At 49.6% G+C, this 280,905-nt stretch overlaps 13 protein-coding genes across 37 annotated transcripts; 6 read left to right on the plus strand and 7 right to left on the minus strand.

Annotated features, from left to right (window-relative positions):
- Positions 1-18,926: 18,926 nt before the first annotated feature.
- On the plus strand, positions 18,927-22,338 carry HYI (hydroxypyruvate isomerase (putative); the record flags this gene model as incomplete). The annotated part of the gene is made up of 8 exons (XM_082312576.1): positions 18,927-19,122; positions 19,208-19,319; positions 20,436-20,550; positions 20,697-20,775; positions 20,964-21,013; positions 21,208-21,277; positions 21,464-21,598; positions 21,812-22,338. The coding sequence occupies 8 exons, from the start codon at positions 18,927-18,929 to the stop codon at positions 21,898-21,900; spliced, it is 846 nt and encodes a 281-aa protein (XP_082168702.1). The 3' UTR covers positions 21,901-22,338.
- A 207-nt stretch (positions 22,339-22,545) lies between these two features.
- On the minus strand, positions 22,546-81,521 carry SZT2 (SZT2 subunit of KICSTOR complex). Of its 17 annotated transcripts, none has more exons than XM_082314565.1 (73): positions 81,475-81,521; positions 81,021-81,146; positions 80,677-80,850; positions 80,162-80,332; positions 78,126-78,257; positions 75,868-76,027; positions 75,295-75,383; positions 74,893-75,103; positions 73,636-73,806; positions 67,984-68,215; positions 67,170-67,299; positions 65,690-65,832; positions 64,889-65,041; positions 64,422-64,536; positions 61,611-61,816; positions 60,978-61,202; positions 60,476-60,554; positions 60,014-60,111; positions 59,584-59,752; positions 58,978-59,092; positions 57,435-57,548; positions 56,743-56,943; positions 56,511-56,623; positions 55,874-56,015; positions 55,187-55,348; positions 54,277-54,481; positions 53,947-54,059; positions 53,232-53,490; positions 51,624-51,786; positions 51,449-51,541; positions 51,184-51,265; positions 50,764-51,045; positions 50,265-50,403; positions 49,899-50,015; positions 49,721-49,784; positions 49,151-49,336; positions 48,741-49,079; positions 48,411-48,600; positions 47,933-48,007; positions 47,575-47,713; positions 47,218-47,338; positions 46,843-46,972; positions 46,577-46,729; positions 46,361-46,463; positions 45,882-45,999; positions 45,539-45,650; positions 44,963-45,081; positions 44,392-44,556; positions 43,676-43,760; positions 39,988-40,176; positions 39,669-39,866; positions 39,134-39,303; positions 38,785-38,951; positions 38,247-38,344; positions 37,276-37,408; positions 37,034-37,161; positions 36,623-36,753; positions 35,926-36,108; positions 35,216-35,486; positions 34,908-34,987; positions 34,435-34,560; positions 32,485-32,690; positions 32,269-32,362; positions 30,793-30,873; positions 30,308-30,382; positions 29,163-29,228; positions 27,690-27,903; positions 27,217-27,400; positions 26,784-26,906; positions 26,012-26,513; positions 25,570-25,686; positions 25,096-25,164; positions 22,546-23,336 (listed from the first exon to the last, which is right to left on the minus strand). In XM_082314565.1, the coding sequence occupies exons 1-73, from the start codon at positions 81,502-81,504 to the stop codon at positions 23,190-23,192; spliced, it is 10,965 nt and encodes a 3,654-aa protein (XP_082170691.1). In that variant the 5' UTR covers positions 81,505-81,521; the 3' UTR covers positions 22,546-23,189. The 17 variants fall into 17 exon arrangements, 16 of the variants coding, with proteins under 16 accessions (XP_082170691.1, XP_082170684.1, XP_082170689.1 ...); XM_082314558.1 differs by having other exon boundaries at positions 22,546-23,333; positions 32,269-32,359; positions 56,743-56,940; positions 75,295-75,401; XM_082314563.1 differs by having other exon boundaries at positions 22,546-23,333; positions 56,743-56,940; positions 75,295-75,401.
- Positions 81,522-81,539: 18 nt separating this feature from the next.
- On the plus strand, positions 81,540-92,126 carry MED8 (mediator complex subunit 8). Its single transcript, XM_082314570.1, has 7 exons — positions 81,540-81,626; positions 84,749-84,867; positions 85,890-86,034; positions 86,721-86,861; positions 87,270-87,351; positions 88,387-88,635; positions 91,686-92,126. The coding sequence occupies exons 1-7, from the start codon at positions 81,621-81,623 to the stop codon at positions 91,748-91,750; spliced, it is 807 nt and encodes a 268-aa protein (XP_082170696.1). The 5' UTR covers positions 81,540-81,620; the 3' UTR covers positions 91,751-92,126.
- A 12,818-nt stretch (positions 92,127-104,944) lies between these two features.
- ELOVL1 (ELOVL fatty acid elongase 1) lies at positions 104,945-122,952 on the plus strand. Of its 7 annotated transcripts, none has more exons than XM_082313882.1 (9): positions 104,952-104,968; positions 113,948-114,081; positions 115,954-116,015; positions 116,439-116,629; positions 116,797-116,877; positions 117,086-117,142; positions 117,454-117,559; positions 117,720-117,856; positions 118,278-122,952. In XM_082313882.1, exons 3-9 carry the CDS (start codon positions 115,970-115,972, stop codon positions 118,530-118,532), a joined length of 873 nt encoding a protein of 290 aa, XP_082170008.1. In that variant the 5' UTR covers positions 104,952-104,968; positions 113,948-114,081; positions 115,954-115,969; the 3' UTR covers positions 118,533-122,952. The 7 variants fall into 7 exon arrangements, with proteins under 7 accessions (XP_082170011.1, XP_082170008.1, XP_082170009.1 ...); XM_082313886.1 differs by lacking the exons at positions 104,952-104,968; positions 113,948-114,081 and adding exons at positions 105,001-105,049; positions 112,467-112,574; XM_082313880.1 differs by lacking the exon at positions 104,952-104,968 and adding an exon at positions 108,619-112,574.
- Positions 122,953-123,454: 502 nt separating this feature from the next.
- CDC20 (cell division cycle 20) lies at positions 123,455-128,874 on the minus strand (the record flags this gene model as incomplete). The annotated part of the gene is made up of 11 exons (XM_082314353.1): positions 128,772-128,874; positions 128,276-128,478; positions 127,535-127,680; positions 126,674-126,770; positions 125,997-126,125; positions 125,414-125,610; positions 124,954-125,048; positions 124,467-124,698; positions 124,225-124,350; positions 123,938-124,055; positions 123,455-123,633 (listed from the first exon to the last, which is right to left on the minus strand). The coding sequence occupies exons 1-11, from the start codon at positions 128,849-128,851 to the stop codon at positions 123,455-123,457; spliced, it is 1,602 nt and encodes a 533-aa protein (XP_082170479.1). The 5' UTR covers positions 128,852-128,874.
- Positions 128,875-129,088: 214 nt separating this feature from the next.
- Positions 129,089-135,091, minus strand: MPL (MPL proto-oncogene, thrombopoietin receptor; the record flags this gene model as incomplete). 2 transcript variants are annotated; one of them, XM_082314351.1, is made up of 12 exons in its annotated part: positions 134,704-135,091; positions 132,422-132,557; positions 131,902-132,077; positions 131,435-131,685; positions 131,202-131,358; positions 130,906-131,035; positions 130,411-130,583; positions 130,165-130,307; positions 129,851-130,010; positions 129,626-129,713; positions 129,418-129,505; positions 129,129-129,323 (listed from the first exon to the last, which is right to left on the minus strand). In XM_082314351.1, exons 1-12 carry the CDS (start codon positions 134,954-134,956, stop codon positions 129,129-129,131), a joined length of 1,950 nt encoding a protein of 649 aa, XP_082170477.1. In that variant the 5' UTR covers positions 134,957-135,091. The 2 variants fall into 2 exon arrangements, with proteins under 2 accessions (XP_082170476.1, XP_082170477.1); XM_082314350.1 differs by having other exon boundaries at positions 129,089-129,505.
- A 2,240-nt stretch (positions 135,092-137,331) lies between these two features.
- On the minus strand, positions 137,332-150,435 carry TIE1 (tyrosine kinase with immunoglobulin like and EGF like domains 1). Of its 2 annotated transcripts, none has more exons than XM_082314349.1 (23): positions 149,881-150,435; positions 149,109-149,396; positions 145,457-145,567; positions 145,202-145,357; positions 144,973-145,104; positions 144,535-144,675; positions 144,198-144,326; positions 143,685-143,830; positions 143,341-143,485; positions 142,924-143,082; positions 142,593-142,730; positions 142,209-142,499; positions 140,847-141,137; positions 140,118-140,311; positions 139,686-139,896; positions 139,420-139,530; positions 139,117-139,307; positions 138,875-138,988; positions 138,640-138,710; positions 138,350-138,390; positions 138,131-138,227; positions 137,775-137,874; positions 137,332-137,467 (listed from the first exon to the last, which is right to left on the minus strand). In XM_082314349.1, the coding sequence occupies exons 1-23, from the start codon at positions 149,924-149,926 to the stop codon at positions 137,396-137,398; spliced, it is 3,375 nt and encodes a 1,124-aa protein (XP_082170475.1). In that variant the 5' UTR covers positions 149,927-150,435; the 3' UTR covers positions 137,332-137,395. The 2 variants fall into 2 exon arrangements, with proteins under 2 accessions (XP_082170475.1, XP_082170474.1); XM_082314348.1 differs by having other exon boundaries at positions 139,998-140,311.
- Positions 150,436-154,086: 3,651 nt separating this feature from the next.
- On the plus strand, positions 154,087-158,150 carry LOC309590730 (type III endosome membrane protein TEMP; the record flags this gene model as incomplete). Its single annotated transcript, XM_082312134.1, has 4 exons — positions 154,087-154,173; positions 155,976-156,483; positions 157,161-157,307; positions 157,801-158,150. The coding sequence occupies 4 exons, from the start codon at positions 154,087-154,089 to the stop codon at positions 158,148-158,150; spliced, it is 1,092 nt and encodes a 363-aa protein (XP_082168260.1).
- Positions 158,151-163,386: 5,236 nt separating this feature from the next.
- Positions 163,387-164,049, minus strand: TMEM125 (transmembrane protein 125; the record flags this gene model as incomplete). Its single annotated transcript, XM_082311785.1, has 1 exon — positions 163,387-164,049. The coding sequence occupies one exon, from the start codon at positions 164,047-164,049 to the stop codon at positions 163,387-163,389; it is 663 nt and encodes a 220-aa protein (XP_082167911.1).
- Positions 164,050-173,078: 9,029 nt separating this feature from the next.
- Positions 173,079-196,366, minus strand: CFAP57 (cilia and flagella associated protein 57; the record flags this gene model as incomplete). The annotated part of the gene is made up of 22 exons (XM_082314508.1): positions 173,079-173,290; positions 173,579-173,705; positions 177,570-177,713; positions 177,797-177,931; positions 178,907-179,023; positions 180,206-180,349; positions 180,768-180,926; positions 182,041-182,214; positions 183,224-183,414; positions 184,305-184,398; positions 186,522-186,677; positions 187,157-187,318; positions 188,476-188,649; positions 189,255-189,467; positions 189,972-190,085; positions 190,477-190,642; positions 191,318-191,457; positions 192,542-192,694; positions 193,634-193,817; positions 193,997-194,283; positions 195,720-196,036; positions 196,111-196,366. 22 exons carry the CDS (start codon positions 196,364-196,366, stop codon positions 173,079-173,081), a joined length of 3,819 nt encoding a protein of 1,272 aa, XP_082170634.1.
- On the plus strand, positions 196,346-201,421 carry EBNA1BP2 (EBNA1 binding protein 2). The gene is made up of 9 exons (XM_082314468.1): positions 196,346-196,427; positions 196,559-196,642; positions 196,894-197,051; positions 197,732-197,855; positions 199,175-199,264; positions 199,506-199,581; positions 199,840-199,930; positions 200,246-200,417; positions 200,780-201,421. The coding sequence occupies exons 1-9, from the start codon at positions 196,365-196,367 to the stop codon at positions 200,828-200,830; spliced, it is 909 nt and encodes a 302-aa protein (XP_082170594.1). The 5' UTR covers positions 196,346-196,364; the 3' UTR covers positions 200,831-201,421.
- A 65-nt stretch (positions 201,422-201,486) lies between these two features.
- CFAP144 (cilia and flagella associated protein 144) lies at positions 201,487-204,662 on the minus strand (the record flags this gene model as incomplete). Its single annotated transcript, XM_082314469.1, has 4 exons — positions 201,487-201,587; positions 202,647-202,750; positions 203,659-203,718; positions 204,530-204,662. The coding sequence occupies 4 exons, from the start codon at positions 204,660-204,662 to the stop codon at positions 201,522-201,524; spliced, it is 363 nt and encodes a 120-aa protein (XP_082170595.1). The 3' UTR covers positions 201,487-201,521.
- Positions 204,663-204,867: 205 nt separating this feature from the next.
- PIF1 (PIF1 5'-to-3' DNA helicase) lies at positions 204,868-211,442 on the plus strand (the record flags this gene model as incomplete). Its single annotated transcript, XM_082311908.1, has 12 exons — positions 204,868-205,350; positions 205,438-205,543; positions 205,648-205,773; positions 205,870-206,023; positions 206,581-206,695; positions 206,769-206,875; positions 207,293-207,432; positions 208,120-208,226; positions 208,989-209,076; positions 209,709-209,854; positions 210,850-211,041; positions 211,386-211,442. The coding sequence occupies 12 exons, from the start codon at positions 204,868-204,870 to the stop codon at positions 211,440-211,442; spliced, it is 1,821 nt and encodes a 606-aa protein (XP_082168034.1).
- Between the last annotated feature and the right edge of the window lie 69,463 nt (positions 211,443-280,905).

Below are 280,905 nucleotides of genomic sequence, written 5' to 3' on the forward strand. Positions count from 1 at the left end.
TGACACCCTGCAGGCAGTGGGCCCGTGCCCAGGGAGCTGCCCATAAACACCAACCCTGCCTGCTCTGGCCGCTCTGCCCGCAGCAGGGCTGGGGACCCCCGAGCATCCCCCGTGCGGGGCTGTGACAGCAGGACCAGGGCTGGCTGCTGACACGGCTGCACGTCCCTTGGGAGCAGAGGTGGCTCCCAAGCCGGGAGAGCTGCGGAGGGGTGGTGGAGCCGAGAGCAATGTGCACCCACGGGGGGGGCTGAGCGCGCCCCTCGCGCACCTGCCCACCGCTTTTGCAAGAGCAGAAGCAGTGAAATGCTCAATATGGGTAATTTGCACTTACACATCCGTCACTTTTCGGGGACGTGGGATCCCTCTCCCCCTGCTGAGTAACATCCCTGCGTGTCGCTAAACAGCTATTACACCCTGCTGCGGGGTGGCTGCGTTTCGGAGGTGGGAGAAGGAAAATGATCCCTGTACTTACATGGTCTTAACTCTGTAACACGTTCAAAAGCTTGCAAAAGATACCGAGTGATGAATGCGTAATGACAGCCAAAATGTGACAGTCTCACCGTTTCTCCACTACAGCGCTCACCAGTAATCCCAGCGACAATGGGAGCAGCGAGGGGCACAGCCCACGGCAGTGGGGAGTCACAGGGAGCCCGCAGGCACCCCGGTGCTGCACTGGGGCTGCCTGTCCCGGCCAGGGCTGCCACCACAGAGCCCCAGGTCTGGAAAGGGTTGGTGGTGACGTGGCAGGGGGCCTGGGAAGAGTTGGAGACAGCAGGGACAGCGAGTCAGGAGAGGCTGCTACAGACAGAGGCTAGCGAGATGTGAGGCAAGAGCATGTTTGATGTGGTTCATTAGTTAATGGGCACACCGGGCTTTGAAAGTGCAAAGCACTAAAGAGGTGCAAAGGATTTCATGTTTTAAATTATTTATCCAGTTTTTTTTTCTCTCTTTTTCTAACTAGATGCCATGAGGAGCAGCCGTGCGTGGCCAACTGGGAATAGCATGGCTGCGCTTGAGCCCAGCAGGGGCTGAGTGCCCCTGCGTGGTGGGAGAGAAACAAATCTGGGGCTGGGTTTCATCTGCTGCTGCCCAGCCCTGGGATTAGCATGGGGAGCCAGACCCATGGGGCAGGGCGTCATCTGTGGGGCAGCGTGGCTGGCACACGCTTGTCCCTCGCTGGGCATCACTGGGGACCATGTGCGGCCACTGCCACCGAAGGGCAGCTCTGGGGGCCCCAGGACATCGTATAGGGGTTCCCATAAACAACCCCTGTCCCCCTGCCTCTGCCCTCGTCCCGGGAGCATGGCAGAGTGCAGCTGCTTAAGACCTTTCTTGGGGACCATCAGGGGACTGAACCAAAGGTGTAATTGAGCTGGGGAGCTATTACCACGTTAAAAATCTGGATGCAGCCTCGTAATGAGATTTGCAATTTGTCCCAGGCAGGCAGGCAGGCTGCAGTGTGCTTTCCCCATTAGGGGCTGCATGCCGTTAGCAATCACATTAGTGGGGCTGGGATTTAGCAGCAGGAAATCGAAGTGGTCCCTGCAGACCCCGGCCCATCACTGAGCGAGCCAGGCAGCCGAGGGGTGCAGAGGGGCTGCTCATCACCGCACGCTCCCTGGTCACAGCTGGACCGGGCTGTGCTGGGGTCCTCCTTGCTTCTGCTGGCATTGGGAGCCACAGGGTCCTCCCGCTTGGTCACCTGGTAGCTGAGCCTGCTTGGATGTCACCTGAACGTGGCTTGCTCTGCTCCCAGCTGTGCTGAAGACCCAGCAGAGTCCCAGCCCTCCTGGCCGCGTAACCCTCATTCGCTATTTTATTCTTGGGATTTATAAGTTAAACAGATTTTAATCTACGCAGTCTGGAGCTATTGATACCATGCCGTGCTAATTTGTTAGCTGGCTGTCAAGTAGACAAAGCGAAATGCCAAATATTAAATGAAATGTATTGTGTGAAACAGGCCAGTGCCGAGGTCCCCGTTTCCCACGCAGCATCCTGCTCCCATGTGGGGCTCAAGGCGATTTATAGGTCTCACGGGCCTGAGCCCCGGGCAATAGGTGCTCTTGGGTTGTGCATTGGCATGTGGGACACCTGCAGGGCTCCCCTGGCCCCATTGATTTGGGGGGGTGGGGGCTGCCCCACTCTGCACAGGAGCTGGGACGTCTGCTACACTCAGTCCCTGGTCTCTCGCCCCTCTGTCCCCAGTGGGGAGGATTGCACCGCTGCACCCCAGCACCCATGATCCCCCCCCCAGCTTGCTGGAAACCCTCTCTGCCCCTCAGTGCATGGCTTGGGGGGTGCTGCCAGCCCTTGGGGGATGGCAGAGGATGCTCTGTGCTGGGGTGGCTGTGCGAGTGTGGGGAGGCACCCGTTCCCTGAGCACCGTGCCTGGGAGATTATTTATTTGGTGAGTTATGGCTTTGTTTTCCCCTGTGTAAATATCTGGGAAGCACAGCTAATGTTCTGTGCACAGCCAAGGCAATTACAGCCCTCAGCGCAGCCCCCCCAACCCCCTCATGCAAATCAGCCCTGGCCGCTCCGTGCCCCATGTAAAGGGAGAAACTCACATTAAACCACCACCGTCAAACATGGCCAGCGCTGCCCGCAGCCCTCGGCCACCCCACTCTGGCCCCATGGGGCTGGAGGTGCTCTTGGCCACATGGGCCAGCTGTGCTGAGGTCACCCTTCCAGCTGTGCCTGGGTCATCCTTCCAGCTGTGCCCTGGGTGGCCCTTCCAGCTGTGCCAGGGGCTGCAGATGTGCAGGGGTGGTTTTTCAGCTGTGCCTGGGGGTGCCTCTCCAGCTGTGCAGGTGTGGGAGGGGGCTCCAGCTGTGCAGAGCTGGATCTTCCAGCTGTGCTTGCGTGGGGCTCTTCCAGCTGTGCAAGGAGAGCTCAGGCTGCCCCCAAAAATGCAGGGGAAGAGCCCCACAGCCCCGCACAGAGGGGGTACAGCCCCAGACCACTCTCCTGCAGGCAGGAATGGGGCCACTGCTCCTGTTCGAGAGCTGCTTGTTGGCGCTAAGGAGGATGTGGGCACCCAGCTCACCCCAGCCCGCACCGGGGCGGTGGAGCCTGGGAAGCGGCCGTGTCTCCCAGGCCCCGGCCCCTCGATGGCAGGCAGCCCCGAATCAGCTTCATTAAGAGCCATTGATCTGTTTCCTGCTTAATATATTTTTCATTTCCAAATGTTTTTTTCCAGGCTCCACAGCGTTTGCAGCTTGTACCAATTAAGGCAGCAGCACAGAATGAGCGCTGCAGCCCATTAATTAAACTTATAGGGGGAGATTAAGTGCCCACTCCATTCTCCCTGGCAGCTCTCTCCGAGCAACAGGCGTGCTGGGGACAGGAGCAAGCCTGAGCACTCACGTGCTGGTCGCCTGCCCTCCCTCCGTTCCCCCCACCATGTCTCCAGCCGGCCAAGCAGCCCCCGCCACGCTCGGCGCCAGCCCCTGACCCATGGGTGCTCCCTCTGGGCGCAGCGCAGGCTGCGGCATCGCCTGCACAGGGGGGCGGGGGGTGCCGGGCTCCCATGAGCCAGGGCTCAGGATGGGCTCCTCCTGGCTCTGCTCGGGGCGGGGATGATGTGCTCGGTATCTGCATGTCAGTGGGGAAGGGCACAGGGCACAGGGGGATGCCGCTTTCCCCTGTGCCTGCCAGGGCCGGGGGCTCATGCTGGCAGAGGAGCTGCAGCACTCACTGCATTGTCATGCTCCTGAGTGGCTTCTGCCCTCACTGCGGGGCAAGGGGACCTGGGTGAGGGGGTCCCCAGCTCCCCGCACTGACTCTGCCGAGCCGACCATGGGCACAGCTCTGCCCCAGTCTCGCAGAGCAGTGGTCAGGGACCGGCTGCGAGTTTGCTCAGGTGGAGCTTGGGTTCGTGGCAGCCCCTCGCATCCCGCCATCGGCAGCGAGTGCCCACGCTGTGCTGGTTCCCTCCAGGAGAAACATACTGACGGGCGACCCTAGCTCCAGTCGCCAGCACCAACACCGTGGAGCCACCGGTGCTTGCGCTGTCACACACTGTTGCCATGGAAATGATCACACTGTCACACGCTGACATCCTCCCACCCAGGGCACCTGGGTACCGGGCAGCCCCACTGACACCCACTTTGGGGCTGACAATGCCGGCGGGGCAGGCGACCCGCAGCCCTGCAGCGGGAGGGGATGCGGCAGGAGCTGCATGGGTGCAGCAGGAGCAGGTCCCTGGGAGCAGGTAACCCACCCCATTGCCGAGCGGTCTTGCTGATGAGTCCTCCATCCACTAATTTGGACAAATGATGGAAAGATGGAGCCACGCCCAAAGCCTGGAGCCTGGCCTGAACCGTGTGTTGGAGGCAGAGCCACTGACCCCTTGGACTGGGATGGCAAAGAAAAAGGAGCGGTGCAAAAAGCAAAGACCAAGTGGGGAGATGCTGAGCTCAGCAAAACAGCAGAGGGTTCATCTGGGGTCATGTCAAAGAGCCAGGAGGGGAACCGCTATGTATCCCACATCAGCCCTGTACATCAGCCCTGCTGCCTCTTTGAGCAGGAGCAGAGCCTGGCAGGTATGGGCAGCAGCACCAGCATAACACCACTGATTTCTCTCCAGCATTTCACTTATTGCCACATGACATTTTGATTAAAAACTTGTTTTATGAGGAATTAAGAGGGCACAGTAGATGGATTAAAAACCTGCTCATGGACAGATTCCCTAAACAGCCTTGCTAATGGAGAGCCATCAGGGAAAGGCCTTGCCCAGGAGAGGCCCTGAAGACCAAAACTATTTACTGTTTGCACCAACAGGCAATGTGAGGATGCAAAAACTTTGCTGGCATGAGGAAGACTTGTGAAATAATAACAAGGAAGAAGATGGTTTGCTGCAGCATCACAGCCCGAGGTGCTGGGGTGAGCGCAGCAGCGCGAGCCACAGTGAAAGCAGTGACACCAGGGAGGTGTTTAGGTGGAAGTTTAAGGAGAAATGGGGTATCCTCCTTCCTAAAACCCATTTTAACGCAGCTCTGTGGGCAGGTCATGTTAACTTCTGAGTTTTCTATTTGTTCGGGTTTTTTGCCTTCCTGTGAGCAGTTGCTCTCAGAGCCAGGAGAGGATGGTCCTGGGGGAAAATAGCCCCCATTGCTGCTTGGGGATGCCCAGTCTGGCCACGGGCTGGACGCTGCCCTCCGCTTGCCTGACAGCACTGTGAACGCAGGGCAAAGGCACGCTGTGCTGGCCCGGTGGGGTTAACTGGGGGGTGAGGAAGGAGGGGGGGGCAGAGGGGGCAGAGAAAAGGAGAAAATCTAGCCTTGCCAGGGGCTGAGCCCCTCCTGCCCAGGGGCTGCAGGGAACTGCGCTGGGGGCTGCAGGCCGGGGTGAAGCAGGGGGAAGGCAGCGTGTTGCCTTGGTTCAGCCCCCTGCCCGGCGTGGGGCACCCACTGGCTGCGTCGCCAGCAGCGAGGCTGGAAATGCCACGTGTGGCCTTCACTGCCTATACTGACACTGGCACCGTCACGGCGGCACCTGCTGCATGACTTGGTGTTTCCCTGCCTCGTTGCTTTTGATTTAGCAGTTGCTAGAGAAACTAAAGTTGCAGTTTGGGGAGCATCTGCATTTTAATTAGTAATTACCAGCAGTGCTGCTCCTGCCTAGCTGTTGCCTGCAGGGTCCCTGCTGCAGCTTGGGGGCTGCCCGCGCCAGGGCAGGGTCGGGGTCATGGCACCGCACCTGCTTCATGCCGGGTGTCCTTGGCAGGTGCCAAGGGTGGCCCTGGTGTGGGTGCTGGTGTGGTGCCCCAGCTGGGGTGCTGCTTGGTGCCCTTTGAGCCCCTGCTCCCGGCAGCCGGAGATGTCCTCGCTCTGCCGGGGGGGGATCCTGGTGTCCTGGCTGCAGCCCCAAAGGAGGGGAGCATCACTGTGCCATCTGCGGCCGCAGCCGGTTTGGTTTGTGCTGCAGTGGCTCCCTCCCTCCCACCCACTCCGGCAGCTCGCCCTGCTAATGTCTGCGCTCATCCCTGCTCCTCCACCTGATTAATTCCTCATGTGGCTCCGTAAATGCTGCCGTGATGCCCGGAGCGGGGAGACCCGCGTGTTCCCCGCTGCTTGGGAAGCAGCTCGCTCAGGGGAGAGCCGGAGGGAGCATCCCTGGGCACTGCAATGACCTTCCCTTGTTCCCCTCCGGGGTGGTGCCCGCCATCCCCATGCCCACCCTCCACCCCACATCAGGTCCCCTCCTGCAATTCCCACCGTGTGCTGCCCCACTGCTCCAGGACCTGCAAGGTGGGGGCAGGGGCTGAGGGCAGGACCCCCCTGCAGAGCCCCGCTCCCAGCTGCTCCCGTCCCCTCTCTCGCTTACTGGGCCAACGGTTCATTTTAACAAGGCTTTTAGGCTTAAGTGCTGCTTGGCGTGACTGGGAGAAATTGATATTTTGAGAATGAGCTTGCGAGGGGCCATGAATAATTCACGCTGGGGCGGTTCCGTTCCCATAAACAGGCTGCTAAAAAAACCAAACCCAGCGCTTAACAAGGAAACCAATTCCCATCCTGCAAAGCCCCAGACCCCGGCTCAGCCTCTGCTGAACCTTTCATGTCCAGAAAGGGGTTCCCACATGGCGGTGGCAGTGAGGGGACCTGGTCCCTGCGCCCTTTCTGGAGCATCCCAGGGCGGTATCTGCTCCTCGCACTGGGACGCGTGGCACAGCCCTGGGGAACTCTGTTGGGGTCACTGGTGGCAGCGGCACCGAGGCCATATGAGCTGGGGGTCAGCAGCATGTCACCAGCACCATTAGGGCTGGTTTGACCTCTTTATTTTGTTAGGCCCCTTGTTAAGGGCTACCCTGTGGGGTGGAGGGCAGTGAGCACCCATTGCCACGGCAATGGGGAGAAGCGGGCGAAGCATGTCTCCCTGGGATAGCTCTGGGGACAGGGAAGGGACACGTCCAACCCCAGGGCAGGCAGCAGGGGACACAACTTGGCTGGGGCACAGGGCAAGGGGCTGGGGAGGGGAGCTGGGCTCAGCCCCTCTAGCACGAATCCTGCTGTCCATCTGAGGAAGTCCCCACGGAGACCCATGTCCCCTGGGAGTTGGAGGGGTGGGCTTTCTCTCTCCAAGCATGCTGCAAGGATGAGCACCTGGGAGGGCGCAGCACTGCCGGGCTGGAGCGCAGCATTGGCACAGGGATGATGGGTTTGAACTGGCCATGAATAAATTTAGGCTGAAAATTATAAGCAGGGTCCTCACTGCCAGAGCAGCCAGCCCTGGCACGGCCCCAAGACGGGACTGCCCAGGGCACGAGCTCAAGCTGGGCTGGAGACAGAGCCCAGTTGTGTGCAAGGGTGGATGGGTGCCAGCGAGGTCGCAGCAGCCGGGCACAGGGTCGTTCCCAGCTCCACGTGCCCTTCCTCCTGAGTGTGCCCACCCCATGCCAGTGAGGCTCTGGTGCCCAGCTGCCAAGACCTTTGTCCTTTGCACTGTGGCTGGAGGACCTCTGTGCAACCCGGGAGCATTCCCCACCTGCCCCGGTGCCACTGCAGGGAGGCTGGGACCCCCTTCCCCCTGCGGAGGGGACAGGATGGGGTCACCCGCTACTCCCATCCCTTGCACAGGGCTGTTGGGGAGTGCCTCCACGGTCCTGCTCCCAGCGCCGAGCTGGCAGCCCATGTGTGCCAGAGCCACTGCACAGCGACAGAAGCGTCTGTTTGCTGCCACCGAGGATCTCTCTCTCTCTCTGGCTGCTCATTACTGGACGCCTTCCAAGCGACAGGGCTGGATGACACTAATCCGGCTGGTTTCACAGCGAGAGCCCACGTCGGCGAAGGGCTCAGTGGCTGCCCCACTGTAGCTTTGCCGGGGAACGGGGCCGCCAGGGCTGGAGGCTGCCCCGGTTTGCACTGGGATCCTGGAGCATCCTGGGGAGGAGGGACTCGGGGAGGTGAACATGGGGCCAGAGCCAAGCCGGCACGACCATGACCACCGGCACCGAGAGCCACCTGGAACGAGCTCAGGAAGACAGGTCGCCCACACCCCAGCCTGCAGGAGAGATGGACGCCGTGTAGCCCAGCCATCCCCTGGCCCTGGGCTGGCATGGCAGCTGTACAGGGTCACCCTGACAGTGCTGCCATTCTCACAGGTGCTGGTCCTGTCTTCCATCCAGCTGAGACCCCCAGGGACCAGGATGCTGATGGCTTGAGGGGGGTGATGGTGCGAGACAGGGGGGCTGGAGCCAGCACTGGGGCCTGGGGATGCCCAGCGAGGGGTGAGAGGGACAGCATGGGCGTCTGGCCCCTCTGCAGGCACCCACGGCTGTGGCTGCAACCGCAGGTTTGCAGCCCCTCTGCCGGCCCAGCTGGGCTGGCAGGAGCCTGGCAAGGACTCAACCTCCCCCAGGCTGGGCGTGCGGTGAGGGGGCAGAGAAAGCCCCTGGCCCTCCAGTAACACCCCGTACCCTGGGGACAAGGACCCCCAAAGGCACCAAGGGCTAAGCCGGGAGCGCAGGGGGTGACACAGCACCCTGTCCCTGGGGAGCGGGAGCCTCGCGCTGGCGCCTCGGCATGGAGCTGCGCGGCGATTAGCGAGGAAGAGCCCTGCAGCCCTGCCGCTGTGCAGGGAGAATTAGCGGTAATAAGTCATGATCATCCCCTGATGACGAGCACTTAATGTGTGCCGGTTCTGCTATCAAAGTGCCTCTTAAACCCCAATCGCCCTGTCGATAGCGATGGCAGCGGCTGATGGATCCCCAGCCGCCTGGCCGCCCGGCCAGGTCGCTCCCGGCATGCCATAGGCAGGAGCATCGATTTCCCACAACTGCAAAGAGGCAAATATTTGAAAAGTGATAAATAAGGGGAGCTGCTGGCTCGGCTGTGCACGTCAGCGCCCAGGATTAAGGCAACGAGGTGAGACTGCCCAATTAAATCCCAATGAAAATGGCTGCAAATTCAATTTTTTCCCGTGCCCATATCCATCCTGAGGGCCGGGGGGGCTGATAACACGGGGTTCATCGATTGGCACTGCTGGGAAGAAATCTCTCTGAATTCAATTAGTTGGGAAAACACAGGGGGCGGTGCAGGGAGCGGAGCCGGGGCTGTGTGCCTTTGTCATACCCAGGGGGATGGAGCACCCAGCACCCGCTGCGAGTCACCACAGGGCCGCTGGACACAGTGGTGGCAGCACTCATGGGTGCCCACACCGCCCTGGAGAGATGGGGGAGAAACGCCGTGCCTTGGTGTTTTTCTTGGTTTGCAACCCTTGGGGGTCACCCTGGGCCTGGCACCCCACCGGCATCTGCAGGACACGGCGGCAGCTGTGCCGGGGAATTGAACATCCCGCTCTATCTCCAGCACTGATGGCGACTGACAGGGAACAGCTTGTGCAAAACTCCCTGCGTCCCCGAGCGGTGCGTGGCCTGTGCTGACCTGCACCGAGCAGGACTGGCCCCGGCAGGGATGAGGCTGCGGGTGCCCGGCAGGTCTGCGGGGTGGTCTGCGGCTTCTCCCCAGCCCCTTCCTCCGGGGCTCCAGCGCAGAGGGATGACCCCGCCGGGATGAACAGCCATTACGTCTCATTGCCTTGGAAACCGAGCAGCAGCTTTGAGAAGCTTCTCCACTAGCTCTGAGAAGCCTCTCCACCTCCTCCTCCTCCTCCTTCTCCTCCTCCTCCTTCTAGCTAAGCCCAACGGGAAGGGGCCAGGGGATTTGGGGGCTTGGGGCTGCCAGGCTGCGCTGCCAGGTGCAGGCATGCCGCTGCCTGCTGCCTTGCTCGGTTCCTCCTCCCTGAGTGCAAGAAGTCCTCCATTAAAGCACACGATACTCAAATTAGTGTGAGTGATGGGGGGGGTCCCACTCCATCCCCACATTGGGGGCACGGGGGCAGGGGGTAGATGTGTATTCCAGCCGGTCCCTGCCACCATGCAGAAGAGGGTCATGGTGATGGGCAAGGAAAAGCCTTCCCAGCCCCAGAGCAGGGCCGTCAGCCCCGCTGGGCTGCAGAGATGGGGCTGCTGGGGCTGTGGGGAGAAGGCACCAGGGTCCCCAGGGGGTGGCAGTGTCCTTACAGCCCCCCGCTCTCCACTCCTCCCCTGGGGTGGCAGCCTGGGCTCCCCGTGCACGGCGAGGGCAGAAGCCCCAGGGCCGGGAGTGGGGGGCTGGGGGTGGCAGGATGGGGGCTGTTGGGACAGAGGGACCCAAGGCAAGAGGGTCTCCCCGGCCAGCCAATGCACCCCTCCTCTGCGGCACAACAAAACCCCTGCACGGGGCACCGCCAGCAGCCAGCAGCCTGCACCCGGGGCCAGGCAGGAACCCCTATTTTGCCCTCTGGGGGTACAGGGGACCATTGCGAGGGCTGGGCAGGGGCTGTCGCCCTGGCAGGGAAGGCAGGACAGGGTTGGGAGGCGCTGGGGCAGATGTGGGGCTGCTCTGCCCCCGGGGAAGGTGCTTTTGCCAGCTGCGGGCACAGCTGGGACCAGCTGCCGCGCTGCCCTGTGCACAGCCTCGGCTGCCGCCAGGCCGAGCAGGGGCTGCTCGCCCGAGCGTGAGGGCTCAGCGCAGTGGTGCGGGCGAGAGAGCATCCTCCGCGGGGCAGCCCGCCCGGCCCGCCCGGCCGCGGGCCCCGCCGGCTCCGGAGCGGGCACCGGGAGGGCCGTGGCCTGCTGCTGGCCTTTCCTGGCGTGACATCTGTGTGCTGTGGGGTGCAGGAGCACAGCCTGCTGGCTGCCGACTGCACAGCCCGGCATCCTGGCCCCACGCAGAGCATCTCCGTAGCCCGAAACAGAGCATCCCTGTGACCCCATGAAGGGCATCCCCCTGGTCTCACACAGGGCACCCCCATACCCCATACAGAGCATCCCCATGGCCCCACGAAGGGCATCCCCATGGTCCCACGCAGGACATCCCCACGTAGGACATCCCCAGAGCCCAACCTGCCTGCTGCAGCTCACTCTGCCTGTCCCCCCCAGCCCCACCACGAGCCGAGAGCATCCTCGGCAGTGAGGGATGCTGGACGCCCCCACAAAACAGTGGGTGAAGGGCTAGCTCAGAGGACAGGACCCCCTCATGGCAAGGGTGACGGTGGCCCCATGCTGAGATTGCCGTGGGGCTTGGTGACACACAGCTGGGGTTTGCTAACAGCAGTGGCACCCCATGGGCACAGGGCCACCATTGCCTGGGCCACGGGAAGGAGCAGGGTCAGGGCAGGTCTCTACCTCCCGCTGCCATTTGCCTCCTTGCCCTCCAGCGATGCAGCACAGAGTTGCCTGGTAACCCTCCTCCTCCTCCTCTGTGCAGCCCAGGGATGAATGTCTTATAAGGCTGAACTGGGCTGTGGAAGGACAGATGGTGTTTTTGGGGGACCCCTTCAGCCCCAGCCCTGGTGCAGACTTGCCCGGCACAGGGGTTGGGGGTCATGGTGCAGCGGGGAGCCTGCCCCAGAGCACTGGGGGGCAGGTAGAGGGGGCCCATGCAGGACCCATGGCAGGCGTTGGCCAAGGCATGTCCCTGCCATTTGGCCCCGTGCACACACTCCTGCTGAGCCCACAGGAGCAGGCAAAGCCCCCCAGGCTGGGCATTTCCCCCCCGCCAGGCTCCCCCCTCCTGCCTGAACCGTCCCAGCGCGGCTCCACACCTCAAAGCTCCTGGGGCCTGGGCTGAGACTTGATATTCTGCCCTCTCCCCTACACACATTGGCAATTAGATCATAATTGTAATATTTGCATATTCATAACAGCTGAAATTAATCGCATTTGCATAATGGTAATGAAAGGGACTTCATTAATTACTGCTTTTTTCTAGGGATTTTGCATATAAATGGATTCCATTAGGCAGGTTGAGCTCTGGTGCAGGGGTGGGATGGGAGCCATGTTGCTGGACTGGGATGGAGCTGCGAGGACTGGTGGCACCGCTGCCACCCTGCCTGCCTGGCTCCGCTGTGCCCTGCGTGGGGGCTCGGCCGGTGGCTAGCCCTGTGCCCAGACCTGGTGGCTTCCCCTTGCCCTGCTGACCCCACACCTGCCCCAGGCATCCCAACACAGCATGGGGATGCGGGTGGGAGCAAGGATGGGCACTGGGGCTGCTGCGGCGCTGGGTTTGTCTTGCTCAAGGGTGTCAACGAGGCCATGGGGCACAGAGGGGGTCCCTCCTGCAGGGATGGCCTCCTGCTCTGTGCCACCAGCACCTGTGCCTGGGGTCCCCCTGTGCATGGGGGGAGCTGGACTGGCCACTCATGGCAGCCAAGGGACCCCCTCCTCCTGCCCCGGGGTGATACTAAAGGCAGCGATGCCTGGGGAGGACTGGATAGCCAGGAGCAGCTGGTGTGAGCAGGTGGCCTCCCGCTGCGTCACCTCTGTCACCACTGGGCCCTTCCCAGGGGATGTGCCAGCTCCGAGCCCCACAGCATGGCCCCAGCCTGCCCCATCATGGCTCCCTCCTGGCAGGGACAGAGTAGGGCGTTGCTGGCACAGCCATGGCCTCTCGTGTGACAGAGCCAGGCAGGAGCGATGCCTCAGCCTGCAGAGCTGCTGTGACCATGTGCAGCAGCCCCAGGGCAGCTCTGGCCATGGCATGAGCCTGCTCGGGGCTGGCAGTCACCTGGCACTGTCCCATTGTCCCCGTCCCATCATTCTGCCTCTCCTCTAGGGCAGCTCATGGTACCTGGGGACCCCTGCCAGGCAGCTGGCACTGTCCCTGGGGTTGCCACCAAACTGCTGTCTGGAAAAGCCCCAGACATCCCAGTTGTGAGGAGAGGTGAAAGAGGAGGCGAGAGCTGCCCATAGCCCAGGGAAATGGGAACGCTGGGAGCAGCGAGCGCCAGTTGGCAAACGCAAGTGAGGAAAGTCTCAACGAAGGTCTTGGTAGCTGGTGGAGTCACAGGAGGTACTGATTGAAGCAAATGGAGAGAAAAACCAACTCCAAGCAACAGCCTGGTCTGGAGACAGGAGAAAGACACGGAGGTTGCAACTTCAGCATCCCTGTGTCCATCCCCAGAGGGTGAACACCTTCCTCTGCTTCCCAGCCTGCCTGCATGCCCAGCCAGTTCAGCCCTGTGTGTGCTGGTGCCAACAGCAGCTGAAACAGTAAACACGAGTCAGGTTTGGAGGAACCAGCTCCGAACCGGTGCTGGGAGGTGGCAGGTTTCAGTTTGGTCCCAGCCACGCGCTCCGGCCACAGGGCACCTCTGCTCCGCTCTGGCCAGGGAGAGGCTTCCACGGAAGATGGAGCTCGTTGCCTCCTTATTGATAGCTCCTTCCCTCCCGCACAGCTGGGGAAGAGGCCTGCAGAATAAATCAGTGCAAGAGACAGATTATGGCAGCTAAAGACTCCAAATGAGATGATAATTGCTGTGGTAATGACAGTGAAGACCTGATGCTGCCGATAAGGAAACATCTCCGCTGCTCTTGGCTGGTGCCTGTCCAGGGGGTTGGCATGGGCACATGGCTGGGGATGTCCCCAGGGACACCGTGGCCAGGCAGCACTGCCCTCCCTGTGCCCACAACAGGGGCTGGGTGCCCGTGGCAGGCGCTGGTCCCCACCGCATCCCCGCAGCGGCAAGGATGGGGACGCTGGGGGCCGGGCGAGGGGACACGAGGCGGGCAGCCCTGGCGGGGCCGTTTGTCTGGTTCTCCCGCCGGCTGCGTGTCAGCTCTAATTAGGCAAACTTCTGTATTCATTGTGAGCCCAGCCAGTGGAGAATTCCACAATTGAATTTTAATGCCCTAAAAACACATTACAATCAGCTTGATTAATTAAGAGATGGCTTAACATGGTGACCGGGCTGCAGAGGGCCGTGCTGGGGAGGGGTGCCATGCGGGCCTGCTCTTGCACCCCACGGCATGGGGCACGGGGCTGGAGCGTGCCAGGGCCAGCAGAGCTGGGGATGGTCCCTGAGCCCTGCAGGGCTGCCAGAGGGGATGGGAGCCAGGGCCAGGCTGTGCCCTGGGGGTGCCAGGCTGCACGGGCCCCTGCTGCCCTGTCCCCAGCCAGGGGAGGGCTAAGCCCAGACCTCAGGCACCTCCACAGCCCAGGCTCAGCTGGGCAGGTGGCAGTGGGAGCATCCCCTTCCCTCCCCGGGCCTCTCTCTCCCCATCAGTGTGGCCATCAGGGCCCTCTCGAGTGCCCATTCCCTGCGTCCCTACCACGTCCCCGCTCTGGGTGCAGGGGCTGACACTGTGCTGTGTCACACCATGAGCGGGGTGCTCTCGGGGGGACCCTGCTTGCTTTTTTTGTGAGTGAGGATGAGCTGGGAAGCTCCTATTAATTTGCCTCTGCAGTGATTCCCCAGAGCACCAGCGATGCTGGCTAATGGGCTGCCACCTCCCGCAAGCCAGCTCTGCCCCTGCTCCCCGGGCCACCGCTTGCTGTGACCGTGCCCAGCCCAGCCCGGGTTGCGTCCCCACACGCGCCGCTGCTCGGGGTGGCCTTGCCAGCCCACCCGGGCGCTGTGGGCTGAAGCATCCTGGAGGGAGCCCTCCCCTGCCTCCCGCTGCGGGCACCGGGTGGTGGGAGCGATCCCCGCAGAGCCTTGCCAGGCTGAATTTCACCGGGCGCCCCTGGTCAGGGGGCCGGTACAGCTGAAGCCCGTCCTGCTGCAGTGTAATGAATGGAAAAGGGAGGAATCCATAACCGTGGTACAAAGGAGAGGTTGCAACTGGCAGGACATAAATCAGAGGGAAAGTGATAAAGGGAGGCTCCTGCCAGGAGGGGACGGCAGTGGAGAGAAGGATGGCGACAGCATCGTAAGGCCAAAAGAAATCCTGGCAAGGCGATAAATCCTGCTACCGCTGGAGCTGCTCGAGCGCTAATGATCATGCAAAAACGCCAGCCACATTTAACAAATATTTCTGCTCTGTATTTGGAGAAAAGCGGGACGACATATTTGAATCATACAAGAGTGATGAAGCCATCTATTAATTACTGCCAGGAATGTTAAACAACATCTGCCAGCTCAGCGGGCCCAGGCACCGCCCGCCCCGGCCTCCTCCAAGAGCTGGAAGGAGAATTTGGCCGCCTCATTAATTGTCTGAAATCTTGGAATAGCAAGAAAGTCCCGGCCGGCTGACGGAGAGCTCACCTGTGCCAGGAGCCGCGGGGACCTGGGGGTGCTCGGTCCTCGCCTCCTCCTCTTGGCTCCGATGGGATTTAGATCATGTTCCCACCCAGTTCGATCCTCCCTGATGAAGAATAGCCATAAACTGGCAAAGGTTGAGCATTTGTTTCCTGTAATATGATGTATAGATTTTCTTTTAGCCAAGTATTTTTGGAGGCCGTTAGAAAGGGAGGCCTGAGAGGGGCAACATGCTTAAGGCATCCTGCAGAAATCTTCGGCGCAGCTCTGGAAGGGGCTGGCTCCTTTCCCTGCATCTTCCACCAGTCTGGGACTGGGACTGGAGGAATGGAGGGGACGGAGAGATGGAGGGGATGGAGAGGTGGAGGGGATGAGGGATGGAGGGGATGGAGGGAGAGGAGCAGGAGGAAGATGAAGAAGAAGAGAAGGAGGAGGAGAAGGAGGCTCCCACAGGGAGGGGAGGACCCCACAGGACCAGGATAAGCCCCAGGTATGGCACAGTCCTGCTGCACCCCATCATTACCCATTGGCAACCCAGGCAGGTCCTTCTTTTCAGGAGGGGGAAACAGGCTGAGCAGCAAAGGTGGCTGCGTAGGGCACAGCAGCCTTTGATGGCGGTAAAGCAGGCGGCTCAGCAGCAGAAAGCAGCTAATTAACAAATTATCTCTGCACAGTATGCACGGACCGTGGTAAGTGGAGAAGGACCTTGTGGAGCGATGGATCTCACCAAGGAGTCCCCAGCAGGCACCGGGGCTGGCGCGTCCCTTCAGTGCCGGGTCCCTGAGCCAAACCCCCAGCAGTGCCCAGAGCCATGAAACCAAGAGAGATCCAAGAAATTCTGGTGGGATTCTGGGCAGGGAGGAGAGCTGGGGATACCCGTGCAGCCGGCCAGGTTGCATCGCTCAGCAAAGCCTGCCCCAGCACAGCCGGAGGAGCAGGGAGCTGGGAGGGATGCCCCGGCAGGGGCTGGGGGTGACGGGGCAGGGGGCACGGCCATCGCAGGGGCACACTGGCCTCGGGGACACAGGCAGGGAGGGGGCTGGGTTGGGGCTGGGTCCTGCTGGAGCGGCTTTTCATCTCTTGGTCCCTTCGCACCCAGAGGGGATGGGTTTGGGAAAGACTGTCTTTGGTGAAAAATCATGAGATTTAATACAAGCAAAGCTCTTGCAGCTGCCTCCACGAGATGCAGGGTTATGTGCGAATTATTTTTCCCAGCCGTTTTCTACACATGAAAAGGCTAGAATTTACTCACCTATAAAAGCCAAAAACCAAACTTGGTTGGAAAATATTGGGGCGCTTTACAGCAAAAAAGAAAGCCCAGGGAGGAAGGGATGCCGAGGGTGCCCTCTCCCAGCCCCAGCCCTGGATCGCCTCGCACAGCCGCGGGGCGCAGGGGGAGCGGGAGAGGTCTGGGGGTGCCCAGGAGGGACGGGGGTGACGTGCCCCAGTGGGACGGTGCCACCCAGCCATCCCAGCCCGCAGCACCTCGGCCCTCCCGGCCCCCAGGGTGCCAGCTGAGCCGCCCGGGAGCCCAGGGACAGGTAGTTAAAATACAGAAATGACAATTTAAATTAAAACATGTTTCATAAAGTGGGAGAGAGATAAAACCTTCCCCACAGCACAACGAGCTGGGGGATTTATGGGGTACTGGGAAGACTGGTGCCCCCCACTGCAGTGGGCTCTGGGGGGGCCGGCTCGGCTGCCACTACTGGCACCACGGGGCACCCCAAGGCACCGTGCCAGGGAGGGGGGGCCACCTGCCGCCTCCCCACCCCAGCCATCACAGAGGCCAGAGCTGGGTCTGCGCCGAAATGTCAGCTCACTAATAAAATGTGCAGGAGCTGCCTTTTCTTTGGGCCAATAAAACACCCGTGCGGCGGCAGGGGTGCTCAGCACCCAGCCGCCCTCCCATGCCAGCGCCCCGCTGGGCCCCCTCCCTGCCCCCCCGGGGGGGACACGGGGCCGGTCTGACCCCGTGCTCGTGCTAGCCCCCCAAACAGCGGGTGCTGGGTGCAGGCCCCAGCGCTGGCGTGGCACACAGCTCCAGAGCCACAAGTGGCACGGCAGGGAGTAAATCCACTGTGTCCTGTCAAGGTAAAGTGACAAAACACCAGCCTGCAATGCAGGAACCGCAGTTATAACAAGAGAAAATCAATGCGATATATTACCAGAGATATAAAGACACCATTAATGCTTTAGCATGGAGCCCAGCAGCTTCACTTGCCATCGGCAGGGCAGATGTGCTGCGAGGGCTCCCCGAATTCCCGTCCCGCTGCCCAGGTCACCCACATGCTGGGCTCAGCTGTGTTTATTCACTGCCCCCCAGCAAAGGGCCCGGCCTCCAGCCGCGGATGCGGCCAAGACTGCCGGGGCCGGAGCAGTGCATGGCTGAGGTGGGCACCTTTCCAGCCCCACGGCACAAGGACCCGGCGAGCCTGCACCCCGGGCCAGGCAGGTGCCACCCCTCGTTCCGGGGCTCGCCGTGCCCGTGCGGCTCTGCCACTCACCGGCCCGCCGGTGCTGAGCCCAGCGCGCTCAGGCACCTCCTGGGTCTGACCGAAGGGGAAGAACGACCCCAGTGCACCGCAGGGCAAGGCTGTAGAAGGACGTGTGGAAGGTGCAGCGCTTCCCTGGCGCGGCGGCTGCGGGCGGGGGGCAGTCCGTGTGCCGGGGATATGTGCCGGGGACACGCGCCGGGGACACGCGCAGGGATGTGTGCTGGGGACATGCGCGCTGGGGACACACGTGCTGGGGACACGGACGCCACCCCACACAGCTGTCCATCACTGGGGACAATTTGGATTATTACTGAGAAGTTGAGTCCAGCTTCTTCTAATGGATTAATCAATAGCCTTAATTGAGTTGAGAGTCTTTAACGGATAGCTTCGCCATCGCTTTACCCTTTGCTGGTGCTGCCCTGACCTCCCACCAAAAACTTCTCGCTGTGGCTGGCCTCCACCGAGGCGGCGCTGCCGCTGGGGTCTCCCAAACTGCTGCGAATCGCTGGGGCTTGCAGTGGGCCATGGGGCTGGGGCTGCGGAGGGCTTCTGCCGTGGTCACGGAGGAGCCGGAGCATGCAGGGCTCCCCAGGCGCGGGCAGGCAGGCGAGAGCCCCCAGAAACAGGCTCAGCACAAGGGGCTGCGAAATGCCGTGGGCTGGACAGGACACGCACCCCCCCCCCGTGCAGCCTGCGAGCTGTGCCTGGGGGTGCAGAGAGCACCGGGAGCAGGGACTGGGGACGCGGGGCTGGGGACGGACACCGCAGAGGTCGGACTCCCGCACACCAGAGCCCCTGTGCGGGAGCCCGGCCACTGCGATGTCCATCACCAGCCCCACAGCTCTGCAGAAGCGGAGATGAACATTTTATGGTAAAATATGCAGAGCGTGGGACAAAAGAGAAAGCGTTTCTTGCATAATGAGGCACTGTTAGAGACAAGCTCCCCAGGAAACCAATTAACACGGCTCTGTGTGTGTCAGGCCAGCACCTGGCAAAACCAGCCTTCCCCCGCACGCCCCCGTCCCGCGGCCCCCGTGATGAAGACAGCAACCCCACCTGTGTCACAGGCGGCAGGGGCCGCCCCTGCCTGCGGGGCCGCTGACCCACACGGGCCCGGCGGCCCCACGCACCGGCGCGGCCGCGGGTGTGCGCCGCAGCCGTCGCCCCCGGGGCAGGGCGCTGGGGGCGTCGGAGCCGGGAGCTGCCCCGGCTGCCGGGGGCTCGCTCGCACCCGGGCCCCCCATCGCCCACGGGTGAGCCCCCGCCGCCCGCAGCCGCCGCTGCCCGCGCGGGACGCGGGGCCCGCGCTGCCCGTCCCCGCCGGTGGCCCCGCCCCTGCTCCGCATAGCCCCGCCCCCACCCCGCAGGCCCCACCCCCACGGCCTCTGGCCCCGCCCCCCGCCCGCCATGTCGCTCCGCTTCTCCGCCAACCTCTCCTGGCTCTTCCCGCAGCTCCCGGCGCTGCCGGCGCGGCTGGAGGCGGCGGCGGCCGCCGGGTTCGGGGCGGCGGAGGCGGCCTGGCCGGCGGGGTGCCCGGCCCAGGCGCTGCGGGCCGCGGCGGAGCGGGCGGGGGTGCGAATCGTCCTCCTCAACACCCCTCCCGGTACCGCCGCCTCCCCCGGGCTGCGTGGGCGGGCGGGGGTTCGCGGGGGTGCCCCGGTGCCGCTGACCCCGCCGCTCTCTCCTAGGGGACCAGGAGGCGGGCGAGATGGGGCTGGCGGCCGTGCCCGGGCGCCAGGCTGCCTTCCGCCAGGGCCTGGCGGCGGCGGCGCAGTACGCCCGGGCGGTGGGCTGCCCCAGGTAGGTGCGAGGCGGGACCCCGCTCCCGCCGCCCCTCGGCTCCCCCCGGCCAAGGCCGCCCTCCGCAGCCCCCCCGCCCCGGCTCCTCCGACCCTCTGCGCCGCCGTGCCTCCGTCCCGCCGGGGCACGGAGCCTCTCCGGGGCAGCGCCGCCCTGCTCGGCCGCGCTGTCGGCCCCTGCCTGCGGGGCCGCGGCCTGGCTGCGCTCGCTGGGAGCGGCCCCGCAGCCGGCAGGCGCTCGTCCAGCCCTGCCGTTCCCTGTGGCGGCTCTCGTCTGCCCCGCCGCACAACAGTCCCCGTGATAGCCCCCCCTGTCTCCTCCCCAGCTACACCGGTCCGTTCCCCCGGGACACCGCACCAGTTGCTTTATTGAGGGCCCCGCTGATCACAGCACAGCAGAGGCGCTGTACGAGATGCGGGTGGCCTGGCACAACGCGGCCCTTTTACGCCGTTTACGTTGCATCATTCCTTCCCGTAGAAACGCAGTCCAAAGCCCTGCGGAGGGCATGGGCCAGGCAGGCCGGGGGTTGCCCAGACCCATTTGCGCTCTCTGGTAACGGGCAGATAGAAGAGGTTTTGTTTCCCCAGTACGCCTTCCCCAAACGGGCGCTGAAGAGCCTTGCTCTTGCCTGGCCGTTGAGCTCTGCACGCAGCCTGGCGTAGCCCAGCACTGGCCACCATCCCCTCCCTGCACTAAGCCAGCAAGCGGCAAGAGGCAAGGCATGGGGCCTGCCCCTGGCAGAGGCAGCACGCCTGCTGCCCGTCCTGCTGCCCTGGGGGCAGCCCCAGGAGCGAGACCCCAAGAAAGCTCCAGCCTTGGGGTGGAAGAGCCAGAGGCAGCTGGCAAAAGAAGGAAGAATCAAAGTCTGCGATTTGTCAGGCAAAAGGTTCAAAGGCGTCCCTCTGCGTACTGAGGCGGGATGGTGCAGGTTTGTCTCCTGCCAGCTTGCTGGTGTCTGTCCTGGCTCCTGCACAGGAGATGGCTCCTCTTACCCCCTTCTGTGTCCGCTTCCCCAGCCTGGCCCCATTTTCCATCGGCAGAGGAAGGTGTATTAGATCCGACCAGCTGCTCAGAGACTGGAGCTGCTGCCTGTGGCTGATCCCTCTGTGCATGCAGGATCCACCTGATGGCTGGGCGGGTTCCCCTGGGCGCGGACCGGGCAGCAGTGGCAGGCGAGATGGAAACCACCTTCATTGAGAATCTCAGATACGCTGCTGACCTCCTGGCCCAGGTAAGTGGGGAACGGGTCCTGCTCTGTGGGTGCTGCTCTTAGGGTACCGAGGATGGAGAATCCCCTGGCAGCCTGGCACAGGGAGGGAGCACTCCCTGCTGCAGAGGTGACGGGATGCTCCACGGGGTGACATTACTGTGTTACAGGAAGACATGATAGGACTGGTGGAGCCTATTAACAGCCGCATCACTGACCCTCGCTACTTTCTGAACACCCCGCACCAAGGTAAGGCAGATATCTCTCCCCACAGTCTCCTTCAAGGGAAGAGAAGGATCCCCAAGGTCTGAAAAGCAGGAGGGTGCCTCAACTGCGGGGAGATGCTGAGGGAGCACAGCTGATGAACGGGAGGCTCAGGGCTTCAACATGAAGCTTCCAGCCTGGGGGTGATGGTCTCTCATTTCTTGCACCCTTAGCTGCTGCCATCCTGGAGAAGGTGGGACGGCCCAACCTGAAGCTGCAGCTGGTGAGTCAGCATTGAAGATCTCCGGGGTCCACCCTCCACCAGGGAACCTTCCACAGGCCTACAGGGGAGTCCCAGGGGCTGTGGGCTTCCTGTCCCCTCCTGGGGATGTGGGGAGGGACAGGGGCCATAGCACAGCCATCCTCAACCACTCACTGCTGAACAGCTGCACCATCCGGCTCCTCTCTCTCCCACAGGACATCTTTCACTGCCAGATCATGGATGGGAATTTGTCACGCAACCTGGAGACATACTTCCCACTCATCGGTAACGCCCTGCGCCCAAACCGCTCCTCTGTGGCCACGGGGCAGGAGTGGCTTTGAGATGGGGCCCTACTGCCCCACGCTCTGTTGTGGCTGGCTGGGGGCAAGGGTCTGCTCTTGGGCCACCTTGTCCTAGAGAAGGCTGCAGGCAGGGCTGCCTTGGGCAGAGCATCTCCCGTTCCCTCCTTAGGTCATATCCAGATTGCACAGGTGCCAGGGCGGCACGAGCCTGATAGCCCTGGGGAGGTGAACTTCCCCTACATCTTCGAGCTCCTGGAGTCCCTCGGCTACACTGGCTATGTGGGGTGCGAGTACGCTCCGAAAGGTGAGCGGGCCTATGGGCTGTGGGTGATCCCAGCCCCACTGGCAGGTCCCAGCATGGACCAGTTGCCTGGGGACTGTGCAAAGGCAGGCACGTTCTGGGGGTGGCAGGCAGCGGGCATCGGCGTCCCTACCAGGGGCTGAGAGCCCTGCCCAGAAGAGGGGCTGCTCCAGCTTGCCTGGGGGTGCCAGCAGGAGACCGTGTCCATCACTGCAGGAGACACTCTGGAAGGTCTGGGCTGGCTGCGCTCGTACTGGGAGAGCCGAGGCCTGCAGCATGGTGGGACCAGCAAGGCCGCAAAGTAAAAGAAGGAAAACACTGGAATAAAAGTCAAAGCAATGGCTTAGCAGAGGAGCATGTCTGTCTTCTCTATGACTTGGGGCAAAGTTAGGAGCATCTATGTCCTATTGCCCTTCCCCAGGCCCTGCTAGGCCAGCCCAAGCAGTTTGGACCCTCATCTACTCAAGCACCATCTTCAGCATGTCATATTTGGGGGTGCCATGGGCACCACTGTAAGTGACTTGAGGTACACAGGAGCACCTTCACCTCCAGTCTGCAGGGGTGTCCAGGGAGAGGTTCCCAGTCCCCCCTGCCAAAAGGAGCATTCACGTCTTGGGAAGGGCATGAGTTTTCCCAGTCCAGCTCCAGCTGGTGCCCAGAGTTGCGGGAAGAGGGCTCTGGGCTTCCGCATCCTGCAGTTCTTGAGGCTGCTGCCAGTGCCCAGCACTCGCCCTGCTGCAGGTGGGGAAAGCGAAACGAGCAGCCCCCTCGCAGGCTGCCCGAACCAGGGTAACAGGCTGGGGGCTGCCTGCCCACGGACGCTTGGGGCTGACAGCCCTGCTGCTCCTGCTCCAGAGCAAGTATGAGACTCCAGTGGAAACCCAGCCAGCCCCGCAGCCACGGTTGCATCCCCTAGGGCAGGCTTTCCAGATCCTAGCCTATGGCATGTGAGTGGGGATCTGGTTCAGTTTATTTCACAGATATATCAATGGCTTTAATATACATCTCCATAAAACCTTCCCCTGGTCCAGTTCACCCTTCCTGTCCCATTCGGTGCTCTCCTGATGAAAGGAAAGGGCCAGAAGTAGGCACCCTCACTGCCCAGAGCCCTGAAGTCCAGGAGTCTTTCCGCCTAAAGCCAGAGCGCTGTGCGGTGCTGCCCTGTGCAGAAGACGTGCTGCGTGTGCTCCTCCATGCCTTCCTGGCAGGCAGAACTCGCCTGCAGATGCCAAAGCCATGTCCCTGAGAGCTGCTCCGCTTCAGCCAAGCCACAGCAGCCAAGCTCCTGCCCTTGCAGTTCGGTTCAAGGTCATTCAGTATCAAACCCACCGAAAACAGTGTGCCGAGGGCCACACCAGCCAGCCAGCGACTGATGGAGGTTACAGCTGGGGCTGAAGCCCAAGAAGAGGAGGCAGGCTGCCCTCGCACATCCCCAAGCTCCTCATTTCAGTACCCCTGCGTGCCGCTAGCCGCGCTGCCTGTGGTGCCGGAGCACAGGTCCCCCCCAGAGGCCTGTTCTTCCCCTTTGTCACCCATGGCACAGCCACGCCGAGAGGTCCAGTACGTGTATCGCTCCACGGTGTGGGTGCCAGTGCTAGAGCAGGCCTGTCCAGAGGTTGAAGCAGGCAGTGTTGATAACTGACTCCAGGTGGTGGTACGTGGACACAAGCTGTGGCAGAGGGCTCTCGCTGTTCTGGGGCTGCACTGGGAACGGCTCCCGGAAAACCACGGTGAGGCTCTGCTGAGAAGGAAGAGCAGGTCAAGGGGCAGGATTCAGACACGCATTGTGCAGTCCCTAGCCCAGATGTGTGGGTGCTTGCTTGGCCGTGTCAGGCAGATACTGGGAGAAGTCCCAAAATGCCAACAGCACTAAGCTAGTGCCTCCTCCTGTGACAGAGCATGTTTGAGCCTCCTCCCAATTTTTCTGGTGGAAATTAGGTGCAAGGACTTGCCTACTCCCTCCGTCCCAGCCCCCATGCATCTGCAGTTATACCCACCCTAGCAGCAGCCTCAGAAGAGGAAGGGATCCTACTGCCTCCACAGTAATAGGGGCTTCCAGGGAAATTAGAGGGAAATCTCTTCTTCTAAGGCAAAGAGTAGGAGTACAACAAATGGGGAAGGGGAGGAGATTAAATGTAATAACTGCAATCCTGAAAATAAATGCTGGCTGCTCCATTCTCATTAGTGACTGTACTGACAAGGCAGGGCAAGGGCAGAGAACAGGGTTCAGAAGAGAAGGTTGCAGGAGCTGAAGCAGAAGAAAAATGTGAGCAACTCAGTGCACTGAGATCAGCATCATGGAGGCAAGACACAGGGACTGGGTGTTCTCCAGAGCTGAAACGCAGCACATCTAGTCGCCAGGGTCCCCTAAGAAACTCATAAAGCCATGAGAGCAGCTGTGTAACTGCAAAACTGCAAATGCACCACCATCATTTAAGAGGGAAGAGAAAGTGATTTGTGAGCATAACTCCAGCAGCGTGCAAGGCTTTAGAGCAAGCTTGGAGAGAAAGAACCATGAGGAAAATGCAGCTCAGTGTTACCCAAGTGATGTGCTAACGCTAGAGTTCTCTTTGATAAGGTAATATTTCTAGACAAAGGAATCATGGTATATCTTATCTGAGCTTCAGGAAGGATTTGATGTAGTGCCACATGGGAAATTTAGGTAAGCTGGAAAGATAGGAATTAACGCAAAAATTATAAGGTGAAGATGGTAGTGCTGAAAAGAGGAAATAGCAGGGTGGAGAGAGGTTACAAATGGAGTTCCTCCAGGACAGGTTTTGGGATTCATGTTGCCTAGTACTTTAATGAGTCTGGCACAAAGATGAGGAGCATGCTGATAAAATTTGAGGCACTAATACAAAAGAGGATTGGGACGATGCAAAAAAAGCCCTAGAGACTTTTGAGAAGCCACAGGAATGGGATGAATGTTAAGTGCAAAATACAAGGTGAGGAACACGAAGGATTTCTGTTGTAAGATGGGAGTCTTGGGAGAGGTGATGGAGAGTCTGGGTGTATCATATCAATGACCACAAGATGACACTATGACCAGTGAGACATGACCATGAAAAGGCAAGTACCACCTTTTGTACCAAAAGGACCAGGCAGGGACAGAAAAGCCTTAGTGCAATCACAGAAGGCTCTGCTGAGACTCCTCAGGAATACTGGGTGCAGTCCCAGACAGCTGTATTTACAAAGGCTGACCAGGGCTCTAAAGGGCTCTGAATGACAATGAAACCATTGGAGAAGGGAAGGCAGGCTTGAGAGCTCAGCTTGCCTAATGCAGCAACACGGAGTTAGCAAAAATTCCACCTTCAGATGTGGAGGTGAATCTAGGGCACCGGGGAGGAAGCGCGTACCCGCACAGTGAAGAGCCGTTTCAGCTCCGAGCTACCACTGGCATGAAGAGGATGGACCTGGCCACGACAAAAGCTCCAGCACACAGGCTAGACAGACTCCCAGCCTGAGCCAATATAGCTGCTCTTACGTTCCCAAGTTCTTACCGTCTTTCCTGAATGGGAATCGAGAAACACAAGAACGAAGCAATCCGTGAACTTCTGATTGAGCACAACCTGTCAAGAGAGCCACAGCACACATTGTAAAGGAGACAGCACAAACCCCAGGACAGGGATACGAACAACACCCACCCAGGGACGTGCTGATGTGCAGGATGAGTGGCATGATAGAGCCGTGAAGGTGCAAGTCTGCCTGGCTCACAGGTGGCGCTGCCAAACCATGGGGCATGAGGCTCTGGGTGTGAAGAGTGTCCTGCCTGCCTGGGGGCAGACAAACAGACACTGCCGTACCACAGGAGCACACACCTCATGCTGCACCAGTAGCAGAGTGGAGAGCAACATCGTGACAGTGCCCACATTATCCTGACAGCACACGCCAGGCTCATGCTGCGAGAGGCCATAACAAGTAGGGGCCCTGGACAGGGGAGAGAGGTTGCAGGTGGGTGACGGGCCGGGACCTACCAGATACTGGGTGCCGGTTTCAGCATTGTGGAAGTGCCGACAGCTCTGGGGGAAGCGGCTCAACAGCACTTTGATGAGGCTCTGGTACCAGGAGACTGTCATGGTGAGGAAGCATCCCTGTGGGCATGGAAAAGGGCTGATTTCAGTCTCCCTCTAGCCATGGCAGCAGCAGCCACAATGCTGCACCAGCCTTCAGACCCCAAATCAGATGGATCCATCACAGCCCACTGAGGAACACCGAGTGACCCAGAGCTATCCACTCTCCACAGACATGTCTATGCAGCCTCCCCCTTCCTCTGCCAGCTAGGAGCTATGTTCCTGCCTCTATCTTCCCACCAAGCAGGAAGAGACGTGCCCTGCAGGCCCTTCACCCGGCACCCCACTCCCTCCCCAGAGCAGAACAGCGGCTGCTGTGCACCATGACTCCGTCCCTGCTGCTCACCAGCTGGGGGTCGACATCAGCAATGGATTTCCCATGCACGGCATCCAGCAGCTCCTCCAGCTCCACCAGTGAGAGCTTGCCCAGCTTCAGCTTGTCAGAAGCCAGAGGCTCCAGGAGGAAGAGGCGCTTCCAGAGGTTGTCCCTACGGCAGTGGCACTTGGCTAGCTGCACCATGCTGCTGAGCTGCTTCTGGGCTGAGGCCACCTCGGAGGCCAGCAAGGGGAAGAGTGGTGAGGTGTAGAAGAGCCCAGGCCCCAGTTTGACTTGTGTGCCCCCCGCGTAGAACTCGCTGCTGTCCTCCACGTCCTGCCACAGCTCCCGCTCTGCCGGCTGCTGCCGCCCCAGGCTCGTCTCTGGCTCTGCTGCCTCCCACGCCGCCCGGCCCACCACAGGCTCCAGCACTTCCCGCTGCAAGCGCGGCAGCTTCTTGAAGCGTCGCATATCGGCTGTGAGCCGGGGGAAGAGCTCCCGCTGGCTAGTCATGATGACGTAGAAACGCAAGCTGAGAGCAAGGAGGCAATTGTGACCTGGGGAAGGGTTGCTCCCTTCTCAGCTGGTCTGCAAATGAATCATGGGCCTCTCTGTCCCTGCCAGTAAGGGTGCTTCTCTGCCCAGACAAGGACAGATACCGCACTGCCCAGTTCCCTGCGAGGATCCTCCCCAGACAGCACCAAGCCTGCCTGTGATGTCCCAGACAGAGCCAGTCCCTCCCAGAGCCCTCCTCCCCAGAGAGGAAGCTTTGGTGTCAAGTCTCGGGGCCCCCAGTGCTCACCGGAGCATGCGTCTCTCTGCCTCACTCTGCTCCTCAAATGGTGCTGCACTGTGACACACCAGGAGGGACACATCGAAGTCATCATGATGACGCAGACCTTCAGAGTCCTTGTAAGAGCCCGAGCTGGGAGCAAAAGCACATCAGTATGAAGGAGATCTCACTTTGTTCCCCCAGAGCTCTTGGTCACAAGAGAACTATTGGGCATGGGGAATTCGACGCAGCAGGACTCCTCAGAAGTGCTATGGGAAATGTCAAATGCATGTGCACACATGCACAGCACCTCTGTGGGCCATCTCGGAAAAGCTGGGCAGAACTGCTGTCTGGCACCATGTAGAACGGTCAGCTTTGCTGGCACCTTGGGGCAGTGTCCCCAGGACTTTGGGGTGCCCACCAATCTCCAGCAGCACCAAAAACTTGCAGCAGATGCACTCACCTGTTCCAAATAGAGACCAGTGCATATTCATTCTGCTCTGTGCCCGGTGTCCCCTTCTTGTTGTCACTGCCCGTGGCCGGCCGGGCCATGCGTAGGGGTTTCATGTGGTAGGTGTTGGCGTGGTCAGCAATGTAGTTGTACAGCTGGTGCGCAGTGATCATGTTGGTGGGCAGAGCCAGCATGCCTAGTGGAAGAAGACACGTTGCTATCACAGGAGACGCTCAGTGCCTCTTACCTGGGCAGAGCAGTGTCCTACAAACTACTCTGGGAGACAGAGCTCTAGAGCAACCCACCCCCCTTCCACAACAGGGCAGCAAGGAGTTCCCCTGGAGCTGGGCCCCTCATGTCACCCTCTTCCTGTCATGTCCCTGGATACTCCAAAGGTCAGGTTTATTTGTAAAGCACTTGAAAACCTTTTGCCAAATTACGGGCTGGCGATCAACCCCAGACTGATCACATGTTGAGCTACACACCTTGGAAAACGTGGTTGCGGCCAAATTTGGGGATGTCGGGGTGGTGGGCAATGAAATCCTCCAGGAAGCTGGTGAGATGGTAGCCCTGGCGGAGTGTCATGTGGGAACCCAGCAGATACTGGTGGACTATACGCAAGTGGAAGTCGTAGCTGAATGAATGCACGTGCATGAGGTCCCGCACCTTGTCACACTCCTCCGTGAAGAGCATAGAGAGCTGCGGAGGCACAGGGAGTCAAGGCAGGAATGTTATCAGGCACCTCACACCCTTCTGCAAAGCCCTGCTGACAGCAAGGCATGGCAGAGCCAGTGCAGCCACCCCTGCCCCGACACCAGAGCAGGATGCAGCTGAGCAGCTGTGTGCACGTTGCAAATAGCAGGCCTGGCCCCAAGGGATCCAGCTTGGTGGCTCCTTCCACACTTGACCCCGCTCCTGGTCTCCAATAGCAGCACAGACTGATCGGCACTGCCTCCCTTTTGTCATGAGGTTCATCCCCTGCCTTGAGCTGAACACCATGTGGCTGTGAAGGAGGATATAGCCTCCTTTCAGCTGAGTGCTGCACTGCACTGTCTAGTCCCTGAGCAGGTACAGGACATGCCAGGGCTGGGGCCCCAGCAAATCCTGCATCTCCAGGCAAAGACTGACTCTCTCCATGTCCCCTGAGAGGAGGGGGCAACACAGGCGTCTGTGGGGAGTGGTTGGACCCAGGGATGGGCAACAGCAGAGCTGCTAATGCCCTGTGCTCAGTAACTAACAGGGACCCCGGCTGGCTGCTGGGAAGCCAAATCCAGTGGTGGCTGGTGTGTGACAGCTGTGCCCAAAGGGAGGGCCCCTCCGGCACACGGCCATCCCCTCTGCCCAGCGTGCCAGTCCTGCACCGGGGCAGCACCAGTCTTCACACACACCCCTGGCCCTGCCCCCACCACAACTGCTGCTACTGTGCCAGGGAACAGCGTTGGTGAAGGCCTCAGCCTTGCCTTCGTGCCAGGAGCCCACAGTTCTAATGTCTTTTGGCTCTCTGACACCTTTGGGCAGTTGACCCACACCATAATCCCTTGGTTTAAGAAGGGGCAAGCAGGGAAAACCAGCAGGCAGGAGGCATTGGCATGAGAAGAGGCTGCCCTCGCTCTCTACACTACCCGCATTGCTGCTGCCATGAGCCAGAGGGCAACCCGCACAGCCAGGACGAGCCCAGAGAGGAGCTATAGCTCTGCCCCAGGAAAGGCAGGGTGAAGAGCAAGAAACACAAGGCACTGCTCCCATGCCAGCACTTGGGGCCCACCCCATCCTCCTCCCAAGCTGTGCTGCCCACTGTGGCGTGTACTGCTACGGAAGGCGCTGGCACAGGAGGCAAGCGGCAGCTCCCGCAGCCGGGCACTGGGGCAGGAAGGGTGGAAGCACAGCCAGTGGGAGGTTCAGCCCTGCACTGGCAGGTGCTGCTGTGCCCAGCATGGCAGTGGGAGGAGAGGACGTACCGCAGACTCAGAGACGGAGCTGGGTCCCATGCAGCTCTTGCTGCGAGCTCTGGCTGTAAAAGTGCCCTGATGGAGAGAGATGCACAGCCAGTGGGAAGAGGGACAAGGCACTGCCCAACCCTGTTCCTGCATCCAGTCTGTCCGGCACAGGCCCAGGGTGGGACAAGGGGAGAGAAGGGGCAGAGGAGCCCAACTGTCCCATCTGGGGAAATTGTGGGCTAGTCCCAGCGTGTGGGAAGGCTGGCCAGGCCCCTGCAGCAAGCCCCCCACCTCTCGCCCACTGCTCCCAGGACCATCCCCTCCCACTGCAAAACCAGGCAAAGTCTTTTTTTCAAGTCATCCAGAGAGAGCCCAGACGTTCCCTGCAATGCCAGCTGCAGCCTGGTAACCCTGCCCTATGCACGTGTGGGCTTCACAGGAGAGGCTCAGCAAACCCTCAGGTGAGGCCCTGGCAAGCTTTAAGCTTAGGAGAGCCACTCTTAGCATATATAAGATGCAGCCTTGCTACAGAGCCACCTTGGAAAGGACAGTATGGTCATGCATGCCTCCTGCCTCAGATAGGCTGGGTCTGGCCAGCCTTTAGACAGCCACCCCAGTGCCCTGGAGACAGGCAGGAGACACCCTGACACACCAAAAGAGAAGGGAGCAGGCAACCCCATGGTGCTGTAGAGCAAGGCACAGAGGTATCAAGAACCAGGTCTCACGGTGCAGAAAGTGGTCTCCTCCGGCAAAGGGCAGCCATCCATGTTCACAGATCCCTGTTCCCATTCCGCCTCCCTTAAGTTCCAAGGGAAGCAGAGAGCTTCTGGCTTTCCATGCACTGACTTTCCTTGGAGCAGTCATCTCTGCCAGAACTGCTCCTGTTCCTCCCCAGCCTGTTCTATCTTGCTCCCCAAGCTAGGACAAGAGTCATCCTCTTGACAAACCTCCCACCCCCTTTCACTGCATTCCAGATCTGCGCAAGCAGCAGGCCATGGAGGGCATATGCCTGCAAAAGGCTCTGCGTCGTTCTGCTTTTCCAGGACGGAGCAGAGCTCTCCAGAATTTGCTGCACCTGAAATGCCGACTCTGTCCCAGTGATCACTACCTCTCCCGAAGCAGCCCCTGACCCTGAGCAGCACTGGCCGTGCCTGCAAAGCCATTACCTGGGAGTTCACAGACTGGCCCATGGGGATCCGTGAGCACTCCAGCGCGTACTGCTTCACACAGAAGTAATAGCCCTGGAGGAGAGAGCACATAAGCACAGCACAGGCCTTCAGCCTCTCCAGGGAAGGAGAACAGTTCCCTTGCTTCACTCTCTGGGCTGAGTCCCAGACACTCTTGCTCCATGTTTTATCTCCCCTCCTGTCTGAACCAAGCCAGCCCAGTCAACACATGGCTGAACACAGAGCACCCTACCTGGTGCTGAGCCCTTGCATTTTTTATTAGCCCCCCTGCAGGCAACTCTTACTCCTCTGAGCCCTGCAAAACAATCCCTAGATGATCCACAGTCCTGCAGGACCATGGAAGAGGCAGGACAAGAAAGGAAGAATCATATGTCCCTGCTGCACTCCTCATCACTCACTTTGTCACCTCTGAAGACTGTCCCCAAACCCCCAGAGATCATACTTTGTTGCTTGCTCTTTCTTACCTGGAAGGCCAGCTCCATCAGCACAATCCCACCAGGAAGAGCTCTCTGTAGATGATAGGTGGCAACAGCAGGACTTGTGCTCTGGGAAGAGAAGGACAAAGCTGGAGAGGCTCTCTGGCGCAGGAGAGTGGCCCGCGCACCAGAGTGCAAGGCTGCCACAAGGCTCTGTGGCAGAGGTGGAAATAGAGGAGCCTCATCAACTGAGCATCCTCACTGGAGGGAGGGGAGCAGACATGCCAAAGCTGACTGTGAAAAGAATTCCAACAAACCTAATAAACAGCCTTCAAGAGAGCACACTAGGCACACTGCTCCCTTCGCCTCATGCTTACTCAGGACAGGGTGTCTCTAGAGTCTGAGGACACTGTGAGCTGAGGGGAGATGCTGCCCACAAAACCTCGCTCCCACCTCTCCCTGCTGAGCACTCCCAGACCATTGCATCTGCCTGATGCAGCAGCTATCAATCAGAGGCATCCACTCTGGACTCAGAGCTTTGCTGCCAGCAAATTCACTTGCCCCCTGTTAAGTTGTTTGAGTGGATTGCTCTCTTCTCATTTTAACTGCAAGGTGTTGTCTTGCCCACAATCCTGTACCAACATCAGCCAAAGGCAGGTGCCAGGAAAGCCTCAGAAAAGGGTGAGCAAATACTATGTGCTCCCATCATCCCTGGGTGATTTCATGAGCCACAGATGGTTTCTGCCTATCCAGCAACTCAGACAGATTCCTCTTCCAGGTACTTACCTATTCTCTCTTGTAAGCTCTTGTGTTCACAAAACCCACATAAGCTCTTAGTGTTCACAAAACCTTTTGATAAAGACCACTGTTACTGCTGCACAAACACTCCCTTTTGCTTTGAAACTGGCTCCCAATACTTCCATTTGATGGTGTCTAGGTGTTGTATCTAATAAGACAGCAAGGAGTCAATCCCTTTCCAGGCTAGCTGCAATTTGGTAGAGCTCTGTCCTGTCCCTCCCTAGTTGCCACTTCTTTAGAAAGGAAGAGCCTCAGCCGGCTCTCGCAGTGGAGCTGTTCTAGGTTTATCTTCTCTGATTTCTTCAACTTCAGCATTCACTAAAGATCCTTCTGCCCCAGAACTGCCCTTCACCATAGATGCTGAGGCTTCTCTGACAGGTAAACCTCCAGAATCACACCCAAAGGCAGCTGTCCTGGCCTCAGGTCACCCTGTTCCTCTTCTGAGCCCCCTCCAAGTTGTTGCTGTCCTTTTCAGATTTGCCCTAGTTCCACCCAGTCCCAGGAAGGGGCTGCAGGAAGACATGCAGGAAGGCAAGGAGGGCTCATCTGACCCAACATCCCAAAGATGGTGCTGGTCTAGACAAGACTTTTTTTTTTTTTGCTTTGGTGCTTTCTCTGCCCTCTCACATTCTTTCTGTCTGAAACCAATTCAAAAGCCAACCAGAACTGCCCCACTCCACAGCTTGACTTCCATCCCAGTTCCATCTCTAACAGACATGGACTCACCTTTGGACTCCCCTCTGCTTTTGGCTTCGTGTAGGAAAAGGACCCTCTTCCCTCCACACCCATTGCTGCCAGAGCTCGGATCCGGCTTGTGCTACTGGAAATGACAGCAGAGAGAGCCTTGAGCAAGGGAGCCAACGTCTCCTGTTGTGTCAAACCAGGGCATAGCTCAGTGTGTTGGCCCTTCTCCAGCAACAGGATTCCCAGAACATCACTGACCTGCGAGTGGTGGGTGAAGGTGGCCGCACCTGGACCAGAATGAAGCCCATGCTCTGCAGGTATTGGATGTATTGCTGCAAGAAGGCATTGCACATCTCCTGCAGCCAGGGCTCCTCCTTCACCTTGCAGGGCAGTGCTTCTGCTGAGTCACAGCTATGGCTGCGGTCCCTCCCTGAAGCTGTAGAGTCATTTGAGCGGTGGCGCTTCTGGAAGAGAAAATAATTTCCTAAGGAGATGTGCTGCATCTGGCCCCAGCCGGTGACACTTGCTGGGACAATACCAGCTGCTCTGCTTGAGCGGAGGGCAGATCTCCCTCTGCCAGACAGCACTAACAGCTGGTTCCTCAAACACTCTCCTAGTGCGTGTGCTGAAACACAAGATCCAAATTTTACCCAGCCATGGACTGACCTAACAGCACTTCAGTAGACTGCAGGAAAAGGTGCCCTGGCAATAGGGGATAATTCACACCTCCCCCCACAGAACGGCTTCCACAAAGTTTTAGTGGCTCACAACTGGTTCACACAAGGCTCAACAGAGCTTCAGCTTTTACTGCCATGGTAAGAGTCCAATCCCCTTATGAATCCTGGTGACTTCTCAGGATTTACTAGTAGTTCAGTAGTACTGAATAGGAATAGTGTTTCCTTTTATCCATTTTCAGTTCACCTTTTGGTGTCTTGAATACTTCTTGTCTTTGCGCTGTGAGAAACTGAGGTTTCTTTTTTTGATCTCTCTACTTCAAGCCTGTGGCTCTTTTACATATTTCTATCTGCCCTTTCATTCACCTATCCCAGGAGCAGTCTCTTTACCTGGGGTCTCTCCGGCTACTCTCTGATCATCTCCGAGTCTCTCTAGTTCAGTGCCTTTGCCACAAGATGCTTGGTCTCACACTCACTGTCCAGATGAAGACATTAATACACTAGTATTTTAGAAATGCATTGGAATATTATCCATAATACTAACACCCCTTCCTGATGTACTCTAAACAGTTTGCCTTTTGTATGCAACTGTTCACAAATTGAAGAAATCCACTGAGCTGTCTGCTCTGTACAGGCTCTGCAGTTAGTGTACAATACAGGAAGAGCTCAAATTTATCTCCACATTGTGCTCTGTTTTACTGGGAACCAGGTCCCAGCTCCCACAATACCTCTCATTTCACAGGCTACTCAGGTCCCTCTCAAGTTCCTTGCAGTCTTTTTCTGTTCTGATCAATCTGAACAGCCACACAGCATTGCAAAGCCTGGCATCTCATATGTGCTGCAATAGATGATCTGGAGATACAGAACCCAATACACAACCTTGAAACCCCTGCTACCAGGCTCTTCAAATTGAATAACCAATTTTCATTTTGCTCTGTTCCAAAAACAAAGTGAGGTTTTCATTCTGTGATGATACTTTTCCTTTCTCTTGTGAGTGCTCAATTTCTGTAGCAATCTCTGTTTAAAGACCCTGTCAGAATCCTTTTGACATTTAGATAAATTACAACAGCCTGTTCTTCCCTTCTGACACACATACAGACCGTGAACAGCCAGTGCGGGATCTACACCGGTTAGAGTCTGTCAGGTTGCAACCTGCTCAGGATTCAGCTGGTTTGCTTTCAATTGTTCTAGCTATCTGATGGGTGCAGGCAAGGTTTACCAGGTCTGGCTGCTGAATGCATAAAGTGAAGTTTTGCAGATCAGTACCAGACAGCACTCTCTGAGCGCTTTGCTAGACTCAGCCCTGAATTCCCTGCATAGAAAAATGGAAGTCAGTCTTCCCCAGGGGTGATGTGGCTGCAGGAGAAAGGCTTCGAGGACCCAAAGATTTTCTCGGTCTCCATCTTATGGGGTGTAAATTCATCCTGTAATGCAGGACTGAGCTCAGAGCAGCCCTGTCTTGGGAAAAGACTGCAAAGCCATCTTTTGGCCCAATGCACAAAGCCCAATCCCACTGGTGCTTGCTGACACTCACCTTTCCCTCTACCTTGCCCTGCTGGTCAGTCTGGATCTGCTGCCGGAAGGCTGGGTCAAACAGCAATGGGGTAGCACAGTAATGAACTAGGCGTGAGGACTGCTTCAGAGTCTCCAGGTCTGCCAGCTGCACAGCACAAAAGGAACACGGTTACAGCACACATCCCTCGTCAAGCCTGGGAACAAGCTGTCTGCAACACTGCGCTGCTGCTCAATGGGGATCAAACTCTAGAGGGAACCCCCTGCTTTACAGCCTTTCCAGTGCTAGACAGCAAAGCCCCATTCCCAAGTCTGGTGCTAGAGCCCAGCAACCCCAGAAGTTCAAGCAGAGAGCGCTGCTCCACTGCCAAACACCATCCCCGACATACACCCTGCTCTGAGCTCCAGTGCTCCCCTTGGCTGCAGCCAAGCTGGTGCTCCCAGTGCGCTGCAAGAAGGCCCAGCCTGCCACCCACCCACCCGGGCTGCACTCACACTGATAGGCATGTTGGACTGTGCTGATCTCTGCTGCCAGGTAACAAAGAGATTCTCAATCTTCATCTGCTTCTCCAGTTCTGGAGGGAAAAGAGCAGCCACAAGAGTATCAAGCCACAGCCCCAAGTATTGCCACTCCCCTTCACTCCCACCCTACTCAGGCCATAACCCATCCCCTCACAGCACCCTGGCAGGAGCAGATGAAAACTGTCCCCTCTGCCAGAACTCTTGTTCTGCTCTTTCTGAGCTCCTTTTCCAGGAGTGAGATGATTAGGCAGGCTCCTGTGCCATCAAGCCCCTTGCTTTACCTTTCCTCTCCATGCTCTTGATTTCCAGGAACTGGGCCCCATGCCGAGACACAGGGTCAAAAGGTCCCAACTCAGACCCATGGGGTATGCGCTTGATGGTGGTAACATCCCGCAGAGCTTCATCAAAGGGCACCACATCGGGATGGAAGTGCAGAGACGGTAGGCTGCGGGCAGAGCTGCTCAGCCGGCCTTGTTCCTTGCTAGGTGGGGGGCTGGAGCTCCGGATCAGCGCATCCACCTCCAAAGTGGAGTTCAGGAAAGGATTTGGCTCCTAAGCAAGCAGACACAGCCATGAAAGCCTCCTTACTGCCAGCCTTGGAAAAAGAATCCACAAGAACAGTGTAAACCCAGTTTTGGCCATCTGCAGGCATCTGTTGGCCTCCTCCATCACCAATGCTGAGGAGAGCAGGCATTGGCCCCAATGTGCAGTGGGAAGCCCATTCCCCAGCCTCCTCCACCCTAAATAATCTAGCCACAGATAAGTGCTGCCAACAGCAGAACCTGTTTCCCTTTCCACTTCTGGTTGTCTCCAAGAGCAGGCAGCAACAGCCTGCCTGGACATGGCCACAGTCGGACACGTGAGCACCTGGGGATGCCTTGCCAACCGGCACAGAAAAGCACAGAAGTGTCTGCTGCCATCATCAGACCCTCAAGCTGCCAAGGCCCCTCCTGAAGAGAAAAGGACTGCCCTGCCCAGCAGGGTGCCCTACCTGCTTGCTGTCCTCATGCCACGGTGTGTCCATGAAGCAGTGGTGGTGGAAGAGTCCCAGCTTCTGGCTGAGCAGGCAGTGCACAATGTGGGACCGGGCATTCTGCCACTGCAGCAGGCGAGTAAGCGAGCAGTTCAGGTTGGATCCCAGGTCTGGGGACCAGTTGTAGGTGTAAAGCGTCAGCTGGAGAGAGAAGAGGGGGAGGAAGGCTGAGAGACCGGCTCAGAGAGGGCCTGCACAGTGACAGAGGCTGCCCCAGGTGCTCTGGGTGGTACTTGCTGCAGCTCCAGCCAGTTTCAAATGGCAAGGCTGGGACAGGGAGAGTGGCAACAGGTCATTCACAGCCCCCCTGTTAACACCCACAGCAGTGGTGGTGGTACTTGCACTGGCAGCACAAGTGCCCAGCCTGATGTGGACCTTGTTGTGGGGAAGGAAAGGGCAATTATAGTCCATAGTGGGGCAGCTGAAGTCAGAGACAGCAAGGGCTGCTGCCCCCCCAGCACTCCCCACAGTGCTGCAGGGAATCCCTGACTCTGCTTGCAGCACGAGCAGAGACATCCTGCACACCTGCTTTGGAGGGCTCCTGCCTAGGGAAGGTTGGTGGCCTGCAGAGGCACTCTTCCTCTCCTCTTTCTAACCCTGGGCCAGTTGGGAACAGCTTGGCTTTCAGGAGACATCACACAGGCATCATTGCTACCTTTTTGTCGATGATCTCCATGAAGAGGAACCTTTGCCGAGGTGCCAAGTCTCGTCCGACAAGGCTTGGGTCAGAGCCTCTCTCTGCTGAGCTGAATTCCATAGCCTCGAAGCGCTGGAGCCCTTTGTGAGCTGGAAGAAGCCAGAGTTATGACTCTCAGACCAGTTTATCCCACTCTTACCTCCCATGTGCCATTAAGGTGGCACGACAGGATGTTGTGCCACAGTACAGCTCATCTCATCTTGAAATAAGCAGTTATAAGCAAATTTGAGAATAAGGTCACAGGAGCTGAAAACAGACAACCCACTGCCCACCTTCGGGCACAAGCAGTCTGTCCCAGCCAAGAGGGGAACCTGCTCATACATCTCCCACCCAAGAGCCCTCAGCACACAGTCCTGGCCGGGCACTCACCCTGTTCTGTGCTGCAACGCCACTGCTGGAAGTTGCGACCCAGCAGGATGAAGTGTCTGACGGCTGCAGGGCGAGGGCTGGTGCTCTGGCCAGGCTTATAGGGCAGGAAGGCAGTGCCCTGATGGCAGCTGCAGAGAAGAGCACCAGAGGTGGCTGACAAGTAGAGCCATGGGAGTAGAGGCTGGCACAGCTGATCGGCATTTGCTGGTGCCAAACAGCTCCCTACAAACCACATAACTCACCAGATCTGCTCAAACACCTTGACAGTGGTGTCACTCGCCAGGGTAGTGACCAGGCTCACCACTTCCACCAGGATGGAGGACAGGAGGAAACGGGACACAATCTCCACTGAGCACTGCTGCACCGATGGGCACCCTGCATGGAAGAAGTACTGTAGGACAAGGCACCAAGCTGCCCCAGAGCCAAGCCCTGCCCACCTGGGCAGTGGAGAGGGCTAAGGCAGCCCAGAGCAGGCCAGGTTCCTGCCTTGCCAGGGACTGAGGCAGGCAGAGCTGGAGAACAAGGACCTTATGTGGAGGAGAAGGCGAAGGGTGAAATAACCCCTGGTTTCAGGCTCTGGCCTGAAGTGGGACCTGGACCAAACTCCCTGCATGTCCTGAGCATGGCACTGTATTCCCTCCACTTATTCCTTGTTCCCTGGCATACTCCTCATCAGAGGAGAAGGACAGCTCTACCTTGCCAGGAGGAGGTGTGGGAGGATGTACAAACACTGAAGTGAGAGATATCCAGATAGCAGCAACAGGGCAGCCACACAAACCCAAATCCCACCATATGAAGGGCATCCTCCTCCTCTCCCTTCCTGCAAGAATGGGGGTCTCCCATGCAGCTTCACAGCCCCAGAGCACGTTGCAGAGGCTCAGATCCTCCCTCCCTGCCACACCTGGGAGCTCCTTCACTACCGCAAGCCCTGAACTTGGAGCATGGCAGATGCAATCACAGGCTTTAGCAGGTTTGTTCAGGTGCACAGAGATACATGCCCAGACTCCTGCCACAGCTTTGTAATGCTGATGCTGGCTCTGAGACCAATGGGACTCTGGTGAGGTCTGGGGAGAGACAGGGTGCGTAACTAGGTAGAGATCAGCAAGGGATGAAGGTGGAGGGCTTGATGCCATATAAGGACTTGTCCTTGGAGCTCCGGGAAGAAAGGCCCATCCCTAGCCCATCTGGAGGAGCTGGGACCTGAGATACATACCCAGGTGGTTCATGAATGCCATCCACTGCTGGCAGGTTTGATTGAAGAGTGGGTGCATGGTACCTACATCCCCTTCTTCCAACTGGCAGGCTCGGCGCCTGGGAAGAGGAAAAGGAAGCACAGTCATACCAGATCAAAGTCAACAGCAATGAAGGCACAAAGGTGCAACGGTCTCTCCCCACCCAGCTTCAGAACAGAGCCCCCTTTTTGGGTTGTTACAGCCCTTAAGCTTGGTCTCTCTGGGTCAGTAGCCATAGGGGTGTCAGATGTTGTGCAGGGGCCCACAATGCAGGGAAGGGATCTCTGGCAGGGAGAACCAGCACTGCTCCCAGAAGTACTCCAGCAATAAGGATCAAGGCTTTGTGTGTGGAAGGCAGCTCCCCTAACTGGCTGTGTAAGGGAGAAACTGCAAGGAAAGGGGATGTGGTCCAGAGGGTTAAGATGCAGGCAGAGCCAGCAGGATGTCAGGCTGTGGAGCACTGTACAGCAGATGGAGGGCAACAACACCCCAACTGCCTGGCCTGCAGGCTGTGCTTGCCTCTGTGCCTGTTCCAGCTCAGCTGTGGCTGTGGCCCGATCCTGGCTCAGATGCTGCTTGACACTCTCAGTCTTGTGCCGCCGCCTTGTGCGAGCTTCTTCTGGTCTCTCCAGCACAATGTCATCAGTAGTCTTGGGGCTGCCCAGCTCCGAGGACTCTGCCTTGCTCTAGGGAGAAGGGGGTGAGTTAAGGCTGTGCACATGCACAGCCCAGCCAGCACCCTGATCTCAAAGTCCACACTACCAGCCCGGCCTCCAGACCCCAGCCAGATCCCTCCTCTCCGTTCCTCCTGGCCTGGCACACCATGACTTACAGGCCCTGCTCCCCACTGGTCCCTCAACAACATTACCAGCATGTCCCAGAAGCTGCGGCGTCCCAGCTTGCTCGTGGGTGTCACTGGCTCCCCAGAGCTGGATGAAGGGGCAGAGGTGAAGTGCAAGGGCGGAGGACAGCTCCTGCCAGCCCCACCAGTGGCCAGGGCCAAGCCCTTGGTCTCTGACATGGTCCTCCTTAGGCCTCCTGTGGAGACAGAGCAAATCAGACCCTCAGAGCCTTCCACTGCAACACTGCTGGTGCCCCTGTGTACTCCACTGTGGCTGGCCAGAGCCTGGCTGGAGAGAAGGGAGAGAGCCCTCAGCAACACCCAGCAAGGTAGATTCAGTTTTGGGGAGCAGACAGGCCTTTAAATATCTCTTCCAACCCTAATTTCTATAAAGCTTCTTCCCTGAGACATCACACAGCGCAGCTTGCAGAGGGGAGAGCGGCTTCCTCCCTCCCAGCCCCCTCAGCCCCAGTTCCCCCAGCACAGCCAAGCTCCCGCAGGCCAGGCAGGAGGAGCAAGGCTGGCTGGGGGCTTGGGGTGGCCGTCCCAGCGGGGCTCTCACCCGCAGAGCTCAGCTCCTCCAGGTCCGCAGCACCCAGGGGGCAGGCAGCTTCCACACAGAGCGGGGCCGGCAGCACAAGGAACTCCATGACGGCATCGCAGAGAGCATGGCGCAGGGCCCCGCGCAGCTTCTCCGACAGCTGCAGCAGGCTGATGTTGCCCTTCTCCCAGATATCCAGGTGCACCAGCACGCGGGGCTCTGCAAGGAAAGGGCAGTCCTACATGGCTCTGCACCTCCACGTTCACCAGCCCTCTTGGGTGGCCCAGGGGATGTGGAGGCAGCAGGGAATTGCCAGTTTGTGGCCTGTTTCACTCCCTACCTGAATGCAGGGTGCCAGCCTCTGGCTGGTGCCTGCTGACTGCAGTGAGGCTTTCGAAGTCGGCGTCCTGCAGCAAGCCAACAATGGGCGAGGAGGAAGGCAGCTTCAGAGGGTCAGGCCTCTCCCCGTGGGGCAGCAAGGTGGGGCTGCCGTGCTCATCCACGAAAGTCAGTGCAATGCATGCGATTCCTGTGGGGGAGAGCCCAACACAGCCTCCATCAGCCCAGCACTGGGTGCACCCCTACAAGCCCTGCCTACAGCTTGCCACCCCACACCTGGGACCGTTGTGTCACCACTTGGGTTGCACAGTGCCACATGGCAGGCAGGGCCCACAGGAGGGGACGCAGCCAGGGGAGCAGAGGCTAGCTGTGCCTGTGGGGAGCCAGGGTGAGAAGCATGGTGTTTGGCACAAGGTGACCCCATAGCCCCAAGAATCAATCTCCTGCAGCATCACAGCAGCTTTTGCCTTGTCCTGCAGGAGCTTCCTGGGTTGTCCAGCCCCATATGCAACGGGAAAGTGTCTCCATTTGCCCCAGGAGGGCCTTTATGCAGAGAGATCCAGGATGGGACTCACCATCCCTATCCTCTTAAGGGACAGAGTACAGAGCCCAGATACCATCCAGCAGCCCTTCCCAGGCTATGAAGGACCTCGAGTCCCTGCAGGGGAAGGTTGTATACATGACACCTTGTTGCAGATTGCACTCATGACCCCCTCCCCACTGTACAAGATCTGATCTTGAGGCCTTCTCCACACACTCCTACCAGCAAGGCTGGGGACAAAGCAGGTTGACACGTAGTATTAGCCTGGAGTTGCTGCAGAGCAAAATTTAGGCCCTGCCTGTAACCTCTCTACGCTGAGCCCTATGCATGCACAACAGGACAGTTCAGAGATGCAGAGCAGCAGCATGGTGCTTGCTCCACAGCCCATGTGCTGCGTGGCCTGGGCCACACAGAAGGAGAAGCCCTGCTACAGACCAGAGTGGAAACAGGACATTGCTCCCCATGGCTCAGCTCGCTGGCCAGGGCACCGGGGAAGCAGCAGCAGGCATGCAGTTGTGAGGTCTGAGCCCCATGCTGTAACCCTAGATGCTCCCACCCCCTTTCAAAGCCCCTTGACCGACTAAGCCAACACTCAGGTCACTAGATGGCAAAGCTGCCCCAACGCTGCCAAAGGGTGATGTGTCCTGATGCAAACCACCTCAGCCCCACAGCATTGCTGAGCCCATACCCTGTCCGTCTCCATCCCAGCAAGGATGGGAGTGACACCAGACTCTGCTGCCACAGAGCAACCAAACTGCACCCAGCTGAATCCACAGCACCACATAAAGGATGGGTGCCCTCCCTGTGCTGAGACAAATCCAGCCCCAGCAGACTGTGCCCAGGCCTAATCAGCAGCACAACCACCTGGTTTCCATCATTCCTAATGAAGCGTAAGCTCTGCAGCAACCTTTCCTCCATGTGCCAGATGCAAGGGAGAGGGCACTGGGATGGAGAGAGCTGCTCCCAAAGGAGAGAGGTGGCCATTCAAGTCAGAGGGCAGCTCACTTGCACTCACACTGAGGAAAGGGAACTCTACACCTATGAGCACCCCTCCACCTGAAGGGAAATGCAGGAGCTGCCTTATCTCAGAGGTGCTCTGCAGCAGGCTCTGACATCTCTTTTCCCCAGACAGGCACAGGAACAACCCTTTATCCAGCAAACAATGGAGAAGTTCGTAATTTCCTAAATGTCAAAGGTAGAGGGGACCAGGACTTCACCCAGAACAGCAAATCTGCCCCACGTGACAGTGAGTATGAGCCCTCCCAAGCAGACTTTCTCTCTTTAAACAGTAAAGGGGACAAACTCCTGATCTGTCTGGCTTGACAGTCAGCCCTGGGCCCACCAGAATGACAATGGATGTTCATGTGGCTAATTGCAGACTAAGATGTAGTTATTCTCCTCTTCTCCTGAATAAACTCCCACACTGAGCCCCTTCAGCCTTCCCCTCTCTGGCAGGTTTCCCTATCATATCCATTCCTGTAGCTCCGCTCTGCTTCAGTCTGTCTCAGGTGAGGACAGGAAAACAACCAAGCACAACGCCCTCCTTGTGCTGGGACAGGTGCTCTAGAGAGGGAGCACCCACAGCAGTGCTTTCAAGCAGGCCAGGTCAGCAGCCGCAGGAGCAGACTCCTCATTTGGACATGCTCCCGGAGACAGAGCTGGTTTGCCAAGCAAGTGCCAAGCACTCAACACCCTGCAGCTGGCTCAGTCCCTCGGGGCGGAGATGATGGCTGCCCTGCCCCACCAGCAGAAAGGCTAGCCTCCCCATTGCAGGGAACAAGGCTTCCAGTCTTGTTACAGGAACACAGAGAAGCTGAAATGCAACCACTAAATCACAGGTAAGAAACAGGTAAGAAACTCAAGACCTGAGCTCTGGGGCTATGGGAAGAGGTAAGTTAGCAAGAGCTGCCAAGGACCTTATGGTCTGGTGCACTGGATTTTGGCTACATACTCATCCATCACATCCTGTGGAGAGGTGGGGTGCTAGGGAGCTGTTACCTCCCATCTGTGGAGGACTCTGAGTCCCCTCCGACTCAGGCTCACTGAAATACAAAGTACACGTCTAGCGGTGCCCAGCCACTCTAGCCCCTTGGTATGCAAGGGAACCCCTCACCCCAGGACACAGCCACTGGGAGAGTGATGACGCTAAACCCTGGAGCATGAAACCACAGCTGAAACATCACGACCTGTCTTCCTCAGGGAGGAGATGCCTGTTTGGACCTGTGGGGGAAAAAGGGTGAAGGATTTTTGGAGTTCACTGCTTGCAAGCTGACAGGGCAGCACATGGACCCTCAGCAGCTGGGGACTGCAGAGCTGCCATCTCAGGGCAGCAGGTTCTGTTTGCTCATTTATCCAGCCAGCAAGAAAGAGGAGGCTCAGCTAAATGGACACACATACACAAACACACAGAGGAGTCAGAGCTGAAGCCACAGCACGAGGAAAACAAGAACAGCAGGGACCAGAGGGGCCAGGGAGCTGCACGGGAAAGGGAACTGGAGTAATACTTGGAGCCGCAGGTGCTACCTTGGAAGTGGGAGAGTGGAAAGAGGTGCTGCACAAGGTCCGACATGGTACCTACATAACAGAAGAACATTCAGACGGTGCAACTAGGGACATGAGACACACGACGGCCAGGTGACAGACCACATGGCCTGGACAAAACATGACATGACAGCCTGCTGCAGGATGGGCCCTATCCAATCCCTCCTCCAGCAGTCCAGAGAAAAGAGCAAGGATATTGCCCCCACAGCCCATGCTCAGTTACACGCAGCATTCAGCTACCCCTTCGCGGCAAGGCTCCAGCAACAATTGTCCCTGGTCCCCACTCCAGCCCCACTGAGCCTCTGTGCCCCACGCTTACTGAGGTCTCGCTGTGTCTTGCCCCCTCAGCTACTGCAACCTAGAGCTGCTTCCTACAGCAACAGGCCAAGCTTAGCAAGTTGCTCTGTGGGAGGCCTTGGCTCACTCCACCACACATGCAAGGGCATGCAGTCCCCCAAGCACACACCCTGCCCACCTCCCAGCCACTGGAGGAACACGCTGCCCTGACACTGGCCCTCCTCAGTCACTCAAGAGCCCTCCAACGTGGGAAAAAGCTCTCCAACACACAGCCCCATACCCTGTTTCAGAAATGAGTTGATCACAGTACCTTTGCCACCAGTGCCTTGGCCACCTGGCTTGTTGTACAGATAGAGATCTTGGTCAGGGACGCTCCCACTGTGGTTGAAGTAGTGCTAAGGAGAGCAAGGAAGAACGGTGACAGAGACTAGAGAACTTGCCTTAACTGGAAGCAGAGGTCCACGTGTGTGCAGAGCTCATCCCCAGATCTGTAGCAAGCAATCCAGACCTACTTAAAACACTTGCCAGCACAGCCTTGGCCACTGTTGGGCAGAAGGACCCTCCTACATCTCTGTGCAGGGTTATACGGCACTACACGTCTGGCCTCACCTTCTATCCTTGCTCCAGCTGTGGTGAGGAGGTGGGTAGCTGCTCCCAGACTTTTATTAACCCTGGTGTTTCAGTCCTTACATCTGAGAGCCATGCAAGAAGCCAAGCTCAGCTTTGCAAGGGGGTCTTCTCCCATGCTCCTGGGAGAAGATTGTGGGCATGAGCTTTGTGGCTGCTGCTTTCTGCACAGCAAGTGACCACTTATATCAAAGCAAGGCCTGTCCAAGTTTCTACGGGGCCAAACAGGAACTGCTCATAGTCCCGTGAAACTCCTCCAGGCTTCAGTATTCAGTGTCTGTTCCTCTCTGACACTACATGGCAGAGCTGGGAACATAATGACTGAGCTGCCCCAACAAATGCCCCCAGCAGCAGGTAGAAGCTGGGCAGACTGCTGTCCCAGCTGACAGCCCTCCTCACCTTGAAGTGGTGCTCCACGTTGCTGTCCGTGTACTTTGGGGTGTGCAGGAAGATGAGCAGGTTCTGGCGCAGATAGTAGGCCACCGCATGCAGCCAAGGCAGGGCGGAGGGTGGCAGTGCGAACTGCAGGACCTCTGTGGGTGGCGTCCCAGGGGGCTGGATAAACTGCAGAGAGAGGACTTTAAAACTCAGCTGAGACTAGCAGGATGCCCTGGGGCTCTGATACTGATCCAAATTATGCCAGCTGGCTATGTGAAGGAAGAGTGTGGTGGGCAGAACCCAGGTCCATAGACAGCACTCTGAGACAGGGGCGGGCAGATGTTCCAGGGGTATTCACAGGGAGGCCCTGCCATGCTGCAACTCCCAGCAAAGGGGATCTCCCACTTACCCTGGTGCCCACACAGTATATACCTTGGTGAACACTAGCCTGAGCAAGCACTGGAGCAGGGAATGGGATGCAGCAAGCTGCCTTGGCCTTCCCTGCCCTGGGGCAGGAGAGGCTGAGACAGGTCAAAAAGCAGGAAAGTGTTACGGGCTCTGGGATGAGCAGAGCAGATATCCAGTGAGGTACCTCCACATCCGCTGGGGTCAGCTTGCAGTTCCGCACCAGCATCACAGTGATGATATCCAGGGTGGCCTCATCCAGGCGTCTGCGCAGCACTTTCACCAGCTCATCTGTGATCTCAGGCCCTGACAAGTAAGCAGAGGTACAAGCAGCTTTTTCACCCCATCCAGTATGAATGACCACAGCCACCCCCCCCCAGCTTGTTCAGGATGTACCACCCTCACAGTCACTTCCCACAGGGAACATTGCTTTCCCCACCACCCATTTCTTCAGGCATCTTTTTCTACCCATTCATGACCACAAAAGACTGCTGGTACAGCAGGCAAAGACAAATGCACTCCTGCAGAGGGAAAGTTGGCATAAGCCACCCGGTCTGCAGGAGGTTTCATTGTGGCCCGTGGATCCTTTCCTCACATTCCCACCCAGACAGAATGGAGAACAGCTCTGGGCTAAGAAAAAGCAGCTTGCTCAGGAGGGAGATACCTCCTCTGCTCTTCAAGCAAGGAGGGCAGGGAGTGGAGCTCTATTCCTCTGCTTTGCATCAGCACAGTCCATCTGCTGCCGGGTGCTGTTAACACTTACCTGCTGGGGCAACACCATGGACCATCAGCTGGATGTGCCTGTCTACCTGTCCCACAGGGCGGGTAGAGTCCACACTACGGCATGAGGCTGTGTCCAGAGAGGAACGAGAACCCTGGAGAAGCAAAAACAGCCACACGGAAACAGTTTCCATGAGAATTCTAGATCCATCACTGTCTCGGGCCATCAGCAAGGTCAGGCAGAACCCACCCACTGCTGCCCCACTCCACACATCTATAACGTAAGTTTTATCCTACATAAAATCCAGGTTGCTGGAACTACTGAGTTCCCTCCTCTCCTGTGACCAAGAGCACCAACATCCACTCCCAGAGAGCAGCAGACTCACCATTAGATCCTCAGTGTAAATGGGCTCCTGGCTACGTGCCAGTGCCAGCGAGCGAGAGGCTGGACTAAGGATGCTCTCTGCTTCCCACACCTTCCCACTGTAGGTGGTTTCAGTCAACCTGAAACAGGAGAAAGACATATCAGCCTCCACTTCCAAGGACGACAGCATCATACCTCCACAGAAGATCCCTGTGCACTTTCTAGGGATTAGTCCTTATGATATGGATCTTGTGGAAAAATCGCTCTCTGGCTCCCTCAAAAAATCACCCTTCTTCCTCCAATGTAAAGGCTTAGCACAGGGAGGGCAGGAGGGGTCTGGCTTGATGGGACTCTGACTCATCAAAAATCAGATATTTGCTGCTTGGGTCAGAGCAGGGTCCCTGAGGCTGGGCAGACACTTTCTGCCCCAAGGAGCTCTCAGTCTGCTGCAATGCATGTAGCAGGGCAGGGTCAGGCCAACAAGTCATGCTGGCTTCTTACCGGAGGTAGAAAACAGATTTAGTGGCACGTTCCTGGTAGACAAACATATTCTTCCTGTTCACCACAGAGAAGGCGTTGAGCACCGAGCGAAGCGCCTGGATAGCTGTGGGCAACGTGGGATGTTAGCTATCCCACACATCCTCCTCCAGTGTGCCAATCCAGCCAGAAGCCAGACTCTTGACACGCAAAATGAGGGGGAACCTGGGCTGTACGCACCTCGTGAGACTCCCATGTTGGGGCCCATCTTGAGGCGTGAATGCACATGGATGAGTGTGCTCCACACAACATCACAAGCAAAGTGCCCTGGCATGAACTGCATGGTGGCAGCCAGGTAATCCCGGGGCTGGTAGCTCTCCTCTACAGAGTAATCTACAAAGAACATAGGATATAGCTGGGGCCAGTGTGGAAGCCACTACCTTTTTAGTCACCCATGGGCAGGCAGTGGCACCGCCACTGAGGCAGGGCCAACAGCATATGCATACCATCTGTGGGCATGACACGCTGCCTGTACGAAGTATAGGGTGTTTCACTCTTCCAGATGTCTTCCTCGCTTTCTGCCACCAGTAATGAGTTGCATATGTGGCTGTCATGCAGGTCCTGCAGCAGCAAGCGCTGCAAAGGATGAGAAAAGATTGGTTCTGTTGCTTGCACAGCCCACAGAAGACAGCATGGAGAAGGGCTTAGGGCCAGTCCGAGTCCCTTTTCCTTTGACCCTCAAGCTGAGACTCCACCAGCTGAACTGGCTCTCCTGGCCCTCCTCTGAGCTGGGCCCAGACCAGACAACCTCCAGAGGTCCCTTCTCATCTAAGCCATCTCATGACTTGCAGCTCTGGCCCTGCCCTCTGCAGATTTGTTACCTGATTGACAACTCTGCAGATTTCACTGATCTTCTTCACCACCACCTGGTTGAGACTCTGGCACTCCCCTGGCTGCTCCTCTTCTGTCTCTGCTGATGCTGCTTTCTCCACACTCAGGCTGCTTTACAGGGAAGGGGAAAGAGGGGTCAGCAGAGCACCTGAACAGTGCCTGTCCCTGGGTGCTGGGAGCAGGAACACAGTGCAGAAAGGTGGCTGCTTTCCTCTTATGGAGCACCAGTCTAGTCCTGCAGCTCCCCACCCACATGGGGCAGGAAGGAGATCCCATCCAGAGATGAGGGAGTGGCAATAAGGTCCTGGTACAGAGAAGCCGTGGCCAGACAGCGGGACCCTCCTTACCGTGTGTGGTAATAGACCTCCACTCGGTCCTGCTGGATTTTTATGATGAGCCAGAAATCTGGCATGAGGGGACACCTGGGTTCCTGGTCGCTCATTAGCGCCTCCTCATACTCCGAGTCACTGCTTCCCCCATCATAACCTGCAACGTAACCTGGCTTCAGTCCCAGGCTGCCTGGCAAGCCAGCCTGCTCCCCGGGCACAGAAGGCTCTAGGAGATCAGAGCCATTCACAAGCCCTGTCCCTCAGGGCTCGGGCGTCACCCCAGCCCAGGCACACCGTCCCCCATGCCCCCACACTATCATGTCACTGTCAGTGTCTGCCTGCACGCTGTTGGTCACCCCTGCCCCGGCAGACTCACCCAGGTGGTCGGAGTCCATGCTGCCCTGGCTCGACACGAGGCTCTGCACGCGGCTGGGACGCTGCTTGCTGGAGCCTGCAAAGAGAAGAGGGGTTTGATCATGAGAGCACTGGCTAAATCCTTTCACATGACCCATCTGCTGGAGAAACATTACACCACAGGACAACCAGGCAGCGCTGGCCATGGGGAGGCAGTGCTGGGGAATGGGGGTGTCACAGCCATTACTGGAGTCACAACGACTTCATGTCATTAGGGATTATCAGGGTGGCAGCGCAGCCTAGTACCTTGGGTACTGTTAAGCAGTGAATTGCCAGCATCCTGGCAAGGAAGAGACCAACAGTGCAACACCACCAATTCTGGTGTTTAAGGACTAGAACAGGAATAGCAGTCATGCTTCGTATGCTACAGCCAAAACGGGGCTCTTCCCTTAAAAGTTCCTGACGCTGAGGTACATCCTGCCCACATTCACAGCTCCTACCTTCCCTGCCTTGTGTTACAGAGTCAGCCAGGCTTGCTGCAGATGGTGTCACCAATGGTGATTTCTCGCTGTTGCCCTTTTCAGAGGACGAGGATGGCAGTGACTGTATGGTTGTCTCTAGAGCTGCCTCCTCCAGGGAGTCATGGCCAGGTGCTCTGCTCTGCTCAAGGCTCAGCGCTTCTCCTGGGACCTGCACACAAGCGAAGGTTGCAAAAATTACCAGAAAACCTGGCACCAAAAAATATCTGATCATACTCCTGCATCCTTCTACCTTCTATTACCAGAGTGTCCCACACTTCCCCACCAATAGACCACCTCAGTGTCTCTCACCTCATCCTGTCTGTGGCTGCCTCCACGTATGGGGTTTCCTATGTCTGGCACAATGCGTGTCTCACTCTCTGGCCACCCCCAAAGACCCTGGGCTTCTTCTGGGAGGACACAGCTTGCATGGTGTAGCTCGGAGCCCTCTGCCTCTGCTTCACTGCTCCCCTCCTGGCCCACCTGGCCCAGGGCTGTCCTGGTGCCCCCTCCAGCTGGCTGCTGCAAGCAAGGTGTCCCTGAAGGGTTTGGAGCTGCCCGCCTGGAGTGCAGGCGGCTGATGGAGATGTAGTGGTAGTCACTGCCTTCTGCATTGAGTATGTAGCCTGGCAGAGCCATTCTTCTGAACTCCTGCAACACAGGGAAGAATAAGCATCCCGCTAGCTAAGTGTTATGACGCTGCCTCAGGGCTTTCTCTTTACCTCCTTGAACTTCTCCAGAGAGTGCTCAGGTCCAAAGACAAACTGGAGCAGCACCACCTCACTGTGGCAGCTGGGACGCCCCTTGGAGTTATAGATGTGGGTGGCTACTCGGTGCAGGATGGAGGTGCTGATGACCTGCGAGTGGCGCAGCGCAGACACAATCTCATCATCGAGGAGCCAGCGAATCTGAGCAGAGCAAGGACACAGAGTGAGACCTAGGTGACCAGCATTTGCACAGCTGCCCCAATTCTGATGCAAGTCCCAACAGGATGAGGGCAGCCCCTCTCATCGCCTACATCCCCTCATCTCCTTCTGAATGTACCTAAGAAAAGGTCTTTGGAAGAGAGGTCTGACTGTCCCACTCCAACTGCAGTTAATAATTTTATCAGGATAATCCCACACTTTTGGGGAGCACAAGGCCAATGGCCTGTGTGATACCAGCAAGGCCTGAAAGTCACTTCAGTTGACAGAGGTTGTAGCTTGGACCAGGCTAGGAAGTGTGGCACAGCAGTTGTGCGCTGTGGTCACATTACGCCAGCTGGAAGCAAGAAGTAGGCAAGGCTGGCTTACCTCATTCATAGTAGCTTCAATAGCCTGCCTGTGCACTCCAGGGAGGTTGGAAAGTGCAGGGTGCCTAGGAGAGAGAAGAAGAATCAACCAGTCATTCTCATTCATGCAGCCACTACAGTGCAGCTCTTAGGCAGCAAAAGAGGCCCATGAGGGGCTTGCTACATCTGCAGTGCCATACCTCTCATCTCCTGTGGACGGGAGCCGTTCCAAGTTGTGCATGATATCCTCATCTGAACGGAAAGAGGATGGCTGCCCTGGAGAGCGTGTGAAGGACACGCTGCTCTCCGAGGTGCATCTGCCACAGGAGAGAGAGAAGGCTGAGCATCAGCTTTTGAGCCAGAGAGAATAAACAGACAGGCTCCAGAGAGGGAGAAGTGACCTCTAGAGAAGGTGAGCCCATCTTGGAAAAATCTTAGTTTTCTTAGGGCTGTGAGAGGCTCTGTGAGGAGAATCCCAAGTCTCAGCACATGGAGAGGAGCTAAGACTGGCTGGCTGGGAAGGGCAGGCAGAGGGTGGGTGAGTGACTGGGCCTCTTTCCACCTACCTATTGTGGAGAATGTCTGCGTTCACTACTTCTATCTCCAGGGGCAATGTCAGCACAAAGATGTCCAGGGTCACACAGAGGTCCCCCAAGTCAATGGTGTTCAAGTCCTGGCAGCTTTCCAGGCAGCCCAGAACTTCGCCTGAGGAGAGATCACAAAGAGAATCAAGCAACAAACAGCTCTACTTACACACATACACAGCCTGGTGACAAGTACAGAGACTACAAGAGGTGGCTCTCCCGCACGCCTGGACAGGCTCAAGAAGGCCACCATCCTCCATGATCATTTCATCCTTCCATGACCAATCCTACAGCAAGTGGGAGACCTGGTGAAAAAGCCCTTGTCTGATGCTGGGAGACCCTGGGGGCTCCATACAGGGAGGGCTGGTCCAGAGGGACTGCTGTTTAGGACACAGCATGTTTGTTCCAGGGGCTGCTCACCCAGCAGGGACCTCACAGAAGCCCTGCTGCCCTTTAAGCTCACAGCAAGGCTTGCTCTTACCTAGACAAGTCGGCAGGGACTGCACAGGCATGGAGCTGTGCTGGCTACGCAGCTTCACTGAGCAGGTGAGGTGTACAAAGAGCGGGGGCATCTCCTGCTCCAGGAACTCCTGTTCATTGAGCGAGTCCCCTCCCAGCACACTGAAGGAGTCATCATCCTGGTTCACTGTGTTGGAGTCCGAGAGGGAATCTGTATCTGGGAACTCGTGCTCCAGCTTCTCACGGTACTCCACCTCCAGCTCTGGGTCGCTCTCTGTGGCAATGCAGCACCCAGATACAGTTCCTGTTGACACAGGTTCCCTGTTAGCAAACCAGGCCCACGTTCCCAGAGACCCCACCAGACACAGTCAAGCTCTGAAAGGCATCACCACAGTGAAACTATAGACACTTTCTTCTCCAGGACAGAGCAAGCAAATGTTACCTTCTTCAGCTGCTGTTTCTGCCTCTGATCCCTCCATGTCCTCACTGCCTTTCCTGTCTGCCTGATCTCGAGATGCCTCCTCCTGAGATGGAGAGAGGAAGGGCAGATAGTAGAACCAGGCCAGGCAGCAAAGCAGGCTGTTGATGGGCCCCCCAGGGGCTCAGTCTACCCATGGGTCTGCCAGCCCCGAATCCAGATCTGACACCAAGCAAAGCTACTTTCCTCCACAAGGACTAGGTTCCTGCCAGGGCAGCACCATGCCTACCTCTTTCTTGGCTGATGGTGGGCAATAGAAGAAATAGTGAGGATTTGATGGCACCGGCTTGAAATGTAAACTTCCAATTTCCAGGAATTTTTCCTAAAAGACAAATCCCAAACATGAAGCAGACATTCCACTCTACCCTCCTGCAGAAGCCAAGCCGAGCTCCCATGTTCCTCACCTGGATAATTTTATGCAGGTCAGGGTGCGCCTGGCAGGGCTGTCCAATTTCCAACAGCGAGAGGGGAAACTCTGAACAGCAGCTGGTGCCCATACTCTTTGGCTCCTCTGTGGGGCTAGCAATGTTATGGGAGTCCTGCTCGCTGTAGTCCTCCATTTCCGCACTGACAGGATTGTGGACAGGTCAGACAGGCAAATCGAGAAACGGGAATAATTGTTATGTATCATCTACCCTGCAAGCATCCCACCTCACAGCTCCCCACACCTCACCTGTGTAAACACGATGTGACTTACACAGCCCCCACCCCTAGAGCCCCAGAAACCTTCCTGCCACCCACTAACCCAGATAAGCGCTCAGGCTGTCTGAAGCCAGGCCAGAGGCAGTTTAACCACGCTGATCCCGTGGCAAGGTACTCTCCACCACGCTACACACCCTCCCTGGGAAAGAGAGACACGTGGCTGAGTACAGGGACAGGCCTGGAGCAATCTGAATTACCAACACCCAGTCCAGGGCACCTCATAGCAAATACCACCGTGCCAGCACCACTAGTGTCTTGACAGCACAGAGCAGAGTGCAAAGCTCAGGCCCATGCTCACTCAGCAGCTCCATAACAGAATCAGTTCTTAAAACTCAGAAAAAGCAATCTGGGGAGTGGGATGCCATTTGGCCAAAGTACTCCTCAGGTATTCCAATTAGTAATACAGATGGCAGATCTGGGTGCAATGTGTCACAAGCTGCACGTCCTTCAGTAATGTTTATGAAATCTACATTGGCATAGATGATTCGTAATATTTTACAAACAAAAAACAGTTCCCACAGTTTTTCTCTGGGAAAGTGGCACTTGAAGAACTCATCTGACTTTCCAAACACTGAGCGTTCTTCAAAACCACAGCCTCATATCGATGACTTACAGTATAAGAAGAAATAGGATTGTGAATTCCCAACAAATACTAGTGAATTCACATAAAGGAACTGAGGATAGTCAAGTGCAAACAGAGGACAAAGGACCTAAAGAGGGTGTTTCTTCAACAGACACTAAGGCACAGTAGAGTACTTTTTCCCCTCCCTAAGTTTCCAGAGGCAATACAAATCTCAGAAATACCCTAAGGAATAGCAGGACAGAAGTTAAGCATCAAGCATATTCCAATTCTGCCTTGATATTTATCTTGTGAATTTTTTTCCAGAGTTTTAATTAAAAAAAGAATGACATTTTATTCATGACAAAAAGACAACAAACCTGTCATTTTCACCAGAATCAACAACAAATTGAAATGAGTCAAGCAGCAGGAGACGCGTAATTTCTCCAGAAACAAGTCTGAGAGTTACTTGCAGACAAACTGCCCTCCAGCTCAGGCCAGATGGGACAGTAATGAGCTAAGATTACAAGAGAAAGCAAAAAGATGGATGTCACCAGAGATTATAAAAAAGAGAAGGTCCTGGTGGACACCATACCAGGTGGGCATCCCACTGGAAATATCTGTTCTTACATGTGGCTCTGTTAGACCCTACCCTACAACATTCCTTCTAGCAGGCAACAGAAGATGCTTGAAGAAAGATCTGTCCTGGCCCAATGCTAAGAACAGAAGCAAGACCAAGCTGGGCCACTACCTTGATTCAGAGACCAAGACACCTCGTTCCCTAGAGCTCTGCTCCTCTTCTTGCTCTATGCTGCCCACTTGGAAGCTGGCTGTCTTGGAGTGCGTACGGAAATGTTGGTGGCTCTCTCGGAATGAGCGGACATGGCTGCACACCGTCAGCAGGAAGTTGGTGATATCAATCTCTTGGAGCAGCTCCTCACAGTAGTCCATGGCTGTAAGTAGGTCTTGGGAGCTGATGCTGTGTGACTGCTGAAGGCTCTTGAACAGCCCTACAGATCAAACACAGTGCTTGAGCACCGCACGGCAAGGATGCAAGGCCACGGGAGCCAGGCAATAGGCACATACAGATTTTCACCAAATCCCAACACAGAGTTGCAGTCAGCACAGGTGCTGGGAGACAAGACTCAGCCAGGATGACTAATGCTACACGTTAGCCTGGGCTTGTGTCATGCCAGAGTGGCCTAGGGATCTGCCACCCTGAAGGTGAGAGGAAAAAGTCAAAGAAGGGACCCCTCCTGCACAGGTCCAGGAACAGCCTATGCAAGGCCCATAGGGAATGCACAGAGGCATCTTTAAATCCCTCCTGGTAGGAGATCAGTCCCACAGCTCCTCCCTTTGCTTAGTGTAAGATCACAAGAAAAATGAGACGTTGCTTTCTTAAAAGAAGATCCAGGGTCCAGCCCCAACCCCAACCCTGTCTCAGCTCCCATCACGCCGCTCCTCACCTTTCACATAGCACTGGTGGGAATGCTCCTGCAGCAGCGTGCAGTAACTCACCAACTCCTTATGCTTGTGGTCTAGCCAAGCAGCAGTAGGAGGACGTTCCAGAGATTGGGACCTGGAAAAGAGAAGCCGCAACCTTCAGCGCCAATGAAGCATGTTTTAGACTATAAACGGCTCTGGCGCCAGTAAAGCAGGGCCCTAGGGCATGCACAGGCCGTGGCTGCTATAAGGCAGAGAGGCCAAGCCAAGAGAATAAGGCAGGGCTAGAGCCAGCCTCTTGTCAAGGAAGATCCTCTGTTTCCTGTCTAGGAATCAAGTATGGTTGGTATTACCTGAAAAAGATGTCCCGAGGGGAACGGTGTGCCCGTGGGCTGACAAGCTGCTCTCGCAACAGCTCCAAAGAGCAGCTGTAGATGTAAATGGGGCAGCGAAATCGGCGGCATTCCCCTAGCTCAGATTGCGAGTTCTGGCGACAGAAGGAGATATGTACATCTCTCCGCGCGGGGCCACCCGGTTCTCCAGGGTCACGGCTCACCTCTGCAAAAGAAACAATTCTGAGATAAAGGCCTTTGATGGGCTCTTCGTTCCTGATCTGAGAGGTCACAATCCCTCACAGCAGCACCCACAGGTAGGTATCGATTTTACAAGCTTCTCACCACTCCAACCTCAGGGGCCATTCTCCTCACCCAGCACCCAACCACTCAGCCCAGTGCTTTGGCCACACTGATGCCCTTCTTGGGCAGCCATGACTGTTCATCACCACCATCACCACCTTCTGCAGCAGCACAACCCTCCATCCTCATTGCAGGCCTGGCTGACTGCAGCAGGGGCTGTGCAATCAAATCCCATATACCTCAAGAACTTATCTCTAAGACAATGTGCTGCTGGTAGTGCCAGTCTGGATCACGACACGAGAGTCACTGACTTTCCACTGCAGCCCAGTACTGCCATTCCTAGTAGCTTCTATCTATCTGCAATCTCCTTGCCCACAGGGAGCCAGCCTTGGGCCATGGGCACTCAGTTCACATTACACTCCCTCACCCCGCCAGGAACATCATGAAAGCTGGCTGAGGCTTCACTGCGCACCTTGTCCTGACTCTGACTCTGCTGACTGCCAAGCAGGAGCTGACAGGCTGTAGCAGCCTGTTATTCCTTCTATCTCAATCTGCCCAACAGCGTGCTCAGGAGTAGCAAGGATACTAATACTAATACATAAGCAAGGTGCTGTCCTGAGGGCGGTACCGTGGGCTGGTGTTATGCTGAGGGTAGGTAATGGCACTGCAGCATCCTCTTCTTCAGCCTCAGCCCTGACTCGCTCTGCACAGACAGGTCCCGGGGTATCCTCTCCAGATCTACTCTCATCTTTTGGTTTGTCCAACCCACAAGCCATCAGCTTCTGTACATCTGGAAGAAAACAAAACAAAATCACCCTCTGCCCAGTTTAACCCCTCCATCTACATTCCCAAGAGGGCAGATGTCCCTGCTACCTCTTCGTGTGTGGGAACAGCTCCACAGAGTACTTCCAGCTGAGCCTAGCAGCCTTCACCAGCGGCTCAGTGGAAGCCAGGCCAGTGCCAATGCCCAGAAGTGGGGACTCTCCCAGACCATCCCATTAGCAGTCTCCTTACTCCATTCATTAACAACCCTACTGGGAAAACGGTCCAATGGTTGCAGCCAGCAAATGACTTGAAGCCATGTCCCCTGCCTGAAAACACTATGGGTGCAGCACCATGTCCAAGGAGAGAAGAGCAAGGCATTCAGCACTTTGCACTACTCTATTCCTGGCCATATGGTGCAAAAAGACTGGGTCTAGACTCCACTGTTCAACTTTCTCTCCATCCTACCAGAGCTGATTCTGCTTTTGCTGTTTTCCTGAGGAGGCACTTGGGACTGCTACCTCCTCTTGCTCCCCACAACAGGCGGCCTCACCTGAGAAGGTGGCTGGCAGGAAGGTCAGGAACACGTGCTGTGGGTTGACCAGCTTGGCATAACATCGCCATTGTGGAGGAAAGGGCCCCGTCGTGTCACTCAGGGTCACGTCATCCTCAGGCAGCTCTGTGTTGCCGAGGCTCTGATGAAAGAGCAGAAGCTGGATAAGCTCATAGCACATGGCACAGGCCTACCTTAAGGCAGGTAGCAACCACACAGAGCAAGCTCCTCCATGACTGCTGGTCGGCACAGCGCTCAAATCACCCTGGCCACCCCCTGCACCATTCTCAGAGCAGCCTGGCTCCAGGAAACACAGCACACAGTCAGGAGATGCTTAGCTAGCTTTGCTGGGGCCGGTTCTGACCTCCAGGCAGCGATTGCCCATGGTTTCTGAGCAATCCGTGGCACAGCATCAGTGCTGCTGTAACAGGCTAGGCCCGTGGTGAGTGCAACTATCCACACACCTCCCAGATCCCTGCTTGACTTCAGCCACAGGCTACAGCTTAAACTGCTGCCAAGCATGGGGAAAACACCAGCCTTTCAATCTGTTCTCAGCCCTTCTACTAACTCTCCTGCTCTTCAACAGCTGCTGCCTTGCCTTCAGAGGGAGCTCAGGAGGACAGCAGTGTAGCAGTACCTGCAGAGTACTTGTGGAGCCAGTCATATCCCTGGTGCCATTGCTGCCAACAAGATGATAGGATGCAGAAGCATCCTGCTGCTCCAGGGTCCCAGAGGCTTTCAGGGTTTCTTCTGAAATGGAGCACAGAGAAACCAACCTGAGAAACACCAGCTGAGGAAGAGACTTGAAAGCAAGGCTTCTGAAACACCCCAGCTCCCAGTGTCACTGCTGCCATGCTCCTAGCCCTTACCTCTGATCACAGGCAGTGTGAAGGGAGGTTGATGGCCATCACGGTCCCGTTGCAGAACCTGCTCCATGAAAGCCACATGATCAGCGTCAGCCATGGGGATCTCCCGGTCACTGAGGTCATGCTGCAGGCAGCCATGGAAGAGGTTTAGTAGCATTTCATTGGGCACAAACGAAGAGTCCTTGGTCACCTCCTCATTCTCTGCTCCAAAACAGAACCATGGCAGCTTCAGAGACAGCATCTCCACAGCCACCACCTGCCCAGGCCCCCAGGAGACAGCCCTTTGCAAAGTGACACTTCCACACAGCCAGGAGTTTCCCCCAGCACCTCTGCAAGGCTGACTTGGAGGGTGCTGAGGAAGCCCTGGAGTTCCAGCATCATTAGCTACCCTGCACTGACTCACTCTGCTTCTGTTAACTGTTCTGGAGATGTTTGGTGCTAAAGACAAGAAACCACCACCAAAGAGCAACAGTCTAGGTTTAATGTTTTCAAAAGCAACTCTTCCAAAACTATCATCCCAAGAAAGAGAGCAATATACCCGGACAGCCTGGGGCTGCAGAGATGGGAAGAACAGCACTGAGCTCCTGAAAGAGGCATGTCACATGCCTGCTGCCCAGGGAGACAAGCGCACAGAGCAGGGTGCCCATAGCCATGGAGGGAGGACAAGAGGAGGCAGGTGGCGAAGAGGCACCTACCTTTTGTCAGCATTAGGAAGAACATTTCAACCTGCTGGCACCTGGGCAACAGCTTCATGAGGTTGAACTGGAATGGGATCTCATGCACTCGAAAACCAGCTCCCATGTCTGGATCTGTAACAAGAATTGGGAACGTAACATGCCTGTGGGCACCACACAGCCCTGCCTCCCAGGCCACCTCCGCATGCATGGTGCCAGCCCTCAACGCAGTGCAGGTAGCACAAGTGAAGGTACACAGCAACACTGCCCCAATTCCCTCTGCTTAGGAGGGCAGAGAGATACAAAGAATGAATGTGGGGAAAGGGCAAAGCCTGCCGGAGGCTGCAGCAGGTTGTGAGGTACCTACAGAGAGGCACCTCGCTGTAAGAGGCCCCTGGGCTTATTGCTGCCTTCATACAAGGAGGGACCGTGAGCCACCATGAGGCCTTACACAGCTCGGGCCCAGAGCTGCCAGGGGACAAAAACTGAACATCAGTGTCACAGGCAACACTGCTGGAGAGCAATGACCACACTGGGAGCCAGAGGCAGCCTGAATTACCGGCATAGTCAGGGACAAGGATCCCCCTGCTCTTGGGAGAAATATCCCATCTGGCAGGCTCTGCACATCCCTGCAGATGTTTCCTGTCCTCTTCCTCAGGAAGGAGTCTCTGCCCTCCAGGCCCTGAGCTTCCCTGGCCCTCTCCTGCTCCCACAGGGCCAGTAATACGATCCAATAGGGTTCCCTCAGGTCCTGCCCTCAGTCTTTGGGATGATCCTGGCTCTCTCAAACCCACCTAATATCTGCTGTGTTATTCGCTGCAAGGCAAGCAAACAAAAGATCTAGGATGGGGTGAACTAGTGACAAGAAAGCAAAAATAGTGAGGTTCTGGAACAGATTGCCTGACAAGGGTGAACCCCCCACATGCTCCTGGAGTTCTCAATGAACTGTGTTAATCATGTCAGATCAGATAAACAATCCTATTCTGAAGGAAGAGGACAGACCAGACCTCCTAAGGTCCCCTTCCCTACCTTTATGGGCTAATGGAGCATTCACAGAGGGTCCAGAGATGAACAGGACCACCAGAAAGCAAGCATCCCACAAACTGTTCTGGAAACTGTGTCATAACTGAGAACAGAGGAGCTCTTCCTTCACATCATTTACAACTTCTGTACAACCATCTGCCCAGGTATACCCTGCCCGTCACTGTATAGGTGACCTCATCTTCCATCTGCTCCAGAAGTCAGCCCCACTCACAGAATTACAAAATGGTTGAGGTCAGAAAGGAGGTTATCTGGTCCAACCCCCCTGCTCAAGCAGGGTCACCTAATCACCTCTCCAGCCTGGGCAGAAAGCCTCAATGCTTTCTGGCCTTCCCAGGATGAAGCCATTTCTCTGGCAACTTAGCATAAGTGCAATAAAGTGACCCACAGCCATCAAAGTCTAGAAAGTCGTTGTCGAAATACCTGTTCCACCTTCCAGAAACTTCTAACAGGCCCTGAGACATTCAGGGCCTAGCTGCCTCTTGCTCCATCAAACCTGCTAGGACATATAGGCCGGACTCACCTTCAGTAGCTTTGGTGTCTGAAGGAGGGCAGACCCACTCCTTGTTCTGGCACAACTGGCTGATGTACTCAAAGGTCAGCATGGTGGCAATACACGCAAGGTCCCGGGGATAGAGCTGCAATAAGCAGTCAAGGCTCAGCTGCATGCAGCAGAATTATTACCCCAAAATGCAGGGGAAAATAGTCTAAAAGCAAGGAGAGGAAACACCCATAATCCTGTCCCCTGACTTGCCCTATTCTCACTCATTGCTCTCTCCTTCTCCACCAGCCCTTTAGCCTCTTTTTGCCTTGTTCAGGAGGTGCATTGGCAGTACTGCCTGCAACGCCTGCTCTGGTCAGTGTGCTCCCCTCCAATGCAATGGCTCTTGACATAGTAATTTGTATTTTCCTACCTATCCCAGAGCAGCATTGCATCCACTGCCTTGCAATCCAGAAACTTTTTCTGTCCAGTAGCCCAGTTCCTCTTTTAGAAATCTCATGCTCTTTTGTTAACAGAATTCCCATCTCTTCTGGCCCTCAATAATTCACCTGCAGTGTCACAGTGCACTTGCAATAAACCCTTCTCCCTCCACAAAAGAGCCCATGCCCTACCCCTTCATTGACTCACCGCTTTAGGTATTTTCTGGTAGGGCAAGCCATGGAGGTGCTTCCAGTTCTCAGCAGTACTGTGGACATGGCCGCTCTGTGGCTCTACCCAGCACTCAGTGACCAGGTTCAGTTCTGTGTCCACCTCAATGGCCTCTACCTCCGTATCATTGTCATCATCGGTGGAAAAGCTGGAGGAAAGACATAAGGCAAGTCCTGAGAGATGGCACAGAGCCAGCACCCCACTGCAGCTCCTCTCAGACCTGTGAGAGCAGCCACACAAACCCTAGGTTTGCAGGCAAAGCCCCAGCTAACTGGTGATCAATTAATGACAGCTAGTTGTCTGTACTAGATGATGGAGGACTCCCTCCTTCCCACACTGCCCGCCAAGGGCAAGTCTGGAGCCGTGACTCTGCTGCCAGCCTTCCCTGGAAGCAGGGCAACAGCCTCACCTGTCCTTGGTGGAGGTGGAGTGGGGTGGGAAGAGGATGTATTGGACGACACAGGTGTGCTTCTCCCTGCTGCTGCTGCTCTCACTTGAGCCGTCGATCTGGAGGGGAGACACTGCATGAGCCTGGCCAGCAGCGACCGCCCACACCTACCCAGTGCCCCCCTACACAACACAGCCCCACCATCCAGCTCCACTAGTAGCAGTGGAGAGAGGGAGCCTCTCCCAGCCCCAAGAACTCCTCCAGCACAACGTGTCCCTACCAGCAAAGCAGCCCTCTAACTGCAGATGAAGACAGGAGAATGCCCAACCCACAAGCTGCTTTACTTCAGGGGAAGAGGCAGGTCTCCCTGTACATGTCAAGAGTGTGTGCTAGAAGCGGATGGGAAATCCCATCACAGGAAGGTGAATCCAGCTCAGAAGAAGCAATGAAGGACTGAGTCCACACTGCAGAACCCAGGCTCACCTGTATGGGCAGCTCCAGCACCATGTTGATAATTCCATCCCCACTGGATGCAAAGTGGAAACCCTCTGACAGACGAACCCTGGCAACAGAGAGGCAGTCAGACATGGAGGACTTCTCTACCCATACTGCAAGCCTTAAATACAAGAATGACTGTACCCTTCACCCCACAACACCTTCCTTCTCAAGACAGGGAGCTACACACAGAGAATGGGGAGATGTGACACTTTGCACAGGACAGCCTGTGTGAAGACCGGCATACTCCAGGCACAGCAACACCTCTTGCCCTTTTGTATGTTTTCCAGGACTCTCCTTTTCCTCAACTGCAGCTGCAGAACTGGGTAAAGCACTGGCGCAAGTAGCTCTAGAAGCTGTGTACAGGACCAAAACCCTCTGCACAGTAGCTTCAACTGTTACCTATAATAAGGCCTCAGATCCACACTGCTTCCTCTACATCCCCAGGACTAGCTGGAGAAAGCACCCCCCATTCAGGTGTGCAACTTACTCTGTGAGTGTGGAAAGGAGCTGGGCTACAGCAGTGATGGGCACAGCCGGTGCCAGCCCTGACTGGACACTCCAGATCCAACGCTGGTGATAGAAGTAGCGGGACAGCGAGGCCAGGGTGGAAGAGGCAGTACGATTGGCCACCATAGTGAGAGGGCCAGACACCGGGGGATGCTCCAGGTTGAGAATGAAGGGGGCTCGATAGTCCGAAGGCAGCTTCTCATACCTAGGAGAGGGTGGAAGTGTGGCTTGCTGAAGTGGAAAGAATGCTCTGCTCAGGGCCAGAGCTGTCTGGATTCATAGCCCGCTTGCTGGGCCCAGGACAGAGCCCTCCAACAGCAGAACATGGCTAGCCCAGCACAGGACCCTGCTCAGACAGCAATAACTAAATTTACTTCTGCATTATATTAGTTAGGAGTAACAAATCTGCCTGTCCAGCAAGGCCCCCTGCTGCAAGTCACAACCCTCATAGACTACAGCTGCCATTCCCAGCCACGCAACCCAAACCCACCCCAACAAGCACCAGCTTCACAGCACTCTCATCCTGCAATGGGCAGCACCATCCACAGACCCCCCTCTCTCCCACTTCCCAGAGCAAGGAGGCTGTGTTGATGGCCTGGATCTCCATCACTACCTGATGAGTAGCTTCTCCAATGGTTTGTGCAGCACAACGAGGCAGGGTCTGTCTGACAGGGCTGACTGGGCCCCAGCCACAGGTGGAGACTTGGAGGGAGAACTACTGCCAAACATTTTCCTCTTTGCTTTTGGAGTTGCCTCCTTGCTCTGGACCCTGTGGGGAAAGCGCAGCTGCAAGATTCGGTCCCGTAACTCCTCCACTATCTGTCATGGCAAAAGCAAAAGGTAAATGTGACCACTTTTGTCTGGAGACACAAGCTACTCAAAATAAGCTTCCAGAACAAGAGCCTGACTAAAAGGAATAGAACACTCCTTGAATATACAGATGAGCAGGAGTTAAACGTCATTTTACTTCTGAAGCACTAGCAAGATCAAGACCAAGAAGACACAAGGCTCTCAGGTCTACATTTTAACAACTACAAATATTTTTAAAACCAAAAGAAAGGTCCAAAAAAAGCCAAAGACAATTTCAAGGCTGAAGAAATGGCCTTCTGTAACTCTGATGAAAGACAAATTAATTGTATGCCAGCTCCTCCACAGCAGCAGTCTGAGTACCCACCCTCATTCCTCCCCTCCTCCTCTCCTCACCAGCCTACAGTAAATGTAAACTAGTACATATAAGACAGAGCCAGACTGTTCCCACAGCTGATGTGTTCCCCCACTATCATGTTCATGCGTCAAACCTTTATGGTAAAAGGCTTCAAGAGCTTAAGTTATTTTTTAGGTTAATTTTTTCCAAGATACTTTCAAAATGACTTCCTGATTACTCTTATTAGCTTTTAGCAGCTCTGAATATGGTTCTACCCACACCAGCATCTGATCCCCACAATGCCCCAGTGTTTTCTTTGAAATTTCCATGGTTAGGTTTCTTTTCGTGATCTTTGTTCAACTCGTTTTAATTTCCATTACCATTGTAGGGAAACAGGAGAACAGCAGCTCTCCATCTCCCTCCTCAACACTAATTATTTCAGCAGCTTTCCCCATCACTATTACGTCTTTATCATGGAAAGGAGTGTCCCCAAACGCAAACGTTAAGCAGAGCTCTCTTCTGCACTATGATGCCACTTGGGTCCCCTTCGTGGTTTCATACTGATAATACAGAAGAATTGCTGATGATGTTTAAGCTCCTAAATTCAAGGTGCACTATTCTGCAGTTATCAATACTGGCTTCCAGCCACCATCATGCTGCATAGGTGTCCACAAAGCACATAGGTTGAAAGGGCAGAGAAAACCAAATAGCTTTGTGCCACCTGCAGATTTTCCCAGCTCACTACCTGCTACCTATCTGCAGATGAGTTCCCTACCCTTTGACTAGTAAAAACAGTGGGAAAACCACAAACAGCTTCTGCTTTGATGAGAACAGAGCACTTTTTAAATTTCCTTGCCCGGTTCCCTAAGACAGTCTCTGTTTTATGACACCCCATTCCTACTCCAGTTCTACAGTTGTGCCCTATATGGAGTCTCACCAAAAGCCTTCTGAAAGTCAGACTGCACCAGGTGTTTTCCTTCCTTTAAACACTGGAAGTTTGAATAGCTCAACACAAAAAACCCTTCCCCTTAAACAAGGCGGGCTAAGTTCTACTGCCATCCTCCACACTGGGTTGCTAATCAGCCTTGTGGCAGGCAAAAAAAAAAAAAAAAAAGGATTGTGCATGATACAATTTATGATCTACATACAGCTCCTGCTGCAATGATCTGGAGCTTGCCCAGGAGCTGCAGGGTACAGTGTCTGTCTCATACCTTCTTCATGAGACAGCTATTAACTCACACCTGCCAGAGGGAACTCCTTCATAAAACCTGTCACTTGGCATTAGCAGCCCACGCGTTGGCCCAGCAACCAGTGCCCAAAGCCTGGATCCCCTAAAGACATGAAAGGGCAGATCCTCCAGAGTGCCAGAGCATTTAGTGTTATTTGTGTTCATTATCTCAGAAAGAGATGGTCCTTCCCATCCTTGTCAGCTTCTCCTCAGACTAATCTAACACTAAAGCTAAGTGAGACAAACCAAAGATTTCTTTCATGATGACAAAAGATCGTTTAACGATAAACCTCTTGTTTACAACAAAAGGTTCACACAGCTTAGTAGCAGGACATCTTTCTCATAATTACTGTTTTACCTAGGAACACTTAGACTTGTCTCAGCGATTAGAGCTGGAGAAACAGTCCACGCAGTAACCCCACCTCCTGCGTCTGACTAGGGGAGCTCATTTCTTTTGATACAAAGAGGTTATTAAAAGTCTATCTAGCAGACTTGTATCTCTTTAAAACATTCTCTCGGTATTACATTTTTTTCTCTCTCTGTACTGCTCATGCAGGGCATTGTTCGCACTTTAACTCCTCCTTGCCCACATGATACAATATACATACGCAATTCACCACCTACTGAAGCAGATAGCCTACGGAACATGTAGTACGTCCATCACAGAGGTCTTTACAGATGAGTCAGACAAGTATCTCCTGTTCCTGACAGACAGTATTGATTTTGCTTTGGCCACAAGGATAGACTAGATAACCTTTGAGTCATTTCAAGCTCCACAGTTGAATTAAGCAGTGGGAAAAACATTCACGTGACCAGCTATTCTATTGATCTTCGAGTCTTTGGGTTTAGATCTTTCATAGACTTAACACAGAAAGCTTTGTCCAAACTGTCCCTTTCTGTTACAGTAAATTCACACCCATCTAAGCCTTAACATAGTAGTTAGTTATTAGAGGACACCTGCCCACAGTGTCGCCTGTGATCTACCCACCACTTCCACATCCAGAACTTCTTGCTCTTGCTTCTACCCCAGGAAGCAGCCAGCCAGCTCTCACCTTGTTCCTGGCCTGTGCAGGTGTGCCAATGGGGAACCCCAGCCGGAGAACCATGCAGGGAGCTTTGGAGATGATCCGCACCACATAAAACGAGGAAGGTGTGGGATCCTCAGAGCTATGGAGAAGGGATTAAGACAGGGCTGAAATCGCACGGATCTTGCTGCTCTGTCATGTCAGACCACGTGGAGGCCTGCTCCGCAGAGCTCAACAGCCCACACAACTTGGCAGCAACACACGTCAGTTCTAGCGTGCAGAACCCCCCCAGCTGGCTTCCCTTTCCCTCTGGGCTGTGCCCGGAACGCAGTGGCACCAGTTCAGCGTACGCAGGGTTTCACACCCGCTTGTCTTGCTCTTATCCTCTCCTCTAGACATCTGCTTTTGGCCTATCACAGCATACTGGTCTAACTGGATCTTTGGTCTGGCCATATGCCCGATTCCCCCCATGGGACTGCTTCAGAGCCACTCACCCATGTATCAGTTTGACGTAGGAGTAGCCCTCCACCAGCACGAAGCTGCTCCAGTCCCGCAGCAAGGAGGTGAGTGCCGAGTGAGAGATGCGGCACTGGATGGTGCTGTAGCGCCCGTTGTTGCCTGGCGTGTGCAGGTGCTTGGGCACAGGCCTGCAGGGTGTGGTAGAAAGTCATTTTAGAACCACAGTTTCTCTTCTTCCCCCAAAGCCCAGAGAGAATTTGCTACATCCATTCCAACTCATCCTCTGACTGGTACGTCAGCCTTATTCCTCCACAGCAGCCAACACCCAAGCACCTCCCCTACCTGTGCCTGTTGGTGAGAGCCACACTCCCTGAGCGCACAGGGATCCTGCTCTCCACCTTGCAGAGAGCACACCCCTGTATCATTTCTGTCTCGCTCCATGCAATATATGGCTATTATTCACATAACTCTGCAACCAGGACCAGCCTCAGGAAAACAATGCTTTTGGGGAAGATGTTTTCCAGCAGCAAAAAAACCCATGTGGGATAGCTCCAACTGGATGGTCCACACCCCCTGCAATCAGGAAATCCAAACCCAAAAGAGACTTGAGAAACAATTTATGCTCCTGAGAACAGCCCCTCTCTTCACAAAGATGACTTCCTAACCCACAGTCCTTCTCAGACAAATGAGCCTTCACCATCCACCAGGTCCCACTGGCAAGGTCCTTCCCTTGGCCGTAGGCACATGCAAGACAGCTGCAACTCTGCAACTGGACGCCCTGCTTTCCCAGGCTGGCCCACACTGTGCACGTGAGCTCAGCCCTGCCAGTTACATACGTGTCATGCTCCAGAAGGAGGACTATACGATGCATGTGCAGCCACCTCTGCCAGAAGTTGGCATCCATGGAAAGGATAGGCTTCCAGTAGGAGGCAAACTGGGAATGGCTTGAGTCAGACCCACTGTGCTGCAGGGATAGCACCTGAGAAAATGACAGGGCAACATTCAGCAAGTAACTGTCTGGTCCCACCCAGAGAGAGTATGAATTTCTCTAGCAGCTGAGCTGTGTAGGCCTAGAAGGCTAGCCACATCCCTGGCTTTTGGTAACTGCCTCTCAGCAGAATAATTAAGTGCATTCACATTGAAATAGGCAGTACAATGTAAGCAAAAATAAATTTAGTTCCTGAAATGTCAAGTTAATTAGGAATTTAACTACTTAGCATCAAGTAAATCAGCCATAGAAAAGATGGCATATGTAATGGTGTGCCTTCTGATTGAGAGGGGGATATACGGCTTGTGTCAGCAGAGCAATTAAACACTGAGATAACTTGTCTGAGAGTGCTCGTGCAAATCGGGTACCAACAATGGGTGGCATTGAGCAACTCTAACATGTTTGTATGGTAACGCTGTGATTCCACCAACTATAGCAACTGCTGACACAGAAATAAAGTTGTGGTTAGCCATAAGATGGGATGCTCCAGGTATACTGTGGGATACATAACACTACATAGTGAAAATTTACTAGGCAAACCTAAAGAAGGGCTTAAGCAATAAAATTAAAGCAATAGTTCTCTTAAATTAAAGCTCCCCTAGCTTTGACATCTGCTAGTCATCTTCTACCAATGCCAAGGACACGGCTAGCAGGGAACAGATAATATGCTAGCACTTCTGCTCAGTGAGCTTCAATGAGTTTGAATTTTGCAGTGGAAACTATTAGCTCATATTCTGTTTAGTTTCTGCTGTGCAGATGACAAGTATCTCTCTGCACCTTCCACACGAGTGCTCAGAGCAACGAACTTATTAAACAACTATTGAGCACATCCTATATCTTCACCTGACGGTGCGGAGCTACATCACCAGGGCACAAGACTGCCAGCAGCAACTCCACACATATGAGGTACCCACCCAAAAAGCATGGCAAAAATAAGCGTGTCAGCCTCCCCATCAGTCTCACACATCACATCACTACAGGAGAAGGCTTCACAGCACACTTAGGAGACTTGCTGTCAGGCTCAGAGGTGTAGGTGTAGCAATAAAGACATAGGGTGATGTCTCAGAGGGGAAAAAGCATGGGATGGGATGTTCACAGACACTGCACTGCACCTGAACTCTGTTACTGAGCGGGTCAAAGAGCAAGAGGTGAAGCCTAAGAGTTACAGAAGATCTTGATTGCCTGTTGGGACTCAGCATCCCCTGGTGCAAGACAGAATAGGCAGGAATCATAGAATCGCTTAGGTCGGAAAAGACCTTTAAGATCATCAAGTCCAACCATTAAGGGACAACGTATCCCACATTAAATGGGAGAGAGAGGGAACATACCGGAGTGGTGGAGCCTGGGGGGATATAGAAGAGGGGAACCCCATTCTTGGTGCTCTCAGGAATGGTGAAGTGTTCTGGGACTGTGTCAAAAGACTGCAGATGAACCAACATCTGATCTGTCTGGTTGATGCTGAAAGAGAAGAGGCAGTTAGCCACAAAACCCCACGCTCTCCCCCTTGCTGCCCCCGTCAGCCCAATGCCTGCACACACAGCACTCCCTACGTATTGGGAGCCCTTCTACACCAACATAGCTTTCTAGAGCAATGCTGGCATTCAGTGTGTGATTGCAAAGAGCATGTTAAGGGAGTTCAAGTGTAACAGCCTAATATATAAGGATTAGGATCAGGGTTCCTTAATATATAAGGATCAGGGTTAGGAATGAAGTGCTAGAAAAGGAATCTGCCAAATAGCGGGGAGTAACGGTCACCCTGGCCAGGAAATGGTTATAACCCACAGGCTCTTCAGGCCTAGAGATGTGAGGTGTTGCTCCTAGTGCAACCATGCAGCACAGCTGCACACCACCTCCATGGGATGGCAGTCAGAGTTAAGGCTTGCATCACAGGATCAGGACTCAGGGGCTGATAGGCAATACCCTCACCATGAAGCAATCTTACAGACTAGGTGATAGGCCAGTTCAAGTCTTTTCCTCAGCTAGATGGCGAGCTTGTCACCAGTCATGCCTCCTCCTCAGAGCACATTCCTTTGGGACCCTGGGTTGGGATGGTCACCTGCATAACCCATGCCCCAGCATGCCAAAGAAGGAATTTCTTGGTTACATCGGACACTGGGAACTGCTGGGGATGGTCCGGCTTACCTCTGCAAGGTGTTCCAGAAGCGGCGGATGACTGTAGTACGGTACAGACTGGTGATAGGCTTCCTCATGGTGCAACTGATGTCGTGCAAGATGTCATAGCTTCCTTCCATCGTCACCTCCACCCATGTGCTGCGCTTTGATGGGTCCAGGGGCCAGGGTGTCACAGCTAAGTACTCTATCCTCATGTTATGCTTCCAAAGCAGCACTAGTTTCACCTCTAGCTGAGACCCACCTGCACGGGAGCAAAGGAGTAAGTTGAAGTGCTTGTTTGGTACACATCTGAGCTTTATCTCTGACCAGGGACTCCCCAGTACTGTGAGACTGTTTGATCGCTACTGGAAGGACAAAATAATCTAACAACTGTTTGCTCTAGCTCAAGCCATTCTCTCTCCTCCCCAATAGAGGGAGGTTTTGCTTACACAGTAGCATTTGATGAACAGTTCTTTAAATGTACATGTAGCATCTACACTAGAGAAGGTAACTGAAACTCGGAGGAGGTGCTGACCTTTGCAATGGGCTCTCTTCTTCACAGCCTCATCTTTGTTTCCAAAAGAACTGTTGCTTTGCACAGATGAGCAGGGTCTGTAAGCTATAAATTTTCCTCATCTGCACTCTGCAGAGTTAATCTATCCCATTGCAGAAACATGGACATTTGGACATGATGGGCCCAAATCATAAACAACCTGGAAGGTGAGGCCCAATTCTTGAATTAAACTTCATGTTCTTCTTGCACAGACAGTATTTCATGCAATCTAGAACTTCAAGCATCAAAAGCTTCTTACCATGTTTACCCTCTTCTCCTCCCAAAGTTAAGAAGTTAAGAATGAATATTCGCCCATTCTTCAAACTGTACATTTTTGCCTTCTTCTTTAAGCAGGCTATTGCATCTCTAGCAAGATTAACACAAACATCTCACAGCAAGCCTCACTGAGCCAGAAGAGCAGAAAACCGTCACGCTCCTGCTGACTGTGCATGTGTATTTGTACCGAAACAACCCAGGGAAACACATGACACTCTTTAACAGTGCCACGCTGCTGTTTCAACTGCTCAATCATCTATTCTGATGTCCAGCCTGCTCTATAGTTTGCCGGACTTGCAGCATTTGTGACATAAGTGATTGGATGTGCTGGAAACCGTCTGAACAGGTCATCAGCCTGGATCCTATGTTTCCCACAGAGCTGCATTTGCTGCTGTCATCGGCACACCATGCCATCCCCTTCATGGGCTGATTACACTCCATTTTAAAGCCATCTTGCTTTTTGCTCCCATGGTCCCTGCTGCGAGGCTCCCTCAGAGTACTCTTCCCCCGTCAATATTTAGAAGAAACCTTCCAGACTACATGGCCAAATTGATGCTTGGTTGTGTTTTTGATTAAATTGTTTTTATTCTGAGAAGCTTCATTTCCATAACATTGACAAGTAGTGTGCACTAGGGGAAGAAATCCTTACCCAGTTTCAGCTGTTAAACGGGTTAAACCACGTCATGGTCATCAGCCTATGACAGAATAGCCATTCCCCTTAACAGTCCCAGACCTTCCTGCACCTCAAGAATTCATCTTTCCTGAACAAAGATGATTAAAGGTATATACTATATTTCACCTGTATTTCATCTGAGGGATTACTAGGATTTTATTTAAGGTCACTAATATTTTCCACAATGGGCGCTTTGCGTTACTATAAATGCATTTGCCAGGGTTGTACCATCTGTTGTTTCCATATGAAGATTGTCTAGTTTATCAGAGAGGCTAAACAAGAATTTATAAATTTGTCTCTTTCTATTTCATACTGTCACCTCACTCTTATTGCTTTAGTGCTCATCCACTGCTTTCTGCACAACATTTTGGTTCTCATAACAAAGACTTTCTACTTCATCAACAGCAAACGTGATAAGTAAATTCCTACATTTTTTGCCTAGATCATTAATGAAAATATTTTCTACTTCCACCTGTGTTTCCATTAGTCATCCTGGCTTCACTCCTACGATCCAACACAAGCAAAGCTAAAAACACAGGCAAAATATTTGCTTAGTTTGAAGTCACACCTAGTGAATCTTTAGCTTGTTCTTACTGCAAAGCAATCTATTTCTGGTTCTTGACTTTATAGCTAATAAAAGTTTTTGCTGCTTTGATTTCTTTCATAAAGGCCAGCTCTGTTTTTTAGAAAACTCACTTTGTCTTCCCAATTCCTGACACTGAGAACAGCCATTCTCACTGGCCAGCTCATGCCCAGCCATTTTTGGTGCTCGACTGATTCAGAGAGGAAGATGAGGTTTTGAAAAATGTCCTCCAGGCTCTCCTCAACACACAGCAACACAAAATGGTCAGCAAGAATTTTTTTTTGTTACCGAGGGCAATCCTCTGACATTGTCCCAGAAACAAACAGGAGAAGAGCTGAGCTCCATTACCCGCCATGGCCCCATGGCTTCTCAGACACAGCTTCTCCCCCTTCCATACCTTCTAATCCTCCCCCTTTCGCAAGCGCTTCTGCATTCCTAACTAACCATAGTAGCCTTCTAAACGCCTAAGTATCTAAAATCAAATAGTGAGGGTAACCAGAGCACTTATAAATATCACAAACAACATCTCCAGGCAACTCTGAGCACAAAGCTAGCTATTTATTCTATTTTGCCTTTGGCAAAGTGAAGCAGAAAAGCGACAGTGTCAAAGTCCACAACTGCACTCTTTCCTCTTGCTTCACAGCCAGCTGGCTCCTTAACAGCCTTTAGTTTCCAAGTTTTGGCAAAAGCTTTTGGCAATCCAGGTTAATTAACTGTTCTTTGTTATAGACTTCTCTACAGAATGGCCCAGAGAGCCCTGATTAGCCAAACGTGCTTTTCCTTAGCAGAGGCAGTGCTGAATGTCTAAATGTCTTGATCTTTTGTAAATTATACTTTAAGATGTTAGTTCAACAATTTTTCTGATCATAGCCAGCAACTCCCCAGAGCATTTAGCCTTTTCAAAGTATGAGTAACATTATCTGCTATTATTATGAAGGCTGGCATAGAAATACACACTGTATTTTTGATAGCTCAGATGTTTAGCTTTTAAATCACTTCTAAAAAAACTTCATCAAAATACACAGAAAGTATTTCTGGCTCAGGGAGCCTCTGAGCTGCAATGAGCTAGAGAGTGCTCAAAGGAAAGGAAAAAGGAAAGGAGAAAGGAGATATCATGTACGTTTACCCTATTCTTACTCCTCCCTGTGCACCTACCCATAGCTTTTCACCACAGAAGGCAACTCTGACCCAGTGCAGCTGCTCTTCTGCTCTCTGCTCTTGTAAAAACCGAAGACCAATCCATTTAGCATTCCAAGGGCTAAAAGGCCTCAGGAAGATACCTACAGGAAAGTGCAGGGAGCATGGTAAACATGTGGTGATATTTCTGATACTCTCCTCCAGAGTCCAGGAATTTGCTGCTTTACAATATCCCAAGCCAGAGGTTGTAGCTACACCTTTGTGCAAAAAGATACAACGTGAACTTGTCTGATTGCTTTTTGAATGATTCACACCTGCGACCTCTTCCAGCATTTCTATATAGGATTTCACAGTCACCAAGAGCACTTCACCATTGCTGCCAGATTAAAGAAAGGCTCTTTCTCCAGTGCTGTCCAAGCTGCAAGTGAACTGGTGCACAGAAGGATAAAAGACACAATACTGAGCACAGCTTGGACAGAAACTGACTTGTCAGACTGTTTCATAGACATTCCTTGACAAGCAGAGTGCAATTGACCTAATCTGCCTGGATTTAAGGGAAGTATCTCATGCCACACCTACAGGAGATTAGCGAAGGCAATCTGCAGACATTATTAGAAGAGCTGTCTCAATGGGAAACCTTAACAGATTCTTACTTTTAATAAAAACTCCTGAAACAAGAAGTTAGGGATATTCCTGGAAGACCAACTTTAGAAATTATCCCACCTGATATGACTGTTAGCAACCTTCCCAAAAAAGCTGGTTTAGATCCATTCGGTTTCTAAGAAGCATCAAGGCACAAGAACTGCAATTCCCAGTCATCACAGCAGAACAGTGAGCTGAACTGAGTCAGATGAACTTAAGAGTACTATTATGTGAAGAACAGCACATTTAGGGACTACTAAACAAACAAACAAAAACCAATAACACACCCCTAAGGACTCATCAGCTGGAAGCAAAGGCGCATGAAAGATGCAGGGATTTCTGTGCTAAGAATGTAACGCAATCATGGAGAAAGCTCATGTGATTCCTGGTCTATCAGATATAGTATTTTACTTCAGAAGTAGGGAAGTATCAGTGTTACTGAATAAGGCACTGATAAAACTACATTTACAACACTCTTTATCAACTGTTTCAAGAAATATGAGACCAAACTGCGAAAAGCGAACAACTGAGGGGGGAAAAAAAGTGCTATTAAGATGAATACACAGAACAGAAAGCCTGCCCTTACAAAAGAAGGCTGAAACATTGGCTTGTTTAACCTGCCAAAAGGAAGGTTACAAGGGAGAAAGGCATTGTTCTTAAATACGTTTGTGCAATACCAGAGGAGGAGGATAAACTTAATTAAGGATAATAAAGTCACACAGGTCTAATTTGATCTGAGTGAGTTTAGAAAGGAAGCTAGAGAAAGACCAATGAAGCTCTGGGACAATCTTCCAAGCAGAGCAGTGGCATAAGATATTTACACGGTTTTAAGGCAGACCACAGTAAATTCATAGAAAACATCATATGGCAAGTTGGAATGATGTTGGAGTTACATCCCAGACTTAGATTTTCTGATATAAAACATATTCTGTGTACTAAAAAGAATAGTGAAGACACTGGATCACCATGTGTTGTACATGTTTACGCTGTGTTTTAAGAATCCCATCCTCCAGGCTTTCTGCTGGTCATTGTGACGGTCAAGAATAATTTCTTCTCTTGCTTGCAATTCATAACTTGCATTTGGATTTTTTCATCTCCCCTTCAGTTAAAGCACTGCCATTAGTCACAGCTGGAGATGGAAAGTTAGGTAGGGTTTACTGGCACTTCTTGGGAAACTCAAACCCCTGAAGGTCCCTAGTCAGCAGCTAGTTCTCAGACTCCAGGTGCCATAATCTCTCACCAGTGATATGAGAGAACAGGACCACTGGAAGGTTTTATGTTCTTCTAGTATTGGTCATGGTCCTGACTGATCTGGCATTTTCACCTATCAATATCCTTGTTTCCCCCAATTTCTTCCTTTGGAAGACTGCAGTTTGGAGGCATTCAATCTGTTGTACCAAAGGGCTCAACTTTGTGTTAGCATTTTGGAGTGCATCTAGCAAAGGACTAAAGAGGAATGAAAAAAGCAGAAATATAGAGGAAATCCCAGAAAATTCTGCAAACCCCCAAGTTCTGTCACGAGTTTCCCTGCAATTGTAGGGACTCATTTCCAAGATACAGAGGGTCATGGTCTGTCTGTCCCTCCCCAGGCACTTATAGCCACAGAGGATGAGCCTGGCAAGTGCACAACTGCACAACAATACTGGACAGTCCTGTGTCAGGCAATTATTCATGAAAACAAACTTAGAGTTTGGAGAAAATGGCTCCTTCCTCCACAATACCAGCCACTCTGCTGAGATGGCAGACCCTGCACTTGCCTCTAAACAGTTGAGAACAGAGTCCTATCCGAGCCTCCAGCCCCCAACGCAGCACAGTCACCTTTCGTGATGTTGACCTCACGGATGCTGTAGCCCTCGCGCAGTCGGACTGAGACAATGCTCACGAGGTCAGCATGCACCTCCTTCTCAGCGTGCTTCTTCCTCCTCATTGCCAGAGCAGGGTTGCTGCTTGCAGACACCAGGTGCTCATTGAACAGTCTGTGCTGGGACACTGTAAACGGCAAAGATGGGGTTTGTGAGGGAGTGACTCCCCTGCTCCTCATCCTACAGCAACAGCCCTCCCAAAGTGCTTTACAAAAGCTGCCAGAACACTCGCTGGCCTGAAGAACAGTACATCCCTCAGGCACCACTTATACCCACTCCTCATTCTGCAACTCATCAAACAGGTCCACTAGTGCAGCCAAGAGGCCTGGGAGAGGGGCAGGGTGGGGTGGCAGGCCCTGCTTCTTCTGGGACAGCCTTTGTGAGAAGGCACGTGTTGGAGTTACACATTTAGCCTAGAAAGGCATAAACTGCACAGCTGTTGCAACAGTTGCACAGCAAGCTTTTGGGCTTTCCCCCTTTCCCTGGAAAACCTTGAATTCCTAGGTGCTTTCTAAAAGGTATCAGGATGTGGAAGCCTCGAGTTTAAACCACTAACACCTGATCTTTTTAAGATTCAACATTTCCAAGTCCCAGGCCAGCTCTCTTCAAACTTGCACTGTATGCAGCTTCTGCTGTCAAGTTACAGAAAGCGCTGATGGCACCAGCGTATCGCCAGGGCATGAAAGGGTGTTTCCATGTTTTACTGGTAACTAATCTCTCCTGGCATACTCTCAGTCACTAACATTCACAAAATCAGAACAAGCAAGAGAGGCATTTGGGACAGTTCTCAGGGGTATAGTTTTTCAATCCAAACTGCCATCTGCAAGCCCAATTATGACAAGCTCTCCAGAACGTCCTCATCTGCGAGCTAGCCAGTGTGCAGGAAAGGTCGGACAAGAGCTTCTCACCCCCCCCAAGTTCCAACACAGCAGGCCTAACTGCAGTCTGCTGAGTGAAGTCCACAGAAAGGGAAGTGGTGCAAAATGGGACACTAGTTTTCCCCAATCCACCCAATTCCTGGAACCAGGAGGGAGTCACGGATGAGGCTGCACGGCCCAATAGTGCCCAGAGCCTACAGGAGGCATGACCCGGAGGTTATCAGCATAACCAAGCCTGATATGGTTATCAGCATAACCAAGCCTGGGGGAGTCACCCCAAAGAAAGGTGCGGTAAGACATCCATCTGCTGGAAGGAGAACATGCACGATCCTCACCACAGTAGTACTCTGGATTCAGGGACTCCCCAGTACGAAGAAAGGAGTACAGCAGAAATGCCTTGTGATACACATTCAGATCCAGGCTCAGGGGATCCAGCTCAGGGCACGTGGAGAGGTAAGCACCAAAAGTGGCCATGGCGATGAATTTCATCAGTTCCACATTGGGAACGTGGCCAAAGCTGCAATCGTATGAGTAGACACCGCCCACCTATGGGATGGATAAAGAAGATACCTGAGAGAGTACAGCAGTGCTGAGGACAAGGCAGAGGACCGGTAAAGGCCTCAAACAGGCAGAGAGGTCCCCTCTTCCCCTCTGGAGGTGAACGCCACCGACAGCAACCCACCTTCCTCCCTCTGGCAGGCAGCAGCCCCCCCACTCCCTGCTAACAGCAGACATACCTGTACAAAGGAGCAGGCCACTGTGCCACTGCGCAGCTGGTTGAGTAAAGTCTCGCACACAGCCACATCAGGGACACTAGTCACACCATCTGTAATTATTATTATACCTGTAGACAAGGCAGTATCTTAGTGCATCTTCCATCTCAACCAGCTACTGCTCTCTCAGTATATCCAACCGAGATAAAATTCAGGCAGGGCAAAAGCAGAAAGGAAAATCCTGAGGTTGGTTTAGAGCTTCCAAGGTGTTCTGGAGCTGGCAAACTTCCCAACTAGCAAAGCACTCAAGCAGAGCACAGCTTTGCACACCCTGGGCTGTCCTGAGCAACAGTCACAGCTGTGCTTCCTCACAAACTCCCTAACGCTGACACATGGCACGTGGTGCAGTGTTGTTCTCCCCATTCCCACCACCACAATTTTCCCACAGAGTGCAGAGCAAAAGCTGCTCTTGAAATTTCATCCCTAACAGAAGGGTCCACACACCAGCCCTTATTAAATTAATCTCAGCCTAAGGCAGGAGGAATACAACCCTTCACAAACAACTGGGCAAACTTTAACCCAGCGGACAAGGCCAACCTGCGCTGGAGTTGGAGGGCAGCAGCTGCAGCGCTAGGATCCCCTGCCGGACCATGCTGACGAGGCCAACATCGGCAGTGACAACAGACATGCTGGGCTTCCTCCCAGAAGACTCCTGCACATCACCAGGGCTCTCTTGGCTCAGGGGTGACAAATCCACCTGGAAAAGTAAAAAAACCAAAACAAAACACAAAGCCCCATGGGGCAGACTTCAGCCTAGCCCTAGTTCTCACTCTCACAAACAGCCATCAGTCTAGCAGCCCCATGGTACCACAGCCTTGGAACACTTCAGCAGACTCCACCTCTAGCTTTAATTTCCAGGTGCTCTCAAAGTCCTGGTCACTTGGGCCCCTTAGAACAGCTGGGCAAGGCTGCTCGGGTGTGGAGGAAGGGGACAACATGCTCAGAGCTGTATTATAAGCTGATTTCTCACAGAAGGGGAAAGACGAGACACTTTAGGGTCACTAAAGCTCCTCTGCAGAGCAAAGCAGCTTCCAATTAAAGAGATGGTGGATATCTCTGTTTCCTTTGTCATTTAGCAGAAGCTGCAGCTATTCAGCATCTACTCAAGTAAAGCCCAGAAACGCTGGAGAGGTAGAGACGGCTATGTCTCACTCAGGAAGCACTGCAGCAGAGGGGGTAAGGAGCCTCGTAAGGCCAAAGTCTAGTGCCTATACATTTAACTCTGTTCAAACAGCACTCGTCATGCAGTGCTGATATAAGCAAATGCAGGTAGGCTTCTCCTGCATCTTCTATGAAAAACATCCCCCAGGCAAAGCCTGAAATTTGTATAATTATACCGGTGAGGAACCTACTGCAGTCATAGTCCCCTCATCTCCAGAAGGCTCTGGCAGTTCAACCCTGTAATAAACTATTGCTTCATTTTTACTGCTAATACAGAGAATGGGCGAGACTCTCCCCTGCAAAGCTACAGATGATTGGAGCTGGGAAAAGAAAATTAGAACTAACTAAACTTCTGTTCTGCACAAATGGAAGCAGTCTGTGGCTGTGAGCAAAAAACCTGACTATCCATCACTTTAATTTGCCATCCTTAAATTCAGACACTTGTTGACAATGATACAGCTAATGCAACTTCAAAAGTAAAAAAGTTTCAGTCCCTGCCCCTCCCCTGGGGCCTCCCACCTCCACCCCACAGCCTGTGGCAGGACTCACCAGTCCCTCTGGCCTGAAAGCGCGTCTCTTTCCCCCATTTGCATGGGAGAAGTTACAGGGTAGTTTACCCTGAGAGAAATAATGCAGCAAGCAGGAATGCATACAAAGCACTGCAAAAACAGCAGTTGGACACAGCGGCAAAGGTATTTACTTCCTGCAATCTTCTTTCTGTTCCAGGACTGACGGTCTTAGCATTCAAAGATATAAATTTCAGCTAGAATATGAGATTTGAGGCACTTCAGATATGCAGCTGCAACAGATCACCAGTAGCCTCTTGCTCATCTGATTTTGAGACTTTTTTTTTCCCTTTTTGCCCAAATTCTAATAACTAATGCTAAATAAGGACTAAATAACCTCATCCAGGCCAAGAATGCCTGTGACTGCAAGGAGAGTGCCCACAGATATGATTGTGACTGCCGTGTGAACATGGCAGTATCACAATGTAATCTTCACATTCTTCATTTCCAAGATCAGGAGAGATGATCTTGATGAGAAATCCATAGACAGTCTGAATCCCTACAGTCTCACTTTTTATTTCATCCTAAGCTGTATTTTATTGTGCTATCATTAACTTGCTGATACCTATATCCGTGGCTATTAAACAGTATCTGCCACAGATTTCAAGGAGCATTAGAAACTGCACTGGCTGTTTATTCAGTTTCATGGTCAGTTTTCATGGTAACAAGGAAATATTTTCGTTCAAGAAATGTAACAAGGCCCAAGGGCATATTCACAGCTATTTATAGATTAATGATAGGGGCATAATCACCTCTCCCACCATCTTCTTCAGAGAGAAGGCACATCCTGCAGTTTGTCCCATGATGTACAAGAAGTCAGGCTGCTTTATTGCACAATGATCTTGCAGAAGGTAACCATTCTCAACAGTCCTTCTAAACACTTATTGGTTCTGCTTTCCTCAGTGTTCAAGTCTCATTACTGGATCCCACAAAGTTATCTTACAAACTCCTTAGCTGTTCCTTCTCCAGACCTATGCTGCTGTTCCTCTTGCCACCCCACACCGGAGGGGCCTCAGAGTGCAGATCTCCAGGGAGCCAAGAGACCCCAACCACCTCTGCCCTCCTTACCTGCGGTTTGGGTTCGTACTGTTGCTGGAGCATCTCTGCCACTTTGTTCTCAAAGGCACACAGCTGTGTGTAAACTTGGTGCAGAAAGGCCTCTCGCTTCGACTCATCCAGCTGACAGCCCTGGAATAGCACCTGGCCAAAGGACAGTCATCAAGTTAAGCTTTTATAGTAGCAGCCCCCAAAATGGTACAGAGGAACACAGTTCTGCACGGTGAAGTTCAGACACATCCCTGACAAAGTACAGGTACAGCACAGGCCTCTTCTCACTATTCCTGCTCAGGGCCAACTGCCTGTGAGCAGCAGTGTCTTGTGGCATTTGCAGTGCACTCCGCAGCAGATGCTCACATCACTCTGTGGGAAATCTCCTTCTTGGGTAAGAAATTTCTACTTCATTTGCTTTCTTCCAGGATAAGCAGTTGTCAGGAGAAAGCGATGTGGGATCCTTGTTAGATGCCATTAACTCTGGTCTGATGTTTCTAAGGAAGGCCTGTTTGTTCCAACCTAACTCACCTATAGACTGATCCAATTATCTTCCAGTAAGTGGCTGGATAAAGGAACAGCAAATTGAATAAAGAAAAGAAAAAATTATACTGGACATTACAAAAGAGGCTGAGTGATATGATAGAGTGAGCCTGCCACCACAGAAACCCCCCAGGCTGACAGGGATGACACTTGTGTTTACAGATGCCATCATTGTACAGGCAATCGCTGTCCACAACCAGGAGGCAAAAAAGAAACAACGCGTAGACAAAGAACTCAATGGACGGGTGGGACGCTGCACGTTATCCACATTCCCTCAACCACAGATGGGCAAGACCTCATAGTGACATAGGAAAAGTAAATGATTACAATATAGACAGGCTTTCCTGGATGAGTGATACACATATATTCCTTTTCCTCCATAAAAGGAACATAAAGCTTATCCAGTTGTACCCAGAGATTACAGTTCCTGGCCTCATACAATAAACGGGTCTTTAGAGAGATTCAAAGAAGAAAAACGTAGCAACTTCAGAGTGCTCAATTTAGTGTAAATAGAGGAGATACCGAGGCAAAGCATGATGGTGTCTGCAGGATAGCTGCACAAGATGACACACAAAACATCATGGGCAAATGGAGAAATTCCTGCTACGCTTACTTTGGTAAGACCTAAGAATGGACCAAAGCGAGGGCCATGCTCTTCAAGCACTAGACAGACCATTAAAGGCTGCAGCCTCGCAGAAGGCTTGGGCAGAGGCGGGCTGGGGAGAGAGAGGGACAGAGCAAGCATAGACTAACAGGCTCCTCCTCTTACCACCCACTTTCCCTGTATTAGCAAAGGGATGAAATACACCATCAGAAACGTGAAAATAATGTGAAAATACCGTGAGATGGAAGGGATCGAGGATAAACTTCAAAAACCACGCTGGCACCATAAAACAGACTTCAATTTATTAAACAGACCTGCCCTGGCTCAAGTAAAATCTCACTGATAATCTCAATACTGGGGCCAGCTGCTCTCTCCAGCAAGGAGAAACATATTCATACCAGTGCAAAAAGAGAGCAAGGTTTGTAGGAAGAGGCAATTATTTTTTAATAAACCACTGCTACACAGATGGAGCAGGCAGACAAGCTTTTGGGCACACCAGCTCTTCTTGAATGCTTCAAGCTAATTATAACAGGCCAAAAAGAATTAGTCAACAAAAATAAATAAATAAAAAACAACAAAAAAACCCAAACAAAACAACAACAACAAGCACACATTTGACATGAGGGAAATATTCCCTGTGGCCCAACTCTGAGACCGTGCCTGTGGGCGGCGTTCTCTGCTGGGCCCTGCTCCCCCAGGAGAAACCTCCGCTTCCTGCCCAGAAAGGAGAAGTTGCTCGCATACACTTCCCCACCGCACCAGGCTGCACATTTTAATGAGACAAGTCTGCAGCATCACAGATAGCAGAGCCCAGTTACCACATGTCCCCACTTTCCTTTGTGTTCACAGGAAGCCCATACAGCGAGCTCCTCACACGCTAAGCCGTGCCAAGGGAGAGGCTGAACTTTACCTGATGGGACTGCAGGCCAATGATGGAGGAATAAGCCTGGATAGTGACAAAGATCTCTGGCTGGTAGATAATGTCTGAGCCAGGGATACGAAAGGGTCTTAACAATCCCACCAAGCATCGGGAAAGGGCATGAAACACTTCATCAAAAATTATCTCCCCTGTTGAGTCATCCTGCAGAAACAGAGAAAGGGAACAGCTTTTTCATCATCTAGGACTTTCAGTCTCATTGCTGGTTGCCCCACCACACAGAGCCAACAGCAAACATCCTTCTGCAATGGCAACTGGATTAAAATGACAGCTGCCCGTAAACAAAAGTCATGCATTGAGCATTCAGCAGAGAAACAGGATCTGCCATTAAGCTGCCTAGCTAGGAGCACTACATGCTGCCCTCCTGGGAAAAGCAAGGCTTCTGCAAAAGTCAAGACTAACACAGAGAGGAATAAGCCTTCTCAGCAAATAGAAGCAGGTCAAGCCTTTTAATGCAGAACACCCCAAAAGGCAGTTTCTGCCCTTACCACAATCCCCGTGGAAGGGCTCAGATCAAGTTCAATCACAAATCGGTACTGGCGGGCCAGGAAGGTGACCCGCGTAGAGGGCACGAGGAGATAGGGCCTGGGCTGGACGGGCTCGTCTGGCTGCCACCCGTTAGGCAGGATGCTGAGAACATCAAGTTCATTTTCTGACTTCACCTACAAGAACAAGTATATGATACATGAGAGAATGTCAAGCCAAGCCAGAGAAACGATCAGAGAAGGGAACTGGATTAAGATCTGCAGGGTCCAGCTACTCATGAGAGGCGCAGAGCCAGCTTGCTACATCAGGCCGTGGTGACACCATCCAGCCCTGGGCACCAACTCACCAGCTCCGGCTCGGGCACAGCCCAGATGACCTGATGGAGTCGGCTGAGGACCCAGGCGAGGCGCACGTTGCGGGAGATGCGATAGTCTTTCTTCATCAGGAGGAAGACATGCCCTGCCTCCTCCACCTGTGGTGAGAGGACAGCGGCCCAGGTCACCCCAGGGCTTGGCGGGCACCAAGGAGGGCACCGAGGCGGGCACCCAGGAAGGCACCGAGGAGGGCACCGAGGAGGGCACCCAGGCGGGCACCCAGGCGGGCACCCCGCCCCCAGGCCGCTTCGGCCCCGCACCCCTCGCCTTCCCTCACAGGCCAGGCCAGGCCAGCCCCGCCGCTCCCCACCGCGGCCCTGTCCCCCGCACCGCGGCTACCCCGCACCTCGCTCCTGCCCCCGGCTCCCGATTCCCCCCTCCCCAGCTCAGCTCGGCCCGGCGCCGGCTCCCCCGGCCCGCTCCCACCTCCGAGTCGGGCCTCTCGGCGGCCGCCATGTCCAGCGCGGCCCCGCCCCGCGCCCTCTGACCCCCGCCCCGGCGCCCGCCCGGCCCCCGCGGCGCAGGCCTGACCCGGAAGCGCCGCTCTCCCGTGGCAACGGGCCGGCGCCGCCATGCAGGTGAGGGGCGCCGGGGCCGGGCCGGGGCTGAGCTGAGCGCGGCTGCGGCCCGTCCGGGAGCAGCGGGCCGCGGCCCGGGCCGGTGGCGGGGCGGGGAGGCGCTGCAGGCCCGCTCGGGCCGCTGGCGGGGCCTTGCCGCGGGCGGGAGGCCAGCGCGGCCTGCGGGGCCGGGCTCCGCGTTTCGGTGTCCGCTGCCACGGACGCCCCGAGCTCCGCGGGGCTCGGCCTGAGGCAGCGGCCAGTGCCGCTGCCGCCTTTGGCCCGGCCCTGGCGGGGGCTGCGGCGGTGATGGCTGCCCGCCCTCGGCCCGGCCGCTGCCGGGGGTCAGACCCACCCCGGGCTGCAGCAGCCTGGGGGGGAGACGGAGCTCGGCCTCGAGCGGCTGGTGCCGTGCTTTCCTGCGCAGCGACCTCCCCTCGCTGCACGGCTGCGGGGTGAGCGTGTGTACGGCTGTCTGAGCGGGCCTCTCGCTCTCAGCCCTCGCTGCAGCCCTCGGTAAGAGCCATCAAACCTTTGGGTCCACCTGCCCAGCAGCCTGGCTTGGCCACTAGCCAAGAAGCCGATGCCCAAAAGAAGTTGTGAGAGCAAAATAAGCTACTGATGTCATTCTGCATAAACCATTGCAAGCACATCCCTTGTGTTTAATAGCCTTGAATGAATTTTCACTGATGGAAGAAGGAGCTAGTTCCTTCTTGAAGCGCTGTGAATTTTTAGCATCCGTAATGTCTGATGGAAAAGCGTTGCAGAGGTTAATGATAGGTTAACGGGCTGTAGAGATCAACCTCCTTTGGTTTGTTTGAAACCGCTGCCTGCTGGCTTCATGCAAGTCTTCCAGTTGTCCTACCGGAAAAGAAAGTGAAAAGGCATTGTCCTGCAAGTCCTCGTCTGTAGGGTTTGCTTTATTGTCTCTCCTCGTTTCAGCCACCTGCACATACTGGTCTCTTTTCTAACTTCTGCATCTATGGAACTGATGAATATTCCTGATCATCAGTGTTGCCCTTATTTGTACATATTCCTACTATATCCCTTTTCAGTTGGAGGGACAAGCGTGACATATAATATTCAAGATGCAAATGAGGCATGCATTTATACGATGACATAACAATCCTTAGTTTTCTGTTGCTTTCCTAATACATCCTGTTATCGCTTTTACTTCCTTGACTGCTTCTTGAGTCTTGGGCAGATGTTTTCACGGGTTACCCTCAGATAATCCCGAGATCTTGTTTCTGAGTGATAACGTTATCAGCTCAGAGAATGTCATTGTGTATGGAAAGTCAGGATTGGTTTTTTTTTTCCCCCTTTGTTTTGCCACGTGCATTGCTTTACATTTACCTACTCTGAATTTCACCTTTACCTCTCAGTTGCTCCGTATCAGGATGTCCTTCAGCAACCCCTCCCATAAGCCCTATCTTTACTACCTCGGGGCAATTTACTATTGCTAACAAACTCCTTAAAGCACTGCTGGAATATAGCATATGCCTGCAAGAGGCACAGCATTCCTTGGAAACTCCGGTCAGTCTTATTGCATGCATGCTTTGCAGTGCTTACATCTGCTTCCAGCTCCTAACGGCTTTGGAGAGAGACTACGAAAGAAAGAGGCTTGGAGTATGCTGCTGCCGCAAGAGCAATGCCTGTGCAATAGGATTTCATTCATCCTCTTCAGGGCTTCTTGGATAAGCACAGGCAATGGGCCAGGTGAATTGTCACGGGTGCGTATGCCTGCCACCCCTGCAGTAAGACACTGGCTACCAGCCCAACTTGTAATACAGGCATCAGTTAATCTTCTTGCACAAACACAGTGCACACAAACAGTTGTAGACTCATTTCTTAATTGCACAGGAACTGTGTACTCCCATCACAAGATGGAGGAGAGTGTTTGTATCGCGAGGTGGACCACTCAGCAATGCGCTCCGTGAATCCGCTCCATGGACTGGGGATCAAAACCAGAGTTGACTCAGCCATTTCTTCTAGGGTGCTTAAGTAAAGTGAAGTCTGATCAGGGGTTACTAAAAAAAGCCTTTATAGCCTTGTCAGACTATAAATAAAATAGAATAATTTTGTGTTCTCGTGAGCATGGAAGATGCCTCTCTCCAGTGAAGCTCACGCTGGTGCAGTGTATTTAAACAGAACAACAACAAACCCAATAGCAAGCATGCCAACAGCCTGAGTCACTCTATCTGCTTTCCCAATCAGCATTCCCTTTCTATTATTTGATTGCTTTGTCCCACCCTCCTTATGGATTATTATTGTACAGCTCTCGACTTACATGAGCAGTTCATTAAGGCCAGGACTTTAATTATATTTTGCGCAATACGGTAGTATGAATAAATTAGAATAGATAAGATTCTAGAGAGTTTTTGCAAGAGTCAGGTGTATGCCTTGATGTCTTTGGCCACAGAACCCCTGTCCTGACACTCTGTCACCATCCTCCCTCACCTGGGGACGTCAGTGGAAAAGGTTATTTAAACAACGTAATCCAGAGCAAAAGGCAGGAGGTGATGTGTGCCTGTGTCGGTATGTGCGGCCTCTGTCACGCCAGGGCCTCTTGCAGCTGGGAAGGCACAAGTAGAATAGGAGCTGCCAGTTTCTTTAGCAGCTGGAAGTGGCACTTGGGCAGGAAGAAAGTAAAGAATGAGGTGAAGGGCAGAAACTGGAGTCTTTGGGCCATAGACCTGATACTGATTTTGCAAAGGGCTGTTTTGGATGAAGACATCGCTGTGCCCACATCTGCTGTCAGAAAAGGTTGAAGGAATGCTAATCTACTTTGAGCTGGGTTAGCTTAAATGGCTCGTAAAGGTGGCACGAGCTAACTTTGATGACTTTGCCTGATGTTGTAAAAAGCAGATGTAAGTGATAATGTCTTCACTATACTCATCTAGATCTTAAAGAGGACAGCTAGCCAAGGGTTTGTCTCAGGCACAAGTCTCTTGCCTAAGTGTTCTGACCCAAGGGGAAGGGGTCAGTGTGAAACCATAGGATTTTTATTTCCAGAGTCTCTGTTTGCTTCCCCTGAAAAGGAGGCTCTGTAGGAGGGATTGGACTATGGATGCATGTGTGTGGATCCACCACACCTTGGGAGGGTGTTAAGCTTTGTCCTCATCCCTTGTCTTGGCTTTTTTTAGAGAGAGGAGAAGCAGCTGGAGCTGACCCTGGAGGCGCTCATCAGTCAGGTGGCCGACCTGAAGAACTCCTTGGTCAGTTTTATCTACAAGCTGGAGAACGAGTATGACCGACTCACATGGTAAGGTGTCTCACAGAGCTGGGGGCACTGTCGATCACTGCTGAAGCCGTTCCAGACGCGGCTCAAAGGACCACAAAGTATAATTAAAAGCCATTAGCCTGTTGTCAGTAGGTTTAAATTTGCTTTTCACATTTCTGCTTCAGGAACTACTACACGCCTTCCACCAGAAAACCAGTTGAAATCCATTGGTTTCATGCTGTATAGTAATAGAGTCATGCTAACACCTTTTAATCTAGACACTTTATGAGAACTAGACTTGCATCTGCAGTGACTGGAAGCTTCTCAGACAAAGTATCTTAGAGACCCATATACGCTATAAAATGAGCAATGGTTCTTTCTGCATTTCTTGACCTTTCTGGCCTTTTCTGGCTATGGTATAAACTGAGCTCTTTTGTTTTGCTGGTTCTGCATGTTTTTACCAGACAGTCTGAGAGACTTGCAAGGTGGCATTGTCTTCCTGATGGAGCTTAAAGATGTTATAGCTACAGCTTAATAAACTATACAGTATCTTAGACAGTGTCTGCCACTGCAGCAAAGCTTCATAGGCAGTTAGCGTTTATAGTTAATGTTGCAGAAGGCAGGAGAGGTGATGAATCCCCCAGAGAGAGCAAGCTGAAGGGGACCTCTTTGACAAGATTATCAGTTATTTTGCTTCATTATTGCTTAGTCTGGATAGCCAAGCTATAAATATTGTCTCTCCTGGCTGTTTCTCAGGCCTTGCTCTAGAATTGCACTGGGAGAGACAGTGATAAGGAGAGCGTTGCTTCTGTGTATGTGACTGAGATCCCAAACAACTGCCACTTCCAGTGGTACTGCTTGTCCCTGGGCTATTTGCAGCAGGGACTGGGGTTTGTCCACACCTGCACATTCAGCCCTCGGTTTTACTGCTTACTGCCTGGAGTAGACTGATTTGAGGAGTAATAGTGTTATTTCCTCACTTCTCAGCCATTTGAGTGAAGAAGAGATACAGGCCATCTGTGACATCCTTTCCCATGTTCTGTCCTCTTTATTTGCTTTCCCAGGCCTTCAGTTCTGGACAGCTTTGCATTGCTCTCAGGGCAGCTGAACACCTTGAATAAAGTGCTGAAGCATGAGAAGACCCCACTATTGCGAAACCAGGTTATCATACCCCTAGTGCTGTCTCCAGACCGTGATGAGGAGATCATGGTAAGAAACTTCCCTCTGAGTGGTTGGCCCTGGAGTATCAGAAAGTGCTTGTGTATCTGCTCCAGCTTGCCATTCCTTGTGCTTGGCATTCCTCAGATCTGAGTGTAGAGAAAGAAAAGGTGATGAGTAGTTCTGCCTGGGACCTGCTTTGCTGGGGGGCTTTCACCTACAAGCACTTGCACTGGATACACTTTACAGGAGGTGTTCCTGTCCATAAATACATTATTTTCATGATGTTGGGGCTGAAAGAGATAATGTCATACTGTGTAACTGGGAGGTCTCCTTGCAAGCTCCTGGTTTCCTCTGCTGTAGCTGTGCTGTTTCTGTCAGACATCTGCATCTAAATGTGCACTGTTTGTCATCTGACCAACATGGGGTGTGCTACAGAACCTCCGGCATGCACTGGCAACATTTATTCTCTGCTTGAGCAAGAAAACATTTCAACTGATCATGGCCACGTTGGTGGGATTGCACTGCAGACCCCCGTGGGTTGCTCTGACTAAAGAGGCACAGTGCAGGAATTCATAGACAAATTGTTGAAACTTCCTCACGCTCCCCAGACCAAGGTTTCCCCACAGCATGCTACTAGCCTTGTTCCAGCACCGTGGCCTGTGCTCTGGTCTTGAGCTGTCTGAGTGCTGGGCTGGAGGAGGAGGCTCTGAGTGTGGCTTGTCCAACTATTGCAGCGGCAGACAGAGGGGCGTGTGCCAGTGTTCAGCCATGAGGTTGTGCCTGACCATCTTCGAACTAAGCCTGACCCTGAGGTGGAGGAGCAGGAGAAGCAGCTGATCACAGATGCAGCTCGAATTAGCCCTGATGTGGCACAGGTAGGTGAAGAAGAGTTTGATACTTCTGCCTCTTAGTCCGAGGGCACAAGATGCCCTTTAACTCTGCTTGCTTCACCCTTCCATCTGACAGTTTTCTTTTTTGCTCTGTCCTTTTCTGTCTGAGATTACTCCAGCTGACCCTAGCTAAGGTTTGGTTTCCTCCACAGTTTCAGAAACCAAGGGTATCCAGCCCGCTGGCTGTTCACAGGAGGTGCCATCAGACGAGTCAGAGAAAGGCGAAGGCTATCCCATCTCCATAGTGCCCTCCTGCGTGCATTAGCACTGGGCTTTCTAGGCTCTGCTACCAAAATGCTTATGTTTGGTTACACAGACCCTTGTTCATTTACCTTGCTGGCTTGTACTGAGTTGGAGGTATCCTGGCGGTTTCTGATGGTTTTCATTTTGCAGAAACAGATCCAAAGTCTGAACAAAATGTGCTCAAATCTGCTGGAGAAAATCAGTAAAGAGGAGCGTGAATCTGAAAGTGGAGGTATGTCACTGAAGTGGAAGTGGGGTACAGGGTCCAAGCAGCAGGCTTGAGAGAGTACTGGCAAAATAGGTAAATCAGAGAGCCTGAAGCATGGGAAATGCAGATGAGCAGCATAGATGAAAGCATTCCAGAAGATGCAAGGTTGGCTGTCCTGGAACCCCCTAACTTGAAAAGGGGTCTTGTGGGTGCGAGGTGTCCTGCTTGTGTGACCTATGCATGGCAGGAAGGTCATTCCAGCCCTTTGCCATGTCCCCCTCTGAGGAAGTGGTAAGTATTTACCAAGAAAACATCCCAATCAACTTGGATTAATAAAAATAGCTGTGAAAATGTAATAGCAGTGAATGGGAAACCCCTTAGCTATGTTCTGAATGAGTCCACAACATGTTTGTTGGCAGACTTTTGTGTGACGTCCTCTAGATGATGGCTTCTTCAGACTCATGGTCAGCCTTTTCTGGTTCTGACTCTGATGCTGGACATCCGTATTTTATTGCTCTCGGCCATCAGCTGTTCACTATTCCTGGGAGTGCTATGCACAACTCTTAAAGGTAGTGGGGATTTTTTTTGGTCATCTTTGACACACACATAGTGTAAGCAAGGACCCAGGCACAGATTCTGTCTGGTTTCCAGGATTAATACTATAACTGGGCAGGTGTGTGGTAGAAAAACTCGCAGACACCATGCTGCTCATGAGTCTCCAGAAGGGGATGTTGCCATTGTTTATCTAAAACACAGTGCTTGTTACCTACCATAGGATGCCTTTACTGGGAACATGCTTATGGGCATGGAGGAGTTGGCGCTCTCTGTCCTCCTTCCCTGAGCAGCGTATGCCCTGCTCTCAGTGGAGAAGTTCATGGATCACCGCTGTCCCTGGATTTTGCAGCTTCTTTGACCCTGCTGAGACTCTTGTAGGACAGCTTGCCAGAAGCTGATCTCTATTACATGCACCAAAATAGCAGAAAAGTAAATTCAGGACCAGCTATGCTACTTTTTAGACTTGATTGCTAGAATGCTCCAAGATCACTTCTTTTTCTACAGGTTTACGACAGAACAAGCAGACTTTCAACCCTGCAGATACCAACGCGCTGGTAGCCGCTGTGGCCTTTGGGAAAGGACTGTCAAACCGGAGACCCCCTGGCTCTGGAGGATCTGTCCAGTCAGGTCAACCAGGAGCTGGTGGCATCATTGCAGGTGCTTCAGGCATGCAGCAGGTCCCAATGTCAGGTGCACCAGCTCAGCAGCAGCCAATGCTGGCAGGAGTGCAGATCGCGCAAGCAGGACAGCCAGGTAAATACATTGCATATCTGAGAGCAATTGAAATGCAGGGAGCAAGAAAGACAAATGCAGATGTAGAGATTCTTCCCCAGCCACCTTTTAGATATAACCGAGTAAGAGGTTCCTTTCTGGCCTTAACAGCATGAGTCAGGTTGTAACAGTGGAGTAACACCTGCTTAAAATTGGCTCAGAGGTTGAAATGGATCCCAGCCATCCAGCTTCAGCTTCTTAACTCGCACTGCAATAGCATTTTAATAATAGACTTAGTGAACATAGGAATCAATATGGAGGGAGATCACAGTGTAGTTTTGCAGGGATCTATGCTGGGGGTTTTGCTGTCAAATTTAAGTTGTGTGTAGGCAATAAAAGTGGAAAAGTTTGATGACAATGAGTTATTTAAGGTAAGAAAAAAACAAAAGCTGTCTGTAAAGAGTCACAGAATGATTTTATATACCAACTGACTTCACTTAATAATAGTAGATTACATTTGTATTAAATCTAAAGTGAAAACACATAGGCATAGCAGTTTGACTTTACATGTCCAGCACCTGGACTCTAATGTAGTTACTTGTATTTGGGAAATAGACACATGACATAATAGTTCTGTAAACATATTAATTGGATGTTCAGTTGGGGCAAAAATGCAAACCAAATGTTAGGAATTACTAGCAAAAGAACAGAGAAACAGAGCATATCATTACATCATTGTATAAATCCATTGGGCACCCACACCTGCAATATTATGTGCGGTTCTGATCTCTTCTCTGCTACCGGGGGTAGCTTTGGGGTAGGGAGAAGAAAGTATGGAAGCCTATAAAATCCCAAATTGTATTCAGCAGGTGAATGGGGAATGATTGTTTACTGTTTCCCATGATACAGAAGGATCAACGAAAGTGCACCGATGAAAATATCAGCTTGTAGATTCAGAACGAAAGGGGGATACTTTTCTGAATACTAAATAATTATACTGTAGAGCACATTGCCAAGTGTGTGATAGGTAGATAAAGTTTATATGAGATGGAAAAGTAAGTAAGCAGGTAAATACCTGGATGAAAAGTCAGTCAGCAGCTAATCCTGAAGATACCATCTCTGACTCCAAGTCCCTGAGCCCCACAATATGTTAGAAGCTGAGGGGGTATTCTGCAGAGGTATCCCCGCAGGCTTGCCCTGTTCTGGTATTCCTCCTTAAATGTCCTCTGCTGTCAGGAATGGGTTTGTCCTGGGGGACCTACGGGCCTAACCCTGTACTGTCATTCTTATGTTCATGTTAATTGAGATTTTGAAGATTGGATATCCTAATTGGTGTTTTCTTGCCTGTATAATGACTGTTGTTCAGAAATGAACTTGAGCAACAATATTAATCCTAAGTTAATTATGTATTTCTGTAAGAGTTAGAAAGTAATTTCCACTGTGATCTGGAGACAGAAAAGGCCCCTGTGATTTCTGCCTGCATACCCACAAACGCTGTCTCCAGGATGGGAGGACAGTCGCTTCTGTACATCAAGCAGAGCGTGCTGGTAACAAGAGCACTTGTCCAGCCTGTGTTACCGGGAAGTTCCCTTTTGGTAAGAGCAGCTATACTGGGTTTCGCCAACGGTCAGTCCCACTATCCTGCTTTTGATAGCGCCCATAACCAAGGCTGAAAGAATATAGGAACAAAGTATATCCTGACAGCAGTTGTTTAGGGATTTTAAGCCAGAGTTTGGTTTGAGACCAGTGGGTATCACAGCCATCAATTTCTGCAGTTCCTTTTTGAATTACAATTTTGACTTCTACAACACATATGGCAATATGTCCCACAGCTTTATCACATGTTTGGCCTAAAAAAATTTCCTTTTTATGTTTAAATCTTTTGTCTGATAATTTTATTGCATGTTTCCTTTTTACCCGTGTTGTGAGAAATGGTGAATAATCATTCCTCAGTTACTTTCTCCATACTTGTTTTCATTTTTTGGAAGTCTGTCATGTCCTCCACCCTTTGTCCATCTTTTTTTTTTTCCCCCAGCTAGTGAGCCCTATTCTGTTTAATATGTCTGTGCGAAAATTATAATATATCTTGGACCATCCTTGTCACTCTTACCTGCACCTTTTCTGTTTGTTTTCAAGACTGGGAACACCGGCACCGCTCACAGTATTCCAAATGTGGGTGAACCATGCAGTCCTGTTCACTCTCCCTTTTGGAGTATTTGTCTACTGATTGTTAGTGGTGAAGTGATATCAGATTGCCTGCCAATTCATTGCAGGCAATGACCCGCTTTGGATATGTTTGAGAAAATTTAATAATATTTATTCTTTTAGCCATTTGCTCATTGAATCTTTTATTGTCCTGCTGCCTACAGTTTTAATTTTCAGAAGTTGTCCTTTTTTTCTGTTCTAATTTGAACACACATTCCACTTTCTGAAGGAGTGTTCTTTTAATATCCTTCTGTGCTGCTCTTCAATCACTCTTTGTTTATTTTTCTGATCATCTCGGTTTTGTCTAGCACTGTACACTTATTGTAAACTGCTAGTACAATGTCTTTGAACACACTCCCATGTGTGATTGGTATCAGCAAAGAGTAATAATGCCCAAGAGGTGGATGTGGTTAAGAGAAATTAAGAGATCTGAGAGAGGCTTAGTAATTTAAATATACACCCTGACTATAAATAATGCTACATGGAAGGAGATACAGGCTCTTGTGTTTGCCTCTCTGGAATGGAAATGGAGATCAGTCTGGGTACTTCTGTGAGACTGAACAAGTCCCACACTCCTGTAGGAGCCTCCTGACAAAGAGAAAGGCTTGTTTAGGATGGAACAAGGAGAGAATTTGAGGGGATAGCAGGGGGGCACAGGAATTGTCAAGGAGATTTCTCAACAGAGAAAGATGCCAATTTGTAGAAGAGATTGATTGTGTTAGGTCAGAAGCTGGCAGATGCTGTAGCAGGTAAGCCTAGTGTGGTACCTGGAGCGGAACAGGAAAAGCCCAGACAGGGTTGTTGTGAGTCTTGCATGCTCCTGAGGAAACGTCCTCTCATACAGCCCATTTTGCACTGCTTTTTCTTTTTCTTTTTTCTCTCTCCAGGAAAAATGCCAAGTGGCATAAAAACAAACATCAAATCTGCCTCAATGCATCCGTATCAGAGATGAGCTGAGATGAACCAGACCCAGGGAACAGCAGTTACGAGCATTGTTCCTGCTGCAGCCACCGCACCTGGATTCCTTCTAGGATTTCCAGGTCCCTTCACATGTCCACATACCATATCCAGGGAGACAGGGGTTATGAGGCCCTTCTCTGGGTTTTATTTAGTGCTGGGTGGCTTGTGTGGAGCTGTTAGCGGCCATGTCTCCTGGACACAAGTACTTCTCTGTTCAGTCAGAGCAGAGGACTTTGCTTCTGGTATTGATCCCATCTTCTTCAGCTCCGGCCTGGAGGACGACGACCCTTTCCTGATGCAGAACCTGAAGAGCTGCACAGAGCACTCTGCTCCTTGTTTCTGCTTGTTTGCCCAGAACGTTCGTTCTTTACTCCCTCTTGTTGAATAAATACCTTGTTATGCACACTATGAGACACTGGTGTCCATCTCTCGGGTCATAAGGACTCTCATTTCTCTTTGGGTAAGGCTACAGAGCAGCTCCAATCTAAAATACACAGAAAATGTTGGAGGCTGAGTGCTGGAGCTGCAGGCTTATGTGTAAAGAGCTGTTATAAAGTGAGTCAGCAGGGTACAAACATAAGCAGTAAACATCTTGTTCATTGTAAATCCATTATGACTATACCCCAGAAAGCAAAATACTGGGAAAGACTGTTACAAGGCTCACAGCAAGAAGGCAGCATTTCAGGAACAGGAGCACAGAGCTGCTGCGAATCGCAGCTGGATCTGATTTCACTTCCATAGTTCTCTGCTTCTGTGTTTCCTATAAAGTTTCTTAGCTACTTCAGGATTAATTCATCACTTCAGTAGAGGTATTTCAATCTGCTCAGGACCGTGGCACCTCTGAATTGGCCAGGCTGTGAGGTCTGGCCCATTTCTCTTTGGAACTGGGCATTGTGAAGCCATCCCTGTTCTACTTTCTGCCCTTGAGCTGTAACATATAATCTGGCTAATAAAAGATTCCTCTGAGAATAAAGGGTGGGGACGCATGCCCACAGAGCCTGTCAGTACATACAGCACTATCCCAAAGACAACCGTCGTCGTGCCTCTTGCTGCTTTTGCCTGGACTTCCTTTTTGACTTGTGGTGAAAGCCAGCACTGTATTTTACTCAATAGCATCTGTCAGCAATCTTACGGGTGAGGAAATCTCCACTCAGCAGATACAGCCTGCAGCTGCTCCTGCACTGCTTGCCTCTGAGCTAATCAGATCCAGCTTATTTGTGGAGGCTGTGGGCTGCTCTCCCAAAACAAAACCTTCCACAAAGCTGTGACTAGGGCAGTTTTCGACCCATTTTGATGTGTGGGGCCCTTGAAAAGCACTGAGCTGGGAAGCAGAAAGTTGAGCTGGAAGCACAAGCAGCTTATACAAGAAGCAAAGCCACTCCAGTATGAATGAGCCCAGCGACATGTCTGCGATGGCACCAGCCCAGCCAGACCGATGGGATTGCTTTTTGCTCCTAATGAACACGGAGCTCCTGGCTCTCTCGGGAGCCACTGACTGCAGTGGGGAGCTGGCGGGAAGGCAGGAGCACGCTGCTGGCTCCGGTGCGAGGGTTTTGTGCAATGCCTGGAGCCCGATGGCAGGGGAGTCCGAGCCTGCAGGGCTATGCCCTGTGATGGGCTGAGCACCGCAGGGACGGCCGTTCCCTGCTCTATCTCATGTCCCTGCTTTGGTGGGCAAGGCAGGCAGAAAACTGTCAGAGGAACGTGCGTCAGATCCCCAGCACTCGTCATCCATGGAGCCTCAGCTCTAGAATGCTGCTTCGCTTCGTCCCCCCAGACTGGCTTCCTTATAAAGCTAAAATGTCTCAGCGCAGGAGCGCCGGGGCCAGCGATCCGGGCAGCCTGGGACGCGGGCAGAGCGTGGCTGCCTGCTACCCGCGCTAACCTGGCTCTCCCGGAAACTCCTCCAGTGGGGCAGGCCAGACCTTTCACACACTTGGACGCGAGGAAGGGAAATACAGGCAGGGTTTTTTTCCATAGATTATAGAGCCGGGGAGGCCAGCTAGGCTCGCCAGCGGAACTTCCTGCATGACACAGGCTGCCCTGAATTAGTTCTTGTGTAAATTGGAGCACTGTTGTTAGGAAAACAGTTGATCTTGAACTGATACCTCTCTGCTACAGTGGCTGGTAGGTTGTTCTAAAGGTTAAGTTTCTTATTGCACCTTATATTGAGGCTGTATTTCTTTAATTCCCTTCAAGTTGCTGGATCTTCTCAGCCAGGGAGTGAACCCCTGAGTTGTTAGTCCCAGAGAGAGGAGTCGGATATTATGATCAAGCTCTCCTGATCCTTTTTCACAATAAACTGAACTGATGAAAGTCCCTTTTGCTTTAAGACATATTTTCCATTTTCCGCTTCTTGGCTTGCGTCCAAATTTTCTTATGCATCTGTGTCCTTTGGGACATTGGACTAGGACACGCTATTCTAATTGTGGGAATGGGAATTTCAAATGCAGAGTGACTTTAACCTCTTATCCAGTCGCTGCCAGTGCTTGAATGTTTAAACAGGGAACAGGAACAAGCCTTTTACCCATAAAGTCACGGTGGAAATTCATGGTCCACTGCTTGTCACCATGGCCTGCAAGTCCAACAGGGATTCACCGTTCCCGGCGCACTGTGTCAGAATAAAAGCACAGCCCTGCTGGGTCAGGGCAAAGGCTCAGTCTGTGCCCCGCTGTGGCAGGGGCCAAGCAGGCAATTGGGGAAGCACGCTCTCCCCGCGAGCATGGGATGTGCTGCCATGATGAGCCCTCAGGGTTATTTTCCCTGCCTTGTCCAATCCATTTTTGAAATCATCTCTTCCTAGTAGGATAGTTCCGGCAGGGAGGAGGCTCAGCTCCCGCACGGCAGGCGCTGCCGGGCTGTCTGGGCCCCAGCACGGGTGCAGGAGTGTGATAGAGAGCACATGCGCTGGTTTGTTCTGCCCCCCGCTCAGTACCAGTCGGGCTCTAGTGCAGAGGATGGACACCTTTTGCTGCATGGCCCCCCTGCCCCAGGGATCCCAAGGGCTCCAGATGGCTGATGTGCCCCCAGCTCCCAGGTCAGCATGCTTTACCCGTCATGACTTCATTTTCTTCCAGGTCACCAGCTTTACACTATTTAGCGCTCCCTGCTAGAAACACACCTTTGGTGCCAATTCCCCTGGGAGCATCTCCTCTGCTGCCTTGCACTTGGCCGGGTCGCCGGCACTCCTGTTCCTTGATCGCACATGCTGCCGTACCAGCCAGCTTGCTCTCCCATATTGAAGGGTATACAGTGCCACAAAAATTAGCATGTTAGTTTGACAGATTTATTGTCTGTAATCCCTGATGATTGGTATTTATATTCTCTGCTTTAAGTCTTTATCGATACGATCACATATTTTTCAGTCATTATTTTGCATGGGATGACTGTTGAATAGACACACCTGTTTACAAGACCATCCTGTTTACTTTTTTAAAATGCTGGCATAACATCAGCTTGCTTGTTCTCTGGAGCTTCTCCAGGCTTCCTTGTCTTACTGAATGTCAGCATTAATCATTTAGATTTTTAAAAACAGATTTTTGTTTTTTTTTTAATTTTGGGATGCAGGATACCTGGACTGCTGAGTTTTGAACATTTGCCTTATGCAACTGTTGTTTAACATCTTCCTGAGTTACTGTTAGAGTGGAAAGCATTTCACCCTTGTGACAGGAATGCTTCATCTGGCTTCCTCCCAAATGCAGGAGTGAGATATTTGTTGCCTTTCCTTCCTGCCCAGCTATCTGCAGTCCCACCGTTCCCAGCCTGTACCATGCATCCAGCCGTGCTGGGTGGTGCCCACAGCCTGTCCTGCTGCTGCCCCGGGGCCAGCTCACCTCTAGAAGCCGTGAAGCTTGGCACGGTGCCACGGCTTCCCTGTATCTCTCTGCACCCACTGATCAGCACAACTAACATCTGCCGTGTGTTTGTTCTCTCGTCCTGTCCCCAAGCGGAGATGTGCACACAGGTGTCTTCTTTTGTTTAAAAAAGAAAAACGTAACATTTGGGGTTTTTTTTAACCTACAGATCTTTTAAGTGGGTGTCATTAAGCCTTTACAGTGGAGGTGAAGTATCTAAGGTGTGAGGGGAGACGTGACCAAAAAGATCAGGGGGACAGCTGAGAGAGGGGAACCTCCGCGGTTCTCCACTCTCCGTATCGCAGCTAAGGCAGGCAGGCAGGGTCTTGGTGTGGGCTGGGGGGCTGGTTTCCATCCTCCTGCTAGGATGGGACCTTTCTGACAGAAACGTCTGGGACCAAAGGAGAAGTCTTCCGGAGGATGGATTGAGGGAGCCTGAGCACATTTTTATGCTAAGAAGCAATATAATGGGGTGTGCACTGCCAAAAGGCAGTAAGCCAAGTTTTGCATCTGCATCGCTCCCAAAGCAGCTTCACCTGCAGCTCATAGAGGAGAGACAAACACATGGAAACAGCAGCAAAACATGCCTCTGAACTGGCCATTAAAAAGCTCGGAAACTGCTTGAAAGTCAAAGGCACAAACAGAGGGAAAATGTCCGAGTGGTGGAAGCAGAAACCCCAGGTTGGCTCTCCGCTTTCCCCTGGGCTTCCTCCATGAGCTTGGTGGCCCCAGGAGAGCCAGAGCATGTCTACATGACAGCCTATGCCTAAAAATGAATATACAGGCGCTTTGGAAAAATCCCACAGAGCTCCTCCTTCCAACTGAGTGCAATAAATCTTCATCTGTCTTAGAAGTAAAATGTCACCACTTTGTACCTCACATAGATGCTGTGGTAGTAAGAGTACACACTCGAGAGACGGGATGTTTGGATGTATTTGTGCTATATCCCATAAAAATAGTTCAGGCTGATGTGACTCCACAGTTTATTTATTATTCTTATGATACTGTAGCTCTCTGGGTGGATCCATGAACATTGCGTTGGTGGAAACCTGCACTTAGAAATTAATGAAAACCTCCTGCAATTTGCTCAGGGGTAACCTTGTACATGAGGAAGCACATAAGAGTAATGCAAAGTGTGCTGGCTGGCTCCTCTGAAGGAGAAGCTTTTGTCGCCTTTTTTTTTTTTTTTTCTGTGTGTGTGTGTTTTTAAAGAAAGGAAATTACCGCATGTATTTTTCTGATCGAGACACATATTTTCCAAAGTCAGGGGATCAAGAGCTGTGGTTCCTGCAGCAGCTATCTTGTCACTGCTGCTCAGATTCTGTCACTGATTTACCCGCTTTATGTAAGGCTTCTCCCTTTGCTACCGTCATGTCCAAGCAGTTTCTGCACCAAATTAGCAGTGGTGCTAAGGTCCCACTTGGCACGGCAGCTCCTTTCCTCTGAGTAAAGACTGTGCCCCAGGGTACTTTTGCATTATGGTTTTCACTGAGTGTTTGCTGGCCGTGCTTTGGGCCAAAGGGGCATCACTGCTGTCTGTGAGTGTTATTTTGAAGCTGCAGCGTTTCCCAGGATATTCCTCTTCTGAACCCAGATTTCTCCCTTCTGTGCCTATTGCCAGGTGGCCTTGGTGGGACACATCTGTCTCCCGCTGTCATGTGCCAGTCCTGGGCTCTGCCCGCCCTGGCACGCAGCACGGAGGTGTGCTGCTCCCGCAGGAACTGGGCTTTGAAGAGTGCGGTGGATGTTTACATGGAGTTTATTTTTGGTACTGATGCAGTACTGAAGTCAGGGTCCTGCTGTGTGGGATGGGAGAGATGGCTCTTGTCTCCTGCTCTGCTGCAGCAGCGTGGCGGGACTTCAAAGCACTGCCTAAAGAGCTAATGGCAGTAGCTAATACAGGACTGGTTTGTATCCCCCCTGAGAAATGCATTCTGCGTAAGTGGGGCCGAGAAGCCATGATTTTGGCTGTCTCATTTTTGTGTATTTACATTCCCATGGGCATCACAGCAATAGAAACAGCCACAGTCATCATCATCATCATCGTAGTGCAGCCAGTTTTGCTCCAGTCAGTGGAACAATGCACCAGGTCGTGACTCGATTGCATGGGGCTCTGGGGGAGCACACATCATGTGCAGCCCCACGCCGCAGAGCTCGGGGCTGGGCATGGAGCTGGGCAGCACAGGTCTGCGGGCAGGAGGAGCCAGGCAGCAGGACCCACAGCCCTGGGCTGCAAAGCCCCACGGCAGCTGCTGAGCCAGGAATGACTCAACAAAGCCTCTGTGGGTGCGCCCACCGTCGCTCTTAACCGTTTGTATTCACTCATGTAGGGAATAAAAAAAATAGGAATTAATAGGAATGCTCCAACCCACATTTTGGGCATGCAGCTCCCTCTCCTCCACTTCTTTGCGTCCTGTGCTCCCTGCTGTGTTTTGCTGGAGCTCGAGTGCAAGATGCTTGTCCCCATACACAGCACAGGCCTGAGGGCATCCAAGGAGGCTTGTGATGTTCACCATCAACAACACTTTTTGGAGAGGCGAGTATTTGCAGAAAGGAGGCCACTATGTTCTCTGCCCACTATCTCGGAGCAGTTTGCTGCATATCTCTGTTTCCCTCCTGGTTATATCTGTCTCTTCAAGGGAGGACGGTTGCTCCTGGCTATCTGGGTGAAACACTGCAGCCCCTCACCGTGGGAGCTGCCCCACTGCAGCTCTCCCCTGCCCCCATGCCCCTTGGGCCTGCCAGGCAGGTGCGGGAGCCCATGGCAGGACCTGCCATGAGTTCTCTTATCCCTCAATTTCCTTTTCTCCCCCCACACACTGTGGGTCTCGGGGCATGCACTGTGCTGCTGACTGTGCTGGTGGAGAACCCCAGAAGCAGAGAAGATGCCAGGCAGGCCAGGGAGGACAGCAGCCACTGGGGAGCAGGCAGCGTCCCCCGCCAGCCTGCAGCCCGGATGGGCAGGCAAAGCCCAGCCCCGGCTGGACCCAAAACACGGCCTCATTTCACGGCAAAACAATCCCCCTTTGTGCGGCCTGTTCTCCCAGAACAATCCTCCGCTCTGACAATGTCCTTTCTGTGGCTTAGTCCCCGCAGAGCGACCAGCAGCGTGCTCAGCCTGACGCCTGGCAGCTTGCACCAGTGGCTGCTCGCAGCCCTGCTGCTCCACGGCCGAGGTGCAGCACCTGGGACACCCAGCCTGGGCAGCCTCTGCTCAGGACTCTGTGGCCACTTCAGGTCAAGGCAAAGTCTTCCCAGGAAAGTCTCCAGCAAAGCCTGCAGCACTTGGGAGGGGTTTTTCTTCTGGCTTTGTTTGCTCCGTGGAGCTGCATGGCGCTGCTGCACCACACGTTAGGAGGGCAGCCCTGGGACGCAGCTGCGGAGCGAGGCATGTGGGTGTCAAGTCACCAAATCTGACTGTAATCCCAACTGCCTGTTGGGGGTGGACAAGTCACCTGGCTTTGCCAAGCTGCTCTCTCAGGCTCCAGGCAGTCTGGGACAGGTTGCTGGAGCCGATCAACTCCTGTGGGCTCTAAATCACAGACATAAAATAAAAATCTTCAGATGGAAAGGGAGATTCTGGGGATGAGCAGGACCAGGGCTTTCCCATCACCTGCATTTTCTCTCTTCAGGAGCATGTGCCCATGAGACAGCCTTGAAAGCTCCCTGAGAAGGGGCAGTTTTCAGGTCCCTACCAGAGACAGAGCTCGCAGAGCTGCCATGGTCTCCTGCCACGGCACACTGCACGTGGACAGTCACAAACGCTTGCACTGGTGATGAAGGACTCCTGCTGTGCTGCACGTGTTGAAGCTCCCAAACCTCCTGACCCTTTCCAGCCTCCCACCAGTCCGTTCTGGGCCTTGAGCTGGCCCCGCTGTGCCTGCAGAGGCACTGAAGCATGGGCTTCTCCAGGCTTTTAGCCTCCTCGGGCACCTTGCTCTGGCCATGGCTCTGCTGCCTGTTCCCCACCCAGGATTTGCGTGGATTTGGAACAAGCACCGTTATTCCATAAAGTTATCCTATAGGCCACAGGAAGAAATGGGGATGCTTTAGCAGGTCCAGAGCGGGCTGAGACTTCTGGCATGTCTGTGGAGGACCCTAGGGTGTCACGCATTGCTGGGGTGATGTTGCCAGCCCGCGGAATTGGGTGTCAGGCCTCACACCGGAGAGGCTGCTGGCTTTTATGTAGCTGATAAAGAATTGTCGTCCTGGCAGGAAACCGCAGTCATGCGTGCTGCCCACCCTGGCTGGCAGGCAAAGTCCAGCAATTAAACACACCAGGGTGAAAGTCTGCCATCAAAGCATCCGTGCTCCAGCGCACCAACACGGTGCCTGCGAGCTTCCGGGTGATGCTTCTACCTTCCCTTTTATCTCACCGTATGCCTTTTTCCAGGTGATGTTTTAAAGTAAAACTACAGTATCATGTTACAGCAGGAATGTCAGCGGGGTCATTTCATGCCTGCTGGCTACAGAAATGTTGTGAGTTGTTTCCTGGTAGCTTGAGGGGCTGCAAGGGACTTCGGATTCCAGGACCAAAGGTATTTCTTCTGGCTGAAGGGGAAGAGGGCAACACTGACAGCGATGGGGTAATTGGCCTTACTGCCAGGATGATGTAATCAGCATAAATAACAGACAAAAGTTTGCACAAGATGAGTCACTTAATGTTGATATCAACTGTGGAAGGAGGCAGCACATCAGCCTGAGCTTAGCAAAGCATGCGCTCGGGCATGGCCTATCTGTCCATCTCTATTTGTTGAAATCGCAAACTGACATTATGGCACTTAATGGTCCTTCAGGCTCCGAGTAGTGTCATCTGTCTCCAATTTAGTGGCCACGAAAGCCTTGTTTTATTCTCTCAGTAGAGACAGAAGTGGTGTAGGAGCATTTCTTGGATGTTCTGCGGTTGCCAGCGTAATCAACTTGTCATTTTTTGTCATGGAGTCACAGAGAAGGTGTGCAGCAATGATGTGTGGCTGATAGTGCTTCAGGGTCCAACCTCGGGAGACAGGGAGATGGGTTAAACAACATTAGAGAGCCAGTTTACATTCAGTGTTTTTATCTGATCACTTGCAAAATCGCTGGCTTTTCAGGATTAAAAAGAACAGGATGGGAGGATCTGGAAATTGTCTTTTCACTCCCCAAGTGTAATGAGGTAGGTGAATTTGCAAACTATGTATGTCAAATACATTACTGAAAAATTACAGGGCCCAGTGCATGTGTTTAATTTCACTAAATTAATTTGCTCTTTTTATTATCTTTTAGATTTTTCAAGTTGAATAATGTCAATGTTTTTGCCACATAAAAAGCTCAAAATTTAAATTTTCCATATTTAAAAAAAATAAATCCATAGTTATAAATTCAGTGAATAAGAGAATATAAACTTACTATATAAATCAGACATGATCAAAAAGATATTTTAGTTCCCCAGAAAGCCAGGATTTTGAGAATTTCTAACTCTGTCATAAAAACTGAGAAACTCAGGAGCTGGAGGGCTGAAACCCCCCGTTTCCCCACACAGCTGCATGGTGATCCTAAGCCACTCTTCAAGACTGGCACCAGAAAAAGTGCAACACTGAGAAACTGCACTAGCATCTCCTATCACGTGCAGAAGAAATCATCGTTACTAATACCTAAGGTCATAACCTTTCATTGAACTTCATTCCTTTTTCATTGCTTAGTTTCTCCAGACCTTCCCATCTGATAGTCTAATAATCCTCTGCACTGATGATGGCTTCCATCTTTGTGCCTTCAGCAAGTTACATGAGTGCACGCCTGCTTTTTGCACTAAGACAGAGCAACAAGGAGAAAGAGAGCCGCACCTGGCTCTGCAAGAAGCTAGGAGAAAGCAGAAGACAAGGACTGATGGGAGGGAACAAGGAAAGGAGGAGCGCAGAGACTCACACCCTTCTCCATCTGATCAAATTCCATGTTGAGAAGCATCAGCAAGACCCTCACTAAAGCTACGGTGGAAATGGTGTGCTGTTCTCCACGATAAGCAATGGAGGAAGGAGCTTAACTTCTCCCAAACTGGAGCCTGGTGCAGCTCAGGCTGCTGCGACGAAGAGCACAACAGCCAGGTTGTTTCCTGGATTGCAAGTGAAGAGTTAATGACCTGCGGGGCTTTGCCGGCTGCAGGAGTCGTTGGTGCAGGAAGGACACCCTTGTGCAGGCGTGTGACACGACCATCCTTGGTTCGGCAGTCCAGACTGCAGTCATAGCGACATGCTTGGCTGGCTGCAAACAGCTTCTCTCCCAGATTTCAGGTCACACAGGCACGATTCAAGATAGAAGCAGAAGATTATTCATTTATAAAAGTCTCTCTCCAGACACTTGGGGGAACATCAGGCTGCACACAATGGGTCACATCACTCTGGCCTTGTCTCCTTCACCCTCACCTCCCTTCTTTTTGAGGGATTTTCTTTGCTACGTGTGCTTGTGCTACCCTGCTTCCAAAGAGGCTGGAAGGCAGAAACCCAGATCCACAACACGCAGCAGATTAGTCAAGTCCTTGCTGGAGGCCTGTCCCCAAGGTTTAGGAGGGGACTCTGCATCACCCTCCTGGACAGCCGTAACTGGGCCAGCACTGCTCCGGATCCACTCGCCCGCAGCCAGAGTGCTCCAGCAGACCAGGGTCCTTGTGCCAGCTGCAGCTCCTGCCCAGGCTGCTGCAGCTCCGGGGACGTGGTGGGAAAGGGGAGCAGCGAGGAACTGCAGACGCCCGCTGAGCATGAGAAGTAAAAAAAGGCAGACATGCAGACAGAGGTAACCCATCAAAGCAAGTGAGCGTGAAAAGGAAAAACAACTAAGAGAGGACAAAAAAAATGGAAAAATATATTTGATGTGTTGGAGAATTAAGAAGAGAAACAGAAGATGCAGTAGCAAGGGAAAACTAAAGAGCAAATGCTGCACAGGAATAACAGTGGAGACAGCAGATGCAACAGGGAAGTAGAGTCCAGGACCAAGAGAGAGGAGAAAGAAATTGCACTCAGAGCAGAAGAAAAGAGAGTGACCTGGAAATTTATTCCAATAGCAGGAAGAGGCTAGGCTGTGCAATTTGGGGCTCATTGTCAGAGGCTGACAAGCCTGCCAGCAAGGGTGGATCCAGAGGAGAGAAGGAATGCTTGGAGAAAGCTATGAGATGCAGGATGCAAGGTGGAAAAGTATCTAGTAGGGAGCGTGAAGGAATCCACTGGTGATCTCTCATTTAATGACAAAAAATATAGCAAGATTTCCACTGAATTGGACTATGAATCAACTAAAAATAGAGTAATGGTGCAAAATAAAAGGAGGACAAAAAAGAAAAAGAAGTGAAGAACAGCAAACAAGACTGATGCCTGTACTTACCAAGGGAGAAAGAGTGATCCAGACAGCTACAGGCCCGCCAGTCTGATGTTAATAGTATTCAATTAAAGAGTAACACAGCACATGGACAGGAAATGGAAAGTGGGATAAAATATAGTCTATTATGTCTGACTAACCTGATAGTTAAAAAGCCCTTTCCATAAAGCTATAGGCCCTGTGTGGACTCCAGGGAAGCAGCTGGGAAACTTGGGACCAATTGGGAACCTTGGTAGATGCTGGGGCAGAAACGAGCACAGGAGTTTCATGTGGGCAGGAGTGGTCAAGGTCAAGATGAAAGCAGAGTCTGGTGAAAGGGAGCATATCAGGACACGCAGAAGGTTACTACTGAGGTACTTTGTGGATGTTCTTATAAATTGATTTCCCTCAGGGGTGGCACAAATATTAGGTGTAATCTGATGAAATCAGAATGTTGCGGTGCGCTGGCACTGTAGGGGAAAGTAAAGGAATGCTGTACCACCAAAAAAAGGCATGGAAGTCACCAGGAGTGCAGTTCTTCACTTCATTTGGGGGACTTTGTGAGCTGCAAGCACCTGCAGAAGAGGAGTTACAGGAGTAACCAGCCACAGAGTGACTCTGAGCTGCCACTGCAAAGCGGGACTGAGAAGGGCGAATGCCGCCGTGGTTGCATCCAGATGGGGAATTCTCACCAGGTGAGCACAAAGTCTGCGACCACTCGTGGCCACCTGTCTTCAGGAGAGGGAACTTGAACAGGAGCACAGCCAGAAGAGTTACCATGGCATTAAGTGTATGGACCAGCTGGCTAGTAATAAAATGCTGGAAAAACTTGCTTAGTCTTCCATGTAATGGCTGAGAGGGAGATGATTGCTGTCTACAAATACATTGGAGCATAAATACCAAGGCAAGGACCTATGTGAGATAAAAGACATTTACCAACATTGGCACAGAAACAAATGGATATTAACTGGCTGTGCATCAAATTAAGCTGGAAATGAGAAGATGATTCCTAACAATTAGAATAGTGAATTCTGAAACTGCCTTCAGATCAGATGAGTGTGAGTCAAAGCCCAGCTACTTTTTAAAATGAAGCTTGGTAAGTCTGTGAGTGGTGCTGGGAACAGCATGCAGTCAGACTTAACGTCTCTGGGTGTCCGTCTGTCCTGTGTTTCCAAATGCTCGCGGTAGCTGTTGTGGTGTCACTGGGATAAAAATGAGTGTATGTGCCACTTGTTTATTGATCTGTAGGTGGTTGCTTTGTAAAAGTGTAAGACTGGAAGAGTCCACCTAAACCATCCAAGTTGAGGGCCTCCTGTTGACACTGAACTCTTGTGAAGGGGCGTGCACCACCACTTGTGAGTGACCAGGATGCTGTGGCTTGGCTGCAGATGATGACCCAGGCTTTGGCTGGCCTCTCTCCCCACCGTGCTGCTGCTTCGAATGCTGGGGTGGACCGCGGGATTCCCTGCGGGAACCCACAGGAGAACTGGGACTCCCATTTGAAACAGATGTCGACGTGGCATTGGGCTGCAACAGGACCGGCTCCACCTCACAAGCACCAGAGAAAGCAGAGGTCGGTGTGAGAGCAATGCCAGGACCCTCTTTCCGCCATTTACATCATGCCCTCACCACCACCCCGGAGCCAACCCTCCACACCCCACCCAGACCCTACCCAAACCCGCAGCCTTTTCCCAGCCATTTTCAATTTTTTCCCGTCCTGTTGCTGCCCCTCCACCCTCCCCAGACAGCTGCCTCGCCTCTAAAAAAATCAGCTAAACCCGCCCCAAAACCCAGCACCGCTCCCCCTCAAAATGTCAGGGCGCTGCGCAGCCTCGACCCGTGAGGCGCTGCCGGCCTGGGCGTGGCTACGGAATGGGCGGGCAGCGGCGCCAGCGCCGATTGGCCTCCGGGGGGCCCGCTCCGCCCTTTAGGGCGGAGCGGGCCCCCCGGAGGCCAATCGGCAGCGGCGAGGGGGGTAGGGCAGCCCTATTTAAAGGCGGGGCAGCGGTGGTGGCGGGCAGTGCGGGGTGCGGCCGGTGGTGAGTGAGTGCGGCCGTGGGGGTGCTGCTGCGTACACGTGGGGGGGACCGACGGACATACCTACCTACCTCACCGGGGCGGTGGGTGCTGGGTCCAGCCCTGCCTGGTAGGGCTGGGCTGGGGGTGCCTGGTCTTACCCAGGGGTCCTTTTGGAGTTTGTTTTTTTTTGGGGGGGGGGGGGGCTTGGGAGGAGGTGTCTGAGCTTGGTGGTGGTTGGGGTTTGCTGTTGGTGTGTGCTGGAAGGGCTTTTGGGGCTGTCGGCTGAAGGTTGTTGTGGAGCAGGGGAGTGCTGAGGCCTTAGTGGGGTTTAGCTGCTTTGGGATTGAAGCTGTGCCTGCTAGGGATGGTGGGCCCTGCCCCGGTAGGGCCATACGCTGGCTTGGCAGCTGATAAACAGCCTGCAGGAGTAGAAGAGGCTGGAGGAGGCTCCTGTGTCACTTGGGATGTCCCCCTGTCACCTGGGATGCTCTGGGGCATGGCAGGAGGCGGGTGATGTCCCCCTCGCCAAAGCGGTGGAGGGATGAGTCTGATGGTCTGATGGGCGGGATGGGTGTTGCGACATGGCCTTGGCAGGTGGCGAGGCTGGGCGCGGCTGCCACCAGACAGGAAGGCGCTAGCGGAGGCTGTCACCCCCCTGGAGGGGAGGGATAGCTATAATGGCAGTGTGGATCCTTCTGACAGGCCAGTGGCGTGCGAGCCCGCCTGTCTCAGAAGGAGGAAGATAAGTGGATTCCAAGTTGTGTTGTTAAAGTGGTTTTTAAGAGCAGCTGGGTCCTGGCGGTGCAAGGCGCTGCAGTGCTGCCCGGAGCCCCCAGCTCACGGCCTGGTGCCGCTGCCCCAGAGCACCCTCCGGGGTGCCGTTCCCTTCTCGCAGCCGCGCTGCCCTCCTTCGGGGCAGTCGTATGCCAGAGTCGTCCCCTCTGTACTGTCCCTCTGCGGTCCTCGGGATGCTTTCCCAGCCTGCCAGGAGGAAGGACTGTCTCCCCTTGCATAAACGCCCTGGCCTCCACCCCGGCAGGTCTTCGCCCAGCAGCTGTGCTGGGACGGGGTCCCGGCTGTGCCAGGGCTGCCTCCCTGCTGCTGGCAGGGACGGGGTCCCGGCTGTGCCAGGGCTGCCTCCCTGCTGCTGGCAGGGACGGGCCCTGAGCCAGGGGTTTGTTTCCTCTCCGGGTCAAGATCTGGTGTCTGCACAGCTCCGGGGAAGGGCACGGGCATCGCTGCGTCGGCACCGCTGGTGGGGCTGGGGGCAGCTGCCGTGGCTGGTCCCGGCCTGCCCCTCCAGCAGGCGGCAGGGCAGGCCGCGGCCGGGGCTCGCTGGGAGGTGGCTTAACCCCCCCGGTCACCTCGGCGGCGGTGCGGGGCCTCCCTGGGGCCAGCAGCCGCCGGGGCGTCCCGCAGCGGCCCTTCCCCGGGCCCGGCCGTGCAGGCCCTGTTGGCGGCAGTGCCGGCGCTCGGCCGGGCCGCGGCACCGCGCTTCCGGGGCCCGGAGCGGCGGTAGGCCCCGGCCGTGCCCCACCCCGAGGCCGGGCTGGGAGCTGCCCGCTGCCGGGCCGGGGGCCGACGGGAGGGTGTCCGTGCGGGGCTCAGCCTTCCCTCCGGCCAGCGGCAGGGTGCGGGGCTGGGGGCTGGTGCTGGAGCCGCCTCGCTGGGGGTGGGAGTAAGGCCCGTGCGGGGCGCTGCCCCGGGACCCCGACTGCGCCCGGCTCCCTGACGCCCTCTGTCCCGGTGCGGCCGCCGGGCTCGGCCCTGGCTGCAAGCTGCAGGGATGCTGAACTGCCGAGGAGGGCCGTGGTCTGCTGGGGTTTCACTGCAGCAGGGCGAGAGCAGCCTCCCAGGGCGGTGCTGGGCGCTCGGCGGCCGGAGAGCTTTCTCCTACACAGCTCTCGGCATCAATGTACCATTGAGACGGCTCTGCCCTCCTCCTCCGGGCAGGGTGGCAGTACCAGGCCTCCCCTGCTGCTGCGACACAATGTTAGCTTTGAGTGCCGGCTGGTGTAGGTGCTTGGCCTCCCTCTGGCCCTTGCTCTGGAACGCCGGTGGGAGGAGGAGGAGGAGGTCCCTGTCACCCTCCCGCTGGCAGCAGGAGCCTGGCTGCAAGCTCACCTCAAATGGGTGTGTGGTCATGCACCAGGGTCTGCACTTGCTGGGCAACTGCAGGTTTAATAACCATGGCCAAGTGCTCCTCTGACCTTCCACAGGCAGTACTGGACGTGGTCTGTAGGTCTCTTACGTGGGCTTGTTCCTCTCTTGTAATGAAGAGGCAGTTAGGAAAGCAGCTTCTTTTTGATCTCTGCAACAGGCTAAATGAGACAGCATAAATACACAGGCATTGTGACAGGAGGGGAGGCTTTGGGGGTGGCAGTCTGTATGCCTCAGTGCCTGGCTGCTTCTTGCAGGGGGACTGTCAGGTGCTTTCCCTGTGACCAACCGCCTTGGTTCTGGAGTCCTGGGGGCAGGAAGAAGTGAGGTGAATACCCCTTCCTATGCTCGGTGGGCAGTGTGGGATAACATGCTAGTGCATTTCCCTCAGAGCAGCTCTTCCCCTCTTGGAGGCCAGGATTGGCTGTGCAGCAGTGCATCCATCCTGCTGTGCTGCCCCAAATTGACCACCTTCTCTTTTGCCAGAATGCAGCCAGGGCAGATTCCTAGCTGGATGGAGCTGACCTTCCCACCAGACCTGCTGGGCAGCTTCTTGGGGATGGTTTAGAGTGTCAAACAGTTGGCTGAGCCCTTGGGACTTGACTGACATGGCTGTGTCTTATCTCTTTCCTAGGAAGCCCCTCTAGCTCATGGGTGTGAGCTGTTGCTGACAGCCTGTTCCTTTGAGAAGTAGCATCTTCTTGCTGTGGGCATTAAGCTGTGCCACCCATACAACCTGGGCATCTGCAGTCCTGCCCTGCGTTGTATTTTCACCTCTGTTTCCTGAAAGTCTGTTAGATGGGGGGATTATATGGTTGTTCAGGGTGGAAATGTAATGTGAGGAAAAAGTACTGTTAAAACTGAGGCTAGGAGAGTAACAACTCACTCTGACCTAGAGGTGTCTCACACCATGTTTTGGAGGTGAAAATAGGTGAGTTTATTCAAGGTGTGCAATGTCTCCTTTCTCTCCTGGTGGAGGAGAGATTTGCATCCCCAGGAAGCTCTGAAGCTGGTGTAAGAAGCAGGTGTGTTGCTGCGTGCTTGGCTTGGCACTCTCCTTGGAAGTTGTGGGTGAACACTTTCCCCTTTCCTGCTGGGGTTACAGCACAGTCAGTGCTCAGGCTGAGATGCTTCCTTTAGGTAGAAGCTTAGATGAGACATTGGGAGTGATGCCTGTGATGGCCTGAGAGGTCTTCTGTGTTCCTGTGCTTTCATATTGGATTTGTGCTAGCGTGTGCCCTACTGGCTGTCAGATGGTGGGAGTACTTGGGCTGGAAAGTCTGGTTCTCGCCAGTCAAATAGGTGAGGCAGCCTGGGCTCCTGCAGGGAGAAGCCGGTCCCCAGGAGCCAGGGCTCTTCCCTGCAGGAGTTGTGGGGCTGCTGTTGCTCAGAGATGACAGGTTGCAGCTGCCACAGCCAGCTCCCCGCCAGCAGGACTGTGTCTGGATGCTATCTGAGACTTCAGTTGCTTGGGGCAGGTGGAGGTGGTAACTGGGTCTGATGGTTCTTGATTTCCCTTAGGGACTCACAGGGTATTTAATTTCTGGTTGATTCTTCCCTGTGGGATGGATCAGGTGGTAAGCTGTCACTGTGGCAGCAAGTTCTCCAGCCTTGCTGCAAGGAGTGCTCTTACCCTGTGGATCAGATCAGCTAGCTTGCTCTCATGGTTTGCTAATAGATTTGCTCCGTACACATATGGAGTTATATCTCATGCTTCTTCTACTCAACCCTAAGAGGCTTTCCCTGTCTGTACAGGACCAGCAGTAGGAGCAACAGCCCTGGCTTTGAGTGGTCCATCTACACCTGTGTTGAGATAATCAGGCCTAATGCTTCTTTTTTTGTATGTGTGTGTGGAGGGCTGTGAACCCTGTTAAAGGTGGTATCTATTATGCCTCAGGCCTATTGGGATCTGTGGTGCTTCTGCTGTCCTGCTGGAGTCTCTGGCATCTCTAGTATTGCTAGGGAACATCCCTTTCCTTGTTAGGAGGTGGTTGTGTGACTGCATTGCCTTCTTGGTGCAGAGGGTAGGGGGGTCCAAAGCAGATGCCATGGTGAGTTCCAGGCAGTGACCCCTTGTCTCAATGAGAAGTGGCTCTGGGTTCGCACTTGGGCTTCTTGACTTGTCCAGACAGAGCTGTTGGAGGGATTTCAGTAGTCTTTCCTTTCTGCATCTTGCTTTGTAGACTTCTGATGTCTGTCTTGTCTTGGTGGTGCCTGTCCAATTAATGCACAGGCCTGGATGGGACAGAGCACAGTAATCATTACTGTGTAATGATTACAGACACTGCTGTGGGAATGGAGGTGAAGCCTTGTAGTGAGGCACTTGCATAATGATTAAAACCAGATATGAATGCTCTGGTACTGTCTGTCCCACCTGCAGATAAGGGTGCTTTGTGTTCCTCTGCTAGAGGGCTTTTGAAGGCTTGACCTATATCTAGAAGCAGGTGTCAGGAGCCAGCCCTGCTTGGTCTAACCCTGCTTTGTCTTCCTCTGTTGCCTGCCTACTTCTGTCTTTCCTGAGTGCTCTCCTGTGTACCCTGGGGGGCTGCTGGGTGCCATCCCTTCAGAGAGGGAGCCCAGCCATCTCCACCTCCTTCCCCACTCACCTGGTGCTGCATGAGGGAGTGGGCACAGCTCAGTGTGGCTAGCTTGGGAAGGAAATACCTTATTTTCCACTTCTGGAGGTATTTTACCTTCTGTTTCTTTTCTTCCTTTACTTCTTCACTCCTTTGCTCCTTGCTATGTCAGACTTTCTGCCTAATGTTGCCTTTTCCCTGCTTTTTCCTTGAGTACTCTCATCTGTACTGATACCAGTGCCTTGGATATGCAGCCACCATTGTTGAATGTGATAAGGAATAAGCCTACTCTAACAGTTTGCCTGATCAGCTTGCCCCTGAAAAAGTGTGTGCTGTGCATATAGACCTTTTACTGCAACGTATGCTCTTGTAGGACCTTGAAGTCTGATTACCTGCCTCGTTTTTTTGTACAAGGTTACCAGTACCTTATTGCAATGGGCTTGTGCCTTCCCCTGAAAGCTTGCGGGGTGCCACACTCACTGCCCAGGCTCTGTAGAGCTTGCTTGCTAATCTGGGAGTCTCCTCTTGCTTTCCCTGCTTCCACCAAGCATGGGAAGGGAAGAGTTTAATCCCTGTTTATAGGTTGCTATCCAAAGGCCTTAGGGTTTCACAGCCACTGCATGAGATAGTGTTAGGGTATTAACACACAGTTGGTGAAGATGGGGAAACTCCTCAATTTCAGACAGGTCGCTTCCTGCCACTTGGAGCCAGTGTGACTCCCACACCAGCTGCAATGGCAGCTCTTGCAAGAGCTGTTACATATCAAGGGTTTGAGAGTTTGCATCCCTTCTCTCTGAACACAGTCCTCCTATACTGACTTCAAAGTATGCTGATGCAGAGCGTATGGTACCAGGCTGTTAACCGTGTCGTTTGACACTCAGCCTGAAGTAGCTGAGACACAAGAAGTGACAAATTGATGTGATTTAAGTAGAAAACTTATCTGGTGGTGTTAGCATGAAGCTTCCATGTAGACTTTGTAGTTACATTGTGAGCAGAGAGTTCTGGGACTGGTTGTCCTCAAACTCTGATCAGAGAGCCTGTCCTGAGTCCTCAGAGCCAAAATGCCAGGCCAGGAGAGCTCTACTTTCCTGCTCTGCCCTCATCTGCTGGTATGGCTTTCTACACTTGAAACATAGCAGCTTGTGTTCTGCTGCCAAACTGGTCTTGTGTGCCCTGTAAGCTAGTGCACAGGCATCTCTTTAGGCTGTGATTTTTCTCTTGCGGGAAAACCATGACTTTAGTAGCATGTGGACAACAGTGCTTTAACTGAGTCTTCAATAAGGTGGCTGAAATTGTTACCAATAATACAGGTGTACTTGAATACAGCTCTGCTGCATGTGCTTGAGCTGGTGTCCTGAGATGCGGTGTGTGAAGTGAGTGTACACTGGCTGGTTACAGGCACCTCTCCCTTTTACTTGGGCACAGAGTGGCAGAAGGAGGAGATACAAATACAATTGTCTCTGCTTCATGGTAAACTTCAGTCTTGGAGCAATCCCACTGCAGAGTTCATAAAGAACAGGGTGCTGCTACTCAGGGCTGGCCAGGCTCCTTCTCCCCTTGCCTTGCTCGGACTGTCTTGCTGCTTGTGTGTTGTTTGGGGCAGACACTGTTTTGTGCTCCTTGTCCTGCTGGATTCACTTGTGTGTAAACTCAGGAAAGCTTCTCCTGGAGCTGTGACTGACAGCTCTTGGTGATGGTTTGAGGTGCCAGCCTCAGTGCATGCTCTGTGCAGCCCTGTCTGTGCCTGGTCTGGGGCTACCAGACCCTGGGTTGGTCAGTCCCACTCTTTGACAGCAACAGCTGCTGCTTGCAGATGCTTCTGAACCACAGGTCCCCATAGTTCTGCTGCGAAACATGCTCCCTGGGTGCATGGAGCTGTGTGCAGGCCTTGCTGGACCCTGCAATGACTTTCTGGAGCTCTGGGAAGCTGGGCAGGTGCTGTGGTGAGGAGCTGGAGAAGGAAGATTCCTCTTCCCAAGAGGCTGTGGAGCTCAGAGCTGCATCAGGCAGCAAGCCTTGCTGCCAGCTTGTAGGTCAGGGATGAGGGTTGGTTTGATCTCTGGCCAACTGGTTATCTCCTGACCTTTGAGGGTTGCTACTCCCTTGGGAGCCCCACAGGGGCCAGGCCTGCTTTAGCCAGTTCAGCAAGGGCCCTTTGCCAGCTCTCCCTGGGGTGGCAGCTCTGTGGCCACCTACCAGACTGTTTTGGTGCTGCCTGTAATTAAACTAGTGAGGAGATTAGGGTGGCTTGCTTTCTCGCTTATTACAGGACTGATTTCTGACTTGGATGCTGATGGGGTAGGAGTGTTGGATGGCTGGGGCTCAGCCTGTTGCTTGCAGACGGCTGCTGTGTGGGGAGAGATGCACTCTGTGAGGCTGTTAACAGAACTAACTGGGTTGAGCTCTGGTCTCTGTCAGTGTCGTGGTTCACAATGCTGTGGTCTGACTGCTATTGGGCTGCTGGGGCTGGTTATAAAGGGCCTTGCTGTTCTTGCTGAAGTAGCGCTAATTAGCTGTATAGCTTGCTGGAAATTTGCAGTCTATGCATTGCTTGGTGTAAGCAAGTATCTAATCCTTGATGTTGGTTACTGAGGCAGAATGTGGCCTGGTACTGTCTTGCAAATATTGGGAACTTCACTGAGATGTGGAAGTCTCACCCAGTTGGTGAGAGGTGGAAGGAGATGTGTTGCAAGGTCTCTAGGTATTGTGCAGGGTGTGTTTGGGCCCCAGGGGTTCCTGGTGCTTTGGGATGCTTGGACCTGTTTGCTTGATTTCCCTTCAGCTGTTCAAGGCACAGCTTTGGGTTCCTCATCTCCTCCCAGTTCCTTGCCCAAGAGGATCAGGATCCAGGAGGAGTCAAAGAAGAGTCTCCCCCATGCAGAGCAGACAGGTACCAACTACTGAGCTGTAAATGCTTGCGGTGTGTGATGTGCAGTGTAGCATGGAGGGCGGCAAGAGCAGATGCCTGGCTGGGCGGTGAACCTCTCTAAGTGCAGAGGGACATCAAGTGCTGGTGTTGTGCACAGAGGAAATGGCAGGAGTGAGTTCAGCTTCCCAGGTGCTTGCTGCTCTGTGCTGGAAAACCCCTGCTTGCAGCAGAAAGGTTGGCATGGAGCTGTCATGGCTCAGGCAGGCCTGTGCACTTTGCATCCTCCTGCTTAGTGAAGGTAATGCTTGGGTCTGTTCTACAACTCTGGCTTGGCAGCTCAAGTGCCAAGACCTCAAGGCTGGTTGCTGCACCTTGGGAGACAGAGAAGGGTGAGACATACCTGTATCTGCTCACTGAGCAAGGCACACTTCAGCTTCGGTCTAATGCAGGACCATGTAGCATGCCAATGTGGATGCCCGGTCTTGCAAAGACACGAAGACCTTGGGGCTTCCCTGGAGATGATGTTTCTCTGTTAGCTGAATGCAGCAGGATGCTGTTCTGCTTAGGGAAGCTGTAGGAAATGCATAGGTCCTTTTCATAAAGGCCTGTAGCATAATTCTGCTAGTTCTGCCCTGGTAGAAGTACTGGTGCTTGCCCAGGGCCCATGTTCAGTGCCTTCCCTCTCCATGTGGCATGTATGGCTGTAGGAATGCTGGAGGTCCTTCACGAGACACAGCAGTAAGGGACTTGTTGCTGTTCACGCTGGTGGGGACTTCTGTGCTTGTGCTGGCTTGAAGTGGGCTTCTCCCAGGGCTTGGGGGGGATAGTTGTCTGGGTTCAGGGCTACTGCCAGGATGTCCCTTGTCTGCTGTGTGCGGTCTTCAGCAGGTTTGTCAGGGTGAAGCTGCAGTGTGAGTCTTCTCACCCAAGTCCCCAGTGTCCTGGGACCCTGAATTGTTTTGAGCTGGGGTCCTAGTTGGCCAGTGGTGCTGGAGCCTTGCTGGCATCAGGGTCAGCAAAGTAATCTGTAATGCCTGAGCTCAAGTGTTTCCCTGCAGTGTGAGATGTAGCTCTGAGCTTGTGGGCAACTGATACTATCTTCTCATCCTAGCCTGCCCAAAATAGACAAGTGCTCCGCAGGAGTTTTGTCTCTGCCCTGGACCTGTAGTGAGGCTGACTCATTCAGCTTGATAAGATAAACAGAGCTAAAATAGTCGGGTACCTGTGCTGGGAACTAACTCTTGAGGGCTCCTTAATCTAGCAAATAAAGGTGTAGCTGCATGTAGTGGTTGAAAGCTGAAACTAGACAGACAAGTTTGGAGCTTGCTCTTAGCCATTAAAGCAACATAAAGCTCAGCAGCTTTCAGGACTTGTACTTACTGTGTTTCCCACAGCTGGAGCCTTGAGTGGCTCTCAAGGATGCTATAGTTCCTGCTATGTTTTTCTGGCCTCTGCTGCATGTGGAGCGTGGATAACTTTGGTGGTGCCCAGGACCTTAAATATTACTTGTATCACGGTGATACTACAAGTGAGTATTACTTGCTATTAAACCACTTGAAACCTTGGGTTGGGAAGGTGAGCATCTGTTCTGCTGGTGCCCCTGAGGTGTGGGGGTCAGTTGCGAGTGGGCTTCGCTGTATTGCTGCAGCTGCCTCCACGGTGGCATGAAGAGCCACCTTCCGTGCTTTCTGGAGCACAGCAAAACTTGGGCTCTGTCCCTGGGGTGTGTGGCTGTGCAGGCTGCTCTGGAGCCTTGCTTGGAGGAATGGGTACTTTGGGGGGTGGGGGTGAAGGGGGAGACCTGTTCCACTCACCGCTGTTTCAGAGAGGTGGGCTGGCACTCCCCAGTTTGGAGGAGCACACAGGGTATGTCTGGGCAGGCACAGAACCAGCACTATTGCTGCACTGAAGTGTTTTGCAGAGGATGATGAGCCAGAATGGTGTATGCCAGGCCCCTGTGAGGGTTGCTGCCAGTGAAGCTTGTCATGTAGGTGCTTGGTAGCACTGCACAGGGGTTGTCTGCTGCTGTCCTGCCTGGGTCCCAGCTAGAGCAAAGAGCGCTTTGAGCCCTTCCCCTTGCAGTGAAGCTGAAGGAGCAATGCTGGTGCTGGCTGGTGAGGGCTTGAGGTGGTGGTGGCTGCTGGATACTCCCAGCTGGGACCTTACTGGGAAGAAGGTTACTCTGGCTGCAGCCTCCTGGCTGCTGGTCTGGGAGAGGCTGTGTGCTTCCTCATCGTAGCAGCAATAAACCTCCTGGGGAGACTGGGCTGGGGACCTGTTTCCCCAGGCCTGTGTGTGGGCAGTGATTCCTGTGCACCTTCCTGGAGGAAGGGATAGGTGGAGTGTCTGTTTGGTAGCAGCTGTGGGGAATGCCTCCCTTGCAGGTGGGTGAGTCAGGTGAGGCTGGGCCTGTGCTCTGCCTCCCTTCCTGCTGCTCTGGTGTCCTGTAGGCTGGGGAGAGGTTGGGAAGCACAGGGAGCTGCGTGAGGGTGTTTCAAACTTGCCTGCAGCAGCAAGAGCCTGGGCCCTTCCTGCTCTTCTGGATTGCTGTCTGGTGTGTGCTCATAGGGAGGCCGAGTGTGGGGAGTGCCAGTCCTTCTCCCTGCAGTCCTAGATGGTTCTCCTGTGGCTTTCTCCCCTAACTGGGGATACTGTTCCCTGTTTGGAAGGGCAGTGGAAATTTCATTGCCAAGTAGGATGCACCCAGCCTCTCAGGTGCTGGGTTATGGGGTGGTAGCTCGTGTCAGGAGGGTTTTGTGCAAGAATGTGAAACCAGGAACTCGGAGATCAGAAACTGGTGTTTGTTTCTGAACTGATGGCTTTCCTTCCTCATGCAGTGGGTCTGCCAGTGATGCTGTGTTGCCTCTCTGGTGGGGATCAGTGGGCAGGAGCCCAAGGCTGATCATAAAGGCACTGCTCTGTGGAGAGTGTGGGACAGCTCTGCATCTCCCTTGGAGACCTTGTACCAGGGTCAGGCAGGCCAGTGTGCTGAGTGGGTATGGGTGGCAAGGCTGGTGGCAGTATTGTGCTTCTTATGGGTGATAATGTTGGAGCCTGTACAGCAGGAGCAAGACTAAGGGGCTGGAGATACAGTGCTGAGGTTGGAAGCTTTCCTAGCTGGCTTGAAATGTTAGGATCCTGCCTTGGAAGGACTGCTGGTGGTGGATGGTAGGGGTCCCAGCAGAGCTGCGGGGACAGGGCTGGGCTCAATGAAGAGAAGTGGGGAGCATATGGCTCAACTGGAATTGTGGATGCTGGTGTGATCAGCTGAGAGCAATGCTGGCCAGATATGCATGACTACCTCTGAAGCTGTGCTTGAAATTTGCTGATCTGCAGGGCTGTGCTCTGCAGGCTGCCCTCCTGGGAAAACAGCTGCCTGATCTGCCCTTCCTCTCCACAGAGATATTGCCACCACCATGGAGGGGATTGTGACCATGTATCAGGACTTCATGAAGAAAGCAGGTGAGTGTTTGGCTCTGCCCAGCTGCAGGGCAGGTGGCACTACATGCCTTACTGCCACAGGCACAGGGGGGTGGTCTGTAGTCCTTGAAGCAGTCTGGGTCTAGCTGCATTCTGCCTCTGCCCTGGTGTGGATGCAGCTCTGGAGTTTTTGGGCTGCCTGTTACGAGGTTGTCTTACCTCAGTGCCTGTGCAGTCCCTTTTGGGACAGTTGTGCCCTCCTGGGCAGAGGGTCTTCAGGTTGCCCTACAGTGTGGCTTCAGGCTGTACCTTACTGAGTTTTGCTGGCGTCTCCAGCCTCTGCTCCCAGACTGCACCCCCACCTGCACTCCTGTCCTAGGACAGGGTTGCCATGTCCTTGCCTCCACTCTGGTAGTAGATTGGGGTGAGGATGCTAACTGCCCTGCACTGTGGCTCTCTCCACAGACCCCCGCATTGCTGATTATCCACTGATGCAGTCCCCGTTCCTTGTGATGGGCATCCTTCTGGCATATGTCTACTTTGTACTATCCTTGGGTCCCCGGCTAATGGCCAACAGGAAGCCTTTAAACCTGAAGAAGTTCATGGTGCTATACAACTTTTTTCTGGTGGGACTCTCACTTTATATAGTCTATGAGGTGAGTTGTCAGCAGTAGGCTTTGTGTGGCATACATAAAGCAGTTCATGCAGGCTGTGTGGGTGATGGGGAGCCATTTTGCAGGCTCTTCCCTGCCCTTCTGCACAGGGCTTGCGAAGTGCAGTGGGTGATGTGTTGGGCCTCACCCTGATGATGTTCTTGTTGCAGTTCTTGATGGCAGGGTGGCTTACTGGGTACACTTGGAGATGTGACCCTGTGGACTTCTCACAGGACCCCAAGGCCCTCAGGGTGAGTTCTTGTCCCTCTCCCAGTAAGTGGGGATGGCCTTTAGCACTTGGGTTTGGACAGCAAGGTCACAGCTACTTGCCTCTCCTGAGGCAGAGGACTTACAGTCCCTGGCTCTTGGTTTCACCCCAGGGTTACTGTATGGAGACACTTGGTCACTGGGCCTGTTTAGGCTGAGGTGGGTCTCTAATGTTAACCTGTTCTGTTACAGATGGTCAGTGTTGCTTGGCTCTTTGTCTTCTCCAAGTTCATTGAACTGACAGACACGGTGAGTGAGTTACTGAGGAGGCCTTGTCACTGCTTGCTGGGCAGGGAGTTGGGGCCCAGTGTACTTGGAGTTGGTGCTTTCTTCAGCCCTTCCAGTCTGATCTGGCAGTGCTTCTGCCTGACATCACTGCCAAGGAGGCCACTCTTGGCATGTTATAGCTCTCGAAGCTGTGGGGTGACCTAATGTGTGGTGGCAGTGAGCTTGGCAGGGGGAAAGTGTCACTGAGATCAGACACTTTGAATTAGTGGCCCAGCCTGCTCTAGCTGCTCCCAGGGCTGCAGGTCCTTGATGCTGTTGGGCTCTCATTGCAGGTGATCTTTGTCCTGCGGAAGAAGAATGAACAGGTCACATTCCTACACCTCTTCCACCACTCTGTTCTGCCTTGGAGCTGGTGGTGGGGAGCAAAGTTTGGTCCAGGTAAGATGGAAAATGTCTGGGTGCACAGCTTGAGGAAAGGGTGGGGTTAGCCCCAGCATGCTGAGAAGGGCTTTTTGGTCCTGCTGGGCTCCTAGGAGCTCCCTGTAGTGCTAATTGCTGTGGAGCATTGATTTACACTAATGAAAATCTGTCTTAACAGGGGGAATGGGCTCATTCCATGCCATGATCAATTCCATGGTGCATGTTGTCATGTACTTCTACTACGGGCTCTCAGCAGCGGGACCTGCCTTTCAGAAGTACCTGTGGTGGAAGAAGCACATCACGGCAATCCAGCTGGTGAGTCTGTGCTGTGGAGCTCAGCATGTGCTCTCAGTCTCTGATGTGAGGGGCAGGCCAGCCCTTGTACCTATGAAAGATGCAGCCAGCAGCTGTAGCTGACTCTTCTGCAGCCTCTCACTCTGGGTTTAGCGGCTCTGGCCCACTGTGGGCCTCTGATAGCCCTACCAGCCTGGTTAGGGTGTGGGTGCTGCTCAGGCTGCTGCCCCTGGGTTGCAGCCATGCTGGGAGGGTGAGAGGCACATGCTGCCTTGAGACTTGTGCCTGCCTCTTCCAGCTGCTGCTGACTGCACCTCACCATAAGAACCCCTACTTCAGAGTGGGAAAGAAGCCTATTGGTTTCATTTAGAAAGAAGGTCTCTAGTGGGATCCCTGACCCTGCTCCCATTAATAACTTGTCCCTGCTCTGCCTTGCTCCCAGGCACAGTTCGTGATTGTCTCTGTCCACATCTCCCAGTATTACTTCATGCCCAGCTGCGAGTACCAGTTCCCCATCTTCATCCACCTCATCTGGATTTATGGGACCATCTTCTTCATCCTCTTCTCCAACTTTTGGTACCAGTCCTACACCAAGGGCAAACGGTTGCCCAGGGTGGCTCAGCAAGCAGCCCAGCACAACGGTAGCAGCATCCATGAGAATGGCACTGTCACCAATGGCAAGGTCAAAGCCAACTAGAGGGCAAGACCCTCCCAGAGCCAATGAGAGCCCCGGGGCAGAGGCAGCTGGGACCTGTTCCCCTGCTCCTGGGTGCCACTAGCCAAGTCAAGTGCCTACAGACTGTTGTACCCCTGTGCCCAGCCCTGCGGTCCTCTGTCTGCATGCCCAGCCCCTCTGCTCTGAGCAGCCATGGGCAACTTCTACTGCTCCTGGGAGGGCTTGTGCTGTTTCTTGGTGTTGCTGAGCAGAGAGGCAGCTGCCTGCATCACAGCTGTGGGGCTGCAGTCCCATTACAGTGTTTCCAAAGGAACTTCCCCCAAGTGCCTACATCTGGCCCTTCTGCCTGGGGGCCATTTCCTTCTGAGTAGGACCAAAAGAAGAGACCAGTCCCTGTCCTGGTGCCCTCTCCTCTTCCCTGTCTCATCAGAGCCTGTGTGAATGAGCAGACTTGTCCCTGGTTGCTTGCTGCTGCCAGCTCAAGTGTGAGTGCTCCTGCTCTACCATGCCTTGTGCCACCTTGTGCCATGCCACAGTGCTGCATGTCCCTTCTGATCCCTGTGTGCCCAGGTAGGGGGGGGGTCCTGCCCTGGTGCATCTGTGCTCAGGTGTGGCTGTGGAGAATGTAGGGGCAGTACGTATGGGTCTTGAGGGCCCAGACCTGCCCAGTACAGTACACATGCCCTGTGCCTAGTACATAGCAGGGGTTGTGACAGCCTGAAATGCCTCCCACACACAATAAGCCCAAGTTGCCTTGCCTTTGTGTGCCTGGGCTGGGTGCTCAATGTGTGCTTTAGCCACACGTACCTGATCCTATATGGCAACTGGTGGCTTGCTCCAGAGTGGGGGAGGCCAAGCTCAGCCTTGCCTTGGACCACTTCCATTCCTGCAAACTCAAGACTTGAGCAATAATTGCCCCTAGAATCAGCTCCTGGGTTCTCCGGCTTGGGACCAGCCCTGCTCTGGCCCAGCATGAGCACAGCAGAGGATGGTTGTAGCGTGCCCTGCTGTGGTGTAATAGTGAGCACCTCTTGCCTCTGTGGAGCTGACTGGGCCTGGGTGAAGATGTACTCTGCCCTCCAGCAGGGCTGTGCAGCAGCTCTCCTGGGCCTGGTGCCCATCACCTGCTCTGGCTGTAACCAAAATCATGCTGGTGGCCTTGAGGATGAGGTGGAGGAGCCAGGCCCTGTCAGATTGGGCTGCTCTTCTATCACAAATAAACAAACAGAAGGAGAAATGGCTCTGCCCTCTTGTTTTTTCTGGCTTGCTGTGCTCAGAAGCTGTTCCAGGTGCATGGTCCTGCCCAGTGTGGTTGGAGGCAGGGCTGGGAGAAGCAGCTGGTGTAGCTGGTTTGTGTGTTGGGGGGAGAGGGTGATAGCAGTGTGCTGATGAAGCAGATGGCAGATTGTTTCCAAGTGCTTTGGTAGAGCAGTGCTCAGGGCAGGAAATGTGTCAAGGCTCCTGTTGTGAAAGTGGCTCCACCCTGTGAAAGAATGGCTGGGGTGGAGTGTGGGTGTGGGCTGGGACCTGGGCCAGCTGTCCAGGAGGAGCTGCTGCTTTTCAGAAACCCTGGGGAGCTGAGGTGTGGCAGAGCAGGGAATTGGAGACCGTGGAAACCCAGGTGATGGGGAGAGAGCAGTCTGTTGCTTTCTGCATCTACTGAAGCCAAAGCTGCTGCCATCTCTGAATGCCCCTGCAGCGTGGATCTGTGCAGAACACGGATGAGGCTGGTCAGAGGGAGGTTTATGGTGCTGCTGCCTTGCTCTTGCTAGAGCAGTGCATCTTTCTGACTGGGCTCTACCCTCTCTACTGCCTGAGCCAGTCTGGCTTCCCCTCGGTGCTGTTGGGGTGCAGTGCTGCCTTCCCCATCGCCTCGTGACGGGGGCCCTCCAGAGAGGAGAGGCCAGCCTAGGTGCTGACTCAAGCCTGGGAAGAGGGGTGGGTAGCTGGCTGGGGCTGCTTGTGGCTGGGAGGAGTGCATTGGACCAGCAGGCCTCCAGAAGCCGAGTTTCACTGCAGGTTTGGTTGGGGTGTGGGAGAGCTTTAGTGGATGTCCAGCCAAAGCCCTAGGGCACGGCTTGGTGTGAGGGAAAGGTCTGCTGTACGCTTCAAGGCCATGGTTGTAATGTAGGAAAACCTCTTCAAGTGAGCTGACCTGGTGTGACCAGTGTGCCTAACTGCATATTTAGGCATAAATATGCCCCCGTTTTACAGGGCTCAGTGCCCTTCTGTGTATGAAGCCTTAAAATGGGATCTGACTGCTGCACTGTGTAGTGTTCTCCCAGTTGTTGCTGCTTCTCTGTGGGCAAGGACTGGCAGGAGAGCTTGTTCTGGTCCCTGCCGAGGTGGTGTGTAACATTAGTTCAGTGCTCACAAGTCACCACTTCAGGAGCTGTAGGTGACAATCCAGCTGAGATAAGAGTTTTTCCCACCTAGCCTCCTCCCCTCCCCCCCCCAGCTGGATCTTGGTAAAGACAGGACTGTCTTTGCTTTTGCCCAAAATAGTAACAATACTTTAAACTACTTATGCTTGGCATTTTAAAATGGGCTGTTCCCTATGCGTGCTCTGCTCTCCCTTCCTCCAATTGTTCCTGCTAGCTGTGATCTTTCCATGGGCTGGTAATTTATATGCTGTCATGGGCAGTCTGGGCTGCTGCTCCAAGCTGAATTCACACCTTATATGGCAGCATTTCCTGGGCCTGCTGGGTCAGTGCCCAGCTCCTTCCCCTGCTCCTCCTCTCTCCAGGGCAGTAGGACCAGTATGGGGCCAAAGGAAGACACTGCACTATCATTACCTTACAGTAATGCTCAGAGGACTTTCGGGGGATGTGTAACACACAGCTTCTGGGGGTGGGTATGTGCTAAGGAGAGAGGCAACACAGGCTCTATCTGGGAAAGATAAACTGCTATTACACAGGAGTGAAGAAACTACACCAGCTTGCAGGCATGCGAAGCCTTCCTTCCAGGGTCAGGAACCACTGGAAGCCTTAATCTGCTGTGGGGCCACTGAGCAAGTCTGTGCTGATGCCCAGCATTAAGCTGCAGGGGTGTGGGGCAGGCCTCCTACAACAGCAATAGGTGTGGGGGCGCGCTGCCTGGCTCAGCACAGCACGGCTTGGTGTTGCGCTGCCCATCTTTGAAGGCTCCAGCTGGCTTAAAGCTCAGGAGGCAGAGCGGGAGCCTGGTGCCAGGTACAGCATGGCACTGTGCTAAGCGGAAGGTGAAAACAGGTGATAATAATCCATCCTCAGCTAATCACAGGCCAAGGTGCTGATCAGCTGCGCCGTGTGCCTGGCAGCCCCTGGCTGTGCTGGTGCAGCTGAAGGACAGGCGCGATGGGTCTGGTGCAGCCCCACAACCTCAGATACCACGGCTCCAACACGCAGAGCAGTGTGGCAGCTGTGGCCCTGCTGGCTCTTGCTCCGGTAAAGGCTCAAATACACGCCCTGCAACTTGCACCCGCACAACCGAGCCTGGAAAAAAGGCATTTTCCGAGTGCTGGAGAGTCAATCTCTACCAAATGTCAGCCTGCTTCCCCGCATGCAGCCTCAGCTTGGCACCAGGGCTTCCCCTCAGCGGGAGGGGAGGGCAAAGATCAGGGCTGCTGGAAGAATATGTGGCTGAGGGCCACGCACCAGATTAGTGGTGCTTTGGGAGTCTCTTGCATGGTGTCCAAGCTGGCTGTGGCAATGTAAACTAACGTTTTGTTTTGCATCAGGCTTCACGCCATGGCCAGCCCCTTTCTGGCCTTTGGGGTGATTATAGCTGTTGCTGTATGTTTCCAGCCCCTGACCCCCCTTTTTTCCAATAGCATTTGGCCTCTAAAGTCAGTACTAAACTCACTGTAAAAATAGCTGTTCTACACTAGCACCATAAGAGCAGGCAGCGTTGGCTGCAGCACAGAGGCTGCATGTAGCCGAACAAGACTAACTGCTGTGTGCGAGGGCTGCTACAGCTCCGACTGCCGAGAACAAGTCCCCAGACTGCTCTGGAAGGGGGGAATCGCTGCTGGTAGTTGCCGGCAGAGGTGCAGCAAGGTCCCCCTGGCCAAGAGGCAGGACACGGCCGAAGCTGGGGACACAGACGTACTGTGCTTTCCTCCCTGCCACAGCTGGCACCAAAGCAGGCAGCAGCTGGGCAGAGGGCCCTCCCTTAGGTAGGGGCCCGTTAAGAGCTGGTTCACTGCAAGTCAGGGATGCATACTTCCTCCTAGCCCTGCTCCGGGCTCAGGTTTGACACTCTCTGATCTGGGATGGAGGCTAGGAAGTCACCTAGGCCCTAACCCTTTTTTCTAAGTAGACATTGGTATCAAGGCCCTCTTTGTCCCCTAACACTTCCCATTCTCTTACCAGAGCCAGGACACCAGAACCAGGACCCAGCCATAGGCCAGGCTGCTCCATGATTCCGGTTTAAGAATGTTAAGAGGTACAAAGCAAGCTAGGTTTGCCTGGTAGAGCTTTGCTAGAGGAGGGGTTTACAGACACAGACTAGACATCAGCTTCCTTTGGAGAGCAGTTACCACTGCAAGCAGAGAGCCCATATTTAGGGTCTTTCCCCCTGTGGGCTGCAAACAAGCCACAGCCCCTCTGATGGAGCTGCACTTGTGGTCAGCATTAAGATGTGGCAGGTGACACACACCTGCCCTAGCTGGGACAGACAGAGAAGTACAACCACTGCACAGCATCCTCCTCCTCCCAGGACTCCAGGGCAGCGCCAGGCTCGGGCTGCCTGCACACCAGCCCTAAAGAACAAGAGCTCCACCACTTGCCCAGATCCCAAACCTCAGGGAGGAGGGGCTTGGGCCTGTGAGCCATGGCCTTTTCTTCCTTCCATCAGACATCATAAAAAAAAAAAAAGACTAATTAAAGTAGTTTATTAACATTTAAAATACTGTACAGTGTGTAAGCCAGATTTCCCCCCTCCCCACAAACAGCCCTGTGCACTCATCGGATGCCCTGGTGAATGATGCTGCTTTTGGCACTGTTTGCCTTCTCTTTCTCCTTCTTCTTTATGGGGTCCATCTCAAAACAGCGCCAGAGCCGCAGCGTTTCATCAGCAGCTGCCGAGGCCACTGTTGCACCATCAGGGCTCATAGTCAGGTTCAAGACTCTGGCAGTGTGACCTGAGGAGGAGGTGTGCAGTCAGGGCTGGGCTGACCACCACATGCCCTGGTCCCTCTGGTTCTACCACAACGGTCAAGTTCACTCCCACGTGCCCCATGAGCCCCACCGGCTCGCATAGCTGTCCCCACACCATGAATTCACACCCCAGGCGATGCATTTGGAGCAACGGCCTTTCTTCAGCAGCCCACAGGCGTGCCTCCCTCTAGCAGCATGCCCCTGGACACCACTCTGCTGAAACCAAGGATTACATCTGCCTGCAGCCTCTAGCAGCCCTCCCCTCCCCAGGCAAAGGGCCCAGCCTACCTCGCAGCTCAGTGACCTTGGCCATCGTTGGATACTTCCATATAACCAGCTGATTCTGTGCAAAGCCGTGGCCAGAAATGAACTCCTTGTAGTTTGTTGACCACAGGATAGAACAGACCTAGGAAGAAGTAGTAACGCAGGTAAGACAAGCTGCTTGTGCTGATGCTCATCACCCAGAGACGAGCATGGTCCCCTCCTTTCCCTGCCTCTGGGCCTCAGGAGCCAGCAGCTCTCTGTAGGTGTCCTGTCAGAAGGTGTTTGTCATTGAGCTGATGTTCATGTCTTACCTGGGAATGGGCATCAACAGCACTGAGGCAGGTGCCGGAACACACATTCCAGATGCGTATGTGTCTGTCACTAGTCCCACCTCCCGTGGCTAGAACATTTGACTGCCACGGACACCACGCCACAGCCTGAGAGAAAAGGGTTAGTTCTAAGACATACAAGAGGCAGCCTGTGCACAGCCAGCGCTGCCTGTCTTGCGCACAGACACGTGCCCACACCTCACCCGCAGCAGCCCTGCACTCACCTTGACAGCACCCTGGTGCTGAGTGAAGGTCTGTACAGGAGCAAAGTCTCCACTGTCCCCCTGGGTGCATGGCCAAATGTTCACCAGGTTGTCATTGCCACCACTGGCCAGGTAGCGGCCGTCTAGAGACCATTTGAGTCCGCACACCTCCTGCGTGTGGCCAGCAAGCGTGGCCACGTGGTGCTCAGCCACTCGGACGTCATGGTGGTGGATGTGGCCAGTCCGTGCCCCACTGCAGAGAGAAGGCTTGCAGGGTCAGGCTGGCACATGAGCAAAGCAGCCACAGCAGCTCTTCGCAACTTCAGCACAAAGGGCAAGAGAGAAGAGACCTTCTCCCCACAGTCCCAACAGAACAGGCTGAGTAAGAATCGCAAGCCAGGACAGAAACTCCTCTCTGCCATCCCTAACCTGCACCACTCGCAGATCTAGGATAGGAATCTGCAACAGCTGGACACTGCCCTTCACCCATCCCCACCCAGCGCTTTACCTGGAGAGGATGTAGCTGTTCCAGCTGAGGGACCCCACACGGGAAGAATGGCTGGTCATGTTTCGGAGACGTTTCTGCTGCTGTATGTCCCATAGCTAAGAGAGGCAGAGCAATAAGTTCTCCAGAGGACGAGGAAACCCAGCCCTGTTGCTTTGCCCTAGGAACCTCACTGCACAGGCTCTGGCATTCAGCCTTGTCAGTATGGGAGCAGAGATCAATTTGTATCTCATGCTTATAGAGCAGCAGGTAACTCCAGGTGTCAGAAAACCCCAGCACCAAACTCTGCCTTGCTGCTGCGGTTGATCATTGGCCATGGCTGGATGTGGACATTTCCACTCCACACCAGTCAAGACAAGTCAGGGTGCATTGCATCCTTCTTGTGCTAGCCAAGCCTTTGTCCCGAGGCCCCACAGCTCCAGCAATCCCTAGACAACACCTCTAGTTTTACCCCCGTGCTCACCTGGACCTCAGCGTTACTTGTGCCAACGGCAAGGTAGTTTCCTTCTTTAATCCATGACACAGAGGAGACGTAATCATCTGGATGCTCCATCTGCAGCAGCTGGATAATCTCCCCAGAGGCGTGATTCCACAGATAGACAGAGTTGTCCAGAGCCACTGCCAGGAAGTTCTGAGAGCTCCAGTCAATGAGATTCAGATCTACAGTTTGGAAGAGCAATGCAGGTCACACTGTGCTTACCTGGAGAGCCCTGCCCTTCACCAGTGCTGGTGCCAGATCTTCCACCTGCACCAGGGGTGTGTGTGTGCACACACACATACAAGTAAGGGGCAGCCTTCTGGGTGTCACCGTGCCCAGCGAGTGGGGTCAGGTAGCCCTGATCCAAGTCACCTACACAGCACTCTGGACCACTGTCCCTATAAGGCTACACAGGGACACTCCAGAAGTGGCCGGTGCCAGCCTGGGTGCATAAGGTACTGAAACAGCCCAGTTGGAGCTCCAGTTCCTCAGACCACACCGTCTTAGGAACTGCACTCCGGTGCAGAATGATCTCAGTGCCCAGTGCTCAACATTGCAGCTTACTTACAATAGTCATTGCGGATCTCTGGTGCGTCCAGGATCCGGTCTGGCATTGAGGGAATGTATCTGCCGTTCTTCCTGCTGGATCCAGGTGTCATTTTCTGACTGTAGAGCACTTTCAGGTTATTCTGATAGCCTGTGCGCAGAGGAACAGATTTGTTAACCTGAGTTAGTTTCCTCCCAGCTGAGTGCTGCTCACCCAGCTACAAATCCCTTCCAGTGAAAATGAAGTCCCAAGAGAAGAGAGAGGCTCAGAAGAGTGCAGTGTGCCAACATCACTGGCAGTATGAACTGCTGAACCAGGATGAGCTCCAATTCCCTAATTCACAGGAACAAGTTTAACTGACAAGCACTTGGTTTTCTATATTCCATTATGTTTAGTGGCAGTTAAGCTACAAAATGCACAGCAGAGAGTTTGAAGTTTTCACAGACCTCAGGAAGGTTTGCCACCTGCAGTGCAAGTGAGCAACTGGCAGTCATTTCAACTTCCGTAAATAAATTCACCATAGCTGTTATGCAGCCCCTCAACCTCAGGAAACCTAAGGAGGGAGACTCCAGTGTGCACAGGAGCTCTGAGAAGCTGCCAGTTGATCTTTCCTGTGTCCACACGCAGGGCATCTGTGTTGCTGTTCCCCTGCCCAGATCTCTCCAGTTGAGTCAACTCACACAGACCCTGTATCATACCTTCCGGAGCATTCTGTGGCTTTCCACTGAGGCGGAGGATCTTTGTCTCTTCTATATCAAAGCCATTCAGATTCACCGCCCAGGCTTTCTGTTGCTCCTACAGAGAAAAACCACCCTCAGCGAGATGTATTTGAAACACAATGCCCATGCTGCACTTAAAACTGCAGCTGACAGAGCGCACACCTAAGTCCCCTTCTCCTAGAATCAGGAGGTGTACAGCTGTGCTGTGGAAGCTGGCCACAGACAGGCAGCTCAAAGTAGTTTTTCCTCAGACATTGGCACACTGCCCTGCTCGCATTTTCATACAGAAGCCTGGCAAATTCAGAGTCTCCTTGCCAGCGGGGAAAGCCACAGCCACAAGGGAGCAAATGCTTCATAAACAGATTTCAGAACACAGCATACACATTCCAGAATAGCTCCCCATGTAGACATTGTCCTAGAATAGCTACCACCAGCAGTTTCACTGTGCACAGGCTCACAGCTTTGTGTCTCTGTAGCCTGCTATATTTTAAAGCCTCGTTAGCCCAAAGCTGAATTTTGCTACCAGAAGTGGCACAGGCTAGAGTGGAAGCAGAGGTGTAAGGCTCTGTGCTCTTCCCTGCGCCTAGGAAAACATCCCTACAGAGTAGCTGCGCTCAGGCTCCAGTGTAGTAGCTGTGTACCTGTCCTATTCGCACGCTCTACAGCTTCCACCTCATCCCAGGCTCCTGAAGCCCAGAGATGGAGGCAGTAATGGCTGGGGCTGTCAGCCCCATGCACCCACTTGATAGAACTTACAGTTTGCCTCTCTGTAAAAGGCCAAGAAGGATTAGGTGTTTGGTAGTGATCATTGTAGTAATTGTAACTTAGCAACATGCTCACCTTCTTGGTAGGTGACTCCTCAGCAGGGTCATTCTCTTTTGTTAGAAGGAAATTGGCCATCTCCATCTGCATAGTGCTGCGGTTGGGAATGTAGCGATCCCCCCCGGCCTTTGTTGGGGTGCTCTGGATTTTGGATCCAGATTTACCTGCATTCACATGCATAAATATTGTTTTACAGCTATTGAACAGCCTGTATTCGAGCTTTCAAGAGACAGCAGACCCAGCACTCTTCCACATCACACCTACCAGCCAAGTTCCAGATAAGCAGGACTCAGAGAGCTCAAGCCATCCAGTCACAACTAACTCATATTTCTGCCCCTTCTCCCCCCCGTATAATAGCACTAAGCTCTGGTTAGGGACTGCCAGGAGACAACTCGGGTCTAGTCCAACAACTCCAGAGCTCACAGATAAGGGGAGGATGCAAAAATACTGTCACGGCATGTAAAGCTGTGAGCAGAGGGTCCTACCCACACTTGTCCCAACACACAGCTGTGCCAGCAAGGCTGAGCTGGCGAGGCCGCAGTTCACCCAGCCCCAGGGCACAGAGCTCTGCCCACCTCATGCTGGGGAGGAGAAGGTGGGCGACTCCCGGGAGCCAGGCAGTGTAGCCCACCTCCTCCCGCCTGACCAGCACGCTAGGGCAGCCTGGCACGGAGCCCGGAGCCCCACGGCTACAGGCAAGCAGCCCAGGCGACGCTCGCTCCCCCCACCCAACCCACGCCGCTCGTCGCCGCCGCTCACCGGGTGTCCTGGACGGTGTTTTGCTGGAGCTGTGGGAGCGATTGGCCGGCTTCATGGGCGACAGGCCGGCGGCGGGGCTGGGCCCGGGGGCGCCGCTCTCCTTGGCCTTGCGCTGCCACCGAGCGGGCGGCGCGTTAGGGATCGGCGTGTCCAGCTTCAGCAGCCCGTGCAGGTCCGCCTCGAACACGAACTGCGCCATGGCACTGCGGGCGGACAGCGTCAGCCCCCCTCCGCGGGGTCCCTCCTCCGGCTGCGCCTCAGGGCGCTCTCCACCACAGGACCCCCCGCCCCAGGCCGCTCCTCAGGGGTCGCTCCACTACAGCCTCCCCCCCCACCCCAAATCCCCGCCTCAAGGGTCTCTCTCACGACCCGCTTCGCCTCAGGGCGCGCCCCCCACCGCTCCTCCAGCTCCCCGTTCCCCGCCGCGGGGCGCCGGCCCGCCGCGGGGCGCCGGCCCTCCCCGCCCGCCGCGGCCCCGCCGCCGGCCGCCCCTCACCTCCGCTCTGCAGTTGAACCTCGCGCAGCCCCCCTAGCCTCCGCCGCGGCATTTAAACCCCGCGCGGCCGCTCCTCCCATTGGCCGCTTCAAACCCAACCGCCGCACGCTGCCATGGCGACCACCGCGCGCCGCGTTCCGATTGGCTGGGCCGCGCGGCGGGGCGGGGCTCTCCCCGCTGCTCCGCTCAGTGGGCGGGTGGCGGGGGGCGACGTAGGAGGTTGCCACCGCTCCGCTCCGCGGCCTGCGGGGCCGGGGGCCGGGGCCGGGGCTGGGACTGGGGCCGGGGCGCCGCCGCGAAGCAGAGAGGAGGCCGGGTGACTTCACGTCTCGTTTATGTGGGGGCGGGGGGCGCGGCTCAGGGCGGCCCGCGGGGCTCCCAGCCGCTCATCAGCAGGTAGGACTGGTTAGCGATGTCGGTGCTGGGCAGCCGGCCGGCAGCGTGCTCCGGCGGCGGGGGCGGCCCGCCCGCCTCCCCCCGCGGGGCGGGCAGCACCTCCAGCAGGCAGGGCAGGACGGCCTCCTCCGGCGGCTGCTTGTAGAAGGCGTTGGCCTGGCGGGGAGAGAGAGGGAGCGCGGTGGGGGCGGCCCTCGGAGCTGCCCCCGTGGGGGCTGAGCCGCGGGGGGCTCTGCCCCGGCCCCCTCACCTGGCCCTGCTTGCCGCTCTCGAGGAGGAAGCTGCCCAGTGCGCGGTGCAGGTCGGGGACGGGGGGCCAGAGCTTCTGCTTCACGTTGCTGGGTGCAGGGAAGGGGGTGTTGAAGGCAAACCCCGCTCCTGGGGCGCCCGGATGCCCCCGGGCGGGGTGCCCAGGGCTGGTGCTGGACCCCCCCACCTGCCCCAGGCACAGCCCTTACCTGTAGAGGGAGGGGAAGGTGCACCGCAGCCCCAGGAGCACGCCCGTGAAGAGCAGCGGCACCACCGTAACACTCGGGATGACCCAGCCTGCGTGGGAGGAGGAGCGCTGGGACCGCAGCCCTCCCCAGACCCGCCACCGCTGAGGCCTTCACAGCCCTGCCACCCTCTGCCCGGTGCTCCCCATCCCATCTCCAGCACTCTGCGTCTCCTGCCCTGTCCCTTACCCGCATCGGCCATGGCATCAACCACTACAGGTTTGGACCAGGCGCTCCAGCTGCCCTGGTACCACGGCCCGCTGGGCTGGGCCCGCACCTGGGCATGGTAGCGGGCGCCTGGCCGTAGGTCCAGGACTTCTTTCCTGGCTGCCCGTGGGACCTGCAGGACCTGCAGGGCAGAGCTGCGCTGGAGATGACAGCTGCTGCGGGGCGGCCGAGGGGCAGTGCTGGGGTGTGGGTCCGTCCTGCCTGACCCCACGCAGGTCATGTGCTGGTAGCGGAGGTGGGCCAGGCTGCTCGGGGGAGCCCCGGCCATGCCTTACCTTCCAGTCATTGCTGTTCTCCACAGCATAGCGGACCTGGTAGTCCAGCTGCTCCGCAAGTGCTTCCAGGGGTGGCAGCCACTGCAGGCTCAGCTGGCCCTGTGACACCATCACCTGCACGAGCTGTGGGGCGTCTGTGAGCACTGTTGGGGACGGGGACGTGTCGCTGCTATGGAACGGGACATGGGGCGCCGTGTCCCCTGCGAGACGGGCAAGGGCAGGGGCCGCAGTGGCGCTGGGACTCACCAGCCTGGTGCAGCCAGAAGGGCTCCTTGAAGTAGCTGAGCGTGGGCAGCGCGTGGGGCCGGGTGACGTTCACCAGGACAGAGATGGCGCTGTCAGCCCTGGGCTGGAAGGTGCAGGCGTGGGTGCCCTGCACCCCCACGCTCGTCTCCTCGCACCGCTGCCACGCGTCTTCCCTGCGCGAGGAGCGAGGAGCCAGTCAGCCCTACTGTGGCAGCCCCGCTCCCCTCGCCCGCTGCCAGCCCTGCTCTGGGGCCACCCTGTCTCTGCAGCCGGCGCTGCCTTGCTCCTCCTGCACTTGCCCAGGAAAGCTAGCGCTGCCCGTAGTCTGTGTGGCCAGGAGTGGTGGTGGGGAGGTGTGAGGTTGATGGTGGTAGGGCAGGGCAAGGCACGGAGCCAGGTGGCACAGTGTGGGATGTGGGACACTGAGCAGGGCTGGTGGTCCCTGGGATGTGCCACCCCTCCGCCTGAGCGTCACATCCCTGCCATACACCTTACCTTGTGCCGGCCCCACTCGGAGGTGCCCGGTAGAAGAGCTGGTGGGAGCCGTGGGGCTCTGCGGGGTCCCAGCTCCACTCGCAGCGCACGTGCTGCAGGTCAGGGGTGCTGCAGCACAGCCCAATGTCTCCTGGGCAGGCGAGAGCCAGGGCAGGGAGGGGCCTGCTTACCCCCGGCCCCCCAAAACCTGGGTGCTGCCCCTCGCCTACCCCAGGACCCCCACTCCTTGCAGCCCCAGGCATGGGTGCCTCCCCGCCTTGCTAGCCAGCGCCCTGGTGGTGGGGATGGCCGCTCACCGGAGGAGTGGGGTGTCTCCGCAGCCACTGCCTGTGACCAGGGCCCCCAGACGCCGTCCATGGAGGTGCCGTCGGGCTTGCTGCGCACCTGGATGTGGTACCTCACCCCCGGCCACAGGTCCTGGAGGACCACCCAGGTGTTGGCCTGGACCAGCCCCTGCAGGAGAGGGGCCAGGCTGGGGAGAGGCTGCGGCCCCAAAATCCCCCTGCCCGGCCCTGGCCCCTCTATGTACTTGCTCTGCTCCTGGGGAAGCTGTGGCTGCGTGGGTGCTGCTGGCTGACCGGATAGAGGGGTCCCCAGGGCGCTGCCTGCCGGGGTGCGATGCAGGGCTGCAGGGCGTCTCTGGGGAGCTGGCAGGGCAGCACCGCACCTCGTAGAGGAAGAAGTTCGGGTAGTCGGCGAGTGGTGGCTGCCATGACACGCAGAGCTGCCCCGCAGCCCCGGCCCAGCGGGCCGTGATGTTTGCCGGGGGCGCGATGAGACCTGCGGGGAACGTGCCGGGGCGTTTGACCTCCTGTGGCAGCCCTGGTCTGGGCACCCCCTGGTCCTGCCAGGGGACACCCAGCGGTCCCCCCAGAGCTGTCTCGGTGCCTAGGGTGCAGGGTCCTGCCAGCCCCCGCAGTGGGCAGAAGGGCAGGGGACCCAGGTCTGGGGACTGTCCTGGTGTCACACAGGTATTGCCTGGTGGGAGGGACTCACCCACCGCGTCCACGCTGAGCTCCCGCCAGTACTTGGTCTGGTTGGTGGTGGCGTCCAGGACGCGGAGGTGGAGCTGGGTGAAGAGCCGCACATCCTGGCCGGGGAAGACGCAGGCGTGCCGCGTCCTGCCGGCCCCGCGGTGCCACGTGGAGACCGCGCATGCTGTGGGCACGTCCCTGAGGAACGGAGAGCAGGGTCCTGCAGCACCCAATGCCTCCTGCCCGGGGCCAGGCTGGAGGAGAGGGGACCTGGGGCATGGCACCAAGACCTTGGTGTCACCAACTCCTTCCCTGTGCCCCCATCCACTGCAGGGCACTGTCCCCATGGGACTGAGGGACAGCCACGGTCCCAGCCCTGCTGCAGGGTGTGTGGTGGCTGCTATGTAGCTTCCGTGGGCTCTCCACCATCTCTCCTTGCAGCTGGGAGCCACCGGGATGGCACAGAGAGCTGCGGCACCGCGACCCTGCTGCTCTCTGTGCAGACAAAGGGGAGGCTGGGCTGTCCCCCCACCACCTCCTACCTGCTGTACCAGTAGTGGAAGTGGCACATCCTGCTCACCGCCGCCTCCTCCTCCTCATCCCAGAAGCAGGTGAGGTCCTCGAAGGAGCGGGAGAAGCAGAGGATGTCCTCGGGCACCCCTGCCAGCAGCGCAGCATCTGGGAGGAGCGTGGGCATGAAGGAGCCCCTGGGCACAAACCCGTCCCCATCCCACCTGCACCCCCCGCCCCATGCCTGCTGGCCGGCTTGCCCCCAAGGCCAGGCCGTGCAGGCACCCCGGGCAGTGTGGGCACAGCCGTGGACACGGCTGTGGCAAAGGTGCCCTCCGCCAGCTTGGCACGGCAGGGAGGGACACGGCCCGCGTGCTGGCTGCTGGCTCGCACCGGGGTCCTGCCAGGTGGCAGGGTTCCCCACCGTCCGGCCCCACTGCTCCCCCCTCCTCAGCACGTGGGGTCCTTTGGGACAAACAAACATCCCGAAATAGCCCTGCGGTTGGAGGGGGGCTCGGGTCTCGACGATCGGGGGGAAGCACCCCTGCCCTACTCACGCCGGAAGGCGCGTGGAAGTGAGATAAGGAGGAGCAGCGTCCCGGGGAGAGGGAAAGGGCCTGGGGGCTGGTGTGGGGGAGCACGGCCCTGAGCAGGGGGAGATCCTCAAACCCCGGCCTGGGGACTGCCTGGGGAGCTGTGAGTTTCTCTGCCCCGCTCAGCAAGCCACCCTCCGTGTCATTGCAGGGATGAACTGGAGCATCAAGCCCTGCAGGAGATCCTGCAGATCTCCATCCCAAGCACCAGTGGCTTTGCTGGCACATGGGTGTCTGTCCCCATTGTCAGGGAAAAGGGGACAGCCCCAAGATGTGTGAAGCACAGGGGTGGCCTCACTGCCCCCAGCATTGCTCCAGCACTCCCTTCTCCACCACTGCCTCTGCCCGGGGACCTGCCGCAGCCCTCCTCCTCCTCCTGGGATGTGCCCTCTTCCCCAGGGCTGCCCCCCACTGAAGGACTCCACAACAAGCCCCCTGCCAGCACCCAGCCCTGCTCCATGTGCTGAGCCCACCCGTTCTCTGCTCCACACCCCCTGTGCTGCCAGCCGAGCCCACCCCAGGTGAAGAATAAGGGACGGTCCCCAAATGTCCTTGTCCCTCTCTGGTATTCCCCTGCTCTCCCTGTCCCTTCCCTTGCCCTGACCCCCAGCCCTGTTCCTCCTTTCCCAGCGCTATGTTGCCTTCCTCCCCCAGCCCAAGTCCCCTCCCCACAGACCACAGCCTTCCCCCTACCTGCTCTTCCCTTTTTGCACCCCATTGCACCCACCCCAGGCCTCGTGCCGGCTCCCTGTCTGCCCCAGCTCCCAGCACCAGGGGATGGGGTAGCCAGGTGCCAGCAGCCCGGTGGCATGGGGACCCATGGCATCAGTGGGAGGCCATGCTGGTCCTGTGGGTTGCCAGAGCATCTCTGCTGGGTGCAGGCTGTTTCCTAGGAAGAGCGGCCACACAGCTCTGCAGCCCGCATCAGCCACTCTTGGACGATGCTGCAGAGGCTGTGGGCAGAGAGAGGACGAGCCCAACCCCGTCCTTCCTCCCACGGCCCCTATGGGGGTGACTCGAAAGGTGCTCCTGAGCCTGCCATGGCCAGAGACCTGGGGTGGGGCTGGAGAGATGAGCAGGAGATCAACAGGATTTTATTCAATTAATGCTTTTTATGGTATTATAGAAAGTGTTAAAAGGGCTAAGGAGGGTCTCAAAGAAAGCATGGACAGGCCTGAAATGGGAGAAAGCTGGGAAGCAGCTCTGCCAGGCACAGCGAGCCAGGCTGGGGCCAGCTACCGGCTGAGCCAAGGACGCTCAGTGGGGCACTAAGATCATGGGAAGGCTGGTGTGGGAGCATTGGGATTAGCCCGGCAGTGCCACAGCATTACCCGCAGTGCAGAGCTGTTCGTCAGACATTAGCTTGAATTTTGCTCAAACCCTCGTCATCGTCACTCCGAAAGCTTTTGATGAGCGGGGAGCCCCTCTGCCACCTGCACGGGGCTGGGAGCCACAGACTGCCATCCCGAAGGGGTGCCCGGGGGCAGCCAGGTCCTGCCCGCAGAGAACAGGGACGTCCCTTTGCTCCAGGCCCCAGAGTGTCCCACGGGTGAGAAGGGGACTCCATCGCCCACCTTGAACACCCCCCGCACACCCTCCTGGGATGCCTCCTCCCCAACCCTGCAGGTTCTGGCTGCCATAGGGTGCTTGCTGCCTGTGCCCAGCGTGCCATCTCCTCTCTGGCCCATCCTTTGGGGGAGAAAATGGACCCCAGGACCTACCTTGGGATGTCACTGGCTCGAGGGCTGCCGGCGGGCTGCAGAGGCTGAGCAGGATGGCAGGGAGCAGTGAGAGCAGGCAGCCCCGGCACAGGCAGGCTGCCATCCTGCACCCCGTGTGCCGGGGCCGTGCGTGCCGTGCTCGGCCCTTCCCAGCGCCCCGGGAGCTGCTGCAGCTCCTCCGGGCGATACCTTTATCTGGGAAGTGGTGGCTGTGCAGCTCAGGAAGCCTGGCTGGAGGCTCCCCCCACCCCATCGCCGGCACTTCCCCGTGCCCAAAACCACTGTGCCGCGGCCCCTCCGCCGCCAGCCACAGTGCCAAGAGAGACTGCTCCTATCAGATAGGCGGCACGTCCTGCTCTTGTGGCTACCAGCACGCCGGGAGGCTGGAGTAGGAAGAAAAACAACCCCTGAGAAACCAGGGAGGCCCCCACATGAGGCAAGCAGGGCAAGGCAGGCAGGGCAGGGCAGGGCACGCTGTTCGGCGCTGCAGGCACGTGGGAGCATGGGGCACGCTGCAGCTGCTCCGGCTACATCCCGCCTTGTGCCGCCTGGCACTGGCGTGCGTTGGGTCTGCTCTGCACGGCCCAGTGGCACCGTCCCCGCGGCTGTGCTGGCAGGAGGGCTGCAGCCATGGGGGGCATTAGCTGGGCCCGCCCAGATGCTAGTGGTGCCGGTGCAGGAGCAGGGCCACCATGGTGGGGTCCCACAGGCACGCTCAGCCTGGTGCCAATCCACCACCACCACTCGGCGTGGGTGGCCAGAGGGGTGTCCCACCCTGCCGGGGCGCAGCACCATGGCACAGCCCAGGGAGCACCAGCCAGGGCGCGAGGAGCCGCTCGCAGACGCATCCTCACCACGCCAAGGGCAGGTTGGCATCTCCCCGCTGTGCAGCAGCCGGGGACAGCACCCCGGGCACCGAGGGGAGATGGAAACAGCCAGCACCAATTTGTCACAGTCAAATTTTGTCAAACGAGTCCCATCTCCTCCTCCATCTGGCTATTGGGCTTTGCTGTCAGGGAGGCAAAAAGCAGAAAGCCCTTGGTTTGAGCAGGGCTGATGATGCTGCCTCAGATGCCATTCCCAGCCAGCAGCAGAGGAGGTGGCACATGGCAGGCTGCCTGCGAGGGCCCGTCCCCATCCCCATTTCACTGGGGACCTCAGTGATGGGGTAGAGAGGCTGCTTACTATTGGCTGCGGTTGATACCAAAGAGCGCTGGAGGCCAGCATGGGAAACCAAAATGGTATTGACAGGGTTGAAACACCTTCTGGGGAAAAAAAAGACTCTTGTCCAGAAGGGCAAATGCCAAACACATCTGCCTTGCGGTGGGATAACAGGCTCTACAGGAGCAGCCCTTGCTTCCCATGGACCACGGCATAGAAAACGACTAGAAGGGCAGCTGGATGGCATGCCTAGGGCGTAGCAAGCTGACGCCGATAGAGATGAAGTCCATCTGCTGTCAATACAACAAACCACAGCAGTGCAGGACAAGGGACTGCAGCCTGGGGCAGGAGCTCCCGCAGGAGGGTCAGTGCAGAGCCCAGGTGAACCTTGAGGGACTGACACGCGTGAGAAACGCCCCAGCAGCACGCGTTCGAGCAGGATGGTCAAACCCGATGGTCCCTTTGCAAGACGTGGGAAGTTACCCCACAGCCGGGCAGGCGCTGGCTGGGGTGGGAAGGGTGTGGAGCTGCACAGCCCTGCGTGGACCAGCCAGAGGAGCGGGGCCGTCCCAGTGAAGACCCGCCAGCTGAGGGGAAGCTGCAGGAACAGTTTTCAAGCATGCGAGAGGCAGCTGTGCAGAGGAAGGACATAGTCTGTTCTCCATATCCCTTGGGGACAGGACAAAGTCTTAAATTGCAGGGGGGGGAGATCCCAGTTGGATACTAAGAAAACCCATCCCCACAGCATGATGAGACCTGGGGCTTGTCTGGGCGCTGGGCATCCCCGGGGATCTTCAGAGGACCCTAGCGGGGACAGGATCCTGAGGAGTGCCCACCACGGCAGCTGACCATCGGGGCCCCACATCCTGTTCCCTAGTGCCATCAGGGGGGCAGAACTGGGACCCCATCTCCCCTCCTCTGGACCCGGCTGCCTGTTGCACTATGTTTATTGTCCATAAGGCAGAGCTGACACCTCTGAAGGGTTACGGCAGAGCTGGAGGCTGTGCACAGCCAATGCTGTCCCTTGTCCCTTTGCGCCCACCTGGGTGGCCCCGTCCCATGCTGGCAGCGATGCTCGCAGTCCCGCTGGCACCACTTCAGGTCCAGAGCACGCTGAGAGCTGCAGGGCAGGCAGCTGCCAGGTCCTTGCTTCCCCTCTCGCCCCAAAGCTTGGGCATTTTTTGTCCGTGGCCACAGGCGGCGGCACCCCAGCTCCTGGGAGAGTCGCTCTCCTGCCTGCTCTGCTGCAAACACCCTGCTGGCACTTGTCCTTGGGGGGCCATCCCAGCGCATCCCCCAGCAGTGTGGGGCCGTGTTGGTGGCTGGCAGTGTGCCAGCGTGGCTAGCACACACCTGGTGGGTAGCCAGGGAGGGGACAGCACAGTCCTGCTGCAGGGAAGGTGCTCTTGGGAAGGGACACTGGCATTTGGCCACTCGGCCCCAGGGTGGGGACGGGCAGCCCCTCGTCCCCACAGCATTGTCCCATCAGGCTGGGGCCAGTGTCGCCCCTCTGTGCAGCGCTAGCGCAGCCTCACGCCTCCTCAGCGGTGGCATCGATCCCCGCGTAGGTGAAGTTCTCAAACAGGGCCATGTTCACGTAGGCCTGCAGGGGAACCTTGGTCAGGATCCAGTTGTGAGAGTGTCCCCATCTACCTCCTGTCCCTGCTGGCATGCTCACGAGTGCTATACCCTGGGGGGAGGCGATGGGGCTCCCCACAACCGAAAAGTGATGCTGAGGTTATCCCCACGTGTGGTGGGGTCACACATGTTCTGCTGCTGGATGTCCCCCCACCCCGACCCCAAGGGATGCTCCAGCATTCGGACAAGCCCCGCGCAGGGTGGGCATCCCTCCCGCTGAGCCAGGGCGATGTGGGTGCCCTGCACCCAGCCCTGCCGCCGCCGCCACTCACCTTCCTGGCCTCCAGCATGCGGATGAGCTGCATGGAGATCTGGGCGAAGGGCGGGCGCTCATAGGGGCGGTCACGCCAGCACTGCCTCATCAGCTCGTACCTGGGGGCAGAGAGCCAGCGGTGGCTCAGCATGCACAGGGCGGGGAGGCAGCAGAAAAGCTGTTTGTGGGAGGTGGGGGGAAGCAGGCAGGAAACTAAAGCCCAGGAAGGGTGTTTGGGGTGTGGGACCCCAGCTCATCCCCCAGCCACAGAGGGGAACCAGGCAGGAGCTACCGCAAGCTGGTGGGAGCCCTGTGGGGCAGTGGGGTCAGGGGGATGCGAGTGCTGCCATCAGCCGGGGCTCTCCGCCCACTTACACCTCATCATCGCAGTTGCGTGGCTTCTCCATGCGGTAGCCCTGGGGCAGCTTCTCGTAGAGCTCAGCGCATGTCATCCCGCAGTACGGTGTCCCCCCTGTGGCCAGAGACACACAGCTAGCTGCGGTGGGGACGGTCCCTGGGTGTCCCCTCTGGAGCTGCAGGAGGACCAGTCCGGCAGGGACCCAAGTGGAGGCAGGGGACAAAGAAGAGCCTTACCCAAGCTGACGATCTCCCAGAGCAGGACGCCAAACGACCACCTGAAAGGGCAGGAGCTGAGGATGTGACGGAGCCCCGAGCTGCGCCCCACTGAGAGGCACAGGGCAAAGCCCAGGGTGCGGCGGGCAGCCAAGGCTCGGGCCAAGCCAGCAACCCTCCGGAGAGATGCACCAGCATCTCCTCCTGCCCTTGCAGCACCCAGAGCAAAAGCATCGCCGCACTGACCCGGGAGAGAGATGGAGGCAGCCGCAGCCATGCCCAGCCCCGATGCCCCTGCCTGCAGGACTTACACATCGCTTTTGGTGGTGTACACGCTGTAGTTCAGGGACTCGATGGCCATCCAGCGAACCGGCAAGCGGCCCTGGGGAAACAGAGAGCAACCGTCAGGGGAGGGGGGATGCCTCGCAGACGGAGGGCAGCCGTGACCCAGCCGGTCCTGGCATGGTGAGTCATTCCCGCTGACGGTGGGGATCCTGCCCACCACAACGGTGCAGGCCCCATGGAGATGCTTTGCTCCTGCCTCACCATCGTCTTCTTCACGTAGACCTCCTCCCCTCTGGAGAGGCCAAAGTCGGCAATCTTGGAGGCCAGGTTTTCTCCCACCAGGATATTCCTGGCTGCCAGGTCCCTGTGAATGAACTGAAAGGGGCCAGCAGTCAGCAAGAGCCACATGCTCCCTCCCGCTGGCTCCGGGGGTCTTGTGCCTTGCTCAAGAGTCCCCAAGTCCCTGGGGAAAGGATGCTCTGTGGGGCTTGCTGGGGATGTACCTGCTTCTCACTCAGGTACTGCATCCCCTTGGCCACGTCCGAAGCAAACTGGAGGAGCTGCTGGGAGGTGAGGGTGGAGGCAGTGCCGTGCTCCTTGGCAAAGGCCGGATCCGTCTCCAGGACTCGGCTTTTGCGGAGGAAGTCGAGGAGGTTTCCGTAGGGAGCATACTCAATGGCGATGTACAGGTAGCCTGGGGGGGGTGGGAGGAGGTTGCGCTCGTGGGGCTCTCCCCGGCAAAAAGGAATACACAGCCAGGCAGGGGCCGTGGGGCTGGGGAGAGGGGAGAGGGGGACAGCCCTCACCCTTGTTCTCGCAGGCACCCAGCAAGTTGATGATGTTGGGGTGATGGCCCAGTTTGCACAGCACCTCCAGCTCCCCGGCAAAGTCCCGATGGTCGTTCTCCGAAGCAAACTCTGGAAGAAAATCAGGGATGGATGCCTCAGTCCTACAGCAAGGGCCCTTTCTCTGCTCCTCCAGTGATGGCTCCTGCCCCTCCTCTGCCCTGTGCATGGCCCAGGATGCACCTGCAAGCCCCAGCCCACCCTGCCCACCTCCCCCCACCGCTCACCTTTCAGCATCTTGATGGCCGCGTTCATTTTCAGGCCGTCCTTTTTGATCATGGCCCTGATGACCTGCCCGAAGTTGCCCTCCCCAATCATGTCCTCAAACTTGATGTCTTCCCACTCCAGGATGGGGTAGCTGAGGGGCTCGGGCTGCGGCTTGGGCCGGCGCGTCAGGGTCAGGGTCCCCGAGTTGAACTGCAGGATGGTCTCTTCCCCCTGGCAGATGGGAGCGGGTGAGGTTAGAGGCACCGGGCACCCCTCTGCCCGCGTGGCAGTCCCGGCAGGGCAGGCATCGTGGGCAAGGGCGGGCTCCGCACCCTCTCCACGTGGAAGTGAGGTCTGGCTGCATCTGGAGTGGAGGCTACGGAGCGTGACCTGGATCGGGCTGGAACGTGGGGAGCTGGGGACGCGGTCCTGGAGGGGCAGGCAGCACTCACCGAGCCAGACTGGTACGTAAAGGTGCGGCGCCGGTGGAAAAAATTCTTCTTGATGAGGAAAAGTGCCAGAAGGGCAAAGAGGATGGTGAGGCAGGTGACGGACACGGAGCCGACGATGGCCAAGAGCAGCTGCTGGTCTATTCCTGCCTGCTCGGTGCTCTGGCTGCCCAGGCTGGGCGGCACGCTCAGTGCTCCTGACAAAAGGAGGGATGGAGGGTCGCGGTCCACGGCTGAGCCCTGCCCAGGCTTGGGTGGCCAAACACCAAGATGGCAGCCCTCTCCCGGCACCCCGGGATCCCATGAAGACACCACAGCTGCATCCCGAGCTCCCAGGGCCATGGTGGCACTGGGGTGAGGGTGTCACTGCCTGGGCCCTGTCACTGAACCCGCCACTTTCTGGACTCTCCAACCAGCTCTGGGTCCAGCCACCAGTTCCTCCCATGCTGGCTCTGCTCTACTCCTTTAGCCCCTTGCACACTGCGTCACCCTCTGGCCAAGGCAGAGCCACTCTGCGGGTGCCGTGCTGTCACCAAGCCACCCCTGCCCCATCAGGACTAGAAGAAGCAGGATTTCTGAAGATGCCCACAAGTGTTTTGGGTTTGGACTGCTGCTTCAGAGCTGCTCTCTGAGGTTACCATGAGCACCCTGGTCGCTCTTTGCTGACCCAGATGCTGAGCCCAAGCTCCAGAAGAGCCATGAGCCTCCTGCCTGCTGGGACACCCTACTCACCATCCCCCAGGGTCTTGGCTTTCACGGGCTGGCTCCACTCCCCGGGGACATGGGAGTTGGCCCGGACGCGAAACTGGTAGCTGGTGCTGGCGTTGAGGCCCCCGACAATCTTGGTGGTTTCGGCGCCGCTGTCGGTGTCGATCCACTGGGGCTCGCTGGTGCCCCCCACTTGCTGCAGCTCCACGATGTACTTGGTGATGCCCCCGTTGGGGTACTCAGGGACCTCCCAGGAGAGCCTGATGGCCGTGTCAGACACGGACTCTGCTGAGAGCGACCGCGGGGAAGAGGGCCCTGGGACGAGGAGAGGAGAGGATCAGTCCCAGGACGGGGCTCCTGGTGCTGCAGGGGCTGAGCACTGGTGTGAGAACCGGACCCCGTGGATGGCAATGGCAACCAAAGCTGTGCCAGGTTTGAGGGACCTCCAGGGACCCCTGGCCCCTGCTTGGGTGGAGGCAGGAGGAGGTAGAGCTGCTCTAGAGTAGCAGGGCAGGACTGCACCCACAAACACTCCCAGCCTCAGGAACTGTCAAGCTAGTCGTCTTGGTATTGACTAGCTCTTGGGATATTTTCTTTCTTCAGCCTCCCTCGCACATGGCAGGTTTTGAGCATCTTATCATTCCCACCACCTTCTCTGAGCCTTCTCTGAGCCTTCTCCAATCTGCCCACATCCCTAACCCCAAACTGCCAAATCACACAAAGCTCTTAAAATTACTGAGCCGAGAAACCTCACATTCTTCAAGCCTGACGCCCACCAGCCCTCCCAACATGTACCAGCTGGCAGTGAGCCTCACTGAAGGCCTCATGCACGGCTTCCCCCTTGCCTGCCAGAAATGTTGGCCAGGCTGATGCTGCACCTCCCCACAGTCTCCCACCCATGTGGGGGGCTGCGTGCATGTGTGTGTGCACGTGTCCGCAGAAGGCGCTGCAGATCTCCTCAAGCCCTACTGACCATCCGGCAAAATTACCAGGCAGAAGGATTAAAGTGAACCAAAGGGAAATAATTTTTTCATGCAAAGTAGAATTATATCGAGGAACTTGTTGCTACAGGGTGTTGTAAAGGCTGCAAGTATAGACAGGTTGATCAGGGCTTGGGCAAGGGTGTGGAGGACAGATCTGTTTCTGAGCATCACTCGTGATGACCTGAATATCATGTTCAGCTTAGAAAGTTTCTCAGCTGCTTGGTGCTGGAGGCTGCGGGGTCTAGCAGGGAAAGGAGGACCCATTTTCCCCCAAGCAGCTGTTCATGCACTATCGGAGACGAGATACAGAAGCAGCTGGACCCAGGGATGGTCACTGTTATATTTATAACTGATTTATCATTGTAATTCCCTATAATAATTCCCTGTGCACTACCAGACCCACCTTTGCTGTTGATCATGACCTTGTAGAGGTCAGAGGGGGGCCCCAGGCTGGTGCAGTGGTAGACCAGCACCTCCAGCCCGTACTCCTTGTTGAACTCCAGGTCCCCGATGCGGGCAGAGAGCACAGAGATGGATGTGATATTTTTCTCACAGACCAGCTGCCTCATGGAGTCAAAAAGACGGACGATGAACCCATGTGCCAGCTCGTGGTTACTTGGCAATTTCCAGTTGACATGAAGTGTGTTTTTCTCCTCTACGGACCAACCTTCGATCACAGGCTTGACTGTGGGCTCTGTGAACAAAAAGGCAGCAAAACCTCATGCACAAGGTTAGGGGTAGGGTCAGTGTTAGGGTCGGGGTGAGGTTGAGGGAGATGGGGGCTCACCAAGGCATTCGGTCACCATGATGGCTTCGGGTCCCTTGCTGCCCTCCCCACCATCCCCTGGCCGGCTCAGCTGCACCTTGACGACGTAGGCAGTCACTGGACGGAGGTTCACAAGGGTGATGTTCTCGCTGTTGTCGACTGTTGGCCAAGAGGATATGTCAAAGCCATGCCCATGACCCACACTCTGCCCTGCCACCGGCATCCTCCCCAGCATCGCTGCAGGGGTCCCAGGATGGAGACCTCTGCCCACCCCAGACCCGCACTGGCTGGGGCAGCCGTACCCTCCTGCCTGGCTCCTACCTTTGTCCCCCCTCTCCCAGCAAACACGTACCCACAATGGATGACCATGCTGAGGCGTCGTCCTTGGGCTTGTAGAGCAGCTTGATGGACACAATGGGACCGTCGCCGGAGAAGCAGTCCACTGGCGACACCACGAGCTGGCGGCTCTGCTTGGCCAGCAGCCGCGGCGGGCTCAGGGGCGCTGGTGGCACTGGGAATGGAGGAGGGAACGACACTAGTGGGACCGAGGGCAACGAGGAGCAGAGCGTGGGGACATCCACCACCTCTTGGCTTCTTACAGCTTTGTCAGGGAAGTCTTTTATCACCACCCAAACCTGTCTGCTGGCACTGCAGCACATGACGGGTGCCACCCAGTCCAGTGGCGGGGGGTTTGGCATTGCCACACCATGCCATCAGCCTCCCCCAGCAGCCCCAGCTCATCCCACTCGTGCTGTTGCCCTCTTCTCACCTCGGATGTTGACCTTGACTTTCCGGCTGTCCTGACCCCCAGTCGTGGAGACCCGGCACTCCCAGAGCCCTGTGTCTGCCTTCGTCAGGTGCTGCACCTGAAACTCGCAGGTGATCTGGCCCGGCTCGATGATGGCTTTGATGAGCTGCAGGCACACAGGGTGCTGTCAGCCCCTTGGCTCAGCCCCCTGGCATCCCATGCTGGCCTGAAGCTGCCCAGCAGACTCGTGGGGATACAGGTGCTTTTGGGGGAGCTGGAAATGCGGGTGGGGGGCAATGTGTGGGGATGGTGGTCGGGCGAGGGCACGGGGCGGTAGGGAGTGGGTGCCAGGCAAGCGGTGGTACCTTGAGCACGGTGCCATCAGCCTTGCGCAGCTCCACGCTGTCGCTGGCAGGCAGCGGGTTGCCGGTGGCCACGCAGCTGATGATGGGCTCCGAGCCCACATTGAACTCCAGCTCTGAGGCCAGTTGGATGATCTGGGGGAACCAGTCTGGCACGGAGAAACTGGCGTTAGGGCTGTCCCTACTCCTCCCCAGGTGCAAGAGCGGCTGGCACCTTTCTCCAGTCCTAGCCGCAGTGGGACCCTGGTGCCAGGGGGCCGGTGCTGGGTGCTGTGGTCCAGCCCCGATCCCCACCCCATGTGCCGGGCTCGGCAACGCTCTCAGCACAGCTAATCCCGGGGGGCCAGACCAGATGGTCCCCTTGCAGCACCCTGGTTTCCATAGGGTTGGGGGCTATTTCTGCAGGCAAGGGGGGCTACTGAGCTGGCTGGCGAGACCAGTAGCCAATGGCTTCCCCAGACACCGGAGAGCAAGGAACCGGAGCCCACCTGAGGGTGGGGGACCAATCAGCCTCACCTGACTTCTCGCAGTGCTGCCCATGCCAGCCTGCAGGGCAGATGCAGCCACTGAAGCGGTTACAGCTGCCTCCATTTTGGCAAGCGCACCCCAGGGCACAGTCGGGGCCATAGTATCCTGGGGGACAGGCTGCGGGAAGAGGAAAGCTCACTGCTACCCCTGGCCGTGGCATGGGGCTGGCATGGCACAGGGCCGTGGAGGCAGAGACCGCAGGCAGCTGGTGCAGGCAGCAGCACTGCTCAGCCCACCCCGACTCTCAGGCCGGGAGAGGTTTGCACGGGCCCTGGAGGAAGCCCAGGTTGGATGGGTGATGCAATGGATGCCCACATCCCCTTACCTTGGCTGCAGCGGGAGCCACTCCAGCCCGAGGCGCAGGAGCAGCCGTAGGGGTCCGGCAGGCAGAAGCTCAGCCCCCTGCAGCCCTGGGCTCTCTGGCACGTCTCCTGGCAGTTGCGGCCAAAATGGCCTTCCCGGCAGGCTGGAAAAACACATGTGGTCTGCCCTCACCCACCGTTTGCCCATGCACTGCTTGTGCATGGCATGGCAGTGGCTCGGGCGCCCCGAGCCTCTTATCACCACCCCGAGCAGGTACAGAAGCTGTGTCCTGCTGAGAAGGTGGATGGTCCAGCCTTGCTCCAGAAATGGGGCACCATGGGTGGGGAGGCGCTGGGGATGCATGTGGCATTTCTGGCCACGGTGCCCGGGTCTGGGGGTGCAGCAGGGCACCCGTGCATGCCCTGGCACAGCTCCCACTGCTGTGCAGCCCAGCACCTACCTCGCTCGCAGCGGGTACCCATGAACCCAGGAGGGCAGACGCATTCGCCGACGTGGTCGTGGCAGACGCCGCCATTCAGACAGTCGGGACAGTCCTTCTCGCAGGATGGTCCCCATTTCTTCGCAGGGCAGGCTGCAGAGAGAGTGGAGGGGGCACAGGGTCACCCTGGGTCAGGGGCCAGGGTACGGCTGCCTGTCCCTGCGTCCTGGGGAGCCAGGTCCCCACTCACCTCTCACGATCAGGCGGTAGAAGGCGCTCCACAGAGGGCTGTCCCCCATGAATGTGGCACTGTAGACCCCATTTTCGCTCACGCTGACGTTGGGGAGCGTCAGGGTGACGAGGTCGCCCCTCACCTCGCCCCGGTCCGTGGTCTGGTAGTAGGTGCCTGCAAGGGGGCAGAGGGTGACCTGGTGCCCCCTGGGGCCAGCGCCAGGCACCGGCTGAGAGCAGCCCTGTCCCCACGCCTGCACTCGGGGCCACTTGCCATTTCTTTTCCACATAACGTCTGTCTCCTTCCTCTTGAGGACCCTGGCAGAAAAGGTGGCCGGCTCGGCGATGTTTACGGACTGCGTGGCCTTCACTGGGAAGAGGTAGGCTGTGAAGGAGAAGGATGATGAGGAGGAGAAGGCTGAGCAGCAGTCACCCCCCAGGGCACTTGCACCCAAGGGCAGTGCTGGCACCCCCAGACCAGCAACCCCAAAATGCAGCCCTGGTGCAGGCCAGCACCCGCCACACATGTTTCTGCTGGGATGTCATGACGCACCTCCCCCATTGCCCCATGTGGGAGCCGGGACCCCTCGAGCGTCTGCAAGGACAGGCGCTCCCTTCCTGGCCCCTCCAGCCCCCGCGGGCAGATACCAAAGAGTGGGATGGGGCACCCTGTCCTCTGGCCATCCCCAGCCCAGCGCAGGACCCCGGTGGCAGCAGCCTGGGGAGGTGACAGCTGGGACAAATCTGCACGGTGCACCCTGCTTGCTGCCAGCCCGGGGAGGTGCGGAGCAGCTGCAGGCAGCGACAGAACAGGCAGGCGAGGGGCGGTGAGGGGAAGCAGGCGCGCGGAGGGCTGCACACCGGCCCACGGGACCAGCGGCCCTGCCATGACTGTTTTCCTGATCTCCCAGGTGTTGGGGTGTGCAGCAGCAATGAACTCTCGGAGTATTAATGTGAGTCAGCCAGAGCCCAGCTTTGAGCACAACCGGGGCTATAAATACATTAAGGCCTGGGAAACCAAGCCCTGGGCGTGCCAGGACAGACACAAGAGGGCACAAGTGGGTGCTGGCTCTCAGAGCCTGCCTGCATGCCAGCTTGCACACACTAAAAGCAGCCACACCAGGTTGGAGCTAAGGCACATCCAGCCCCATGTCCTGCCCCAGCGAGGCTGGGGGCCGGGAGGAAGCGGCACATACTGTGGATGCCTGGGGAAGGGCAAGACAGGTCACACGTCCTGGTAATTCCCCAAATTTGCCTCCCTGCCTTCAGCGGTTTGCAGCCCAGGAGCTTCCCGAGTCAGGTATTATCCCTCTAGTTGGGATCTTTCTACCACGGACTTTGCAGTCCCTTGTAAAGGGCACACAGATGTGGCCCCTGTCTTGTCTCACTCTGCCTCACTTGCCGGAGCGAGAGCCTGACACGACCCCACGCACAGCACTTTGCATTTACCTATGCTGAATTTTATCTGCCGTTCCACCACCGCTCAGCCGTGTCTGCAGCCCCTCGCAGAGCTCTTCCCTCCCCGGGCAGCGTGGGGACAGCAGCTGGCATGGCCACTTGCTCCGTTGTTTGTAACCACAAGGAGTGGCACTGGTCCCCGCAGAGACCCTGTGCCACGCTGGTAGGGACTTCCCCGCGTGACAAGAACCACATATTAACTTGTATTCTTGCTCCCTTTCTTTTAGTCAGTTATTTACCCATGCAGAGACCGCCCCTGCCACCCCCTGCGTGCAAAGTTGCTCCCAAAGAGCCTTTGAAAGGGAATTTTCTTAATTTTCTCTGGGAACCTGAGCAGACAGCATCAGCCAGGTCACCCACAGCATCCTCACCGCTGCCTCCCCGGAGACCCTCTCACTCACGCTGCCTCTTCCTCAGGTACCACATAACCACAAATTCTGCTCTTTATTACGGTTTTTACTAACTTGCCTGGTTCCAGTTTGGGTTTTCAGGCCTGTAACTCCCAACCCAGCAAGCTTTTAGGAAAGGCTGGCGTCCCACGGGCAGCCTTGCCACCCACCCTCTGCTCAGGCCCCACAGGCAGCGGCACAGCCCCACTAACTGCAAGCCTGGCTTGGCAATGCCGCGCTGCTCCGTCCGGCTGTTTATTGCCCGTCTCCTGCTATCAGCGCTGGCATTTCAGACAGATCCCCTGAGAAGTTTTCCCAGTTTCTCTACCGTGCACATGGATGCAAAAATAAAAGAATTTTGTTTTTTCTGCAATGACCTCTCTGGGTATTCCGAAAAATAGCTTATTGCCAGGTTTAAACCCTTCCAAAACTGCTCCTCATGACCTTTTTGGTCTGCTTTACTGTGTTTTTACAGCAACACTTTCAAAGTTTATCATCCTTCCTGTGTTCTTCTTCGTGCATGACCTTTTGGGAAATGCCAGCTTTCCTCTAGCAGTCTTCCCCACCCACTGCTTCATCATCCCGTCCTGCTTTGGTGCGCTCATGGGCTTAACAGGAGAAACGATACGCACTGAGCCTCCCCGGTGGGTTCTGTACACAGCCCTCCCTCCCCCTGCAAAGATGTAATTTTTTTGGTTACTTTTTCCTTTGATCCATCTTCCTCTTTTTTTTTTTTCCTTCTCCTTTTCTAAACTAAACAGAGCAACAGTGGCTTGTTTGGCACTTGGAAAAAAGCCACTTTTTTGGCACTTACAACTCCCGCAGAGGCTTGGACCTGGACACCGACCAGCTCCTCCATGTCAGTATTTTGGCCTGGCTATGGCAACCCAGGAGCAGGGGGCTGCCCGGGACCCCCCCACCATGGGACGCCTCATCATCCCAACAGGACCTCAGAGCTGTCACCTTCCCTGGGCCTTATATATGGGGACATCTGTGGGTGCAGAGCCCCCCACTGCACTCCTCGCCCCCCGCTGCCGGCCGTGCCCCCCACGCCATCTCCTGGTGCCTCTGCCTTCCTCCCTTGGTGCCTCTGTGCTGCTCCACTTGCCCAGACCAGACAGCTCTGTTTCCAATAGGACTGCTGCCATTTTTGGGGTGAGCCTCTGTCCGAGGACGCAGGCTGGTCCCTGCTCTTTGGGGGATGCCTGGACCCTACCGGCAGCCTCTGTTCCCCAGCCTGAAGATACTAGAGCTGCTCAAAACGATACGCTAAAGCTGTGCTTTGACACAGACAGGGAAACTCGTATCCCCCTCGTCTCATTCCCAGCAAAAGGTCAACTGTTTTAGCTAAAACTTTATAAATAAAGGCTAGGCAGCATCCTGAGGCAAACAGCTATCACAGAAAATTTCAATTCTAATAGTTTTGCAAAGTCTCAAGCACGGAAGGAGTGGAGATTGAGGAGGCAGTGTGGGAGAGCGCTGCCCCAGGCAGTATGCTTGCCGCAGGCCAGCCCAAGGAGGCCCTTTTGGCTTATATGGCCCAAAATGGGAGCAGAGTCCTCAGCTGTGGAGGGAGCAGTGCCTCTCGTGGAGACCCCACAGCCAGAGCAGCGACGTGCTGCTGCAGCATGGTGCTCGCCAAGCGCCAGGGGAGGCTGCTGGAGGCACTCCCCGGTGCCACCGCCTCCCTGGGAGCCCGCGGCTGGGCCACGAGGCTGGCACAGCTCCCATGGGCTGCCCCCTGGTTAATGATTTCCAGACCCCACCGCCTCCTCCAAGGGCGCCTGGCTTCCTCTTGCACCTTGCCCTGCTGCTGGGCACCGTTCCCAGCCCAGCCGCCTGCCCGCGCTGCCACCTGTCCCTGCACACCTCCATGGGGCTCAGCCGCACTCCTCCAGCTGAACATCCCTCCCCTCTCCACCCCACCGGTGCCAGCAGACCCCAAACCTAGCCCGTGGTTCACCGCTGTCCCCCTGCCATGCCGGCTGGCACTGGGGTTGCGAAGCACAGGGCAGGTAGCTCCCATGTGGACCCAGCTGGCAGGCGGGGGGCTGCCTGACGACCCCCCCAGCCGCTCACCGTTGTGGCTGTTGTGCACGTAGACCACCTGGGCCTGCTCAGTCGGGGTGCGCCCCAGGCAGTAGAGGATCCCCACCAGGTCAGCCATGGAGAAGCCCCTGGCCTGGACGTGGTTGCTGCGGTTGCGGTAATTTTGGAAGCCCATCTTGGGGTGCGTCATTACGATCTTGTTCTCCCGCTCGATCTGCAGGTAGCTCACGTCGCGCTCCCCCATGACGCAGGAGAGGAAGAAGTCGGAGTGGGACAGGCTCTGCACGTTGGCGATCAGGGTGATGTCCAGGATGGCCCCTGGGGTGGGGGAGCACGAGGGCTCGTCATGACCGGACAAGGGCACAGCCATCTGCCTCAGGGCCAGACCCCATCACCCAGATGTCACCCTCTTTCCAGGACATTTTTGCCACCCCCAGCCCAGGAGGCACAGCCAGGTTGGGTGCAGACCCATCGGGATGGCACAGTGGGCATTTCCACTCTCCTTTTGGAGATCCCCATGGGCTCAGACCCCCCACCAAGAGCCAACCGTGCAGCAGGACGGGGGTCCTGGGATCCCTCTCCTCCCGCAAGCTGCCCGCGCCCCAGCCCCGTGCCAGGGAGAGGCAGGCAGAGCAGGGCACTGCCGGCCTCTGAGGTCTCCAAATGGCTGATCACAAAGGGATGTTTCCTCCCTCCAAACCCTGCTCTGATGGCGCCACTGAGCTCCCACAGCTGCCTCATCCCACCAAGCCTCCCTGAGGCAGGGGCTGCTCCCTGGGGCAGAGGGAAAGGGGCGATTTACCTGCCAGCGATGGGAGGAGAAGCAGAAGATAAACCTGGAGTCCCATGTCCTTGGAGCGTGTCTCAAATCTGGCACAGGTCAGAAAATCCCCGGCATGTCCCAGCCACGGGGGTCGGAGCCAGAGGCCGTGGTTGCCTAGGGGCTCCACGTGAGCGGCGGCTCAGGACCCCTGCTCCCTGCCCGTGCCCCCATCCTGCCTCCGCCCTGCTGCTCGGCGTCTGGGGGAGCTGGGATCACCTCCTCTGCCACATAGCCTGGGCACGGCGAGGAAAATGCCCCCGTCGCCGCTTGCTCGGTGGCCACCTGGCTGCTCAGGAGTGGGGCTTGGTCGCAAAGAGGCCACTGAGGTCCCCTGCCCAGTGGCAGCTCTCCTGGGGAGCTGGTGTTCACCCCTCCAGGGCTAGCGCTGCGTGCTCAGTGCTCCCCGAGCCATCTTAAGCCCCCAGCCCAGCCAGGAGGTGTCCTGACCCCCCTTCTCGCCCGTCATGCAGAGGGTCTCATGCCCCAGCCCGCCCAGGCGGCAGCATCCCGGTCCCCTCGGCACAGCCCCACAGCCGACGGCTGTGGGAAGGGCTCTCTGGAGCAGGGAAAGGAAAGGGGCCAAGGGGCCGTGGCTGGCGGCGGCGGCGGAGCCAAATCCTGTTTCCCATGCGGCGTTTCCTGCTCTCCACCCATTGTTCGGAGACAGGCCTGACTCCAGGAGCCGGCGAGAGCTGCCCCACACAGGCTCTCCCCTGGCGAGTGGCGTGCAGCCATGCTGAGGCTGTACACACCTCATGACACCTCGACCTCCCGCCGCCACAAGCTGGAGCACGAGGCATGGCCCCACCTGGGCTCCGCGCTGTGCCAGGGTCTGACTCACGCCTGCAGCAGCCCGTCGCGGGGCCGCTGTCCAGGTTGCAAGGGGCTGAGCAGGAGCACAGGCAGGGCAACGAAAAGCTGGCCAGCCTGCACAGGAAGATGGCCGCTGCCAGGAGAGAAAACCCTCTGTGTTGCAGTAAACATGTCTGGGAGGAAGTGGGAAGCAGCAGAAAGCCCGGCTTTCCCTGAGCGCTTTCCCATGCGCAGCGCCAGCACAGGCACCGGCATGGGCACGGCACGGCCCCGCTGCCCCCCAGCCCCAGGGGGTCCCACACCCAGCCCTCCTGCGAGCCTGACCCAGCCCCTGGCGGGCTCTGGGCTCTTCACCTGGCAAGTGAAAGGCATTCCCCAGGAAATCACCGTAAGCTTCACCCACCAAACCTCACGCTGCCTCACAAACTGAGCTGTTCCCACGTGAAAGCCAGGGCTGCCAGGGAGCGAGCCTCATGTTTTGGTGTGTCCTGAGCCCATGCCGTATCCGGCCAAAAATCTAAAGCACACATGGACAGGAAGGGGAAATCCATTCATCGCTTCCGACTATTTACAGCGCGCTCTGGGGCCGCGCGGTGCCCGCGGTGTGCCGAGGGAGGGATGGCAGCAGGCAGGGGCTCCCCCAGCGCAGCCACCCGGCCGCCCCACAACAGAAGGGGTGGAGAGGTGCCGAAAAAGACGGACACCAGATGCAGCTGCCCCCATTTGCCTGGAAAACTAAGCACGGCGCTTTGCTGTGGGCTGTGCATAGGTGAGGGGCTCTGTTTTTGGGAGACCCGCGCGGAACCTGAGGCACAACCATGATGTAAACACGGAGCACGAGGACATCCCGCAGTGGGACGCGCAGGGGCTGGGCAGCCAAGGCTGGTCCCCCTGCCATCGGTGCCCTCCTGGTGAATCCCACATCCCCATTTGCCTGGCCAACCCCAAGCACGTTTGCAAGCGTGCTGGGTCAGGGACTCATCCGCGCACTCAATACGGCTGCAGGAAGGGGACAGATACATGAGCAGATAAATAAATGACTTCTTCCCCTAGTGCACTGGCTGTAGAGACCAGTCACGCTCAGAACCATAAATGCCGTCGTGCCACCGTGTGCTTACACATGCTGCTCCTGGGGAAGCAACTCGTTCTGTGCTCCCCCAGCAGCATGCGGAGCCATGAGTTGTGATGCACTCTGTGAAATGTCCTCCAACACAAGGATCCATTTGAGAACAGGATTATTTGACAGAACAAACATGCTTTATGGGAAGGCTTTGCAACTGCGGGCCCTGCAGTGTGCTCCTCCAGGGAGCACAGGATGGCTTCTCTTACTGCCCAAGGGGAACCAGGGCATTGCTTTGCTCTTTTGGGGAATGGGAGCCATTTGGGGTCAGCTCTCCACCCCAGGTGATGCCTATGAGATCTCAGGGATCCATTGAGGGATCTGACCCAAGCTGATTTGTTCCCTTGCATTTTTTCTAGGAACACCTGGATAAGAGGTGTCTATCTGTGCAGATCCCTTGGGATCCCTCCTCTCTGGGAGGTTTTGTGGGGAGACCCAACCAGGATGCTACAGCTCCAGTTTAACCTTATGTACCTCCAGAGCAGGAACCAGGGAGCTGGGTTCAGCCAAGCCCAGCCAAAGCAGCTCGCCACACTTGCTCTCCTGTAATATGGAAAGCTCCAGCTGCCTAACCCACAGCACACTGAAAGCACCTGAATTTCTGCTGAATTCACAGACCTCAACTTTTTTGCTGAATCACGACAGACTAAAAAAAAAAGAGTGACAAAAATACCCCTTTTGTTATCATTTGCACGTTCTAATGCACAGCACCGCATGCCAGAAACCATAACGCACCGATACATTTCCTGATAGGAAACGCAAACGCCCTGCGAATCCACCGACGGGCTGGGCTGCCTCAGCAACATTTTCTAGCCTTGTGTTCTGGCTGTTTGTTTTGTTTTACGTGCACAGTGGGTCCTGGGGAGGCCCTGCAAGGCCCGGTTAAGGGCTGCTGCTGCGAGGCGTAAGAGCAGCCTCGGAGCGGGGTGGCCGAGCATCCCCAGCCTGCCCGGTCGCATCGGCAGGGCAGCTGGAGAGCAGGCAGCTGCCTGGCTGTGGCAGCGTCCACCACATGCTTGCAGGATCAAGGATGGGCTGCTGGGAAGCCCTTTCCCTGAGGAAAGGGTGGGACGCACGGCTGTGGAGGAGCCCCTTGGCAGCTGGGGGAAGCGGGGCCGCCCTGTACTGGCTGCCGCCGGGGTAGAAACTGCAGAGCTGAAGGCTCTTCTTGGCAGGCGGCTTCCTGCTGCTGAACGGGAGCAGGAACGGGGAGCAGGGAGGAGAGCTCGGGGCTCCCTCCTGCTGCAGAGGCAAAGCCAGGAGCAGGCGCTGCCAGCACCTCCCCTACCCAGGCTGTGGTTCTGCCAGCCCTTGCCCACTCACCTGCCCTGGCACCCGTGGGCATGGGAGCACATCTCACCCAACCATGTGCCAGTAAATGCCAGCGAGATGCTGCTTTGACGTAATTTTCCAGATTTTCACTGACTCCACAGCAGGGCTGGCAGGGAGCACTGTTGTTGGGCGGTGGGTCTGTGCAAGGGGTGCCAGAGGCGGTGGGGCACCCCTGTCCTCTGGAACCTCCATAGGAGCCCTGGGTGCTGCTCAGGGAAGTCACATTTTTATTAGTGACTCCCCAGTGCTGGAAAGCCAACACCCCTGAGCCACTGCCGGGCCCAGGGACCTCCCTGTTTGCTGCACGTTTTAAACACCTTCCCACCTGAATCCCAATGAGACTTCTATTTTCCTGTAGGAAACTTTCCGGCCTCCTCAGCCCCAGCTTCTTCAGCCAAGGCTTGCTGTGTGCCCTTGCCCTGGGTGCGCGGAGCCGGGACTCAGCGGCCGGCACAGCACTGGGGCCGGGCTCAGGCTGCTCTCCTCGAGCGTGGCCATATCGGGCGGGACGCCACAGAGGTGCCCCCCTCCTCCTCTGGCCCCCCAGCACCTCCTGGTGCTCCACTCCCACCGAGGCAGCCCCTGCGGCACCCCACGGTCCACCAGGCAGATGCTGGCGGTCCCCCAGCCGCCCATCACGGGAGGCAGCGGGTGGGAGGTGGCGGGGCACGGCGGTTAATGTGTAACCGGCACCGCCACCTTTCACCCGCCGTCGGTCGGTCGGTCGCGGGGCCAGGGCGGCAGCCAGGCTGGCTCCCAGGTGCTGGTGGTCTGCAGGGCCGTGCGGCCAGGGCGCAGGGGCTCGGCGGGGGCCCCGGGGCGTGCGGCCGCAGCCACACCTCGCCCAGCACGGCCGGCTCTGCCGGCTTCCCAGCTTTCCCTGAGACTTGTTTTTCTGCCTGGCAGTTTCCTGGAGCCAAATGGCTCCTGCCTGCCTGCTTGGGGTCTGCAGCCTCCTCTGCGCCTGGTCAGTGGTGACAGGACACCCCTGCAGCCTCGACCACCAGGTAGGGGGGCTGAGGGGGCTCTGGCATGGGCAGCAGGCGGGGGCGGGCAGGGGCACCCCACTCCCGGTCCTGCCAGCACAGCCGGGGGGGGCGGCACCACGTGCCTGCAGGGCAGTGGGCCCCAGCGGGCAGCTCCTGCTCTGCACAGCTCGAGACATGATGAGCCATGGCGTTTCTGACTCCAGGGGGGCTCTCTCGGCTGTGGCCATAACGTGGCCACCCATAAGGGGTGCTGCAAGGCGAGCAGCAGCGAGGCACACCCCCGAGGGGCTCCCAGCCCCTCACTCCCTCTCCCATGCACAGTGATGCAGTGATTGAGCCAGATCAGGCTGACCATGGGGGACAGGGTCCCCGAGCGCCTGGTGAGGAGCAGGAAATATAACTAACCCATCCCACCGGGACAAGCACCACAGCCAGCAGCTCGGCTGCACCGGGCAGGAGCTGGGAGGAGGCAGGGAAAGCGGCTGTCACGGGCGGATGGCACAGTGCAGAGCTGCCCACCGAGCTCTCAGATACTCCCTCAAAACATTTGCATTGTTTTTCCCCAGCTTCTCCAAGCCCAGCCCCCTCTGAGCTTGGGACGGGACCTGTGTGGTGCCCCCGTATCTCAGCCCCATTATGACCCATTCCTTGGCAGCCCAGATTTACAAGGGCATAGCCGTTTCTCTAGTGAGCAGGGACGGCAGGGCCTGACAGGAGATTTGGGGGAACAGGAGGACGAAAGGAGAGGTGATCACGCGAGAGGCAAAGAAGCGGAAACGGCGGGTAGCTGGAAAGCAGCCAGACCTCGAAAGCCGGGACTACGGACGGCAGCAAACTTCCAACACAGCATCTCTGCCCGCGGGGCCCAAATGCGACATTGAGCAGGAGCCCGTGCCTGCCCAACCAAGCTGTTAAATTGCCAACCTGCCCTCTGGCAGCTTCAGTTTGAGGAGCTGGCCCTTTCCCACATAAAGCCCAGGCAGGAGTAACACATGCTGGGGACTGCTCCCCAAAACCAGTTTGAATTTGGCCACCCTGTTTTGGGGGAGGGAAAAAACATCCATTCACTTGGGCTGATCGATCCATCCAGCATGCACCGCTGCCGTTTTGGGACACTGAATGGTCCCTGGTCTGTTTTATTTACTAGTATAGACAGACCCAGCCTGCACTAAGCTGCTGCCACTCGCAGTGTATCCTCAGAAACACGGGAGGGCTGGAGGCGTGGGTGCAACACCCTGCACAGGCCCCCGGGAGCAGCTCTTGACACGGGTGCCTAGAGCCAGTGCCCAGCGCTCTGCAGCCCAGCCAGCTGCTGCTGCCTGCCTGCCTGCCTGCCCTTGCAGTGGGCAGGGGTCTCTCCCACTCCTCTGCTCCAGCTGGGAGGATGCCCTTGTGTCACACAAGAGCTCCCTGGGGGCTGGAGGTGGGGATCTGGGGGAGGAAGAGGAAGAGGAAGGTGTTCTGCAAGCTGAATCCAGATGGCAACTGCCCTGGAAGAGGGGACAGGGGGGTGACATCCCGGTCCCTTTGTACCCACCCCATCTGTCTGAGTTTCCCCCCTGGCTTTCCGTGCTCCTCCTTTACTTCTTCAGCTGGCTGCTCTCAGTCCTGGGCTGTCCTGGGCTGTCCTGCTCATCCTTCTCCATTTATCCTGGCCCACACCAAACTGGCAGCTCATGTGTTTTTACCCCTGTTGCTGTCTTTGCTTTTTTAAACTCTGCAAGGGTAATTAGTTAAGGCATTTGAACTTCTGGGGAGTCTTGCTCTAGAGATCCTCCCCAGCATGGACAGCCCATCTCAGACAAAAGCTCTTTTCCCAGGGATGGGCCGACTGCAACGGGAAGAGCCTCCTGCACGCTCCAAGTTCCCTTCCAAGCAACATCACCGGTTTGGACCTCTCCTTCAACTCCTTGGTTGTGCCCCGTCATGGGACTCTCTTGATGCATTTCCCTTCCCTACGCTCCCTCAACCTCTCTAGCAATGCCCTGCTGGCTCTGAGATCAGCGGTGTTCTCCAACCTCAGGGCACTGCGCCTGCTGGACCTGAGCAGCTGCAGCATTGCCTACCTCCACACGGATGCTTTCAAGGGATTGGGAAACTTGCACACACTGCTCCTAAGAAACAACAGTCTGCAAGAGCTTGAGGTTGCTTTCTTCCTGCCGCTGAAGGCTCTTTTCCACCTGGACCTACAGCACAACGCACTGGTCTCTCTGGACACTTGGAGCTTGCAGCTGATGGAGGCAGTCCCGCAGGTCCGGCTGGAAGGGAACCCCTGGGTCTGCGACTGCACCGCGCAGCCTCTGCAGCAGTGGCTGCAGCGCAGGCAAGGTGAGCGGACGAGGGTGGGTGGCAGGAGAGGTGTCGGGCAGGAGGAACCCTGGGTGCAGCGGTCCTGCTCTATCCTTTTGCTCCAGCCCCTGGGCAGGCTCTGAGATGGCTCTCCAGGGACCTCTCCCACCCTGTTGAGGGACAGTGAACTGAAAGGTGATGTGTCTGGTCCTTGCTTGCAGTTACACACGATACTAAAGATTTCTAGGAATGACAGCAGGATAATTTAGCCACTCTTCTGGGAAAGGGGCTGCACGTACAAGCCCCTAAATCCACCTATATGTATCTATGTGGAGTGATCACATTTTCAAGATCTGCTGAGCACTCAGCAGCTCCTCCTGTGGAGCCGGACCAGGCTCCAACCCTCTGAACTTGGCTCCCAGGTGAAAGCAGCCCTGCAACAGTGGGGTTTCTATCAGTATCCATGAATTTGGCATTATCCAGTTAAAAGGAGCCTGCTAATCACAGTCACACACTTGCACACTTCCTTGGTCAGGGAATTTTTTCTTTGGTTGTGCCTTGCAATGTGCTGAGGGCTAGCGAAGCTGGAGGGTAGAGCCAGGAGCACCTTGTGATGCGTCCCATCAACCCAGGAGCAAGCAGGGATCATCTTCTCTAAACTGGGGAGGGGACGGGTGAAGACCCCCCCATCCCACCTTAGCCCGTGTGTCTCCCAGCTGTGCAGGTGACCTGCGCATCACCCCTGGGGCTGCGGGGCCGGAAGGTTGCAGCTCTGGATTCCCAGGACCTGGGCTGCCAGATGAAGCAGCGGTTTCCTCGGGGGCTCAGCACGACGCAGCAGATCACAGTGACCCACAGCAACAGTAAGTCGTGCAGCTACGGGGGCGTCTGTAAGGTCTAGCTCCCTCCTGACTTCCGTCATCCCAGAGGCGACCGCAGCTGGAGACCCTGTGCTCTGCCCCGCAGCCCCAGGGGCTCAGGCTGCCCGGCCACCGCTGGTGCAGTGGCTTGGTGGGGAGGGTGGCCTCCAGCGGTGGCTTGGTGGGGAGGGTGGTCACCACCTGGAGGTGTTTGCTGGCTTTGCAACAGAAAAGTTAGCAGATGCCACAGAGCCACACAGAACACAGACTGCACAGTGATGGGCACCAGTATCAGACAGCCGTCTGGCAGTTTTCCCCACAGTGTTCATGCACCCTTGGTAGCTAGCTCTTGGCGAAGAGCATTTATATTGCTCCTAATGAAAGCAATCCAGTGCTGGTTGCACGCCACAGGCATGCATGGGGCTGGCTGCTGAGGAGAGCCAGGTATGCCACAGGCTGACCCGTCATGCCCTGACATGCCTTTCCTGCGCCACAGCCACCACACCGCCCTCCGGGAAGGGGGGAAGGAGCTGGCCGTATCTGGTGGGCTTCCTGGTGACAGCAATCGGCATCTCCATCCTGATTGCGCTGGCTGCCAAGTGCAAGCTCTTCCACAAGAACTTTGCCAGCTACCGCCACCGGCCGCTGCCCGAAACCAGCTCGATCAGAGGCAGCCCCATGGAGGATGGCAGCAGCTGGGACAGGGGGGCCAGCGAGAGCCACCCCATGCCCGGTGCTGCCGACCTGCAAGCTGAGGATGATGACGGTTTCATCGAGGACAACTACATCCAGCCAAGCGAGCAGCTGCCAGAAGAAGAGGAGCAGGAGTCACACCTCTCCATCTGAGCCTGCAGCCCAGCCACCACTGCTGCGGCCTCTCGCCGTCCCCCCCACCTCCATCCCCTTCCTGCCCTTTGCCACCTGCCCTTGGCTTTTGGCCCCACATGGCTGGGGGCAGGAGGAAAGGAGGGGAGAGGAGGGGGAGAAGGGGTGAACTGGGAATGGGGACAGAGGCTGAAGGCAGCAGGCCCCACAGTGCCCCAGTGTGACGCCAGTGGGGCTGCACCGGTATGGGCACACCGGACCTGCTGCTGCTCTCCCGGCCCTGCTCGGATGCTGAGGATGAAGGAGATGGTGTTGATCACATCTGGGCAGCATGGTGGGGTGGAAAAAGGAGCCTGCCCTGCGGGGTCTCGGGCACCGGCCCCGCTGCCCCATGGCAGTGGACCCAGCCCTGCTCTGTCCCCCAATGCATTTTCACTCCAGGGTGAGATTAAACCATGATTTAACCCTGCCTTTGCCTGTGATGGTTTGTTGGGGCTCTCCCAGTGGCGGTGCTGGGAGGAGACACCCAGCTGGGGTGTGGCTTTTTTTGCATGCGCTTTCAAGGACCATAAATACATTCCTCGTTAACTGCAGCAGTGAGAGAACAGGTCTGTGGCACAATGAGTGCTCTTGTGCAAACAAATGTGTTACCAGATCAGGTGCAGGCAGCCCTGGTGCGTTGTCGCAGGGTTTTTGTGCATGTCTCTCCAGCGTTGCTTCCCACCATGTCCCTTCTTTCTTTTCTCTCTTCCCTCTCCAGCAAGACCCGCTAGAAAGGCACTTACCTTTCCCACATGAGCTCTGCAGAGCTAAGCAAACTTGGCGGCACTGGTTGCGGCATTAGGCAGGCACGTGCGGTGGGGTGAGACAGCCCTGTCTGCCGGCACCCATCAAAGTCACGTCTGTGTCTCTAACTGTGAAGTTGTACGAACATTATAATTTTTGCATTCCTGTCATCTTTGTGGTACGATAAACAGCACATGAGGCATAGGTCACTGCAAGTTGTTTCTGCGGTAGCCGGTCGTGCCCACGTGGGTCATGCTGGAGTTAAAGGCAGGGAGCAGCAGCAGCATTCACCCCTAGTCAGTGATTCACAAGGCTGGTACCATCCAGCTGGGAAGATTTCCCAGGGCGCAGCCCAGTTGTTACCACCCCTGACAGCCTGGGAATCTCTCCATCACGCTCGGGAGCATGAAGCGTCATCACAGGGACAGCATTTCTGGCAGCCCTGCCACATAGCAAATTCCCCCATCTCCTTCAAACCTCCATTTCATTGTAAACTGCCTTTCTATTTCTCTACTCATTAAGATATTTACAGAGCACAGCGTGTACAAAAGTAAATAATACACGTCAGAGAATGTAAACCAAAGGGACGACTGGCTTGGCCGTTGGATAGGCGATACAGGCCAGTGACTTAAAGCACCTTCCAGAGAGGGAATGTGTTGTTTGAAGCCACGAGGAGGAGGAGGAGGAGGAGGAAAACCTGCTGGCTTGTTTCAGTGGTCAGTCAGTTTTCTCTCTTAAATGCAGTATTTCTAAACTGAGCTTGTCCTGGCTTTAGTTTTGCAGTCACTGCCTCTTGTTTTGCCTTCTGGGCTCACCTTAACAGCCCTTTACTTCCTGTGAAAATACAATATATGCTGTAATTTTTGGAAATTTCTGATGTCTTTCAGGTAAGATAAGAGATTTAAACCTGAGGGCTGGGAAAATACATTTCAGTTATCTGTTGGAGGCTACTTGTCAACAAGTTTTTTATCACATGAACTCATGCTAGATGTAGTATTTTACTTTTGGTCTCAGCGATGTCTTACAAAACTGCTTCCCACGCTTATAGATCCAGGATCTCGCTCAGTCTCATCCCTCAGTACCTAGTGGTGGATTGCTTGTCTATTCTGACCCTGCTGGGAGGCCCACAGGTTTATTCTTTAACGGGGCAGCCGTGGCTGTGTTTTGGGTGCCCCAGTCCCGTGGCAGCCTCTCTGCCCCCATTCCAGGTAGCTCCAGTGCAAGTGGGCAGGCGCCTGGCAGCTCGTGTAGGGGGAAATGCATCTGGCATGCAGAGCTGGGAATAGAAGGGGGTCAGTGCAGAAAAGGAGGAGCCTTCTCAAGGCAGCTGCCCCAGGACACTGCTGAGGGACCGCGGTTGAGGCTGGCGGATGGGACCTGCAGTAGCAGGTATGCAGGCAGACTGGTTCCAGGCTCGCTGCAGGCAACGGCTGCCGCCACGAGGCTTGGCCCTACCGCAGGGTGAAACAGCTTCTCTGTAAACAAACCAGCTGGCACCGACGTATTCAGGAGGCTTTGCATGTGTCCTGCGAGCTTCTTTCAGGGGCACACGAAGACCTTATCCCCCCAGAGCAGTGGTAAGAAGGACTGGCTACATCTAGGTCCTTAAGCAGAGGGAGATACGCGCACATCTGGAGGTGGGAGTTGTGTATCAGGCAATGAGTACCTGCATTTGGGGGGCTGTGGTGGTGTTGCCACACTAGCTGATGAGCCAAAACCACAGCTGCAGGAGGGACCCTGGGCTGTCACGATTTCTGCCCTGGGCTCAGCCTGAGCAGAGGCCAGCTCTGCATAGCCCTGCCACCTCCCGCTCCGCAGAGAGGCCATCACTCCAGCATCAGCCTTCAACATGGTCGACTTCTGCAACACTTTATTATGTATTTCCACACACAACACAGGAACCGAGAAAGCAACAAACCAGCACCGCTGCTGCAGGAGGTGAGTCAGTGACTGGGGCAGTGCAGGCTGTCCGTCTGGGCAGCCAGACACCCAAACCGCCATCCTCAGAGACAGCCTGTTCTCAGCCGTTATTTCCTCAGGTTGCTGACATGGCCCACGAGCATCCTTTTCTGGCACAATTCATGGGCACTTGGGGCACATTTTGAAGGGGCTATGGAGGGGAGGATTCACATTGATATGCAGGCAGTGCGGAGCTGTGAGCTGGGCACGGTCACGCGTCTTCACAGAAATGCCCAGATGTGCAAAACAGCTGGTGTGCAGGCAGCTGTGGCCTGTCCACACCTGCAGGCTGGGGGAGCTGGGAGTAACCAGCACTGATGCAGGCAGAGATGGTGCAGCTTGGCATAACTGCACACGCACCGACACAGACATGCAGAGCAGCAGCAACGATGATGGTGCAAAACTGTCCAGCTCTGGCCTGTTCCTCCCTGTGTATGCACAGGGGTCCCCGCTGGACCTCAGGTCGAACAGCCAGGAGGGGAAGGACAGCTCTTAGTGTTACAGGGGGATTCAGCACAGAAGAACCTGAGTTTAGTAACATCCTCTGAACTCTTGGGCAGATTAAGGGAAGTGATGCAGAGAGAGGAGGAAACAGCAGTTTAATAAAATCTATAGATGATGTGAAAGTGGCAGAGGAAAATGTAGAAATAACAGAGATCCAGAAACGAGAAGCCAGAGTGATGTTCTCATACTTTGGGAAAATAATCCAAGGCTTCGGGGGGAGGAAAGCCCGCAGAAGCAGGGCAAGAGCAGATGAACATAGAAGTGCCCTCATGCGATCTGAGAGCATCGGAGATGGTGTGGGCTGGAGCTGCAAAGGGATGAAGTCCTCATTGTCCAGTGTATACCTGGTGGGGCTCACCGATGCTGAGCTCTGACACTGCCTCCAGGTGTAACACGGACAGTGAGTCGTGCCCTTACTGAGGGAATGAGCTCTCAGCCTCTTCCAAATAAATTTGTTACCAGCCACCAAAAAAGAATAGCTCAGTCTTGTTCCATTACAAAGGGAACTTAGCAAATAATGAGCAAAAATAACGGCTGGGGCAGAGCAGCTCAGGTGAGGGGGAGATGGGAACAGACAGAAAGATCAGGTTGTGCAGGAGCAGCTTCGCTAGGAGTTAGGATCTGTGTCTATGGAAAGGGCAGTGAAATGGTTTGTGAGTGTATGGAGGAAATGAGAATTTTGGCAGGTAAATTAGCCTCAAGTCACAGGAAAAGCTCCTGGGGGTGAGTTGTTAGTCTGCCTCTGGGAAAGGCACCTTGGTGATAGACACCTTGTAGAGATAAAACACCAAAACAGCTCCAGGTAAGCCCCAAGCAGTAGCAGAAGAACTTTTCTGCCCCGCAGCAGCTGCAGCACTTGGGAGACAGAAACAGCACGGGAACACGCAGGGACTGGGATGAGCTGCAGCACTCCCACGGCAGCAGAGGTGCCTCTGCTTGGGAGACTCCTGTTGGAGGGCACCAGCGCTCCCCCCTTGCACTGCCCTCGCAGGGCAGCAGCCCAGCCCCAGGATTCGGGCATCCCATCACCGTCCCCCAGCAACTGCCCCTTGCTGTTTGTGGCTCGCGTGACTGGGGCACGCTGGCATGGTAACAGAGCCCTGACACACAGTCCAGCCCTGATAACCTGTCAGGGCCCTGACACCAACACCCTTTGATCACCCCTTTGATAAACCAGAGAAGATGCTGGGCTGCCGAAAGGTAATATTGGAACAGATCCTGGCATTGCAAATACAAACGGCATTTTATGTGAGGTCCAGCCATGCCAGGGCTCTGGCACACAGAATCCCATGCAAATTCCACACTCCCTCCCACAGACACACAGGTGCTTTCTCGGGAGCAGCCCTTGCAGCCGTACCTCCCCCCAAGTTCCCTTCACTTGCGCTGCACTCCTGCTGACACGCAGAATATTTCCTGCCATTCATCAGCTGCTAGAGGCTCTACTTTGCTCAGGAGCCCCTCAGCCTGGGAGGGAGGGGATGCACGACACAGGGCATCACAGCATCCTCAGCATGTGCCCACCTTCACGGGCTCAGAGGCACTAAGCGCTGCTGCCAGCTGAGACAGGGGTCCGAGCTGGCAGCTCTGCGCGGAGCACAGGGTGGTTTTACACCATCCGCAGTCGCAGCCTCTCCTGCCAGGAGAGCGCACGGCACAGCTCTGGGAACTGCAGGAACCAAGCAAGTACTGGGGTCCCCAGGGGTACAGGACAGGCTCACCTTAACTCTGTGACAGGGGTCACAGTTGGGCAGGCAGCGGCCGTCGCAGGAGGCTTTGCGGAGATAAAACACCAACCGGGCCAGCGCTGCACTCCTAACACGCCAGGTCACAGAGCCCATCCAGGCACCCCAAGTCCCTGCTGTGCCATCAGCCTGGGGCAAAGCAAATGCCAGTCATCTCCGAAAGAAGTGCAAGGAACACCGCAACACTCGCCCTTCCTTGGGGAAAGGCTAGCACAAGCCCTGCTGACAGGTTGTATCCCGTGAGGCTCACGCAGGGGTGTCCTGGGTCAGATCAGGTTGGCCATGCTGGAGGTGGGAGGAAGCCGCCTGTTTGCAGCGAGGCGGCCGGAGATGGTGAAGACACGGATCTCGCCGGTCTCCAGGCTCCGAGGAGCAGCTTGGCGGCAGGAGGTGCAGAGCAGGTAGAGCAGCAGGCAGAGGAGGATGGCACTGCCAGCAGTCAGGAGGACAACGCCACTGGTGAACATGCTGGCCAGCGGCCGTGCAGGGCTGAGCTGCATGGTCGTGGTGGAGAGGATGGTGAGCACAACCCCGCAGACCACCAGCACCAGGGCGCTGAGTAGCAGCACCAGGCAGTCTGAGAAGCCCCCGCTCTTCAGGAGTTCGATCTGATCCCGGCTGCGGATGCAGTTCATGTCCTGGATTGCAGAGCTCAGCAGCTGCTTCAGCAGCACGAGCAGGGCCAGGAGGCAGAGCGTGGTGCCCACGGCCAGCCGCCACTCCCCAGACCGGCTGCTAGTGCTATACAGCAGGATGATTCCCCCAATCCCGCAGGACAGGATCAGCACCACAGCCATCCCGTAGCACAGGATGGACTTCTTGGGGTCCTGGAACCACCAGAGCTCCACATGCTCCTCCAAGATGTTCCTCTGGATGTGGTCCGCATCTGCAGGGGTGCGGGGGCTGCTCAGCTCTGCCAGCTCCGGCATGGTGGGCAGCTGGGTGGGGAGGGCACGGCAGGGTGGTTGCACAGATGAATCTACACCCTTACAGTGAAGTGGAGGGTCAAGGCAGCCGCGGTTGCGAAGGCAGCTGCATTTCTCAAGCAGGGATGCCTCTGTCTCATTCTTTGGAGCCTGATGGAGCTCCCTTCTGCAGCAGTGCCACCTGGAGAGCTATGGTCCATGCGCTGGGGCTGAGCCCACCCCCCAGGCGGGGCTGCAGGACATGGTGGAGCATCCCCAGAGCAGAACCGTAATGGAACAACCAGGGCTGTCTCCTTCCTTTCCTCTGTCTTTCATCTGAAAGAGTCAAGAAGAGAAGATATCATTAAACAGACACCCTGCTCCCCTGTATCAAACAATCCCCTGCTAAACCCTGGACCTTGGCTGCTCCAGGCTGGCCTGCAGACTTTCCCCTGCCTCCCTCACAAAAGCCCCATGCGTTGGAGCACAGATCAGCCACGCACATCTTCCCAGGAGACCTCCACGCACTGCGGGGGGACCTCAGCCTGCCCCAAGGGCGACTCTCCTGCCTCCCCAGCCCCGTGTGCCCCACTCAGAGGCTACTGGCACATCGCTGCCTGCAGGACTCTGCCTGCAGCTGGTGCTGGCAGCAGGGCAGGGACAGAGCAGAGGCAGGTCCCTCCTGGGATAAAGCCCCATTCACAGCTCCGGCTTCACATGCTCCCTCATCAGCATCAGCCTCTTGTCACCAACTGGCTCTGCTGCCCAGAAGACAGCAGGAGGTGGGGGTCAGGACTGGGGCTTAACCCTTCCAGTCCAGTTTCTGGAAGAGAGAGAGCTGCCCTTGCTGTGTGTCCTCAGCCCTGTCCCTACCCCTGCACCACCAGCGGTCCCCCTTCCCAAGTCCCCTACAGAAATGTGATGGCTATGACTCCAGTGGTCTCAGCACTTCCCTGGAAAGAGTCCCCAAACAGCTGGGACCTGGCACCCCACAATTTTGCTCTCCTCTCTGCTCCTCCTGGTCTCTGAAGCACTTCACCATTGCAGGGGAGCAGGGGAAGGGCAGTGGTGGCTGCAGCGTGGAGGCAGGCTCTGTGGTGCTGTGTTTAGCTGGGCTTCCCTTGGCACGGCGCCTTGTCTCAACCTGCAGCCCGGCTTCCCGGGCTCACCACCTCCCCAGCGTCCTCCCCCCCCTCAGTGCTTCTCTGAGTACAGTTTTACACCACGAGTGGAAACCACTTGCATTTCTCTCACATAACCTCCTGCCTCGGCATGTGAGTGCTCCAGATGGTCCCACAGCACCAGAGGGACCCTCCAACACAGCTGGTACCCAAAGCAAGAAGAGGTGCTGGGGAGGATGGCGCGGGAGCATCCCAGGTATGGCTGAGCCCTTGAGACACGGGGCAGACCCTGGAGACCTCCCAAACAGGACGACACACCCGCAGCCGTCACAGGCACACACACACAAACTGCTCAGAGTCCCGCGGGAGCCTGTGGCGGGGACAGGAACTGATGCAGATCTCCTGTGTCAGAGCTGTGTCACTTCTCCCGGGTGGGGGAACAGCCACACAGCACCCTGACTGCTAGAAATGGCCCTCCAGGAGCCTGTCAGCCCATGCCAAACACACTCCATTTGTCTTTGTGCCCTGCTCTGCCCAGAGACCAGGGCTCATTACGGACAGGTGGGGACGATTTGTGACCTCCATGCATGGCAGCTCTGCACACACCAGGGATCTTTCCTCCTACAGCTCTCCCTGTCCTCAGTCTCCTCAGAGCGCAGCTCCTTATGGCACTGCCTTTTCTACCAGAAAACGCCTCAAAATCCCCCTCCATCAGGGACAAGCCAACGTGAGGTGGGGGAAGAGGGAGGACAATAGCATGGGGGTGCCCGAACCAGACACTGCCTGACAGTGTCAGGCCAGGCTCCTCCTGAGTCACTCCCCGGCTGTGATGGAGCGTGAGGTCACTTTGGACGTGGCTCAGGGCACGCTGCCAGCTGGCAGCACGTGTCCAGGAAGTCTCCAGCCACTGCAGGTTTGCAGGCCCGGGACACGTCGCATCGCGTGAGCTGTGCCCTGTGCTATTCCCCCGCACGGCTGCTGGTGCTTGAATCGCCCGGGCAGGGAGTGGGCTCGGATGCAGAAACCCAGGCTCCAGAGGGTACACTTGCCTGGAGGCCTGTGGGAGATGTGCAGCTCCTGGCTAGAGCCAGAACAATCAGAAAGCATCAATTAGAGAGGAAAAAAAAGCTGTGGTTGAGCATACTGAATGGGCGACCCACTGATTTTGCAAGAGACAGCAGATACCTTGTGCTGTCTGCATGCGCCCAGGACACAGGTCCCCACGGAAGTCAGGATGTTGCGGAGTGCTTTCAAAGTAGAGGGGTGAGAAGACGCTGAGCCTGGAGACATTTCCCCAGCCTATGCAAACCAGCTCGGTGCTAAGCACTACTTCCTCCTGCCTTTCCTTCTCCAAGCACAGAGGTCCCTTATCTCCTCCTTACCAGTGAACGGGTGAGTTTAGTAGATAGCAGGTTTGTAGATTAGATCGAGATTTTGGACTAAGAAAACATAAAGCTTGAAGAAGTGCAAAGTCTGCGGCCTTCTGCTGCTTGACCGAAGTTGTGCACCCAAGTTCTGAGTCAAACAGTAAGCAAAAAAACCCACAACAGCACAAACCACAATGAGAGAAAACACAACCAAAAATCAAGCTACAGCACTGCATTCTCATGTTACTTTTAAAAATTTAACCATTTTCATTTTTATTTGCTCAGAAGAAGGTCAAGGAGCGAGATAAAACATCTGGCTGCAGAACAAAATAAGGTGTGACCTCTATGAGCACATATTTCCTAGTGTTATATTAACCTCTATTAAACAAATTATTTGGAGAGGCAAAGACTTCTACTGAAGAGTGCCTCCATGGTTTCTAGTGTCTGAAAATGTTCTGGGAATGTTATCTTTTGCTCTATAAGTATCTGCACTTGCTTGGGCTTCTCTAGACTGTGAGGTTTTGTGTCACTAGTGGCAGTATTTTTATTCTTAGAATCACAGAGTAATTCAGGTGGGATGGGACCTTGCAAAGTCACCTGGTCCAAGCACCTGCTTAAAGCAGAGTTAACCTCAGAGTCAGACTGAATAGCTCAGGGCCTCATCCACCCAGGTGCTGGATACTGCCAAGCATGGAGGACCCACAGCCCCTCTGGGATCATTCCAGTGTTTAACCATCCTCACCATGAATAAATTTTTCCTTAAATCTAACTACAGTTTCTGATTCCTCAGCATGGGTTCATTGCCTCCCATCCTTCCCTGGTGTACCTCTTAAGAAAAATCTTTCTGTCTTTATATTTTAAACCAGAGCAAGCCCTATCCTGGGCTGTCACCCACCACTCCTTGGAGAAGGGATAAACAAGATCTCACGCAGCTTTGCTGATCTGGTTTCTTGGCATTATGCGACACATCAGTTTGCCCAGATCAGATTGAGGGAAAGGAAGGGATGTGGATCCCTGCTCTGCCATGAGGGAGAAGGACAGCCTTTCCACAGTGGTTGCCCCTTCTGTAGCTCTTCTTTGGGCTACCTGGTCTCACTGGTCTGGGATAGACCATCACACAGACCCTTTGCACGCTTAAGCCAGTTAGCCTATTAGATTAGCCAGTTTGATAACATGTACCACAGGTCATTAATCTCTACCATTTACTTTATACTGAACCCAGTACCTTCAGAGCTCCCCTCTTTCTGTGTAAGAAAAAAAAAGGAGAGGACCAGCCCAGGCACACAATGCTTTCTGACTGAAGGCCACATCACAGGAAAAAATTGACAGGCTGTCCTTCCCCACTGCTGGCTGGCAGCTGGGGAGGAAGAACAGGAAAGCACTGGGAACGCAGGAAAACAAAAATGTTAATGTCTTTCCTTTTTTTTTTTTTCTTTTCCTTCTATTCTGACAACATTTAACTGAGAATTGAGGGTCATCATCGACTAGTTTCTGGCCACTCCTGGCTGCAGGTGTGAGCTGCATGCCTGCCGACCGCCTGGGAATGGTATATGCATTTATTTATTGATTTACAGACTTTTTATGTCTGACTGTGTGATATCTGACAGTTGGGCCATGGACTGTATGTTTATTAACACTTTCATTTCAGAGCCACATACAAGTCAGCTCTTGAAATATCCCCCACTTCCCTCCTCTCTCTGAACCCAGAGTGCACCATGAGACCTTGCTTACCCACAGCGTTCAGGAGGGGAAGCCTGGGGGTGGGACAGGCTCCTGCGGTGCTTCCAGTCTTCAGAAGGGTTTCACACAGCTATGTGGGCTACGTGAGCGTCGTGGAGACCAGGGGAGTCTGGTAACATTTGCTGTAAAATAAACAACAATACGTAAAATGATTTGCATGAGCAATCTAGATGAGAGCCACCAGAGCCTCACAATCTCAAACAGATACAAGCCATCTCCTTCCCCTGCTTCTCCAGTCCATCACAGCTTACTTGCTTCTTGGCCAGATCTGGCCATAGCCTGTGTGGGATGGACTTGCCACCACTCTGTGCCTCACGTTACCCCTTACCCAGCTCCACAGAAACCTCTAGCCCAGAATAGGCATAAATATTTTCCCATCCTTTCATGCAATTTTTCCAACTCCGTAGTAGGCTCGAAGAGAATGAAGGTCATATATCTTGTTTTATGCCTGAATTACTGCCAATGCGCAAAGCAGAAGCTCTGAATGTCATAGTGCTCCAGGCCCATCTGTGCCCCTAGGAGCAGGGACACTGCTGCCCTGGGATGTGTGGGAACGTTCCCTCTCGTCTCCTGAGAACTCAGGAGTAGCGATAGAGGAACCCGCGGGGAATGGGAGTAACAGGGCTTTTATGTGGCATCTGTCTCACCCAAAATCCTGGCAAGAGAGAGATCCACACTCCTTTGGCTGCTACATCAACCACCAATTCCCAATGCTCCTCCTTTCTGGGGCTGCTCAAAATCCAGGCAAACCTGTGCTGCCTAATCTATATCTGGGGAGAGCCCACCCTCTTTATCCTGCCGGAGGGATAATGCTTTCCCAAAAGCGAGCATCCCTCCCACCAGCACTCCTGGGCACCAGGCAGCATTCGGGAAGCCTCGGGGAAGCCCTAGGTGATGGTAGACTGTCCCCTGCATTCACCAAGCCTAGGGGCTCTGGAGATAAGGCTGGCGGAGGGCTTGTTGCAATAGGGTCAGTGTGGAGCCACTTTTTACAGAAATCTAGAGAGCTTTGGCATGCTCCATTATAAAGTTTTGTGTTCCCCTTCCTCTCCGTATGTGTAAGGCATCCAGCACCCCGACCCCACAGAGCCCGTCCTGATGCACCTCTGCGGAGGGAGGCCTGGAAGTCCCAAAGGAACTAGAAAATCCTGAGCCTTACGTGCCGACAGGAAACACAATGGTGCAAGGAAGAAATGATGTGGAGGCAAGAGGCAGGATCTCTTAAGAAGTATGTCTGAAGCAGCCCCCAAACCTGCCAGCAGCTACTGATGCAGTACAGCCCTTCCCACACGCTCACGGGTCCCGGGGAGGAGGGCTCACTCACCTGCAGCAGACGCTGCCCACACACGACAGCCCAGCACTGTTCCCTGCTCCTGGCTGGCAGCAATGTTTTTTCTGGACTTTTCTTCCACTGGATCGAGCTACTGAGGGATCTCACGGGGAAAATCTCTTCCCTTCCTCTGGCGACCACCTGCCAAGAAACAGGTGCTCCTGCCGGCTCCCCTTCCTGGTGCGGCACGGGCAGCACCGACGATAGGCTGCAAGCCCTCACCTCTTGCCCGGGCAGGTGCATTCCCCAGCAGGGTGGTGTCTCAGCAAACCTGCTGCTGGCCTTGGAGAGGCTCCAGAGCCGCGCCGGTGTGCAGGCACTACCCCTCCCTCTCTCCCTCCCTCCCCGCGCAGGATCTGGCTGCGCACCCATCCTGGAAGATGGCTCATTTCCTCCCAGCTGGAGGTGAAGGGGTGCCTGAGCCAGGGAGCAGCTCCCAGGCAGCAGGTGAGAAGAAGCCTGCAGCCAGGTTGGCAGCGCTAGGGAAGATTTGACACATTCAGCAAGTATTTGGTATTATGTGGTATTAAATAAAATAGCTCCTGCACTACTGTATAGGCTAGGGCCATCTGGTTGCATCAGGACTGGATCTTTGTATGGCATTAGTCCAGGCAGGCACTTAAGTCCGGCAAGATGCCATTGTGCTTTTTCAAACTGCGGTGCCACCTCCACATCACCAGGCAGCCGCAGCACCCCCACCCTGGAGACAGCAGCATCAGCAGAGCCCACCGTGCCGCCCGACTTCCTGGTAATCTAGCGGAAAGAAAGGGTGACCATTTTGAGAGGAATGAGGGAAACGGAAAAGGACTTATTTGAGAGAGGAAGAGAAAAAAAGGGAGTAGCAGGAACGTTAAAGCCAGCAGGGAAATGGGACTCCCAGGCTGAGTGCATGCCCCCTCCTTTGTGGCTGGGCTTAACGAGAGCAGAAGGGTACTGAGGGATCACTATCTGTGAGTCTGAGCAGGTGGAAAATCTCCGGGGAGATGTAGGAAGAAGAGAACAGGGCCGAACAACAGCTCTTGCCTGACTAGTGGAAAGGAAGGCTCAGTTACCAAGTCACATGCTAGTTTTTTAGCAGGCTATGAGAAGGGAAGCTTAGGATATGCCAATACAGTAGACACCAATTAGTGTGACAGCTTCAGGAATTTGTTTGAGTAAAATCTGACAGATCTTTTGAAACTTGTGAAATATTATCTGTCCAGTGGTTGTCCTAAACCTAAAGCAACAAATGGGATGTGGTGGATTTCCCCACACAAGGACCCTTGAACAATGAGCTTGCCCCTACCCAGAAAAACCTGTCCTTTAGTTGGGCCAGTTAACAAACACCTCATCCAAGGGGAAACCTTACTCAGCTTTAAAGACAGCCATACATTCACTTTAAAAAGTGGGCTGTAACTTTATAAGAGCATGAGATGCTTACCAGCTCCTTTAGAGAGCTACCAAGAGGAGAAACAGACAATGCAGACAAAGAGAGGATGAAAGCGGAAAGTGTCTTTGCACCCTGAGAGAATTCAGAAGACCATTAGCATACAAAACCGTAATCCAGTTACAACTTAATTCTGAAAACATTTCTGCAGCACATGTGTGGGCGATCGACCTTGGTCTAGTTTTCCCAGTATAGAGGGGGTTTGTACGTCTATTTTGCTTCCAGCAGGTCTCTGATAAACCTCAGTTGTAACACTCTGCTGTGCCTGACTTTCAATGTTCTCCCTTACAAACAATGTTTTAGCTGCCTCTTAGCCACGAAGATCAAGTTCAAAATCTTCTTGAACCTAGTTTATCAGCTGTCTACCTAGGCTTCATCCGACAGGCCTTGGATTGCCTTTAAAATTTTTCTAATGATGGTGACACACAGGCATACTTTTAAGCATATTAATCACCACTTTTAGAAATCCTTTTTCACCTGCATATGCTTCTTCCTCTTATTAGGACAAGGTTCTTTTTCAGAAAGATTGATTCCATTTCTCTAAACCACATCTATTAAAGCAGTGGCTTCTACCACTCAATTTATTCTGACAGAGTGAGGGGAAAATTATACCACATGGGAGTCTAGCAAATTAAAATGGGTGTGTTCTGAAAATTTAAGAGGGAACTAGTTTCTAAAATATTTGCTAATTACATTAATTACATCCTCTTTCTGTACAGGAAGTATCAAGATGATTATATGGGGGGGGAAAGAAAGGGTGTTAAGCTAGCACATTAACAGACCAATTCCATCGTAACTTCTTCCTTTAGTTCCTGTGAAACCTATGCTTCATACAGGTTAAAGCTGCAAAATGAAAAAAGTAAGACTAAAGAATCTTAATTCCACGTTCATGGACAAAGCACTCAACTGAAGTCTCCCAGGTCACAGGAGCTCGTGGAACCATCCGTTTTGCCATGGCCTTCGCCTGGAAATGAGTCTAGTATCCCTAATGGTAATATAGCTTACACGTTACCCAGTCTTGGCATGACCATCTTCTGTATAATATTATTATTAGTTCATAGAAAGCACTCATCACTTCTCTACAATTCAGGATAGGAAATGGAAACAGTAACATACTGGCTGTTGTATAGTTCCACGCTCAATCAGTAGCTTAAACTTCTGATGTATGCGAAGTATTCCTCAGTGAGACAGTGTGTCATACACTGACAACAAAAGATAAAAAAAAATTACTTTTTTCCCCTTCATTATTAAAGAAATTACTCCCTTCCTTTTTCTATATGTGAGTACTTTGCAGACTGACTTTTTAGGAGAATTGCACTGAAAAACTGAACTAAAGGGATTGCAGATACTAGAAAAAACATGAGCAAAGATTAATTTATCGAAGTTATAGGAGAGTTACCACATCATAAGGTTTGGACTTTATTCCAGATTTTGGAGTCTGAAACTGGGCTGTCTTTTTGTCCTGCTGAAATGATTGTAACAGATGAGACAACACATCTCTAGACAGGATGCAGAGGCTTGAGGAAAGGCTCTAGCTCAGGTGTGCTTGACCACTAGTCAAAGGTTGCCCTCAAAAGGTAATTGATTTTTAGTCTGTGACTGGATACCTGCTTGGAATAACACTGACATCTGTCTTAAGTGCGGGCAGTCCTTTGTATGGACATAGGCAATTCAATACTGGAAAATAAAAAGCCGATGTTGATTTTTGCAGCACAATGACACCAAATTAGAATTCTAGTAGAAAAGGCTTACAGAGTTTGACCAGCTCTTCTGAACTAGGTCACATTATTTTTCAAGAGGAAGGGGCGTACCTGCCCTAGCATGAAGGCACAAAGATCAGTCTTGCACTAACACAAATTTATTTTTTTTCTCTTGGCTCCTAGGCGTCATGGAAAGGGAAGATTCCAGGAAAGTAGAAGGGAGTGAAGGATGCTGCCTTGTGGTCAGAGCCACGAGTGCTGCACAAATGCTTCTAGTGGAAGAGTATAGGATCATGGAAGTCTAATCTATGCTGTTGCATTTCTGATCTTGCCATGAGACGGTAATAATGTAAGGCATCCTTGAAGAGGTCACTGTTGCTGTGTCTTGTGGCTTCCTTCCAGATTCAGTTTAGGAAGATTTCTGTCTAAGAGAGGCGGAACTGCAGGGACTTGCCCCTTCTCCTGGATTTGGTCGCGCAGGTATTGAATTTCTAGCTGCTGCATTTCTATGATTTTCTCACTTTCCTTCTCTGCATTCAACCTCAGGACAGCTGGGCTGGACAGCAGTTCACCAGAGGGAGCTAGAAGATAAAATCAGAGAGGACAGAGCAGAGTAACAAAGGTCCAGCTCACAGAGTTCTTTGGTGTAAACAAGGAAAGGCATCTTTCAGGGCTGAAGGAGTAGAGCTAAATAGTAAGATTCTGCAGTATTTAGCAGCTTCTACAACTAACATCACAATATAAGAGATACCACCAGGCAGACAAGCTGGAATGATATGGAGACAGTAACAGAATTGTTCACCAAGGACAAAAAGGGCTTCTGGAATGAGTACCGACAAGATGGAAAACACACAAGAAGTACTATTCACCTGTGTCTTGAATTGCTTGCTTTTTCTTGGTTAATCTTAGTGTTGACCGGAGGTCATGTATCTGGGTGTGGGCCACCTTCAGTTCTTGCCGCAAGTCATTAATTTCCTTAATCAGACTCACATTTTCCTGCAAAACCAATATGCCCTATGAGGAAAAGCACAGGTACTATCTGGCTCAGCAATATGAATCTTCATATCCTTGGGAAGGATACTGGACAGTATAGAATCAGTATCACAAGCGGAAGATACAGGGCAATCAGTACAGTACACAACGTTTCAGATAAGGCCACAGCAGATTTGACACAAAACATGACAGTATTCAAACCATGGTAGCTCAATAAGCTGATATTTGTTTTGCTTTTCTGACTGCATCTGCACTCTGAGGTGTCATCTTCCTTGCCAATTCCACAGGGAAGCTCAGGTCCCTTCCTGGATTGATCTAATTAATCGAGAATTAATGTGAATAATTCCCATTTGTCCGTCCAGTATGTATTATTTTGCCTTTCATTTGCCACTATGTGTCTGTTCACTTAAATTATCTGTATCTCCTTGCAGTTCTTCAAAGCCCTCTTCATTAGTTCTGACAGACATCACTTTCCAACACCTCTTCCAAATTATTAAGAAATATATAAAGCATATGGAGACTTAAGATACCTACTGCTAACATGCTGTTATGAGGAAAAGTTGGCCATGTATTTATCTTTTGGGGTTTTTTTAGTCAGTTTTCAACCCATAAAAGTTCAATCGTCTGATTTTTTTAATAGCCTACCACAAAGCATCTTGCTGAAGGAGTTGTGAAAGTACAAGTGAATGTACTTTACTCATTGTTGTGACAGATTCAAAGACTTCAGCAAAAACAGTATGGGCTAATACTAGTGAAGGATGATAAAACTGTTGCTCATGATTCAGAAACAGGAGCACCATTAACTAAATATTTCTTTTCTGAATTCAGGACAAGTGGAATTGTATATTTGCGTCTTACGAAGACAGTGAAATACCTTATCACATCAACAGTTAGTGCAAATGTTAAACAGCTGGCATCATACTTGAACCAAGAATAGCAATGATTTCAGCTACCTGTGGTGGTTTTTTAGAAGTTTTGGAACACAGCACCATTCCAACCCCTGGAACTTTATCATAAATGGCAATATTTTAAAAAGACAAATGGCCAAAAGGCATGCTTTGGGTACCTCACATGACACCAATCTCAAGCAACAGGGAACCCACTAAAACAATGACATTTTCCTATGAAAAAGGTGTCTTCAAATCTTGATTTTTTTTAATGATAATTTTGGTTGATAGAGATAATTATGTTGCCATAAGAGATTTATGTAAGGCATATGATTTGGTTCCTTACAATATTCTCATAAAGTATTGGCACCACACAACTGAAACCTGATTAGTAACAAAGTACAACACTTACTGCAATTATCTGTATATAGATGCACTCAAGGAGTTCAAGTTGGCAGCAATAACTCAAGGTGTGCGTACACGGCAAGATTCTCAATACTTCACACTAAGACAAGTACACCACCTGTGCTTTAGTTTCCCCTCAGCTGAAAATCACTGGCTGTAGGAAGATTGTGGGATGCATTAAGGTCTGAACTTGTTGGGCAACAACAGTTGTTCTTGCAGTGGTTGTGTTGAACTCTAATGCAGCATGAGTTGATGAGCTTAGGCAGCTTGCTCTGAAACCATAATATTTTGTTGACTCTGACTTGCTTAATTCAAGTCTTCAAACACAGATGAAATTTGAATGCTATGCATTTATCTCAGAGCTTGATCCTGAAAGGAACACATGACGAGGATAACTTCCAAGAATCAGCCAAGGAAATTTTCTTTTGACCAGATTTCAGGGTTAGGTCACACCATTTCTGTTAGGTGTACTTTAGTCATGAACATCCTCAGAAATTTACTCCAAGTGGTTGAATGCTGCTATCAAATGAAGATCTTGCTTTTGGTTTTTTAGACAGTATAATACATAGTATCTTGCATGAGGCAATCTGGGCTATGTAGAAATTTCTTGTTTGGTTTGCTGGGTGCTAAAAGGCTGCTGGTTGATACTGATAATATTTCTGAAGAGGCATGCTATCCAGAGAGATTAGCCTTTAATTCAATCTTTGCATTCTGACAGAAAGCGTGCACTGCAATGCAATGATCATGCAATGGATTAAAATAAGTGTTCATGGTAAAACTCATTGTCACGGAATGTTGTGGCAAAGTACCAATTTTTTCAGAAAAGGGAATAATCAAATGCATGGAGGATGAGACCATCAGGTACAACTACATATGACGTCTGGATGCAATCTACAGCCTAGGAAGTCCCTACAGTGCTGACTGTCAGAGACAGGTAGGACATATTATAAAAACGATCATCCTATATGTGCTTCAGTTCAAGCAGTGTTACTTCAACATTATTCAGTGTGTCTGTTCTTATGTGTCCAAGTGACCAAAGAAGCCATTACAAATATAGAAGGCTGGAGGGAAAACTAATAGTCTAACAACAAGCAACTTGCCAATTGGCAAGAAAACTAAAATTATCTTGACAGTTCTCATCATCTGTTGCAGCAGTCACTAGTGGAATGTACCTACGAATAGTCACTCAAAGAGGAATGCACAGCTCTGAAAATGTAAGCACAACTGAGGAATAATAAAAATACAGAGCTAGAAGGCCACCAAGATGTCATTTACTTTTTCAAAGCAAGCCCTGACAGAAGTTTGTCTAAACTAGTCTTAAAAGCCCCCTGTGAAGGACTGGAAGACCATGATAATTCCTCCTGGCTGTAAAGTCTCATTAATCTACTAGACTTCAGAGAACTGCTTTTTCTTTGAAGAAACCAAGCTGCTTAGAACCTTTGATATCTTCATCTTCCAGATGTTTTATTAATTCAATTCTAATCATCATTTCATGTTAGGCTTACTGATCCAAGACATGAAGTATTATCATTATGAGCACTATCTGACACCCCATTCCAGCAAGGAAATTCTTTAGGTTATTTTCTGAAGCCATTTCCTTTTGTGCCAAAAAGAAGCATCTAACACACAGAAGGAGTAAAAAAATTAAAACAGGGCCAGGGAAAAAGATCGCTGCTGCCTGGGCCTGAAGAAGCACTATGGATAAACAGCAAAGAACAGACGACTTAGGAGGGAACTGAGGTCCAATGATCCTGAGGAAGCATAATAAAGTAACAATGAAGAAAGCGCTAGTGAGGGGAAAAGGAAATGCTGACTGAGCAGAAGGAGATCATGGTAAGGAGAGACTGTAAAAGACCTGTCCTCCCAGGGTGTTTGGTGTGGGGCTTTAGATCCTCTCACTCCAGATGAAAACAAATTGGATCTTCGGCCCCAGCAGTCACAAGTTTACCTTGCCTTGTAAGGAACAAGGATTCTGTGTGAGAGATCTTGGTACAAATAGGCATATTCATTGGTTTCTGAACTTCCTCGAAAAACCTGGATGTGAAAAGCAGAAAGTTTTTTGGAATTCAGATGAGTAGGCATGGGACTATGTAGCCGAAGAAAGTTGGGTTTTTTTCTTTTTCTTTTCTTCCTCCAAAATTACTTCCTAAACACCACCACACAGCAAGTACAGCTTGGCACTCAGACAGGTGCAAATTGACTATGATGACAATGATAAATACTGTTTGAAATAAAAAATAAGTACATTAATTGCTTAAAAAATATCCAGGCAGAAGAGATTCCCTATCTCCCTTTACATTAGGGAGTGGGAGATAAACAAAAGTATCCACAAAACAGCAGCAATTTCTGACTTTAGAGATCTTGTACTTTTTGTCCAGAAAATTGTAGAACTCCAGTAGCTCAATGAACACTATCCTTGAATAGAAGCACTTGAAAAACTTAGGAATTTCTGGCAAGGAAGAAAACCAAAACTGTTTCAAAGTCCTAAGAAACCACTGTGGTAAGGCTACTAAAGTGTCTTCTGTGCAGCTGCTTCCTTTTTCCCTCTCCGTACCACAAGTAAAAGGCTTGTTACCTGCACAATGCGCATGTAAGCAGCCTGGTGGACTTCCTGATCCTTCACCACCTTCTTTTTTAAAGCTGCCAAATTCCTCTCAAGATACTCTCGCTGTCTCATGCACTCCTGCTGCAGATCCATGTCTACTGCGTCAGTCTCCACCTGAGGGGACACAGCATGTTGCCTCAGTAATTACACTATCAGAGAAATTCATCTGCAAGGAGAAGGCAAAGGCCCTGACTCACCGTGTCTGATTGCTGCACATACTTGGTGTAGAGCTCACGGATCCCATCCTTCATTTTTTTTGAATCCTGAATGAAGCCCACACAATTATGAAGATCTGTTTTAAATCGTTTGATGAGAGCTTCCATATTTCGCTTCTGCAAGAATGATGTAGGTACATTCTTATTTGGCTCATCAGAGCACTCTGTCATGTATAACTTTGCAGAAAGTCTAGTAGAACTGGTGAAAGCTCCCATATACTTTACTTCCACTTAATTTTTTAAAAATATGTCATTACAAAAAATGCTGGGGATGTGAGCACTGCGTGTCGAATAGCAGTGATAAGTTTTAGCAGTAATAGTAATCCAAGATACTTGCATTAGGTAATGCAAGTGCCAGCATCCAGAGGTCTCATCTGAAAACCAGTGGCCTATTAGTATGAATGCTATCCCCCACTGTCCTTTCCCAAACAACCTGCATTCTTATTTAGAAACAACGCACAAACTGTTAATGAGAGAAGGCAAGGGACAAAACACATATCAGACACATGCACAACTTGATGATTTCACATCAAGATTGCCTTCTCATTCTCACTTGGTTTCTACCAGGCCCCTCTACCTGCTTCCTCAGTCCTGCACTGCCTGCTAAGCTACTTCACTTTCACTTGCAGTCCCTTTTCCTCCCTCATGTCTGACGTGCTTGTTGTCAAACACAAGGAGTCCTCGTCTCCTCCATTAATAAGCCCGCCCTTCATTTCATCCTACTAATGCCTACTTATCATTGTATGTGGTAGCCTACGTGCTGCTCCTATTTAGGCCAAGCATCCCCAGATTTCAAGCTTGGGCAGGAAAGCATTAGTCAGTTAAGCATTTGCCTCACTGCTCTGTTAAACCCAGGAAAGTATGTGTTGATTGAACAAACTGACATATAAATAACTGGATTTTTTTAATATCAATTCTCTAACCTAGTTGCAGGCTTGGAAGTTTTCTGTCTTTGTCCCATTGGCCAGAGACCCTCCTGGTCCTTGGACACAGTATCCCTGAAGTACCTGTTTGCTCAGATTAACGCTTCTGCAGTGTTCTGTCCCCACAAACTTCATTATGTAGGACCAGCACAGTGGCTGTACCCCATACCTTCTGCCTCTCTCTGTGCATCTCGCGATCCGTTGCCTTTAGTTTCTGTTGCAGTTGTGTGATATTCAGCTTCAACTGTGTGCTCTCCTTGTGGAATCTTTCCAGCTCCCCCTCCATCTGAAAGGAAGCAGAAGGAGGAAATCAGGACTAAAAGGAGACATGAAAAAAACAACACATAACAGGAAAACCAGAGACTGGAAATACAGACTTGAGGGAGTAGATCCCCCTTCAGGTTGAATTACAACATGAAAAAAGTCAATTTTGGAACAACACTGCCCTCTGTCAGAATATACAGAAAACACAAAAATGGATATTGAACTCCCTTTTGAGTTACAGGTATTTAAGTAAGTGATGTGATGCCCCTTCATTTCCTTGAGCTGAACTGGAGCTTTACTGTTCCATCTGAATAAAAATGGGTGAAATGGAAATTAGCAGTCAAGACTGGAAAGAGTAAGTGCAACAATAAGAAGAACCCGATACTGAAAAGAAACAAATGCATTAGAAAGCAGTGGCTATGTATGTAGAATAAAGGGAAGAAAAGCAATAAGGGTACTACAGCATTTACTGGCATGAGATGGTGACCAGAGAGAGAACAGAGCTTTCATCATGCTCATCTGACATACATACACAATTTTCATTAGTTTGCATTTTATTTAAAAGGCTTTTGTTCTGAATAAACAGACTTGCGAAAACTAATACCTCACCGATTAGCTATGTCACCATAGTCCTAATTTGGCTGAGCTAAAGGTACATCTATGGAGAGATCACAGTAAGTTTCTATCATAAATAAGTTGCCTCAATGAATTTGCTGCAATCTAAGTATGAATACATGGAAATTTTCCATGGACCAGCTGATGAATGGTAATTTGCCCACATACCTAACCCCTAAATGGAGTTATGTTTGCATAAATCTGCAACTTCTCTGAGAGAAGTTCACTCTCTCTTCCTCCAGATCTATAAAGGCAGTATCTTGCAAACTCTATATGGTATGTGGAGGGCAACCACATAAGGACAAGATGTATTTTTAAGCAAAACTGATATTACTCGGAGTCTAGAATTAAATACTGAAACAGGAGCTTAAATAACTGTGTCGATCACTGGTAGCATGTGATAGAAAATTAAATAGAAGCTATTGTGCGTAAGTATTTTTATTAGCTGTAAAGATATTGAATCAGTGATGTGTAACCTTGAAAGAAATCAAGGAACAAACAGGGTGGAGTCTTCCATGGAACTTGCCAGGTCATCTTTGTATTCAGACAAAGGGCTTAGTAGCAGAGGCCAAACGACAGTGTCACTCACCTCATGGATCTGCTCCTTCATTGCTGTAATATCATTTTCCCGTGAAACTATTTGCTTCTTAAATTCCTCTATTCTGTAATCCAGTACAAACTTGAACTTTTCCAGTTCCTGATTTTTCTTTTTTAGGTCATATATATGCTTCTCCTGGGAGAAACAGGTACAGAGGGCTGAATCAGGCACAGCACTCTCAAATAGATCCCCAGGACAAGGTACAATATGGCGGAGGTAAAACCAGCAGTCACAGATCTAGTGGAAGACTGGACTTCAGTCGCATATCTAACACAGATGGGGTGGGAAAGGAGTGGGTAAATGATACATTGAGCCATCTACAGATCCCAGAATAGGGGACAAGAAACTCAACATCTTGAACTTGAGCTCGCCAAGAAAAGCTTAAAATGTCAGGAAAAAAACTAAAATCTCAAACTAAAGATCACAAATTCTTTAAGTTAAAACTGAGTTTCCAGTCATGTGATATTATCACAACATGATACTATTAAAATCAATATCTGTATTAAATTAAGGGAGGGTGACCTTGATCTCAGCCAGTTTTCCAGTTTCTCACCTTGTCTTGGATAGTGTCAGCTCTCTCTTGAATCTCTGTCTTCAGTGCCAAGATGTCCTTCTCCAGTGACTTAATGGTGCCTTGCAGCTTCTGCTGTTCCAGTCTCATTTCCTCAATGTCCCTGTTTCGCTCCTTGAGCTCTTTCTGTAGGCTGTTCAACTAGAGAGGCAAACAAATAAGAACTTAACAGTCTCCAAAAGCTGTGCACAACTCAGCCATCCTATTCTGTAAGATACCCTGTAGCCAGTGTGGGATAAAGGATAAAAAATTAAGACATGATGAAGGAGCATCACATCACTTAAATACCTGTAACTTAAAAGGGGGTTGAATACCCATTTTAGTGTTTTCTGTATATTCTGACAGAATACTCACTGTACTACAAAGAATCAAGAAATTTGCATCCAGAAGCAAGAAGGGTATGGATATTATACCCAAGCATCAGCTTCAAATAACACTCAAGCCACGGAAAATTATTTTATTGTCTTACATCTCTAATGATGTCAATAGTAGACTGGAAGGGTGCCTAGTTCATAGCTCTCGGGTACCCTCAAAATCTCTGCCTCAATACTAAGATCTGTGAAGCCAAGAAGGTTGGAATCAAGGAATGGGGCTGGTCAAACTGTGAGGACCCATGAAGAAATTTGTGGTGTCTAAAAGACAACGGAACTGAAGACAGTACCATGACAATAGAGGGTATGAAGGAAGAGAACTTGTCTCCAGATAGATACTGAAGAAACGGAAAAGAAAAAATGTCCCTCTAACATGTAAATGTTATACCCAGCCAGTAAAAGAACCAAAAGGTTTTATGCCTCCTTAAAAATCCTAAGAGTAAAACCAATAAAAAATTATGATGCATACAAAACACAAAATGTTTATTGCATCGAATGAAGCAGTAGAAGTATTTTTTTAACAAGCGACACCTTAGATCTTGGAAACATGAAAAGGTTCATTTCTTTCCCATCATAGGATGAACAATATTATTATTTATAATTTAAAACTATGTAAGATAAAAGAAAGTGTACTAATAAAAACACACCTCCTCTATCATCTATCTCTAATCATATCAGCAATACAATCAGCACACAGCTGCTTCTTCTGCCCAAATATTCTAAAACATTCAAACTTATATAAGAAGAGGCTACTGTTCTCATATGAAATGCCACATATTTACAGACTAAATTAACAGACTAAATTGATGTGCCATTAGTCACATTCAATCCTCAGCTATAGGTCTCCACGTGCAGGTCTGATCCTATCACAGAATAAGAGATACCCTTTTATTCATGACTCCTGTTTCTCCTTTCAGTTGCAGGTTTGATTCCTTTTCTTCCAAGAGCTGTCTCTCATACTTGATTTTGATTTCCAGGATTTCTCGGTCTTCATCTTCTTCAATTTGTTTCTTAATTTCTTCATGTGCTTGAAGCTGCTGCCTCATATCCTCCTCTGCCTGCAGTTAAGGAAAGCAAACATTACAGAAGACAACAGTAAGAGACCAATAAATAAGAGAAGAATTCCTTATTTGTAACTGTGTTTCTCCTGGGAGGATCTATATTTAGTGGACTCTTCAACTGCAGCAATATCATTTAAGATAACTTTACTTCTTAGGAGATTAAAGTAACTAACTTTAAAAACTGTTGAGACAAACATAAAGAATTCTTAAAAAAAATTCTTCTTGAGGCTTGGATGCTTCAAGTTAGGAACCTGGCCCAAATACTAACATCAGCAAACTTGTTCTGGCAGCAGAAACCACAAACGTGAGTAACACTTGAGAAGATCTTTTAAAATTGCTGTTTCTCATGCATTAGGACAATAACCGCTGAGGTTTGCATCAGTCTTTGTATGCCTCTCTTCTCACCATTCATTCCTCACATTCTTTCCAAATTGGCATTGCAACATAGGGCTGCAAATAGTAATGTTGGTAGAATTTATTGACTTTAGATATATAAGCATCAGTTATCTGGCTGCCCTTTGTCAAGCCCAGTCTTTGACCTCAATGTGCAGGAGTTTTTGAACTACTCAGGGTATTTCTCTTTGTTCCCCAAAATCATGCAGGCAGGAACCGCAGGGACTCAGGAGTGGAATTCACCATTTTAGAAATGTTATCTCTTCACTAGAACAAGATGATTGACTCTTCTTTCTTCAATTACAGTAAATGTGTCATCTAACCCACATTAAAAAACAGAAATTCTTGGATCTAGGAGAAAGAGAGGCGAAGCTGAGAATGCCCAAGGATATTAATCTTAGCAGGTTACTTACTCAAGGTATGAAGCCCAGAAAAGTTGGTAACTCAGCTGGGTTTTCCTCATGACTATTCTACCTGTCAACATATTTCCCCAATGTTACAGGCAGATTAGGATTTGCATGGAGGGAGCCAACCTCTCCTCTCCTAGGGAACATTTTATCACAGTTGGAGATAAACTTAGTCAATAATTCAAACTGCAAATCAAGTTTCCCACCTCTTCCAGCAGAATAGATTTCTCATTAAGTTTTTCCTCATAATATTCTGTTAGCTCCTTCACAGCCCTGCTTTTGCTTTCCTCCAAATCATTCAATTGTTTCTCATATTCCTCCTGCATCCTCTGGGATTTCACTTGCAGCTCCTGGTATTTCTCATTTTCCATTAAGAGTTTCTGATTACCATCAGATTCTGGTAACAGAAAGCATACAGAATGGATAAAACTAATAGGAGAGAGAGGTGTATCCTATCCTTCTACAGTCATCAATGTCTTATTCTCTACTGTCTTTTTGGCGGTTGGTTGCAATAAATGATACTAGAAGCACTTCATTGCTTTCTTCATCAGGGGTTTTAGACTCTGTGGCCATATAAAATTTTACATCGGAAAACCATCTCTTGAGTTTCCTGCTCTTCCTTTTACCTACCACTTCACTAATAATGCCTGTTCCATTCACCTTTCTCAGTTGTGTCTCTGAATATTCTGCTATATCCTTGCTTGCTGCATCAGGACAAAATGTTGTTCTATTCCAGCTTGAACAAGTCTAAAACCTACACCAAAATCTCCTACTCTGCCATTACAACAAATTAATAACAGCTAATTTAGGTATTCCCTTGAGATGACAACCATGACAGAGCTGTATAAGTACAACTGTTACAGAGTATGAGTAGGCAATGGACTCATTTATGGGTGAACTTGCTTTTTGGCACTAATTTGCAGTATTTCTGCTTTATCTTGATTACAAATCTGGGGTCGAGGTATTTCCATATTATGTGCGTTGTACATTAGCCTCCTTGTTGAACTGTAGAACTTCACTATTCTTGCACAGTGAGCTATAAGATAAATGAAGAAATTGCTAATCTCAAAAACCAAACATCTAAGATACAGTGCCCATGTGCATGTTCTCGTCATGGTCATGTGTGTGATGCAGTTTAGACAAACGTTTGATCTGCAATACATATATGACATACATGCATTTTTTCCTTGTACTGGTACTCTAGTAATCCCTCTCTGTCACATTACTCACTATGAATCTAATGCACTTTCTTCAGATTCTAGTTACAAACACTTGTTATAGTCTAACCTAGCTGTTGCACCTCCCTGGCCTGTTTATTCATCAGCTCAGACAGTTGAAACTGGTGTTGCAGCTCCTGTTTTTCTTTCTCTGCTTGTAAAATCTGGAGAAAAAAATAAGAAAAATACATTTTAATTTGAAACTAGGCAAAGCAGTGTCCAAATTGTTTGTGCTCTTGCCCATGTTGGGGAACACATACACAACAAAATTTATGTTTGAAGTCTCTCACCAAAATTCAGATGACATGTCTCACTAAGCCAAGTTTTCCCAGAGATTAGTTTGTTATGGCAGGTTACAAAACTATGGAAAGCTAAGGGAAAGTGGCAAATGGAGTTCATATAATACAAGGTTCTCTATAATCCTAATCTAACAAGAAAAGTTTGTGAGCTACAAAAGCCTCCACTTCTTTGTATGTGCCTGCTTGAGGAGAATTTGCAGTTCCACAAATTGTTGTCCAGATACTAAAGTTCAAGCTGCTTCCTGTCTCACTTGAAGCAACCTTGAGGTCCTAAAACACTGACATTTGCGTAGAATGACATAAACCTAAGCAAAAGTGAGTTTTGAATGCCATTTGCTTGGAATGTCTGACTACCACTACAAATGACTTAATCTTCTAAAAAAGCACAAAGAATTGGAAGAAGAAAATGGGTGAGAAATTTCCCAGAAAAGTTGGCAATTGTACCAAAGGTACAATTCTTTCACTTTCTTCTCATAACAATTGTATGGGTCTTGCATAAGTAGAAATATTCCATTTGCCTGCTGAACGCAACAACTAGAAATGTTAGCCCTGAGCCCGTCCAAATCTGTCGTTCAGTTTAATCTTAAGATGTACTGATACTCATACAGGAAGTACAACTTGCCTGCCTAGAAAACTTTTATTTGCCTTCAAAGGCATTTCCTTGCAAGCCTATAATCAACAAGCCTAAAGAAGTTTCAGTGTAGCTGAGACTATTAGAACTCTATAGCCAAGCACTACCTAGGAAAAGACCTGACGAAGTGCAGAAGAAAAGCAGCACAGGTAAAGCACAGGTAGAGGAATCTGTAAGAAGGGAAATGGCTTTCTTGTAAAAGTTCAAGCCGTACAAAAATGAAGAAAAATAGAAAGGTTAAAACTCAGGTTACTTAAATGTAAAAACCACAATGAGAAAAGCCAAAGAGCCTGAGGAACTACTTGAAGAAAACATTAAAATGAATAATTAAACTTCCTCAAAAAAATCAAAATCAGAAACCTGCCAGAACATTTGTAGGGCCAAAAGACAAAAAAGGTATAAAAAGGAGCACTTGAAAATGACAAGACCGTAAAATAATAAAACCAGTAAGTTACCTGGCAAGCTTTCATACTGGAATCCTTCTTTATGTGGAATCAAACTGAAATACTGCTTGAAGGGACTATGTACAACTCAACAAAATAAGCAGTAACAAATCACCAGGACAGGACAATATTCATCCAAAAGCTCGAAAAGAACGGGAGGTTGACAGAATTGAATCATGTGATATGTAATCTTTCACTTCAAGCCATCTTACTGCCAGAGAAATCGCTATTGGATCACTTGCCTTCTAACTCTAAAAGAGGTCCAGAAATATAGCAAATCACAGGTCAGAAATCTGGTATGTGCACCAGACAGATGGACAGAATAGAATTAACAGACACAGATAAATACGACACTGGGAAGAATTATCGTGGCTTTTGCCTTTCAGGAAAGTCCTGCTTCATGACCACAGAGAAATCAATAAACACATGAACAGAAGAAATCCAGGGAATATATTTTACTTTTGTTTTCAAAAAGCATACAAGACACCTCAGCAGATGTTCTTAAAAAAGCTAAGCGGCCAGGCCATAAAGAAGGCGACATTAAGAAGAATAACTGTTGGATCCTGCAGCAGCTGCAACCTTATATGTGACAGAGCTTTTAAGGCATGGTCCCATTTCTACTCAAGGGTGATATAGCTTACTGATCCTTGGTCTCAGGCAGCATTTATTGCTGAACTGTTTTTATGTGAAGATACTTACAGGCTACCTAGGAGCACTCTTGCATCCCCTTGTACTTACAAGAGGCTTGACTCAAAGGTAGCTTCATGGTTTACAAATATCAAGAACATGTTTATTGGAAAGGAATGCTTCATTTTTCAGATGCTTTATGGCATTCATACATATATAATGCAAGCTTGAATTCAACTCTTCAGTGAAAGATTTCTTGGTATTTGGTTCTGCAATATGAATCATACCTGGTGTTTGGTTTTAAGGGAGCCTATTTCCTGAGTGAAATTCTCTTCTAATTCCTTTATTTTTTCATTACAGTACATGTCCTTGAGACGTAGCTGGTAATCATTTTCTGTCTGTAGCTCTTTCACACGAATCTGCAGGTCTAGCATTGCCTGACTCTGTTAGGACATGAATGAGAAGATAGTTTTAACACAGAGGTTATTTGCCATTAGCAACAGCTTGCTAAGGATGTTTTATTTACATGCACATATTTATGAAAAACAGCCTTTGCAGAGAATTTTCAGACAGACAGACCAAGAAGTTCCAGAAGTAAGGTTTCTTTGTTATCTTACAAGATAGTTTATAGAAATGCAGCTCCTGACTTCTCTACTCCATTAAAACTGCTTTCAGGAGGTTGGGGAAAGTATTAGAGAAAAGTCTAAACTTTTCTCCACACTCACTGTTCATACAATTCAGTTTGCATATTAACGAGCAGCTGCAGCTACTTGCTGTAACCACTTTTTATGACGAAAGCCATGCAGGCCCTCTTAAACAGAAGGTCATACAGGAACAGCTAGTCACAAACACCATGCAAATGTAATTCATAAGCTGTACGCTAGGAATCCTATGGTTCATTTTCACAAGTTGCTCCTCCTACCTTCTCTTCTATATCTGATCTCATGATCAGCACTTCCTCAGCATACTCAATTTCCTTTTCCCATTTCAGTATCCCACCTCCTTTTTCACACACTTTCCAGACAAATATAGAGCCATCCTCTGAGGCAGTCAGCAGAAATAGGTCATCATTTGTTATGGACATCTTAGAAGGAAGAGACAACAAAATAACAGTAGAGACAAGGAAGAATGGAGACACAGTTTGATTTTATACCAAATTTTTCTCCCCACCCACACAGTCACTGTGATTTCTACCACAGAAAGTCAACAGTGGAAATATTAACATAGCCCCACTACCAACATTTTGATTATGTCCTCTAATCCTGCTCCACCCTGGTCCAGACAACAGAGGAAGGAAAAGAAAAGAAGAACATGTGAAGACACTGGATCCACTTCTGCTCTCAAAGCTGTAAGAAGATTTTTAAAAACCTGGAACAGAAAAGACCTTCTAGACAGTTATAGCACAGACAGGCAATTTATATGACAATTCCAAAGCTCTCTAGCTTTTTTCTTTGAGAAGTTTGAGCAACAGATGGCTAAACGTTTTCTTTGAATCTGCAAGTAAGCCCACCAAGAACTATCTAGTAATAACTGCTGTCACCTCCTCCAGACCTCCTGTGACTGTGTGGCCTGGCATAGAGTACCTGGGAGCTGACACAGCTTACGAGCGAGGTGAAAGTAGAGTTCCAATAACTGAAGTTCACAGCCTAATGTTGGACTGTGCAGCTCTAAGTCAAGGTGCTGTATTTGACAGTGATACTTAAAATGCCAAAATCACGAACAGTTTTAACAAGATAGAACATGTGGCTTCCTGGAGAAAGTGCACTGAAATGTTCCATGGTTGCAGTCTCTACTCACCATATCCCCACCTTTCACATGCTGTTCATAAGCCTTTTAGAAATACATTCTGGTTAGCGGACGAGCACTGCAATCTCTTCTGCTCTTTACCCTGGCAGCAAGTTGCTTAATACATTTATCTCATTCCTCCTTCCATTCACACAAGAGGTTTTCAAGCCTGTGTAACTTTATCTTCCTCTTTCCAGAAAGAGCTATATCAGAGTTCTCCATCAGGGATATGCCATGTTACGTATCCTGGTACAAGCCACTTTTTAGCCAACAACAGCTTATCCAGTGACATCTCTTTCTAGAGACAGGACTTCTATGAATGCTGTAATATTCATTCTCCACGTGCAGGCGCAACCTTAGTTTTAACATATTATGCTATGAAATGGGAAGGAGAATCAGTGCTAAAGGAGATTTGTGCAGCTGGTATCACAGGGAAAAGAAAGTACTCTATGTTACCTTTGTAACAGCACCTGCATGGGCCTGATACTCGTTGAAATCCTTTGTCAAAGGTAATGGGTATTTCATAGCTCGAATTGTCCCCAGAGATGTACCAACAAATACCATGTGCCCGGAATGAGAAACAGCTACTGCAGTATAAACAACACCAAAAGCAGATACTTCATGCTGGATCTGTAAAAAAAACCCAAAACCGAAACACACAAAACCCTCACATTACATTAAGTTTCTCAAACCTATTTGATTACTTATTGCATGAGCAATTGTCATACCTCTGCCTGCAGCAAATAATGCAGTTAAAAGAATCTACGTGCCTGCAGGCGTAAAGCCATGAACAATAATTAGTATTAAGCTTTATAGATATGCACTCTTAAAATTTCAAGCCACACTCCACAGGTTGATCCTTTCTGAAAGACGTAATGGTTATCACGTACAATTTACTACTTTTCTGGACAAAAACCAAAAGGCACGTAGCCTACAGTGGTAGATGCAATACACTTGCATTTCAGCAAAACAGTTGATACAATATTGCCAAGTTAGTTTGTTAGCTGAATTAGAAGATTTCTGGGTAAATCCAAGTAAAGTTATAAAAATACAAAACTACAACAAAATCTCAGGTTTCATGGTAAAGGACATAAGAACAAAAAAAAAGTGTCAGTAAATATCACAGCTATCAAAACCAGACTGATTCCTTCTTACCAAATGGATGATAAGGAAATCAAAGCACCAGTACCCTCCCCAGAGAACTTAGCAAAATCCCAGAGTGCTTGTTAGCTCACCGAAGACTCTGAAATTTCTTTGAGAGTTTGGTCAGATCCAACAGCAAAGATGATTTTGGCATCAGAAGACAGGGCAATGCTGCTGTAGATGCAGGACTTGAGCACACACTCTGACTCCCTTTTACCTGTCAACAAGTTCCACTCATACACAGCACCGTGTGTGTCACAGGAGACAAATTTAGTATCATCTGCGCTCCATTTAACTGCATGTATCTGGCAAAAGCAAAACACACCACAGTGCCCAATGTGTAAGTTATAGACATACAGCATGGAGTCATTTTACTGGTAAATCCATGACAACTTTGGAACCATACTTCTAAGTCTTACTTAAAAATCCCTAGATGTTTCTCAACTAATTCCATTTTAGCATTTAAAAAAAAAAAAAAAAAAAGTAAGAACTACTTCATGAACTTACTGTCAGGAAAAAGCTCATTTCAATAATAAGTAGTATATTTTATTTTTATAATTTATAACTGGGATATTTTTCCTCGTTCAGCTACCTGCCAATCATTCACTTTCAATTTAAGAACAGACTCTTTAGACGTAACTAGTGCATGCATACATGGACTTCTGAACAAAGAAAACTGACTTTTGTATTTCGATTTTGAATTTTTTGGCCCATTTGTGATCCAAAACTGTACTTTACCTTTTCAAAATGCATCTTACCAACTAGTTCATACTTTAATGAGTTGTATCATATAGGATTTGTTTACTAACCTTCCCACTATGTCCTTTCAGATTATTAATATTCTCAAAGGTGATGCTGGAATAAATTTGAATCACATTTCCATTAACTGCAGCAAAAAGTTGGCCTCCATTACTGAATGAGCACTACAAAAAGAACATAACCACCCATTACTGTAGATGCAGTGGATAAAAAAATTCATGCATTGAATTCCAATGACATTACCTAATATCAGAATGTTACACAAAAAGAAAATCCATGACATAATTAGCCTCTTACTTCTATCTTAATTGGTGCTTTCCCCTGTAAAACTCAGTCCTTGAGTATTTCCGAGCAAACTACCCTTTCTGCTGCTTCCCAGGTCCACAGTTATGCATCGGCTTCCAGGCTTATTTCCCAATAGTCAGAATCCTTTTCTCTATGCTTTGATATCCTAAATCCTACTAGGATCTATTGGAGAGGTTTCTATCTTCTGCCATGTTCGTCACCACTATGCTCCCTATAACTCTCCAATTTCATTTTTGCATCACTCCTTACCTCTCTACACTTTCTCACAGCAAACTCCTTGAAAACATGCATGTCCTCATACAGTAGACTTATAAATCGTAGTTTGTCAGAAAACCCAACCAAACAGAAAAGGCCAGTGGGATGAAGTGATACTGTGTATGCTTCCTCCCGATATTCCTTATATAGCTCCAAAGTGCTGAAAGACAAAACCATTGCACAGTATGGAACACCACAAACTCCCTATTGCATGCCAGGACAATATCTGGCCCGGCAGCTACAGTCTGACTCTGCCTTGTCCTTGAAGGAAAGGTGTTCAGTTAAGTAACAATCACACAGACGTTACAGGAAACAAAGGCAAATCTGAACCTTCTGGTTCACAGAGAAGGTGTGGAAGGTGCAAGAGTAAATCCTTGTTTACTGTGATATAAGGAAGAAGGTAAATGAACTGCTGATTGCAAACCGACACAAACATCTCTTCTCAGAAATATTTTTCTCCCCCTCTCCCTCCATAGAACCTTAAAGGCTGGAGTCATTTTGCTTAAGAACTATGTCTACGAAGCAGGAGATGGGATAACAGTGTCTTAAGACAATGCCGAATGAAACATTCTTGATGATTTTTTTTTTCAAAACACATGAGAAGTCTGACACAAGAATGGCTTAATACAAAAGGCTTTGGATTCTTTTGGCACTGGTTTTAAAGGCACTGCATATTCACACTCCCCAAATCATGTCAGTAAGACCATTTACATCCCACACCACACAAGAATTTTACCAGAACAACACTCTCATTCATATGAGATTGCTGCTGTTGCCTGCTAAACACAATATATAAAAAAGCAAGAGGTAATAATAAACACAAACAACTCTTTACTTCATCTTGTAATTCCAGATGCGGACAGATCTATCCAGGGAACAAGTAGCAAGAATGGGTTTCCAAATACAGATGTCCAGACCAGTGACTGAAGCATAATGCAATGGGAAATTCAGATATGCAAAATAAGCTGCCTTCTCCTGAGAAGCAATGAGAACATAAAAAAATCACAAATATTTCACTGCAGGCAGTAAGTCGGGTAAGAAATCTATCATAGCTCTTTGCATATAGTAATCAAACAGATTTGAGGAAACCACTTAATCCTTTCACTGCACCAGTCTGAACATAACAATGTTAAAAACATAACTATGTTAGAATCAGTTTTAACTTTATAAATAATAATCAAGAAAAGCGATGCAGGGAAGATGTAGGCTCCATAGTTCTCATACGCTAGTGAGAGCAGAACATAACTGTAGGTGTCCAAAGAAATGCAAGTCAGACAAATAAATAAAACTGGACCTGCAAGAATTCAGTTAAGACCCTCTGGTCAGACAGATATTTACAAAGTGCTGAGTGATAAGCAACTTAACCAGGATGTTTAGCTATTGCATGCTGGAAGTGAAGCACCAATAAAATTTTAGGCTGCATGCAGAAAAAGGACCTGTAACTACAAAACCCCTTCCTGTAAGGATCTTTCTATACGCCTGTAAGCGGGTTAGGTATTTAACTCCATGCAAGTCCATTTCATGATAATACATTTATCTCTTGTCTTTGTATTATTTAATTCCTTCAGGGTAAGGAATGTTTTTCAATATGTTTGTTGTTCACAAAGAGGTTTCACTTCTAACTAGGACTTCAACAACTGTTATTTTAGAGTAACATGAAACTCCCATGACTGTTTCAGCTTTATCATTGCATTAAAGTTTCCGCATATTACAGTGGAGCATAAACTAGTACAGTTGCATTAAAAATGTCTCCGTTAAAGCCTTATTTAAGTGGTTCAACAGTGATGTGCACCCTTAAACGGCCTTACCAGTGTCCTCTATCATTCTGCTGAATAACATCGGGTGTTCATATGGAGGGATGCTTGAGCAAGGGGCTACTGAAATACAGCTCTCAGAGCAGCATGCAGAGCACTTCATATCATGAGCTTTAAGGGTTCAGATGTTATCTGGTGGATTTTATGAGAATGCATCATAGAAAGCAACACTGAATAGCTTGTGCCATTACAATACACCCTTTACTGGACATGATGGCTATGGAATGTGATAAAATTGCACTCACCTTCATAAGATCAGTGGAGACCATAGTAAACATGTAAAGCTGATTTTTATTTGTGTTAACGACCATCATTTCCTCAGAGGGGCTGAAGCATATACATATAATGTCCTGTCTGCCTGACTGTTTTGGCTCACTGGTCAACAGGTCCTGAGGAAGCTGCACAAGAAATGCATCCCATGGGATATTCCAGGTCTCCATGTTTTAGTAGTAGGCATGCACACACACATAAACTTTTGCTGTAATGCTACTCTAATAAGTATATACATAATATCAGGAAGACAACTTGGACATTTAATAGTACGTAACTACTGCAAGACTGGGAATAGGGGACAAGATAACCTAACTGTATCTATGGCATTACAGCTGAAAAAACTGTCAGAGCACATTTCAGCAGTAATCTTAAGTACTGCATTAAACAAAAATGAAAATGGTAGCAGAAAAACAAGAAAAAAACCTAGCGAGTGTCAGAATGAAAACTAGCTGAAAATTGTGATCTCAGAATAACAGTTCTTTCCAGTATATCATTCAGGTTGATAACAGTCTTATTACAGGGTCTCGTGCGTAGAGAAGATCTGACCTTTTAGGCCCAGAGTATGAAGGCTTGACCAGGTCATCAGAGTTAAATATTCTTATCCAGAGATTGTAGCTTGCTATAGAACAGTTAGAAATCTTACTAGATTACTTAAGAGTGCACAAGTCTCATGACAGCTATAATAAGTATCTGAGGGGAGAAAAGCTTTGCCTTGGAAAAAAACCAGCAGCCTAGTTCTTCAAAACTGATGTAGACTACTTCTCAGCTCCAAAAGTCTCCATAAATATGAGTTTCTTAAAGGTTTCCTGAAGTTTAGCAGCCTCAAAGCACATTTTACATGTGGGAACATGCAGAGCTACCTTGCAAAAGGACATCTGTCACTGACTTTCAGTGTGACCTCTGGCAACTCCCTTCCTTTTGACACCACCAGGACAGTTAGCTAATGCTTACAATGTAATTTAGAGATGTGCTAAAAACTATTCTTAATAACTGAATCGGAAGCACCTCCCACCCCCAACAGGCCTCTGCTGCATAATTGCTTGGAAAAGCTTTTTTCTCCCTACCCAGATTTCCTGACTCTCTTTGTAGACTTCTTTTTCCTTGGTCTTCTCAAACAGAAGAACAACTCCTGGGCTAGATGAACATGCAAAGCCTTTGGAATAAGCTGCAACTGCAGATATTTGAGGCAAAGAATCCTGTTGTGAACCATTATCTTCAGAGGCCAGTCTACAAGAGACATCAGAAGAACTGCAAGCAGGAAATGCATAAAGACTTAAGAAGGAGAAAATAAAAAATGTTTATCAGCAGCAATCAAAATATTATAACCCATTAATAAACTGGACAAGAAGGAAATAAGTGAATGGCTTGCAACTAATCTGCATGCACAAGCACGAAACTATTAGTAATAGTATTTAACAAAGATATACCTTTCGTATTCTTTTGTTGTTGTATCTTCTTCTAGTTCCCTGGGTGTTTTTTTGTACTCTACACTTGTCTCCCAGTGCAGCTCTCCAGTTTCAAACACGAGAAGTTTGCCTGTATCAGTGCCACATATAACTTCCTCCTCAGACAGCCAGGCATGGCACAAGTAGTTTTGTGGCTCTATCTTTTGTAAATTCATCTGCTGCAAAGTTCCTTCACTGTACTTAAAAAGTTTAAAAAAGCCATTTCCAGTGATACAAACCTGTGCATTGTCTTGAGGACTAAAGCTCACCTATTGAACAAAAGAGAGAAATTATTTTATAGAACTATGTTCATAAATAAGCAAATATTATACCTGTTCTGAAGACGTTCAATACCAGATACAGGAAAACGAACAAGGGAAGAAGGTTCATAGAAACAAATAGGAATACAGAAGAGACTAAGAAATAACCATCATAACTACATATTGCAGTTTCCCCCCCTTTCGAAACTGTGTATATCAATTTTATATGATGCTACAAATACATTAACTCTGTTAGGCTAAGACGCTATCTGAATCACGGTGCAATACCAAAGAGAAAGTTGTCTCTGCCCTTCAGGATTAAATGACAAAAGTAAGGCCAAACTACATCTTTACTGCTGATTAGCAAGTTTTTCAGGAAGCAAGCTTCCTGAAAAGTGGGACTATTCATTCTTAAAGGCCAGGAATAAATTCTGTATTTCTGCATTTCATGCAAACCTTGTCCATTATGTGTATTAATTCACATAATTAGGTGTTTATTGGTGAAAACAGTGGAATAGCCATCTCAATACCCAACATGAAGGCTAGCAGGGGTAGTTAGACCTCATTTTTCATGCTTAATGGGACTTCCGCCAGCAGTTGTCTTTACAGTCATTCTCTTTTTAGGAATTGAGCTCATGAAGTCAGTAGTTCACCCAATCTCTGCTTGTAGCTGTACCTCAGAAAAAATGGCAGCTAGGGTCCAACCTACTGAAAGCCTCTTACCTCCCTGCAAGAAAGATACTGAAAAAAGGCACCCAAAGCAGGATGCAGGAATTGTTTGAGTGCCATCAGCCTGCTCCTAGCCACTCTTCCTGGGCTACTCCTCTGACCTGCACATAGAACAGACTGCAGGAAGGAAAAGGTGCACGAGCATGCCGAGAGCGTCCAAAACGTGTGTTACGGGTACTGAGCACAGCCAATATATGTAATGAGTGTTTCTGCAGAGACACAGGGAACGCATTGCACATGCACTGGCCACTTGAATTGGCCACATACCATAGATCTCATATGATGTAAGAGAATCTCATGAGAATGTCCATAATGGGTTAGAGCAAAAATTCATTCAGTGTAGTGTCCTATTGCAGCTGATGCCAAGAAAGGCCACAGAAACTGTACATAACCTACAGTGTGGAGCCCTCTCCTCCCTCTCTTGCCCTGGATAGAAGCCATGTGGCCACAGGAAAACGTACCTGCCCCCATATCCTGCAGATTGAATTTACGTGCTACCTGGCACCCAGTACTTGTTGAACTATGTCCTTTTATCCGCCTTTTTGAAGTAGTGCAATAGGCTCCCAAAGATCCAGTCATTTGTGAATCCAAATGTTAAAAATGAGCCGCAGAGACGCTGGCCCAGCTCAGTTTTGGCGGCAGGCGTCCCTGGGGGAGCCGAACGGGCCTGGGGCTGGCACGGTGGGCACGGAGCCCGTGAGGGCCATGGCCATTACCTGGCAGATGCTGTCGGCTGGGGCCGCGATGCGGACCGCCACCATCAGCCGCTGCTTCTCCCAGAGCCAGAGGGTGAGGTGCCCCTCGGGGGGGGCCGTGGCGGCCGCCAGGTACCGGCAGTCGGGGGAGAAGGCCAGGGACACCGCCTCCCGCGCCGGCAGCTCGGCGGAGGCCAGCGTCCGCCGACGCCGCGCCGAGGCCGACGACAGCTCGTAGACCGTCAGGGACGGCTGCTCCGCCACCGTCTCCGAGACGGCCAGGTACCGCCGGTTGGGGCTGACGGCCAGCGCCCGCACGCCCCGGCTCTTCTCGGTGCCTGCGGGGAGGAGAGGGGTCAGGGCGGGCCGGGGCCGGGGCCGGGGCGGGGGCCGGGGCGGGGGTCCGTGCCACCTGGGATGAACTTGTGCCATTTCTGCTCGAGGTGGAGCCGGAGGCAGCCCGCCCCCGCCGCGTGCAGCACGACCTGGTCCTCCAAGAAGCAGACACCGCCGGCGACCCGCGGCCGGCAGCCGAAGACGGCCACGGGCTGCGCCGCCACCGCCGCCGCCATGATGCTGCTGCCGTCGCCGTGGCAACCGCGGCCTCGGCCCCGCCGGAAGCGGCGGCGGGGGCGCGCGCACGCGGCCGGAAGCGGCGGCGGCAGCATGGCGCGGCGAGAGTCCCTCTCCGACTCGGGCTCGGAGGACTCCTCTCTCTCGGACTCGGAGGTGAGCCCCTGGCCGCCGCGGCGGGGCCGGGCCGCGGGCCCGGCCGTGAGGTCTCCCCCGGCAGCCGCGGGGCAGGGCCGCCCGCTGCCCGCCCCCGCCGGCGGCGCGGCCTGACCGTGGCCTCTCCACAGCTGCAGGAGGCCTTCGCGAAGGGCGCGCTGAAGCCGGGGCTCAACGTGGTGCTGGAGGAGCGGCCGAAGCGGCGCAACGACGCGGTGAGCGGGGCCTTCTCGGGGCAGGGCGGAAGCCCCGGGCCGGGTGCGGGGCAGAGGAGCCCCCGCTGGGGCCGGGGCCGCGGGCGTCGGGGCAGGGCGGGCCTGGGGGGTTCCCGCACCGCCGCGGTGATTTGGGGTATCAGCCAGCGGCCTTGGAGAAGCGGCCCACGGTGTGACCCGGATGCTCAGCCGGGCCCGCCGTGGGGAGGTGGTGGTGTGTGGCGGCGTGCAGAGCTGTGCTTCGTTCACAGGACGGCCTGAAGCAGTGCCTGTCCGAATTCAGGCAGCAGCTAGCTTGGGTGGAGAGGCTGGATGTGACTTTGGGCCAGGTCGTGGATCCCACCTCACAGAGTGCTGCTAACAAAGATGCTGTTGACCCTGAGAATGATTTCCAGAGAGAGATGAGCTTGTAAGTGTCAAAAACTGAGATTTCTTATAGGGTCTTGACATACTGCTGCGTGCATGGAGCCACGCGGGTGTGCTGCAGACTGCCATGCTGGCTGTCACCCGTATCACATCACTCTTGGGCCATATAATTTACATTTGATGTCTCTGAATGTTTTCCAAAATAACTACAAATTAACGGTAGTATATTTAACTTGTCTTGTGACTGGAAGTAATTTCCCTCCTTGCAGCAGACTTCCATCCTTTGCTGAAAGGTTTATTTAAAAAGTTCATTGGTTGCAGCACTATGGCTTTAACACAGGGTATGGATTTTTCTTTGTGGATTTGTTTTGGTGTTATTACAGTTCTTGTGTTTTGCCGTGCCTTTTATAATCCACCATATAAAACTGTAACTGGAAGCTAGATAAATGTATACGTGCAAGATATAAGCGTTAATATTGTGCTGTCACCTAAATTGCTTTTAGTAGTACTGAATGCTGCAGGGCACAGAACGTTGGTATAATTCTAGGTCAATGCTTGTTAGATCCCAGTGTCAGCTAGCTTATGTGAGCAGAGTTTCTGTCAGCGCTGTGAGATGCAGTTGGACTTGATGATCTTAAAGGTCTTTTCCAACCTAAACGATTCTACGATTCTGTGATATGCCCGATAGCCAGTGACAGAGCTGGTGCTGTGCTGTCTCCCTAGTTACCGGCAGGCTCAGGCAGCGGTCCTGGAAGCCCTACCTAGGTTGCGGAAGCTCCAAGTTCCTACTAGAAGGCCAGATGATTACTTTGCAGAGATGGCCAAATCAGACCAACAGATGCAGAAGGTACGTGCAGTGAATAACGACTTTCTTTCCTGTGTTATGGGTTGGTTTTAGCCTGTGTTAGGGATTAACTTTGAGGTGTGATTTGTGAATACTTAACCTTCGTCTCTTTGACAAATGCGTGTGACTATGTCTGTGTTTGAAATTTTGTTTGTGGCAGGAAATTTCTTCCTGTTTAGGTATTTCAGTGCAATGTGGGGATTTCCATAACAGGTTTGAATGTAAAGTAGAAAAGCACGATTTATATTCTGTCCTGAATGTGTTTAATATTAAAAATGGAGACTTTTTCTCCATATGTGTGACAGTGGTTGTAAAGTTGGCTGTGTTTTATGCTCTTTGGCCTAAGACTTGCAGTCAGCTGTGGCATTAATGTGATCCTTTTTCCCTATTTAGTATCACCCTTGGTTTATACTCAGTGTGTTTTGGTTTTCTGTGATTTTAAACCATGTGTTATTGAATTAATCTATCATGGGTAATAAGTCAGCTTTGTGTAGGAAACAAGAATTTCACAAACTTGCTTCTTGGTTGTGGTCTTTGTTCAAAATGGATCCCTAATTTTTGTTTTAGTTTTGGAAAAAAGACTACATTGTGTAAGTTAAACAAACATGAGCTGGAGTCTTATTTGGAGGTTCATGTATGACTTGGTCACTGTTTTGATGGCTGATAGAATCTTCAGCTTCTCTAGGAAGATTAATTATTAGCTTGTGCTGGGGCTTAAGTCATTTCTGCACATTACTGTTACCTTCTTTTGCTGGCTTCTGTTTGAAGAACAGAGTTTTTATCTCCTAGTGGAGTCACAGACTGAATCCAGAAGATCTGTGTTGAAATCTTTGTAATCTCTTATTACGCAGCATCCTTATAGAAATGTTTGTGAACAAGGAGGGAACGAAAAAGATGTTTTCTATGGCACGGAAGGGTTGTTGACTCTTCTTCAGTGCTTTACTTTTAATAATGACAAGAAAGAAACTGTCAAGTCTTCTACATACACCTGAGTAGACTGACATGATGTGACAAGATACTCTTGTTTAGCGGTTCCATTAGAGCCCATTATAAGGCTTTGTCTTGTTTCTGTGGGAGTTTTGTCTTTTTAACCAGATTTTGGCTACAAATCAGTTCAGGAATTTCTGTAATAACTGTTCCAGCCTTGAGTGGAAAGAATGTTATGCCTTAAAATGCATTATCTGATTGAGAGTTGTTTTCTTTTTTATACTCATTGATAGCTCACGTAATTATTGATTTCAGGACTGCACAGCAATCATAAAATTCTCATATTTTCTTTTGTGTTACTGATAACTTTTTTTTTTTTTTAATCCCCTAATAAGATTCGACAGAAGCTTAAGAGTAAACAGGAAGCAATGGAGAGGTCTGAGAAGGCGAAACAGCTCCGTGCAATGAGAAAATATGGCAAGAAGGTGAGGAGGAGCTACAAAAGGGACCTATCTATGACAAGAATCTGGAGCCCAAGTGAGGAGCTTAGAAAGCAAGACCACAGGAGGCTGACTGAAATACATGGAATCTGTCTAGTTGTCTCTCTAGCTGCTTTGAAGGAAGACAGAGCAAAAGATGGGATAGCTTAAAAAAAAGAAGGGGGGAAGAAAAAAATAGTATGGGACACTACAAGGAACAACACTAACATTCTGCTTCTAATCTCAGGTGCAAACTGAGATTCTGCAGAGGAGACAAAAGGAGAAAAAAAATATGTTGAATGCAGTCAAGAAATACCAGAAAGGTAAAGTTAACTTGTCTAAGAGAGCAAATGTGTAATGGGAGTAGTGATGTGTGAGCAATATAAGGCAGTATGATGTGTGGTGTCAATCTGTAGTGCTGGGCAGTGAGCTTGAAAGGCTGCTGCTGTGCAGAATCCTACGCCAGTGGCAGTGCAGATCCTCTCAAGTAGCTGTTCTTCAGTTGCTATTACTTGCTTAGATTGAAGATTCATATTTTCTGTGGTGGTAGCTGAGCAACTGTTATGTCTTTGCTCTTGCAGGTCTCTCTGACAAGCTGGATTTTCTAGATGAAGAGCAGACATCGTCTCAGGGGAATAAAAAAGGCAGTGCAAGTCAACGGACAAAGAAGGGGTGAGACCAGAAAAGAAAGATATTTAAATGTAGAATCTCTGTTTTTTTCAGTCTTTTAGGGATTCATTTTGTGGAACGAGAAAGCTGTCCTCATTAATGTTTGTTAAAATAAGTCTGAGGTGGCTTTCTGTCCCTAGAGAGGAGGAAAACTGTGGCCGGCATGGAACGGAGGCTGAAATGTGCTAATTTCTGCCCCTTCAATAAGGGGAAAGGTTTATGATGGCTGATGGGAGTCCATCAGCAGATACATGTGCCTTTTTGAGAGCTTCCTGAGGAAAGGAATATAGGTGATGTTGCTGTTTGGTTGTTTTTCAGACCAAATGCCAAAAGACGATACAAGAATCAGAAGTTTGGTTTTGGTGGGAAGAAGAAGGGCTCAAAGTGGAACACGAAGGAGAGTGTTAATGATGTATCCAGCTTCCGGTCAAAAGTGGCTCACAACAAAGGCCCAGGAAAAGCAGGAAAAGGAGGGAAAAAAGCTCTCAATGTAAGTAAAATGTTGCGTGCAAATGATCCTGCTTGGCTAGGAAGCCAGCCCTGGTCTGGAAGGGGGAGTTGAGTACGTGATGGGTGCCTCCAGCATCTGGAAGTGACAATGTCTGTCTTTGGGAGCTGAGCATGGTTCAGTTGCAGACAGAGTTGAGGACGGTGGTTCGGTGTCTGAGCAGGGAAATGAGGGGGGGAGTTAGCAAGTACTGTTTGTTGCTACCTGTGTCCCAAAACCTCCCTCTCCAGAGGTGCTGACAAATATCCTCTCCTTGGTAACCTCCCCAAGCTATAGAGCTAGAACAAAGATTGGGGACATGAAAATAAAGAACTGAATCTGTCTTTTTTTTTTTTTTTTTGCAGAAGAGACCTGGAAAGAGAGCAAGGCAGAAAATGAAGAGCCGAGCACGATAAGAGGACTGTGCTCCCCAGTGGGGTTTCTGTGTGTCGCAAGATATGTTTCTGCTGTCATCAAGCAGCAAACCGTGGAGCAAGCTGGATGTTTCCAAGTGGCAAGAAAAAAAGTCAGTGGAAACTAGTGCCTTATCACTAATTTCTTCCTACTGTCTGTTTTGTTGAAGGATTGTTTTCTATTTAAACCTCTGGTGTGTGAACACATTAAATGGTTTGCACAGAACTATGTCTAATTCATGTTCGGTTGTGTTACAAATGGTGGCTGAAGCCTGCCCTTTGTTCCCTTCATTCTGACAGCTTTTTCCACAGCTACTGTTGGCATGTACTTGATGAACTTGAGTTCTGGGTCATGTTGCTGATGTCAGAATAGGAAGTCTGAAGCCTATCAAGATGTTAAAGTGTTTTTTAGACTATTCATATGGATGGGTTTGGAAAGAGCAGTGAGACAAATGCAGCAAGCTTATAAATAGGTTTATTTCTGTAACTATTGTCAGGCTGCAAATCTGGGCAGACTGAGGTTCTCACTTCCCTTTTCTCCCTATCTTCTCTTGCCAGGAATCTACCAGACTTGCCTAATAACAAGCACAGCCTAACACATTAGATGTCATTAACTGCTTCTAAGTTGTGTGGCTTTGCCACTCTCCTACTGCAGGTTCTCAGACTGCTCCTCCCCGTGCCCCATAGCAGCCATTTATTTAGTGATCTCTGTTCTCCGGCGTGGGAAGTAGAGTCTGCAATCAGTACGGTCCACCTGAATCTGGGAAAGAAAAGTGACAAATAGTCATGTGCTTTTACTAGAACTAGTAGTAATAGTCCCTCCTGAGAAGAGTGATGAACGGTGTTCTTGCTGAGATATGCCCAAATGACAGATGAGTAGGGTATCACTTATTTGAGAATATACTGTTCACTGCTTCATTATGGTGGAACCTGGTGAAAAAGGAAAATTTAATGTAGGAAACAGCATCACGAGTCCTGACTCTATAAATTTAACTCGCTTCCCTACATGCACATTTAGTTGCCTCATTCCTGCCAGCCTAATCCTACCACCAGTATCTAACAGCGTAAAGCCCTGCCGGGATGTCTGTCTCTAGCCTTGTTAGGAGTAACTAGTTTACCTGAAGGGTAGTATGAAAAGTTGCAGAAGATTATCTTATTTTCTTATTTATCTTAGTTTTCTTTGTAACAGGCCAAAATTAATCAGGCCCTCATTTGCCTTTCTCTAAACAGTAATCTACAAAGTCAGTCATCGTCACAGCTATTAATTTGTCAGATATGATTGATGTCTCAGCTGGTTAATAAGATTTCTTTTCCTCCTGTTTATTCACGCTTCCCCAAATGAATCCTCACTGGTGTATTCTGCCTCGGGTTTACTTAGCTGATTATTAATTTTATGGTTCTGCTTGCAATTTGTTTGAAAGATACTGTACAGCAGCACATTTCTTTTCACAGTACTTATGTCTGTCACTTCACATTGCTCATTACGCCATTTCTCGTGGCTGAGTGCTTTAATAAACAGCCATGACTACATATGTGGCATTTGGCAATATGCTTGGGGTCGACTGTCATTGCAGATATTTTGCATGCAAGTTTCTCAGGGGAAGTCTACTGTTTTTGTGTTCACAAGCCTATGCCAGTGTGAAGAGTCCTCTTAGGTGTAAATTTTAAAAACTTGTCCATGAACAGCTCTGCTCATTCCTAGTCGTTCCTGTTTTCCATGTTTGTCACAAATTATTTTCTTGCATGAATATCTTTCAGTGTGATGGGCTGAACCTCTCTGAATCCTGCAAAGAGTTGAGTCCTTAAGCACCCTACTCACCAAAGGTGTCGTGTTCCAGCCAATTTCTTGGCTTTCAGTTTGTGGCTCTGCATATTTCTTTGTTGGCTCCAGTGCTGCATGGTGAATAAGATTCAGAAACTTCGCTGTTGGTGTAAGAGACACAAATACAAATGAAAGAAAGTATCTTTATAAACCAGTCACCCGGGGATGTGTGTTAGAATGGGACATCCTAACGCTGTCCAAGCAATAGCAAGAAAGTGAAGGTTGGAGGCAACGTTGGTGCTTCTGTGAGTGATCTTGTAAGAGAATGCAGGGTGACATTTCTACTCAAATTTATCCTGATGAAGTTTCAAGATTTGCCTGCCTATACTGTATTCTGTCATCCCTGTCTACTGTATTGCAGCATCTTACTTTTCTTATACCACATCTAGTATCAACCAGCGCTCTACGTTAGCTGTTGTCTTTCTCAGTTGCCTGAGGCTTGCTGCCTTTCCCTGTTGTGGTTTTCTCCCCCTGCCCCCCCCCCCCAATCCTTGACTACAGCAGGCCCACCTTAACTGACCATTAAGGTTTTTAGACCAAATTGGCATGTTAGAAATAAGGGTTGGCATGTTGCTGTAAGGGTTCCTGTTATTAGTGCTCTAAAGCAAGACTCAGCAGCCATTTCAGCAGTTTACTGTATGGAATTGTTAGGTAGAATCTGCAATGACAGGCAACATGTATGTATAAAACATGTTTCTAGATTTTTTTGTCTTCCCCTGAAAGAGGTTTAGATTCTCAAGGAGAATAGTATGGTAACTAAAACCAAAAATAAAAGCATAATTGCATGAATGCAAGCTTGTACTGACAATGAAAAGTAATGGGAAAGGGCCTTAACGTGGAAAAAAACCCTGCCTTACGTTTAAGAAAAATCATGAATGAGTTTAACTTTCTTCTGTTGTCACAGGGGGGTTTCCACATATGTCATCTTTTAGACTAACTGGAATTTTTTAATCTTATTTATTAGTTATTTTCTTATGTAATTATCACAAGCTGTTCAGAGATTTCTTACCATCTGCTGGCTCTTCTATATTATCATGCCAAGACATAGGCTTCTTGGTGATCGTGTGAACTGGAAAGAAATTATGCAGGTGAATTACTTTAATGGGAATTTAGCATCAGAGCCAGGTATAGGATATCTATCACTGCAAATGGTCCTTTTGGATATTTCCCAGTCTGGGCCCAGCTACTTCACTGAAGTTGTAAAGGAAGAACAGCACGTGAACAGAACAAAACGAGTTAGAGTACTAATAGCGACTTCCTAGAAAGGGAAGGGGGTTAAGCATGCTAAAGGCCCTTCTACTGGATGCTGCCTGCATTCACCACAGCAAAGTTCCACCTGACCCACGTGGTAGCCTGCCGGGTGCTAGGTTTCAAGCAATTTTCCTTTGTTTCATTTTTGTTTCAGTGTGAAACCTACACTTGAGTGAACCTATACACATCACCTATCCATGCCAGCATAGGTGATGACATTCTATGACTGCAAATTGGAAGGTAGAAATCAGCCCAGGGGCTGGAGAAACAACGATGTAGTGTTGGGGCTCTCTACCCCATCTTAGCTCTGTGGTTTTTGCTCAAGATCCTTGGGTTCCAGATCCTAAATGGCTGCTGCCTCACTTCTGCACGTTTACTAATCTGTCTAATTTGGGCGGATTGTGTTTTGAGTGTGCAGACTGGTTTCCCGGGCACAACGAAAGTTGCTCCTTCCAGATCTACCCCTCTCACTGGCCGCTGCTGGCGTTCCTGGGTGCAGCCGCTGAGCGCTGCGGGGTCTGCCCCTGCCTCACGCCGGCAGGCCCGGGAGCCTTCCCTCCGCCCTGCCGCCCGGTGCAACGCTCGTCTTGCCCTCGGGGCTTCCGCGGCGGTTCTCTGTGAGCGCTCACCGGGGTGGAGCGGGTTCAGGCTGTACTGCGTGTGCAGCCTCTGGCACTGCAGCTCCTTCCGCACCCGCTCGCACAGGAGCTGGTTCTGCCGCACCGGGTCCGGCGCCTCCTTCTCCCCGCTGCGGGCGGCCATGGCTCCGCCGGGATGCGCCGCGTCCGGTAGCCTGGCAACGCCTCACGTGGTCCCCCGCGAGGCTGCTGATTGGCCCGGCTGACGCTCCGCCCCCCTCCTCGCACCGGTTCCCTTCCCGCCTCCTATTGGCCGCCGAGTTAAAGCCCCTGGCGCTGATTGGCGGCGGCTGCACGCGGCGGGTTTGAACGCCCGGTGTGGCGGCGGCATGGGGGACGCGGAGCTGCGCTGCACGGTGGCCGTGGAGCAGCCGCTGCCGGGCGGACAGGCCCCGCGGCGCCGCGTCATGCGGGGCGCACTGGTGCTGCTGGGCCGCAACGAGCTGCGGCAGCCGGTGCTGCGGGTGGTCGGCGGCAGCGGTGGGGCGGCGGCGGCGCTGAGCTTCCCGCTGGCCGGTGACGCCGTGCGGCTCTTCACGCGGTTCGCGGGCGAGGGGCGGGCGGCGGTGCGGGTGGGGCCGGGCGGCGCCCAGGTCCTGCTCTCCGACTGCCCCCCGGACGCGCTGCGCCGCTTCCTCCGCCTCCTGCGGCTCAAGGTCGCCGCCGGGCCGCGGGGCGCGCCGCGCTGCCCCCGACTGCTGGACCGGCCGCCGCCAGCCTTCGCCACCATCAGCCCGCTGCAGGAGCGGGACCTGCTGCGCGCCCCCGGCCGCCTCCGCGGCGGCGAGGCGCGGGGGGAGCGCCCGGCGGAGGTGAGTCCCGGGGCGAGGGGGGCGGCCCCGGTTACCGGCCCCGGTTACGGGCCCCGCGCTGACAGCGCGCCGCCGCCCGTCCCGCAGGTGCCCCGTCCGGAGAGGCGGCCTCCGGCGAGGCTGTCGGCGGAGCAGGAGGCGGTGCTGGGCGCCGTGCGGAGCGGGAAGAGCATCTTCTTCACCGGCTGTGCAGGTGAGGGGGCCGGGCGGCCGTCACCGGGCAAAGGGCGGCTGTCGCCCGGTAAAGTCCTCGGGCCTCGCCGCTGAGCTGCTGCTGCTTCTTCTCCCTCCCCCAAGGGACCGGGAAGTCGTTCCTGCTGAAGAAGATCGTGGGCTCCCTCCCTCCGAAGAGCACCTATGCTACAGCCAGCACGGGAGTGGCGGCTTGCCACATCGGTGGCACCACTCTGCACGCCTTCGCAGGTGACAGCCTGCCCGACAGCGAGGGGCTGGGAGCTCTCGCTTCCTTCCCAAAGAGTCCGGGGCTTCCCAAAGCTTTGCTTTCTTTTCCCCTGCCAGGGATCGGCTCTGGGAAGGCACCACTGGAACAGTGTATTCAGCTGGCGGAGAGGCCCGGGGTGCGCCAGCACTGGCTGGCCTGCCAGTACTTAATTATCGACGAGATCTCAATGGTGGATGGCAAGTTCTTTGACAGGCTGGAGGCAGTGGCGAGGTGAGTGACTGTCAGGTCAAACAACTAACAGAAATGAGTTTCCCTAAATTTCCAGGCTGCTTCCTTCCTCTGGTTATGCGAAAGGATACAAGGCAACTGCTGGCACAGGACTGGAAGGAAGCATGAAATCATAGCCAGCATCTGAGCAGACCTGTATTTTGAGATAAGTTTTGATGATGTCCCCACTCCCTAGCTGTTCTGGTTGCTCTTCTCATCTCCAGAGCCAAGCATTGCCTATAGAGCTGCACCCAGAACACAGCTGTCGAGGCTGTGCCCAGCCGTGCTCTCTTGCAGAGAGAAACAGTTGTAGTATAGCGGCTACCAAAGAACCAAAACCGGTAATGACATCTGGGTTGGATAAGCAAAGCAAACTCAATGTCATGTAACAGCATTCCTTAATTATTTGAGCTCTTCTGACACAGCTGAGGATAATCGTCTTTTGCTGCAGGTGGTGAATGTTTGAATGTGCTGGCAGAATAAGAAGTAACTTCTGAGACCTGACTATGTCCAGGTCCTGGATGGCATTCAAAGCTTTTCCTCTCTTCTCTCCCTTTCAGGGCAGTCAGGAAACGGGATGAGCCTTTTGGAGGAATTCAGCTAATCATCTGCGGGGACTTTTTGCAGCTACCCCCAGTCTGCAAGGCTAACGAAGAAACCAAGTTCTGCTTTCAGGTACAAAACTGTCCCTAAACTCGTTCTCATACTTCAAGTCTGCCTGTTTATTAACAAGAGAATGATTTGCCAGGCGAAAAGCTGGAGGAAATGCATCCACATAAACATGGAGCTGACTGAAGTGCGGAGACAGACTGACAAGACCTTTGTCTCGCTCCTGAGTGCCGTCCGTTTAGGCAGGTGAGGAGAAACTTGGCTCTCTTTGTCATCCCTGCTCCCTACCGATGGGGCAGAGGAAAGAGTGGTTTGTCGCTTCTCTGTGCTCTATCAGTAATGCGTGGCTGGGGGCAATAGCTATAAATGCTTTAGTTAATGTAAGTAGGTTTTATATATGCTGCTTTGGTAAGGAAGGACCCTTTCTAGGGTCCCTCTTTGCAATTTCTGCTAAGGAATTCAATGGATCCCAAGCTGGCAGTGGCCAGGGCAGGGTGGGGCACACACTTGCACTGCTCTCCAACTTTGTGTTGTTATCTTTCTCTGTCCTTCTCTCCGGAGGCCTGGGGCTTGCACAGCCTGATCCAGCTGTGTGGAGGTTACTGCTGCTCAAGACCTGTACCCGGTCACTTTAAGTAACAATCCCCTTTTCCTGGTTACCAGGTGCACAGAGGAGGTTACCAGACTGCTGATGCAGACTGCTGCTAACAGGTCTGAGCGTGACGGGATTCTGGCGACGCGGCTCTGCACCCATAAAGATGATGTAGAAATAACTAATGAGAGACGCTTGCAACAGCTATCAGGTGAATTCCTTGGAAGAAGCTGCTGGCTCTGGGGCTGAGCTCTGAATGGATGCAATGGGGATACTGTGGTGTCAGGAGGAACTGGTGTTCCGTTATGCATAGCAGCACCAGTCCAAGCCGTGCGTGTTGGAGTTGAGCTGCCTGGGGAAAATCTTCATAGCTTTTTGCTTAAAAAGCCACACTGTTATTTCTTGGTGTGTAATAGACAGTGAGCTCATTGCTTGCTCTGAGGTAGGGTGTGTCATTATTGCCTCCATACCCCTGCTTTTTCTTTCTATAGCATCTCAGGAAGGCTGTGCTGTATCCAGCCACGACTTGAAGTAAGGGCTATTTCATTTCTGCCTCCCTGTCTGGCCCTAGGATTCTTTCTTAGTCCTCTTTGGAGATCTGGTGTTGGCAGCAAGTGAAACTGGTCATATGCTCAAAATGATGACTGCTCAGTTCTTATTTACTGCTGACCTTTGATTCCTGAGCCTTCTCATGCTCTGGGAGTTATGTTGGGAAGAGAGGCAATAGTGAGCTTTCTACTGGTAGGTGTGACAAGGTTTGTGTGAAGATGTCCTACCAGCAGAGCAGAATGGATATTAAAAGAGGAATTGCTGTTAGAAATAAATGCTGAGCCTCCCGCAATGCTGTGCGGAATATGTTCAATGGTTGCCATTTGTCACATCTTTCTTTCCCTAATAGGAGAAGTGCGCACCTTCGAGGCTTTGGACAGTGACCCAATGCTAGTGAAGTTAATTGATGCTCAGTGTCCTGTGGGTGGTAGAGTTGAGCTAAAGCTTGGAGCTCAGGTGAGTGTGTGTACATACATTTGTGAAAGACCAGTGGATCAAATGTCATAAGAAAAATAAAGGAATAGTGGATAAATGTATAGAGTAGATTATAGAATGCAGATTCTGTGTAGAATGGCTATGCCAGGCCTTCTTCTGTTGAGAAGACACTATCCAGATCTTTGTATCCTTTCTGCTTGGAATCTTGTCCAGACAATTAGTTTGATTTGAGTGCAGGTCCATGCCTCATGGACAGTGGTGACTGCTATGACTTTGACACACATTTCCAATCAGGTTTAGAAGCTTCCAGGTAGCAAAGAGCACAGGCAGCCCTTGCCTGCAGTCTCAGGCAGCTTTCCCGACCTCAGGGTATGGCACAGCTTGATAAATTTGCAGGACTGGGCACCTTGCTGTGTGCTTAGCAGCAGCAGCACTGTTTGCCTTGGGAAGTTGTTCCTTAAGTGTTCCCAAAATCTATATGTCTAGGCTGGTTGGTGTTTGAGGAAGGGGAATCTGTTCCCTGGATCTGAGTTCACAGCTGTGGACAGAAGCAGCTCAAGTGAAGTGTTCAGTGCTGCAGAATGGATGTAGTTGGGAATCCTAGGAAGGAAAGGCTGTGAAATAATTTTAATCAAATTGGAGACGGTGCTCTATCCTGCAATAGGATGATGTGGCCGTGGCCATATCTGCCTGCTGTGCTTATGCTCCCTGGCTAGCTTAGCTGCAGGTGGCTGAGCAGGCTGTAAAGCCAGTGCACTAAGGGATTTTTCTTTTTCTCTGTAGGTGATGCTAGCTAAGAATCTGGATGTGTCTCAAGGGCTGGTGAATGGGGCACGAGGAGTTGTTGTAGGATTTGAAAATGAACAGAAGGGTAAGTAAGCTTTTTGATCTTCTGTTGAAGGAAGAGGAAAAACCCAAAACAATTTATGATTGACGGCTGACTTGTTAATTTTGTTTACCGCTTGGTAAGAATAATTTGAGGGAAAGCAGGAAGGAGGTGTTCTCTGCAGTGAGAGGCTTGAGGCTCTCATGAGTTGTGATGTCATGTGCTGCATCAGCTGCAGCTATCTGTAGGGCCTCTTGTGTTTGCTTTTCTTTATTCTCTAGATGTGTATGCTCATTTGCATTTCCTGCCTGCTCTGTTGAAGCAAGTCTTGGTGCATTTTTTAATTTTTATTTTTTTCCTCAGAGAATAACGTTCTGCTACCTGCAATGTGTATTTTTCTCTGCATTTCAACTGATAAATTACCTGACTTTAATTCTCCTGCTTAAGTAGGTTGCAAACATCATTTCAGGACATCCTATTTACTGTTTGTGGGTTTAAGGTTTGGGTTTTTTTTTTTTGGTGTGGGATTTTCTTTTTTTAATGCAGCCCTAAAATTCATGACTGACTGACATGGGGAAGGAGGGGGAAAAAAAAAAAAGTGTTCTTAGGCTGCTGGCTTCCTGGCTGTTGAGTGTCAGGAATACATCCCTGTTTCTCTCCTGCTCCCATTTCTACAGGACTGCCTAAGGTGAGGTTTCTCTGTGGGGTCACACAGGTCATCAAAATGGAGAAATGGATCTTCAAAGGACCATCAGGGGTTCATCTGAGTCGTCAACAGTTGCCTTTAAAATTGGCATGGGCCATTTCCATTCACAAGAGTCAGGTGGGTGTTCTTATACAGCTGTCTATAGACTTTTACACCATCATAAGCTTTATTTTTCTGGGTGAGCTTGCATTGCTGGTAACACAGGAGGGAAAACTGAAAGGCTCTTGTTGTGGGGGACCTCTAGAATGTGTGTCTCTAGCTACAGAGAAGGCAGCACCACTTCGGCTTGTGATGCTTGTCTACAAGGTCAAGGATGGGCTAGCAATACCGCTAGAGTTTCTATAACGGCGCTGCCATCTGCAGAGTTGACGTTAGACTATAAAGCAGCATCATTTACTGCTGTGGGTTGATCAGGGTAGTGTTTCCCTGACAGTCATCAGCATTAGTGATGCTGAAGTCTGCAGTGTACCCGAGGAAGCTGCAGGAGTCACACCTGTGCTCTTTGGGCTGGACTCCCCCTTTGGTGGGGTGTGTTGGGTTTTTTCAGTGTAACTAATACAGTTCCTACCTTTCCAGAAGACTTCGTATACTTTGATAAATATTTGTCTTGGTATTAGACCTGTGAGTTTGTTCCCATGCCACTGCTTAAACCAGGCCACGTTGTAAACTCTGCTGCCTCCTGGGATGCCTCTTGGTGCAGACAGGGCTGGCCAGGTCTAACCCAAACTCTGTCTCAGATGATCTGCCTGAGGACTGCTTGAGACTGGCGGCGGCTCCAGTTAATTATTAGGAGTGAAAACAGCAGAATTTCTTTCCCTGCTGTGTTGATTATATGGGATTTGTGGAGTTTCACACAAGAAGAGGCTCACTGGAGTTAGTTAGTGGACCCTACTGTCTGCTAGCGATTCCCTGACAGTGGAAAACTGTCTTTTTCTTTCTACTGATTCCTATCTTTTAATCAGTTACATAGTCAAACAAGAGACTTCCTTTTTTTTATCAAGCCCATACACCAAGGGTGGTACCTTTGACAGACTCACAGGACAGGTTAGTGTTGATACAGCACAGTGTTCTTTTGTTTTTTTCTGTAACAAACTTCTCTGTGTCTTTGATAGGGCATGTCTTTAGATTGTGTGGAGATCTCCCTGTCTCGTGTCTTTGAAAGTGGGCAGGCTTATGTAGCCCTCTCCCGAGCCCGTAGCCTTGCAGGTCTCCGTGTTCTGGATTTTGATCCGAAAGTAGTGAGAGCTGATCCTTCTGTGTTGCAGTTCTATAGACAGCTGAGACGCCACCAACTTCTAACCCAGGTAAAGAAAAATCCTGTGCTAGCAAAGCCTGCCTTGTGCAATCAGGATGAGAGATGTTTGTGCTGAGATCCTACTTTTTCTTCCGAAGCAAGATCATTCAAATTAAAACTTGTAGTGGCAGGAGAGATGAAACTGCAGAGAGGGAATGTGGTGGGGCAGCTCTTGGTGGCAAAATATCTGCTGCAGTGTTGGGATTGTATAACACTACCTGGCCCTGTGGGTGAAAGGATGGGTTGGGATTCTTTGATCCTCCTCTTGCAGTAAGGACTGAAGGGGAAATGGGCTCACAAGAAATCTCTTCTATTTTTTTTTTTTTTTTTTTTTCTTCTTCTTCTCCTCCCCAGGATTCACTACACACCCTTTCAAGTGCTGATGAGAAGGAGAACTGGAAATGCAGCTGAGAATGCTCTTCTGGCCTCTGTGAGGCATCAGCACAGACTGCAGAGTTGCAGTGATCTTGCTATTGAGTATATTTGGTAACATAGATAAAGTCAAAGGAAATTTTTTTAATGTTTGCTTCATTCAGCTGACTCTGGAGGTGTAGAATTATCCCTGTCTCGTGCCTCTGAAATTTGGAAGGCTTCTGTAGCCCTTTTCTGGGCCCACAGCCTTGAGTACTTCTGTGTCACAGCTGCAACTCCAGCGAACAAAATGACGTAACAAGGACGTACCTGAGGGACCTTCTTATGGTTCTGTCCTGTCTGCTAGGTTGCATTTTATTCTCCACATATGTGGACTGAAACTTCTGTGCCTTTCCTCAAGTATAACACGGCTGAGAGATGGAAGGTGTGTCGTCTTTGCCTGGATGGACTGGACCTATTCACAAGAGCTGCTGACAGAAAGGGAAGCGGTGCTAAGTATCTGGAATACATGCTTGATTCTCCTGCAAGCGAGGAGCTGCCAGGAACTGAGCTATCACTTCATAGTATGCTGGGGTGTTCTTGCCTTCCAGATGCTTAACACCAGGAGGCTTTGCATAACTTCCTCCACAAGCAGAACTGTAAGACTTACACATTGCCTGTTATGCTGATACGTAGCCTTTTTATTAGTCTGCTGCATACAATAAGATGTGGCTTTTATTTTTTTTTAACCTTCCGAGATGAGCTGGCACTATTTAAAAATAGGAGGAAGTCCTACATCTTATACCCATAATTATGGAACCACAAGAATTGTGAATATCCATTACCCCATTAGCAAGAAGGGGGTGAGAGTAGATGGGTGCTGGTGGGAGCTTCTCTTGTTTAAACACATGAGGCTCACTCAAATGGGAGGGAGTTTCTGCTGGAAACAACGTGTCTGACTAATAAGGTGGAAGTTGAATGTGCAATAGGGAATAATGGCCAAGGACGTGTGAAGTGAGCTGTAACTTCACCTGTTTCAGCAAAAGCAGAGATGAATAGAACTAATGTACTGTCTTTTTGAAGCCTTAATAAAGGAGAAGCTTTGGTCTTTGTATTTTAGCACATTGCTTAAAGCTTAAGTAACTTGTATATTTTTATATGTTTAACATGCGGGAATAATGTGAAATATTAACATCCAGCTGGAACTCATCTCTTGCAGGGGAGTGTCTCTGTAACAAAGCCTCTGCAGTCTGAGCAAGTTGAAGGCCACTTCTTGGCAGCTGCTCTCCTTAAAGCCAGGGAAGGATGTTGACTAGTCAGTGGTTAACATAACAGAAAACAGATTTTGGTAGGATTTCAAAGTGTATTTTGTAAGTGGGGTTTGTTTTTTCTGGGCTTGAGGGGTAGAGTTTTGGAGGAAGCAATAGTAGAAGACAGAAGTGTGAGAATTATTCAGAGGCGTTTAATCTAAGAAGGGGTTCTTAATGTATCGGCACGTTGTTTCTTCAAAGAAGTCTGGTGGGGAGTAGATGGAAGTACCTGAAGCTGGGGCTGGAGTCTGTGGAAGGTGAGACCTTTCCCCTCATGCTGCAGGCTGTTCCTGGCACTATCTTTGGTCTTTCAGAATCTCCATGTGTGTGTGCAAGTTTTTTGGGGGTGGGTGTGTGTTTTTTTTTTTTTTTTTTCTTTTTAAACAATACCTTCCAATCCTTTGAGTTGGACTTAAACTGTTTGTCCACCTTGGGGAGGAACTGAAAAATGACCTTTGCATGCCCCTGGGAAGGAGGGTGCTGGCATGCTAAAGCATCACTGCTGGGGCAGAGGAGCATTGAGGTGTGATTCCTTGGGGTGCCGTCCCAGGGCCTCCACCAGACTTGGGTTAGGGCCTGACCCATTGCAGCCCTGCACCCCCAGAGGAGCTGCTGCTGGTGTCCCCACCCAGCCTGCAGGCTCTGTCCCCCAGCTGACTGGGTGGCAGTACCCTGTTGGGGTGACTGTGAGCATAGGGGTGCTCAGGTTCAGCCCTTTCCTCCTGCGGCAGCACACGTGGAGTGCAGGTGTGGCAGGCTGACCCCAGCCTTTCCTTGGACACCTCTTGTTCCCTCGGCTGCCCACCAGCCCTACCCTGCTGTGCATCCCCATCTCGCAGCACTCTTGTCCTTTCCTCGTGCCGCTGTTCTGTGGTGGGTGCCCTGGCTGAGCCTCGGTGCTGTGCCACTGATGCTTCCTGCGCTGTTCCAGCTGGACCTCAACGTGTATCCCCCACCTTTGTTGTGGGTTGAGTTTTTGCTTTCGTTCACCTTGCTCTACAGACTATCTGCTGACATTGTGTCCATCTTCCCCTCATGCCCCTTGTGCAGGTGGCCAGAGGCTGCGGGTGCCCTAATTGTCAGGGGCAAGGCTGTCTGTGTGGGCAGGGAAGCCCAAGGGGTAACCTAAAAGCCCGTATGCTTGGCCAGTGGGCTGGGCTGGGGCCAGTTTGCACTCTTGTGGGTTTTTAGAGATGGGACGCTGCAGTATGAGGGCTTTGTGTTGTGTCGGAGGTTGAGGTGTGGAGTCTGAAATACTCAGGGATGTTAAGGTGAGTTTTACCTATGGGGTAGAGAGCTAGGAAGAATATGCCAGGCACTTCCAGTCATACACAATACATTGATTTATTGGCAGATTGCGTAAGAGTAATGAGATAATGCAGGCTCAAATCCTTTGACATCTCTTAAAAAGTTCCTGTAATGACAAGATAATTTAGAGTGTAAGAGGATTGATTATGTACAATGCAAATAATAAACTTTTAATTGTGAATTGTGAAGCAACTCACTTAACTGCAGCTTTCATGGGTTTAGGGACTGAAATCTTTCCAGTTGTACAGCGGGGTTTTTTTTGTGCCAATTTGAGATAAAACGCTAAACAGAACTTAAAGCTGGAAAGGGTAATAAATATTTCATGTTGGTATTAAATGTACGTGAAATATTGTGGTTGCCTTCTCAGAGGTGGAGCAGTGGGAACAGAATAGCAGTGGCTTCTGAAGAGTTGGCAGCTGTCCTGAGGCCAAAAGGGGTCCGTCTGTGTAAATTTTGGATGTTCTCACTTCCAGCTAAAGCAGATGTAGGGATGGGGGCTGAGGCTGAAGACTGCCATTTAATTCCTAAAAGGAGCACTCAGGACAAATCTGAGCTGTCAGGCTCTGTCATGGCTCCCCACAGTCAGGGTTGTGATGAGGCCTTTTTTTTAACAGAATAATGCTTCCACGTATATGAGGTAAAAATCTTGCAATACAATAAAAATCCCTTCTTCTAAATACTCCTTAACATGTTAATTTTTCTTGCAGAGGGATATTAATTAGTCTGTAGCTAGAACTCACTACACCAACATGGGATTTTTTTTTTTTTTTAAACCTTTTTATATTGCAGTGACTGTACTGCAAGAGCAGAGCTGCTCATCCTCTCTTCATTAGTAAGTAAAACGCAGAAGAATCTGAAGAGCAAGCAACTTTTTACATAAGGCCACCATAAGCAATCTTCAAAATACCCGGTGATGCTGTTGGTTTCACCTGCTGAGGCGAAGTGGTCTTAGCAGGTTGCATTTTTTCAGGGACAATTCACATTGACTTGTGACGGAGCAAGTACATGTGCTGTTCTCAGCTTAGGCAAACTAGAGCTCATGTTTTTCCCCTGCCCCAGCGTGGATCTTCTCCACAGGCTCTACTCCTTCAGGAAAAAAATCTGCTCCACCATGGTCTCTGCAGGGGTGTTTCTGCTCCGGCACCTGGAGCGCATCCTCCCTCTCTGACCTGGGTGCTCGCAGAGCTCCTTTCCTACACTTTTTTCCTCGCTCCTCACAGCTGTGTGGTTTTCCCCTCCTTAAATCTGCTACCACAGAGGCTCCATCGGTGTTGGTGATGGGCTCAGCTGTGCCTTGTGCTGGGGCTGCTGTGGGACTGGCTGGAACCAGCTGTGTCAGGCACGGGGCAGCCCTGAGCTCTCCTCACAGAGATTCCCGCCAAAACCCGGGCACAGGCACCCAATGCGCCACGTATCAGGTGTGCTAGCTTCCTTCAAAATTGCCTCTTTACCCTCTCCCATAGATGCTCGTAACATCTGCAAGGTTGGATATCCCGGGATACAGAGTTAGGGCCGGAGGTGCTGGTAAAAAGAGAAACGGCCAGTGACGGAGTAACCGCCATTTCGGTGTGGTGGATGGCAGAGGCAGGAGGTGGCCTGCAGCATGGCTGGCGTCCCGCTAAAACGAGAGGCACGCCAAGAGGGCGCAGGGCAGCGCGGTGAGCGGCTGGGGTTTCGTACCGTACTCCAATAAATATGGGGAAAGAAATATTGTCTCTCCACTTTCACAAACTGAAGAAAAAGTATTTAAACATGGCTTTTGCCTTAACTTAACTGTAGCTATAATTAAGTGAATTAAACCATGAGTTTGATTCATAATTGGTATTTCTGTTACCACAAAGTACAGCCATTCTCTTTTCAAATACATTAAGCCATAAGAAACTGCTTTATACCAGCTAAAGCTTCATAATACATTTATGTGTTATTGGAAGCATAATTCACATGCAGAGTGTTATTAAAACCTTACCAGCTTCCAATTTAAATCTTTGTACAGTGATTTAACTCCCTTCTCATTCTTTAAGTGACATTTTCATAATAATTAAACATGAATGTATCCTTACAGTCTGTACCCAGAAGTCCTGTGGTGCGCAGGAAAGGCAGCAATAGTCCTGTTGGTCTCAGATGCTGTAATAAGATTGCGTCTATGAATTAGATATTCCTATCCAGAATTGCTCTGAATAGATCAAACAAATGCTACTCTTAAGTAATGGAAATACAGTACGTTATAGGCTATGCTATGAATGCTAATAATGTAATTTTTCTCACAGCTATTAAAAGTTTCTCATTTTGTATTATGCCACTCCATGACATGCAATTGTCTTCTGCTGCTAAATCTAAGCAGTTCTATTATTAGCATGAGAAAAGACCTGAATTACTATAGATTGCATTTAGATGTCTAAAATCTCTATCTCGCTATTTCCTGTATGATTATTTTATGCTTGTTTCTATTACAGATGATAAAGATGTTGGATGAGATGTTTTGGTTAAGCTACTGACTAGTATATAATTTATGAAATACAGTTATACAAGCAAAATAAGTTAATAACCAGTCTAAGAGTAAACTTCTTCACTTATAGTTATTGAATACTGCATTATCTGATTTTTTTTTTTTTTTTATCTGTTATGTTGTCGATACAGAGCACTGTCAGATGTGGCACAGAACCTATGAGAGGCCGCCTGGGATGGCAGCTGGAGGCTAGGTAGGCACTAAGAGCATCTTAAATGGTACCATGTGCCTATGTGCGGGCAACTGAATTAAGCCCGTAATGTTCCAAATGTAACCATAACACATTTTTACTAAATTGTTTATTACAATCTTTTTGCAGGAAGGTAGAGCTATGATAAAGATGCCTCCGACAGAAATTTGATTAAGATTTTATTATTTTTTTATCATATGAAGTTAGGCATTTTATGGGTTTTTCTCTTATTTCTTAAAATACATGGATTTTATCAACAGGTAGGTGAATATGTATATGAATGGCACCTTCCACCTACTGTTCCCAAGTCACTACTTTTCAAAGATTCTGGGTCCTACTTTGCTTATTAAAAGATCTGTGACTCCCTATCATCAAACATCAGCTTAGAGAGGATATAATGTATTATGCAGATGATGTTAAACGTTAAAGTAAAAACATAAGTAAAGCTTCTTAAGATTATTCCAGTAGCTAATTATTCACAAAAGCGAGGCAACACATATAATTTAATATTTCCAGCTGAAGGCTGGACAGACTTATTGAATATACAAATATGAAAAACTTATGTGGATTAATATAAAAATAACTTAGCTTAAAAAATAGCTTTTAAAAGTTGTAATTTATCTTGGAAGTCATATGTAATGATCATCTTGGTCTTTAAGTTGTTCTGTGAAAACATTCCAGGTAAGCTACCTTCATGTTTGTGTTGGATTAGTGGGACACCTTGTAATAAAATGTTTGACCATAATAACACCAGGTACTTTCAACTGACACTTTGCAATGCAAAGTAAATTTTAAAAATAGATCTTGAATCTTGAGCAATGAGCTAGTATTTAATAGCCAGAACTTCAATGCATAATGTATGAGGCAGAGCGATTTTACCAGGATGAATTTAATAAGAAGGAAGTTTTGAAATAGTTTGGTTTTTATGTCTTCTCTCTAGATGAAAGAGACCTTACAATAACCTTAACCATTCTACTTGTGATAGTAGCAAGCTATGGTTATTTTAACATAAAATCCACACTGAAAATGAACACATCAGATGATTCAGTGAGGTCAAAATGACAAACTTTCATAAAATGTTGTCCCTTTGTCTTCATTAGCCATAATTATTGCTGTCAGCTAAACTGTTGGACAAATATTATACTTCTTCCTTTTGTTGTAAAAATAAAGGATAAAAATTACTCAGTGTACAAACAATTTCAAGTTCACGTTAAAGATAGAATATTACTTTTGACAGATTGCTGTGTAGTCTTGTGCACTCTCAGATCTCAAAGTACAAGGTCAAAAATAGTTTCTGATGACCTATCTACTTTAATAGAAATATTGTCAAAAGAAATGATAATCAGATTTTGACACTTGTCCTGGGAGTGTCATCAAGGGCCTCTGTAAAATAGAACACATCAGATACATGAGGCAAAAAGTCATAAGTGTAATGCTCATTCAGTTCTGTAAGGTATAGATCATCTTACAGTGCTAAGTTTTTGGGATCAGGACACTAATACGAAAAAGAAGTATCAGCCCCTTGACAACCTTTGCTATGGGTTTCAGGAGATGTTCTTAAAAAAAAAAAAAAAAAAGTGGGGAAAAAACTCCATCCAAACAAACAACAAAAACATTTCTGGACATCAGAGTAACTCAAGAGGCATTTCACTGTCAATGGAAACTAGGGCTAGAGGCAACCTCAAGCACAAAGACTGCATTTGATGTTGCTGTTCCTGCAGCAGAAGGAGGCCTCAATGAAGAAAGAATTCATCACTGTACCAAGTGGTAACAACTCCAAGTAGGGTCCTGGGAGCAGGATATCAAGCTAAGGTGAAAGCTGTCAAAACTGAAGATGAAGAGAGCACGTGACATCTGAAGGACTCTGTCTAGAACCAAAGAAACTGAATCGTTAGGAATATGTCCAGCTCAAGGCATGCAGGTGAAGTAGATTTAGAATAGTTACCAAGTATGTTTCCAGATTCGATACGCCTATGGGCCTTTGTGATAGTTAAGAGATCTAGTATGGTCAAAAAGTATCTGAAAGAGCAGTCACAAGACCAGTGCCATCCTTTAGCACCTTCAGTCTCACAGTGGAATGACTAGAAGTATAACAGTAGAGGTAATGATGCCTAGGACGGAGGGCTAGGAACAGCACCGAGGCAAAGCCAGTTCAGTAGAGCTTGCAGTGCTTTGATGAGCACAGAAGGGAGATAAGCTCAAATTAAAAAGGAGCTGCTGGCCATGTTCTCTGCGGCAGAATGAGTTTGTCAGTTCACCTTGGGGCACCAGATGGACATGAAGTCTGTTCAGAAGCCATTAGGAAGCATTATGGTGAAGCTAGTGCTGAAGGCAGCCAAACGATTATAACTCTCGTTAGATGCATACCAGTCCAATGAGGTGATATAAAGTACTCCTCCACAAAGTCATGGCTAGGGGCGGATACGTTGCACATGCTGTCCAGACTACAGTGTAGACAACTACTCGGAATAGAAGAAAACCTACCAGCGTGTGTCAGTGTATCTTTTTTGGCGCTTATGAAGTGTACTTTTCTATGATGGACTCTTTGAAGGAGGAGGAAAAAAACTATTTCCAGGATATTTAAGAGGTGACAAAAGATAGGTGCTACATGTAGGTATATAGAATACATGATATGATGATGATATGCCCACAGGCTGCTTATATAGTAACAGATTTGAGCCCAAACAAGTGGAAAAAGACACAAAAAACTTGATAAAACTTACCAAAAGGAAAGAGGTAACAATTAGTATGGAGCCTAAATAGAGGAAAGGATATTGCAAAGTAAATGAGTTTAGAGTCTGCAATGTTCTGTTTTCTTCAGAAAGATCTAGTTTACTTTTACAAATATGGAGCCCTTTAATTTTATTTTCAGAACACAGTCGATGGAGCATATTTTGTCTTTACCTCTCAGTTCATAAAGACCTCATCTTGCTCTTGTTGAAATATTTGCTGGAAATCAAGGGTGAATTATTTGCTTAGCATGCTGACAGAGGAGAGCACTGCTTTATATCTCCTTTTTTCCTTTCTCTAGGGTTTGGCTGGGGGTTCATTGTTTATTTTGGAGTTCCAATCAGAGACATCTACATATTTCAAAGAGAATTTAGTTGTGCTAAAACCCCAAATCAGTATGCGCTCTGTATAGTGAATAGAAAGCTACAATCTTTTCAGTATTTGTTTTGCATATTTTCCAACAACTGAGGGGAAAAATGCTACCTAACAAGTATTTTAATAGAAAATGCTGCTCAGGGAATAGACTTTAAAATGCAGCTCTTCTTTTGGAGGGAAGAGAAGTTGATCTGATGTTATTGAACACTCCAAAGTAAACAACTGCTGTTCTGTTCAATTTTTTTAAAAGAGTAGGATTGTTTTCTGTCTCGAAAACATGCAGTTTCATTAAAGAGAAGATAATTGATAATGCAAGTAGGGGGAGAGTGCACATTTTGATCTTAAATGCTATGTAAGTAACATGCTGTCAGAAGAAAACCGCATTGCTTACTTTAGCTGCCTAAACTTTGATAGCAGGCTGGAAGCTGGTGTTATTTTCTATCAAAAAAGACTTTAAAAAATCAGTTCTACAGCTTATAAGCAGTATGGAGGCTTAATTGTTTCCTTATGCTCCATTCTACAAATACACTAAACATTAACAATCAGTTAGCTACCCATGTGTCAGACTGTTCCTTAATATGGAATGTCTGCTGTGTCTTAATTTTTGCCTTGAACAGGTATTTTCACAGAGCTAACTCATAATATCTTACAGTCTCAGTGCAATCCCAACTAAATATTTTGATACTTAGTCCCTTGACTGCCTCTTGGAGCTCCTTTGCCAAGGGGTTTCCCTTCATAACCTCTCAGGGAATATGACGTGCACCTGGACCTGTACGGATGCCAGTGTGAGACAAGTCCCGTGGAATGCCTGAAGGATGTAAAAAATATTGCATGCAACGCAAATTCTGTTGACAGAGATATCTGAGGGAGAGTGGAATTCTTACTCAGCTATTTGAAGGACGGTGTATGAAAATGAGCCACTAGTAGTGCTGTAGGAATTGCTGTATTGCATCAGACCATCAAGTTTGATTTCTTGCCCTTAGCAATGCCTGCTGTTTTATAATCTGGTTATTCAGAGAATGAAGGACTACCCTTCTATGAATATGCCCATCTAAGTCACTCAGAGAGAAGGGATAGAAGGGATACTTGTTCACAGAAGAGGGGTAGTTTCCTTGTTGATTTCTCCCCCCCGCCCCCAAGCCGTAACCTCTTTCCTTGAAAGATGAGATTACGGTATCCTTGAAACACACACATTGACACAGCTACAACGGGTCTAATTACCGGACTTAAAAAAAAAAACAAACCAAAACAAAAGCCCAAGCAAACCAAACAACTCTGCAAATATTTTGTGTCCAATTTCTTTAACTACAGTTGGAAGAACTTTTTACCTCATTCATGTTAAATTTACTCCTCTTTATCGGATATTTTCCCTGTACACTAGCTGAAGAAGAGCATAATTTTCTTATCACATTTCATTTTCAAATGCATCGGTTAAAAGTTTTTTTAACCTTTCTTTAAGTTATTTAATGTGACTAGTGTTTAGAAAGACATATGCCTTTTATTGAGTTTCAGTTGGGGCCTTAGCTACTGGGCAAGGTGGATCAGACTCGTAGGGACTGCAACTGGGAGCCTAGATGCACAGAATAAGCTGCGCTATCTTCAGTCTGGTCAGACGTAACCAGTGTTTAGACATTTACTTCTTATATTTTAAGCTAAGCAAGTGTAGTCTATCAATTTACTGATTAGATCCTCTGCGAAGTGTGAATGTTATGACTAAATGACACGTGAACATCCCCTGTCGGTATCAATGGGAGTTTTGCACAAGTGTTTGCATGCAGTTTTATGATACACAGTAAATATTAACCACACTCAAACTTTGATTGCGCCACTATTGAGTTCTCTTTTATCCTAGAGAAAGCTGTTCATTCTTAGTATCTTTACTTGCATTTATTTTCTAATTATTCCTTTTCCTTCAATTTCTTACAAGGAACATTCAGGACATGTAGAACCTCTAGTCTATTTCATCCAACTTTACGTCAAAACATGTGAGAAGCTATACATATAAGAATTAGGCTATCAGAATATAGTTTTTTCTTGCAGTTTTTACTAACGAACGGCTGTTTGAAAACACTAATAGCCAGTGAAAATATGGAAAGACATGTGGAACTTAGGGCCCAGTAAATACAACATTGATTAAATTCGTAACAAGATCACTTCCTGTTCAAGAAAGCTTGCTCAGCCAGCCGCAGAGAAGAGGAAAAGACATAGATATCCACCCTGGCTTTATTTTCAGTACTTAAATCTCGTGCATTTCATCCTCAAGGTTCAGTAGCACGTTTACACTAAAGCTTTATGGGGATCTGTATTATTGAAAGCCTGTCCTGGAGGGAAGCTCACAACACATTACCACAGAAATTACCCCTGGCAGTGGAAGCTTAAATGCCACTTAATTGCATAAATACAGGCAAAACTCAAGGCATCTACATGCTGCAGCAGGGGTAGCTTAAAATAACATATTCACAAACTGCTCAGTTCTGGTAACAACTGATAACTAGCATTAATACATAACACAGCAAAGCAATTACATACATTTATATCCATCCCCTCTCTACAAGGAACCAAAAATGTTCTTTCAAAATGTTCTACTGCAGTATATAAGACTTGATTAGACATTGGTGTGGTAAGATAAACTATTTAATTGGGGCTTTAGCACACTAGCAACTTACTTGTCACAGTATTTGGGATTCAGTGACTAGGAAGCCATTAAAAGATTATCTTTCCTGAAGAACTTGAAAATGGCATGTCCTTTCCACTTGCTTTCCTCTAAGCCTCTTCTTCTGAACATCCTGTTTACCTTTTGGAATCTCCTTGTTTTCCTCTGTGTCCAGTCTCCAAGGGCAAGCTTATCTTGGAGCTGTTCTCCCAGGTTAAATACGTTGCCTCCATCTATTTCTCTAGCCAGATGAAAGCCTCTACTTATCTAAAGGGGTTTGAGGCTGTATTAACTTGTGCTTTTTCTTCCTCTACAATACACTGCCTGCATTCAGAAGGCAGCTACAATCAGGGAGACGTTGGGAGTTTACTGCTTGAAAGGTTTACAGTGTGGGTCATGCTGCAAAAAAAAAAAAAAAAAAAAGTTTCGTGTGGATGTCCAGTGATTCTCACAGGTTCTGGGAGCATCCCACTTTCCAGATGTGTACATTCCAACTTTTCTTATTAAGTGATAAGAAAGGTGGAGACACTCTTATCTTAAAAAAATTGGAAAAGCTACAAACTAGTTGTCTCTCCCAATTTTATGTTCTGCATCTGATAGAACAAGGCACTTTGTTACTGCTGCATACTGGTTATGGTCCAGTTCACTCAGACTATCTCTGCATTTCCAGAAGTGGAAAAAAAATGATCACAACAGAGAAACAGCATCAGGATACAGCTGAGGACAATGCCTGCTGTTATATGGCCTTGAGAATGATGAAGGGTAAAGGAAAAGTTAAAAAAAGAAGCTAAACATTGAATCTCTCCAGTCTGACAAAATAGTCCGAAATACACTGCTTCATTTTCATGTTTGTGGAGATTGTTGATCCAGTCCTGAGCCTGCAGTTTGACACAACTGGGAATGTGCTAATTTACAAACTGAAAGCACTTGTAATTTTTTGCTGGTGTTTAATATACATGTGCTCAATTCCTCCTTCGTGGTTACCAAAAATACCAAGCTTTATTCACATTTCCTTCTTGGTTGGTAAGGGGAAAGAGAAGAGGGTGACATGTTTTTAGTATTAATAAGTGTTTAGTATTTTAGTACTGTATATGCTGCATAATGAATATCACTAGGATCATCTTGCCAGAGCTGTAGCTGTCAGTGGATGAGGCAATTACTAAGTGAGGGCATAGAAATACTCTTGAATCAAGACTCTGCAATAAGCTGTCATATTTATAGGTACTAGAGAGAATATATTTCATAGGAAAATATAATTTATTACATTTATGCAGATTTGGAAGTTGTTGAACAACTGGGCAGTCAAGTTACAGGGCTATGTATGTGGGTATCTGCTTGTGCTTTACCTTCTGCAGGAGTAGAAGGATTCCTACACCATCCATTTGCAGAGGTGGGTTCTACCAGTTAGAGAACATAATAGCCTTCCCTTAGATACTCCCATCAAGCATCTGTTCAGCATTCACCCTAAAAACCCAGCTCTGAAATGCTGCTGCACCACTTACCTCATTTTTCCTCTCCACAAATATTTCTCACCCCTGGATTCTTCAAGTGCTGAGTTTTATGCCTTTCTGAGGAGTGGGACACAGAGGAGATTATTTTGTTGGCTTCAGCTTGTTTTCCCAGAATGCTTGACTCTTACTGACAGTCATTGTCTTCCATTCTTTCATCCCACTGGTAGGCTTTCTGTGCCTCAGGATAGTCTTTAACTCAAAGAGCCTGATCTTCTGATGTGCTGATCTCCTACCATTCCACTCGGCTTCAGTTGGCATTGTGAGTGCTCAGCACTACTGAAAATTAGCCTCCAAGTGTGTAACTGGTAGCATGTGTTCGTTGTTAGCACTGGCTCTGGCTCACTTGTCCTGATTTCCTGCTTTAGTAGCTTTGAATTTTCTTAGGTCACTGCATCACAATTCATTTCCTATTGGAGTTCATGATTGTATGGGAAAATCTTTGTCTTGTGAGAGACAAAGGACATACTGGATTTGAATTCCTATTTGTTTTACCCTTCCCTTCCCTTCCTGTTACCCTCTAAGTTAGTGACCTGTAAACTTATACAGAAGCAGCAAAATATTTTCTTTTAAACTCTGTTTCCATGATGTGATGAGCAGCTCACCACTAGTATTTGTACAGGCTTATTGAATTTGAATTCAGAGGACTAATTGGGGTTGGTAACTGGAGGTAGCTGAGGGTGCTGGCTGCAGCTATCTGTGCTTGTTCCTAGAGGCCAGAATATCTCAGAAAGCTGGAAATTCAATGCAGTGACAAGTGCTAAGGGATAAAAAGGGATCCTACCAAATGTCCAAAGATGATGCTGCTGAGAGCAGAAGGGCAGTCAGGCATTATCATTTTATGTGGATTTTTGGAACACTGTGAATTCAGCATGAGGAGAAATATTAATGGGTGCAGCTTGCCACAACATCCATCTGGGACATACGAGAGATGCCCCTGAAATTGACCCAGGATAGACCATCTTGCTGGTTTCCACATAGATCTTTTTAATACTGCACCAAACCAGTTGTCCAGCAGATTGTTTCCTTTGGAGCAACCTGTACACCCAATGGTAGAACTGGCATGGCAAAAATTCTCCCTTATCTGTGCTTTCAGGTAAGTTGACAATTAAGAACACAAAAAGCAAGAATATAGCAGTGCATTACTAGCCTTCCTAAGGTTCTTGTGAGCAAAGGCTGCTCATGAGGTATGCCAGCTAATCATGTTTGTGTGCCTGTTTCAGCTATATTCCCTTATAATCCAGCACCATTGCTTCTGCAAGAGTTAGTTAGTTTGGCATGCTACATAACTGCAGTATTTCAATCACATAGCATAGAGGATGTAAACTAATGGTATTTTACATTCTTTCAAAAGGTGTCACTGAAACTGGAAGACCACAGTGCAATGGCAGTGGGACAACTGTCTTTAGCTGTATAAAAGAGACGGTGGGATGCACAATAGCTGTAATGATTGCCTGCTTAGTATACGCTGACATAATTCATCCTCACAACAACTTTGTCCTATGATGAAGGCAGGGTAAATGATGTTGCAAACATTGCTCAGAAAGAGAGATGGCACTGTAGTCCTCTAGCTGTGAGTGCCAGTAAGGACAAACTGTGTGTAGAAGCTGGGAAAAAAAGCAACATTTAATTGCTAGCTTATCCTTTGTATTTATCTATTTCAGCTGAGAGCAGTGCCTTCTAACTGAACCAAGATAATTTCAGAATGGAATAAAACCAGCATGGACTCAAGTGAATACATAAAAAGTGAGTTGACGTTCCTACACCATAGAAATATACTAGAAAAAAAAATGTTCCATTTCTGCCCCCTCTTAATCCCCCAAAACATCCTTTATTTACACTAGAAGGGCTTTCTGTTGTAGTATCATGTGATCTGTGATTATCTATTGAAAGAAAAAGCTACAGAACACTCAAGTCACAATCTAAAATCAATGCATCAAGTACAGTGGTCAGACTATTTCTTGTCCTCCATGACTGTTTGTGGGGGTAATGATAAAAAAACTTGGCACTTCCAGAGCAATTAATGTCATTAATGTGCTATAAAAACAATTAATTAAGCTTCCCCAGGAAAAACATCTCTGTGTCTTTTTCCTCCCACATATTTCCCTTTTGCAGTCAAGTTTTCAGCTCTGCAGATCTGGGAGACAGTTTGTATGAAAGAATTTGGGAGAGATTCTCTTATGTAGCAAGTACAACTGGCAGGGAGGACAAAAAAATTCTTTATGTTAATTTTTCCACTTACATTTTGGCTATTGAATGGATCAAAAGAAGGCAAGTTAGGGGCTAGTTTGGTGTGTGGCTGACTCCACAGTGATTTTCTGTGGGTGGCTTTGTGGTTAAGAGCAGCATTCAGCACTGCAAATGCAGCCCCAGGCATGGCAGCCTCAACAAGTACCTGACCCTTCCTCTCTGTGGCAGGAACTGGGTAGGCTTGTTTAATCTGTCCTAAATGACTCATTTATAGTCATTTATATACTCTAACGTCCTGTTATCTTTCCAGAGTGGCATATGAGGGAGTGAGACAGCCTTGCTACATACAGCAAAGTTGTCTTTGCTAAACTTGGGCAGTTTCTGAACTTGAATTTGAAACAAGAGTTTCTCATGTTATCTATAGGAAAGTGGCCAGCTGCTTGCATCGTCAGCATAGTTTGATTACCTGAATTAGATTCCAATTGTCCACCTTGGTTTTCTAGCATCTATTTTAAAATTAAATTAAAGGTGAAATGAGATACCGGATGGAGTCCAGCAGTAAGCAATAAATGGGGATGGATTTGAACTCTGTAAATCTAACATGATAGAAAGAAGAAGTCAATACATACAGAGAGAGATAGGGAAGGAAAAGAGATCCTGATTTGAGGAAGTGACACAAATGAGCTGTTTGTGCCAAATCCTCAGATTAACTCTAACTGGAATTGGGCAATGATAGATTGCACAGAATTAAGGCCTAGAGCCATGGAGATAGCTAGATGTCTGACTCTGGTTGTAGTAAATGAGTTATACACCTAAATACCTTTGAAAACCTGGTCCTTAAAATGCTTAAGTACAGGTGTTGTAGAATTTGTAAACCTCCCATAGTCACTAAAGAAGTAAACAGATAGGACATGACAAATACGTTGGCTTTGGCAAAATAGCTGCCGAACAGAAGCTCTGGCCAAGCTAGTCACAGCTGCCTTCTGATGACCCAGGAAAGGGTGGGGTGGTTTCTTTACTACTAAATGCTTAACAAGCAGGTTGACCTCCATGGCTGATACAGCTTTAATCCAGGTGAGAGAGGTGCTTTCTAAATGGACAGCTTTTTCACTCAGGGTTTGCACTATGAAGAGCAAGTTGAGAGTTTGTCTGATGTTGGGGAAGTGTGGAAGGATTTGGATGTGCTCATTAAGGTTGGTTCTCAAATGAAGCTGTATTGATGAGGTGTTATTAGTAGCGTTTCTGTTCTCAAAACGTTGCGTGTGCAGTGCTGGCTTTCTAATACTAACACGTTTCAGCATATCTTCACTTGTGTGGGCTTTGCTGTCTCTAAAGCAGGCCGAGTACTTAATGATACCTGCATATTCAGGATAGTGAATGCATGTTTTATTTGTTTCTCTTTTTGGAATTATTCTTTTCTTCATACTCAGTAGAAATCCTTTCTCTTTGTTTTAAATTATTGAGCTAATGTAGACCTTGAAGTGTTATGAGGATTAGTTTAAATATTTTTACAGTGCTTGCTTTGAAGATGTAGAATACTATTTAAGTGCTAAGATTTAAATATGGGCTGTGAAGAAAGTGCTGCTGATTGAATTTTCAGAGGCAGCATGTTAGATAACACTGAGTTTGTTATTTAAAGGTAAAATGAAAGCTACAGAAAACTCTTCCAAAGTATGAACAGTAGAGAAAACTTCTTAATGACTTTGTAGAAAATAACACACCTCTGTTTATTTTATGGATACTTAAAAATCTTTAGGGCTTGATATGGATTAGTAGACTTATACAGAGTATTTAAGGGATTGTGATGGGAATGTCAGTTGAAGTCTGTCATTGGCCTGGGACTCTCTCTTGTGTCACTACTGATACCACAAATAATTGACACTTCATAGTCTTTTTTGTTGTTCTTAATTTTGATCCATGTATGTAAAAGAAACAGAACAAGCAAACAAAACCTTTAATATGTGCACTACAGCCCAGAGAATAAGGAAATACAGGTGGGCAGGCCTTAGATGGAAAAGTTATAATTTTTCCTCTGAATGAAATACTGTTCTGTAGAACTCTATAGCATAGATATGAATGGGTTAAGGCATTCTGCTAAACATATTGTCAAGGTTCCAGAAAAACATCACAATTTAATTCAAACTTTCTTCAGGGGGGGATGCAAGTATATAGATTTTGGTGTTGTATTCTGTGCAGCCGGCATAAAATCTGTCCTGCAAATTTCCTTTCATTAATAAATAATTATAATGGAAACTTAATAGCCGCCTTTTGACTTGAGTGGGGTTTTTTTGTTTGTTTGTTTTCTCTCCCAAGAACTGAGAATATTTCAGACTAATCTGAAATGACTTTTTGTGTTCCCCAAGCAAACTGCAAAATCAATTATTTGCATAGCCCTGGTCTTAACGTGTATCATCTGCTATTGTGTATTCTTAGGAAGACAGTACTCCTCTGATGTGCTGGCACATTTTCAAACAACCTAAGTGATAGCTTGCATCAGTTTGATTCTGTGATTTACTATTTCAACATTAAGATGGAAGCAAATCTATTTTCTATTTGTTTCAGCAAGAAGCTTTGTTTCACATAACAGTATTTTACTACACTTCATCTGACATAGAGTAATCCTTGTAACACATTCTGAGTAGGATGATGTAAGGATGTTTTGAAAGAAAGGGAAAAATATGTTCTCAAAGGGAACAGCCCTTATAAAGAGAATGAAAGGCCAATGAATAGTTCGTTAGGACTTCTGTCTCCTTTTCCTTTACCTTTCCCAAGAGATTTTACAAACATATTTTGATAGACTATATAGTTATCAGTACTGTGAATCACAGAATGCCAAAAATGTAATGTCATAGTGTCAATAACAAGACGTATTTTCTATTCTGGAGGACTCCTTAAATCATGACATGCAGTGAAAATTTAAATTTTTGATTCAATACAGGCCTAGGCATAATTTAAGCACCGTTTTTGCTGATTAGCTAGAGAAACAGATGCATCATGTGAGAGCACGTTGGATTTAGAGAACTTGTAACTAAGAGTATTGCTGTGTGAAAACACCTAGGGATGGCTAGCACTGGGCAGAAAGCATTATATTGGCTAGCAAAGCCAGGTATCAAAATAAGGAGAACTATATACAGAATGTATATATTTTGTACTTGGTAAGCTAATCTTTGATCTTTATGCTGTGATGGATATTTTTCCTACAAATTGGGAGTTCGGACTCCCCCTTAGTTTTGCTGCAAGGTTTCAGATTGAAGTCACAGGTCAACACAGACAATCTAACTTGCTGTGCTCTGCATCTGGTAGGTAGGTGCACCCTTTATGAGGCTTTGGCAAGGGGTGTCTGGAAAAGGTGGTCAGTGTTAGAAGTCCATTTTATGTACTGCCAAGAAACTCATTTGGAAACTGGTTGAAACAGGCTGCTCCATGGCCTGGAGCAATGACAGGAGAGTACCATTGTGGTAGATGGGCAGCAGTGCAATTGGTTTTTTTCCAGGGTCTTGCCTGGCATTGATTACCTTAATGTTTGGGAAGCACTCAAATACTAAGTGACTTGTATGCAACATGCATTGCTTTGCCAGCTGGAGCCAACAATAAAAGCTCCTATTGGAAGCACTTGGAGGAGGAGGAGAATACTGTCCAAGCTTCACTGATGCATGTGGGTGACTTTTATACACATCCTAGTTTAGCTTTTCAGAGTAAAACAGATAAGCTTCAAACTCACTTGATAATTCAAAAAAGTCTGCAGAAACACCTAACCACCTTAATATGGTACAAAGAAGCACAGTAGATATGAAGAGGGTGTGAATTTTGATTTCTTCTGTTCATTTGCTTATTCTGATGCAAGCCATTGTTATTTACTTTCCAGCATTGTGTTGCATGATGACCAGTAGACAATGCTGTGCCATTAAATTGCTGCACATGAATTTCAGCTGTCTGTATTCACATTAATATGTTTAGGTAATTACTTAGCCCTGTATGCAGTCACATCACAGTTCGTAAACTCGATTGTACAAATATCTATGTTCTGGTACATGCCAAAAAAAAAAAAAGCATCAAATTTGGAATGGTGAAGACCATTGAGAGTTAAATGTGTATAACAGAAGAGATGTTGTTTAATGACAAAGCTGAGAAAGGATTTCACAATAAATCATCTTATCTCCTAGGCTGTACAGGGAAAAGGGAACTGATGAATAGTGACAACCAGGAGCCAGCTTTGGTTTGATTTGAAACTGAGAGACTTTAGTTTAAAGGAGAATGTTACAGATGTACACCCACATGGAATGCAATGCAATTGTTTGTAATCCTGATTATGAAGTACTCTATAAATTGCTTTAGTGATGGATGGCCGTAGGTTAAAAAGAAGGTATTAAGGTAAAAGTCAAATCAAGTTGGCGATAGCTTGTATAGACTACAAAGATGATCAGCCCTTAACTCCAGAGATTTAGCTGAAAGTGCTGGTACAGAGTCAGGGGGAGCTTGAGGGTACACTGAGTGCCTGGCAGTCCATGCAGACAGACCTGGTCAGGCTGTACACTACGCAGTTCACATAACTGACAACAACGTAGCTGCAGCAGTGAAAAGTAGCTACCTTTGGTGTTCTGGTGGCTAGCGTAGAGCTGGGCCAGAGTGCTTTTTTGACCTGCACTGTTCTTGAGATATATGAAAATTATTTCGCATTTGTATTCCTATGTTCCCTGTGGCCCCAGCCAACATGAGCAGAGACTCCTCATCAACAGATGGCTACCTTCATTGGTCTCCGCTGATATCCTTGATACTCAGTGGCCAAGTTCAGCATGTGAGATGGAGGACACCCCCACTGAAGAATACCTTAAAGCAAGGGTTGCTTGTATGTCCTCTTTGAAGGTTTGAATAATCTCTGGCTGAGGAGGAAATTGAACAAAAGGTCTCCTGTTCCCTAGCAGATGTTCCGTAGCTGGCTGTTATGTAGGAAGTAGGCAGCAATACCTCTCCTTCCCATGTTTTTAGTGGAACAGATTTTTACGTGGAAAGTTGTAAGTATCTACTCTTGGCAGAGGGATGCTGGATTTGGAGTGGTGAAGAGATGTTCTGTGAGTACAGAAAGTGCTTGTACGAGATCTTCAAAGACATGGCTTATGAAGTTTTGTAGCAAGCTAAAGGCATTATTTTAGCTAGGAGGAGGGGACTCATTTAGGAAGTAAAAGGGAAGCACATCGATTCCTGCAATAATCACTGCCCTTTTCCACCTTCATTCTGGAGACTAACATCAGTCAATTTGCGGCTGCTTGACCTCTCAAAATAGCAGTAAAACATGTAACTGATATAAAATATTACTTGAAATTCAGTAGTAGGAGAAGAGAAAGTGCTAGGATTCAGCCTGCAGCTTTGCTTTCAGGCAAGGGTCACTTGATTACTGAGGAGCATAAGAGCTATAATAGGTGAAGGCAGTCATCTTTCCAAAGAAATAAACTCTGTCAAACACTTCCCTATGAGTTTATGAGTGTTAAGCTGGGGGAAAGGAATTCTGGAAGTAATTCATATAGTCATATAAGCATACATGACTATTTACTCTTTTCCTACAGGGAGTATGCTGTAAGTGGAGTCAATCCAGCATGGTTTAAAGGCTTGTTTGTTTGTTTGTTTTGCTTTCATCGGCTTGTAAGGGTCACTTGTGATGAATGGGAACACATAGCTTCAGAGAGCAATCACATGGAGAGTCTCTGGCAAGCAATAGGAAGACACAAATCACAAATCTGAAAATGCTCATCAATGACAGTCTATTTCTGACCTGTTTCTTAAAAGGACAGGAATCTTCAACTGATTTCAAGTTTCACTCACTAGGGCGTGTGAGGGACAGCAATGGGGGAAACAAAGAGACAGTATTCTTCTCAAAAAGTCTTCCCAGGGAAGATAACAAAAAGATAATTAGTTCCAAAGAACAGCAATTTCATAAAGTAATTCACTCTTCTCCAAGGGATTACTTACGTGTATGTTATGACCTGCTGCCACACCAGGACTGTGGGTGATGGTAGGTATAAAATCCAAATGACACAATAGGTCAACTTAAGGGAATTTTGAAAAATGAAATGGAAAACATGTGGAGACAATATGAATCTCTCATTAGTGTGAGGAGCCAGACTAGAGCATTACAAAGGGGTGGTACCTCCTTCCTGCTCATCTTTCATCATGTTTGGCTAGTCACAGGCAATAGTATTGCCATGTTTTGTATCCCCCTTCAACTTTGGAGAAAAGGCAGTCATCTTTCAGAAACTGATGAATCCACTTTGAAGTGTGACTCTGACCATTGAAGGCTTATTTATTTTAAGCACATCCATTTTTCTGTGGTTTATCTCCTAATAACTGAATACTCTAGTGGAGAACATCAGCTGTTTCCAACTGTCAGAATAGAAATGGGAAATTCAGATAGACAAGCCCATTCCATTATTTCATTCCAACAAGAAATAGTTAATAACATGGACTGGCTCTTGGTCCATGTTCAATGTGCTGCTAGTATTTGATCTGGGATGCCTGATATCTATTTTTCCTTTATTCCTTCTCCTCTCGAGACTGATTTCAAAGTAAGACAAGACAGGCCTACGTGATCCTGCTCACCTCAGTATGTCCCAGTTTTTGCTTTATGGTTTTCTAGCTATATAACATAACCCAGTCCATATCATTGAATGCCTATATTTTTTTTTTTTAAGGAAAATGAATTGGTTGGGCTACAGGTAATATAGGAATACAAATGCAATGTCCAATTTAATTATTATAATTCTCTAGGTTTTTGGAACTATTTGGAAATATACAAATACATAATGTTTGGATAAATCAGGCTGAGTTCACATCTTCTGTGCTATCAGAATGCTGCACTTGAGACTAGTAGAAAAGAAAGGAGAGCAGCAAGGTTACAAAGGGCAAGTTAGAAAGCTCTGACTCAGAAAAGTAATTCAATCTTCTCACCTGGAGAGTCTCTGTTAAGTACAAGCTATGAATTGCACTGTTGTAGTTCTGAATGGTATTTAAGAACTGCAGTGAGCTGTTGTACCCAACCAAATACCATGAAGGGGAAGGGAGGTCAGTGTATGTGCTTGGGTGCCTCTTGAATTTGTCGCTTTAAAAGTGTACGTTCTCTGAATACTGCCGCATGCATGCTCCTAAGCAAAAGTTTTCAGTGGGAATTGGAGGGCTTGAAGCTAACAAGTTTATTCTCCAATGTTATTTTATGTTTCTTTGCCCTTTGCTGAAATCTTGACCAAAATGTACTACTTTTTTTCCGTGGCAGTGGTTTGCCTTTGAACACACAAAAGGAAGGCCATGGCTATAGGAATTTGCGTTAGAGCACTCTCTCTAAAAGCACAGCATAACCCCATCACAAGCAATCTGCCTTGGAGGTCATTAATGCCAGGCTCTAGTATTGTTCTTGTGCTCTGTTATTGCTAGAGTGCTGGCTGACTACAAATTCTGTTTATTATACTTTCAGGAAGATTTCTTCTCTCATACTTCCATGCTTCCCAACACAAACAATTCTAGGTGTTCACTATTTAAGTTCTTTCTTCATTAGATAACTAAGGCATTAAAGTCTGTGAGACAAATACAGTAAAATAATTTTGAGGGCTAATGTGAGGAAGTTAAAACATGTTCACAGCCACAGAAAAGAAGCTAATAATATGAGGATTTTATATACATACACCCACAGATACACATGCATGCCCATACACAGGCACATATATATGTACCTACACTGGTGGCTAACTTTGTTGTAGATCATTTAATAAGCTCAACTCTTTTGAATCCTGCTCTGCCTCTGGGTTGCAATGTCCATATAGGAATATCTGATATGAAATTTGCCAATCCAAGGTGAAGAAAGAAACCCTTCTAGCTTGTCATAACATGCACCTAGTAATATTTCTGTTATGTGGTGGTCTCATCTGTATTTCAAATTTCAAGATATTTTTCATTTAAAAAAATAAAAGGCTCATAGCATCTTTTCTCCCACAGTTCTCTTACTGTTTGCAGAACAACACTGGTTGCAGTGTTGCGTAAATGCAGATGTCAAGCTTTCAGAGGTTTATTTAGTGTATCTGCCATGTACTGTGTTGCACCACATAGCCACGGCAGCCTGTTCAGCCTCTGGTCAGGAGTCCCAGCACTGTGCTCCAAGTATTTCATAGCAGATCAAAAACCTATTATAATGCCACTTCATTTTTATTTTACAATTATTTTCCTGGCTCCTTCTGGATGACAGATGGGGTTTTAACTGTGATTGTGTTACGGTTTCTTTCTTGTTCTCTTAAATCCATACACCAAAATTTTACTTTGTGTGATGCTGAGTCTCGTGAGGCAGATCACCATCTTGGTTATGTTGCTGTGATCCCACCATAAGCTTAATAGTAAAATGTGTTCTGCTTATTTTTGAAAGTGAGCAAGGAGACACCAATGTTATCCAGCAGTGTTGGCTGATAACAGTCTACTAGAACTGAGAATAACTGACATTTAGGCCAGTATAGTTTTTTTTTCTTTGTAATTTACACTGTCCCAGTGGTTTAACAATCATGCCAGCATTTATCTTGGTTGGATGACTTTGCTTCCTTTTCTTGCATCATGCTGGGAAAGTCTTTGTAGTTATTATATCACATTCCCTGATGCCTTCATGTCTATTTTACATCCAATTTTCTATCTGTCTGCTAAGGTCATGTCTTGGTCCTAATCTGAGCATTAAACATATTTTTCTGGCTTGCACTGTGTGCTCTTCTCTTACATGCAGAATGTCATCTATTGAATTATTGTGCTACACCTTTATATGGTACTCTTGCTCCCCTTATCACCTGTAGCTCAGATGACCCTTTACTCGGAACACTTTCTGTTATCACAGTTCTCTCCATAATTCCTACGAGTGCTACCCTGCATTGAGGGTTTCCCTCCTATTCTATGTTGTATTTGCTATCCATTTTTTTCCTCTTCATTTTCGTCGTTTCTGTGGTTTGTTGTATTTGGTAAATTAATTCTCTGGTCTATTTATGCTCTTTGCTTGGGATGTGAGCTTTGAGCTTTGCTTATTTTTTGATTAAAATCTTTTATGGTTATTCTAAGGATTCATGGCGTTTTAAGCAAATCTAAACAGTCACTGTCCTGTCCCTGCAGCCTTCATTCTATGGTCCTGCCTTCCTGTTATCCACGTGCATGCACACACACACACGCTTTTTCCTTCACTAGCAGTAGCACTCAGGCAACCAGGTGCCAGCTCCTGGAGTTGATTTTGCTGAAGATCAATCCTGAAGAGGAAAGAGTTTAGATTAATTCAAGCTGTAACAGAGTGACAGTTTGATTTTCCCTGTATAAACCTGTAATGAAGTTGGTTCATCTTATATGTATGGGAAGACAGTTTCATGCAGTTTGCCAGTCTACTGTGTCTGTGACTGAAGAGAGCTATTTACAGTAAATACAACTTTTGGATAGAAAATTTATTTTCTTTTTTAAGGTTGTTGTTGTTGTGTGGTTTGTTTTTGTGTGGTTTTTTTTTTTTTTTTTTTTTTACATAGATCTTCCTGCTCTCGTGTTTAAATGTGGTACATTGGTACGTGGTCCAGCTGCTCTTTCTTGTATCTTTCCTTTCTGCAGTCCTGTGTTCTTTTCATTAATCTCCAAGGGCCTTCCAGCACCTCTTTTGTGTCCACAGGCCTGGAACAGGACTCTAATCCATACCTGTTGTTCACAATTAAAAAACAAATTCTTAGGTTTTAATTTTGCATGCATGCAGGAACAGTTCCCTTTTCACTTTTTGAAAACAGAGGACAGTTTGCACCTTCAATGCTTAACCCTGCGCCGTTGTTCCCCCCGCCAAGCACTGTCCAGCAACAGAGTTCCGTGTTTCACCGCCGAGGTTACCAAACAGCCTGGTACAGCATGAACGCCACCCTAACAGCTGAGCAGACAGCAGCTGTTGCTGCTGTTTTTGATGGCATTATCCAAGTTCAGGAGTCCTCCCTGTCCTAGAAGTGTCTTGAGATGTCTCCCATTGCGAAGGTGTCTGCCAGAACAGAGGGGACAGTTCTACTACTCTTTGGGAGAGCTGGCAGCCATGCATCGGTCATCCCAGCTCAGGGCACGCCTAGATCCCAGAGCAGGCTACAACCAGCTTGATGTTGTAGAGGAAGAGCATGACCAGTGCGGTTCTTCACTGTCACCATTCATCTTTGCTGTTCTTCGTATAATGACAAGTAGGGATGGCTTGGATCAGCAGCATGTTTTCCCAGGTGGTTTTTGTTTTTAAAAATGCCCCTATCTTTCTTTAAAAATTAACGTTTCTATTTATAACTAATTATTGGTAGCAGTATGTGCAAGAAACAGGAAACAAGGATACTGTTATGTCTGGGTTTCAAGGATAATCCCAAAGAAGAATATTGCATGGAAACTAGAGTACACTGAGGCTAAAGCAGAATAATCTCTTAATGGGGATATTTTCTGCTGAAGACAAGTGGCTCTCCTGATGATAATATAATTAAGAGCTTTTTGTAGTAACCAACCCTGCCAACTATATACTTAGTAAAACTACCGGCCCTTACACAAAGTATACTCTGGTGTCTATGAGAGTAGGTGCCACCATTGTTTGAATTGCTTCATGGTGCATTACTTCATAGTAATTAGTTTGCACCCCATTTGGTACTGCTTTTCAGCCATGTCTTGAACAGTCAGTCACAAGTAACAGGCAACAGCACAGGTTTAGCATAGAAGATGGTTAAGTAAATATTTCTTATGAGAGAATGCTGTTCTGGCAGTGCTAACAGATTAATTTGTTGTTTACCTCACTAAAAATGCACATACTTACTGTGAAAGGGGTGGGTGACATGACCACCTGGTGGGGCTTATTTTTTCAATGTGTAGATAATCTGTCTGTGCTTTTGGAATCAAATGTTCCAATACTGACACCGTAGCCTGAAACAAGAACTGAAAGAGCCAATATAAACCTGAGCCCTAAGAGATCTTTTTTTGTGATTTCATCACATGCAGTATAATCATCAGCCACTAAATTTAGTGTCCCATGTTCATAAATGGTTTGAGAGCAGATCCTGACTTCTGTGAGTAGTCACATCACTTTGTAGCATGTTTAGCAACTTCCTCAGCAGTTCTTGGTGTTTTCTTTCTCAGTGGAATTAATCATGACAGTGTTTACTTGCATTTCAGCCACAATTAGGAAATTTTCTGACTAATCTTGGAATAGAAGAATTTAGGCTGTTCCTGTAAATAGATTCATGTTTTGTTTGAGAATATTTTCCAAATATTTCTCAAAATTCTTGCATGGTTTTAGAAGCAAACAGCAAATGTGTGCTAAACACTTGAGCAAATACCTCCTGAAAATAGAAAATAAATGAATATAGGAAAGATTTAAACTTGAAATTTCCATTTGTGTCATGGTGAGATCTGGGTGTTAACAACCTTGTCTCTCAGTCTTCTCTCTCTCAGGTTATTCCTGTCAGATTTGCAGAGTCCTGATGTAGTTTCATTTTGCCCCTTGAAGTTTCTTCAGTGTTTTTGTGAACCGTAGCATGCAAACAGAACAGCAGAAATGTTGGCTTTTGGAGACTGTTGCTTGCTTTCCAGCTGAAATAATTTCCTCTGACAAGCCATCTCCCCTTGCTGTATCAAAATTACTATTTTCCAGCACTTACTTATTTACCTGACTACATTAATATGATACTACATGGGCAATCTCCAATGCTATTTTAGCTTGGCTGTGGTCAATCATCCTTGCTACTGCTTTGAGCTGGTTTGGAGAGAGGGAAGTGTGGACGAAGGAGAGCAGGAGTGGGGGGAAGAATCCCACATCTCTGCAGCTCTTCTCAAGGACAGACAGAATAGCATGGTAAAACTCCAAAAGCTTTGTTCAAAGCAGAGCTACTGTCTGAAATGTATTCAAAGCTAAATTCTCCTACCCTTCCAGTGAACATATTTTGTGTAACAGTGTTTCTTTTGACTGTGCATAAGAAAAGCTTTGAGCAATGCAAATAATGACCACCTTCTGAAACCCAGATAGAAATAAACTGGGCACACAGTAGAAATGTAAATGTCACTAAAATCTCAAGTGGGTTTAAGATACTGCTTTGAAAATTCACAAATTTGCTCTCACTTACCTATAGCTTATGTTTGGGAGGCTATGTTAAAGGAAGAGAATTCCACTTTAGAAAAAGTTTCCATTTCTGTTTGTGAAAACAGAACTGGACACAAATTTGTCAGCTTTTTACCCAGCCCTGATGCCAGTCCATTTAACTATGCCAGTCAGTGGCCTCGTGCCTTTACCTTTCTAATACAGAGCTGCTGTCCCCCTGGAGGAATTACTGATGCTTTGCTTTGTGGGATTTAAAAATAGTAACCAGGGGAAGGAAGGAAGGAAACGCTGTCAAAGTTGCAATAGGGGTAATTTCCTGTCTGACCTGTGTTTTTCTGTATTCCCGCCCTGTATTATCCCAAGACCTTTTAGTCCTGACTGAAACCTTATTAATATTACAGCCCTTAGACTATTGCAACAACAGCAACTGCGTGGTTCACGGAAAGGAAGTGTGGCTGCAATGCCTGATGTTCTTCTTGATTTTTCTGAAAGGGAAACTCCTTACTGGTTGCTATTATATTAGACTAAGATTTTTACAGGACTGCAGCAATGTGCAGTTCTCTTTATTCTTATCAGGAGAAGGTAGATAAATGTTAACTTGCAAAGCAAATTTTCCAAGAATATGAAGTATATGACAGAACTATGACTTAAAAAGCAGGTCCTTCCTGACACTTCTGAACCAGTTGCCTCTCAGCTGTGCATGACCTCACTTAACAGTCAGGTTTATATCTTCCTTCTAAGGAGAACTCTCTAAGGATGGTGATTTATACCAAGAAGGACATAAATATGGTCCTGGGTAAAGTCCAGTGGATCTGGCCATTTCTTCTATGGCATCCACTTCTGGAATGATACTTCATTAAGGGAATTAAAAAATAGGTTTAGTCCAATATAATTAAATCTTTCCCTATCCCCAACTCCAAAATTATGCACCTCTACTTTAGGAGTCTTTAACTGCAAAAGATAACTTTATTTCAGATGAATAAAATGGAGGAACTCTGTTTGCAGATAGGTGTTGCATTTAGTCTCACAAAAAAAATCTAGGCTATTCATGTACTCCGACACTTTCTGGTGTGAGCAGCCACCCTGCTTGCATGTGGACTCCAGAATTTAAATTGAACCAGTCCTTAAAATCCTTAACTTAGTGTGTCCTAACAACTCCTTGCTTCCGTGACTGCTATACAAAATGTCTAAATGGGCATAAAATCAATCTTAGCTCCTAGTATATATATTTTTTCAGAGTCAATGAAATCTGATGCTGCAGTTTCTCCAAATGCTGTTGTAAATTTTATTAAAATGGAAAGCCAGACACAGTAAGTTTATCTCCAACTATAAAGCATTTTCTTTATCATGTACTGCAGCATTTTAAAGAGACAACTGAGCTATGGGAAGACTTCTGTCACATCTTGATAAGGAAACTCCTAGAAGGCTTTGAAAATAATAAAAATGTTACAAAGCTGTATTATTATGTGCATGATAAATCACAGGCTATTTTTAACTTTGATACTTTCTGGTGGATTAACAGAAATACTGTAGTTTTATTGACATTAACGCTAATTCAAGTAATAACTCTCTGGGATAAAATGAAATGAGTGTTACCCACCTGAGGATGATTAAAATGATTTTATTTCCAAAATGTTTTCTATTTAACATATGTCTCTTTATACTTAGTTTATTCCTTTCTTTGTGTTCCCATACAACACTACTTGCACTTTTGTTGCAAGAGAATCGGGGTGTTATGTGATTTGCAAACACTAATGGCTACACTATCAGTAATAAGAACAGACATAGAAAAATGATATGTTGATAATCATCTTGAAAATATAGGGGCAGGAAAGCTCTTTACTTGTTTTGCGCATTAATGTTAAAAATCTGCATTATGAACACATTTCACTTAGACATTCTCAAATGTTTTTGGCTCCAAGTTCTGATTCCTTTGCTACTGGGACGTAGGCTGTGACTATAGGGAAATATTAATAAATATGTACTGAAACTGCTGAGAATATTTTTACAGAGGCCTTTAAATTGTAGTGAGGGAGGAATGATACTTATGAAGGTTTGTAAATGATTGTGTGATTGAAGACATGGTAAATTTCTCCTGGAGATATGCAACTTGCTTCCAGTGAAAACTTTGCAAATTGAATTATCTTTGTAAACCCTGGTATTTTACACCAAAGGCCACTGAGTGAAAGTCCCTCACTGGCTTAGAATGATGTATGGCAGGATTAAATTGCTCAAAAAATTGGCTTTCTAAAAATAGTCAGACCACCAAATCTTTGTGTTTACCACTATAATGGATGTATGCGTCTTCCAATTTCAGTCCAGGGAACCTGTTAACAGAGGACTTAATGCATTTTTCAAAACTCTAAAATGACTTTTAGCAAAACATCAGGATCACCAGAAGTCATAAATAATCAAAATTTACAAATACACCACTTTTCTAATTGTCCAGGGATCATTGTATGGACTTTATATGAACCAGTAAATGGACTTACTCTGAGTTTCTTAAGTTATTGGGACTCTTAAAATAATGTGGGTGGGGTTTTTTTTTTTCTTCTCAAAATTAGCATGACAGTGACATACACTCTTTCTGTAGCTTTTACTTGAGAAAGTATATGTTGACAGAGACAACTTAAGTTGTATCCTATTAAATGGCAGAGTTGGTAGATTCAGCAGTCAGTATTAACCAGATTGGGGTTTGTCACAGGACAGGATCTTGCCTTTCTTTGCTGCTACCACATATCAAGGAAAGGTTGTGTCTTGTACTCTAGGTCTAGAAGTGACTGCTTTTGTGCGAGTGGTTGGTTTCTGAGGAGAGGTGTCTTGGATGGGCCTGGAAGTTAGAAAACTTTCCTGGCAACCCCATTGAGTGCCACTGTAATGGCAGGAGATGGAATCTGTGCCTCTGATTTCTGGGATACCAAAATAAGAATTGTATTAAATAACAAACCTAGGCATTCAGAATTTTAAAATGCCAAGCTGATTATCTCTGCAGTCTTCATTTGGTCAAATTTCTCACAAACATTTTGCGTAGTTTTAAATAACATGATCAATAACGTGTTTCTTGTTCTAATGCTCCTGACTTGTTTACGTGCACAGGTTGGCCAGATGCAGGTGGAGAACAGCTATTTAATGCTCCATTTGCTCCTCCTTGCCCATGTGCGGCCCTGTGCCATGTGTTACTTCATGACAGTGAAAGCATTTCCTGAAGACAGGATGCCTACTTTCATAATGGACACTGTAATGCTATTCACTGTAATATGACATATCCACATTAAAAATTATTGCTGTTTTACAGGAAAGAAAATGAGTCACAGAAAAAATAGTGTCCATTTATGCTGCTGCCCAATATAGGATTGGACAGATTTCTTTTTTTTTTTTTCTTCAGAGTGCTTCGCATTATGTATCAATTAATACGGTCAAAACATAATTCTTATTACCTTCAATTGCAGTTGCAAGTACCCAGTGCATCGGTGAATAAGCCCTTATGGTTTCAAATTGGGAGTTCAGAAAATGAAGGAAAATAATACTAGTACCTAGCTATTAATTCAGGGAGCATTGCAGAGGATTTCTGTTAGAGACAAGTACAAAACCCACCTCTTCACAGCTGCTTTCAATGATTTAAGTCATCAGACTACTTCTGTAATTTTTCCTTAAAACCATTTCTCATTCACTGTATAATTTTTAATTTTTTTTCCAGTAAGTGAAGCAGTGATCCTGTAGGAAACAGCATATTCATGTAATGCTGATTCACTCTCATCTTTTGCAAGTTCCATCTTTTGAACTAGAAAAGGGAGGAAAAAAGAAAAACAAACAAAAAAAAACCCAAACAAAAAAACCCCAAAAAACTTCCTTTGGGGAAAGAATTGTGTGATCATCTCATTTAAAAATTCTGAGATTTGTATACCCAAGCTAAATTTAAGTTGCACAGACAAACTGAATTCCTGCATTTCTTTAGTCTTGTGTTCAATTCTACAACTTTAATGGCTTGTTTTCAATAATATCATTTGTGTGTAATTCAATTTTTGTGTTTGTAACCTTAAACCTTTGAAGTCAAGGTTGTGGATTATTCCAATAAAGCCAGTATCCAAAAATTCTGTACCTCACAGGCACCTTAAATCCCCCTATAACTGCATCTTTTTATCTTCTAGTTCAGTATTACACAGCAGTGTAGAAAACTGCAGAAGCAAGCTTGTTGTGAGTTATAAACTTGTAACATTGTTAATTAAAAGCATTGCATGGAAACTGTTTTGTTAAAAGTCTGTTATGATAGCTGTCAGATGTTTCAGAAGATATAAAAGCTTTTTTCTTGGTAATATATATTTATAGTTTGAGATGGACTCTTCAAAGTACAGCGAAGTTTTGCTACTGGCAATTTTCATGGGTGAAAGTAGCTTTAATAACAAGGTAGATATTTTCTTTTTTTTAGATACAGTGGAGCAAAGTCTGTTGATGTTAGGACACAGCATGATGGCTGGCTAGTGTCTCTAAAGGCTTCAGGAAGAGTGTGGATTTCATAGGGGAGTGGAGTATCAGTTTATTTGGATTCAGAGGAGTAAAGCTCATGATTCAAGATCTGTAATCAGCTTTTACTGTTTCTCTTTCTCAAGCTGTGGCTAGGTAAGACTTTAAATATGCCAAGAAGGGAATTTCATTGAGAGGATTTTAATGGCAGGAGTAGAGCTGGATTTTGGCATGATGGTTTGATTGGTTTCATAACTCAGGAATCAAGTACAGAATGAGCTTTAAAAACAGGAATGCGTGGGTTCTAGTGAGTTTCTGACTGTCTCTGTAAATCTCTCCATATGACACCTCTGTTAACATGAAAACGTTTAGTTGTCTGATATATAAATCATACTTTTTGCTTCATGTCTAAACATTGGGGCCATAACTGAATAAAATATATCCAAGACAGAAAACATCTGTGAAACACTTTTTTCTTCCTAAAATTACTGTCATCATGTTACAGATCAATTTATAGCATGTTAAAATAATGCTAATTTGTAATGCTCAATGAAACAAGACCACAAGTTACGCTTGGTGCTAGTTTATATCCTGTGCGTGCTGCTAGCTTTGGTAGAGCCTGAGCAGGTGACAAATTGTTGCAGAATTAGACCCATTTCTGATTACATTTTTCTGTTTTTCTGTTGAAAGCCTGTACCTACAATGAACTCTAAAACGTGAGACTAAGATTAGAAAAAAAATCCTTTGACTGCTTTTGCCTCACTGTTGTGGTGATTTTAATTAGAAATAGAAAGTTCTGGCCTATAGACCAAATCTGCCTGCAGGATCTTATTTTTCTGGACCCCAGCCCTGTGCAGACTCTGTCCTGGACTCTATCCTGGCTGTCATGCTGCTCCCTCTGTCTTAAGAAGATGTGGGGCAGAGAATTGTGATGGCATGGCACGTTCCTCTGGCTTTCTATTCATGGCAGAGCAGAGCCTGTTGAGCAGTGGCTGCTGCTGTCCCCGCTCAGAGCCCTGTTGCTGCCAGCCAGAGCATGGTAAGACCTCCAAGAACCCTCAGAGGATGCTGACAATGATGGGGTCTGCACAGTGCCCAAAAGGATAATGTATGGGACACTGGGTAGGCAAGGTGAGTGCCAGGGGCTCTCTTTCCCCTATTTCCCTATTTTCTAGCCTGTGAAGTACAGATGGGTTCCTGTTCTTCGTAACTTCCCCCCTCCCTGGCAAAAATAAGATTCTCCAGTTCCTGTCTCATTTTTAGAATACAGATGGATTAATTTATTTACTCATTTTCCCTGGAGGACAATTCTTCATTCAAGACCAAGATAGGGCTTTGGGATTCAGAATTTTGTGATGGTATGATGTGTAGCAGGATGTTGTTGAGCAAGGTGGCTCAGATCTGACAGTGCTGGGGCTGAGCCCCTCCAGGTATATTACATGACCGTGGTCAAAAACCCCACACACTTTGGGGTGTTGTCGTTGTGTCGTGTGTGTGTTGTCCCCCGCCCCGTCCCCCCCCCCGTCCCCCCCCAACAAAATTAATTCACTCCTGCATTAAACAAATCTGTCTTTATTGCTGTGCTTTTAAGGTTTTCCTTTCAAGTGCAAAGTAACATTAGATAAAGCCTCGGGAAGGGATAGGGACAGTTTTTTTCAAAAGACAGGCAATTTGGATAATAACTGAGCTTAGCCCATAAAACCAGTAGCTGACTGGATCTTTGAAGGAAGCACGGCAGGGGGATGGGCTCTGCTTCTGCAGTTCAGGAGAAGGTACTCTCCTAAGTTGAAATGCTGGATTTAAATTTTCTGTTCCAATTTAGGGCCTTCAATACCGTGATTGAAGTCATCACTGGTTCCTTTCCCTAAGCTTCTTTTATGTGAACATCTGTATTCTCCAAGATAAAAATCTCATTAGAAGGTAAATTGACATGGTTGTATCTAAGTGTGAAATAATATTAATGTTTTTGTGATGATAGAATTATATGTTATAAAAATAGTGGGAGTGTAAGGCATTGATAATAGGAGCAAAGGATGTAAAAAGTTAATAGTGGAAAACCCAAATATGTCCGTCGCTGAAGAACTTGAAAGAAATGCCTATCAACCAACCATATTCTCTAGTCAGCAACAGTACCTTTAAATGATAGCACATTTTCAAACACATCATTTAGCTTTTGAATGCCCTTCAGAATATTATTGGTGGGTTTTCTTCTCCTGGAGACTGTAGTCAGTTCTACATTTGTTTATCTTGCTATTTTTATATAGGTAAAGCAGCTGGTGGCATAAGCAGACACAGCACTCTTCAGAGTTGCTTAGTCTGTTTTAATTAGAGGAAAGCTGCCTGGGAAGATGGACAGTGTTCTTCTCTGAGCAAGTGTTTTTTGCTGCATTTTTAAGTCCATTTAGATTCCATTTCTTCTGTTAAAACAAATTTACAAATAATATGACATACACTTTTTCATTAACATAAAATAGAACAATCTGTAGTTCAATGTAAAATGATTACTGTTTAATAAGCAACTTCAAATGCTGAAACCTGAAGTTCTCAGATGAGTTTGGATTGAAAATAAAATGACAACATTTGGAAAAGATTACTGATTTGTAGGGTTTGCTTTGTTCTGCTTCCAGGAACTTCTACAGATCTTTGCATTTTAATCTCTGAATATTCATGCATTTAAAAATATTGTGGGTTTTAATTTTCTTTTAAATAGTAAATATTTATTGACAACATTGTGTGCTTTGTATAAAAGCCATGTACTGCAGATATAGGATAGACTATATCCTTTATATCCTATAGGTATAAAATAGTGTAGCATTTACCTTATTCAAAGATTTGTCTCAAGTTAGAGAATAAAGGGCAAATTTTTTTCCTAAAACTGTTAGGTCTGTCCAACACTTGATTTTTATTTTTTTCAATTGATTTTTTTTTTTTAAAGAATGTTTAGCTGAAAGAAAGTTGGGAGGCATGGATTTGAGTGTGTTTGTATGTGTGTATTAGGAAGGAGTCAGGGGCAGGGGGGTGGGGGGAGGAACTCAAGAACATGCAGAGTCTGAAAGTGCTGTGTGGCTATGCTAAATTGTTACCATGACACTGAATAATAGTGAGGTGATGAGCTGAATTTCTAATAACATTAATGGTGCTGAGCAATCCTTGTCTTCTGCCAGTAAAACATGCGGAAGTATTCCACAACTAAACCTTTTTTTTTTTTTTTTTTAAATGCGGCATGGTTTTCCTGCAGCTGAGTAAGGTACAGATGAATTGTGCTGAGAAGGAAGCTGGGTAGGGCAATATACACTTCCGATTGGGCTCTTTCACTAATGTGTATACGGCATGCTTGTTTTACACTGTAAGGGTTTTCTGAAAAGTAAAGGTAGAATTCAGGCTGTATCAAGCCCCATGTGTTCTCCTCAGCTTCTGGACTCCAGACAGAGTGTAGCAGAAGTTCACCTCTGAAACGAAGCACACTAGCTTGATTTAGCCTTTTTTCTTACCTGAAAAGTCAGGCTCATTAGAAGGTTTAAATTAAATTACATGTAACATTTGGATAACCTGATAAGATTTCCTGTTCAAATCATAGCCTGCTGTCTTTCTGTCATCTTATCTTCTACCTCTGTCATGCCATTGGGCTGCCGAGTAGCTTATATTGCTTGCCTCTAATGGTGAGTTACATGAGGTAAGGAAAAATTGATACAGAAGGCTGGGAAGGTGAGTTGCCTGGATAACAGTAGAGCAGATCTATTACTCCACCACTGACTCAGGTTGCACCTGAAGGGTGAGAAATGCCAGCTTGTGTCATCCCTGCCTGATAAAACTTTGTAGTGGCAGCAAGTATAAAAATAGTTTCTTCCTTTTTGACACATTTTCACTAGATAATACAGTGTCTGATTTCAACAGTTAGTGAGAAGATGATAATTTTCAGACTTTCTCTAAGCAGGCACTTTTAAAATACGGAGTACAGGACTGACAAACTAACTTAAACATTAAGTCTGTTACCTCTTTGTGGGGTTTTGACTTTGAAATTTTTATCATAAAAAAAGTACAGCTTCATCAGCTACATGATGTCCATTCACCTACCAAACCAATAGAGCAATATTCATATCACAGCCTAGCCCAGCAAAACTAGCCATGTTGGCAGTACAGAGAAACTCTTACTTGAATGCTAGTATTGTGTAGCCATATTAATCTTTGCAAGTTAAGGTTTAATCAGCCTTCTCCACAAAAAATTGATGTATTATGACATACTTAAGATCTAGAATTGAAAAGGGTTGCTGCCCAAACAACTGTATTTTCCCCAAGGCTGCATCTCCATAGGAGTGTATTGGCAGGTTTGAACTAGATGGCAAATATGCGAGGTCTTTGTCCTCAGAACTAGAAGCGGCCCATCACAGTGATTCAGACTTGAAAGGCAGTTTCATACTGCCTTTGACATCCCTACCAGGCAACAACTGTGTTCATTTTGGATGGAAAGTTGCAGGCGCGACTGAAATTTGAGTGAGCCATGTTTGACCTAGATCTGATTTCAAGGGCATTTTAAGTTTAAGTAAAACACTTCATGAGGCTCATGGAAAAGATGTGCTTACAATGTTTGTTTGCTTTTATCATTTGGTGCATGCATTTCTTCATGTAGTTTCTCTGAGGTGATATTAGCTCAGCCTAAGGCTAGGCTTTCTGCTGCTGTTTATGGTGATCTCAGCTAAATTCACACCTTCGGTTCTTGTCCCCAGGAGCAAATAAACTGGAATCTTATATTTATCCTTAAAGAAAAGTGCATATTTGTCTGAAAGGCATGGGTTTAGGTTTTCTCCTCTCTAAATTAAGTTCTGGAAGAAAAAATTCTAGCTTTGCCTGTATTTGCAGAGAACAAACACAGAGTTTCACATGGCTTGCTTACAAGCACCAGCAGAGCGTTGTCTATAAACAACAGCTGCTGCTGCTGCCAGGGTCCCTGTTGGCTGGGAATGGCCAACAGGAGCTGTGGGACCCTCTGCACACTGTGAGCAACTCATGGGCACTTAAAGCACTTTTACTATTCCAGAAAATCTATTTGACTGTATTTCACTAAAGTAAGAAAATTTAGAGGGGCTGTAGCTGCCTGTTGGACAATCTAAGAAATTACTTTTGTTATGCCCTTAAAAAGGTGTCATACAAGCATCCCAGCAGGCAGGTGAATATGAGGTGGCTGGGTTGTGGTGAGTCACGGAGGGAAGGATGGCTGTTGCTGGAGTGAAGTAACGATGAAGTATCTTTAAGATAAATGTCCATTTACAAAAAGTCTAAAAGTAAAAGGTCACCATATTTTGTCTGATATGGTGTTTAGAATCAAAGCATGTCAGAGAAATGGTTAAAACAAGACACCTACCCACATCTCTGCCTTTCCTTAAGGAATATTGTTCACTGGAAATCCCTCAATGCTTTGGACATATTGAAATGGTTGACCTTTTCAGGACAGTTTCTCTCCAAGTCTCATTCCTTTTGTTCTTTACAGAGTTGGTAAGGCCAGGGGGTAGGAAGGGGATGGAATATTTTTCATTCGTCTCAGATGGAAACTTTTCCCATGCCCACCACACACATGGAAGGAATAGTTTCAGTCCCAGAAAAACGAGATGCTTGGCTGCTGGAGAGAAAAATAGGCAATTATTTTTTTAATTGGAAAAAAATGAATAATCTGTGTATCTTATTCATTAAAAAGCAGAGCTTTGTTACAGAACTCCTTATGAATAACTAGTCCTTAGAGAGGCATAAACTGCAATCCAGAATGATGTAACACTGGTGGTAGCTTCTAATAAAAAAAGACCATAGGTCCCTCCCTCAAAAGCTTCTTCCAATGATTCATTGTTTAGATATTTCCTTATGTTAGACATCTCATAGTTAGAAACTTCAATAAGTTTTTTTTCATTAGTCTCCCCAACAACACTACAATTTTCAGCTCAAGAGCTTTGGCTTGTGGCTGTAGTTGAGCAAAGAGGTGGGTTTCCAGTGGTGAGAGGTGCTGAGGAGTTTGCAGGACGTGTGTAAAACTACAGCGCTCTGGAGGGGCGGTGCCAAGGCCAAACGCAAACTGGCATCTTCTTTGGAAGTGCGCAGGAAGGCAGCCAAGGAGCGTGAGCTGGAGAAAGCCTCCCCAGTCCCTTTCTGTTCTGCTCCTGGGGGTGACTTGTCCCTGCATAGAAATGAGGACAGCTAATTCCTTTAGTTCCAACCTACTTACCGTCTTGAGGGATTGCACCTGGATAGGAGACGCTGGCCAGGCAGGGAACAGTATTGGTTATTAAATGTGCAGCACAGTACTAACCCCTTCTGGATCCCACATATTAAGGAGCTCTGTAGTAAGCAGTTTTGTAACATTAACTGTCGTGTATTGGCTGCATGTAAGCAGGTACCCTGAGTCGCTGCAGAGAGGATGAAGACATCCACTAGAAGGAATTTATTAAGGGAGAGGGAGAGCTTTGGTGTGTATTAAAGCAGCAGGAGTGAAGCAATGTAGCACACAAGGAATACAGGGAAGGTGCCAAGTACAGAAAATGCAAAGGGTTCCAAGATGTAGTAATAAGAAGTACTGGGAAAGTGTAAAAGGGGGAGAAAGAGACTGCAGGAGAAGGGACAAATATGAAGTGAAACCTTTATAATATATAGAGCGTGATACGTAAGAGAAGAATTTTAGTTTAATGAGATGATACAAAGTGAAAGATTTCTTCAGCAGCTGAATGTATTAATCTGCAGTTAATCCCACTGCAGTGTAGGAACGCCTAAAGAAAGTTCAGAGAGCCTTTATCAGACTCGCACAAATAAAAAAAAACAGACCGGCCCACACTTTCATTCCCTCTGAAGTATGCCAGCCCTTCACACAAAAAGGCAGGCACAGCACAACGTAAGCACCTCTGGTGGGATATTTGTGTTGGTTGCTGATAATTGTTAGCTCTCATAGGGAAGCAGCTACAGAATTCAGACAAAGGGAAGCCTGCTCTACAAAGAAAAGGGCTGAACGTAAAACGATACTTCACACTAACAAGCAGCGTAAGGATTTTTAGAGCCCAAATAATAGAGAGAGTTTGGACTTTTCTGACCAACTGGCAGCAACTGTCTCCTGAGAACATTTCGAGAGCTGCACAGGGATTAATTATAAACCCGCAGCTTGATTTCCAACCATTGCAGAACATCTGCAAGGTATAGATTGCCATTTGTACGTATAGCATTGCGCGAGAGCGTCCTGGAGCTTACAAAAATACATGCTGGAGCCATGAATCAAACTCGGTCACGTGACAGAGGGGAGGTACCGGGCTGGCTCCCAGCCAGTGGCAGGAGCTGATGGGTGGAACAAACGGGGCATAAAAAGACTAATATGACTAACGGATCCTGGATGCGTGGTACCCTTATTTGGATCTACAGGAATGTAGGCTCTAGCAGTTCTGCAGCTCTACCAGCCTTTTTCCTGACACTGGAACTGCTGCTCACAAAGTAGAATCCTGCTGCTCTGTGGTAGGAAGGATAGAGAAAGAACATGGCCTGCATTTTGAAGGTAAATCTCTATCTGTTGCTTGAATGCGTTGTTAGAGAGCCCCTCGCTGCTCAGAGGCATGGATTCGGTATGGTCCTATTGCATCTTCGTTGTCTTTTTGAATACTGGCTTTGTTTGGCAAATGAATATGGAGAGATTCTGCAACGTACAGCTGTGCTCTGCTTCCCTCTGCCATTCTTTTCCTCTTTCCCTGCATTGTCAGAACTGCGAGCTATCGGCTAGCGGGAAGGGAACTGTGCACCGAATAATAGGAGGGGGGTGAGGGGCTCTGGTTTGTCTCAGCTGACTTTCAGCTGAATTCCTTCAGGAGCAATAGCATTCGGGCAACAGACTTCCAGTACAAAGGACAAAAAGGGGGAAGTTATTTTCTTTTTCTGACTGTGCAGCATTTACTGCTTTTAAAGAAAAGGTTGCAGATGTACACAGCTGTCCCAGTTGCTCCTTAAGCACACACTCCTCTGCTGAATTTACCCAAGATCCACATGCTCCACACAATTAAATATTAAGTATAATTTCATTTGCTAATTAAGCGACCTATTTGATAGAGGGTTTTTCCCCTTCACACCAGCAAATACAAGTGTAAACTTACCGTGTGATCATATGCTTTCTCCAGCCTGCTTTCCTCACAGAGATAAAAGTATTTGCAACCAGCATGTCATGGAGATGGAGGGAGCATCACTAGCACTAAGTATTGAATGAAAGGGGAGGAGGCGGAAGTGCAGTCAGTTGTGAACAAACAGTGTTTGTTTCCTTACAGTGTTGTCACTTGCAGGGAGTCACTCTCCTGTGCCGAGCTTGAAAGTGGTTTGTTTCAGACTCGTTTGCTATCTGCCTTGCTCCTTTCTGTGTGTATTTTGAATACATTTGCACTCTGTTCCTTTTAGTAAATAAAACTGATCTGTGAATGCTTTGTTTTCAGTCTAGTCTTCTAACAAAGGGTTGATTATCCAAACTTTGGGATGGTCTCTCATAGCAGTTGCCTTCAGCAAAATGGATAAATTGCAAAGCTTCAAAACAGTCCCCGAATAATAAATGTTCCTGTGTTTCCTTGAATCCAATTTTTACCACTTTTTTTTGGTGTTCAACTTTAAAACCAACTTATTTTGCTGTGCTGTTTTCCCCTTTCATTCATTCCCTACTAGTGGGTCTGTGGTACATGGATGTTTTTTGAGTTTTCTTTTGTGAGCATGTAGGTTGTGGCAGCTTATATTAATAAATATAGCAAAGTCTGCCTCAAGTGCAGAAACTTCCCTGAACTAGCAGGTTCTGCTTGGAGATAGGTGGTAACAAACTCCTTTAAGCAGACAGCGCTGATGCAGTTGAGAGTTGTGACTCGGGATGAGGAGATAGGACCTCTATGAATGGAGCCTGGCTTCACAAAGATAAGCATGTGCACTCCTTTTTAAACATGCTCTGAATGACTTAGCTTGAATCTGCAAGTGATCCAGATGTCTTTACTTTTTTTTTTTTTTTTTTGACTGTGTGGAGAGATCATATGCAAAATCTTCCCTCTGGCCCTAGTAGTTAAGCAAGGATATCCTTTTACAAGAAAACTCCAGTGTCTCTTTCCCCCTCCCAACTGTTTCCTCCGCACAGTCTGGTGACACAGCCTGCCACAAGGATGACTTCTGCAGGGCCTTCCTTTTAGAGTTTGAATTATAACACAATAAACAGCTTCCCTTTGCCGGGGCCTGGAGCTCCATTTGGTTGTAATTCTGATGATGAAATCAACAGATAAAGTGGTATCTCTTGACAGACAGCCCTCTGCCAGCTTAATTCTTAATCTTGTTAATACAGGCAGGTGCAAGGATAAAAAGTGAAACAGATATGTGAAGATTAGCTTTGCCATAAGGCAGGCTGGACTTTCTCAGACAGACATCCCGTAGGAGTAATTTAAATGTCTAGATCAAGATACTTAATGGTACAGAAGTTCTTAATGTGATGCCTACAGGTGCTCCTCAAGCTTTTACCATAACAAGGAAATTCAGAATAATAAGTATATTTTGATGTGACACGAGGCTAATTCCTTCTTGAAAATACCAACCTGTTAGCTGCACCCTCCTCCTTTCTCTCAGTTCTGTCCTGACTCTCTCGTTTATTCAGTCAGTAGCCTCTGTGGAAAAACACCCACCCACACCCCCCCCCTCCCCAACACACCCACCCACCCACCCCCCCAGAAAAATATCTATACCTATAGCACAGATAACTAGGTGGTGACACAGTTAATGGGAAGCCGCAACAACTCTGCATCCTTGCCACTTCAACCCTGAGTGCCTCTGTGGCACTGCCTTGTGGCTTGCCCTGCCTCCGTTCCTTTTAACCGCCCCCCTCCCCTTCCCCTCTCTCTCTCACAAAGATATTGAGACTTGTCGAATGCTGGAGTTCTGTACGTGTGAGAGTTTAATATAAATGAGATTGGATAGAGATGTCTAAAGTGCAAAGAACAGAGGTGGCTATTAATAATTAACTGGAGTTACAGTGGTTAAGAGCATATTAGAAAAAGTGTATAACCTTTAGATACCAAGACCACCTTTTACTATGACAACTGCAACGAAATAATCTGTGTGTAGCCCTTGTAGGAATGCTTGGGAAGGCGATTCTTCCTAGGGTGCACGCTGTCTCTGTGGTGTTTGTTGTGCACTGTCTCTAGGTAAGATTGGCAGGGCTGTCACTGATCATGGCTCCAGAAATTTTGTCTCCCAATCAGTAGCGGGACGTTCTCATTAAAACCAGTGAAACTCTCTTCTTCTGAGGAATTCTCTCTTCTGTTGAGGAAATGCAGAGAAAGAGGCGAGTTCTAAGACGCAGGATGTGTTATTTTTTCCATCATGTCTTTAAAAACCATGGCAGAATAACTGAGTGAAGCGTAGGCATTTCTTGGAAGCAAACAGTTGATCTTATGCTTGTTACTATGGTAGCTATGTGCCACCTTGCTGATTACTAGATTAACAGAGTGATTACTATTTATGTAGTTACTATTATCCCTAAAGATGTTCAGCTCCCTAACTTCCACTGTATCAGCCACTGACCCTTTAAAATGATGACAGATGTTATTCAACAAATTACTTCAAAGAAACGCTATTTTTTGCATAATGATAAAAATGATACTTCAATGTACCTGTTGTCTTACAATAACTACAACATGAAGGATAATGATACTCTGTAAAATGTTGATATTCCCCACTGAGGATTGGACCATGATATTTTAAAGCAAATAGAACAGGCAACTTCATTCACACATGCTGCACTTTGCAGGGGATTATGCCTTCCTCTATTTACAAACTCTTCTTTTTAAATGGAGGTTTTGAAGAAGGTGATGGAGGTGGATTATGTTGTCCTCATAGTACAATTTTAACTGTGTAGGCTTAATGTGGTAGAATTTAATAAAAAAAGTCCATGTGTGATGGGCCCATACAGTGAGGACTAAGTGTGAAATCTAGAAAGAGGTTTCCTTCTGGTTTGTGTGCTGTATATTTACTGTGTGGTGAAAATAAGAGATTTCGTGTTCCTATAGGCTGGACATGACCTTCTACCAGCAGAGATAACAAGTGAGTTGAAACCTTCAGTGAAATTCTGTGGTCTAAATAGTATTTGTATAATGTGAGGCAAATTTTGCAAAATGTAACTTACGTGTTTCAACTAAACAAAACCCTTCAGCATGTGCTTGTAACAGTTTTCTGCAGGATGCTGCCAAAGCTGACCATACCCGTGTGTTCACCTATGATTGTTGTGCATGTTTCCTCTCCGTGGTTATCTCAGCTGGTTTAATTAAATCCACAGGTTGCATTTTCCCCATAGTTCATGTGGTAAGCTGTTTTTGGCAGGAATTTTCTTTGATGGTTTTCTCTGAGTGTTCAATGGCCTGCATCTGATTGGGGTCTTCAGACATTGCAGTAATACAGATAACATTGCTATCTGCAGGCATATGCTCCATCTGCACTTTTGAGACTAAAATAGCAAAGCTGATCTCATTCTATTAAATTTTCCACCCTGGCAAGTAGCTGTTCAGAGGGGAGAGGCAGAAGGTCTAAAAGGATCTGGTCCTGGTGTTTGGACCCTTGTCATTTTGGATATTTAGTTATTAATTTGATTTTTTTTTTTTTTTTAAAACCTCTATGTGCATGATGAAGATTGTAGATATTTCCTCCCAAGTTTCTACATCATCAGAAGCACATTCTTTGTTTCACCTCTGCTCTGTTTTGCAGGGTAGGTTTTGTGTCTCGCTATAATTCCATTTGCTGCCACGGATTTGCAGGATCCGGGGCCTTTCATGGAGATGACCTCTATATCCTGCTTGAATCAGGTCCAAGATAATTCACATACTCCCTCGACTGTTAAATTGACTGCAGTGATGTTTATGCATGGCATCCATCCGTTTTCCTATGCTGAGAATTGTACTTGGATCCTGTTTGATTTTCATGCTGTGCTCTTTCCTCTGACATGACAAGAGATGGAGAGATCCTAGGGAAAGGAACAAAGGTGACCTCCCCTCCTCATGGGAGGATGCCCATCTGATGGGTCATTTCCCAGCAACGTCTAAATTTGCTGCAGGTTCACTGTAATGCGAGCTCTCTTCTCGGCCTGTCTTAACTGATGATCAACAGTTTTGTGGGCTGTGGTATTTCTATTGTGACTGGAATCATTCCTAGGAATATGTGGTTATATCTTTTGGGATGGAAAGTGTAAATACACAAAGGTGCCCTTTATGTGAGGTATGCACAAATGAGTTGTAAAGGAACAGGTGGATGCAACAAGGAGCTACAGAGAAGAATCAGGATTTCTGAGGCAGTAACCAGGTTTCTCATTGGATCACTCCATCCTTATTTGCTATGGCTGATTTTCTCCCTGCCCGCCCCCCCCAACTAGCAAAACTCCATAGTTAATTCTTTCTGATGCTCCTTCTACATTGGATATTTCTATTTAAAATACATTTCTTAAAATTATTCTGTTTCGAACTAAAATACTTTGTTGTTGTTGTTGCTCTACGTTGTTTACCTCTAAATTGCTTCAAAGCGAATAAAGCTGCGTTAATGAATCTGGCAACGTGCAGGGCTAGGATGTGCTGTATCGTGGTCCAGTGGTGCTTAATTACCATGTAAGATTTTATGGAGTGTAGTACATGGAATTTTGTAATGTGTTTTTTATTATGTTGGCTTCTTGAAAATTTAAGGAAAATTAAATTATAAGAAGTATAAAAACGCTTTTCATTCTCACTTGCAATGATCTTAAACTAATTATACTTTAAGGATAATAGATTAGCCCCCTCCCAAGCAGAAGGAGAGAGCAGTCTAGTCAGGCTAGTCCTACAAGTGAACTTGCTTTTGTTGAATGAAATTGATTTTGATGCTAAATCAAGACAATCTGCAGCGTAAGCATACTTCAGTTGGTTTAAAACTGGAGTTTCCTGTGTGAATTCATTACAGGTGTAAAAACTAAAACCGCAAAACCAGCATGAAATTAGGAGCTGTCTCAGAGTTTTACATTTAAGTAGTTATGTGATAAAGAAGTAATGGGGGAAAGGTTTTTTGTTTTGCAGTTCATCTTTAAGGAATGAAGCATGTGTCATCCAGATATTTTAGGCTTCTCCCCTGCTTGGGATACACAATTTTTGCGCGGATTATCATGGGTATGGAATCGCATACTAAAGGTAGAGTAGTCTTCTCAAAATTCAGCCTCTTTGTAGACTTGTGCATGAGCTTCAGTGGTTTATAACTTCTTCTTTTTTAAATTTTCATTTTGACATGTCATGAATGCCAGATAACTTGGCATGTCATAGTATGACATAAAACATCATAGGAAGCAGCAAATTCTTATCCTTTGACGTAACATATCAGACCACTTGAAATATAGGACAGATGTGCTCTTACTTATTTCTAGTGACATCGTAGCCAAAAGGAAAGTGGACCTTGTTTTGTGACAGTAGCTAAACATTCATGATTAATTTAAGGGGGTCCGAAATGCAGCTTAAAAGACCCTGGTTTTTATTCTATGTTTTAGGTTTTAGTCGCAACTGTCACAACATCTGCTCAGTTAATTTGAAAAAGCAGAGCTTTCAGCATTTTTTCTGTTCCTTTGCCTTGTTTCGTTCCAGCAGTATCTGTGCACCTTCCACAAGTGTAGTACTGCACATGGTGCTCTGTCCAGGGTTTGTTCTTTCATCTTTTCCCAAGGAAGCAATATCTGTGCAACAGGTTGACTTTCTTTAAGAGGGATTTTTTTGTGTGTGGCTGAAAGCCGGGGGGGGGGGGGGCCACGCATGTGTGGGCTTCTCTGTATTTGTTAGGAAAGGAAAGGTCAAATTCTCACACATAGAATGGAAGGTGAATTTCTTTATCTTCCTGGCGGTTATTGGATGAATATAATTTTTGGAGCAATCTCCTCCCCAGAGCGGCTTTTACCATAAAATAAAGAGCTATTTTGTGCAAGAAAAATGAAATTATTGATTGCAAATTTATTTTAGATTTTTAGTTTGCCTTTCAGATGTTATGGGCCTGGGGCATGCAGCCACTTGCAAATAAATGAGTGACACTGTGAAGAGGATTGAAAATTCTGTGGGAAGCCCATGGGAGGAGTGGGAGGCCTTGGTTTGGATACTGCTGTTCAGCCCCTTAATTGCTGCAGATAAGTCTGCTGTATGGCAAGTTGGTTGTCTCCAAGAACAAAGCCAGCCTATGAATGAAACTGATAATTTATTTTGTGGTTGTTATCCATAACACTTTGCGAATACTTTCTTCTGCCTATCAGTTGCTCTCCATCCATGGTCTGATTTGTAGCATAGAAGGTTAGAAGTGTGCACATGGCTGGATGAGGTGTGAATTGCTGTCTGTCATCTCAGAAAATGTTAAATATTAAACTGAATATTCTCTGCAATCCCCCCCACCCAACACCACCCAATGTTTATGCAAATAGTGTCTTTACACTGTTACAAATATGATCTTGATAGTAGTGTCACAAGTTTTATCAAGTAAGATATACTGGTGCATTCATATGCTTTTCAGGAGCTGTACTGGTATACTATTTTTCTTTATTTTTTAAAAATCAGTCAACCAACTGAAATTGTTATCTGTACAAAATTTATATGAATGGGGTTTGTGTTTAAAATAATGATAGTTATTTTGCTTCTGATCGTTTTAGCAGAAGCACCTAGAAAACATGATAATTCTCAGTTTATATGTTTGAAACTGGTTGCAATACCATGCTGGATATTCTTTTTCATCTTTACTACTGAGAAGAACAAAAGTGAGGCAGGAACTGAAATGGAAAGGTTTGGGAGATGAAATCTTTTAAGTGATGCTGTTCAGGAGTAATGGCTTGTGTTGTCTAAAGGTAGTCCCATTAAGCTGTTCTTGTATGTCTGTATAGCATGTGTCACATTTTAAAATTGACATGGGAGCACCACGCTTGCTAATAATTAAATGAAGCAGTAGCTTCTTATGAAAGGTACATTTTGCAGCAATTTGCATTAACAATAGGCAATGGAATGCTAGCCTAGACAGGTAAGATGCAGGTGTGGAGCAGCTGGAAGTAATCGGAAAAACATGTTTCTTTCATGGGAATAGCAGTTTGTACAGAAGAAATGCAGAATGAATTATTTATAGATCTTGCCTCTTCTAATGATGCATTCCTTGCATGTCGGTTTGGTGTAGGATTAGGTATCTTCTGTCTCTTTCTAAAATTCTTTTCCTTAAAGTTTATATATAAACTCACTATTAGCAAAAGTTTGCCAGGTCTGTGGCAACAGGAGTGCCCTCTGGAGCATGCAACATGAGACATCATTCCATGTGGTTTCGTGTTTTAATTCTAAATAGGAAAGGCCAGAAACCAAATAACACTTTTTTTTTTTTTTTTGCAAGTTTCACAACCTTTTGTTAATCATCAGTTTTTAGTTTCTTCCAAATCTATTGTTTACTCAGACTTGAACATAATTTTCTTCTTGGAATGATGGAATGATATTACATTTAAGAAATAACAATGTGGATTTATTAGCTCTTTAATATACATATTGGTATTATTACAAACCCATTGAGGCCAGTGAAACACCACCTGGTGTGCTTTGAATAATTAGTACTATATTATTTTACATTAGCTTATGAAATTATGTGCTTGTGGTTTATGTATGTACTCCTCTAAATTCCTAAGATCTGGCCCTTCTTCATGAGTGGAAGTCACTTTATTTTTTGGATTAATCCAAAAAGGCTAGAAAGCTTTCATGTTTTAAGGTGTTAATGTGTTCTGCTGTGGGATGCAGTTACACTAGAATAAAGTTCCTCTATGATTTTGTTTTTTGTGATTTGGCAGAGGAATAAAGATTGGAATTCCAGTTTACATGTGTCCACACTGCATCTTATGTGATTATTAAAATTCATTATAGTTTTACTAAACTTTTCTTGCTCAGCCCTCTCAGCCATGTAAGTTATTTACAAGTTACTGTGTGTCAGCTGATCTGTTGTAATTTTTCTGTGTTTGCATTTGTCTGTGGCAACCTAGTCAGGTAATAATTAACTGTTAACAGAGGAGAGCTTTCTGTTAGTGCTTTTTATGTGGAGGAAAAAAAAAAGCCTTTGCATTTTAAAAAACAGAATGGAGAATGAGACTGACTCATTCTCCTGTGGGAACCTTAGGAGCTGTGGAATGTGTAATGTGGGGAAAAAAACTGGTTGAAGACACATCTTTTGTAATTGGCATATGGAAGCTTTACCAAAAGAAAAACTCTTTGTAACTTTTTTTTTCCGTATGATTACTGAGAGAATTTCAGACAGCTGTCTCTGCATGTCTCTATCCCTCTTCTATCTTTTTTTCATTTCCTTCCACAGGTCATAAAAAATATTTTTACAGAAAAACTAGTTTTACCCTACTAAATGTTTTTCTTGAATAGGGAAATGGGAAGAGAAAAGAGCCATTGAACATTCCAAACAAGATAAAAGAAATGACATCTTTAGGAACACTTCTTCAACTGTATCCTTACTTTAGTGTGCATGTTCTCTCAGCCAGCACTCACTGCTCTGTACCTGTTATCGAGACCTGGCAGTCTGTCTCTGCAGTTTGCAGCTCTTATTATGAAATGCAATTCATGCTATGTTTTTCCTTCGTGTTCACTGCCACTTGCCCACTCATATTTCATTAAGCCGGTTAAGGTATCTTAGTGGTTTTACCAGGTCACTGCAACCGGAGAACCGAGGACCTCGAAATGCCACAGAAGCTTCCCCCATCTAACCACGCTTCCTCTTGAGAATACTAAATATAGAGACTCAGTCTCCTTGTCTGTAACCGCCATCTTAACCACAAGAACAGACCTGGATCCCAGAGCCTGGATCCCGGAGCCAAACGCGTAATCCAAGAGCCAGACAGCCAACGTGTGGTCGCTGTCGCAGGGAGCGGTGCCTCTCACCCTTTCCTCAGCGAAGCTCTGGCTTCAGAGACTGGCACCTCTGACGAGTCACCTACAGCTACTCACTGTCCCCTCTGATGTGCCAGCATAGCTGTATGTGGGGCTGTGGTAACATAAGCAGAAAATGGAACTGGATTAGAATAATTCTTTTTTCTTTCCAGAGGGTTATTTTTAAGATTAGTTTCCTGAGTATTGCAGAGATTGCATTGGGCCGAGCTGAGGAGGTGGTGCAGGCATGAGAGGAGTAGTCTACAAGGGGTCAGGAAATCTTTATGTGGGTACTACTACCCAAAAACTGCTTGCAGCAGTAGTAGCCCATTCTGTTAACTGTCTGCCCTTCAGTAGGAGACTGCTTGCCAATGTATAGGCAATAAGCCTAGTGTGGATGTAGCCACTGCTTAAATGGGAAGAGAAGCTATATGGGAAGTTCTATAGCAGACATGCAGCTCTATTATGTGCATGCCCCACTGCCCTGAGTTAGGCAGCAAGTCCCCTTGTCCAGTCTGATAAATTGGTGCCTTCTGAGCACCGGAATACGGTTTTAGTGTGCCTAGAATGGAAAAAGGGAGTTGTTCCCTACTTCATCTAGTCCTGATGGAGATCATTGTTTGTCCTGAACTTGTAGATACCTCTGTAACCTTTTCCAGCTACAATAAGCTGAACTGGCTGCATGCTATCTAGCTTTGCTACTTTTGAACAATACCCCTGGGCCATCTCCTTGCCTGTATATATACCACCACCTCCTTACCTGCAGTCCTGCACAAACTCCAGGTACCACAAAATATTTGCATTGCTTAACTTCTACATCTGACTGTAGGTGAGTCCGAATTATTTAGGAAGCAGTACTGTATTCTAAGAGGAATAACGCTATAGTTTTAGATAGTAATTGTACTCAAACAGCGTCATAGACAGTTAGTGACCATGTCTGTTGGATTTATGCTTTTAGGCCCTTTATTTCTTCAGATGTGGTCTCTTATTCAGCACACGAGTGTATATATATCTATATCCCTGCAATGTTTTTGGTTCTTTTCTGCTTCCTATTTCCGCAGATTATAGATTTTATTTCTATCACTGTGTCCTACAGCCAAACTGTTTTTAATTAAAAGAATGATTACCCATAATTGTATCAGTTGGAGATCTTGAAAAAGCCATTCGAAGTCCACTCTACTTCAGTTTGTTGTATAATGTGGCCAAATAAGACTAGACAAAATTTTCCCTTGTTGGATCCTACGAGAGCAAGAGACAACAGTGACTGCACTGTAGTTGGCCTTTCTTGAGTGATACTGAATGTCTGTCAAATAAGGAAAGAATATTAAAATTGCTTGTGGTCTTGCATCTTGCTGCCCTCTGAAGATATTTTGTTTCCAGTTGTTTTACTAAATGCCATCGGTATTCCAAGTTTGACCACGTGTCTAGAAGGCAGTGTGTTAGTTCATCTGTTGTCTCTCCCAGGGGTGCTTGTGCTTTTGAGGTACGTGAGGTAAAGCTCAGCTGGTATTTTGTTAAAGCTTTGCATGCGTAGCTTGCTTTGCCTCTTGGTGTGTCTGCTATTTCAGGTGAGGGTTGGAAAATGAATGTTTCTGAAAATTCAGGTTTCAGTATTTGCTAAAACTAATGTTACGCTTGACGGCACTTACGAATTAACCAGAAGATTGACTGTGCTTTTTTCCCCACTGAGGTCTTGCATGAGACCTTATTAGTACTCACCATTCATTGATTCCAGTGGGAGAAGCTGACTTTGGTGTACTTGTTCTGAATGCAAACTGCAAGAGCTGTTGGAGCTACAGACTCCTATTTTACCTTTTACCTCTGATCATCAGTTTCAAATCTGCCTGAGGCCATTGCAATGAGGAACAATTGTACAGTGAAAAGTGCATCCCCCAAAAGGCAGATATCATGCAGGTCACAGACATGCGGAAATGGATTGTAGCTGCTTTTTAGCTTCAAAATCTGCAGGAAAACATTATCAGTGACACTAAAAAGAAAATTGAATGTGATGGACTTGCTCCTTTTTATTTTTTTTCTGTCTGTTTGCCAAATCTTGCTCTCAAAGGGAAGTCTTCAGCCCCTTGTGAATAAGGCCAGAGAGTTGAATTTCCTTCTGGGCCTCAAGGCAAGGTACCATGGCTTGTTGTGATTTGCTAATGGCACCATTAAGCTACTGTTGTTGTATTTGTAAAGTGTCTTGCGAAGCATTGCATGCAAGTACTCTAAAGCAATTTATGGGAAAATGTAATCCATTTATGGAAATAAACATCCTTGTAAGAAGGAAAATGGAAAACTCATCAGTAGTTTAGATAAAACTGCGGGAATTCTACTTGGGGGTGTGTGTGGAACTAAAATATAATAAAAATCTGAATATTCAATTGATTTAAAAATTATTTAGTGGGAGGGAACATACTTCTTTTCTTGTACCAAATGAAAATGAGTTTTGAAATTGTTGTTCAGTCTACAAGATCTATGGCTCTGGCAGCCTGAGATGTGTGATGACTAGTCATATGTTTCTTCACTCACTAAAGTGTTCCATAAACAGCTGTGCACTTTATTAATTGTTAGTTATCTATGAGTATTTTATTACTAGCAACAAAAAAAATCACTATTTCACTGTTTTCATAGAATAATAGAATGGTTTGGGTTGGAAGGGACCTGTAAAGGTTATCTCATTGCTTGGACCAGAAAAGGTATGACAATGTTGATCTAGTATTTCCCTTTAGTGGACACAGGGTTGCTTTAACCTTGGTTCAAAATGGTCATTAACAATTTTATATAAATAAGTTATGCTTTGTTTTTCAAGTCAATACTTGAGACCTTCTCACCGAAATGGGAAGAATTGCTTTACTTACATAGGACTACCATTGCTTTACCTTATCTTTCCTACCGTCTGTAGTTGGAAAAAAAGTGAGATTATAGGATCTGTATTGAATCATGAGTGTAGTATTCCAGGCGACTGGAAAGGATAGAGCTATTTTGCATGCTTCTGTAACTACTAGACAAGCAGGGTACAGAGGAATGTAATTGGTAACCAACTCGCTGCCCAGATGATGTTCTTTAATATACTCTTGAGTAAAAAGTATATTTTTGTGCTTTAATAGGCTTGTTTCCTTTCAGGAATGTAAAACTATTTATAAATTAGGTAAGAAAAGTATTAAAAACCTCACCGAATGAGCCAGGTTTTGCTGATCTTGTGTGAAAAGTTGCCTCTTAATATTCCATTTATGTGATTGCAGACTATGATAATAACTTAATTAGTGTGATACATGTACAGTATTGTTATGTAGATGTAAGGTACTTGCTTAATAGTTTTTTTGTTTTTGTACCTTTATTAGTCATCTATTTGCCATGCAGTCCATGAGGAAAGGTAGTGAAATATAATAAGGGCTGTATCCAAAGCTGTGGAAGGAAGTAATTAAACTTAATTGAAGTCATTTCTTTGAAGTATAGTAGCAGATGCAAAGGACTAATTCAAAGCAGATTTAGGTAACATGTGCTTTGAAATGCTAACGTGCAAATAGGTAAGTATTACCGTTATTTTAAATAAAGTTAGATGAAACTGTCTTCTGAAACCTCAGTCTGGATATCAGGTCTAATAATGACCACTTGGGTTAAGTTTTGATAAGGGATGTCACTTCTGTTTCCTAATTTATTATGTTCTGTCAGTCAGAAATGAAATCCCAGAAGAGCTGTCCACATCTTATCAAACAACTGTAACGGAACTGGGAATTAGCCAGGGCTATCCCTGAAGGTATTCTGTGATGGCAACTTCATCATCAACTGTGATAAACCCTCAGTTAGAAATTACAGGAAAAACTACATTAATAATTCTGAAATCAAATTACATTGTATTTAGAAATGTTGCTTGAGAAGGTATAAGGTTTCTTGTATATTTGTACAGTAATACTCTTACGGATTTTAAAGGTCCAGTCAGTTTTACCTCAGGAGCTTAAATCAGGCTTATTTCTGCAATAAACAGGAAAACATATGGGTTGCTGTTGTGTAGGGGACGGAATATGAGATTTGCATAGAAAACAGGTAAGATAAAGTTAGTTTTTATAGCACACATTTTATTTCTTTGCAGAACTGATGCAAACAGGAGAACCTTAAACATAAATCTGAAATTTTGTTTTCTTAGTCTTTAGTGCTTCAGAATTGTTAATTTCTTTCCACCCGCACAATGATTCTAAATAAAAAAAATATGTCAAATATCTCAACTGACTAACTGCTCTGTCAAACTCCAAAGTAGCTAGGTGTGAGTACATCCTTCCCTTCCCAGATCCACAATGGGGGGAATAATATAGGAGTAAGAGCTGTGAAAGACAACTGGCCTTCTCTGAATTTGGTTAATTGTTCAAGTGGTGATGGGCTGAGTGTGGTGGTAGGAACCAAGAAGAAAGCAGGGGCTGTCCCTGGCTGCACATGGATGAGGAGATAGACTTCTCCAGCACTGAAGTGGTAAAATGTGATTAGCCACATACAGACCGGAAGATGTCAACCATTAGGAAGAAATAACGGAATGGTAGTCTGGGCTTCTTTCTGTTTTAATTTCATTGTTGCTACTGAAGTGCTGAACAAGTGTGGGTTAAGCAGAGTAAGATTTACTGCAGAACTGCAAGAGGGACTGCACTTTGGATGTTTTCTTGGGGTTAATTTCTATCTTGGACTGTTGGTAACTCATGACACAGGTGGGGATTTTATGGAAATATATGCATAATGCAACAGGCTGCATCACCAGGTGTTTCTGATCTCTTTTCCTTGCAAGAGGAAGGAAAAGTTGGCTTCTCCTTTCTGTTTTATAACACTAGGTTGTCTGTTTTTTTGTTTTTTTTTTTTTTTTTTTTTTTTTTTTATGTGTTGGTTGACAAAAAAAGGATCCAAACAATTTTTTTTGTTTGTTTCTTGTTTTGCTGAGAGAAACATTGTTCCATGAAAGCCAGCTGTGGGAAGGCTGGTTATGTGACATCAAATGATTGCCTCCCAAGCTGTGCGCATGCTAAGGGACCTGCAGGCAGCAGTGCTGTGCAGGAGGGGGAGCAGGACCATGGGAGTATTGCTGCCTCTCTGAAAGCCAGCAATGGGTTGCACCTGGGCTGGCAGAGTACGTGAGGTGCCTGAAGACATTTCTTGTAATGACAGCCTGTCATCTGGCTTAATTAAGGCCTCTCTTCAGAAGAGAGGTCTTTAACTACTGTATGGATTTTTAAAACTTGTCTCTTCCCTGGTAAATGTAGGGACCCAGTGGAGATCAGGGCTTGGCCCCTGTGCTTTTCCTGCCACAGGCTAAGAGTAATTCTGAAGTGTGACAAAGCAGGTGGGAATGGATTTGTTGGATCAACTGCTAGGCAAGTTTGTCTGCTGTCCTCATCCCCTAGAACAAATAGCAAGTATATCTATGCAGGTATGGGAAGTTGGGGTCTGTGTGCTTTCTTTCCATAGGAACTAAAATTAAAAGTGAAAAATTCCAAAGTCTGAGGTTTCTCCTTTGCAAAGAATAGTGGGAGGCAGATAACCACCCACTAACGTCCTAGTTGTTAGAAAAGAAAAGTCTTGTGAGGAGAGTCTGAGGGAGCTCAGCTTGCTTAGCCTGGAAAAGTGAAGACCCAGGGAGTAGCTACTAGCAGTCTTCTACCTCCAGAAGGGTTAGAGAAGATAGAGACAGGCTTTTCTCAGAGGGGTATAGTGGAAAGAGTCAGCAGCCACAAGTTGCAACAAGGGAAGTTCCAACTAAAAACAAGGAGAAAAAATTTACACTAAGACTAGAATAATACTGGCACAGGGGCTTGGCATATACAGCCTTGGAAATATTCAAAATTCAACAAGACAAGACCTTGAGCAACCTGATGTGACTTTGAAATTAGGCCTACTTTAGGCAGGAGGTTTGAGTAGGTGATCTCTAGAGGTCTCCCAGTCTTAATTATTCTGTGATTTTATGAGTTCTACAATGCTGCTGCTGCTATTCATAATGTTAATTGTAGTACACCATATGTAGCAGGTTTATTGAAATGTGTCTAATAGCTGTGTTAACAGAATCATCCTCACCTATGAGCAGGTCAAGCATTTTTGGTTCTCTCTTTAATCTTGTTGAGGTGGCATAGTGTTACCTCCAGAAGGTAAAAACATTGGAAGTTTAATTATTTTACATGTAGAGGGGTAGACTGAAGAGCTGGAAATGGTGGTCCTTCAGTCATGAAGTAGAGGAACCCTTTTCCAACTGGCTTAGGGCATGAATACATTACTGACTGGTTGTCCTGACTGTAGCATTCTTGATCCTTTGTTAAGGTCTCTGCAGTTCAGTACGGGCTTCTCTTGAAAGGAATTACAGTTTGCAGTACTCTTAGGAAAGCTTGAAGGATTGTATTTGGCAGCAAACTTTAATGTGGCAGAGTGTTTTTTTTTTTTTTTTGTCCTAGAGCCTAAATTTAATTTGTTCATGCATAATGCCCTCAGTTGAGAATTTTCTGAAGTGATGGAGTGTAACTCTTCTTTTTCTACCTGTGTTCAACTAGACAGGAAAATCTAGCTAAACTGATAAGCCTCTAGTAATTCGATGGTTTGTGAGAGAGCGAGTGCAAACTTGTCCGTCTCTTTTTCAGCTCTTCTTTCTGCAGTTCACTGACTCATCTTGCCCTGTTTTTCCCAAAGGCCCTATTTAAAACCTATATTCAGGGTTTTTAACTTTTTCGCTTTATGTAATTATACAAGAGAGACTACCTGGAAAGAGGTTTACAGCTTGCTACTCATATGAAAATTCCATGGTTTTTTTTCAGTATTAAGGATAAGTGAGGGAATGTTTGATACATATGCCTTTAATAGAGCTAAGTATGATGAACAGGAGTGATTTATTCCAGTTGTCTGTTTCTGCTGAAATCCACACCTTTCCTTGTTTCTCAAGGGTCATAGTGCAGGCACAGTAAACTTTTGAGTTCTGCTGACCCAAACTGTGCATGGTAAGACTGTGCCATTTGCGTTTCACAACATTATTTTTAATGGAATGGCAGAATGTACAATGTTGTTGATGGACAACGTCTGCTAGATATGCCCAAACCTAGTCTTACAGGTTTCAGGAGTTAGAGGAGTGCTTTGCTTTGTTCTCATCTTACATTTTTCTTGAGGATTGTGATACAAACGTATTGTCAAACTATTGTGTTTTTTTTTTCTTTTTTTCCATTTGCCACTTGTACATAACTTAAAATCAACTGTTTGCTAAAAGGCTTACTGGCAAAGTTATTCTAGAATGTTTGTAGGAAACAAAGGTCAATCCACTAGTGCCTGTAAAGCGAATTCATTCTAACATTATGGTCACAATTCTTTACTTCTGTGTGGCTTTGGCCCTCCTGCTAGCAGTATTTATTTGTCATCTGGAAAGGTTCAAATGACCATCCTACATCTAATATGCTGCTGTGTTTCATCTTTTTGGATTCAAGGCTAAACTTAGTCCAGGTTCTCAGCCAAACTGTGTGAACAGTGGATGTCGTATGCTTTGGATCCTGTGACTCCTGAAGTAAATTACATATTTTTGCTTTGGTATAAAGATGGAAAACACACAAGTTCTAGAGTTTATTGCAAGCATCCCACAGCCCCAGAATCAATTTTATTACAGGGAATGTTATTGCAGGCCCACTATCAGTGGCAAATAGGTGCAATTTTAAAGAGATTGCTGTTTGCAAGACTGGCCTAAAATGTGTGTTTGCATGCATGTCCATGTTCTGGTGGACAGAGGGTAAAGGCAAATGTAACTACTGACCTTGTATCTCATATCCTCTGTCTCTCTGGATGTAGTTTCCGTCTTTTTCAATACTTTCCCAGTTCCTAAATTTTCTTTCTTAGACACTTTCTGATATGGACACAATATTTTAAATATTTTCTGAGTTTGATTGGCTGGAGGCCATAAGTGGATTACTGTGCGTGACTAGAATAAAGGTTCATGTTCAGCAGTTCAGGCCTCCGTATTCAAAAGCAACAAAATATTCCAGCTTTTTCACCTGAAAGGTCTGTGTTCCAACTTACAGAAGCTGTAAATAAACAGTCCTTTCTGTCAGTTTGTTGGTTTAGTTGCTGTTACTGTGCTTAGTGGATCAGAATTTTTTCTTTTCTGTTCTGACTTAAGGGAAAACTCCCTGTTGGGTTCTGTCCTCTGGAGCTATAGCCAGAGATTTTGATACTGTTTTTCCTCTCTCCAGAATCTTTTAATATCTCCTTTTAGTAAAGGATATAAACTAGAGGACAACTGAAAGAGCACTGATGCCGTTATTAACTTACAGCTGGATTGAACAATACTGTTGTCTCTTTCAGCACCCTCTGGTATGTTACGGGATAGTTACTAAAAAAAACCAACCCTCTGACAAAATAATAAGCAGAGACTGGACATAAGTCACAATAATGTCCTGTCTTAAATCCAGTTTATTGTCTCTTGTTTGGTTTTTACCTAAGCAAAACAACAGTTTGGTGTAATTTGCCGAGTGGTTGTATTAAGTGCAAGTCTAACTTGGGTGTCAAGGACAGTATCCCATAAGGGTCTTTTTGAATAATCTGTTGCTTTCTGAACCATCTAGTTAAATTTAGAATCTAGGAAAATAGGAAACTGTAGATATTTTATTTACATTTTTTCTAATGAAACAAGATATTTTTTCACTGCAAATTATTTAACAACAGAAACTTCTGATCAGCCACAAGAATTTGAAGTCTTAGTCTCTTCTATTAATTTGAATTTTTCTTGTATAGGCCTTTGCATATGTCTATGAGACTTGTGTGAGGTCACCTCTGACTGCACTCGAATGGGATTAATTAGTCTGCTTTCTGTGAGGTTTGACCTATACTGCCCAGAAGAAAGGATCTTACTTCTTTCTTAAGCACTGCTTTTTACAGGAGTATCGTAACAGACCGGTGTTATAAGTTTAAAAAAAGAAGTTTAAAAAATTGCTCTGATAACTCTTATTCAAAATTGTTGAATCATCAGGATTGTCTTACTGTAGCAATGACTTTCCAGGACAGATATATGAAGGATTTTTTTGTCTAAGTAATGAGACCACTGGTGGTCCTGATGTAGGGAATTTGGTTTCCCTTAGCCATTTTATTAGACATACAGGAGCTTGAAGCCATTTTACGTTCTTGTGTTGCTTTTGAAGTAAACTGTCTTCTCCAGAAGACAGAGATAAAATTTTTTTGAAATAGGAAAAGAATAGGGAGAGAATGATGCTGGGACAGAGAAATAAATACAGCAGGTATTTTGAGCAGTACTGAGTCACCCTGCAGAGGTGTTGCAAACAGGCTTGGGTGCTTCTAGAAGCCAGAACACATTTCCATGGTATAAATGATGCAGCACAGAGCTCCTTGAAAATGTAGAAGATTAAACTTTGTTGCATTACATATTTTATCTGCTACCAATAATCAGATTTCTGGGTAAAGTGGCACAACTTCAGTAGCATCAGCAATGGTTCACTGGAGTAAGAAAGAACAGAATTGAATTCTGCAGAGCTTCTGCCATTATTGACGCTGCAAAGTAACAAGCTAATGCTCTGCACAATGTTTCCAAGAAAAAAGCATAGCTTAATTGAAATCAGATGCAGTGACAAAGCTATGTCCCAAGGCCAAGGTGGGTGATGGTCAGTAGTCAGGAAATGTAGCAGCAGTTGCACCTGCATCTTTTATTTTGGGACATGAATGACACTTGAAGAATCAAATTATTACCTGCAAATCATAATTCTACAAAACAGGAAAAAGGTGTTTAATTCTGCCTCACTTGATGGAGAAAAGTGGTTAACTTAACTTTTTAAGCTGCTTGAAAGTGCTGGGATCTTGACCTTTTAACTGTAATGTAAGCGTCCTATTTAAAGGTACTGCACCAACTCACTTTCTCACACTGAGTCCAAAACACTACGCACTGCTAAGGCATAAATACTTGTAGAAAGAGAAGGTAAGCTTTGAAAATCTGCAAGTGAAACTAGCAAGTCTTAAGGTAGTTGCAAAAGTTCAGGCATGTAAGAACCAGCCCCATGTTTTAGAGGATCCTTCCAGGACTGAAGAAAGCAGGATTTTACTCTGGAAGTCCCCAAGGGCATGGTGCTCACATGATGTTTCTCTGTCCCTGCTGTTCAGTTCTGCTAGATATCCAAATGCATGTCTTCTCTAATGTTTTCTGTCTTAACTCAGGATAGCCTATAAATTGTTAATATACTCATGATAATCTATGAAGTAGTTACGCGTAGAAGACTGGTGCTATTTCAACAGCTGTGAAAATGTGTTTGTTTTGAGGGCTGCATAACTCGGAATAAATGTTTCATTAAATGTGTTATGAATGATGTATTTAACAACTAGAGCACGTCAATGATATTTGGAATTAAATTTAGTGGTTTTTTTATTAAAGGTTGCATATTTCAGTGGTGAATAGTTTAGTAAGCATGTGGTGCTATAGACAGATGCTTCATATGGTCTGTTATGAGTGCTTTGTTAAATAGCTAGTCAATAGCTGCATTTACCAAATGAATTTAATTTATTGTATTTATTTTTTCTAAGGGTTTCACGGTTCATTATAAATTATTTAAAACCAGTTTAGTAAGCTATGTTCTGTCTCTTAAAATGAATGCATTGCTAGTAGGGCTTGGTATTGCTAACACTTCGTAAATTGTTTGAGCAGTGTTTATAAGTTACTGAAACATCAGCAGAAAATGTTTATTTATGGACAGCTCCTTAGAAGTCGTCGTAGATGACTTTTAAAACATTACATTCAGTCTGTAGCGTATGGTGCTTTCTGTAGTTCACACTGGTAAAAGCCGTTTGTGGGGATTTGTCCCGTATACATATAGCATTGTTTTCTTAGGCAGCAGCAATGAATTCAACATTGCATGTGGAAAAGATGACTGTAAAACCTACTTCATAGGAACCATCCATCTAGGAAAACAACGCATGTGGCACTATGGCATTTTGAAAGTTATCCTGCCTTATATTCCAGCCTAAGATAGGTGCTTGATATTTTTTAAGACTGTGATTTGGTGATGGGTTGTTACCTTTCTCTGAGGATCATTTCCTTTTCTTTTTTTTGTATAGGATGCCTGTCAGCAAAGAAAACAGTTTTTCTGCTTCAGTGGCTGAAGCAATCTTTAGTTAGAGAAAGAATAAATACGGCATATTTCTACATTAAAGCTAATATTCATGGTTGTTGCTAATATTACTGGTAGTTGGGCTGTGAGTATCTGAAAGAGCTAGTTTGTCTGGCAGAGTTACACTGGTGAAGGAAACAAGAACCTGCAGCAGGGAAACTACCTATAGACAGTCAAACACAAGGAGAAAATGGGACTGGGAGCTGCCCGTGACTGCTTTGGGCCAAGGTCCTTATTTCTTTCTAGCACTCCTGGGTTTTTGTTTCCTTTTCCAGCAGTGTCATGAATTAACATGTTCAATTTTTACTCTCCTTGGCTCACCCTCAAACTATTTTGGTTCTCAGCCAGTTGGTCTCATCAACCTGCCAGTGTGCCCTTATCTCAGTGTGGAGGCTAACTGGGCCTGATTAAAGCTCCGTGAATGGGATTTTGTATGTGGGGCTGCCATCTGAAATAGAGCTTTTAAGCATACTGTGGATGCAAAAAGCATTTTTGTGGACATCATAAAACCCGCTGAAAGACTTTGACTGAGGCAAAGATAAGGGACTACAGAGCCAAGTATGGATATTTTTAAGCAGCCTATAAAATAGGAAAAAAAAAAAAATCACACTTCTATTTTGATTGTTGTTCTGCGGATGGTGGTATATCACACATATAAATAATTAATATAATTGGAAAGTTTAGCTGAAAGTACCTTCAGAAGGTGCAGCTGCATGTGGATTGTCGCCCTGATTTTTTGTTGTTGTTGTTGTTTGGTTTGTTTTTGGTTTTTTTTTTTTTTGTTTTCTAAAAAAACCCAAAATACGATGAAAATTCATTCAGAGTTGTAGTATGGAAACATAAACAAATGTCAAAATATTTTCTCAAGGACTACATCTGGAGAGAGCATACAAAATTGGAAGTGTAAGATGCTATACTGTGTACATGACAGAAGAAATAAGAGTATACGTGAAAAACATTTTCTCTTTAACTATGCCTTGGAAGAAGAGGGAAGCAGCAGACAGTCATAGTGTTGGAAGCATCATGTGTTGCACCGTTATCATTACTGAGAAAGTACGAAAGAGCAGGAGGTTGCTTACTCCTTCACAGTCAACCAGATAAAAGTGAAGATGCTCGTATCGGTAGGTTTTATGTTATAATACAAAGCACAGGTGGGCAAGACGAATCCATCTCTGAACAGCATTTGGTGCTCAAAAAGTGGTTTACAATCCATAAATTTAAGCTGAATAATGAGGTATTAGAGTTTTTGCCTCCATCCTGTGGTTTCTTAAAAAGCTGCAAAAACAAACAAACCCCTCATAATTGTGTCAACTAATCACTGTGTGTTTCTGGGAGTTTCTACAGTAGCTTTTGCTCTCCTTTTAATTTTCCTTCTTTTATGCATTTCCCACAAGTAAGTGGTTGCCGTACAGTGTTGCTAGTACAAATTTTCTGCAGCCTTTGTTAAAGTAATGACTCTACACTGTGATGTCCTTCTACATACAGAAAAGTACTTTAAGTACAATAACATTGTAAAAGACTGGACTCCTAAGTTAGCTCAAGCATGGAGGAGAAATACTATCTCTTGTGCAGACCTCTGAATTCTAGTTTAGCTGCACTATCATGCCTGCTTTCTTTGTGGCTCTGTGAGCACATGGGAAATTATTAGAGCTGTTTCGTTTGTATTAGTCATAATTTGAATTAATCCATGACATCCTGTTCCACTCCTGGTACACTAAAACAAAATGTCCAGACTTAGAGAGTCTGATACCAAGCCTGGTTATGCATATGAGAGGTTGGCTTGCTCTGTCCTGACTCCCTTGCCCCTGCCCCTCCTGCTGGAATATAAAGGCTGTGTTAGGTGACTTGGGTGCATTCATAGTCTTTAGGACCCCTTATTATATTCCAGCAAGTTAATTACTGACTGAATAGCCCAGTAATTTGGCTTGTTAAGGTTCAAAATTAATTCTGCCTCTTCTCCTCCCAGCTATTTTCTACTGCTGTTAGCAAAATCTGCTTTTGCTCTGATTCAGCAAATGGATATGCAAAACACTGAAATAATTTTTTCTTTGGACAGTGACAAGACAAATACTGTAAACCGTGCGTTGGCCATGACAAGTATGGGCTTGAGCCAGAGCTCACAAAAGTCAATGGTAAGAAGCTCATTGACTGGACTGGATCTTAACTCAATCCTTTTGCTAACAGAAAAGAGAATGAAATCAATGGGATAAGAAGTCATGCATGTCTGATATTGCATGAAAAAATACTTGTGCCTAATGTATTAGGAGATTTGTCAGCTTGTGTTATCAGCACTGTCAACACTACTGTGTGTGCACCATTCTTCTCAATGCATTGACATTATTTGGGATGCTTTGGGTTAGATTTAGTCTTGTGCGTTAGATTAATTTCTTTGCATCCATCTCAGAAGCCTCTGATCCTTGTTTTATGCTCTTGCCTTGCTTTCTCCCTTTTTTTATGCCTGTGTGATATTGACAGACGTTACAATAAGATGCCTATTTGCTACAAACCTATCTCACTTGCAGCTGTTCTCGCTTTCAATTTGATTTTTCAGCCACCTTGCTCTCTTCCCTGGATGTGGCTTGTCTATTTCTCACAATGTTTCTATCAAAACCAGACGAACAAGCAAAAAGCCCCACACCCCAACTAAGCCCCCCAAATTGCCCCCTGCGAATCCTGCTTTTTTACAGTGTGGAAATTAACCAGGTTGGTGATGACTTGGAGAAAAGGCTCTTTGATTCCTGATAGTAGAGACCACACAGGAGCATGGTGACATCCATCATGTGAAAGATCTTGGGTCCCATTCCATACACTGTAATGGTAAAATCTGTGCTGTTCCCATCTGTCTAGTTTATAGTAGATGTGTATCTGTGTCACAACAGCTTCTCTTCTGCTATGGAACGGCCCAGAAGATGGCTGGCAGTGGTGTCAGTCTTTTTGGGTAATGTAGGACGCATCTCATAGCAACTGCAGTCTCTGTGGGTTTTTTTTGTTTGGTTGGTTGGTTGTTTTTTTCCTCCAGTCATCTGTCAGCCACTTTTGCCAGAGAGTCTTGATAACAGATAATGGATGGAAGGAGTTGTGGGGAGAGCGGGGGGAACAGATTTAGGTTTTTTCCGTCCTTGTGAACCTGCTTCTGCCAGTCACGCATCCGTTGCTGTCAGAAGAACTGGAATCCAGGTCCTGAATCTTACAAATGAAGAATATTGACTGAAAAGACTAATCAGTTCCAGAGACTGCTGTATGGATATGTGGGGTTTTTTTTTGTGGTTTGCTACTGTCCTCCCCCAGGGAGCCTGGTTAGAGGCATAAGGAGGTGTCTGAGCTAGTGGCTATCCAAACCCAGCGTGCGCTGTTAATCAGACAGATGAAGAGGAGCCACATCCAGATTGCTGCCAGATGTTTGTCTCTGCACAGATTTTCAAGCTGTGAAGCCAGGTCCCTGCCAGGACTGATAAGGCTAGGCATAAAATATTGGAGATGGCATCATGTTGGCCCAAAGGGTAACATTTCAAAAGCTTGTCATGCTCAGGATTTAAAAAATTCTTGCAGGATTGCTGGGACTCACTCTCATTTTTAAAAAGCAGTTTAAGCATTTGAGCACACAATAAGAAGTGTACTTGGTGCCTGATTTCTGTTTCTTTGATATCAGTGAGAATTTAGGTCATAGGAGTCTGCGTGTTATTTTATAAGGATCCCAAGGCCTCTGAGTTGCTTTTCAAGTATCGTACCTGAAGTGGTGTTTATTTTGAAGGAGATAGTTTAAACAAGTACTTGTAGATATGATGAAGCATTTTACACCTGCTGTGTTGGGTGCTCTGAGCAGTGAGATGTGGAGATCTGAGCCCTCCCATTCCCACTTCTGTGCAGGTGCTTTAGGGCTACCAGCAAGGTATTGATCCCTTTCATGTCGTAAGCAGTTCTAGTCCTGTGCTCATCCAGCATGATGCTCCGATCCTCATGAAGACTTTTGGATATCATTGTAATAAGAAGTATGTAAATTATACCAATGCATATATAAGACTGGCTTTGAAAGGTGAGACCAAAGGCCTGCTTGGCAGAAGTAAAAGACCAGAGCAAGCATCAGACAATGCTTCCCCCGCTCTCTCCCAGCTCCCAACACTTTGGAAGGGGAGGACTCCTGAGCCAGTGGTGGTTTCTGTTTACTCCATAACCCTTAATAAACTTCTTCCATGAACTTGTGCAGTCTTCTCATGAACCCACATAGTTTTATTGTGTACTGTGACAAGGAGTGCCACAGCTCAAATAACCCACATTCAGAGAAAAAACCTCTACCTTCACTTGATGATCCCTATTTCTTTTCTTGAAAGGGACAATGAAAAATTATCCCTCCTTAGCTTCTCCATACCACTCTAAATACTATTTCCCTGGCTGCTTGGGGAAGGAAGATGCTCAGCATCGCCTCTCAGCACAGTCTAGAGAAGCCTACCATTACATGAAGTGAAGGTCCTCTTTCAGTAAAAGACATAGTACTTTGGAAACTTTGAGCATGGAAAACAGTACTGTAGCATTCGTATGATTAAGTACGGCAGTCAACTGGATAACATCTCTAGACGTTATGTAGATCTGTTACATTTAAAGAGGTTGTTGCTCTTTAAAGCTACAAATGTGGCCATTAGAGATGTGAAATTTGTTTGCTGCTGTGTTAGTAACCTGTATGCTGATTGCCTGAGCATTAAGCTGGGAGATGGGAATTCCTGCATTTTAATCCTTATTCATGTTGTTTTCCCAAATGTGAGCCAATGTGCTTGCATTCACTTTTCTCGCTTTTAAAAAAATTCAAATACTGTTTAAAGAATAATATTCTCTTTTACCTTGAGAATCAACCAGCCAGCAATTTGTAAACATGTAAGAACATTCCTTAAGTAATTTTGCTATTGCTAATTTTTTTTGGTTATTTTTTAAATGTTAGTATTTTTAATAGTGCTGATGTTAAACTATTTGCATGTGAGCCTGCATTAAGGAGACCTTGTAATAAATAGTAAAGCACTGCAAAGGCAGTATATTACATTTAAATATTAGTGAATGCTTTAAAAGGTACTATTCTGTTGAATGCTTTTGCAAGTAGTGTCTGTAACCTTCAAGCTGTCTCTTCAAGTCCCATTTTGGTTGGGTAGATGAAATTGTGGCATCTAATGGCTTAGATGCTTCAGTGCTGGACATAAATAAAGAGATAAACATCAATATCTGTTGCTTGTGAGCAGTGGTTCATAGCCTCCCGTTGTCTGGAAAATATATTTATATTTTCTCACCCCTTAAAGTCTGACTTTCTGATCCAAAACCTTACACTTTCCAGACAGCACATAGACATTATTGGGCCTATAATGAAAATTAAACTCTTCTGCTGTGAAATCAATCTGTAGTGCTATACCTACTAGTATTGGATCATGTCCCTGGTAGAAGAGTTTTGCTGGTGAGAAATACAGTCCAGAAACAAGGATGATGCAAGTGTCTCTGAAGTAATGCAGAAGAGCTGTAGTTAACTGATCAGATCCGTCTATATACTTTTTGAAGCTCCTTTGTCCACAACAGATGTTCTTCATTCCAGTTCAATAACACCGTATAGCTGTGCATTTATTTTAATGCCATGGCAAGTTTAGGTTTATTAAAATATAGCTCTAGACCAAGGAGAGGCATCCTCCATTCCCATCTCTGTGGATGGGGTCAGGTCTCCAAATTTTTATCTTCTGTCCTTACTGGAGGTCAATGCTGAGCTAAAAAAAAACCCAAACCCCACAAAAACAACAGTGCAACATAATAGCTTCTTTCCATCTTGCTTGTGAGCAGGCTGAAGATCACTTTCACAGGAGTCCATACAGAACGGCATGGTTTAAAATAGTATGGAACACATCAAAGTCTCTCTGTCACTTAAATGTCTAAACTTTTCATTGCAAGGTGTGATCGAGATTTCTCACTTCTTGCCTACTTCAAAGTTTTTCTTCGTGCCTCATAAAATGAGGGTTCAAGAAAAGCTGCCCTTTAACCTGTCTTTGCAATGCAGATCCCTTTTGGAGGAGTTCTGAAGGTGTCACAGGTCTTCTAATGAGGAATGGTCAGCAGGATTCTGTTTTGTACTGTAAAGAATCACAAGGAACACAACAGGCTTTATTGTTTTGCTTTCACGTGGTAAGCAGAACAAACTGCATGCTGACATTCCAGGAGCCGTCGTACATACTGTGCTTGGGCTTCAGAGCCTTTCTTCGGTCCTGTTGCGGGGAGTGGTTTTGAGGTTATCATTTTTCCACCGGAAAAACTTGGCCATTTGTAAGGCCAAGGGAGACCTGTCTGTAACAGCAGGTATTTTCTGTCCTAGTAGAAATTTCATAACTCTGTAAAATACTACATCTGATTCTATTAATGTTGAAATGATGTCAGAGAAGGTCTTGGTGAAGCCTGTGATCACTGCAATAAATATTTATTTATAGCTCCAAGATAGCTGCATTTATTTTTTTTTTTCCCCTGAAAAGTCTCTCTTTTGTTGTTTCAAGACAAACTCTCTAAGTAGTTTGTTGCATGTGCGATTTGGAAGGAGGTTATTTTCCAGATAACTTTTGTATTTCCACTTGGCAGCTTTAATACGACCTTTGTCCTAACCAGATCTTAAGCTTTTTCTGTAATTCTTAACAATTGAATGTTTCATTCTTTGGGACCTTCTGACTTCCATTCAGTTTCACTGACCTAGATTTTGCTGGTCGGGATTGATTGCTGGGATGATCTAAGCTGCTGTCTACTAAAGCCTTAAATTCCCTCCTTTTTATAAAGGGAACATTATTTCTTAACTCCTTGTTTAGAGTATTGTCAGGAGAGACAAATTCAGGTGGCTTTTAACATCAATTTTCCTTCCTGTGGAAGTGATCCAGCTTGGATTTTGCTTAGAAAATAAACAAATAAAAGTGTAAATTGAATTTGCTGAGGCAGCAAACCTACAAGAGATGTGACAGCTCTGTGCCTTGTGCTGCAGGAGACCTGAGGCCAGGGAAATTGTTCTTCAGGCAATTGGGATGTTAACGGGTGACAGTGGCGCTGCTGGGCTTTAAAAATGTTAGAGGAAAAAGCAGTGGGTGCTGCTTGTAGTGTGCTGTCTGTCAATCGCCAAAGTCCTGGAGGAATGTTGTTGTGGATTTGGAGATATTCCAAAGTGCTGTGTGTTTCTTTTCCCACCCCCCTCCTTTTTCTACTGCTGAAGCTGTGAGGGGAATGGGAATTATCAGCAGCTGAAACTAAGTCACAAACTACCATATGTGGGAAACCTTTGCACTTCTTTTTTGCCTTTTTTTGGGGTGTTTTTCCTTTTTTTCCTTCTTTTTTTTTTTTTGTCTTTTGTCTCAAGCTGTAAGCAAAAGCAGGAAGCCATTTTCAGAGTATATTAAAATATTGCTATGGCTCTCAGGTGACTAAATACCTCTGCAAATAAAACGTGAAAGTTCTGAGGACATGATTTACATTTTGGTAAATGGATTGAATTTCTGGCTCATGGAAAAAAGCAAGATGATAAACTCACTAATAAAAAATGAAGTTTCACTGTTTCTGTCAGAAATAATTTACATATGCTGTTATCTGCCTCTCAGTGTTCACATAAGGAACACTAAATGTAAATATTACCAAGTATGTAGTAAAGGAGGAAGGATATGTGTATGAGAGAAAGGTAGGTAAATACCGTGGTCCCAGCCCGCTTCTGGCTTACTTGCAATGCTGAGGATGCGAGTACAGAGAAGACTGATGGGTTAACAATTGCACACATGCTCTGCTAGGATTCATTCCTTTGCAGGGTGAGAGCAATGTCTTAGTGCTGTGGCTTATGGCTAGCAGTGCTAGCAGTTATCGGATGCAATTTTGTGTTATTAAAGTAGGACTCTGGAAGGCACTGAGTGGGTCTAGCTTATGGAGACACTTGTAAAATAGATAACACCTTTTGTTATAAATAGCTCTTAACACACCTTGGTGTTTACACGTAGTATTTTCTCTCTGGGAATCCCACTGGTGCCAGACACGTCCGTATCACAACATATTCTGGGGAAGTTGTGCGTTATTTTTCATTAGATCCAGTCTCTATGCCGTTGGCTATAGCTGATCATTATTCTGCATGTTCATTCTGATGTAGAAGAGCCCATGCTCAGTTGCAGTTTTCTTCCATCTAATTTTCATGGTTAGCCTCTTGCATGAAAGGGTGTCTGTGCAGTAATTTTGTTTCTTGGTCTGGTTTCATTGCCTTTTTACAAAGGTGGATGTCAACAATCACAGAACTTGCGTTTTCTTTTAGCCTTTCTTAACCCTTTACCTGTGTTCTGCACCATGACAGCCCATTTAACTCTGAGGATAATTAAAGCAGAGTTAGAAGTACTAATGTTTCATATTTGGTTTTATGTACAGTTTTGCCTTTTTAAAAACTTTCTCCTGTAGAAGCTCCTTGAAGCACAAGGAAGAGATAAAGGTAGTTGTTACTCAGTAGGACAGCTTAGCATTCTAGTTCATGTGTCTTAAGAATTTTCTTTAAGATACAAGAAATGATTGTTTATCACTCCTCTTTCACTTTTAATGGACGGTAATGTTTCTAATAACAGATTCTCAATCACATCAAAGTTTTTTGTTGTTGTTATGTCAACATATATGCAGAACTAATCACATGAAAATTTACCCGAGAAGAGGCAAAAAAGAAAGCTAGCTAAGAGACAAAAAGCATATATTTTTATAAATAATAATAAATAAGTCTGCTGGAAACATATTAACCTGACTTCAGGTCCACTTATTATGTGTCTACATAGGGAAAGAGGTCATCAATGCTATGAAGTCTCTTCAATCAAACCTGAAGTCTTGTGGTGCAATTTAGAGCCTACTGTTAATAATATTTAATGTAATGGTGTGGTGGCAGGTAAACTTTTGAATGACATCTGTTGCTAAAGAGCCTATAATTTTGAAGACTTAGATGTTTGCTGGGTCCTAATTCTGCTGCATTTTCAGTTGTTTCTCCATTCATATGATAATCAGGCTGCTCACGGTTCCTAATTATTATCACTGTTGTTTAAAGAATACAGAGAGCAAAAGCATGTCTGTGGCCAGAGCTTTTAGAGATGTAAGCAATAAGATGATAAAGCTCATAAAATTCACAGCCTGTCATGTGCAGGATAATGATTAGAAAGCAGCTAAGGCTTTCTTGTCAACCTTCTAGCTAAAAGGAGAAAAAGTCTGTGTTTGTAAGCAACATGCTAGCATTTTAACGGAGAGATGAATGTCAGAATTTCCATAAATCTCCAATTTAGAAAATTAAAACACTGTGGGGACCATAAAGGGCTGAAGCTGATGTCTAGTTTCAGTTCTGTGCTGTTACAGAAGACAGACTGTCAAGGACGTTCAGTTTAATTGCTAGGGGAAGGCAAGCACAAAATTAAAAGATGAGTAATGCAAGTGATGAGGGTTTCATGTTCTATGTGGATTCAACTTGTAAACTCCTTTTCTCTCCCTTTCTTCTTTCATCTTTCTACCTTTGCTTTAGGTCTTTCCATCTGCCTCTGTCCCTGTTTGCTTTTACCCACTCTTCCTCAGTAGCTCTGAGTCTGCTCTACTTTTGCTAATTATGGCAGCTTTAACAGGCAATATGTGCATTTTCCCTACTAAATCTGGCTTCATTTTGGCTGCTTGCATTTGTGGCTTTTAATGAGCACCTCTCAATTTGAAATCGGTGGCATTAGTCAATATGTTACCTCCGGGCAAGTGTCTGTGGTGCCTTTCGGTTTTCATCTTCCTCCGTGCCAAATGATGCTTTCCTCCTGGCGTTCCAGTGTAAATAGGCCATTATTTTATGGAAATTTCCCATTGTGAACTGTCTGATTTGAAGATGGACAGCGAAAAGCAAGCCGAGTCCCCTGCTCGCTCACCTCTCGGCGGTTCTAGTTACGTTTTTTCAGTTTTCTCCTATCAGCTTGAAAGTGTTGGCTGACATTTTCTTATTATTTTTATTAGGGTCTGGTATGTGTCAGTGTTGCAGCCTGGAGGAAGTATCACTCCCGCAGAGCTGAGTAGGGAAACACTGGAGGAAACTATTTATGAGACAAGATAGGGAATAGATTATTTTGCACTGATTCAGCTATGAATTTGCCTGTTCGTGTGTCCATGAGAATAAAAATCCAGTGAAAGAGGTTGGAAAAAAAACCCTACATGTCAGAAATAGGCAGTTACGAGGTGATAAGAGGGAATGTAATTA

Source organism: Platalea leucorodia (assembly GCF_965183815.1).
Source record: "Platalea leucorodia genome assembly, chromosome: 5".
In the NCBI taxonomy this organism is placed as follows: Eukaryota; Metazoa; Chordata; class Aves; order Pelecaniformes; family Threskiornithidae; genus Platalea; species Platalea leucorodia.

Excerpts from the sequence above, each read along its gene's own strand:
- TIE1 (XM_082314348.1), bottom strand. The coding sequence starts at position 149,926 with ATGGGACTCCAGGTTTATCTTCTGCTTCTCCTCCCATCGCTGGCAG. Across the intron at positions 142,731-142,923 it reads AGCATGGTCATCCATTGTGG|TCGACAACAGCGAGAACATC; the intron begins GTACGTGTTTGC and ends CTTGGCCAACAG. Across the intron at positions 138,228-138,349 it reads CTGGGAGATCGTCAGCTTGG|GGGGGACACCGTACTGCGGG; the intron begins GTAAGGCTCTTC and ends CTCTGGCCACAG.
- SZT2 (XM_082314551.1), bottom strand. The coding sequence starts at position 81,504 with ATGGCGGCCGCCGAGAGGCCCGACTCGGAG. Across the intron at positions 49,785-49,898 it reads CCGTCCACAGGAGATGAGAG|GCACCCTGCACTTTCCAACC; the intron begins GTATGGCACTGC and ends TCTCTCTCCTAG. Across the intron at positions 34,561-34,907 it reads AGTCCAACATGCCTATCAGT|CTGGCAGACCTGGAGACTCT; the intron begins GTGAGTGCAGCC and ends TGTGCTGTGCAG.
- MED8 (XM_082314570.1), top strand. Across the intron at positions 84,868-85,889 it reads GAGTATGACCGACTCACATG|GCCTTCAGTTCTGGACAGCT; the intron begins GTAAGGTGTCTC and ends TTGCTTTCCCAG. Across the intron at positions 87,352-88,386 it reads GCGTGAATCTGAAAGTGGAG|GTTTACGACAGAACAAGCAG; the intron begins GTATGTCACTGA and ends CTTTTTCTACAG.
- EBNA1BP2 (XM_082314468.1), top strand. The coding sequence starts at position 196,365 with ATGGCGCGGCGAGAGTCCCTCTCCGACTCGGGCTCGGAGGACTCCTCT. Across the intron at positions 197,856-199,174 it reads CAGACCAACAGATGCAGAAG|ATTCGACAGAAGCTTAAGAG; the intron begins GTACGTGCAGTG and ends TCCCCTAATAAG. Across the intron at positions 199,582-199,839 it reads AGTCAAGAAATACCAGAAAG|GTCTCTCTGACAAGCTGGAT; the intron begins GTAAAGTTAACT and ends TTGCTCTTGCAG.
- ELOVL1 (XM_082313885.1), top strand. The coding sequence starts at position 115,970 with ATGGAGGGGATTGTGACCATGTATCAGGACTTCATGAAGAAAGCAG. Across the intron at positions 116,016-116,438 it reads GGACTTCATGAAGAAAGCAG|ACCCCCGCATTGCTGATTAT; the intron begins GTGAGTGTTTGG and ends CTCTCTCCACAG. Across the intron at positions 117,560-117,719 it reads GGGAGCAAAGTTTGGTCCAG|GGGGAATGGGCTCATTCCAT; the intron begins GTAAGATGGAAA and ends CTGTCTTAACAG.